Source organism: Chiloscyllium punctatum, chromosome 4 (genome assembly GCF_047496795.1).
Source record: "Chiloscyllium punctatum isolate Juve2018m chromosome 4, sChiPun1.3, whole genome shotgun sequence".
In the NCBI taxonomy this organism is placed as follows: Eukaryota; Metazoa; Chordata; class Chondrichthyes; order Orectolobiformes; family Hemiscylliidae; genus Chiloscyllium; species Chiloscyllium punctatum.
Genome location: NC_092742.1, coordinates 81,277,951 through 81,525,767, shown reverse-complemented (window position 1 = coordinate 81,525,767; position 247,817 = coordinate 81,277,951). Strand labels below are relative to the sequence as shown.

General features: G+C 41.4%; 3 protein-coding genes and 1 long non-coding RNA gene across 6 annotated transcripts; 1 reads left to right on the top strand and 3 right to left on the bottom strand.

Annotated features, from left to right (window-relative positions):
* Positions 1 to 9,340: 9,340 nt before the first annotated feature.
* churc1 (churchill domain containing 1) lies at positions 9,341 to 24,567 on the bottom strand. Its single transcript, XM_072569153.1, has 4 exons — positions 24,425 to 24,567; positions 13,943 to 14,078; positions 13,022 to 13,092; positions 9,341 to 11,329 (listed from the first exon to the last, which is right to left on the bottom strand). Exons 1-4 carry the CDS (start codon positions 24,461 to 24,463, stop codon positions 11,237 to 11,239), a joined length of 339 nt encoding a protein of 112 aa, XP_072425254.1. The 5' UTR covers positions 24,464 to 24,567; the 3' UTR covers positions 9,341 to 11,236.
* Positions 24,568 to 31,641: 7,074 nt separating this feature from the next.
* Positions 31,642 to 100,830, top strand: LOC140476472 (uncharacterized). Of its 2 annotated transcripts, none has more exons than XR_011960489.1 (4): positions 31,642 to 31,724; positions 88,256 to 88,420; positions 90,810 to 90,949; positions 99,565 to 100,830. It is a non-coding gene; the product is annotated as an uncharacterized lncRNA (long non-coding RNA). The 2 variants fall into 2 exon arrangements; XR_011960490.1 differs by having other exon boundaries at positions 88,256 to 88,669.
* On the bottom strand, positions 42,263 to 46,924 carry gpx2 (glutathione peroxidase 2). Its single transcript, XM_072569152.1, has 2 exons — positions 46,577 to 46,924; positions 42,263 to 43,466 (listed from the first exon to the last, which is right to left on the bottom strand). Exons 1-2 carry the CDS (start codon positions 46,841 to 46,843, stop codon positions 43,116 to 43,118), a joined length of 618 nt encoding a protein of 205 aa, XP_072425253.1. The 5' UTR covers positions 46,844 to 46,924; the 3' UTR covers positions 42,263 to 43,115.
* Positions 49,250 to 207,248, bottom strand: rab15 (RAB15, member RAS oncogene family). 2 transcript variants are annotated; one of them, XM_072569150.1, is made up of 7 exons: positions 206,815 to 207,248; positions 83,452 to 83,512; positions 55,306 to 55,366; positions 53,619 to 53,696; positions 53,400 to 53,489; positions 52,145 to 52,210; positions 49,250 to 51,203 (listed from the first exon to the last, which is right to left on the bottom strand). In XM_072569150.1, exons 1-7 carry the CDS (start codon positions 206,936 to 206,938, stop codon positions 51,045 to 51,047), a joined length of 639 nt encoding a protein of 212 aa, XP_072425251.1. In that variant the 5' UTR covers positions 206,939 to 207,248; the 3' UTR covers positions 49,250 to 51,044. The 2 variants fall into 2 exon arrangements, with proteins under 2 accessions (XP_072425251.1, XP_072425252.1); XM_072569151.1 differs by lacking the exon at positions 206,815 to 207,248 and adding an exon at positions 206,185 to 206,328.
* Between the last annotated feature and the right edge of the window lie 40,569 nt (positions 207,249 to 247,817).

The following is a 247,817-nucleotide window of genomic DNA, read 5'->3' as shown; positions in this document are numbered from 1 at the left end:
AGTTAAACAGATTGTTGGATGACAAGGGAGTCAAGGAGTTGTGGCATGGCAGATAGGAAAGTGGAGTTGAGGCCACAATCTGATCAGCCATGACTTTGTTCAATGCAAACAGGCTTGAGAGACAGAACAACCTACTCCTACACTTTTACTTGTGTCTCAAAAGTTCATATTGGAAATCATAAAATTACCAGACTCACAAAACTTCCATAAGTCGCAACAGAACAAGTCAGTGTTATCAATAAGTAAGAAGAAACAAAATTAAATGAATTCTGAAAAGTAAAGAAAATGCATAACATTCCACCTTCACATTGCTATCTACATTCACTATATGGGTTGAGATCTCAAAAGTAATTGAGGGGAAGAAAACACAGTTTATAAAGAGAGGTTGAATATTGTGGATGTTTTTCATTTCATACCCATCAGGGCAAACATAAGAATGGCAATCAATCAATCACAACATTTTACAGGAGAAAAGGGTGCTGATTGGTTGGCAAGTGACCTCTCATTGCCATGGAGGAAGCAAAGGGGAACTATAGGCTCCCCAAGTTCCTAGATGATAAGCAAAAAAATGCTTGAACATGTTTCCATTGTTTGCAGGAAGCAGGACCCCTGCATCTGAATGTTTGTCTCTTCTAGTTAGTACAGATGAGGTACATTTTGAACTCTACTGATTATCTTAACATTGGTTGGTGGTGTAGCTATCATCACATTCAACATATGCTGCCCAATTATGGAATCACACCTAATCTTAGACATTGCATTTTGCGGTTTGTAAGCATGTGCTGTTTGAGTAGTGTCTGTGGTCTGATTATTATAAACAAAAGAACATGTTGTTCAAAATGAGGTTACGCAGAATTAGAATTACTAAGAGCCAGAATAATAGTCCTGACAACATATTTTATTCATTTCATGTTTCAACCTTTGTACTTGTGGGAGGACCATTTGTATTTTTAATTATTGAGGAATTATTATGCATGACATTGAATCAACATTAATTTCCACCGGTAACAATACAGGTCAAGTACATAGTTGTGGAATAAGATCTTCATTTTGTGGAAAGCAGAGAAGTAAAATGGACTCCTTTTCATTCCCTCCTGATCATCCCACTTGCTTTTCACAGTTGCATGCTTACCAGTATCAACCCTCTTTTATCCACCTAGTCCCAGAACCTTTCAAAAAAAGTGTCAACACCACTTGCAAGAAAATCTACTCTTGACACCTTCATCTTTTTCAGCTGAGGTTGTAACCAAAATGAAACATTTTGCCTGCATCTTTTCAATGAACTGTTTCTGTCATGTAGGCCGTAATGCCTTCTCTACTTATGCTGTCAAACTTTGTTCATCATTTATTTTAACCAGCTAACTCCTTAAACTCACCTCATCATTGATCACTCTTCATTTGATTTTCTAATAGGAAAATTTTTAGAAATACCATATTTCCTCAAGTTAATATCAAACATCTTCGGTACATTACAGCCAGATTTAGATTAAAGCAAGCCTCAATCCTTGACTCTTGCTTCATAACATGCCTGAGTTCTAATGCCAATTGTTTTTAACTCTTCAAAGTTATTACTGTCACCTTGTCAACAGTGGAGTGAGAGTCATCACTGACCAAAACTTTAATTGGAAGAGTCACATATTCCAGCTGGTCAGAAAGTCGGTCTTCTGTAACAAGGGGCTTATCTCATGATTTTAGAAAGCCCCTCCAGGAAGTCACAACTCGGGAATGTTATGGAATACTTTTCATTGCCTTGACGCAGCTGCATTTGACGGAGTGTATCACCAAGAATCCCGAAGTTAAAATCATCACTGGACATCTCCAGGATGAAAGGAAGATCCTTGATAAAACAGCTGAAAACAGTTGCCCAGATAGTACTGTGGGAAACGCCAGGAGCTCCAGCCTAGTACCGAAACAATTAGCCTCCAAGAATCACAGCCATCTTCCAGTGTTCTGGGTCTGACATTAGCCATGAAAGAAATTCCATCAGCCCAAACTGGTATCACTTCACCTCTGGAATTCAGGTAGAAGGCAGATAAGACACTAGAAAACCGTAAATCTGAAATTGGCATTAGAACTGAGGCACGTTATGAAGCAAGAGGCAAGGATTAAGGGTTGCTTTAATTTAAGTCTGGCTGTACTGTAGCTAAGATGTTTAATATTAGCGTGAAGAAATGTAGCATTGACATTTCTCTTCAAAAGATATTGCTCCCTATGCTTTTTAATTTACTTCATTAGATATAAACAGTCACTATCTTAATTACTTATCTCCAATTACACAATAAACATTTATGAAACTGTATTTATATAGTTGATGAATGCAGGTTTAAGATTGCTGTTTTTTCACTCAAACAAAATCGTAAAATGCATTTTTTAGCAGCATGTAAATAGAAAATTGAACTTATTCTTAAAAATCTACTTTCAGAGAATATATTGATAGAGTTTTTTGTTAATGCTTAGAACTTGAACTCTATTGCCTTTTTTACAATTGAACATGGATTGAAAAGGAAGAGAAAAAGCCAACTGCAGCATGTCTGAAAAACCAAGTTTAATTTTGTCATATATTGTCATTAGGTGGTGCTGTGGTATAGCAAGGCAGGCTTTCCCTCTGAAAGTTCAGATTACTTTAGTAGTGCAGAATGACAGTACAAAAGCCTTCTAGAATGCTGATGCTGAATAGCAATTAAGTACTACAGACAGACAAGACACACACACACAGTTTCCCTAACTGTTGGTACCATGTGTGCACCATTGCCTATCTCCAAACTCTGTTTCCTCTCCTGACTCCTCTTCACCTCTCCTTCTACTTCTCTCTCAGGACTTAGCCACCACTTTGCTTGGAACTCCTCACCACCTCACAACGCTTTATTTGCTGCCTCACTTGTAATGCAGTTTGAGAGGCAAGGCAGCCAGAATTAGTTTCTGATAGTACAGACTAAAGGCAATCTTTGATACTGGTGGCTAACTGGGAACATAAACATTGAAGGTACCAAGAATGTGCCCTCTGCAGTGTCTGTATTCATAAGAGCAAGCATTTCCTAACGATTGGTTTGAAAAGTCCAATGTAAATAAAGATTGGATAGATTTAACTCAGGTCCATATGATACAAATGCCCTCCGTGGAGCACTAGCTTGTCAATCTCACACAAGTGTTGCTGTAAGGAATATCACACCCTTTCAGTTGATAGAGCTGTTTTCAGGATGGGAGGAACACAGTAAAGATAAATTGAAGCATTGTGATTTCTGTCTTACACCAATGTTGAACTAGCAGTGTAAATGCAGAATCAAGTGTAAACTGATTCAGAGCAGAGCAAAAGAAAATTATTATTGTTACTGAAAATCAATCTCCTCAGACCCAGGACATCACTGTATGGATTGTCTCTTAGGTCAACTACCTTCAGCTACTTGCTCAAAACATTGGGCATGGTTTTAAAATTATGGGTCACTTTTCAGAAAGTGTTTTTTTTCCTCCAAGAGCTGGGAGACATTGGATATTGCATTGGGCAGTGATCATTCAATTTTATTTTAAAGTGGAGATAGATTTTTTTATCAGGCAAGGGAACCAAAGGTTATCGGTGGTAGATGGAAATGTGGAAATCAAAAACAGATCAGCCGTGGTCTTATTAAGTGAAAAGGACAGGCTTAAAGGTTCAAATAGTCTACTTCTGTTCCTAATTTGTACGGTTGCATGTGTCCTCTCTCCAGCATAAGGTATATCATATCACAGTAAATCTGGGAAAGATTAGCATGTCCTCGATGAAAAGGATAAATTGATTAAGATAGAGTTAAAAATAAATTAATTACAGATGCCAAGTCATAAAATCAATTTACTAATAGTTAAGCAAGTAAACAAATAATCAGAGTATTTTGAAGAGAGACATGTTGCCAAACGTCTGGCGCTCAAGTCAATCAAGAATATCAAATTGGCACATCTATACTACAGGACAAATGGGTCAGCAAGTTGACTGCCATTGTCTGAGGCATTGTACTGTAGAAAGCAAGGAACTATAGGCTCTCCAAGCGACCAGGTAAAAGGCTTAAGCATAATCCTTTTGTTTGCAGAGAACAGGTCCCTGTGTATGAACATATATTTTCCTACAGAGGGTCAGTATGAGACATGGTAATAAACTAAGCAGCAGATTAATAAAGGAGAATTAATGCAGACTTGCCAAAAACAAATTCTATTTGAACAACCTCAATGCATTCTTTGACAAAGGTAGGATAGTGTATTTGCTATGTACATGGATTTTGAAAAGATGCTTCCCAAAGTGCTACATGCATTTAAGGAGAAGCTAGATTAGCATGAGGGTGGAAAGACTGTGCTGAAAGAAGTAGGTAGAGATTAAAGGTGGCTTATATGGAAATAAACCACCAGCATTTTACCAGCTGAGCAGAACAACTTGTTTAGGCACCACAACTATTAATGTAACTCAGGCAGGGAAGTAAAATTACCAGAATCAAACGGATAGCAGTTAGTGGATATAAAATTTACTGAGGGACAGAAAGCAGACAGTTCCAGTGACTGTTGTTTTTCAAGCTTGAATGGAAATATGCGTTCCCCAGGGATCAGTATGATGTGCTTGATGAACTGGATTGGGCAGATAGAGCACAATTTCAAAACTTTCAAAACAAAATTTACATGAACTCAAAATATTGCTTTGCTCTGGATCAGTTTACACTTGATTCTGCGTTTACACTGCTAATTTAATGTTGGTGTAAGACAGAAATTGCAATGTATCAATATATCTTTACTGTGCTCCTCCCACCCTGAAAACAGCTCAATTGACTGCATAGGTGTAACAATTCCCACAGCAATTCTTGAGAGAGATTTGACTGAGATTGATCAACTAGTAATGTGTTTGGTAAAACAAACAAGGGCAGGAATTATTCAGCTAATGGTAGGACCCTGGATAGGGTCATTGAACAGAGAGACCTAGGGGTTCAGGTACATAGTTCTTTGAAATTTGTGTCACAGGTAGACAGGTTGGTTGTGAAAGCATTTAGCACTCTTGCCTCCATTGCTCAGACCTTAGAATATAGGAGTTGGCATGTCATATTGCGGTTGTACATTGATGTGGTCTCTTCTGGAGTATTGTGGGCAGTTCAGGTTGCCCTATTATAGGAAAGATATTATTAAATCGAAGAGAGTTCAGAAAAGATTTACCAGGATGTTGTCAGGATGGAGGGGCTGAGCAATTAAAATAGACTGGGACATTTTTCACTGGAGTGTAGGAGGTTGAGGCATGACCTTATAGAGTTTTTATAAAATCATGAGGGGCACAGATTAAGGTGAATAGCAAGGGTCTTTTCCCTGTGGTGGGGGGGTTCAAAACTAGGGGACATATTGTACAGGTGAGAGGTGAAAGTTTTAAGGAGGGCATAAGGGACAACTTGTTTTCTTAAACAGAGTGTGGTACGTGTGTGGAATGAACTGCCAAGAGGAACTGGTAGGTCCCGGTACAGTTACATTTAAAAAACATTTTGATAAGTAAATGAATAGGAAGGATTTGAAGGGATATGGGCCAAATGCAGGTTGGTTAGTTTAGGAACATGGTCGGCGTGAACCAGTTGGAAAAAACAGTCAGTTTTGTGCTGTATGACTCCAGTGCTTCTATATGAACCTGAGTTAATACTATCCCATTTCTATTTATATTGGACTCTTCAAACTAGCAGTTATGAAGGCAGGAAGGGAGGACAGAAACAAACTTTGACAAAACATGGATTGGTAATTGTGAAGACCTGCTTCAGATTAATTTAATGCAGAGAAGTGCAAGATGGCACATTTTGGTGGGAAATATGACAAAAGGCAATAAATAACACAATTATGGTGCAGGAACCTGGGGTATACAAATCATTGAACAATGTAAAAATTCAAAAGACTATGAAGAAAACAAAAAGGGGTCCTTGACTTTACCAAGAAAAATAAAGACTGCTAAAAGAAGGGAATTAGGATAAATTGCAGGCTGAAGCTGCAATATCGTGAAAACACATTTTAGTCAAGGTCTTAGAAGAAGCGTTGAAGATATTTATTAGAATGTTACCATGGACAAGGGGCTTAGTAATGTGTACAGATTAAAAATCAGGGATTATTTTGCCAAACAACCAAAAATAAAGCTATCATTTGAAACTCAGGTCAAAGATACAAAAATAGCTTTAATGGAAGCACCTCTTCTTGTTAATGATCATGTATTTTAAAAAAGCACACTCTGAAAGTATCCAAGTTTCACAGCTATGTGCTAAAAGATTAGTTAGCAGGACCACACACCATTTTATTCAGCAAGACTCAAATATTTTCAGTATCTTTCTCTTGCTAGGCAAACTTTCCAAAACTTATGTAGAAATACATAAACTCCCAATACTTAAGAAAACAGCTATATATCTGCAACCAAGACACAAAATCATTAACGTAGGTTAAACATAAAGATGATGTAAGTTTGAAGTTAGAACTGACAGTTCACAAAACCAACGTATTTGTTTTGCAGTTTTGTCTAACTTACTTGATTTTGAGTGCGCAGATTAAGAACAGCACACATCAAAACAAAAATTCAAACCAATACTCTTTAGAAATATTTGTAGGGGAAAAAAAATCGACCAAACATATTGCTTAGATCAGCTGCATTTGTATGCAGAGTGCAAAGTTCTTATTGATCTTATAATAACTCTCATTTTTATTGCTGTACTGGCATTTGTTGGCTTCAGTCCTAAATGATCAAACATTTTGCCAATTTTGTCACCCTTTATGTGTGTGCTTTACTAGTATTCCCAAGTTAGATTTATGGCAGATCTATTCCACCCTGACCCTTGAAAACCACTAAGCAACATAAGTAGCTGCTTACCATTTCCTATCTCTCGCAACCACACCAATGCATGAAAGGTATTTCAAAACTTTTTTCCTCACAAAAGTTATTCTTAAATGTTGCAGTTGTAAAAGCAGTGAGTTTCCATTAGTAAAATCTCTTCTGCAATCCTGGAGACATTTTAGTAAAGATCAGTAGCTCAGTTTGCAGTTGAAGTTGTTGATCAGTTCACATTTCAAAGGACAGACAGAATATGATATTCTGATATCCATCAGAATATATGAGCATGAGCTTGCAGAATGTACAATGTAAAATACCATGCAGCAATTGCAAGAAACATTACATAGGACAAAATGGCAGGAAACTTGCTACCAGAATACGTGAGTGTCAATTTGAATAATGTGATATACAAAATACCATGCAGCAAATGCAAGAAACATTACATAGGACAAACAGGCAGGAAACTCGCCACCAAAATACATGAGCATCAGCTTGCGCCAAAGTGACACGACCAGGCCTCCCTCCTATCAATACCACCGACATAAAGGACACCAATTCAACTGGGACAATGCTACAATACTGGGACAGGCTAAACAAAACCAGCGTGGGAATTGCTGGAGGCCTGGTATTCATCCTCTGGTTCCATAAACAAATCGTTGAAATAGACCCCATTTACAGACCACTACTATACAAAACCAGAAGTAGAACCACCCGCTACAATGGACAGAACCATATAAATTTGGTGCAGATCACAATGACAGCCTTTCATCCAGAGGCTACACAGCACAGATGATGTCACCCAGGAGGGAGACAAAACATTTGCAAGAAAATCAACCAGCTAAGCAACCAATAACTTCAAATTTAAAGCGTTTTGAATTCCAGTCTCAAGCAATACATAAGATCAATTCTAGTGAGTTTTGAGAAAAATTGTAACTCTAGTTGAGGTTCTGGATTTAGGTTCGCTCACTGAGCTGGAAGATTTGGTTTCAGATGTTTCATCACCATACTAGGTAACATCATCACTGAGCCTTCGGATGAAGCACTGGTGGTATGGCCAGCTTTTCATTGATGTGTTTAGATTTCCTTGGGTTGATGATATCATTTTCTGTTCTTTTTCTTAGAGGGTGTAAATGGGATCCAAGGCAATGTGTTTGTTGATAGAGTTCCAGTTGGAATGCCATGCTCCTAGGAATTCTCACGTGTCTGTTTTTGGCTTGTCCTAGGATGTATGTATTGTCCCAGTCAAAGTGGTGGCCTTTGTCATCTGTATATAAAGATATTAGTGAGTGTGGGTCATGTCTTTTTGTGGCTAGTTGATGTTCATGTATCCTAGTGTCTAGTTTTCTACCTGTTTGTCCAATGTAGTGTTTGTTACAGTTCTTACATGGTATTTTGTAAGTTACATTTGCTTTGCTTGATGTCTGTATAGAGTCCTTCAAGTTCATTTAGGAGAAAGTGAGGACTGCAGATGCTGGAGACCAGAGTTGAAAAGTGTGGTGCTGGAAAAGCGCAGCAGGCCAGGCAGCATCCGAGGAGCAGGAGAATCCACATTTCAGGCGTAAGCCCTTCTTCAGCACCACAATTTTCAACTCCTTCAAGTTCATTAGTTACTGTTTTAGGTGTTGGTGAATTTGTGGAAAATCAATTCTGTCCAGTAGGTGGTATTGCACTAGCTTTTAATCAGGAACTTAATCTCGCAACTACTGGCAAGTTTTATGGTATATATCAATGTATAGTATTTAAGGATAAAAACTGGAAGGCAATGTGTCCACCTGGTAACAGTCAACAAATCAGCACAATTTGTGGGTCACCTCCCTAGTGTGAGGGTCAAGGACATCTCTGATTGGTTGCATGAAATTCTTAAGGGGGAGGTTGAGCAGCCAGAGGTCTTTGGACAGATTGGTACCAAAGACAAAGAGGAAAAGGGATAAGGTCCTAAAGAGTGACTTTAAGGAGTTAGGCAGAAGATTAAAATACAGGACCTCAACAGTAGTATTTACTTACTGTGCCATGAGTTAGAAAGATTAGGAAGAGGAGGATCTGGCAGATGAATGCATGGCTTGGGAGCTGGTGCAGGGGGCAGGATTCAGATTCTTGGATCATTGGGATCTCTTTGGGGCAGAGGTGATCCGTACAAGAGGAATGGGTTGCAGCTGAACTGAAGGGGATCAATATTCTGATGGAGAAATTTGCTAGAGCTATTTGGGAGTTTATGAACTTGTCTACCATGGTGGTGGTGGTGGTGGTGGTGGTGGTGGTGGGGGGGGGGGGGGGGGGGGGGGGGTGTGTGTGTGGCAGTAGGGAGATTAAAAAGAGAAGGTTGAGGAAAGTCCAGAGGTTAATGAGAGCAAGTTCAATAGTAACAGCAGTGTTGGTAATGCCAGTACTGCACAGGGTGGTCAGGAGCACAGTAGGAAGCAAGGGAAGTCTGGGTAGAACCACTTGGATCTGTACATATAGAGTTAGAAAGACTGGCATTCAGCCTAGTTTTGTAGATCTGTTCAAGTGCATTTGTTAATACAAGTGAAAAATATTTTGTGATCCACATTAGATGGTTGGAAACATGGCTTTATTTCAATGAATATTACAGTCACCAGAAAACATATAAACTTCAAAATAGGAGATACTTAATGGTTCAGATTGTAAAGTTACCTTTCAACAGAAGATAAAACTTTGATTCAATGAACAGAAGAACAAACAGATAAAATGACAGTGATGCACTTCAGTGAGACCCCCTTTCTGCATATCATTATCTAATTAAATGGAAAGGAAGTGAAAACAAGATAATAAATTCTAAACACTTGAAAATCGAAATTAAGCATTTGGGAGCATTCTTCAATGCAAATTTTTAGTGTCTTTGAATGACAGAATACTTAGTGAAGCCAAAAAGGTTTCAGAAAACATTCAAACAGCCCCAAGGTGACTTTCTCCACAAGCTACACATATTTAGAGGACTATCTTCTGAAAAAAAGGAAATAACATTCCAGTTCACTTCAGTAGATTTTTGTCACTTCTAGCATACTGAAAATTTCTAGGAGCATAAATAATCTGAACCCTGTTAGAAAATGAAAGTTAATTGGTATTTATTCTTGTCAACACAACCTTTACCTGGAGTAAGGTACCATTTCAAATTGTCTTGTGACTTACTTTAAATCTAGCTTTCGTGAATTTTCAAGTTGAAATAAATTCATGCTGTCTGAGGATGGAGAGACGAAATATCTTTTTACTTTAAACCAACTGGGAGTTCAGAACGCCTACAGCAAAGGTTAACATTGCAACAACATAGCTGAATTTTAAGGTGCTCTAAATTGATTTGGTCAATCACTAATGCGGGCTTTTAGGTTGCAATGACGAAATAAGAAATTTACAAATGTATATGGATAGGTTAGGTGAACAGGCCATAATCTGGCAGATGAAATTTAATGTGAATAAATGGGAGATTATCTATTTTGGTCAGAAGAATAGAAAGGCAACTTGATGGAGTGAAACTTCACAGTGCTTTAGTGCAGAGGGATCCAAGTGTCCTTGTGCATGAATCACAGAAAACTAACAATCAGGTACAGTAGGTAATATAGGAAGGAAAATGAATTTTAGCATTTATTGCTAAAGGAATTGAGTATAAGAGTAGAGATGTAGAGAATGCAATTCAGAGAAGTTATTTCCCTCAAAGGGTTGTGAATCTGTGAAATTCATCACACCAGAGTACAGTGGATGCCGGGAAATTAAGTAAATTTAAGGAGGTGGGAGTTTTTAAATGAATAATGGTTGAAGAGTCATGGAGAGTGGCAGAAAAGTGGAGTTGAGAACAAGATAAGATGAGCCATAATCACATTAAATGGTGGAACAGGCTTGAAATGATGAATTTCCTATTCCTGGTCCTACCTCTTATGTTCTTATATCATAATTAGCTACAACAGAGGTCTAACATTTTTAGTGGCCTTGTAAATTGCTGCATGAACAATTGTGAGAGGCAAAGAAAACTTTTGTCCTACAGATCTGCTGGAGACCGAGTCAAAAACAAGATGTCCAGTCTTCACAAGAAACAAAAAATATTAATAAGAGTAGAGATTTGTTTTGCATCACTCTTTGTAAATAAAATTTAAAGCAAAGCATAATTTCTCTCAGACAACACTCATTTGCTTCAACTTGAAAGATCACTAACATTATACATTTGAAATCTACAAAAGTCATTCTGAAATAGTAGAGCTACAGGTCAGTGCTGGTTATGGCAGCATTCATAAGAATAAAAGCAAATCAATATTCATTCTGGAAAGAGTAGTACATTAATGGACCTCCTTTAGTGATGAATAAAAAATAACCACTGTTTTTTTATTTAAAATCTGATCCCAGTTTAGCATGGTAACTAGAAATCCTATCTCCAGCTAGAATTGCCATTCTGCACTCCCTAAAGTGCCTGTTGTGCATTGTGCAGAAACAGAGCTTTCAGAAAAGAGGGGCCATCTGCCGAGGATCATCCGGCAATATACTGATCGTGTCTTCTGCTTTTCCACACAACATACACAACATGGTGTATTCCTGGAGAAAGAGGGGAGAAATAGTCAGCATCAGTACCATTGGAAGGATATGACTGTTGACTACGTGTTAAACATTATTACTGTGAAATGCAGTTTGGACCGGAAATTTTAAACAGGTCTTCCAAAACTCTCCTAATGAAACCAAAACAAGAAACTAAAGCACATAGATCAATACCTGAAGAAAACACTTGCCACTTAGAGAATGGCCAAATAGTACAGTACCATTAAGCTATAAGAACAGGTAATTCCACACATAATTTGTTTCCGTGCACTTCACAAATGATGCGTGTCTGTTAAATCTACAAATAAAAATAGTATTTGAAAACCTCCTCCAAAAGGAAAAAAAGACACTATTTCAGTCCATTGAAGGTGCAGTAACGAGAATAAGAATTCTGATGCATTGTTCAAAAGTTGCATAAGTGCCCTGATTAACTTGGCCCTCTTCCTTATACATGAATTAGGAAGAACAAGCCCCTCAGATCTTTGATCTTACACCGATATTCAATAAGATCACGGCTGATCTGACTACTCCATCTTTCCACTTGTCCTCTAATAAACGTTCACCTCCAGCTTCTCAAGAATCTATCTGTCTATCCCCACCTCAAAAATATTCAAATACTCTCTTTGCACCCTTTTGATGAATAGACTTCCAAAGATGCTCAACCCCGAGACAAAAAACCCTCCTCACATCTCTTAAATGGATGACACTTTATTCTTAAACACTAACTCTTCAGCTCAAGATTCTCTCAGAAAAAGAAACAACCTTTCCACATGTATGGTCATGCTCCCTCAGGATTTCATAAGTTTTAACCAAGTCATACCTTATTCTTCTAAATTCCAGACAAATCAAAGCTGCCCTCCCTTTTTTTCCATCAGACATGTTGTTCATTTCAGATTATAGTCCAGTAAACCTTTTCCGAACTGCTCCAACTATAACTTACAAGAGCATGGCGCTGGAAAAGCACAGCCGGTCAGGCAGCGTCCAAAGAGGAGGAAAATCGACATTTCAGGCAAAAGCCTGATGAAGGGCTTTTGCCTGAAACGTTGCTTTTCCTGCTCCTCGGATGCTGCCTGACCGACTGTGCTTTTCCAGTACCATACGCTCACTCTAATCTGCTGTCCTCACTTTTGCCAACGATATTTATGCCCTCCCTTAAATAAGGAGACAAATACTGTACATGTGAGACCATATCTGGAATATTTTTTACCTTATATGACTGAAGCACAAGATTCGTACTTTTGTATCCAACACCTCTCACAATAAATAACACTAAGTTAGAGTAATTTGACCTGTCAAATTCTAAAATGAAAGAAACTCAAGTTCATACCCTCAAAAAACCCACGTCACTCTCTGAAATTTACATTATGCTCCTACTGAAGAAATGTTCACAGATACAAAGCAGGCCTAACATATCAGTTCATTTTGTTCAATTATATAAAAAGATCACAACATGACAATGAATGTGAAAAGACATCAGTAGCTATCTAAATTTAACAGAAGCTCAGTTGAGAAGGAAAAAAAAATCATAGGGAAACAAGGCCTTGTGAGCTTTTCAAAAAGCTTGTCTGATATAGTGATGTAACTGAAACAAAACCACAACCTCTAAGAAACTAATCAACAGCACTGCAGGTGGTGGAAAGGAAAATTATTTTGAGAATTACAGTAAAAAACAAATCACTGAATAAACCTTACCTGGTAATCATCAACAACGGTGAATGTGTACTCATGTTGTGCTATAATATGGTGGCAATTTTGACAGACATCTGCAAGAAATAATGCAACACAGATTATAATTAAAATGCAGCAAATGGATCTAGTTCAGAAATGGTGTTATACTGAAGCACAATATATCAGTAATAGTCAATCTCTGAGGGGTCTCGATGATGTAAAGCTTCAAAGTAAACCATAAGTGGCTAATAAGCGTCACTTGAAACTCCAGTAGAAAACAAGAGCCATGAAATCACTTTGTATATTGTACACTACTTGCTGGGAAATTTATGGGCATGAGTTTATTTTCAGAATTTTTCCAAAGGCAGCTGATGACACACTGAAAGGTTAACGACGGTTAGAAAATCACTGCATGTTTACTGAGTGCCAATCAAAACTGATTATACATAAATAATGCACTTGGCATTTGAGTATTTCACTATTACATTGGTATAGTCAGTGAATCTAATCTCTCTTCTCTCTGCATCTAAATAGCAAAGCAATAAAATTGGAAAAATCTGCACAAGAACAAATTCAAAGCAGATCAGTTATTTAAGGTTTCAAATTACATGACTAGAAACAAACTAAAGTTTCTGAAGTTGCTCTATCTGCTATTTCAGGGATTTGAAATACTTTTGTTAAAGGAACAAGTCAGGCAATCTGTCACAAATACAATCAACATGCCACATTAATATTCCAGCTCTGCTAAGACAATATGCTGTTATGACAGTTACAGTGCATTAATCCAGATGGATAAGTTTACTGACTCTTTTTATTAATATATCAATTAATAGATAAAACAACTGGACACTATATTCCAAACTCACGGCATCTCAGAGAAAACAAACATCTGAATGTTTCCATCTTATTGCATAAATTACAAGGATTCCATAGCTAAAAACTTACGGTCATATGTAACAATTTCTTCTCCATCATCATCATCTTGGGTTCGATTAGTAATGAGCACAAAGTCTCTTTTACTGCACTCGGCACAACCCACATAATTTAACAGAAAAGATCCATTCTCCAAACAAGTGTTACCCTGTATAGGAATGAAAGAAAAGTGGATTCACACACAAAATTCCTTGCACCACTTAGCTTTATAAATAGCTTTGTAACATGTATATTTCCTAATCAGTGATGGTCCATTTCCAGCCCATTGGCAGTCCAACTCCAAAACCAGCTATAAAGAATTTAAACCAAGAGTAGAGAACGTAATTTGTTGCACAGTTTTACCAAAGAAGGATTTAAAAGTATTTAAGCAGCACAACAGACAGTAAGTATAATTCAGGAATAGAAAGAGCTGAGAAAGAGAACCTGTTGTCAGGCCATTTGCTCAAAGGCTAACACCAACATGAAAAAAAATCTATTGAAGTGTTGGAATTTTAAAGGAACAATAATACTTTGGAGGTTTCCATGTGCAAATCATTTTAGCGTGGCAGTAAAGATGGATAAATTTGTTAAAAATACTATTGGAATCCTGAGTTTTATAAGCAGAATACAGTATAAAAGAAGGAGGGGCATTTTAAAACATCTGAAATCATAGGTTAACTTCAGCTAGTATATTGTTCCTTATGGTCTGGGCATTGGTACTCAAGATTTTTAAAAATTCATTCACGTAACAGGAGCAGTGCTGGCAAGGTGGGAGAGGTAGAGCAATGAACAGGTTGAATAAGTGACTCAGAGTAGAGGTCCTATGTAGGTGAAGGCATGCCCAGCAATTGAGGGTCAAGGAAAATCTAAGAGTGTGCATTTGAGGAGTTACGAGATCTTGGTGCAGTTTACAGGTGGAGGAGGCTGTAGACATAGGTGGAGATAGGTGCAGAAAGAAAATAAGAATAGCAATTTTTTACATGAAGGAATCAACAAATCAGGAAGCAATGTAGGTCAATGAGCAGAGCAGTGACAACAGGACATGGACTGAGCTTGGACATCCTTTTATCCTGCGTATCAATAAAAAAAATCAACATGGCAGTGCAGTGGTTAGCATTGCTGCCTAACAGTACCAGGAGACCCAGTTCGATTTTAACCTCGGATGACTACGTGGAGTTTTCATGTTCTCCCAGTGTCTGCATAGGTTTCCACTCCATTTCAATTTCCAATTTCCTCCTAAAGTACAAGGATGTGCAGGTTAGGTGGATTAGCCATGTGGGGCTACAGGGACAAAAAATATTTTTCAGTGCAGACTTGATGAACCGAATGTCCTCCACCTCACTGTAGGGATTTTGTGATATGGAAGGTTTTGGATGAACTGAAAAGTATACACAGGTAGAGTTCTAGGTTATATGAAAATACATGGATAATGGATTATAATGTACACTCTTTCCATCTGAAGCTATCCACGTAAAGTCGTAAAGTCATATAGCATGGAAACAGATCCTTCAGTACAACTCACCGTGTGGATCATACATCCCAATCTGACCTTGTCCCATTTGCCAGCATTTGGTCCATATCAATATGGTCTAAACCAATCCTATTGATACACCTATCCAAGTGCTTTTTAAATGTTGTAATTCTTACCTGCCACCACCACTTCCTCTGGCAACTCATTATCCTCCCCATCTTACCTTAAACCTATGCCTTCTGGTTTTGGACACCCCTATCCTGGGAAAAATACCTTGGCTATTCACTCTAACCGTGCCCCTCATGATTTTATAAACTTCTATAAGGTCACGCCACAACCTCCAATACATGTGAGGAGAAAAAAGCCCCAGTCTGTTTATTAAAAGGATTTACCTTGAGAGTTAGTAGCCTCCATTTTCAGGAGCAGTGAGAAGCTGAGTGGGAACTGTCAAACTGCGCTCTGGGAAAGTGAGTGAACTGATATATTTAAGCTGAGGCTGAACCAGAGACAGTCTAAATATACCAAGTGTAGTGTCTCCCACCCACCCTCATCCTCTAACCAAAAAAAACTCTGTGGTGTGTTGATAAGGTAAGGCTTTTCTATTTCTTTTTGTAATCATGTGCTTGGTTAATTTTTTTTTTCCTTTTCTTAATTTATCTATTATTTGGCTATTTGAAAAAGAACATAGCAGAGAAATATTAGAAAATATTTAACTCAAATTTATATAAAGTAATAAAGTAATTAACTAAGTAGAAATGGCTGGGCAGATGATGTGCTGTAGCTGTATGGTGTGGGAGCTGGTTGATCTCATTGTGAACGGCAGTGACCACATCTGCAGCAAGTGTTGGTTGCTGGAGGAACTCCGGCTCAGAATTGATTATCTGGAATCTGAGCTTCAAACACTGTGGCACATCCAGGAGGGGAGAGTTACTTGAATAGGGTGTAGGTTTGCTCGCTGAACTGTAGGTTTGATATCCAGGCGTTTCATTACCTGGCTAGGTAATCTCCAAGTGAAGCGAAGCTGTTGTCTCCTGCTTTCTAGAAAGAAAGCAAGAGACAACAGCTTTGCTTCACTTGGAGGTCACCACTGATGATGTTACCTAGCCAGGTAATGAAACGTCTGGATATCAAACCTACAGCTCAGTGAGCAAACCTACACCTTAAACCTCAACCTGAGCTACAAACCTTCACAAACCTTGCAGTTACTTGGATGCTGTGTTTTGGGAGGCAGTCACACCTAGTAGATTAAGTAATTCAAATTCAGTTAGTGATCAGGGACAACAGAGTGTGATTGCAAGTGAGGCAGGTAGGAGGATCCTGAGTTCAGGATTGGAGGAGCCTCAGCTCTTGACCTTATCCAACAGGTATGAGATGCTTGCTCCCTGTGTGGATGAGGAAAAGGGCTGCAGGGAAGATGAGCCAGCTGACCACGGCACCATGCTGCAGATGACCATTCAAGAATGGGGAGCAACAAGACAAGTGGTCGTTATAGTGGATTCTACAATTAGGGGGACAGATAGTATCCTTTGCAAGCCAGATCAGGAGTCCCGCACAGTGTCATGCCTGCTCAGTGTGAGGGTGCAGGACATCTCTGACCAGCTTGAAAGGATATTCAAGCAGGAGGGAGAGGATCCAGTTGTGGTCCATGTTGGGACAAACAACATAGGAAAGGCTAGGATGGAGGACCAGTTTGGGGATTATCAAGCACAAGGAACGAAGGGTCATAAGCTCCGGATTACTGCCCGAGCCACGTGGAAATTGGCTTAGGGATAAGAAAATTAGGGAAGTAAACATGTGGCTAAGGGAGTGATATGTGAAAGATTTCATGGGGCATCAGTTTTGGAACTGGAAGGATATGTACCAATGGGACGGTCTCCACCTGAACCGATCTGGAACCAATGTTCTAGGGAAAATAACAAATAGGGTGGTCACTATGACTTTAAACTAGTGAGTCGGGGGGATGGGAAGGGATAACGACAGGATGTATGATGGTAAATAAAAAGGTAAGCAGCAGGTTAGCACATGCGCAGAAGGGTTTAAGTACAGGTCAGAGTATGAAAAAAGTAAAAAGGAAGGATAACTCAGGACATATTATTAGAGATGCTAGAAATCATGATGGTAAGAAAGCTAGCATAAGGGCACTTTACCTGGATGCTCGTAACATTCGCAACAAGGTCAATTAGTTAACGGCACAAATCATCATGAATGAATATGATTTAGTAGCCATTACAGAGACATGGTTACAGGATGGTCACGACTGGGAGTTAACTACCCAGGGGTGTCAGACTATTTGGAAGGACAGACAGGAAGGTAAGGGAGGTGGAGTTGCTGTGATATTCAAGGATGACATCAGGGCAGTGCTGAGAAATGATATAGGTTCTATGGAGCCTAAGGCTGAATCCATTTGGGTGGAAACTAGAAATTCTAAGAAGAAAAGGTCATTGATAGGTGTACTCTATGGGCCACCAAATAATAACATCACATTGGGGCAGGTAATAAACAAAGAAATAACTAATGCCTGTAAAATTGGTACAGCAATTATCATGGGGAAGTTTAATCTACATGTCGATTGGTCAAACCAGCTCGTTCAGGGTAGCCTCGAGGTAGTGTTCGTTTGTGTATCCATGATAGTTTTCTTGAACAGCATGTAATGGAACCGACGAGGAAGCAAACTATCCTAGATCTGGTCCTGTGTAATGAGACAGAATAATTAATGACCACATAGTTAGGGATCCTCTTGGAAGGAGTGATCACAGTATGGTTGATTTAGAATACAGGTGGAGAGCGTGAAGATAAAATCCATTTCCAGGATCCTGTGCTGAAACAAGGGAGACTACAATAGAATGAGGGAGGACTTGGCTAAAGTAGATTGGAAACAAAGATTTTATGGTGGGACAGTTGACAAGCGGTGGAGGACTTTCAAAGCAATTTTTCAAAGTGCTCAGCAAAAGTATATTCCAGTGAAAAAGAAGGATTGTAAAAAAAAAAAAAGAGGTAATCTGCCATGGGTGTCTAAGGAAATAAAGGAGGCTGTCAAATTGAAAGAGAAGGTATACAAAATGGCGAAGAACAGCATGAAGTTAGATGGTGGGGAAAACTTTAAAAGTCAACAGAAAGCCACAAAAAGAGCTACATAAAGAAAAGAGCCACATAAAGAAAAGTAAAATAAAAAATGAGAAAAGAAACTCACACAGAATATAAAGACAGATAGCAAAAGTTTCTATAAATACATAAAATGAGAATCAGTGGCTCAAATAAATGTAGGTCCTTTAGAGGATGAGAAGGGGCATTTAGTTATGGGATATCATGAAATGGCCAAGGCATCGTATAGGTATTTTGTATCAGTTTTCACAATGTAGGACACCAAAACATGCCAGTAATTGACAAAAGGATGAAGGTAGGTGAGGACCTGGAAACAATTACTATTACAGAACAAAGTTAAAAAATCACACAACACCAAGTTATAGTCCAACAGGTTTAATTGGAAGTGTGATTTTTAACTTTGTACACCCCAGTCCAACACCGGCATCTCCAAATTATTACAGAACAGGTAGTGCTGGGCAAGCTAATAGAGCTAAGGATAGACAAGTCTCCTGGCCCTAATAAGGGAGGTGGTGCAGCTCTAGTATTCAAGGATGACATCAGGGTACCAAAAGAGATAGTGGGAGAAATAGCAAGTGCACTGGGGGTAATTTTCCAAAATTCGCTGGACTCTTCGGCAGTCCTAGCAGAATGGAAAACAGCAAATATGACACCACTGTTTAAAAAGGGAGGTAGGTAAAAGATGGGGAATTATAGACCAGGTAGCTTAACCTCTGTAGTGGGGAAGATACTTGAGTCTATTATCAAGGAAGAAATAAATCAAGCACGGCATCTCGTTGGGTAGGTCATGCTTAACAAATCTTTTGGAATTCTATGAAGACATTATGAGCAAGGTGGACAACAGGAACCCAGTGGATGTGGTGTACCTAGACTTCCAAAAGGGCTTCGACAAAGTCCACACAAGAGGTTGCTGCATAAGATAAAGATGCATAACTTTATGGGTAAAGTATTAGCATGGATAGAGGATTGGTTGACTAACAGGAAGCAAAGAGTGGGGATAAATGAGTGCTATTCTGGTTGGCAATCAGTGACTAGTGGTGTGCCTCAGGCATTATTCACAATTTATATATATCATTTGGAGTTAGGGACCATGTGTAGTGTGTCAAAGTTTGCTGATGTCACTAAGCTAAGTGGCAAAGCAATGTGTGCAGAGGACTGTGAAACTTTGCAGAGGAACATAGATACTTTCAAGTGAGTGGGCAAAGGTTTGGCAGATGGAGTACAATGTTAATAAATGTGAAGTTATCCATTTTGATATAAATAACAATAAAAAGGATTATTACTTGAATGGTACAAAGTTGCAGCATGCTGCTAAGCAGAGGGTCATGGGTGTCCTTGTCCATGAATCACAGAGGGTTGGTTTGCAGGTACAATAAGTAATTTGGAAGGTAAATGAAATTTTGTCCTTCACAGAGTCGTAGAGATCTACAGCACAGAAACAGACCCTTCGGTCCAACTCATCCATGCCGACCAGATATCCTAACCCAATCTAGTCCTACCTGCCAGCTCCTGGCCCATATCCCTCCAAACCCTTCCTATTCATATACTCATCCAGATGCCTTTTAAATGTTGCAATTATACTAGCCTCCACTACTTCCTCTGGCAGCTCAAACCATACACGCACCACCCTCCCAGTGAAAAAGTTGCCCCTTAGGTCTCTTTTATATCTTTCCCCTCTCACCCTAAACCTATGCCCTCTAGTTCTGGACTCACCTACCCCAGGGAAAAGACTTTGTCTACTTATCCTATCCATGCCCCTCTATACTAAAGTGATTGAGTTTAAAAGTTGGGAGGTTATGTTGTAGCTCTGGGGAGGCCACACCTGGAGGACTGCATGCAGTTTTGGTCTCCTTACCTGAGAAAGGATGGCTCTGGAGGGGGTGCGAAGGAGGTTCACTAGGTTGATTCTGGAGTTGAGGGGGTTAGCTAGGAGGACAGACTGAGTAGACTGGGATTATATTCATTGGAATTCAGAAGAATGAACCGGGGTATCTTATAGAAACATAAAATTATGAAAGGAATAGATAAGATGGAAGTAAAGAGGGTGTTTTCACTGGCAGGTGAGACTAGGACAAGAGGGCATAGCCTCAAGATTAGAAGGAGCAGATTTTGAGAAGCAACTTCTTCACCCAGAGGGTTGTAAATCTATGGAATTCCTTGCCCAGTGAAATAGTTGATACTACTTCATTAAACGTTTTTAAAGCTAAGATTTTCTTTTGAACAATAAAGGAACTAAGGGATATGGCGAGAGTGCTGATCTGCCGATTCCTCAGTAACAAGCCCAAACAAGCAGACACAACACATCCAGAAACCCTAGTCACTTTACCCTACATCAAAGATATCTCTGAAATGACTTTCAGACTTCTCAGACCCCTTTGCATCATGGTAGCCCAAAAACCTACCAACACACTAAAACAGCAACTAATAAAAAGACCCTATACTAACAACAAGCAAAACAAATGTCATTTACGAAATACCTTGCAAGGACTGTAACAAACACTACGTTGCTCAAAGGCAGAAAACTAGCCACCAAGATACACGAACATCAACTAGCTACAGAAAGACATGACCCATTATCACTAGAATCCTCACATACAGACAAAAAAGAACACCACTTTAACTGGGATAACACATCCAAGTTAGGACGAGCCAAACAGACACGCATGAGAATTTCTTGAAACATGGCATTCTAACTGGAACTCTAAATAAACACATCAATTTGGACCCCATGTACCATCCTCTGAGAAAAAGGACTGGAAATGACATCCCCCACCCAAAGAAACCTAAGCACATTAATAGAAAGTGAGACATACCACCAGCACTTCTCCAGAGGCTCACTGATGATGTTAATTAATATGGTGACGAAACGTCTGAAAACAAAACCTTTCAGCTCAGCAAGCAAATGTACATCCAGAACCTCAACCTAAGCTACAAATCTTTTTTTAATAAAATCACTTTCCATGATATCACTCGAGAGAAATGCCACAAGTTTGCATTTACACAGTGGTCTTTCAGTTGAAATTGTTACTCACCCTGAAGCAAGGCTTCACTGACAGTAGCATCCTACCAACTTACACAGGAAAAAATCAGATGCTGCTGCAGACTGAAGACCATTTATTATACAGATCATCTCAACCATACTTCCTTCTGCCCTCAACCAACATCCAAAAATGAAGTCAGGTCTAAGGCAGCAACTAATATACTATTCTGAGCACCCTACAAGTAGAAACTTTGTAATGCACTATTACATTTAAAATGTACCACAAACTAATAACCAATCATTATTTGAAGCTATATCAAATCTTATTTTACTTAGAACAGAGGAGCAAATGCATGGTAGCCAAATTCACAATCACCACCAAGGTAGGTACAAAAGTAATAGCTAGTTGCAGGTGGATATGGATAGTACAAGTGAGTGGATAAAGATGGACGACAGCATAAAATGCCAGATGAAATGTAATATCAAAATGGTCACCTTCACAGGAAATAATATTACTTAATGGGAGAATGACTGTAGAATGTGAATGTAGATTTGCTTGCTGAGCTGGCAAGTTCATTTTCGGATGTTTCGTCACCGTAATAGATAACATCTTCAGTGAACTTCCGAATGAAGCTGTAGAATTCCAATGTGTAAAGGGATTTAGGTGCTCTGGCATATGAAATGTTAGTTATGCATACACAGCAAGTAAGGAAGAGACTAATGAGATATTAACCTAATTAAAAGGTTATGCTTCAGTTATACAGGATATTGGCAAAACCATATCACAGAAGTTTTAGAGTGCAGAAGATGATCAGTTAATCCATTATGCTACACCACATATCCCTTTTCCTACTTTCCAATCTTGTAAAGTGAGTTTACTAATTCCTGTTGAGGCCCATCTCTGCTCAGGAGTGCCTCACTTACCACCCTCAGAAGAGACTTTCATCGCATTGGATTCCAACATCCTTTGGATGAAAAAGTGATTTACAGATTCCCCAGCATGTTTTTCAGTCCTTATGCATTCAAAGTGAAGAGGCAGTATTTTCTAAATGTATAACCCTTAAAAATACTTAATTCAAAATAACCTGGAGTTTTTTTTTATTCATTCATGGAAATATGGGCATTGCTAGCTGGTCAGCTTTTATTGCACAGCTCTATCTGCCCTTAAGGTGGTGATGGCAAGCTGCCTTCTTGAACTGCTGCAGTCCATCTGCTGTAGGTTGAGCCACAATGTCATTAGGGAAGGAATTCCAGAATTTCGACCCAGTGACAGTGAAGGAATGGCGATATATTTCCGAGTCAGGATGGTGAAAGGCTGGAAGGGGAATGTGATGTGGTCCCAAGTATCTACTACAATTGTCAGAGAGTCACAGAGTCATACAGTACAAAAAAAAAAGACCCTTTGGACAAACTAGTCCATGCTGACCTAGTTTCCTAAACTGAACTAGTCCCATTTGCCTGCATTTAGCCCATATCTCTCTCCTTTGACATGGATACGACTGTGGGCTTGGAAGGTTACGTATGAAGATCTTTGGTGAATTTCTGTAGTGCATGTTGCAGATAGTATACATAGTGGCTGCTGCTGAGCATCGATAGTGAACGAAGTGCATGTTTGTTGATGTGGTGCCAATCAAGTGAGTTCTTTTGGGTTGGGTCAACCAAAATTAAGAGCAAAACAACCAAATACAGTCTTAATACCAACATTACTTCTTTGTTCAGTTTCGTAACACTAACTAAGCAACAGACATGCTAAATCAGCATTGAATAAAAGGTAGGGATTTTAGCCCAAGTTTCCATACTACAATGTAGCAATGACCATCAGGTAATAAATGGCATACATTGCTGAAAACCCACACATTAATAGAGAACTGAAAACCATAAAATCAAGTTGCTACAAGGATTCAATAATTTCAACATAGGAAGAAACAAATTGGGAGAAAACTACTTTAAGCATGAGTTCAGACAACGAACCAAGTGTCCATCAAGTTAATCCCCATCACAAAGCAGGAAATATTGGAATTCTGTTCAAGAAAGAACTGCTGACCAACTATGCCAGATTGTATATACATTACGCCATTTCACCCATGTGAGAAACCATGCCTTTCAATTTACATATTCCTCCAACAGATACTAACTTCAAAAGAAAAGATTGGAATAATATCCAAGAGTAATTGACAGAGCTCACACACACATTTAAACATACCCAGCTCTACCGTCTTTTAATAGAAATACAGAAAACAAACACCAAGCAAATCAAAGAAAGTGGTCTTATAAACATAGACAAGGATGACACATGACAGGGAGATGTATTGGATGCTGCAGTAAAGGTTAGTTTAACAAGCCTAACTTAAACTGTGTCAAGGTATTGTGTTCCAAGTTCATTTCTGTGAAGTTTATCTGCTTGTTTAATCAACAGAATCAAGGCAGTGCCGTAGAATACTCCCTCTCAAACAGTCACTTGGGACAGAGGGTGACTCCCTCCCACTGAGTGCCCAATCAGTGCTGAACCCATAGGTAATATTTGTTGAAATAAGTAAGTGGGATGCTTGGCTTTCCACACACCCTTCCCCTAATACAGTATTTGCGCTTGGTCCCCGCCTGGGCTGATCAGAGATTGACTTCGACAGGGATGCCTCCCCTTGAACTGAGGCAGTTTCGGGCTCCCAAAAGTCGCTGGGGATATCGGCCATTTTCAAGTCATCCCCCTCATTGGGCTGGGACTCAGTGGCTGAACAAGGAGGGGCAGGGCAGAGATCCTGATCATATCTGAAATAACTGGGGGGTGGGGGAACGTGAGGGAAGAGCTGGACAGAGAGAGAGAGAGAGAGAGGGGGGGTGGGCGAAGCTTAACCACAGCCAGGAAGGAGACGAGGGACCGAACTGTTGAGCTGCGTTTTTAACATCTTTTTCCCCTCACTCGCCCGCCCCACCCTCCCCGCTGTAACCGGAGCTATGCTCTCACCCGCTCGGGATACTCCTTCTGAACGCAGCCCGCGCACATCCCGCAGCCGTTAAAAGCCGGTACAATTCAAATTCAAATCCTCCACTCCCCCTCCCCCCAAGGTGGGCTCGGGACGGTCACCGTCGCTGCCCAATGAGCTCACAGCCCCATCAACTCTCGCGAGATGACCCCCCCCCCCGCCCTCCGAGTCAAACGGCATCGCGCGATGATGCAGCGTTCAGAGAGCGGCGGAGGGCGAGTGAGAGGCGGTAGGAATTGTAGAGTCTGAAATCCGAGATAGACAGGCAGCATCAGGAGTCGGAGAAATCGACGTTTCGGGTGTAACCCTTCATCAGGAGTGGGGGTGGTTTGGGGGGGGTGAAGTGGGGATAGGCGAGGAGGTTGAGCAATTCATCAACTTCACCAACACATTCCACCCTGACCTTAAATTTACCTGGACCATCTCTGACACCTCCCTCCCCTACCTGGACCTCTCCATCTCCATCAGTGACGACCAACTTGACACTGACATTTTTTTACAAACCCACCGACTCCCACAGCTACCTGGATTACACCTCTTCCCACCCTATCTCTTGCAAAAATGCCATCTGGTATTCCCAATTCCCCCCCCCCGCCCCGGCCGTATCATATCTGCTCCCAGGAGGACCAGTTCCACCACAGAACACACCAGATGACCTCCTTCTTTAGAGACCGCAATTTCCCTTCCCACGTGGTTAAAGATGCCCTCCAACGCATCTCGTCCACATCCCGCACCTCTGCCCTCAAACCCCACCCCTCCAACCTTAACAAGGACAGAACGTCCCTGGTGCTCACCTTCCACCCTACAAACCTTCGCATCAACCAAATCATCCACCGACATTTCCGCCACCTCCAAAAATACCCCACCATCAGGGATATATTTCCCTCCCCACCCCTTTTCGCCTTCCGCAAAGACCGTTCCCTCCGTGACTACCTGGTCAGGTCCACACCCCCCTACGACCCACCCTCCAATCCTGGCACCTTCCCCTCCCACCGCAGGAACTGTAAAACCTGCGCCCACACCACCTCCCTCACCTCTATCCAAGGCCCTAAAGGAGCTTTCCACATCCATCAAAGTTTCACCTGCACATCCACTAATATCATTTATTGTATCCATTGCTCCCGATGTGGTCTCCTCTACATTGGGGAGACTGGGCGCCTCCTAGCAGAGCGCTTTAGGGAACATCTCCGAGACACCCGCACCAATCAGCCAAACCGCCCCGTGGCCCAACATTTCAACTCCCCCTCCCACTCTGCCGAGGACATGGAGGTCCTGGGCCTCCTTCACCGCCGCTCCCTCACCACCAGACGCCTGGAGGAAGAACGCCTCATCTTCCGCCTCGGAACACTTCAATCCCAGGGCATCAATGTGGACTTCAACAGCTTCCTCATTTCCCCTTCCCCCCACCTCATCCTAGTTTCAAACTTCCAGCTCAGTTACTGTCTCCTTGACTTGTCCGACCTGCCTATCTTCTTTTCCACCTATCCAGTCCACCCTCTCCTCCTTGACCTATCACCTTCATCTCCTCCCCCACTCACCCATTGTACTCTATGCTACTCTCTCCCCACCCCCACCCTCCTCTAGCTTATCTCTCCACGCTTCAGGCTCACTGCCTTTATTCCTGATGAAGGGCTTTTGTCCGAAACGTCGATTTCGCTGCTCGTTGGATGCTGCCTGAACTGCTGTGCTCTTCCAGCACCACTAATCCAGTAATAGGTGAAGATAGGTAGAGGATATGACCTGGTTGGTCAATGGGAGCAATGAATCTGGTTGGTGGTAGTGGAATGGAGGGTGAAGACCGTCCTATTTGTACAAGCCCCACCTTCTCCAGAATGAGCCCCAATTGTCCAAGAACCTGAAACCTTCCCTCCTGCACCATCCTTGCAGCCACGTGGAAGATGAGGTGTTGTTCCTCAAATTTGCGGTGTGGTTTGTTTTGGCAATGGAGGAGCCGAGGATGGCCATGTTGGAAAGCGAGTGGTTGGGGGAATTGAAATGGGCGGTGACTGGGAGGTCCATTCGGCACCTGCGGGCCTGGCTGCAATGCTTGGTGAACTGTTCCCTATGTTTACGTTCTGTCTGTCAAGTGTGGAGAATCCCACATTGGGAGCACCTGATGCAGTAAACTAGGTTGGAAGTGAGGTAGGTGAACCTCTGTCTCACCTGGAAGGACTGTTTGGGGTCCTGGACGGAGGTGGAGGGAGGGGTGGTGAACTAGTATGTTTTACATCTTTTTCAGTTGCAGGGGAACGTACTTGGGGGGGGGGGGGGGGCGGTGGAATCTATGGGGAGAGTGGTACAAACCAAGGACTGTTGAAGGGAACAGGCCTTGTGGAAGGCAGAGGGGGCTGGGGAAGGGAAGATGTTCTTGGTTGTGGGGGTCTAGTTGCAGTTGGCAGAAGTGTTTAAGAATGATTGATTGGATGTGGAAAGTGGTGGGGTAGTCAGTGAGGACCAGGCGGACTGTCTTTATTGTGTTGGGGGTGTGGTGTTTAGAACAGCAGCGCAAGGAATGGAGGTGGTGTGGCAAAGAGCTGTCTGGATGATGGGGGGGAGGAAAAGCAAGTTGTTCAAAGTAGGTGGACATCTGGGATGCTTGCGAGTGGAATGTCTCCTTGTCTGAGTAGATGCGGTGGAGGCGGAGGAATTAGGAGAAGGGATGGAGCTCTTGCAGGATACTGGATAGAGAAGGTGTAGGTTTGTAGTAAAAGTCCATCTGGAAGTTGTGGGCCAAGTCTGTGAACTGCTTCCTTTCAGCCTGGGTGCAGGATGTTGCACCAATGCAGCCTTTGATATAACATCAGAAGAGTTGGAGCACAGTGCCTGTGCAGATACTGAGGGGGAGTGAGGATGGGGTTGTAATGTTCTTCATGGAGAGATGTATTCAATCAGGCAAATCCTCACCTCTGAGTTACAAGCAGTTGCTTCCTACATAATTACAAAGAGGAAACCTTTTTCCGATGTCACTGCAAGGCCTCACAATGTTTTGTTTCAGGAGCATTTCCTGATGCCTGCCCTAAGAGTTTTAGGGGCAAAGCTCAGCAGATCTGGCAGCACCTAGACAAATAGAAGTGCAGTTAACTTTTCAAGGCCAGTGACTCTGAAGCATTAACTCTGTTTCTTACTTATCATAGAATTTCTGGAGTGTGTGGAAGGAGGCCATTTGGCCCATCGAGTTCTGCACTGACCCTCCGAAGGGTACTCCACTCAAACCCTCAACCCGCCTACAATGGCTAATCCACCAAACCTGCACATCTTTGAACTGTGGGAGGAAACCCACACAGACAAAGGGAGAATGTGCAAACTCCACACAGGCAGTCATCCAAGAATGGAATGCTGTGAGGCTGCAATTCTAACCACTGAGCCACTGGGCTGCACCACTTCTCAGATGCTGCTAGGCTTGCTGAGTTTGGCCAGCAATTTCTGTTTTTGTTCCTGCATCTGTAGATTTTTTTTTGATCCATAAGTTTTAAGACTAATTTTCTCCCCAACCCAATTTTATAAAAGTTTCTGTCTAGTATTAGATGTGTCACCTGGTTATTCTCCAAGAGGTTAAATCCCACTGAAAAACTGGAGTCTCTTTCCAACCCCCCCCCCCCCCCCAATCACCACCATAATTTGAGTACATAAGCCAGATCCATATGGAGGAAGGCTTCACTGCCTTTTGCACACTGCAGGAGCTCTGCAGATAGATCATGGTGTCACTGTGTGCAGCTTAGATTTGAAACCAGTGCTGCCATTTTGAAGCTCAGCATTCCAATTAATGTCCTGTGTTATGTGGTACAGCTACACGTATGTTGAGGAGCGGGAAGAATACCTTACCAGTGGGATCATCTACTGCTAACAGGTTAATTTGTGCTCTATTTGGCAATTGTTTTTGATTCCACAAGTGTACAGTGAATTTTATGGCTGTTTAAACTGACAGGAGGTTTCGGGGTGTGGTTGATGGCAAAGAAATGTTTGCTGACTCCAAGTCTTCTGTGCAAACCAGTTTTTTCCAGACATGAATGCACTAATTGCAACAAATAAAGGGTGGCTGTTGAGTTCAAAGAACCCTCTGTAGATCATATAATTGCTAACTTTGGAGTACAACGCATATAAGTTTTGAGTTTCACTCTCAAAATGCAGTCACATCAAACGTGATAGAGCAGAATATTGAAATAATATTGGGAATACTGCAGTAAGTAACTCACCACCTGACTCTCGAAGGCCTGTCCACCAACTACAAGACACAAGTCAGGGTGCAGTTCCAACAACACTCAAAAAGCTCAACACCATCCAGCACAAATGCTGGATGATTGGTGCCATATCCACAAGCATCCATGTCCTCCACACTCACAGAATAGTATATACTACTTACAAGATGCACAGCAAGAATTCACTTAGCATCTTGCAACCCCGTGACCGCTTCAATAAGGGCAGCAGACCCTCTTGCTGCAGTCATCACCAATGGGGTACAATCAAGCAATTTTAGCATTTTTAGGGGCAGCCGACAGTGCTGTCCCCTTTTGCCATTGCTTTTTACCTTGCTGATTGAACCGCTGATGGAGGCTATTCGTAAGGATGCCAGTATATTGGCTCCAGAAGTGGGGTCAAAATTAAATACAATTTCGTTGTACATGGATGGTGTCTTCATTTTTTGTCAAACCCAGCAGATTCACTACCTTGCCTGATACAATGCATCAGCTCGTTTGGCATCTTTTTGGGGTGCAAGATTAATTTTACAAAATCACAGTCTTACGAAGGTGCTTGGTCTTGAGGGTGAATCTCAATTCGCATTTAAGTGGTCACGGGGGCTTTTATGTATTTGAGCATATTAATCACTCCAGTTCTTGATCGGTTGTTTAAAGCTAAGGATGATTGAGAGAGAGCTTAGCGTTGAGGTCTTCTCCGAGGCATTGGAAGTTACTTGGGAAACTGCAAGAAAGATATCAATTTCAATAGGACCCATGCTTTACAGTTGAAGATTCTCCACAAGGTTCACTTGGCTCCAGGTCGTTTGTTAAAATTTAATCTAGGGGTATCTTCAACATGCTGAAAATGTGTTGCTGGAAAAGCGCAGCAGGTCAGGCAGCATCCAAGGAACAGGAGAATCGACGTTTCGGGCATCCGCCTCCAAACGGACCCCACCACCAGGGACATATTTCCCTCCCCTCCCCTATCAACGTTCCGAAAAGACCACTCCCTCGGTGACTCACTCGTCAGATCCACACCCCCCACCAACCCAACCTCCACTCCCTGCACCTTCCCCTGCAACCGCAAGAAATGCAAAACTTGTGCCCACACCTCCCCCCTAACCTCCCTCCAAGGCCCCAAGGGATACTTCCATATCTGCCACAAATTCACCTGCACCTCCACACACCACATCTATTGCATCCGCTGCACCCGATGTGGCCTCCTCTATATTGGGGAGACAGGCTGCCTACTTGCGGAACGTTTCAGAGAACACCTCTGGGACACCCGGACCAATCAACCCAACCACCCCGTAGCCCAACACTTCAACTCCCCCTCCCACTCCACCAAGGACATGCAGGTCCTTGGACTCCTCCATCGCCAGACCATGGCAACACGACGGTTGGAGGAAGAGCGCCTCATCTTCCGCCTGGGAACCCTCCAACCACAAGGGATGAACTCAGATTTCTCCAGTTTCCTCATTTCCCTTCCCCCCCCACCTTGTCTCAGTCAAATTCCTCGAACTCAGCACCGCCTTCCTAACCTGCAATCTTCCTCCTGACTTCTCCGCCCTATCACCCTCACCTTGACCTCCCTCCACCTATCGCATTCCCAATGCCCCTTCCCCAAGTCCCTCCTCCCTACCTTTTATCTTAGCCTGCTGGACACACTTTCCTCATTCCTGAAGAAGGGCTTATGCCCGAAACATCGATTCTGTTCCTTGGATGCTGCCTGACCTGCTGCGCTTTTCCAGCAACACATTTTCAGCTCTGATCTCCAGCATCTGCAGTCCTCACTTTCTCCTCGTATCTTCAATCTGCCCCGAGTGTAAAGTTGGTGCGGGCACTCTTACCCATTGTCTCTGGTCCTGTGGTAGGCTTCAAACATACTGGAGCGCTGTAACAGGTATAATGGAGAGAGGTTTGGGTGTAAGGGTGGAGAAGGACCTGATCTCTTTTTCTTGACCAGCCCAGTGTATTCCCTACAGATGCGCATAAGAAAAACCTTTTTTAACATCTTCACTTTCTTCAACAAGAAAGAATATCTTGTTAACTTGGGTGTCCAAAAATCCCTCGGGCTTATTGGTTTGGCGTAAGATTGTTATAGAGCATATCCCCTAGAATTTTCTTACAAGTATGGGACACCACAAAACTGAGAATTTCTGTAAGACATGGCTGTCCCTTTTGGACTACCTGGACACAGATTCGTCTGCCACACTAATAAGGGCTTTTATATCACCGTAACGATTGTGCTTTATGAGTCCAATATCCAGAGAGGGGGAACTGCGAACATATGAATAGGTAAAAATTAATGCTCTCAATATTTGGGAGTTAGTGTTTTGCTGAGATGTATTATTATTATTTATTTGTTTTTTGTTAGTTATTTATTTAGTTAAGTAGTTACTTTTTTTTTGTTTTTTTAAATACATATTTATACATTTGTACATGAGGGCAGTTTTGGGTTTTTACATTTTTTGGTGTTTGTTCTTTGTATTGTTTTGAATTGTATTGTCTTGTAGTTGTAACAGTTAAAAAATCCATTTTTCAATAAAAATATATTTCAAAAATAAGGGCAGCAGATACATGGGAATATCATCATCTCCAAGCCACTCACCATCCTGACTTGGAAATATATCACTGATCCTTCACTGCCATTGGGTCAAAGTCCTGAAACTACACCGCCTCTACCCTCCCCCCCCCCCCTCCCCCCTCCATCTCCCCCCCCCCACCACCCCTACCCCTCAATGGCAACCTACAGCAGGTGGACTGCAGCTGTTCAAGAAGGCAGCTCACTACCATCTTCAAGGGCAGCTTGAGATGGGCAAAAATGCTGGCCAGCCAGCAATACCCATGTCCCGCAAATAAATAAATAATACATTTATGTGTTGTGCAAGCAGCAGGATGCTAGATTAAGAATGTGTGTATAAGTTGCTGTCTAGCTGCAAGTTATCAGCTCATTAACCAAACCTGTTTAATACTTCCAAGGAAATTTAACCTGCACTATTTATCAATGCAATTTGACAGCAGCATTTCTATGAAGGAGAGCAACACAACTAGAACAGCCATCAGTTTTATGCTGGAGAGGATGGACTCCAAGGCCCTGTTCCAAGTTAGTGCCAAATTCTTTTGTGTTCTCCCATCTCTATAAACTCAAACTTTACACAGTGGGTTCTTCCTCCATGCATCAATTATGCCATATCTCTCCAGTTATCTAACTCTGATTTCATGTGTGCCTTCCATCTAGACCCCTGAATTGGTCATCTCCAATGACCTATATTGATTTGCTAAACCATCAGCCTCTCCACATCCTGTTTCTTAGAACCATACAATCTCTACAGTGTAGAAGTAAGCCATTTGGCCATCAAGTGCACACCAACTGTCTTACCCTATCCCTGTAAACTTGCATTTGTCATGGCTAATCCATTAGCCTTCACATCCCTGGACACTGGGCAACTTAGCTTGGCCAATCCATCTAACTTGCACATCTTTGGACTGAAGATCTTCCTTTAGTCTCACGTCTTTGATCATGGCTGAAGGTCCTCCTTTAGTCTCACATCTTTGATCATTCTAACTAACATATCCTTTAGCTTAACATCCATAATCTTGTTGGAATGCACTGTAAAGCACTTTGTGACATTTTTACATTGAAGGTATCAATGCAAATTGTTCCTGTTTGCAATGTATCTTCAGTTGCCAATAATGCTTAACCAGTATATGTCATTTCACCATTGATAACTGTTGGCACAAGGAGTAAAGAGCTGCTTAGAGTTGTTTCAGTTGCATAGTTTTTATGTATCTTTTTGCATGTCTGTCAAAGTGACAATAATAATTAGGCTATTTCATTCTTGCCACGAGTTGTCCCATATAATTTGAGGCTGAGGGGAGGGTGGAGAGGTTACAATATAAAAGTGGAAATTTAAGAGTAGTTATTGTAATATCATCACAGTAACATTATATGGCTTCAAAACAAAGACAGACATACAAAAGGAATGAATTATTAATTTCAAGGAAATTATTGGATCCATATTTTTATCTAGTAATTTCAACCATCAATAAAATATAGTTGTATGAGACAGCTCTTGAGTTAGATGTGGAAGTCTCTATGTTAGACTTATATTTTAAACCGGAATTTACAGTAACCATTTACATTAAGCCAGTGTCATGAATGCAGCAAGGTGTTTCATGGACGCACTCTCAGTGGGAAAAGAGTTGGTGAGGTGATTAAAGCCACTGCCATAAAGGTATTTCTGAAGAGATTTTGAGATTGAGAAAGGTGTGTGAAGAGAAATGCTGAAAGGCTTTGCTATTGAAATAGATGCAACGTATAGTCATTAAGATCTGGACAAATGAGGGATGGAACTGTGGAGTAGGTTGTTAAGATAGGGTGTGATCATAAAGGAGTTAGAAGATAAATGATTTTGAAATCTAAGCTTTAGGCATGAGATGAAAATACAACTCTTTAAGATGATAGGTGAACAAACTTTTGTGTAAAATAAGCTGTAAAGTTTATTTCACAACCCGTATTGTAAGCACTTTAAGATGTATTTTGTGATTTTCTGAGGGATCTGGCAGAGGGTCTGGAAAGCAGTAGCAGATGAGGGATTCAAAATATTCTCAGAGTCTTCATTCTCCTCAGCCACATCCACAGTCCTAGTTTGCCTTTGTGTAGAATAGATGGGACCAGCTGTTGGGGTGCTGCAGTATTTCCTTCAAAGCACCAATATGCCAGCAGCACAAAGGTTCTATTATGGGTATGCAGCTTCTCGTGTACTCCTTGGAGAGCAGCAGTCAAAGCTGTTCCAGGCTACTGAGTAGAACAATAACAGAGCCTAGCTCTGCATCTCCTCTGCTTCCAGGGTCAGCTGGCCCGACTCTGTTCTGTGACTTCACTAGTCGCCTCGGAGCAAACATTATGCCTGCAGGAGCCTTTCTACAGAGGCAGATGATTCGAGCTACTGAGCTAAGTAGTGGAGATCAGAGCAAAGCTGTTACTTGCAACATCTGTTTCATGGTTTCTTATTTATAACCTACTGCTGATTTCAATGTAACCCATAATTTTCCCTTGGTTAAGCAACTGCCTTTTTTTGACAGATAATGCTGGTAATGTTCCTTTAAATTTCTGCATCTCAGGCTTCTAGTCATAGTGTGGTTTAGCCATCAGTCAAGTTCTTCTTGTCATTAGGGGTGTTTAAAATACATTTTTTCCTCTATTTACCACTTAAAAGGCATTTTGAAGGAACAGATTCAAGTAGTTATTGAGGTACAGCAATATCACAAGAAGCTAAATTGTTTCCTTCTCTGCTCAAATTTCATTAATCTATGAAGGGAACTGAACCATCTCTATTTGGATGGACTGAGAGATATAAAAATTACCAAATGATAATGGCCATAATTGTTGTTTATCACTTAAGGTGGGAACCATGCATAATTTTGTACATTATTCCAGCCAAGTCCTGATCAATGAGTAAATTTCTCTTTTCACTCCTGAAGTAGGTTATAACAGACTTTTTAAAAAATAATTCAATTTGTACTTGAGCATCTGTAAAGAAATAAAACAAGATCTCTTGAGTTAACCAAATTTTTAAAAAGTCTAATGTAAACTTGCTCCTTAATAACCAAAAGAGAAAATGTTGGAAAATCTCAGCAGGTCTGGCAGTATCTGTAAGGAGAGAAAAGAGCTGACATTTTGAGTCTAACTGACCCTTTGTCAAAGTTTTTTTAAAAAGGGAGAAATAGGGAGGTATTTATACTAAGAAAACACAGCAGGACGGGCAGCATCCGAGGAGCAGGAGAATCGACATTTTGGGCATAAGCCCTTCTTCAGGAATGAGGCTGGTGTGCCAAGCAGGCTGAGATAAAAGGTAGGGGGGAGGGAATTTGGGGGAGGGGCGCTGGGAATATGATAGGTGGAAGGAGGTGAGGGTGGGGTAATAGGCCGGAGAGGGGGTGGGGGCGGAGAGGTCAGGAAGAAGATTGCAGGTCAAGAGGGCGGTGCTGAATCGGGGGGTTGGGACTAAGATAAGGTGGGGGGAGGGGAAATGAGGAAGCTGAAGAAACCTACATTCATCCCGTGTGGTTGGAGGGTTCCTAAGCGGAAGATGAGGTGCTCTTCCTCCAGGTGTCGTGTGGTCAGGGTCTGGCGATGGAGGAGGCCAAGGACCTGCATGTCCTTGGCGGAGTGGGAGGGGGAGTTAAAATGTTCAGCCATTGGGCAGTTGGGTTGGTTGGTGCGGGTGTCCCAGAGGTGTTCTCTGAAACGTTCTGCAAGTAGGCGGCCTGTCTTCCCAATGTAGAAGAGACCACATCGGGTGCAGCGGATACAGTAAATGATGTGTGTGGAGATGCAGGTGAATTTGCGATGGATATGGAAGGATCCATTGGGGCCTTGGAGGGAGATGAGGGAGGAGGTGTGTGAACTTCTTGCAGTTGCAGGGGAAGGTGCCGGGAGTGGAGGTTGGGTTGGTGGGGGGTGTGGACCTGACGAGGGAGTCGCGAAGGGAGTGGTCTCTCCGGAACGCTGAGAGGAGAGGAGAGTGGGGTCTGTTTGTACGTGGCGGAAATGACGGAGGATGATAAGATGTATCTGGAGGTTGGTGGGGTGGCCACTACCGAACAACACAAATGGCCTCCTTCTTCAAAGACCGCAATTTCCCCACCGACGTGGTCGATGATGCTCTCCACCACATCTCCTCCACTTCCCGCACCTCCGCCCTTGAACCCCGCCCCTCCAATCACCACCAGGACAGAACGCCACTGGTCCTCACCTTCCACCCCACCAACCTCCAACTCCCTCGTCAGGTCCACACCCCCCCACCAACCCAACCTCCACTCCCAGCGCCCCTCCCCCAAATTCCCTCACCTTCCTGATGAAGGGCTTTTGCCTGAAACGTTGATTTCGCTGCTCCTCTGATGCTGCCTGAACTGCTGTGCTCTTCCAACACCACTAATCCAAAATCTGGTTTCCAGCATCTGCAGTCATTGTTTTTACCTGTTTTCACCTTCTCTTAGCCTAGTATAAATACCTCCCTAGTTCTCCCTTTTTTTTAGCTTTGAAAAAGGGTCAGTTAGACTCGAAACGTCAGCTCTTTTCTCTCCTTACAGATGCTGCCAGACCTGCTGAGATTTTCCAGCATTTTCTCTTTTGGTTTCAGATTCTAACATCCGCAGTAATTTGCTTTCTCTCCTTAATAATGCTTATTAAAAAGGTAAAACCTATACTAATCCTTCAACATAAACACGAACACAAAAAACAGAACATGTTATAGGATGGAGGAGATATCGTTAGATAAACATTAAAGTCCATAAGTAAAAAGAATTACACATTCCAAGCTTCCTTTGGTGACCTTGAAACTCACATAGGTTTGTGGTCAATGTAACCTGGTTGTTCTTCTAAAGGTGGTTTCTTTTAAACTGCAATCTGTCCTTTTCCTGGGTAGGTGATATGGCTCTTCTAGTTCCCTACATTTTAAAATTCTCTATCTTTTGACATATTCTGACATGTACTGCGATAGGGTCTCAGATTGAGAAGAGACTGTTGAGAGAGAGAGCTGCTGTTAGTATTCCATTCTGCAGGCTGTCTTGATGTTCCTCTCATCTGTAAAAACAGACGGGCTTATAAGCATTGGGGTGTTTCAGTCATGTGCTATCTTGCTATTAGTACACAATGGGAACCATCCATTTTAACGAAGGAGTTATCAATATCTACGGGCAAGGCTGTCAAGGTGCCATTGAAATATATGAGAGTCTTCAGCAATCTTTTGCACAATAAGGTTTTCTACTTTCCTCTTGCCTCTGGCGAATTTTGTTGTGAGGTGGCTGTGCTTATTATCATTGGGCTTTTTCCAAACAGGTCAAATAATGGCAAGGTATGAAATTCTGCAGGGAAACTGCTCAAACGTGTCCACTGTAAATCCACATCAGAGGTTTTTAGTAACCTGATTTCTGTCGTAGGTTAGATAACCTCTGCAAACATTTCCAGAAAGGTATCCATATCCATGCAAAAGTGTTTTCTTGAAAGAAAGTCAATGGAATTAATGATAATCATTCAATGTATTCCAATATAGTAGCAATATAATTTATGCATCTTTCTCATTAAAATCTGAAGTCTTAAAGTTCTGTGAATGCCTTGCCTGGGCTATTCTGTCACCTGTGTTCTCATTGAATGCTGAGTGGTCTGCTGCTGTTCCTATGTTCCTCCTAATGGATATCCTAACGGATAACTTTCTCACTGTAAGAAATGATTCATTGTGCATCATGCCCTTTCCACCAAGCCCATTCTGCTTTTTCTCTTTTTATCATCGTTGACCACCTCAAAGAAAAATGTTTGTTGAGAAAGTTGGTTGCTAGACAATGTTAGATTAATTGTGCATGGTGTGGGGTTAGTCAGATAACTAGTTGGCAGACAGAAAAGAAAGACCAGGAATAAATGGGTTATTTCCGGAGTGGCAGTCTGTGGTTCATAGAATGCTGCAGGAAATGGTGCGAAAACCCCAGCTATTGTATATTAATCTTTTATATGAAGGAGCTACATGTAATGTCTTCTTGTTTGCAGATGATCCAAAGCTGGTTGGGAGGGTAAACTATGAGGAGGATACAGAGATGCTTTAGTGTGATTTGGACAAAATAACTAAGTGGGCAGATGCATTGCAGAGGAATGCGAAGTTATCCACTTTAGTAGCAAAAACTGGAAGGCAAATTATTATCTGAATAGTGATAGATTAGGAAAGGGGGAGGTGCCATAAAACCTAGATGTTCTATATACCAGTATCTGAAAGTAAACATGCAGGTTCTGTAGATGGCCTTCCTAACCAGAGAATTTGAGTAGAAAGCAGGGATGGCTTGCTACAGTTGTACAGGGCATTGGTGAGTATTATGGAGTATTGTGTGCTGGTTTGGACTCCTTACCTGAGGAAAGGTGTTCTGGCTATGGAGGTAGGCAACAAAGGTTTACCAGACTGATTCCTGGGATGGCAGGACTGACAGATGAAGAGAGACTGGATTGGTTAGGATTATATTCACTAGAGTTTAAAATAATGAAGGGGATCTCATAGAAACCTATAAAATTCTGACAGGACTAGATAGGGTAAACACAGGAATGCTTTTCCTGGTGACCGTAGAGTCCAGAACCAAAGTCACAATCTAAAGATATGGAATAGGCCGTTAGGACTGAGATAAGGAGAGCTTTGTTCACGTGAGCCTGTGGAATTCTCTGCCACAGGAAGTGGTTGAGGCCAAAACATTGAATGTTTGCAACAAAGAGTTAGATATAGTTCTTAGGACTAAAGGAATCGAAGGGTATGGGGAGAAAGTGAGAATAGGGTGCAGAGTTGATGATCAGCCAATATCATATGAGTGGAATTGCTTCATTTGCCTCCATGATCAATGGCCACATTCTTCCTGAACCCTTCATTCACTCAACCTGGCATCCACAAAGCACCAGCCTCACAATATAAAAGTATGTGCTTGAGGATTAACTCAGGCATGACTTGAAGATTTGAAGCATGTGCTTTGGAGCTGAGGAACAGCCAGGACTTGTCTGCTTGTACCAGATCATTTTACATTGAGGGGCAGCCAGGCATGTTATACATCTCCTCACCATTTTAAGTGTTGACTCGGAGCAAGGTATTTTCTGTGACTTGGCCTGGTTTTGCGTGCAGAAGGTTTTTTAGCACAGATTTTTTTTAATTTCAAAAATATACTTTATTCATAAAATGATTTGATGGTCTGTACATTTGGTCATGCCATACATATGTCCACATTTACAAACACAGATTCAAATTTATCATTGTCATATACAGGTCTGTGCATTTTTCAATCTTGTACATACATTTGGCTGAGGCATCAGCAGAGCCCAAAAAAACGTCCGCATGGGCCCCCTGTTCTTCTTTAGGCAGGCCGATCTTACACGGTGGTCTTTCCCCACCGCGCCTTGGCGGCAGCTGCCCCAAGCTTCAGCGCGTCCCTCAGCACGTAGTCTTGGACCTTGGAATGTGCCAGTCTGCAACACTCGGTCGGGGCCAACTCCTTCAGCTGGAAGATCAACAGGTTTCGGACCGCCCAGAGAGCGTCCTTCACCGAGTTGATGATCCTCCAGGCGCAGTTAATGTTCGTCTCGGTGTGAGTCCCGGGGAACAGGCCGTAGAGCACGGAGTCCCGCGTCACGGCGCTGCTCGGGACAAACCTCGACAAGCACCACTGCATTCCTCTCCAGACTTCCTTTGCATAGGCACATTCCAGAAGGAGGTGTGTGACAGTCTCGTCCCCCCCGCAGCCACTTTGAGGGCAGCGTGCGGTGCGGCAGAGAGTCCGGGCGTGCATAAAGGATCTCACAGGCAGAGCCCTTCTCACCACCAGCCAAGCCACGTCTTGGTGCTTGTTGGAAAGTTCTGGCGATGAGGCATTCTGCCAAATGGCTTTGACAGTCTGCTCAGGGAACCGCTCGACAGGATCCGCCCTCTCCTTTTCCCGAAGGGTCTCAAGGACGCTACGTGCTGACCACTTCCTGATGGACTTGTGGTCAAAGGTGTTTTTCCTCATAAATTTCTCCACGAAGGACAGGTGATACGGAACGGTCCAACTACTCGAAGCGTTCCGCAGCAGCGAGGCCAGGCCCATCCTTCGCAACACCGGGGACAGGTAGAACCTCAGTACGTAGTGACACTTGGTGTTTGCGTACCGGGGATCCACGCACAGCTTGATGCAGCCACACACAAAGGTGGCCATCAGGGTGAGGGTGGCATTGGGCGTGTTTTTTCCCCCCATTGCACCGGTCTTTGTACATAGAGTCTCTTTGGACCCGGTCCATCTTTGATCTCCAAATGAATTGGAAGATGGCCTGGTGTGCAGAAGGTTTTTTAGCACAGATAGAGGCAGGCAACCCATGTGGTTTTGCCTGCTTGTTAGTACAGCAGGAAAATAGCTACTGGTGGAAGAGTGCTGAAGAGTACATGTTTAAGTCAGAGCGGCAGTGGATATGTCACTGTATAGCACTGTTGCATCAACATCAGAACTGCAGCATGTGCCAGCAGTTTAAGTGGTAAACATATTACATACTTTTGAAGGAAGTAATGATGTGTGAAAGTCAAAGGGGATGACTGTTTCATGAAGAAGGAGGTATACTCCAATCAATCAGGGAGCATCACCACAATCAGTCAAGGAGCTGGTCTCAGTTCAGTCAGTCAGATGGTTGGTTCTGTGATCTGTGCCCTTGCAGACTGAGGATTTGATCACTATCAGTCCCTCCATTCCAGTGGAAGTAATGTGAGGATTATAGGTAGATCAGTCGAGTCCTGTTGTGAGATCAGATGGTTGCAGGAGTTCAAGAGCTTTTGTCAGAAGGATGTCCTGATCATCATCTCAGACCTACGCCAAATCCTGAAGAGAGGGATTTATGCTCATAGGAGCTGGGAGCAAATCCATTCTTAGTGCCATCAAGGTACCTGTTGCTGTATTTTATTGCTAGCTGGTTGTTTCAGGGAGAAACCTGGACCACTGTGGCATCTGTCAATTTTCACTTTTATGTGCATTTGAGATATTGCTGATCTCACTTTTAAGAGGGATCCTTCTTCATCTCCTTCTGTTTGATGATGCCAGTCAAAAAGCAAGGCATTAGGATTCTCTTACATCATTGCTTTACCCCAGGAAAGCGCTTTGAGAGCACTTCATCATCAACTGGTAAAGGCAATGAACAGGAAAGGATTGAAGATCCTTAATGTTCAGCGAATTTGTGACTATTGAAGGAACATTTTGTGGGATTGTGCCAGATATTCAAGCTTAGGTGGGGAGGGGGAAGAATGTCCCAGATTCAGAAGAAATGGAGGAGATACCCCAATCATCTGAAAATGAAGATCAGGCTGAGCTTCAAGAAAATGTCCAGGATGAAGATATTTCCGAGGGACTGTGAGGCCAGGCACAACCTAATTGCTACTTAATTCTCGGATGACTGAGATTTTGTTGGAATTATTGTGCATTAAATTTGTTAATCTGACAGACAAGCCCCTGCATTGTGCAAATGAACTGTTTAATTGGTTTGCTGCTTTTCACTTTTTGTATTTTGTATCCTTTTTTAATAGTTTAAAATCTTCAGTCACACTAATGTTTTCTGTAGTGCATAACTTGCCCTGCCTCAACATTGGCGAGAAAGCAGCAGCAAAATGTTGCAAATCTTATTTTTGGCTATAAATCCTATCCACGAGGCTATGATGTATGAGTCATCAGCTGTCCATTCTCTCATGAGAATTAGCAGGTTGACATGAATCCTGATTAAGTTCTTTTTGACCTTTCCTTCATCCACATCTCTTCAAACATTGCTTTGAAGTGCACAGAGATTGCGACATTGCCTTGTTATGTGTGATCACAGTGGGAGCATTTAGGTCTGCAAAAGACAGTATTCTATGCACTCTTTCAATCCAGACCATTACACAGCTGCTGAGTGAACATGTCACAACCTTGAATGTCACTGCTCCCTTAAATACACCCTTCCCCATTGAGATGCATGGGATTATCAGTGATTCCACTTTCTCACCGTAAGATGGGTGTAAGTGTCAAACAACATGTGCAGGCCAGACTTTTTGTGTTGTTGAGCTGCACTCACCTCGACAAGTGAGAGTATTTCATTGTTCACCAATCTTGTGCTGGTGTACGGGTTTTGGGGAGTCAGGAGATGAATCACTTGCTATAGGGCTCCTAACCTCTGACCGGCACTTGTAGTATTTCTAGACATTCTCAATCAACTTGTTGCAGAGTTATGACATACCTCTGGAGTAGTTGGAACTTGAACCTAAGCTTCCTTTCCCCAAGGTAGGAGCACTATCACTTGTGCCACAAGAGCCCCTGTGACAGTCTTTATGACTGGTTCGGTTTCTGGTTGTTTGCATTGTACTTTTTAATATTGACTGATCTATTGCACATCTATTTCTTTGATATTAGTGATAAGCCTGATAATTCAAAACTGTGCCAAAGATTTATTCTAAGTACTTTTCAAAGTACCCATTACTTATCAGACATGACAAAAATCAGAGGACTTGTTGGTTTCCTTGTCCATAGTTTAAGTAATTAAGATTAATAATTTTCATTTTAAGTCCTTCAGCCTTTCTCCAAAATAAAGGCAATCAGCTTCAACACTGATGTATATCTGTGGTTATTTAATTGTCCACCTTGATTGGACAGTGTTTTACTTGTCTACATCAGAAAGTTTCACTTTTTCTCCATAATATAGCTCACACCTGTTACTGGCTGTCTGGAATACAAGATTAGTTTTGATGTGAAAACAAATTAAGACTGGGAAATACATATCATCTTTTATAGAAGCAGCAAGGTTAGAGATACATGTGCCAATTCAGCAAATAGTATGGCCATGTTTTTTTTGTGGCTTTGGAATTCCCTTCATTCCTGCTAATCTAATTCCAGGTGAAATATGACAACTAATTACATATATGAAGAATTTATTGTGCTGCAGATGAAGGTCTTAAGAACACAGTATAGTTTCAGGGAACAAGTGTTCAAATAATAATTAAGAGCATGAGGCCTGTTCATCCAGAATGACCAAAGTGACTGATTAATTTCAGTCAGGTGATCAACAAATTGTTTTTATTTTGAGAAAGAGTCCATTCTTAATTGCTGGAACTGAACCAAAAAGAAACAAACATGTTTTATTTTCAAAACATTCTTTATTATTCATTTCTCATACACAATGTCCACACCAAAAAAATTTCAAACAGTAACATCCTGAAAATTCAGTAACTTTCCTTGGTTTTTCTGGCAGCTTCCTTATTGGATTTAGGAGGATGCCTTCATTTAAGAAAGTTCTGAAGAACAGAAGAACTGTTTAAAAACTTCTAAAGGAAGTAGACCTATTTCTAAGATCCATAAACTGGGACAAAAGCAAATTCTCAGCACTTCTGGCGACTTACACTTCAAAATTGTATGCAATGGTTGACTTATTGGAAGCACATTTACCCTCTTACATTGGGAAAACTGCTTTATTTTCCTTTATAGGTGAGGTTTTCAGTAACCAGTACATTCAGGAGGTCCAATCAACTAAAATCTCAGATTATCTTCACTATGGCAGGTACTGATCAGATTAATTTTCTAGTTGATTAGATAGTGAGATCAACAGGATATTTATCCTTTCTTTCAACATTTGAAAAAGCTGTACTAGCTAATGTGATGAGAGAACACAAAGGCTTTTGTTGCAACAAACAGCATTTAAAGATGTTTTTTGAAAAGAATGAAGCAGCTCAAGTAGTGAGCCAATATGAAAATTAGTAGAAGACAAAGTAAATCAGTCATGCACTGATCTTGAAGACAGGAAGCTATGCAAGGAGCTCAAATGATTGGATGAAATATCTCAACCTCCAATTTTTGTGCATGGCAAACAAGTTCTGTACTTAATTTAGAGTCCGAATTGATAAAAGTCAACTAAAAAGGTTATTGCAGTTTTCCCATTAGTGTAAAGAAATATAACTCTGCCTCCTTGCTTATTCCACTAAACTTGGATTCTTTATTTGATAACTTTCAAAAGCCTTTTGATGTCAGGTTCAATCTGGATGGTTTGGAATGTTTTGCTGTAGCGTTTGAAAGGCTCCCCTTCAGGGCCAATAAGAAACTTTTCAAAATTCCAAGCGATATCTGATCGGCTGACTGGACTCCAGATGATGAATTTGGGATCATTTATAAAGGATGTAGCATCATCTGAAGGAACGGGCAACTTCTCCTTCAGAAATGCAAAGACAGGGTGTGCGCCAGCACCATTGACATCGACCTTCTGGAACATGGTGAAATTGGGCTCAAAACCACCACCAGGACGGACATACTTCAGACAATTGAGTATCTCTTCATTATGACAGTTTTCCTAAAAAAAAGTTATAAAAAGTCAAACAAAAATGCATAACACATGAATTTCAAATTTAATTCGTTCATTAGCATTATACACAATGACACTTACACCTTCAGCCACTGAGTAGATGTTTCTCAAGGTAGGATACAAAGCCCAATCATAGTCATAGGGGTGTATAACACAAACTTTGTTTGTTGCAGACCCAATGGGCCAATGAAGAACAACAAATCTAATCCCATTTTCTAACACTGTCCATAACCTTGCATGCTTTGACATTGCAAGTGCACATAAAAATATTTCTTAAGATGTTAAGGGTTTCTGCCTCTAACACCCTAAAAGGCAGCGAGTTCCAAATTCCACCACCCTCTGGACTAGCTACACAAATACTTTGGCTACAAGAGCAGGTCAGAATCTGGGAATTGTGTGGATATAAACCTCTTGACTACAAGTCAGGAGATTGATGGCATATTCTTTACCTGCTTGGAAGGGTAAAGCTCTAACAGCACTTAAGAGGCTTAACAATCCAGGACAAAGCAGACTGATTGAAAGTGGTGGATGTTTTGCTAATCAATACTCATTCCCTCCTGATAGCTCAAATCAGTGCACAGTAGCAGCAAGGTCTTCCATCCACAAGTAATTAAATAACTTCAAAAGCACCTTCCATAACTGCAAGCTCTATTGCCTGGTAAAACAAAGAAAATAGGACCACAGGAATGTTATCATTTACAAGTTCCCCTCCAGGCTGCCCACCATTCTCATTCAAAATACATTGTCATTCTCCATTAGTCATTGGATCACATTCAGGAACTCCCTCCTTTTTCACTGCAGGTGTACTTATGTCATATGGTCTGCTGTGGTTCAAGACGACAGAACTTGAAGGCATAAGAGAACATTATCTAGATTTTTGGATAATGAGGATGAGAAGGGATATGTGGAAGAGGATTGCACTACATAATAGAGCCAGACTAGATATAGCACTGGTGTAGGCACAATGGGTTGAAATAGCCTCCTTGTGCACCATTGTAATATTTCTGATTCTATGATTAGAGTTTGATCAAAGTGATAATTAGTATCTTAAAGTGAGATTGCAGAATGTAGACTAGTTTGGAACCAAGGCAACTCAAGATAGTCACTAATGGAGGAGTAATTAAAACTGGGGACACAAGAGGTCAGACATAGGAAAGTGCAGATACCTCCTAGGATGGTGAAAAGGGAATGGTACTTACTACAAGCCAAGACATGGCAAACTAGTTTACTGTATTTAGATTAGTATTTGGGAGACCAGTTAAGAATGGTGCTGAAACTATCAAATGTAAAGGCGAATAACAGAAGCAGAAGCACAGGAGGGTTTCAAGCAAGGTTCAGAAAAGTTTTACAAAAGATGTTGCTAGGATTGGAGGGTTTGAGCTAGAGGGAGAGGCTGAATAGACTGGGGCTTTTTTCCCTGGAGCATCAGAGACTGAGGGGTGACCTGAGGGGTTTACTAAATCATGAAGGGCATGGATCATGAAAAGAGCCAAGGTCTTTTTGAGGGGGGGGGGGAAACTAAAAGCTGTAGGCTTAAGGAGAGAGGGGATAGATTGAAAAGAAACCTGAGGTGCATGCATGGAAAGAACTGCCAGAGGTGGTAGAGGCAAGTACAATTACATAATTTTAAAGGCCCCTGGATAGGTACTTGATTAGGAAGGGTTTAGAGCGATATGAACCAAATACTGGCAAATTAAACTATCAATTCAGAATAACCTAAACTTGACATGTTGGACCAAAGAGTTGTTTCCATGCTGCATAGCTATTACTTGATAAGCAGAGATAAGAGTGAAGTTGGAATGATGATACAGAGGTTTAAAAAAAAATCGATGGGTCTTTGTGATGGCATGAATAAAAGTTTGAAATTTCATTAGGGCCAAACACGACATGAGGGATGTGAAGAGGTAAAAACAATGACTGCAGATGCTGAAAACCAAATACTGGATTAGTGGTGCTGGAAGAGCACAGCAGTTCAGGCAGCATCCAACGAGCAGCGAAATCGACGTTTCGGGCAAAAGCCCTTCAACAGGAATAAAAGCCTGATGAAGGGCTTTTGTCCGAAACGTCGATTTCGCTGCTCGTTGGATGCTGCCTGAACTGCTGTGCTCTTCCAGCACCACTAATCCAGTATGAGGGATGTGAACACTATCTAAACCACATTGTTGCTCAGCAGAGCTCAGTGGTTAGCACTGTTGCCTCAGCACCAGGGTTCCAGGTTCGATTCCAGCCTCGGGCGACTGTGTGGAGTTTGCACATTCTCCCCGTGTCTGCGTGGGTGCACCCCTCGGGGGTGCTCCGGTTAAAATTTCCAACTTTGCTGACCTCAGTTTGTGAAGTAATTTATTCCCAGTCTAAAAGTTCCAATGTCAAGAAACATTGTATACATTAAAAGGATATTCAACTCTCTCCCTCCAAGATGAATGTTAAAAGTTCATGGGAAGAAACATTTCCATTCCAGTAAAACAAAACCACAAACATTCTATCACGGACTTGGGCAACAGCCATTAGCGATTACGCTGTACAAAAGGAAAAACGTTTGGAGTGTAACGATTTAATATTTAACAGATTCTTTTAAATGCACTCTTTAAACATGGAAGGCGATAGGTTGGTCTGGGTGTTGCAGGCTATGCCCAGATCGAGGAGATAGTGCAGAACCAAAAAAAACCCAGGCTCCAAACCCCCCACTCCCCTGAACAGGGTTATCTGGCCCAGACACCGATCCCCAAAAAGGGTGACGCCAGGCTAATGAGACCACGTTCAGAACCGCTCCAGTAATTTTCCATGGTGATAGTTGAAGTGAAACCCCAGTCCCAATGCCTTTTGTAAAAAAAAGGAGCACTAAATAAAACACGAGGGTGCGCTCAGAATTTCCGCTCGAACGTGCACAATTAACCAACCCCCAGAACAGCCACTGAATGAAGTCAGAGAAAGTGACCATGGGTTTAAAAATAGCATTGACTTGAACATAAGTAGGTTTGCACTAAAATGTCTCGGTTAAATCGAGCGAGTTCACTTTACGTTAAAAGGAGGGGAGGGGAGGGGAGGGGAGGAATTGGTAGCATATGTTACCATAACTCGGCTGGTTTATGGACTCTCACCTGGTGCCCGAATTGGTTACAAGGGAAACCCAGCACAACGAAGCGGTTCGGGTGTCGACTCTGGAGCTCATTGAGCTGGGTGAAATCCCTTGTGGTCGTGCCTCAGAGAGAGGCCACGTTCTCGATCAGGACCACCCTGCCCCTGAAGACGTTGAAGTCCAGCTTTTCCCCGGCCAGGGTGACGGCGCTGAGGTCGTAGAATGACTTGATGCTCTGAGCCATGGTACAAAACAACTGAGTGCAGACTCGCTGAGGGAGAGCACTCATCCAACAGCCACCTGACCACAACTACAAAGAGTTCTGTCCCTGAGCAATGACTGTGCGAAAATTTAGCCCCTCCCTTTCCAGAGGTTGGAGCACTTAATTATCTAGAATAGCAGGAAACAGGCTGACCTCAGATACTGGTGAGGATTTTTAGACTACTCCCCACGAGAATCAAAATCTGACACTCCTCTGTTAGGCGGGACTAAGAATGTATCATAACTAGCCATGTTTTAAACAAACCAAATTTGGAAGAGGCAGATTATTTGTCTGCACAACCGTCATGTGAAAAGTGCGGTAAATTAACACTTCCGCAAAAGCGAATATAGGTACGAGAACCAAGACTACCCGAAACCAAAAAATACATTGAAATTCCAAATTTAATTAACACATGGCCTCAGCAGTTTTGTGGGCTTGATTTAGACATAAGTGGGAATTTCAAGTCATTCTTTCTAAAGAATAGTTTTAACAAGGCAGTTCCGCCAATATTTGTTCAGTCATCAGAAATGGATTAAATCAAAGGCGCTTAATGCATCACTTTCCATTTACCACATCTGATGTGGACAGGTTCCCCAGTGTCATCGAAACAACCTTTTTACACATAACCTATACGGTCAACAGGGACTACAAGTGGTTACTCTAGATGACTGTTAACATGTGTTCCAGTTTAGGGCACTGATTAAAATTGTTTGCAGTAATTAAAGGGTCTTTTGTCGATCTGAACCAACTAGTTATTTTTGAGCTCGGTGAAAATACTAAAGCAATCGACAATACTCATCTCCCATTGGTTTCTGTCTTTATACTTACTGGGCGTTAACCGGCAAGGGCGGGGAATTAGGTTACACGCTTCAGGTATCACTGCAATTCTCTGATTCAGACTAATGGCACCAAAGGGATCAATATTTAATAAGAGAACAAAACAATCAGACTAAAGCTGCATTGTACACTTGATTTGAAGCCTAGGCTTTTAATCAACTTCGTTGATTAAATTTGGTCTGGAACGAAACAAGATATTTTGCTGGAAAACAAATAAGTTAATGTTCAATTTTGTTCACGTTTACAACTAAGCTCCGCTGAACACGAGTCTTTCTGAATGCATTCACATTATAGGTAAACTCTGTTTTGGGGAAAGAGGGCAACAGTTGCACAAGTGTTTATGATAAAATCCATGGATTTCAGCGACAAATGTCATCTTCTCATTCAGTGGAGTAATTTTTCACTTCGGCCCCGTCACTTTCTGCTGCATGTTATTTCCTTCGTTTATTCATTCTGTCAGATACTATTACTGAAGTCACACCTATTACCTTATGACAAATCCGAACTGGTTACATATTGTTTCGAAAGGTTTTCCTCCTGTCCCCTCAGGTTCTCTGGTGCATCATCTTAGGCGTGTCTCCTGGCTGCTAATCCTTCGACGTTCAGAAACTGTTTCTTTTTAATTCTGTCTGAAACCATACATTATTTTAAACATCGCAATCATTTTTTTTCATAACCTGCTCTGTTCTATCCCAACTTTTCCAGTCTATTCATCTAAAAGTATTCCTTTATCCCCTGGAGCTATTCTAGTAAATTGGTTTTTGTGTATCCTTTCCAAAGTTTTTACATCTTTCCCATGGAAGAACTAAATACAAGATTCAATTGAGCTGAACGAATGCTTTATACTGGTTCAGCAAAATGTCTGCATTTTCTATTCCATGCCTCAAAAATTAGATGTTACATCTCTTCCATTCATTCAGCCCTGGAATTCTTAATGAAATTGTTATGCGTGGAATTACTGATACACCCTATTTACAACTCTAAGTACAATTTTTAGGGGTCACGCTGTCTTGTACAATGAAACAGTTCAGCTTTCTGCACAAGAATGTATACACATTATGTAGCATGCATAATGTCATTTTAACCAAATGTTCAAACAGAGATAGATCATTAGGAAACTACGAGAGCGAGTCATTTAAGGTTTCAACACATGCAGCACGAGCCAATACTTAAATCTTTTATGGAACTAAAGGATTGTGTAGATGAAGTGGTGGTATAATTCAGTGTACAGATGTCAATAGATGCACAAATATTTCTGAGCACTGCACTTTTCAGTAAGACTCTAGCAATGAGTTAAACAGATTGAGCATTTCAATAAGGTAAAAACAATGACTGCAGATGCTGGAAACCAGAGTCTAGATTAGAGTGGTGCTGGAAAAGCACAGCAGGTCAGGCAGCATCCGAGGAGCAGGAAAATCGATGTTTTGGGCAAAAGCCCTTCATCATGGTGCTTTTCCAGCACCACTCTAATCTGGACTGAGCATTTCAATAGACAATTCATATACAAGAACAGATGGCAAGATGCTTTCATAGACAGACCAAGATTGAAAACTGTTGTGATATTAAGTCAAATACTCTGGTATATTGACATAGTAACACAATTAAACCCTTGATGAAATTTATTTGTAGACATCTGTGAATAAAATCATGGTTTTTCAATAGCAGGTAATTATAATTAATTTCAGTCAAATTCTATGTTTTCCTTCACAAATACAGTAATTAAGAAAATTAAAATGCTTTAATCAGCATATCACATTCATTTGACTCTTCCAGGCAGAGTGAAGTACATTGGGCAATCGTTATGTTCATACAATCTTTGATTACAAGAGGGAAAAAGCTAAAAGCACAAATATTCAAAACATCAGGTTCAAATCTCTGTAAATCACATAATTACTTCAACCTTTATCATGGATGTTGCATTCTACCACTGAGAGGAAAGTAATTGACACAGGCTGTGAACTGAACAAAAGTATTCGCAGTTATGAAGAAATGTTAACATCACCACACTGCAATACTATATCACTGAAGTAGCCAAATCCTAATTTATTTGAAACAGGATATGCCTCATTTGGGTTCTTAGCCAAATGATGCTGCACTAACCATTCAAACATGCAATGTCTGAGAATACAATTTTATTTACGAGTACTTAACAGGAATTCTTGCTGTTTTCTTTGCAACACCAGTCTGTTTCCACTGAAAACATATCTAACCTCTGTCACTTTACTGCAAAAGGGATATTGTTCTTTGAAGTTTGTGATGCTGATATTAAAAAGGAATTCACAAACAATCATAACTATAGAATTCAATGCATAGAATATTCACCCTTGAAAATTCTAATTACTCATTTTTATAGTAATTCTTCATTCAAAATGTTAAAGTGCAAAAGAAAAATCATTAATTTCACAAGAACTGTAAAGTAAAACTTGCAATGAAATGGAATTTGGATGGAATACTGGTCTAGTTACATAGTTTGTCACTTAGAAAATAGTTTAATTCTCTGTTTCTGGCACAGTCAATTGTGATGAATGAGACAAAGGTGTATCAGTCATTACTTACCCCAAGCAACAATCATCTATCAATTTAGTCAGTATTGGATAGTTTTGAATCAAATGACAAAATAGAAGTAAAACTGAACACAGCTTTGTAACTATTATGTCAAATCAATCAAAAGCATCACTCAGATCATGAACCTCACAGGGCAGTGCAAGTCTTAGAATACACAAGAGAGATAATGCTTATTTCACAACAATGTTTCAAGATACAGAAAAATTGAAATTGATAAAATCACCTTTTGACAGTGTCCATAATAATATTGTTCTGTTCCAGGAGTCAAAACCTCAAGCTTAAGTTGAATTTCTAAATAGAGCAAGATGTAAATAATCATGCTGGGTTCAAAAATTCTTAATTGAGCAGCAAGGTGACAAACAGAGCACTTTAATTGAGCTTGGCTAAAAATATTTTAAAAGCATACTGAAGAAACTAAGTATTAATTACACAAAAAGGGGAAGTCCGGGCAATTGTAATGATAAGTATCTAATTGCGAAAACAATGGTGTCACAAAGTCTGGAAGGGCTGCCCACATAGAAAACAAATACTGAAACAGCAGTCTTGTAGAAACCAGGCTACTGAACCATCAGTTGAGCACCTGAACACAAATTACAGCACAGTAACTGTACAAAATGCACAGCACACAAGCCTGGTCCAAGGCGTGGTTGAACCACAGAGCTGGGACAAAAATACAACACCTATTTGAATCAGCTGGAAGAATCAGTCCAACTCCAGAGAGAAGCAGGATTCGTGTGAATATTTAAGGTGGCACAAAGTAACAGCAGGCAACCAGGTCTTGAGGCATGATTCAGACCGCTGAACTGGATTTTGTTTGGCTCTGTTTCTAGCACCAGCAAGCTTTCTGTGAGTTACTCGTCCCTTCGATTTTGCTGTCATCCTCCTCTAAATCAGCAATACTAAGTTCATCAGGGGTTGATAGTCGAAGCCCATCTAACTCCTTCTTGTGGGCCTGTAACACTAGTTCTGTCAGTCTAGTAAATGACTGTGGAATAAGAACATGCCAAAATACCACAAGATTACAAATGCAACAATTCAACTTGTGCTTTTTACCTGAAAAAAACTTACATATGTACATATATGTTTCATCATGCACATTAAACAAAATCACACTGCAATATTCAAGGGACGAGAGAGGGGAAACAATTCTCTGCTAAAGCAATATTTATTCTTGAAAAAAGCTTTCATTTATGGGTGCTAAGTCACTTGAGTGACTTTGTTGAAAGATAACATCAATGTAAAAGAATGAATTGTCATGTGAGTTTATCTAGGTTATAATTGGGGATTAAATAATTGGCATCTTACTTGCTGTACACGAAGCCTAGTTCATAACCTGGTCAATGGCTTACAAAGACTGGCATAAACAAACGTGCCAAACTATCTCCTATGTTATACACATGTTTGGTTCTATTATAAGTGGTGTTGTTATATATTTTCCTTTAGAAAGTCTTACAGACAATATAATTAATGGATAATTTAATTAATACATTCAATTACAAAATATTAATATTTTACATTCAATATTCACAATTAAGTTTAGATTTTCAGTGTTCATTGTCAACAATAATATCAGGGATGGGGAACTGTAATTACAAGGTGCATAAATACCAGGAGCAAAGTTAGAAATTCAGCCCATTTGAGCCTGCTCCTTCATTTGACATAACCAAGGTGGACTCATCTTGGCCTCAGAAGCAGAAAAAAAGGTTGGCAATGATTAGTAAATTTAAAACAGCTACTCAGACAATAAGAAGCTTAGGAGAAATTTCTTTCCGATGGGTTGTGGTTGGGAGACTTGGGAAGCAAGTAACATAGTGAGATTAATTTTAGATTACACTGGGAGGGCATGGGAAAAGATACAACATGCCAAATTGCCTCTCTCTGTGCTGCAAATATTTACATTTCTGTGATTGTAATGCTTGCACTGACCTCTTTAATATTATAATTGGTGCAGGCACTTGTTTCAAAGAAGTCCATTCCATATTCTTTTGCTAGCTGTGGAAGCAAGTGTTAATAGAACTTTTAAAACCAGATAGTGCTTCCTAAGTTATACAGCACATTCTTAATTTATGGTGTTACATATCAGAACAGGTGTAAGCTATTCTGTCCTTTGTACCATTCAATCAGAACAGTTTGTTACTGTACTCCAATACCATAGCTTTATAATCCTGGATACCCCAACCTAACACAGATGATATTGTGTTTTACACACACTGATAAAGAAACCAGGATAGGAAACTCAATCTTTGTTGGAATTTATTGTGTGGTGTCTTCAAATAGTGAGTCCAGCAGCATTCAATCTGTCTTCAGAGTATTTCTGCTTTTATGTTAGACATGTTCCTCCCTTAAAAACGGCAATATCACCAAGTACAAAGAATGTAAATTTATCAGTTATAATACTAACCTCTATTTTACAGATGATAGGCGCCAGTTAATACTGCTGACTAGATTGCTAGTTCAGAGTAAAGTGAAAGGATTCCAGTTCCAGCTGAAATAGTTTGGGACCTACATTCTGACCTTGTCCCAGAGCGTGCAAGGCAAATTACTGCTGACTATAAACTGCCAAGAAAAATGAAACAAAAAGCAGAAACTGTTGGAAAAGCTCAAGCAGGTCTAGCAGCATCTGTAGAGAGAAAGTGGGGCTAACATTTTGGGTTAAGTCAGCTAGGAAGAGGTGGGTACTGCAGATGCTTGAGATTACAGTCAAGAATAGAGTAGTGCTGGAAAAGCACAGCAGGTCAGGCAGCATCCGAGGAGCAGGAAAATCGATGTTTCGGGCCTTTCTTGATGAAGAGCTTTTGCCTGAAATGTCGATTTTCCTGCTCCTCGGATGCTGCCTGACCAGCTGTACTTTTCCAGCGCCACTCTGATTTTGTGTCAAGTAATCATTCTTCAGAACAGTTCCGAGCTGCTGAGTTTAACCAGCAGTTTCTTCTGCAGCTCAGAACTGTTCTGAAGAAGGGTTACGTAACCCAAAATATTAACTCCACTTTCTCTCTACAGATGCTGCTAGACCTGCTTGAGTTTTTCCAGCAATCTTTGTTTCTAATTTCCAGCATCCTCGGTTCTTTAGTTTCTTTGTCAAAAAAATGGTTTGGGATGAAATATCAGCTAAAGATAAATGATGTTACAAGTAGAACACACATTGAATGGAATAGGAACATAAATAATGGTGAATACTTACTTTTCGACCTTGTTCAGCACTCACTTGTCTTTTCTGTTCCTCATCAGCTTTGTTGGCTATGAGAATTTTCTGAACACCTTCAGGAGCATACTTGGGGTAGGGAGGGTGATGAAGAAATACAATGTGAGTACTGTAACTAATTAAACATAGATAATGCTTTTCCTACAGTCTTAACGTTTATTCAAAGATAAAATTATGCACAGTCACTTTGTCTCTTACCTCATCAACATCACTGGCCCATTTCATAATATGCTGAAAGGAGCGTTCACTGGTAATATCATACACCAGAAAAATTCCCTGTAAATAAAAATCAATAAATCCTATTTAGTATATGAGTTAGTGGAAAACAGGTTACACCTATCCTAGTAACCAAGCCTTAACCATAATACATATTAGCAAAGTGGATTGCTGTCATAATCTAGAGAAAGGATTGCTATAGGCTACAAGGAAGTCTGCACCTTTAAGGCCAATGCTGAAAAATACTACAAAGCAAAGGTAATTAAAGCAACTCATAAACTATAGGCGGTTGCAACTGATGTCTCGAGAGTCTATTTAACTTGTCTAAATCTACAATGTTAGATAATGATTTTATCTGATGATTTTATTAGCATTTTGCTTGAAGTGCAATAGTGAATTATGACAGATGCTGGGATTGGCTTTCTAAATTCAGTTCTGGATTAGTGGTGCTGGAAGAGCACAGCAGTTCAGGCAGCATTTCGCTGCTCCTTGGATGCTGCCTGAACTGCTGTGCTCTTCCAGCGCCACTAATCCAGAATTTGGTTTCCAGCATCTGCAGTTATTGCTTTTACCTTTCTAAATTCAGTAGCAACTTAACTACCTGGAACTTTGTTTATCCTGGAATGTACTTAATGTTTCTACATTCAAATTTACTTCCTCGCAGAGGGGTAGAACTTTCTGAGGTAGCTTGCCCCTTTGGCAGCAGCCCCTAAGTGACCATTCTTCACAAGTACTTTTCACCAGGTGACTGACAGTGGGAGGTGATGGCAACAAAACACCACACAGACATTGGCAGCAGTCACCACAGAATTACTGGACCACTTTTTGCTCCTTCAAGTTATTGAACAGCTCACTCTTGTCTTGGCTGATCACTTACACTGTATGAGGGAACACAGCAGTTTAGTGCCTCATCTGCATGACTCAGAACTACAAGGAAATGAATTCACCCACTGTTCAATGAAAACCTTGTTAGTTAGAATTTTAATGTCCATTCCGTGTTGACGAATGCTGCTGTTGATCTACCCCTTTGATTCTTACCATTAAGAGGCCATTATTTATATCTTTGCCCACCCTGTTTTTAAAGTCAAGTGACCTCCTGCAGTGAGAGCTGTAACTGACTTCAAATTTGGCAAAGTTAAGGTGATACTAATGGCGACAGTTTGCTGTCAGGCTGGTGAGTGAACAGGCCCTGATCTTCACCCCTCCCTGCACTGCTCTTGTTAGGCAGGCTAAAATGGACTCTTAAATCTTTGCATACTACCTGACAGTGGAAAATATTGCATCATCTGACCCCTGCGCTATCACTTTCAAGGTGCAGTCACTGGGTTGAGGCAAAAGGCAGAATCTCCAGTATAATTTTCCTCTTCCTAGCCATGCTCAGAAGGCTACCTCAATCACTCACAACTGCAGCCATGATTAAAAGTCAGTGGGCCCAAGCCTGGGCTCTTATGGTTTGCATGGTCAATGTCACACCATTTATTTTAGGTGATGAAAACATAGCCAGAAATAAAAACCACTTGTAACGATATGACAGATCGATCAAACAGTTCAGCCACTGAACCACTGGAGGAAGCTTGTTTGCTTTCCATTTCAATTAGTTTTGAACTCAATTGTGTCATCTTGCCTTATTTGCTTTCCCAAATATGGCAGAGTGTAATGTGAAGCTCACCTGGGCACGTCTGTAGTACTGCTTTGTGATAGTCTGATATCGTTCCTGGCCTGCAGTATCCCTGAGAAATAATTCAAACAAAAGAGGAAAGTATTAAAATTTCTCATTGCCATACTCAGAAAAGTTTTAACTACAGGATCTGAATATTATTCCAAAATCAATCCCTATTTCCTTCATTAATAGTCACAGTCATGGAGTCATACAGCATAGCAACAGACTCTTCAGTTCAACCAGACCACACCAACCACATTCCCAAACTAAATTAGTCCCACCTGCCTGTGCTTAGCCCATATCTTTCTAAATCTTTCTTATTCATGAACTTATCCAAATGTCTTTTAAATGTTGTAAACGTACCTGCATCCACCACTTTCTCCGGGAGTTCATTCTACACACGCACCAACCTCTAAAAAAAAGTTGCCCCCATATCCTTTTTAAATCTTCCTCCTTCCAACTTAAAAATATGCCCCCTCAGTTTTGAACTCCCCCCATCATAGAGAAAAGATCCTTGTCATTCACCTTATTATGCCCCTTATGATTTTATAAACCTCAATAAGGTCACCCCTCAACCTATGCTGCACTGAAAAAACTTCCCAGCCTTTCAATTTTTATATCTCAAACCCTCCATTCCAGGCAACATCCTGGTAAACCTTTTCTAAATCTCACCAGTTTAATAAAACATCCTTCCTATAACAGGGAGACCAAAAGAGTCCTGTACAATCTCGACGTGACTTCCCAACTTCTGTACTTAATGGTCTGGGCAATGAAGGCAAGTGTGCTAAATGCCTTCTTAATCACCCTATCTACCTGTGACGCAAATTTCAAAGAATTATGTACCCGAATCCCTAGGACTCTCTGTTCTACAACACTGCTCAGGGGCTTACTATTAATTGTACAAGTCCTGTTTGTTTTACCGAAATGCAATACCTAGCATTTTTTCAAATTAAACTCCATCTGTCACTCCTCAGCCCCATTGACCCAATTAATCTTAGATAACCTTCTTCACTGTCCAATATACCACCAATCCTGGTGTCATCTGCAAACTTGCCAACCATACCTCCTACATTTGCATCCAAATCACTTCTATAAATGACAAACAAAAGTGGATCCAGTGCTGACCCCTACAGAACACCCTACCCTCATGAGAAATGGGTATATTTAATTGTTCAAAAGTTGTGCTATGCAGCAAACAGTTTTTTTTCCCCTTTATTTATTTGTCCGATGAGGGCATTGCTGGCTAGGCAGCATTTATTGCCCATCGCTAGCCAAGGGCAGTTAAGAGACAACCATTGTTGTTGGTCTGGAGTCACATGTGGGCCAGACCAGTTTCCTTCCCTAAAGGCCATTAGCAAGCCAGAAATGTTTCTCCAACAATCAACAATTAGATTCTTATTTCAATATTTTTCTTTATAGAACTCAATTTCCACCATCTGCTGTGGTGGGTCACCAGAACATTACCTGGGTCTGTAGATTAACAGTTCAATGATAATACCATTAGGCCATTGGCTCCCCCTATTATGGTTATGTATTATGGTTATTTTTAACAACTCAACTATAAGTTTCTTCTTTAAAAGATCTTTTTATTCACAAGACCATTAAACCATTTTTGGATTTTGTTTTTGAACAAAGAGAGCCAGAAAAGCTGTGCTGGGCAAATATAAATCAGGGCTTTCTATGACATATTGACAAAACAAACAATAAAAGTTTGCCCATGGAGACATTTCTGACATCCATTATGAACAGCCAATAACTGTCAAATTGTCTATGGGTTGTAATGTCACAATATCCCTTAAAGGACTTGCTTTTGAAGTGGAGTAAGTTACAACGGGGGAATTCCATAATAAAATTGGAGGCACATGTTCTGCTCACTTCCAATTCCGTGAGTCAGTGACGTAGATTCCTGGATCAGGTGGCCTTATTGTCCCGCCATTCTCCTGCAACAAATTCACTGGGGGCAAAACTGGGGGCAAGGCTCCATTGTAACATAGAGCAGCAGCCGAGGGTAGGCTTGCCTCAGTGACAACAACAAACACCTCCATCTCAGGAGCCTCTTACCATTATTCAGGCTCCAACTGTGACAAATGCACTGAAAAGCTCCACTGAGAGTGTTCAGGATTGGATGGGAGGGTTGGAAAATTGCAGGGCAGAATATTTACCTTGTCTGTAAAGATATTTCACCTCTCTTCAGCTGGTTTGGGACGTGAGTTAAGTTAGAGTTTACGAGCTTCAGTAAAATATTTAATCGGCCAAGCTATTTCCAGCCCTTTCCTCGTTCTGCCTGGATTCAACATGTTTGGTGATTTGGAGGTAGATGGTGTTTGTCTGTCTATTTGTTATTGTTTTAACATCTCATAGTAACTTACCCAAACTATGTATTTTTGGGTGTTAAGATATAGTCCCTTGCTTCTGTGCCAGCCTGGTGTGCGAGGATGCTATATACAGATCATAAGCAAATGCTTAATGTATTGTAAAATGAATGCATCAAGTCAGTTTAAAAGGCTTCACAATTTGAGCAGTGATGAGCATTCAATGAGTTTTATGGATGCCAAGGTCATTCTGTGTTATAAAAGAATCCTGCCATTCTTTTTGAAAAATGGTCTATCTCCTATTACGCTTTGTAGATGGTTGCTCTAGAAACCAAGCAACTAGATATTGTTCTTTGTAGTGACACTCTGCCAGTTCATCAACACCGCTGATCTCCCAATGGGCCCTTTGAAAAGGTCACAGTCAAAACAAATTGAAGGCGTCACTAGCAGCCTCTATCTGCCCTGGAAATAGGCTATACACCCTCCAGCAGTACGCCATACAGTTCTGCAAATGCTTCTTTGATAAACTGCAGCTTCCAAAAGGCAATGGACTTGAGATTAATAGCACACTGTGGTTACTATCTACATTTGGCAAGGGCACAGCAAACAAGATGTCCTCCTCTGACAAGGAGACCTCACTTCACAAACATTCAAATATTTTTCTTTCTCCTCTCTCTCCTTTTACTCTTCCACCAAAAGCTAAGTTTTCAATGGAATTCTGAATGAACATTAATTTTGACATTCTCCTTTCACCTTGGGTGGGGGATTTCAAGACTAGAGGGCATATTTTTAAGGTGAGAGGAGAAATATTTTTTAAAAAGACATGAGGAGCAATATTTTTACACACAGAGTGGTTCATGTGTGGAATGAACTTCCAGAGGAAGTGGTGGATGTGGGTACAGTCACAATGTTTAAAAGACATTTGGATAAGTACATGAATAAGAAATGTTTGGAGGGATATGGGCCAAACACAAGCAGGTGGGACTAGTTTAGTTTGGGATTATGGTTGGGTCAAAGGGTCTGTTTCTGGGCTGTATGACTCTATATTCATAGCATAATATTCTGACATCTACCTTAAAGGTTCTTGATCACAGGGCTTTACAGAATTCAATAACTTTAAAATTGTTCTTAGCATGCACCGGCAATTAGTATTGAAAGGCTGCTATGCACTTTGCATGCACATCAGGCATCTGGCTAAAGGATTGGACCAGGCTGCATCTCAGAACTGCTTGCTTGGTCTCTTAGCGTTTGCTCACTCAGCGCCAACCTGCACGCTCACAGCATCCATGCCTTGCCATGCTGCGTCAATCCTGTTGGTGCGTTGGCAATTCAGTCAGGTCTAAAGGCTGTCAGTAATGTCACATTGACATGATCTTTTGTTGCAGATACTCAGAGAAGCTGCTTGTCATTATCGATCTGTCCAGTGTTAGAGGAAGAGGATGGTGTCCTTCATGTCCAGCACAACCAGAAGTTAATCTAACAACTTCCCGCATGGCAAACACACCGCACACATTATTCAACCAAGTTGGTGGGGGCTGGTCCTCAGTTGAATAGTGAACTTGTGCTCTGTGAATATAGATTGCTGTAAGGATTCTTCTAACATCAGCAGAAAGATCGGAGCAATTACAGGCAAATGACCACACAGAAACAGACCATTTGGCCATAGCATTCCATGTTGGTACTTATTTCTGTTTGAGCTGGAACGGTAATTTCTAGGTCCACATGGTTATCGTAAGCATTTCTTCTCTCCTTCGATCGTCTCTGATTAAAGAGATGAGCAATCTGACCACCTAGCAGCTTTTAGAAAGGGACATTCTATCCACTTGCAAGAATCTTAATGCATGAACCTCATACTACGTGTGTTTGCTTGTGAGTTTCTAGTCAGTGGGTACAGCCTCTTCCTCCCAGTGAAGTCTTGGGCTTTTTCTCACAACCCATTATAACCCATTGTTAACCCATTGTCACAACCCATTGTTCTAGCTGGGATTTGCAGTGTAACATGAAATGATTGACGGGCAGAAATCCAACCTGGACCAGACTAGAAATGCTAGATTTGGCTTAGAATATTGTATGTCCCCACCAAAGAGAGTGATCAAAGTTACACAGAAGTATGTAGCTAAATGTTATTCAGCAGGAATCTTTTCATGGAGCAGGTAAAAGGCTCTCTTAGCAATAATCGTATTAACACTGGTTTTCTTTCTATAGATGCTGCCTAAATGACTGAATGTTTCCTATATTTCCCTTCCCTGTCACTGGGTCAGGAACCTGGAGTTTCCTTGCTCGCAGTACCTGCACCAGAAAAAAAAAACTTGCTGCAGTTCAACAAGGCAGCTCAGCACTACCTTCTCAGTAAGGGTTGGGCCTTAAATGTGAGCAACGCCCGCATCCCAAGAAAAATCAATGAACATGAAAAGGAAAACAAACAATCATTCCATTATTGATGCAGCAACGTGTTGTGAAATGAACAATGACCTCTGGCCATACCTCCACACATTCTGTATTCTAAATCTTAGGGAGATGATCTGTCAAAATTGTCATGAAATGGGAGTGGAACATTTATGTATACAGTCACTACAAAAATGAAAACACATTTCTATTTGTTTACATGGCATAAGGAGACGTTTGTAGGTCACTGACTGAAGATAAAGTTCATAACTTATTTTGAATTCTTTCATGAGATATGGGTGAGAACCGGCTAGGTGAGGGTTTATGAATCCCCTCACAAAATTCCATTTACTGCATGAATGCCTCATAAGAGAAGTTTATAATTGATTAAAACTCCAGCAGAGTACATGCTTCCTTGTAGCAGAGCCAAGGCTTGGCAATTTCTTGGCAACTGTGTATTATTTCATTAGGCTGCTCCAGCCAATTGTTAAGACTGTACAAGTGAAATCTGAACTTGCCTGGAACTTGCATATGTTCGTTCAATTCCAAATCGATTAGTGAGACGTGAAACTAGAGACTAATATTTTTCTTGTTAATAGGTTTATTCACTGAAAGTGGCATTACTGATTGGAGGGAGGGGAGAAATGAGCAATTTAGATTTCTTGTAACAATACGTATGTTAAATGATATGATTGGATAAAATAATCGTGTGTTAGTTTCAATAAATTGTATAATATAGTCATGCGTACTACCTTGAAATATGAGTTGTGAAACCAGGTTTGGACAAAGAAATGGGAAAGTGTGCAAACCATTGATTGGAAATGAATACCTGTAGTAGTAGTCAGTTGGAAGCTTGTTGACTGTAAAACTGCTATAAAACCTTTGTTTTCCTAATAAGACCATAACAAATAGAAGTAGGCCATTCAGCCCCTTGAGCCTGCTCTGCTATTCAGTAGGATTGTGGTTGATCCGACATTCCTCATATCCGCTTTCCTGCATTTTCCCCACAACCCTTGATTCTCTGACTTACCAAGAATTTATCTATCTCAGCCTTAAATATACCACAAGGGCCACCTCTGTGGCTCTCTATATCATGGATAAGATCAGAGTTGCATGCCATTTTCTTGATGAGTACATCTCCCCTGTACGCATGAATAAACATTTAAACAAAGATACCCAAGTCTTGTCTGGTCCAAGAGGAAATAAAGGGTTAATACCCACCCTCACAATTACACACCTCTGTTTCCTAATGACAACTCATAAACTAATGAAAAAGAACTAACATGTGACAGCCCCAGTTCATGGCACTGTACCAAAATCAAATCATGAAAGGACACACAGCAAATTTAAAATAGAATCTGTTTTGGAGGGGGTATATAACATACTCTAGTCCCTGCACTGTCCACCGTCGCAGCCCCTCAAGTGGATACTGCATACTCCATCTTCCAGGGCTACCTAGGTGTGAATTTAGTTACAGAAGAGATGCAGGTAGTCAGGTATAATGACTGTCTTCACAGCCCATTGCCTGGACCTGTTAATGGACATCCTGGCCAGACACAGCCGCAGATTAATGCAGAGGTCCTCCAGCTTTCCCATCCTCCTACAACCAGGAGCCCAAAAATCAGGACCATGAGGAATTTCTCTTTGTAAGTGTTCCACGTACTTACTAAATCAGTGACCTTCAGCTGTGCATCTTGACCACATAATTAACAGACCATTAACAGCAAGTTGCCTTTTGATACCTGCTTGCTGGGGCTACATAGGAATCTGAATGCATAACGTCCCAAGTGATAGAAAGAGAGAATGAAGAAACCACTTTTCGCACCCTCAGGACAATGGATCGCTTTTGATGTGTTGTTAGTGTGTGACAGATGTCATCACCAATTGGCACAATGCAATGCCTGACAAGCAGTAAGTGAAATAAATGCTCAGACAGTGCACAATTTGAATGAATAATTAATTAATTTGAAAATGAGAGGATTTTGGGAATGTGTTAAGTAGCAAGGACTAAAAGTAAAGGGAAGAAAGTGCCTCAAATTGTGTTGGTTAAAAAACAAAAAGATTTTAGATGGCTGCCAACAGATTATTTACACACTAGAGAGATGACGCTCACACGGTTAAACTGTTCTTCTTGTGGGAGTTATCCTGTGGGACTATCTTGATGTCAGTAACATGGCAGGCCTGTTTAATATAGATAAAAAGCTACACTACATCATATTCAAAGTATCTTCTTCCCCAGCTGCAGCTGACATCACTTGAAAACCAGAACAACTGTGACTGATAGTCCATACTGTTGTCTGTGTTATTTTTAATTAAAGTAACAGTACTGCTTTTAGTTGAATGCATATTTCTTTGCATAAATTGAAAGTTACTTTTAAAAATTAACAGACTCCACTTTTGAACTTTCAGTTCTTTATCACTGTAGCTGTTAGTCCAAAAGTCCCCCTGTTAAATGAATTAGAGTAGTTCAAAGAGCTACAATATCACAATAAAGTTTTCCCGTATAATACCAACGTGAGTTTTCATAACACTTAATTGGTTTACCATTGGTCTCAAGCAGAATAACAACAGAACAATAATCTCAGCAAGGAGTTCAGACAAACAACAGGAATGAAACCTGAATGATTGGGGTGACTAGAATCAATGTCAATTATCATTCAGTTGTCTCAGGGCAATGCGAGTAAGATTAAATTTGCGATGTAATCCAAGCAATCTTATCAGAGTTTAATTTGCTGTGGACCACAAGGAAATAAAATTGCTTAAAATATTGATGTGCAAATGTCGTCATCTTTAACTTAATGCCAAATTTTTGCCTGCATAAGTTCTTTTGAAGCACTCCAGGTCATCTCTTTACATTAAAAGTGTAATATCAACACAAAGAGGAAATAACAGAAGTTAATATTTTGGCAACAGTGGCAAACATCATGGAAAATAAAAAAAACAGGAGCAGAAATGGGAATCAGGGGAAAAAAACACTGGCTTTTGGTGTTAGACCGGGCAAAAAGAAAGATGGTTGTGGTTGTTAGAGGTCAGTCACCTCAGCTCCAGGATATCTCGGCAGGAGTTCCTCAGGGAAGTGTCCTAGGCCCAACCATTTTCAGCTACTTCATCAATGACCTTCCCTCCATCAGGTCAGAAGTGGGAATATTTGCTGTTGATTGCACACTGTTAAGCACTATTTGTGACTTCTCAGATGCCGAAGCAATCCATGTTCAAATGCAACAGAGCCTGAATATTATCTGACTCTGGTTGCAAGTGGTAAGTAATATTTAAGCCACACAAATACTAGGCAATGACCATCTTAACAAGAGTGAAGTTAACCTTTGCCCCTTGACATTCAATGGCATCACCATCATTGAATCCACCATTATCAACACCCTGGAGTTTGAACAAGACTGTACAGGAGTAGCCATACAAGTGTTGTGGTTATAAGGTCAAAAGCTCTGAATCATGCAACAAGCAATCACCTCCTCATGTTCTAAAACCCATTCACCATCTCTACAAGGCACAAATCAGGAGTGTGACAGACTACTTCCTCTTGTCTGGATTAGTGGAGCTCCAAATAATATGCAAAAAGTTTGACACCATCCAAGATAAAGCACAAAGATTGTCACCACATCCACGATTATGCATTCCCTTGACCACTGACACTCAGGAGCAGCAGTGTGCACCATCTACAAGATGCACTGCAGAAATGCTCAAAGGCTCCTTTGACAGCACTTTTCAAACCCATGAGCAATACCATCTAGAGTAACAGGACCTGCAGAAAAATGTGAATACAACCACCCAAAATGTTCCCTTCCAGGTCATCCACCATCCTGACTTGTTAATATATCGCTGTATCTTCAGTGTCCCTGGGTCAAAGTCTTGGGACACCCTCCTTGTCAGCATTGTGGGCCTACCTGCGCCAAACAGCTTGCAACTCACCATCACCTTCTCATAGGCAACTAGAGATGGGCAATAAATGCTGGCACCTACATCTCACGAATGAATTAAAAAGATGTCATTCAGCGTTTTGAGCCCATTCTACCACTCAGTGAGACCATGGATGATCTTTTAGTTTCTGTACTATCCCTTGATGTTTATAAATATGCAAAAAGTGATTAATCTCGGTCTTGAACATACACAGTGGCTGGCCCTCTACAGCTGCTGGATGAGAGAGTTCCAAAGATTCACCACCCGCTAAGCAGTGTTTCATCTGAACTCTCTTTCTGGTTGGGTGGGCCACTGGACTCAGACTGTGCCAATGCAACATTGGAAAGGTTGTACAATCCCTCCTCACCTCAGTGCTAAATGGCCTGCCCTTTATTCTGGAACTACCTCCCACTGGTTCTAGACCCCCTGAGCCAGAGGAAGCATCGTTCCTGCATCAACTCTGGCAACCCCCTATCAGAACTTTGTGAATTCGAAAGAGATCACATTGCAAGGGTGAAAGAGCTTGCCATTATATCATTTCACTGTAAATTCTCCAGTCTGGAAACCTGTTGTTTGGATACACCAGTTGTCCAGAAATGTTTTGAGCTGACTCAAACAGCTAATAGCATTAATTGAGTGCAATACTTTGGAAATGGAAAAGTGGAAAATAGTGTTAGGATAAGTAAAACTATTTTTGTTATCGCTTTATAATCTTTTCTGTTTTGTGACAATGTTTATATCTGTAGTGTTTTCCAATTCACATATTGGTGGTTAGGCATTCTATCATCATTTTATAATCCAGAAAATATTAAAATTGAAAAATGACTTGATCCACTTTGTATTTTTAAATATCCATATTTATAGTTGCTGTTCTTTGTCCAGGGACAAGTGAATCGGATTGTGCAGTTTGGATTAATCCTAACACATTTTTTTTCTTTATTGAGATCATCCCCAGGATATGGGTGTCTTTGGCAAAGTCAGTACTTATCACCTGGGCACTGCAGTGATTTTTGATGTCACTAACGTGAGGGGAAAACTAAAATTATCACTGAATATTGTGAATAAAATAAAAGACAGAGAGGAAAGGCTGTTCACCTGGTTAGTGCTATTTACAAAAGGCTGTTGATATTAGTTGGCATGAGAAACGTTTTTTAACGGTGACACAGAAAAAGGGTGCGCTGTGCAAATGCATCAGTAACCAATATTATTCTTAACGCCGCTTCTAATATAACAATTAGTGATTCCTGCCAGCAGTTAAATAACACTCATGCCACCTACCTGATTCACTTTTTATCCTGGTGTGATGATGCTTGGTACTGCTTGTTGTTTTGAAATGCTTCCTTTTCCAAAGCAATTAATTTTGAATAGTAGAAAGATGCGTAGGTGTATGTTTGAGGCAGCCATACAGATCATATTTGAACCAAAGCAATTATACCAAAGACAGACATGTGTAATTTAAATTAAATGCATTGTCAATGGGGGTGTCCTGACAAGGCTGACGTTTGTTGTCCATCCCTAGTTGCTCTAAGAAGGAAAACGTAATTCAATGCAATAGGGTAACTTCTCTTATTATTAGCACCATATACCATTAAAGGTAAATACTGGACTGTATTCTCACTAGAGAGAGTTACTGGACCCTGAGGGTCACCACGTCTCAGGTGAGGGGAGAGGTTGTGGAGGAGTCATACATCAGTATCATCTCCCAAGACAGTGTGGACCAGGTCTGCCAATCTCTGCTCATCTTCCATATGAATCTATCGCCCCCTAGCTATAGTTGAGATATCTTGCTACTATCCATTTTCTTAAACTGGGCAGTTTGTGGGACTGGCAGGAAAGTTGGCTGGTGTGCATTTAAAGACTGTTGGCATTTTCCCCAAATCTTAGTGGGTGAAACTGGTCAATACTCTAAAACGAAAGTTGGCCAAGAGCAATTGCTAGCCCGGTTTACATTTTATTTGATTTATTTTTGTCATACAATCCCTACAGTGTGGAAACAGGTCATTTGGTCCAAAAGGCCACACCAACCCTCCGAAAAGTAACCCACCCAGACTCATTCCCCTACTATATTACTCTACATTTTGCACCTAACCTACACATCACTGAACACTATGGGCAATTGAGCATGGCCAATTCACCTAACCTGCACATCTTTAGATTGTGGGAGGAAACTGGAGCACCCGGAGGAAGCCCATGCAGACATGGGGAGAATACATCCACACATACAGTTGTCCGAGGCTGGAATCAAATTCAGGTCCCTGGTGCTGTGAGGCAGCAGTGCTGACCACTGAGACACCATGCCACACCACCACCTCACACCAACCTCTTCCAGTAGTCTGTGGAAAAGAAAATCAGACCAGTGTTGACAAATTTCACACCAAGTAGAGGGCTGCAGCAAAGAAACAGGTTGTTTGACTCATTAAGTCTGTTCTGATATTTTTCCCTAAATGCACCACTTGATTTAATCACACAACTTGCTTGTTCATAGTGCCCTTTAGTACTGCACTTTCCAAACAGTTCTCACATTCCCTTTTAAACCTAAATGCGGGCTTGGCAACAGTGACAGAAAACTCCACATTCTGACCTTTTGCAATGTCAAGAAAGTAAGGCAGAATTTGTGGCAAGGCATTGGTTGAAGGAATCATGAGAAGGGCAAGATGGATAGATACAGTGTCCACCTACTTAGATCAATATCATATTCCAAGGATGTTTCTGTTCACATTCGACAGCAAGGAGTGGTCTTCTGAGATTGCCCTGTAATTGAGTGTGGGGTTAGTCTTTATTCTACTCATGGTACGTTATTACAAAAAAATGGTGTCAAAGGTAGAATGGGTCACAATATGAGGTATTCATTATTTGGTTTTATATAAGTCTTAATGACCTATCAGTCAAACAAGTAGGTTGCTACACAACGTCAAGCCATTTCCAACCAATTTAAATGCCATTGAAACCAAACCAGTATCTCCAAATCTCTTTATACACTTCTATGTTAACATGGTCCACCACCAGACAGGGAAGAGTCTTCTTGTTTTAGCATGTGCAGCCTACCATCATGACAAAAATAATAATGGTAATACTGATTGCAACTAAACTTTTCAAGCACTATTTTCCAGTGATGAAAATCCAGCCATAATACTAAGTCTGAAATGATTAGAAAGTCTGAGTGAGTAGGAGGTGGCATTTATCAAAAGTCTATGGAGATGTGCCAATGACAAATTGCAGCGCAGTGTTAAATTCCTTTGGGATGTACAGCCACCCACATTATCTGACCTCCATCAAATTGTTTGAAAAAAAACAGCATTTATACAGGATGGGAAATAAATATCTGAAGCAATTACTTTAACGAAGGTATTGCATTCATTAGCTCTTCCACTTATGACTAAGATAAGGAGAATATTTTTCTCGCAGGGGGTTATCAGTCTGTGGAATTCTTCCTGCACAAAGCAGCAAAGGCAGGTTCAGTGAATATGGTGAATGCAGATTGTTGCTGTGTGAGTGATAGATGTGTAATGCATTGAGCAGCATGAGAGGTTGGCATTGTGCTCGGCTGAGGATGCTATGTGTTATTAAAAGGTGTGATCTAAACACTATATTTGAAAACAATATTCGGACCATATAAATATGTCTTGAACTTTTACACAAAAGACACTTTGCTAAGGAAAAGACACTGGCTACAGCAGCAGCAATGTTGCACCTACAAGGAGCATGGGCTCCAGTAGAATCACACAGTCGAAGAACTTTCAGAGAGATGTCATATGGCTGAATTCGTAGATCGGATACGACAATAGTATTTTTGAACTCAGCAAGACAGATTTTGACTCCCCATGATTAACAACAGTGCATTGCTCCCTCCATGAGTAGGCCATAACACACTGGAATGATAAATGGATATAGTGACTTAGACAGCTTCCTACTCTAGGACTTAATCCTTTCCCCAACTATACCTTAAGTCATGTCCTTGCTCATGTTAAAATTCCCATTTATGCTCCTCCTATCACTGGATGCATAAGACATTGAAATCCTCTTTCAGTACACAAGATGGTTCAATGATTAACATCCTGGGAACTTCCATCACAATGCTAGAATCAGAGCAAATGGAATTAACTTTTTAAACAAAAGACAGTCAGGTAACTTCAGCAGCTGACCAATACCAATGGACTGGGTAGGGAGATCCACATTTTGCACACTTGGCTTTTTACAGAATGGGATGGGTTTCTACATGTGCTGCCTGTAGTGATTGTAATGGGGTCAGCAAGCTAGACATCACAGGATATTAGTTCCCAGATTAACAGCCCCAATCAGGGAGCCCTGGCTGACAGATATCAACAGGAGTGTCAGACATTCTTTCACTCCGAGAGCCGACTCTGAGAAAGCCGGACCAGTGTCAAAGACTCTCCATGTGCAACTAAAGGGTGACTTGGTGATGGGATACCATCCCCTGTGGAATTATTTCACTGCCAAGGGTTCACTAGGTAAAATTGGCCTTAAAATAGTGTCAATTCCATTTTAAAAGTGATCCATCACTGGTAACCAAAGTGCCTGACTCGATCATGGGTTTGAGCTTGTCTTGATATGTAAACCAGTGTCCTTGAACTCTGACTGTCACTTCAGTTTGATTGGCGTATGCACCACTCAATCCCAACTATTCCCATGGACTGAATGGAGCTGCTAGTGCCTAAACAATATGTTTGATATTTTGGGGGGATGGTGGCTGTTGTTCTTGAGAATTAGGAATGTTCCTTGGGTCCCACATAAATTACCTGGGTTACTGACTCTCCTGCAGTCGCTGACAAATTTTTATCTCAATTACCACCATTTTCCTTAATGGCAAATCAATATTCCCCAGGGTGTTAATATTCTGCAGCTCACAGGCTTTGTATAAATGTATTTGAGGCCTTAAGGTCTTGGTAGTCTGTTCACCATTGGTTCAAGCAACCGGTCACATGGCCCTGCTACTGATTGTCCAAAAGTCTAAATGCTCCCTAATATCTTGCCTTCCTCAAAGAACTCGTCCTTCCAAAAATTCAGATCATCATTCCTTAAATAGCTAAATAAAATAAACCAATGAGGTCCAGTGAATTCTCAGTGGAAGTTATTTTTAAAATTATTTTGACCGCCCAGTAAGTCAAGGGCATGATGCAAGGAAGAGTCTTAATTTTCTAAACCTTTCTTGATCTACTAATTGACCTAAAGATGAAATCAGCTTTTATCTCTTCATTGGAAGTATTTCCATTGCCTCCGTGTTTCCGCTTTGGACTGGATTTTTAAAAAGCATTTGTTCATTCGCAGCATATGGACATGGCCGGCTAGGCTGGCAGCTTTTGTACCCAGTTGTCCGTCAGAAGGTGGTAGTGAGCTGCCTTCCTGAACCTCTGCAGTTCATGTGATGTTGGTGCACCCACAGTGCTGTTAGGAAATTCCTCACAGGTCTAATGGTGCCTTCAATTAATTAATCCACTTGCTAAACTTTGGAAGTTGTGGGAATGCATGAAAAACGTACCGTATAAAAATGTAGGCGTTACAAGGAATGTGTTGCATTTAACAAGACACCCATTTGTGATTTGTTTCACAGGCCCAATATAAAAGGGACTGTTGTGACATGTAATTGTGAATGAAATGAGTTGAAATATATGTACCATGTGTTCTCCAGCCAAACATTTTTCAGGTACATGAGGACAAGGCCAACTTGCTTTAGGTTTTTGCATGCAAGTTGATTTCTGGGAAAACTAGAGCAATATCCAGTAAATACACGTGGAGATTCAAATTCAAAGCATTAACGCAAATGCTGAAACTGCAGTAAAGGGTATACTACGGGCACGATTGAATGATTTGTTTTGCAGAATCCCTACGCACACCATTTCAGCCGAGTCATTCATACTCGACTCATTTATATTAAAAGAACATCTCCAGTGTTCATCTGGAACTTTATAAGCTGTAAGTCAAATATCCCTGGAGGTAGATATTTCTAATCATTAACCAAAGCCAAGCTGACATATGGACATTGTTTACTGTGGAAACGTAAATCTTAGTTCCTCTCTGTGGCTTCGGCCAGTTCTATTTGACTTTTCTCTTTCTAGCTGCACATCAGCATTGACCGGATCTGTCAGGTAATTGATAATCACAGTGCCCGGGCCCACGGCACTCTTGCGAGAAGGGTGGCAATGGAACAAATGATGAAGCAAAAAGCGAATCCAGGGAAAACCTAACTTACCAGATAATGTACAATCATTATTGAAAATTTCTGGCTGCAAAGTAAACAGTGACTACAATCAGAAATTGTGGAATGTTGAGCCCTGAAAGATCCTTCGATGAGTTGCTGTGATCCTTGAGCTCCAGTGAGCTTCATTAGAAATGAAATAACTAACATCCTGATGTCAAGACCCGCAATATGGAGCACAAATGAGTTTGTTTCTGAGACTTAATAAGATTATGTCAATTCTCTTTCTCCATGGCCAGAAGAAACAGAGAAAGCACCAAGGGGAAACTGAATTAGCATGGGTTTCCTCATGTTTCGACTGGTGATCCTTTCAGGCAAAAGGTTATAGTTTTAGACTAAGGATTTAAAAGGAAAAATAAAATTGAGTAGCACCTCTGTTATGGATAGCAGAGGAGGACAGTAAAATTTATTCAATTCATTCCTCCCTTTGTCTGAGAGGTGTAATTGGTCACATATTTCAATATTGTACCCAGTTACTAATATGTTGGAATCAGTAGAGATATGGAAATTTAGAGGGACAGTGCACTCCTCTGAACTGAGTTGGAACAGAGGCCAGGTGCAAGAAAGAGATTGAAACGTGATAAAACATATCCACTTATTGACTAAACAACAAATCTGCAAAACAGAAATAAAAGTGAAAGATTTTTTTTTCGAACAGTGTTTTGTATGTGTGTTTGAGTTTTTCTGAATAAGACTAGCATTCTATGCCACAATCACCTAAACTCCAGTTCATCATCACAAGAGTTCCTCAGGGCACTCCACAAAGTCCAACTATTTCAGATATTTCATCAATGATCTCCCAGTCAAAAGTGGGGATATTCATGGATTAGTGCACAATGTTCAGCGCCATTTTCTAGCCCTCAGATACTGAAGCATTTGTGTCCTCATGCAGCAATATTTGGGCCACATTCAGGTTTGTGCCCACAAGTACCAAACAATGACCATCTCCACAAGATAAAATCCAACAATTTCCCCTTGACATTCAACATCATAGGATCAGAGAATCCCTACAGTGTGGAAACAGGCCATTTAGCCCAACAAGTCCACACTGACTCTCCGAAGAGTAAGCAACCCAGACCCATCCCTTTACCCTATTACTCTATGTTTACCCCTGACTAATGCACCTAATTTACACATCCCTGAACACCATGGACAATTTAGCCAATTCACCTAACCTCCACACGTTTGGATTGTGGAAGGAAACTGGAGCACCCGGAGGAAACCCACTTAGAGATGGGGAGAATGTGCAAACTCCACTCAAACAGTCGCCCGAGGCTGGAATCAAACCCGGGTCCCTGGCGCTGTTAGGCAGCAGTGCTAACCTCTGAGCCACCGTGCCACCCTTACCAGTGTTCAGTCCTGTACCATCAACACTCTGGGAGGTTACCAATGACCAGAAGCTTAACCAGACCAGCCATATAAATACTGTAGTCTTATAACCAGAAGGACAGGACAAAAGCTTGGAATTCTGAGTGAAGAATGTACATCCTGAAGCCACAAAGCTTGTGTGCCACCTACAAGACACTAGTCAGAAACATGATAGAATACTCTACACTGCCCTGAATAGGTCCAGTTCTGTTAATTTTCAAGGAGCTTGGCAACCATCCAGGACAAAACAGGTCACTTGAGGAGAACCCCATCCACCACCTTAAACATTTACTTCCTCCACCATGTGCTAACCAAAAGATGCACTATAGCAAATGACTAAGGCTTCGTTGGCAACTCCCTAACCACAAGCTTTATTACTAAGATTGAAAAGGGCATCAGATGCATGGGAATACCACCGCCTCCTGGTTTCCACGTGAGTAAAACACTGTTCCACGTTGAAACTATATCACTGTTCCAGGGTCAAAATCCTGGAACATCCTTTCTAATAACACTGTGGGTGGACCAATGTTGCATGGACTGCTGCAGTTCAAAAGGGTGGCTCATCATCACTTTTACAAGGGCTGTTGGGATGGGCATCATTACTGGCCCAACTGGTATCATACACATCCCACGAATGATCTTTCAAAAAGTTGACTCATAAAACCATTGGCAATATTTTATGTTTTATTGAATTGCTGGACAATTTGGTCACATTTGGGATGACTATGTAGATTGTATTAAAAAGGCAAAGATACAAAATGAAGGGTTTCGAGAAATTACTGGTCACCTGAGAGAAAAATATAAATCCCTTAAGCAAAGAACTCACATAAAGCGAAAAGATAATACACTGATCAGATACACATTAAGTTCTTACAGGAAACATTGTGCCCAGAATTTAATGCAGTGGTTTTAATATCCTACCTACAGTGCCCAAAATTGAGCACAATACTCCAGCAGAGGCTTAATCAGCACTTGAGAAAGAAAATATCTAATTTCCTTGATGTTGTAATGGTTCTCTTTGTAATAAAGCCAGGGATTTCACATGTTTCTTTATTAATTTGACACTGCCACCTTCTAAGAGTTATGTGAACACATCCCCAGTTCCCTTGGTTTCTACATCCCATTCCCTACTTAAATATTGTGTTATTTCTTTGATGTTGTATCTCATTTTTCTTACAAAAACACACGCTTCTCTTCATTAAATTTCATCTGACATGTAACTGCCTATTTCATCCGTGCTCTGAGATCTGTTATTACCCGTCAAATTGTTTACTACATTTCAAATCTCTGGAAACTAAGCACTTACAACCTGTGCACTCTGACGTTGATCATTTGTGATATTTATGTATATGTTTATGCATATATCGTATTAAATACAGGATATTTTTAATGCAGGCTGATAAGTGAACAAAAAGTGTCACAATCATAACATAAGAGATTATGCCCTTGATTCTCTATTGAATGAATTCTTGCTATCGTTTCTAAAGCCATGGGGAGCACTGCTTTTGGAAGGCTCTTTCTCCCATGTATGAAGAGAACCTTAAACCAGAAAAGAGTTTTCAACCTAGCAATCCGATAGCCTTCCATCAGATGGTCCTGACAAATAATTGAAAACAGAAAAGCCAACCATTGTAGCATGTCCAGTTGTGCATATCATTTTAATAACTTTAAACATGACTGTGTATCAATGGAGCTTCGGAAATTTAATTTTATATTTTAAAATGGATGCTGAACTATTAAAATGGCTCCCAAGAGGGTTAGGTTACCTTGTTAACTTTAACAGGGACAATCCATCTTCCAGAAAGTTCTGAAGTGAAACACATTGTAAGGAGGAGCACTCCATCCCCACCCAAAGACCTGCCTAGATAGCAACCCTTTGTTGAAAAGACAAACCCAATTGTTCAAAGCTACCCAAAAAAAACCAAAATCAATTGATTTTAAGCAACTGAGTTTACATTTATCTTGGACTGTATCTTGAAATGTAGGCTGAACAAAATTAATCAAGTGACGTAATCTGGTATCTGTCTGACTGCTAAACCTGGCTGTTTTAATCTTAGGATCAACAGAGGGTTTAACTGAGATAGAAGTGCTGGAAGTTAACATCTGGGGAGAATGATAACGGTTTCTGAATCCACAATGAGAGAAGTGACTCCTTTGTTGCCTTAAAACCAGAAAGGTGTTTTGAAGTAAGTTGCGAACAATTGTGCTGGAGCCTGTGCTATTGTTTCCAAGATGAAAGGCAGTAGTCATTTGAGAGAGCTGACTAACATTTCAATTTAATCACAAGGCTAGTGTGTTTCCTGTCACCATGGAGATAAGGATAGAGAAAGCCATTCTGAGATGAGATTATCAGCTTCCCAGTAAACCTAGAGATATCACAGAGAGAAAGGTAGGTGCAGTTTCTGGTGTGACAATGTGTGCCTTGAAGAGGAATTTGTGTACTGTAGTTTCTCTTGAAGGGACATGCAGTAAACCTGATGTAAAGGTGCCTGCTCCATGGAAAGTGAAGTAAAGAGTTTGGATTTTTTTAAAGTTAGACAAAAGAAGCATGAGTGGTGGAGTCAGGCTCACACAGACTCAGGGTTTAATTTTTCCTTCAGCTGTTGAAATTGGGGTTTAGGAGTTGAAGCTGCAAGATACAGCTCTCTCTGCTGCTGCTGCAAAAGCTTGAGCTCTCTCTCTGCTGCTAGATTCCTTCTCTCAATGTTCCTCTCCTGGGCTGGAGGGGATAGCAAGACAGAGAAAGCTGTTTTGCTGAATTTGCCTTTGCCAAGGGTGTGTTTATGGGATGCAAGTATATTAGAACATTTAATGAGTAGTGGTTAAATAATATTTTATTTTGTTAAGTGGTTTGATAGCGTAAGAGGGAATGGCAATTTTTTTTGTTTGTATTTTAATTGTCGTGCAAGAACAAAGTGTGTTTTGCTTAAAGCCTTGTTGTTTGACTAATCAAATCATATCTGGAATGCAGCACTTTACACTTACCTTTAAATAAGATAAAACTAGAAGCTAGGCTATCTCCTTGACATGTTTTGAGCAGGTATATTACACTGTTCATGTCCAGTCTAGGTTAACTGTTCCTTGTGAGATCAGAAAGATAGAAGTAAGCAACAGCATGCACCATGTGGAATGTGACTAGGAGTTCATGCTTAATTTCAAATCGTGTTTATGACGTGTTAGGCTGGAGAGTTTGCCTTGCTGAAGCTAGACAATAGACAATAGACAATAGGTGCAGGAGTAGGCCATTCTGCCCTTCGAGCCTGCACTACCATTCAATATGATCATGGCTGATCATTCTCAATCAGAATCCTGTTCCTGCCTTATCCCCATAACCCTTGATTCCACTAAGCTTGAGAGCTCTATCCAACTCTTTCTTCAATGAATCCAGAGACTGGGCCTCCGCTGCCCTCTGGGACATTGTATTCCACACACCCACCACTCTCTGGGTGAAGAAATTTCTCCTCATCTCTGTCCTAAATGGCCTACCCCTTATTTTTAAGCTGTGTCCTCTGGTTCGGGACTCACCCATCAGTGGAAACATGTTTCCTGCCTCCTGAGTGTCCAATCCTTTAATAATCTTATACATTTCAATCAGACCCCCTCTCAGTCTTCTAAACTCAAGGGCATACAAGCCTAGTCACTCCAGTCTTTCAACATAAGATAGTCCCGCCATTCCAGGAATTGATCTCGTGAACCTACGCTGCACTCCCTCAATAGCCAGAATGTCTTTCCTCAAATTTGGAGACTAGAACTGCACACAATATTCCAGGTGCGGTCTCACCAGGGCCCTGTACAGCTGCAGAAGAACCTCTTTGCTTCTATCCTCAATTCCTCTTGTTATGAAGGCCAGCATGCTATTAGCTTTCTTCACTACCTGCTTTACCTGCATGCTTGCCTTCATTGACTGGTGTACAAGAACACCCAGATCTCTTTGTACTGCCCCTTTACCTAACTTGACTCCATTTAGGTAGTAATCTGCCTTCCTGTTCTTGCCACCAAAGTGGATAACCATACATTTATCCACATTAAACTGCATCTGCCATGCATCTATCCACTCACCTAACCTGTCCAGGTCACCCTGTAATCTCCTAACATCCTCCTCACATTTCACCCTGCCACCCAGCTTTGTATCATCAGCAAATTTGTTAATGTTACTATTAATACCATCTTCTATATCACTAATATATATTGTAAAAAGCTGCGGTCCCAGCACTGATCCCTGCGGTACCCCACTGGTCACCGCCTGCCATTTCGAAATGGAGCCGTTTATCACTACTCTTTGTTTCCTATCAGCCAACCAACTTTCAATCAAAGTTAGTACTTTGCCCCCAATACCATGCGCCCTAATTTTGCTCACTACAGCAAGAATCCCTAGGAAAGCTCTCAATGGAAGGTAGTAATAGGAAATAGAAAAGAAAGAACTAAACAATTGTGGAACTATGAATTCTCTTGGGCTTGGTTTCAGGACATTGATGTCTGCTTCAGAGTCCATGTAACATTTTTAAAAAAGGGGTTCTCAGTTGTCAATGAAAAGTAGAAAAGGATAAACTCTGTTCGGTGGGTGAAAGTATAAATTACTTTTACAAAAAGAATAATAGTGTTTCATGAATAGTGTTTTATGTTTGGTCATTGATAAACATTTTTTTAAACCTGAAATTTTGATGCATCATCATGTCGGACAATAAGTGGAAATTTGACTGGATGGAAAGGCTAATAAATTGGGCAACTTGCTCATTGGAGAGAGATTCACTCTCTTCTTGCCACCTTAGCAATTTAGTCACAAAGTCATAGTCACAGAGATGTGCAGCATGGAAACAGACCATTTGGTCCAACTAGTCCATGCCACCTAGATATCCTAAAAGTTATTTAAACATTATTGGTCTTTTCCAGAGTTTGTAGTTTATATTCAAATAGTTTCAGTAAAAGTTTGCTCCGGTATAGTGTAAGAAATCTACAATTACACATCACAAGTACTTCACTGACTGTAAGGGTGTTGGCACAGCTTCAGGTGGTGAATGACACTTTGCAAATGGAAGTCTTTCAATCAAATAGGAGTTATCATAGAGGTATACCTGTCCAAAGAGCATCAATTCCCAGTACAAGTGTTAGTCCGTTTCTGTGCTGTATGACTCTATGACTCCAAGGACAAGGTAGAAATTGCAGATTGTTTTGGTAACTGGATACATTACTTAACGTCACAGTCTGAGGAACAATTTTCGAATACAGGCAGAACTGATTGTGGTTAGCCAGTAGGTGGGGTTATCTACCAATGCACAGGATTCCTTTGTAAATATGTGGATTCAGTTTAAAGTTTCAGTTAATATTCAGTCATGTTAAACAATTCACCAAGCTTGCCATTGTTTCAACAGTCACAGATTACTATACCTCCCCAAAGTGTGCTTAATGAAAGTAGTGAAGGGATGTGACCAGTGGAAGAAGTACATTGCTTTGAACAATCATAGAAGTGCAGATTTGGAACGGCATTTTGTCATAAAATTTCCCAGTGCAATTAATTGTTGATGATTAGTCCCATACAGAAGTGATACTTCACCCTGTGTGGTTTATTCCCCACTTATTCTATCACAGTGCTAACACCAGTCCTCATTTTCAATGGCCTTGCTATGCAAAGCAGGAAGAATTACATAAAGAACTGCGTTATGCTGATGATAGGGGAGTTGGTGCTGCCCTGATCCATATTTGGAGGAAGTTTCCCTCTCCATGGAGGTGGAGAGAAAGGCTAATAAACTGGGCAAGTTGCTCATTCGAGAGAGACTCATCCTTTTCTTGCCTCCTTAGCAATTCAGTGCTGAGCATTGAGGTCCACTAAAACTTTCTTCTCATATTTGGATGAGTTATCACACAAATGAAAGGCCTTTTCCCCACAGCAAATCATCTGTTGTAACCACTGGGGGCTGTTGTAACTTGCCAGCAATTAAGGTCCTTGATTGGTCAATTAATAGCCACTTAAGAGCCTATCTGTATTCAACTCACAACCTATCTGTATTCCCAGCAGGTGAGAACAGTAGCTGGTTTTTTGACTTTTTGGTTAGTTGGGGTGCAGCTCATACCTTCTACGTTTCAATGTCTCAAAAATGGCTTGCACATGGGCATTGTGGGCAAGGTTTGAATTGGACAAAGTTCAATCTTCCCACTCAAGGTCACTGCCCAAGCTCACATGAAAAGTGACCAGCTGTGTGAATTTTGAAGAGGATGAGCAGTTAGCCATAGGATTGTACTTTGTAATGGGGAACACGGGAGAAAATTGGGTGGAACAGTATGTTAAGTCGAGCTTCTCAAAGCCTGTCCACCAAAGACAATGCACAAGTCAGGGGTGTGATGGAATACTCCCCACTCGCCTGGATGGGTGTGATTCCAACAATGCTCAAGAAGCTTGTCAACATCCAGGACAAAGCATTCCCACTTAACTGGCACTACATTCACCATCTTCAAAATTCACTCCTTCTTCCACTAACTCAAATCTGTCATGTTTAATACAATATTTATGCACTTATATAGATGAGAATATGAGATGCATGGTTAGTAAGTTTGCAGATGACAACAAAATTGGAGGTAGAGTGGTCAATCTAAGATTATAAAGAGTTCTTCATCAATTGGTTGAGGAGTGGCAGATATAGTTTAATTTGGATAAATGTAAGGTATTGCATTTTGCTAAAACAAACAAGGGGAGGACTTATAATTTTAATGGTAGGGCCTTGGGTAGTGTTGTAGAAGACAGAGACCTAGGGGTTCAGGTATATAACTCTTTAAAGTTTGCATCGTAGATAGATAGGGTTACTAAGAAGATGTTGCCTTCAATGCTGACATCTTTGAGTACAGGAGTTGGGATAACATGTTGAGGTTGTACAGGACATTGGTGAGGTCTCTTTTGGAGTACTGTGTGCAGTTCTGGTCACCCTGCTGTAGGAAGGATATTATTAAATTGAAAGAGGGTTCAGAAAAAGGTTACGAGGATGTTGCCGGGAGCGGAGGGTTTGAGTCATAAAAATAGTCTGGACAGGCTAGGACGTTTTTCACTGAAGCATAGGAGGTTGTGGGCTGCCCTCTAGAGTTTATAAAATCATGAGGGACACAGATAAGGTGACTAGCAAAGCTCTTTTCCCAAGGGTGAGTCTGTTCAAAACTAGGGGGCTTATTTTTAAGGTGAGAGAAGAACATTTTAAAAAGGACATGAAGGGTAACTGTTTTACAGAGTGTGTGAAATGAACTGCCAGAGGATGTCATGGAACAACATACAGGTACAGGAACAACATTTAAAAGACATTTTGGTACATACATGGGCCACACACAGGCAGGTGGGACTAGTTTAGTTTGGGAACATGGTTGGCATGGACTGGTTGAACCGAAGGGTCTGGTTTCATGCTGTATCACTCTGTGACTCTATGACAGTCAAAAAGACAAGGGAACAAAATAACAATTGTTCATTGTTTTTCAAACACTGGTTATGTAACTGTGCAGAACAAATTTCCTTGCAGTTTGTGTGTGGGGAGTGAAACTTTGAAAAGGTCTCACTAAACAGTTTGTAGGTAATTACTTCAGAAGAACAAAATGGTCAGAAAGAATGGTTCTGCACAGTGGAAAATGCACCACAAACACAGGTAGACAATTTTCCTTTGACTGTGTTGCACTTATATCCTGATTGCTCAAACATAAGAGCTCATTGGAAAGCTGGCGCTGATTTATTTTTTCTTGCTGTAAGTCTGGTCTAAGTGGGTAAGAGCTGGTGAGTAACTTACAAAAATGGGAATGCGCTCACAGCACTTAATTTTCAAGTGACAGAGTTTTTGTAATATTATTCAGACCCCTGTAATGCTACGCCTACTGAAGGACCAGTGCCCTTGTGAGTAATTTCAGCAACACACTGCAGATGTGATAAAGCTTATATCAAAATAAAAAATGCTCAGATAAATTAGGTGTGTGGAGACAGGATGGTGATCAGTCTGAAATGTTAACTAATATCTCTCTCTCATAGGATAGAGTGTTTCCAGCATTTTCTGCCTTAATGTTTTCCAAATCCTTTGGCTTGAACTGTTTGAATGACCCTGCTGCCCTCTGCAAGAAGAATTAGGGGGCAGAGCTTAAAAATATTTATGACAAAGTTTAGGAGGAATTATTTCTCTGAGAGAAGTTTGGAACACAGACAACCATGGAGGCTGGGTCATCGAGTGAGTATCGTTAAGTCTGAGTTCGGCAAGTGTTTGATTCAAAAGGGTGTCAAGGAAAAGGGACTTAAGGCCACAATCACATCAGCTGTTATCTAACTGAATGGCAGAGCAGGGTCAATGGACTGAATGGTGTACTCTTACCTTTTAAAATCTGGTGATCTGCATTGACCTGCCTTTTTCTTTTGGAGTCATTTTTTAAGTGGCGTGGGATGGGGTTATCAACTTAACAGAAACATATATTCTTATTGCCACCCTCAGGGACTTCAGAAAGGTGTTTTTGCATTGGGTGTAGTGCATGTATTACATGGTAAGTGGAGCTGTAAATTAATGGATTATTCAACTGCTGGAACTAAAATCTGGTACCAATGGGCAAAAAGCAAAGTATTAAATTTGATGACTATATCCTTGAACGGTCAGGGGAAGTTGTCTGACAGTTAATGTAGAATGAATGAGACATGCGAGATTAGTTATCCATTAAGGAGACTCTCATTAGAGAGATGAAGATGTCTTGAGTTATAGTAGTAGCAGTTGTGGCAGGGAAGATTTCTTCATCAGCCTAAGCTACTCATTGGGTTGGTAATGAGGGTTTCCCTGGGTGCTGCTTGAAATCTGAACATCTGGAAAGGTCCTGGCTGTGAGCCTAATCCAAGGGAATTGACAGCTGATTTACTGGAACATTGATGCTGATCAATATCACATTTGCAAAGATTTGAAAAGTGATTATCTTTGCTGACGGGGATCAGACACAAAGTAACATCAAACATATGCAAAACTAAGATCTGAACAAATACATTTTTGTTGCACAGCACTTTTCAACAGAATGTAGAAATGTATAGAGCCCAATGAATTAGCTTCGGAGGCTGAAGTTTAAGCAGCTTTGAAAACCTTTAGTCTTTTTATTGAGTTACTCACATCGTAGTGACAAACATCTCTTGTCGAGAGTGTGGTGCTGGCAAAACACAGCAGGTCAGGCAGCGTCCGAGGAGCAGGAGAATCGACTTTTCCGGCGTAAGCCCTTCATTCCAAAACGTCGATTGTCCTGCTCCTCGGATGCTGCCTGACCTGCTGTGCTTTGCCAGCACCACACCCTCAACTCTGATCTCCAGCATCCGCAGGCCTCACTTTCTCCAAACATCTCTTGTCTCTAGCTACAGTCTGAGGCAGGGAAAACAATGGCAAATGTGGGATCTATACAAGGTGTTTAATGCATAACAGATACAGTATTATTTGGCATTGTGGACAATGGTTAAAACGTTTGGTGACTCATAGACATTTGCTGCAGAGAAAGAGGCTACTTAGGCCATTGTGTCTGGCAAAGAAAAATCTGATTATACTAACCCCATTTTGCAGCTGTGGGCCCATTACACTGGAGGCTACAGCAATACAAGTGAATATCTAAATACTGTTGAAATACTTTGAGAGTTTCTGACTCAGCCGTTATTTTAGGCAATGGGTTTCAGATTCCCAGCACTCTCTGGGTGAAAAACATTTCTCTCCATCTCTCCAGTTGGCCTTCTACCTCTTACCCTAAATCTACGTCCCAGGTTATTGATCCATCTACTAATGGAAAAAGTGCTTTCCAATCCATCTTACCAATGCCCCTCATAATCTGATACACCACTGTAATGGTTCACCGTTGTTCTCTAAGATATAGACTTGCAGAGGAGATGGCTATCTCTGGGAATCATGGTTTTTATTGCAACCTTTAAGGTGTTGGTGGCAATGATCCCTGGGAGTATGCAGAACCAGACCAAATCCTTTCTGGGTTTTGTGAGGAACCTGTCCAAATGCTCTCTGATATTCTGAAGTTCATATTAGCAATAAAATGTGCAGCCCAGCCTGAAAACAATCCCCACCTTCAACAACAACATTCTGAAATCCACAGTGGGGACTTTTGTCTTATACAATCAACCCCTCTCAATTCAAATCCTTTTGCTCAGGAAGGGCTTTGACCACTCTCCATGGATTCCTTTCCATGACAGTGCATGATAGAGTCACCAATCATTCCAGTGGGAAGCAATGTGAGCATAAACTGGAGTGGTAGCATTCACTACTAGTGTGACCTGTCCAGTTCCCAAGTGTAAGAGAAAGATGAATAACATTGCGAGATCACACATTTGACTTCAATCCCAAATTATCTCCCGCTCATTGGTCATTTTCAGCCAGTTTCTTCCTACAGAAGCGCTAACAGTTTTCCTGATTTTCTTTTTCCTTTGGTGACCCCCTTCCTTTGTAATTCCCCATTTAAACAGGAATTTTAAAAAGCTGACTGCTATTACGTTTCACTAGCTGTCAAATACAGAAGTGCTGTCCCAAGTACTATGGATGATCCAGTTGGATTCTCAAACAAATAAATTATGCTCAGTGGTTTTAACTAATTCTGCAGCCAATTTTCTTTCTCCTTTCCTCAGTAAAGGTGGACATTTTGTGCATACATATTTTTATTTTGCTAGTCACAAACAGGCCTTCAACGATGATGCAACCTTTTGAGATCTGAAGAAACCATGAATTGTACAGTACCATTCCGTAGTCACTACACAGTACGTATGAAGATATTCCAGTCATCTTGGTTTGAACGTTTGGAAGGATAAACGGAAAGAGAAATGTAGAAACTCATAGTGCAGAAGAAGGCCATTTAGCCTCTTGCGCTTGTGTCAGCTCTTTGAAAAATCAGTCAAGTCATACTTAATCCAATTGTGCCCCACATCCATTAAATCATAGAAACTTACAGGAATGTACTGTTCCTCTTGTCCATTTTATCCTTCCACCACCACACCCACCCCACCCCGAATTGGTGGGTGCTGGGTGCAAACTAGTGCTGAATGCCAACCTGCCATTATTCAGATGACCCTCAAAGGTAAGTACTAATCAGCTATTTGATCATGTAGGGTATCACAGCCAAACCTAATCCTGCAGACTATATATATAACTGCAAGATCTAGATCACAAGTTCATTTATGTCTAGGGATCTTCTAGCCTCTGACTCACCCTTACTGTAATTTTTCAACCACATTTTTTAAGTCTGAAGAATTTAGCTGATGACAGATTTAGCAAAATAATCTGCATTTGACAGGAAGCAGGATAAAACATCACTTTGAAGGATCACACTGCATACTGATTTTTAAAAATATGTTCTGATGAGATAAGACATCAGAATTAAGATCTGACAAATCCTGTCCTCATGCAATGTCTTCATAGCTGTTGTTGCAACCAGCGTTACTTTACAGAGATAAAAAGAGAATCTGAATTTCTCCTCCTTAATCCAAAGGTGCTGAGGTCACCAGTATTGCCATTGCTGCCACACAAGTCTAGAATCAGCCAAGTCAGCACATTCTTCTGGTCTGGCTGCCTCAGCTTCTTACAGTACAAACTCACTGACGTATCCAAGTATTCTTACATTTATCTTGCATAAAATTATGCTTGCATAAAATGCATTTTCATGAAAATACAAAAGAAAAACGTTTTATGGAAAGTTTTCATGTACCTAAATTCCTTTTAAGTCCTTAAAACTCCATTACATCAACTAACTGTAAACATAATAGCTCTTCTATAATGCAATGGTTACGTTCTTGTGCAACCCTGCGTTATAGAAAAATCATGCTTTAGAAACAGCGCTAAAAGTGTTGGCACTGTTATAGCCAACACACATTTTCAAAGCTAGCGCTTGAGAATCAATGTCCCTAATTCATCAATCGCATTACAGCGAATTTGTGTTAATGAAATGTATGTTATAGCAGAATGATCTGTACTCAGTTCTGGTTAATCCTTGTGAACTTACCAAATCTGTATTCGCACCTTGATTCCATCAACATCTATTGTCTTCATTTTGAAGTCGACTCCTGTGAATGAGACAAGAACTGAATGATTTTGAAGTGGTGCCAGGAACAAACAGAAGATAACATCAACGAACCAATGTCAATATTTTCATTGAATGCAAGATCTTGATATTGCCATAGTCTTGTTGTGCTTATACATTCTCTGGACTGTTTGCTTTTCTTAAAGCCTCATCTCTAGAATATAGCTCTCTGATTCTCTATCAGCCTTTCCTGATGGGAGTTATCTCTCTTCCAACCCTTCCCTGCACAGCCTGATCACCACAGCATTTTATTTTTAAAATTTAGAGTTTAAAAATGTTTTAAAAGTTTAATATGCAGATGAAAGATTGCAATATTTTTACCTTGTACTTTATACATTCTCTGGACCATTTACTTTTCTTAAAGCCTGCATCTCATCTCTGGAACACAGCTATAACCTGTCTTTTTCTCAAGCCCCACCGAAACATCGGAGAGATTTATTTTCAGTTCCTGTATCTTAATGGTCTTTAAGGTTATCGAAAGCCAAGTCATTTGCCATTTTGTATTATGGGCTGATATTCACGAGAAACAGGAGGAGAATGATGCCACATTGTATTCATTACGACACTTCAATTTTTTTTCTTTATTAGATCCGAAGGAAATTAAAATCTGTTATTTGACAATACGCTTTTGAAATAACTCCATGAAGGCCAGTATCCCGTCACCAGGTCACCTTCACTTACATGTGTGTAGTACATGATACTGATCCAGCTAGCACAGACCCCACTGTCCCGGGAAGCAGAACCCCTGACTCTCCTGTTTGTATCTGTCAACCAGGGCTCTCTGACTGGACAGGATTAACAGCTCCAGTCAGGGAACCCATATTCTATATTGTCCATCTGGCTGACCTTGTTACAATCACTACAGCTTTCTTTACAAAGAAATACAAATCAACTGATGTTTCTAGAAGGCCACCACAGAGTAAGTTCAACTGCTATCAAATTGACAATTCCACTTGAAGATGACTGAGGCAGGGAAGTGGAGGAAGTCTAGAAGGTTCAGAGAGTGTGCCGTGCTAAGATTATGGAAAAGCAGAGGAAACAAGTACCAAAACAGATGGATGGGATTTTGTTCCCTTTGCACTGGCATCTCTCAATGACATTGCTTCTATTTGAGAAACATATTTTTACAAAAACTTACATTTAAATTCTACAGGTTAGCTACTTGCGATCTCGTTAACAAAAAAAAACAGAATATCGGAACAGTTTATAAAGGCAAACATTCTATGCACGGCAAGTGCTCACGTAATTATAACCGTCAAAGCAATTATTAGAGAATGGTCGGCTCCATTGAGATGGCAAACAAACTATTGCAAGTAAGACGTTTCCTAAAGAGATGAAGTGAACATTTCCTGAAGGCAGCACTGCACTGAGGCTCACATCCCAGTAGCTCTGCATCTGTTCAGAAAACATGAATATTTTATTACCTGATACACTGACTAGATAAGCACCAAAGCTCAGTGTCCATCAATTCTGCTGTCAGCCATAGTTTTCCCTGATATAAATTTGCATAAAAGCTATAACTCAAATGGACCCTTATCAGTGCAAGATTTTAGAACTGGAGATGTGCTTATCAAAAGTCATAACTTGATTCTTGTTGAACACAAGCTGCCTGATTTAATATTAAAGCAAGGACAGGACTGCAAGCTCAGTCTAATTCAGTTCAGTCGCAGGTTTTATCCCTCTGGTACCAGGGAAAGTGATCGAAGTGACAATGCATCAAGCAGGTTCAGACTAATTACGTTGATAAAATTATTTAGTTTCAAATCCAGTGGATGGGTTGTTTCCAAAGCTTGACTCTCATGTGATCCCTTTTCCCATTCATACTATTGTTTCTGAAAACTATACTTCTGAAAACATTACTGCAAGATCTAAATCACATGTTCACTTGTGTCTTGGGATTGAAACATCTTCTAACCTCTGACTCATCCTTACCATAATTTTCCAACAAACATTATTTCATTCTGAAGAACTTGACGGATGACAGATTTGGCAAAACAAACTGCTTTTGACAGGATGTAGGACATAGCTTTAGTACGGATTTTTAAAAAAATATTCTGATTTCACGGAAGTCTTTTGAGATGACAGATCTGAGTTAAAATCTGACAAAAGTTTTGACTTGGTGGAGCCACTTGACAACGACTATCAAACCTAAAACCTCGACCATCTTGAACCATCAGATTTTTACTTAATTCGAGGTACGTTAGACACATTTACTAAACAATATGAAGCGATCTGTCTTCACCAACTCTGTTCAGCAAACTATTTGGTGAAGGTTTTGCAGCGCACACTTCAGCTTTGTAGACACGACACAGCAGAGATTGCCAACCTGAAGCTATTAATTCACTTGCCGGTGACTCAATTCATTGCTACAGCATGCAGGATCATGAACTTCTCTATGCACAATTACATACAAAATGGTGAACAACCAGAGTTTAATTAAATGCAATTAAGAAGAAGATTCAGATGTACTTAGCTGAAACTGACTGGATGGAAATGTCACACATTTCAAGGCTGCATTGTTGATTAAATTTGTCCAGTTTGACCACAGTTTTACACATTTTCCAAGGAGTGGCAATTAAATGCAGATTACCTCTCAGCTCCCTCTGTTCATTTTTACATTAAGAAAGATCTCCATGTTTCTAACAGGAGATTTCAGTCAGGGGTCCTTCAAAAATATGGAGTTGTACTTTCAATGTGACAGGTCCCTGGTAATGCAGGATAAGAGCACACACCCTTTTCACAGCAATCTGCTGCTCTATTCTGTGGTTTAAAGATCTAGCAGACAGACAGCCACTTGACCACTCCTTTGTGTGAGGTTAGAGCACCTGGAGGATATGGGTAAATACGCCAGGTGGATAGGGATAAGGAACCAAGTATATTGGGTGACAGTTGAGGAAGTTGCCAGCTAGTTAGGGAGTTTAGGGCCAGGTGGGTAGCGAGAAGGAAAGCAGATAAGCAAGGGGCCAGAGTCAGGGTGGCAAAGAGGCCAGGTAAATAATGGATTGTTTAGGATAGGTTGGAATGGGCAAGTAATATTGGGTCTATTGTGAGCATGGCATGTGTCAGATCCAGGATGGGAAACAGAACATCCGGGATGGCAACAGCAGAGGAATGTTGGGTCTGTGGCTGGAATGGGAAAAGCAGAATGAGGATGTTGGGTCCAGTTTCTGGAGGGTAGAGGGGCATGTTAGTCCCGGAGGGTGTCGGGTCAAGATGTGGGGTGTGTACGGTGTTTCATGATCAGTGGTTTGCACTGCTGCCTCACAGCTGTGAGGGACCTGGGTTCAATTTCAGCCTTGGGTGACTGTCTGTGTGGAGTTTGCACTTTCTCTCCGTATCTGTGTGGGTTTCCTCTCACAGTCTGAAAATGTGCAGATTAGGTGGATTGGCCTCAGGAAATTTCCCATAGTATCCAGGGATGTGCAGACTAGGTGGGTTAGACATGGGAAATGTAGGGTAACACTGATGGGGTGGGTCCAGAAGGGATGCTCTGTGAAGGGTCGGTGTGGACTCGTTGGGCTGAGTGGCCTGTTTCCACACTGTAGGGGTTCTAAACGTTGGTGGGGGTTTGGGGTTAGTTAAATAATTCCTCAGTCAGACTAGGTTTTTAATAGTCTCACATTTTCTGAGTCATTATTTACTTAACTGCAGCAGAACACCCACTTTCTGCAATTTAAATGGATACTTTTGGAGGATTCCAAGCTCAGACGTGCTGTTCAGCCTTACCTGCGCAATTCCTTTAAAGTTTATGCCATAGGGCACCCCCCCCCCCACCCTGCCCAACTCCCAACTACACTCCTGAAACAAAAACCTGGCCATCAGAAAATCCAAGCCAATATTTGCAAAGTGCTTCAGTTATTCTAGCAGATCCATGTTTAGCAAATTTGCTCTTGTTTAATGGGAGGGAAATTACAAAGCATTCTCAATAATTCCAAACTTTAAACTGGACGACATGGATCACCTTCAGCACTCTTTTAACCAATGGAGCTTGCTGTTTCTCTCCCTCACTATTGTCAAGCTCAATAGTTGAAAGCTGCCCTCCTGAGTCTCGTCCATTTGCCTATTTAGATGCGGAAGCATTGCAAGTTGGCTATCACGCTGTAGAGCTCATAGCCGCTGATCTCCAACCTATCCTTACCTCCAAATGCAGAAGATTAGCACTGGTTGGCAGGGTTGAGGTGGGGGAGGTGGGAGGGCGATGATGAAATCCTGAATGTGCACCACTGATGTAACCCAAGAAGTTTAGGCCAGTGGTTGGTTAACTGGAACATTTTTACCAAAATCATAGAAACAAAAATTACAGTACATCAACCACACAAAGTATTTTATCAATGCCTATAAAAGCTAAGACAAATTCTACTCAGCTATTGTCCTACTGGCCTAACCCAAGCATCAGTGAACTGTGTCATTGACAATGGCACTTCCTCATTTCCTACATTACTAAAGCTGTATGGGGAGTTGCCACAATTGTTGAAAGCGCTATATTAATGCAAGTATCTCTTTCTCTCAAAAACTGAAATGATTACCATGTAGATGAAAGATGAAAAAAAACAAGCTGATTTGAATTATAATTATACACATATTTAATAACATGCCTTATCAGGACCTCCTTCTCTCGTACCAAGTGAGATGGCTCAATGTTTGCAAACGTCGCTATCATTGTGTTTCAAAATGAATTCATTGTGCAAAACATTTTAAGTAATTCTATTCATTTCCTTCCTATTAGGTGTCAGACCTTGGTTCAGTGGCAACATCATCACTGCCGAGTGAGAAAGATTGGAGCTTAATGCATCATCCACGCAACCTACTGCAGTGCAGAAGCAGCACGAACTGAGCGCAATTTCTCTCCATTTAGTCCTTAATCAAAACACCTTAAAACAAATGGTGAAAGGTCACTCGATTTGAAACTTAACTCTGTTTGTCCATTCAACAGATGTTTCTTGGTCTGCTGGGTCTTTCTAGTACCTTCTGTTTTGATTTCAGATTTCCAGCCTAGGCAGCATTCTGTTTTTCAGTTGTGTCAGGGGTCAATCAACGGGATCTGAGCATTTATTCATGCTGTCACTGATTTCAAAGTAGCAACTGTGTTTTTCACGTTGCAAGAGCCAATTACAACACCTTGAAGCATGGAAAGCAAAAGGTAAACTTGGAGGCCAGTTCTGTGGAGGATCATAAGATGTCGGAGCAGTCGTAAGCCATTTAGCCCACTGAGTCTGTTCTGCCATTCAATGAGATCATGGTTGACCTGATAATCCTTAACTCTACTTTCCTGCCTTTTACCCATTCCCTAGAATCCCTTACTGGATCCCTTAAAAATCTATCTCAGCCTGGAATATACTTCATGACCCAGCTTCTACAGTCCTCTGCAGTAAAGGATTCCACAGATTCAATACCCTCTGAAAGAAAGGCATTCACAAGGGGAAGCAACCCAAAGGGTCTTGTATGTTTCAATTAGGTCACTTCTCAGTCTTCTAAACTCCAATGAGTACGGGCCTAATCTCCTCAACCTTGCCTCGTAAGACAGTCTCAGCCTTGTCTGGACTGCCTCTAATACCATTTTATCCTCCCTTGGACAATGGGCCCAAAACTGTATACAGTATTCCTGCTGTGATCTGACTCGTGCTTTGTACAGTTTTAGCAAGATCTCCATACTTTCATATTCCATTCCCTTTGAAATAAAGGCCAACTTCTATTTACCTATCCTGTAACCTGCTGAAGCTTTACACTTGCTTTTTTTGATGTAGGCATGATGACTCCTACATCCCTCTGTCCTGTAAGTATCTGCTGTCTTTTTCCATTTCAAAAATGTTTAGCTTCCTAGCAATAGTTTGCCTTGAACTTTGCTCTCCAGTGATATTTATTGTGTTTATTTCTGCTCCTCCTTTTGCCTCTTGATTCCTTAATATTTTGGAACACTATTAGTGTCTTCTGTGAAGACTGATCAAAAGTATTTATTTGACTCCTCTGCCATTTTCTGGCTCCCCATTATTATTTCCCCAGCCTCCTTCTCTTAGGAGTCTCTGTTCACTTTGGCCTTTCCCTACCTTTTCTTTTAATACATTTAATTAAGTTCTTGTTGTCTGACTTAATATTACTTGCAATTTTGCCCTCAAAGTTTATTTTCTCCCTTTTCATAATTTTTTCTGTAGTCTTTTAAAATGTTCCCAATTCTCTGGTACACCAATAATCTTTGCCATATTGTATGTCTTTTTTAATTACAATGCGGTGCCATTCTTAACTTCCTTGGTTAAACATGGTTGGCTTTTCCCCTTCCCAGAATCCTTCTTTCTCACTGGGCTACGAGCAATGAACTATTTTCTTAAATGTCTGCCATTGTTCCTCAACCGTCTTTGCAGCTAAACTCCTTTTCCAGTTCATTTCAGCTAACACTGTCCTGATTCCTTTATAATGACTCTTAGGTAAGCTTAGCACAGTTGTTTCCGTCTTGTGTTCCTCACTCCCAAACTGAATGCTAAAATCTACCATGTTATGGTCACTGTTTCCTAGGTGATCCTTTACTCTAACAGAAAGAGGCAAGTTTGATAAATTACACATACATAAAATCCGAGGTGGATTCACAACGTATTATTCGTTGAAGCTGTCCTCAATATATTCTATGAACTCTTCCTCCTGGTTACCTCTGTCATTTCACACAGAGGGTGGTATGTGTATGGAGTGAGCTGCCAGAGGAAGTGATGGAGGCTGGTACAATTGCTACATTTAAAAGGCATCTGGAGGGGTATATGAATAGGAAGGGTTTGGAGGGATATGGGCCGGGTGCTGGCACATGGGACTAGATTGGGTTGGGATATCTGGTCAGTATGGACAAGTTGGACCGAAGGGTCTGTTTCCATGCTATACATCTCTATGGCTCTATGACTAATCTGATTATCACCAATGCTTAATATTTTAATTGTAAGCCCTCATTAACCCCATTTATTTTGAGGAACAAACCTCTATTTACATTGGGATAGATTCCAGAGTGGCAATAAAGAAATAACTGCTCATAGTCAAGTATCCTGAGCAGCAGATTTCAGTTTAGGCGTTTTCAATGAAAACTCTGAAGATTTGTGATCAGTTACATTGGAATGCCACTGCTGAAACTATAGCAAGTCACAAGTGCCCCTGCTTTTGTCGCTAATAGCACAGCTCTTCCTGTGATTGTAGCAGTTCACAATGAAAACAAAATAAGTAAACAAAGGGATACACTACACATTCTGGTACCTCAGCTAATAGGGAAGAAAATATTATTAATGTATTGTCAATATCTTTCTTTTCAGATGGAGTTCAAAGCATATTTTCACTGCCTTCCCATCGTTCTGGTTCCCAACCAGTAATATTGGAAACAGTGCAGAGCGGGTGAAACACGATCCACATCTTAGCCTCACAGTCTCATCATATGTCCCCTGGGAAGATGGAGGTAATACCTTGAGATGACACAGCTGTTGATTTTCAATGACAAAATTATTTACTTGAAAAGAATCAGTATTTGGCATCTGTGACATGTGACGAATTTAACAGCTGCCTGCTTTGGATTTTCTGGGCATAATTATGGGAAAGGATGAACGATGCCGTGTGTATCTGTTAGCAATTAGCAGATAATATATAAATTATTTACAGCACTTTAGCTTACAGCATTTTGTTACAATCATTACTTTGGAGCCCAATGTTCATGCTCTGTTAGACTTCTATATCACCTAGAAATAAGTCTTCCATCTGGTAGCACTTTCAATTGACATACTGATCTTCTCATTTACTCACAAAACCCTCAACCAACCCCATCTCTTAAGAGAGTAATAAATAGTATTATTAATTCTGATAGGTACAGAGTCAGAGGCTAAAAGAATTCCTGGAACTATGTTGCCTCCATACTGGCTTTATCAAAACTATTTTCTATTTGTATTATTTTATTAGTGTTTTTATGTCAGGGGAGGATACATTGAACAAAATCCCTCCCATGACTAATGTTCAGTGCAAATAGAGTAAAGGAGGAATTCTAGAGTGTTTCGGCAAATGTTAACTGGTTCTCATTGCTGCATTATTGTTTCCTGTAGCTGCTCCTGTTGAATCCCACAGATTCAACCAAGGCTCAAAAGGCACAGGAGTAGAGGGCACCCAAAAGTAGTCAAATTTACAGGGAGGAGGGGCAGCAAAGAGGGGCAAGGATCGGAAAAGTGGGGAAGGATTGCAAAGCAAGGAGAGACTGCAAAGCAGGGCACAGCAAAAATGGGAGAAAGACGGCACAGAGAGGAGAAACTGTAAGGGCAACAGGGACACCGCAAAGTGGGCTGGGGGAATTGCAAAGCAGGGCATAGTAAGTGTTAGGGAGGCAGACCAGGGGAATGAAAGGAGTCACTAAGGAGGAGAAAGCACTTTCAAACCTGTCAATGAAGGAACAGTATGAACATTATTAATTGTAATGAGCACTGTTAATCAGATAATTGAATACTGAACCAAATTATTTTATAAAGATTAGCATTTGTGTGTTATTCATCTCAAGATATCCCACATATGAGACCTGTTTGTCTGTGACCTCATCGGTCCATGGAAAACATGCTTATGGTAATGGCTTTGTGAGTGTACAACTGTGTCAAGGTGTTTTGGAAAAACAGTTGTTGCCAACGTATGTCTTCCATAACGTACCAACATTCATGTCTTGAAATTAATGCTTACATTGTGTCTTGTAGCTTTAGATTGGAGTGGTGATGATTATTGAGGAAATTGTTAATTAGATTTTCCCATTCTGCTTCTGTGCATTAAAATATCCCATATATGAACCCAAACTCAGAAATTAATTTGACTACACAACAGCATCATCCAACAACGTAGTTTATTCGAATGAGGAAGGAGGCCTGGAGTTGGTTGGAATGAGGGCTAGGTGGATATCATTGACTATGAGATCCCTGATTGGGCTGCTAACCTGTGCCAATCCGGGAGCCCTAGCTGACAGGAGATTCAGAGGCTCCTCATTTTAGGGACTGGCTCTGAGCTGGCTGGTCAGAGCCCATATACTGTGCACATGTAAATAAAGGGTGACTTGGTGATGGGATGTAGGCCTCTGTCCAGTTATTTCAGAGCCCTTGAAAATCAAAAATAAGGAATGTCTGAAAATCAGAAAAATAGAGCCTTCATTAGCAAAAAATTCCTCTAGCTTCAACATGTTTAAAACATCTTTCTCTCTTTATTTCAGAATTATTCTGGGTTCTATTGCATAGCCAATTTGTATATCATAAGATAAGTTCCATGCATCAGGATATAAAGGCTTTATCCTATCTCTGAGCCAGGAGGCCAAGGCTCAAGGCGTACCTGCCCCAGAGGTGTGTGATAACATCTCTGAACAGGTTGCTTAGAAAATATCTGTAAAGACTGATCCTGGAAGGAGCTAACCAGTATTTTGCAGAGTGTCTCCAAGTTTTCGTTTCTTGTGCTAAATCAAGGTAGCCAACAGTAATGCTGATTGACTCTTAAGCAGCGTCTGAAGTTTCACAAGAGACTATCATGTCATGTAAGGAGCTATTAAATAATATGTAATAAACCTACTACTGTTCATCAGGACTGAGCCTATCTTCTGCTGAAGACTTTGTGAAGGCATCCTTTTTCGCTTGGTTTTTGCTAATATCAATAAGAATTGGTGGAAGTGCATCTGTCCAAGGTTTCTCAGTCACAATATGCAGTTAGTTCCAATATAACGTGATTGTTCCTTTCTTATTCGATCTCAAGTTATAAGAAATTGTGCAATAGCAACACCATGTAAAATAATGGAGCCAGAATCATGTTATAGCCTATACATGTCAGGACAGTTCTTGTTCTTTCAATAATGGTCCACATTCTTCTATCACGTTAAAGCCAAAGTTTGGGAGAAGATTTGTAGCTCGGGTGCTCGTTGTTGTGGTTCTATTCGCTGAGCTGGGAATTTGTCTTGCAAACGTTTCATCCCCTGTCTAGGTGACATCCTCAGTGCTTGGGAGCCTCCTATGAAGCGCTTCTGTGCTGTTTCTTCCGGCATTTATAGTGGCCTGTCTCTGCCGCGTCCGGTTGTCAGTTCGAGCTGTCCGCTGCAGTGACCGGTATATTGGGTCCAGGTCGATGTGTTTGTTGTTAGAGTCTGTGGATGAGTGCCATGCCTCTAGGAATTCCCTGACTGTTCTCTGTTTGGCTTGCCCTATAATGGTAGTGTTGTCCCAGTTGAATTCATGTTGCTTGTCGTCTGTGTGTGTGGCTACTAAGGATAGCTGGTCGTGTCGTTTCGTGGCTAGTTGGTGTTCGTGTATACGGATCGTTAACTGTCTTCCTGTTTGTCCGATGTAGTGTTTTGTGCAGTCCTTGCATGGGATTTTGTACACTACATTAGTTTTGCTCATGTTGGGTATCGGGTCCTTCGTTCTGGTGAGTTGTTGTCTGAGAGTGGCTGTTGGTTTGTGTGCTGTTATGAGTCGTAGTGGTCACAGTAGTCTGGCTGTCAGTTCGGAAATGCTCCTGATGTATGGTAGTGTGGCTAGTCCTTTGGGTTGCGGCATGTCCTCGTTCCGTTGTCTCTCCCTTAGGCATCTGTTGATGAAATTGCGAGGGTATCCGTTTTTGGCGAATACTTTGTATAGGTGTTCCTCTTCCTCTTTTTGTAGTTCTGGTGTGCTGCAGTGTGTTGTGGCCCTTTTGAATAGTGTCCTGATGCAACTTCATTTGTGTGTGTTGGGGTGGTTGCTTTCATAGATTAGGACTTGGTCTGTGTGTGTAGCTTTCCTGTAAACCTTTGTGCTGAATTCTCCGTTCGGTGTTCTCTGTACCATCACGTCTAGGGATGGGAGTTGGTTGTCCTTTTCTTCCTCTCTAGTGAATCGGATTCCTGTGAGTGTGGCGTTGATGATCTGGTGTGTGTTCTCTATTTCTGTGTTTTTAATTATTACAAAGGTGTCATCCACGTATCTGACCCAGAGTTTGGGTTGAATTTGTGGTAAGACTGTTTGTTCTAACCTTTGCATTACTGCTTCTGCTATGAGTCCAGAGATCAGACTCATAGCCAATTTGCATCGAAGAAACACATTATAGCAGAATTGAATTGTACTGTGATAGCTGCTTGGAGCCATGGCATGTCAATTATTTTCTCGGAATAAATCTCAAGTCCATGGTGGGGCAGAATCTTCTGCTTTCTTTGGTGGTGTACTTGGCTGAGTGGAACGTAACTGATTCAGTGGGACGGTGTACCTGAAACTTGCCCCTTTCCTAACTCCACCTTCACCTAGGGTTGACCATCTTGTCCCACTGCCAACTAAGGTTCTTACGTGGCCAATCAATGTTTGTTTAAGAGCCTCATCCCATCATGAACTCATTTGCAACTGAGAACAGGATTCTTGAGGTTGAGTGGGAACACTCCTACCTCTGAGGTAGGAGCCCGGATTCAAGTTTCACCTTCTCCAAAGGGGTGTCATAACATTTCTGGGAACAGGTTGGTTTAAAAAATATCTAGTTGCAGCTGAATCTGTCAGTCTGTCTAATAGCGAAAAATGTGAGGGCCACTTGTCATCTCAATGCACACCTAAGAGTCATTTGACCACTTTATTGAAGGACTGGACATTAGAAAGGTCAGCACTACAAATTATTCCATTCATTGTGTGAAATAACAACACCAACATTATGCACCTATAGCCTGGGTCACTCACTATAAATCTGGGACTCTGGAGAGTATTCTTTTGGGATGCGTCATGGCCTAAGCAATGGTGTTGTTAAGCAAAATAGCTGATGGCGAATCAGGTGACAGTTCCATTCCTAAGGTCTTGATTCCAGGGAAGACTTCACCATTGCCCGATTGACTCGTGATTTGGCAGGCTTTCCCCAAAAAGAAACAGTGCAAGTCTCCTGTTGGCTGTCCAAGTGAGACCTCTAACTCCTTAACAACTCCTTATAAATGAATATGTTTAACAATGTAAATAATGACCATTAAGTCATACAGTACAGAAATAGACCTGTTTTTGTGATGTTGATGAAGGATAGATATTAGCCAAGACCCCAGAGTTAATTCTTCTTTGTAGTGCCATGGGGATCTTCTATATTCATCTAAACAGGAAGATGTAACACCTTATCTGAACGGTAACATCACTGACAATGTAACACTCCCTCAGTACTGCACTGGATCTATTCAAGCTCTGGATTGGAACCTGAACTCAGAACCTGTGGTTCAAGGGCACAGGTACACTAACTGAGCCACAGCTGACAACTTGTAAAAGTTCCTATTCTCCCTTATATAGCAGAAATAATTAGCATCATGAAATTTAAAAAGAGCAACTGAGAAGGTTTAATAAGTAAACGCAGAGCACTAGAGGATTGAGAAACAAAACAGAACTTCGAAAAAGACCCAGCAAACTTGACGGGACAGAAACATTTCTGTAGCAGAACCAACATAGCCTACATTGAACCTTTCTCTTTCAAAACACAAATCACAAATTAGGATGATATATTTCTGGTGTTGTTAATTTTACATCTGATCATAACATTCACGTCATTTCTGACTGTTATTGAAAGATGTGCATGTTTTGTGGATTCATTGGGTTAAATAGAGGGAAATATGACACTCATGGTGCAAGTGACAGGTTTCACTTCCACAGCTTGCCTCATGCTGTTTTGCTTTTGAACTCAGTTACGACTCTTCCTGTGATAACAAATAGTCATTTCACTTCAATTTAGGTACTTAATTCCTTCAACAAAACCTGAAGAAAATGCGAACATAAACTAATGTGGCGAGTGTACAACACACACAAGCCTTTTATTACATCGTCCTCCTCGGGGAATGGCTTCTGTAGAAACAGGTTTGCTGGGCTGGAAGCTAAATCTTCAATCCTTATCCTTCTGGGAACTGACTCAGACAAGTGATGCAATTCCACGCAAAGTAAGTTGCTAGGAAGTGTACAGGTGAATGCAAGGTCAGCTTCTTACAGTAGGTGAGAGAATTATTATCTGATTTGCTAATGCCACAATATATCAAGGAAACAATGTTCGACATATTTCTGTTCTTACAGCTGAGACATTTTCCAGAAGGTAAACTCTGCCAGTTTGAAAATACAGTGTTAAAAAAACTTACAACATCACAGAAAACCTTTTCAAGATACGAAGATTCAAAATATGGCACTGGTGATGGGTTAGGGTTAGAGTTAGGGTTAAGATAGTGCTACAAATGGATTTTGTATTTCTGGGCTACAGTGGGAAATCAGAAATGCCTCACATTTCTGGTCGCCATTCACCAGTGTCTACTGGAAGCATAGTTGCATAGCCATTGGATAAAGAATGGATTGGGTATACACCTTTGCATAGGCTGCTAATCTTCCAAGATAACAGTCTCAGCACCTCACATCAAGAAACCTGTTTAGAAACATAGAAATATAAAAAAAAAGGTGAAGATGTAGGCCATTTGGCCCTTCAAGCCTACACCATCATTCAATATGATCATGCAATCTCAGTATCCCAATTCCACTTCTCTCCATACCCCTTGATCCCTTTAACTGCAAGGGCCATGACCAGCTCCTTCTCAAATATAACTAATGAACTGGTCCCAACATCTTCCTGTGGGAGAAAATTCCAAAAGTTCACAACTCTGAGTGCAGAAATTCTTCTTCATTTCAGTCCTGAATGGCTTAGCCCTTATTCTTAGATTATCACCCCTAGTTCTAGACTTTCTCAACATCGGGAACTTTCTTCCCACATCTAGTCTGCCCAGTCCCATCAGGATTTTAATATTTCTATGAGATTCACCCCCCTCACTCTTCTAAATTCCAGTGGGTACAAACCCAGTTGATCCATCTTTCCTCATATGTCAGTCCTGCCATCCCAGGAATCAGTCTGGTGAACCTTTGCTGGATCCCTCAATAGCAAGAATGTCCTTCCTCAGACTAGGAGACCAAAACTGCATACAATACTGAAGGTGTTGCCTCACCAAGGCCCTGTATAACTGCAGCAAGAAATCCTTACTCCGATACTCAAATTCTCTCGCTATGGAGACCAATGTGCCATTAGGTTTCCTCATCACCTCCTCCACCTGCATACCAACCTTCAGCAGCTGTTCCACCATGACACCCAGGTCGTGTCGCACCTTGCCTTTTCCAAAATTGCCACCAATCAAATCATAACCAGCTTTCCTGTTTTTGCCACCAAAGTGGATAACCTCACATTTATCCACATTATATTGTATTTGCCCACTCAGCTAGGCTGTCCAAGTCACCCTGCAGCCTCTTAGCAACCTCTTCACAGCACACATTGCCACCCAGCTTAGTGTTATCTGCACAGACATACTAAACTGCAGCAAGTATGGCTGATTACAAAGGCGGTAAATAAAAAAGTCAGGAAACAATGGATACAAGTGTCACCTGGATTAGTTTGCAACTTATTTTCTAACATTCTGCAATTGAAATATGTTTAGAAGGCAACAAAGAGCAAATTATTTCAATGCTGTATTCACCACTTTAACTAAGAATACTCTAATCTTCCAAGTACATTGGCTACCACAGTTTTGGGGGAGGGTGGAACAGGGGCATAAGATAAAGAAAAGCATATCCCATATTCAAGAAAATATTTAATAAATATGAACTTCAATCATGGAAGTGTAGCCTATAATTTCAATCTTGCAACCAGAGTCAGATTTGTTTAAGAATAATATGCTCCTTCACAATTTTTATTCCATGGATTTCAGCATCTTTCAGTTCCAGCTTTCTTACGTAGTGGTCAGTAGTGCACATCTGGATGGGAGCGCAGCAGATAGTTCATTGTTTTGCAGCACAAGGTTTATTTGAGCCACCCACGACCTCCAGAGTCATATATGTCCATTGGCCTTCTTTTGCCATTGCTAGGGAATTGAACTCCTTCCCCCAGTCCTGAACAGGCATCAGGACAACTTTGAGGGAGGTATTGCGAAAGTGTGGCTCAGATAACACAAAACCCGCAAGTTTGCCATGGTTTAAAAACAAAGAACCACGGTTGCTGGAAATCTGAAAGAGACTATTGGAGAAACTCAGCAGGTCTGGCAGCATCTGTGCAGAGAAAGTAGAGTTAACGTTTTGGATTCAGTGACCCTTCTTCAGAATGGAGGGTATCTAGGAAAAGGTAGCATTAATGCTGAAGACAGCGGATCGGGGATGGGGAGGATGGTGGAATTGGGTGCGGGACGGGAGTGAGAGGATAGGGGGAGATGGAGCCCAGAGAGAGAGAGAGAGCGATCAAGAGCAGGAGAAAGAACCGTAATTAGGAAGTCAAAGAGATGGATGATAGTATAGTTATGAGAAAAGAAATCCAAATAATATGCCACATTTTCCTAGCTACTACTCCATTCACCAGGGCCTTCAGGCCCCTCCCTGCAAAGTGGGAAATCGGTTTTCACAGCCCTGTGAAGTCTGGGGCAAATGTCTGCAACCATGCAGAGCAGTTTCAGACTAACAGTGCTTGTCCATGCACACAACAACCTTTTAAAGATGGCGCCAGCACCAGGGATGCCAGCAGTGCTGAAACTTCTATACAAACAGCGAATGGTAAGAGAGGACAAGAATCAGTCGAGCTCGGTGTATAGGAATGGAATAAGGAGTTAACATGACAACATTGGTAATATATATACTCTTACTGCGCCTTGCAATGAAAAGTCTTCTAAAAAACCCTAGTATAACTGACACTTAGTTAAATAAAAGTAAGATCCATCCCTAAATGTATTTCTTTATGTTGATCCTCAGATTTGGGCCAGTTATGATCTTTTTAGGGTTTTTATTTCTTTTCTGGCTGCCTTTTCATGTCTGCTGTATAGGAGGAACTCCCCTCTAACAAAGCAGGAAGGTTTTGAATTAAATCCCAGATTTCTGAGCATGACTTAATAGCCCAAGCTTCAAGACACAGTTTTGATATCCTGTTAGGCACTAGAGTGTTAACTCACTCCTCTAAGTGACCTAGGTATCTTACATTTTAAGGGAGTACCCCATATTGTCCAGTATTTAATAATACAATCATTTTCGGTGTAACATATGGACTACATTGTGATCTGAAGTAGATGTTTCTGTTTCTTGAACATAGGTGCTCTTGGATCATTTCACGGACTGAAATGGAGCCCGATACAAACCAGGAAATGGTTTTAATTCAATCAGCACAACCTGATTTCATATTCTGAATAACCAACACCTTTCAACTTCCCTACATCAGTGAATGATCTTACAGATGTTTTGTAGACGTGTTGAACCAAGGTTCTGTCTGCAATTCTATGTTCATGTAAGAAATATCCCTCAGCATCATTCGAGAAAAAGCACCACGTTCTCTCCATGTCCCGGCAAATATTTAATCCCCAAACCTCATCACAACAGATACTGTTTTCAAACTGGATTTTAGGTTTCCCCATATTGTATTACTGAGTACAGCTGTGTTTCAGTGACTATGAAATACTCTAGGATGTCCTGTGCTGCATGGACGCAGATTCTCTGCCCATTTGGAGATCAACTGTGTAACCTTTCTTGGTTGGGCTGAATATTCTGTCTCCCTCTGTTCATAGGCAGTCTGGTGTGACCTGAAACATGCTAACAAAATGTTTGTTTTTTTTAGACCACCATCAATCGCTAATCCTAGTTCCACACAATTATGCTTGAAGGTGATGTTCTCTGAAGGGTCAAGCCAAATGAATTGGGATGGTTAAATTTGGCCGTACCAGTGTCAACAACATACTAGGTACAAATGCTTTTAAAACGATTCCATCATTTCATAAGCAAATGCATCATGTAATGGTTATCTCCTCAATGTGCTCATTTGTTCTTGGTATGCATGGTGTAAACCTTTTGGCAATATTTGATCTACAAAAGTCAAGTCTGTTTTCCATTGTCGTTTTGTAGCGAAGCTTGCTGGGTGTGATGCTTTTAGCGTTTTTACCTACCTGTTTGCATTGACAGTGGGTTGCTATGGCTGTTGTCAGGGAAACACTACAAAGTATAGAATAAAGGCAGTTCTAGTATCAGACCTTGGTGAGAAAAAGTATGATCGGCTGGTAGTCTTCGCATCAAACTGTAGATCCACACTTGTGTTTGACATTAAATATTAGAATTTGACAATTAGCCTTTTTTATATTTTTCTGATGAACATGAAGGAATCTTGCAAATTCAGTCTTTCTTTCTGAGACTGTATGTACATCTGGATTGTTGTAACGTTGAAGTCAATTTCTGAGAATTGTAAAAAACATGTGAAAACAGACTTATGTTTAGTTTCAGTTTGCTCATGATATGTAATTATATTATTAAGATACAAAGTGAAGAGTATTGCTTGATGAAGTACCTCGAACACTTTTTAAAGGGAGACTGCTGGGACACTGAGTTTGTAAGTGTGAAGCAGATAAATGTAATCTGCTTGCTGTAAATAAACATAATTTTAAGAATTGTGTTTCTGTCTCATTTGGAATCCAATTAACATAACAAACATAAACATGATGCATACAAACATATGAATTAAGAACAAGGTAGGCCATTTTCCTTTTCAAACCTGATGCCTAATCTGTGTCTTCAATTCTACTTTCCTGCCTTTCTTTCGTATGCTTTGGCTCGTTTACCCATTAAGAATCTGCCATGAAATTATACAATGACACCGCTTTCTGGGCAAGAGAGTTCCGCTGGTTCACAATCCTCCAAAAGAAAATAACTTCTCCTTGTGTCCATCTTAAATGCGTGGTGACAAAACAGCTGAAAACAAACATACCAGCTCTGTGAGCAAAACTTATGACCTGAGCCTCAACCTGAGCTGCAAATCTTCTCAAAAATCACAAGATATCTCATTTTTAAATTGTGTCCCCTGTGATCTTGTTCTTGCCACAAAAGGGAACATCCTTTCAGCATCCACCCTGTCAAGTCACCTCAGCGTCCCATGTTTCAATAAGGTCACCTCTCATTCTTCTAAGCTCCAATGTCCCTCATATGATAACACCCCCATCCCAGGAATCAACTGTCTCTGAACTGCTCCTAAAGCAATAACACCCTTTATAAATACAAAGGCAAAACTATAGACAATTTTCCAGATGTGACCTTGTCAAAGATCAGTACAACTGATATTTCATTCTCCTTGCAATAAATGCCAGCAATCTATTTGTATTCTGAATCACTTGTTGTACCTGCATAATAATATTTTGTAATTCACAGTGAGTGTGAGCTGCAAATGGAAAAGCAAATGAATTTGGCCAGCAAATCACTGGGATCCTAAGACTGGATATTGTTTCCTTAACACCCAATATTAGCAATTTTCTATCAATTCATATAATAATTGACTGCATTATTTAAATTAAGAAGACAGCCAAAGATCATAAGGGATAATATAGATGAAGCTGTTTTTGTATCGTATTTCACTTCTTAACAGTGAACATGCAAGAAAAGAATGTTGAGATTTCTCAGTTCAAGCCCTTTACAAAGTACAAATAAAGTTTAGCTAGAGATAAACAATAATGATACATTATTGCAGGGGCCACATTTCATAAAACAGCTGGATTGTGTTCAATTATTTATCTTACAGATTAAAATTGATATTTCCAGATTTCCACTGTATCATCTTCATAGGGAACAGTGATTTCAGACAGTAATTCTGCAGAACCTATCAAGTTCCAAGTCAGCATGGTGTGTGGTTTAGAGGGAAACTTGTAGGTCATGATGTTCTCTTTAATCTGCTGCGCTTCTTCTTTTAGATGGTTGAGGGTATGAGTTTTGAAGGTGCTGTTGGACGGGCCTTGATGAGTTACTGCTGTCCATATTGTAGATAATCCATACAGCTGTCATTGTGCATCAAAAGGAGTGAATGCACAAGATGCTGGATGTGGTGATAATCAAGTGGGTTGCTTTGTTCTGAACAGTGCCTAGCTTCATGAGCGTTAGAATAGAATCCCTACAGTGGGGAAAACAGGCTATTTGACCCACCAAGTCACATCAACCCTCTGAAGAGTATTCCACCCAACCCCACACCCCCATCATCGCTGTAATCCTGCATTTCCCATGGCTAATCCGCATAATCGACACATCCCCTGGACACTATGTGCGATTTAACATGGCCAATCCACCTAACCTGCGCATCTTTGGACTGTGGGAGGAAATCGGAGCACCCAGTGGAAATCCACACAGACACGGGAAGAATATGCAAACTCAACACAGACAGGCGCCCAAGGGTGGAATTCAATCTATGTCCCTGGCATTGTGAGGCAGCAATGCTGACCAATGAGCCACCGTGCTGCCCACGTTGTTGGAGCTGCAACCATCCAGTTAAGTGGGAAGTATTCTGTTGCACTCCTGACTTGTGCTTTGTAGATGGTAGACAGGCTTTGGGGAGTTGGGAGGTGAGTTACTTGCTACTTGTTACCAGCCTCTGATCTGCTTTTGTAGCTGTAATATTTTTATGGCTAGATCGGTTCAACTCCTGGTCAACAGTAACTCCCAGCATGTTAGTAGTGGGAGCCTCAGTGACAGTAATACCATCAAGAGCAGTGGTTAGATTCTCTCTAGTTGGAGATGATCATTGTCTGGCTCTTGAAGTATGAATGTTCCTTATCATTCCAAGGCTGGGTGTTGTCCAGGTCTTGAAGCATATGGATATGGACTTCTCTGTATCTGAGAATCTTAGAATGATGATGAACATATGCAATCATCAGCAAAGATTCCCACTTCTTCAGGTGGATGGGAGGTCATTAAAGCAGTTGAAAATGATTGATTCTGAAGAACTGTGGCCCTTGTGGTGCAGTGGTACTATCCCCATTCTGAGTCTAGAAGCCTAGGTTCAAGCTTTCCCTACAACCCTTCTCTAGAGGTGTGTACTAACATCGCTGAACAGGTTGATTAGAAAATATCTACCCTGAGGAACTCCTGCAGAGGTAGCCTGGGGCTGAGATGATTGACCTCCAATGACCACAACTTGTATAGGTTGGAGCTTTTCCATTGATTCTCTTCTCTGTGACTCCAGTTTTATAAGGGCTCCTTGTTAACATGCTCGGTTGAGTATGGCCTTGAGGTCAATGGCAGTCACTCTCACCTTCCCTCTGGAATTCAGCTCTTTTGTCCAAATTTTGACAACAGTTGTAATGATGTTAAGGGCCCAATAGCCCTACAAGAAACCAAACTGAGCATCAGTGAGCAGGTTATTTCTTCCCAAGTACTACTCAATAACACTGTTGACAATCCTTTCCCATCACTTTGATGATTATTAAGAGTAGATTCATGTGGCAGCAATTGGCTGGATTGGATTTGTCTTACTTTTCATGGATAAGACACAGCTGGACAAGTTTCCCTATTGTCCGTAGGTGCCAGTGTTGTAGCTGAATTGGAACAGCTTGGCTAGTGCACAGCTGGTTTTGGAGCAAAAATCTTCAATGCTGTTGCCAGAATCTTGTGAGGGCCCAAAGCTTTTTCAGTATCCAGTGCTTCCAATCTTTTCTTGTTATCATGTAGAGTGAACCAAATTGATTGAAGAGTGGCACCTGTGAAGTTGGGGATCCCAGAAGCAGGTCTAGATGGATCACCTACTTACGACTTCTGACTGTTGTAAATTCTTCAGCCTTGTCTTTTGCACTAATGTCATCATTGAGGATGGGGATATTTGTGGAGCTTCCTCCTCTGAGTTGTTTAATTGTCCACAATCATTCGCAACCAGATGAGGCAGGACTGCAGAACTTAAAGATCTGATTCTGCGGTTGTGGAATTATTCATTGCTGTCCACTGCGTGCAGCATATGCTATTGGGCTCACCAGTAGTCCTGTATTGTAGCTCACCAGGCTGACACCTCATTGTTACAAATGCCTGGCTCTGCTCTTGGCATGGTCTCCTGCACTCCTCATTGGCCTAGGATAGATATCTTCACTTGATAGTAACAGGGGAAGTGGGGGTTACGCCATTTGGTCAAATACAGTTTTGTTGCTGATGGCCCAGAGTGTCTTGTGGATGCCCGGGCTTTGAGTTGCCAGATCCGCCTGAAGTCTGTCCAATTTAACATGGAGGGTTTGTACCACACAATCCGAAAGAGGGTATTTTTAATGTCAACATGAGATTTTGTCACCGAAAGAACTGCACAATCCTGAACAGATGTAACTGTGACAGTTCAACAGGTGAGGACAGAGTCGTGCAAATGTGTTCCTCTTGTTATTTCCTTCACCACCCGTCGCAGACCCAATCTAACTTCTATGTCCTATAGAACACGATTACAAGTCACACAACACCGGGTTATAGTCCAACAGGTTTACTTGGAAGTACAAGCTTTCGAAGTGCTGCTCCTTCATCAGGTAGCTGCTTTAGAACTCTGCCAGTTCACTCAGTAGTGTTACTACCAAGCTACTCTTCAGGACGGGTATTAAAGCATATTCTGTGCCCTTGCCACCCTCTGTTTTTTACAAGTGGTGTTCAACTGATTCATCAACCAAGGGGGAAGGTAGATGATAATCAGCAGGCTTCCTTGACCAAGTCTGAACTGATGCCATGAAATTTCATGTGGTTCTGAGTTGATGTTGAATAATCCACAGAGAAACTCCCTCCTGACTCTACACCACTGTGCCTCCACCTCTGGTGGGTCTGTCCAGTCAGTACAGGACAGGACACCCTCAGGGATAGTGATGGTGGTGTCTGTGCCTTTACCCACAGAGAAAGATTCTGTGAATGTAACTATGCCAGGCTAACGTTCGGCTACTCTGTGGAGCAGCTTTCTCAAATTTGGAAGATCCGAGATGTGTGGAAGGATGACTTTGCAGAGTTGACAGTGCCATGTTTACCATTGTCAATTCCAAAGCCAGCCAGTCGATCCAGTTTCGTTGTCATGTGGCGTTTGATTCATTTCAACAGACAGTTCAGAGGGAACCCGATGGATGTATTCACAAATCGGTCACATCAGGTAAGGATAGCAGATTTCCTTATCCAAAGGGAATTCATGAACTTGATGCTTCTTTTTAACTCACAATAATCAACAGCAGTTACCTGGGTGTTGTTGAAGCTAGTTTTACATTCCAGAGTTTATTGAATGCAAGTTTGACCATCTGCCATGGCAGGATTTGAAGCCAAGTCCCTCAAACATCAGAGCCTGGGATTCTGCATTACTAGTGAGATTACCACTATGCCCATCTTATGTTCACTCTTCATCAATAACGGTTGGAGTGAGTTTTGAGAAGACTTGCAGCTCAAGTTGAGATTCTGAATGTAGGTTTGGCTCTCTGAGCTGGGAGGCTAATTTCCAGATATTTCGTCACCCTACTAGGTAACATCTTCAGTCGGCCTCAGGCGAAGCAGTGTACATGATTCCTGCTTTATATATATATCTATTTATTTATTGGGTCAATGATGTCATTTCCGGTTCTTTTTCTCATTGGTGGTAGATGGGGTTTAACTCGATGTTTAGATTAGATTAGATTACTTACAGTGTGGAAACAGGTCCTTTGGCCCAACAAGTCCACACTGACCTGCCGAAGCGCAACCCACCCAAACCCATTCCCCTACATTTTACCCCTTCACCTAACACTATGGGTAATTTAGCATGGCCAACCCACCTAAACTGCACATTTTTGGACTGTAGGAGGAAACCAGAGCACCCGGAGGAAACCTACGCCGACACGGGGAGAATGTGCAAACTCCATACAGTCAGTTACCTGAGACGGGAATTGAACCCGAGTCTCTGGCGCTGTGAGGCAACAGTGCTGACCACTGTGCCACCGTGCCACCTATGTGTTTGTTGATAAGAGTTCCAGTTGGAATGCCATGCTTCTAGGAGATCTCGTGCATGTCTCTGTTTGGCTTGCCCTAAGATGGATGTGTTGTCCCAGTCAAAGTGGTGTCCTTCCCTATCTGTATGTAAGGAGACTAGTGAGAGAGGTAATGGTTGTTTTCAGCTGGAATATTATGGCCAATACCGGTCCCCACACTTTACAAAGCATGTTAGTGCTTTGGAGAGATTACAGTGAGCTATTTGAAGAAATTAGAGACCTAGAGTTGTCCACTTTCAAGTAGTTTGTCTTAAGGGAAAACTTAATAAAGGTGTTAAAAGTTACGAGGAGTTTTGATACAGTGCATAGTAAGAATTGCTTCCACTAGGAGGGTCAATATGCAAAAAAACACTGAAAATAATTGTGACGAAAGAACCAGAGGGGAGATGAGGAGATGCTACTCTATTACACAGCGGGATGCTATGAACTGGAATGCACCACCTCAGGTTGATGGAAGCTGATTCAACAGTAACTTTTAAAAGGGAATTTAAAGAAATGCTTCTTGAATGGAAATTAATTGCAAGCATGTGGGAAAGAGCAGAGGAGTTGGTCTAATTGAATAGCTCTAATAAGAAGCCAGCACCAACATAATAAGTCAAATAGCTTCCTTCGGTGCTGCATGATTCTATGAAATTCCATTGTATTAGAGGCAAATTATGACCCACTCAGTGTTTATATATATCTGTGTGTAGAGACTGTCTTAGGCATGGTGCATCTAGAGATCAGGACCCATGATTGAGGATAATGATATCTTCATGGATCGCACATCTACTTCACTCAATGAGCTTTCCACATGCCGTCAAATCAAGCAAAGCTTTTACTGATAGGGCACATGACATTCACCCTACATGGTAGTACTTACAAACAGTGAACAATGCAAAGAATATATTAGTGCCATGTCCGAGTGGGAACTCGTGCCTCTGACATTACACGGTATCTTTCAAAGGAAATTATAAAATGTACATTTTTGCCAGGAGAGTGGGGTGTTGGGAATAAAGTGCTATTTTTCATAATATATTATCATGAGAAAATAAAAACAAATTCTCTGAAAAATATAGGGTGTAAACAGAAGGGTATGATGACTCAACTCATTCATAAAATGCATATACTGTATCAAACCAGAAAGCAACCACAATCATGGTTACACCTTTGTAAAAAATTTACTGGGAGATTTTAATTTAAAATAATTTAGTTGTCATTGGCACTTTAATGGAAAGTTATCAATTTATTGTGAAATTAATTATCCATTTACTGTGAAATTTAAAGAGAATGCTTTTCTTCATATCAATGCTGTGCTGAGCTTTGTAAACGATGCTTTGATGAAGGTCTGCAGTTAGCTTATCTCTGCTTGAATTCTGTAAACACTCAACTCGACCTTGCGATAGTTAAATTCAACGAAAGCTGAAGAACTGTTATGTCTAGGACCAGGGGATGAGAGGATAACAACTTGAGTTTCCCCAGTCTCTGACCTTGAGTGTGTGATAAGGAACGCTATAAGGCAGGCGTCTGTGTAAATGTTTTGGTACTCATTGCATTAAGGCATCTGGCTTGGTGTAATGAGTCAATCTTGCAAGATTCTTAATAAAGACCCTTGCTTTGCTCTTGTTAATTATTGAGTCAAGTCAATTTAATTTCCACAACAGGCACCAAAAGAAATACCTTTACTTGAACTTTCCAAGATCATGCAGTGCAATGATTTTCATTCCATAATTTTGTAAATCATTTGTGCAGATCCCAAATACCCTTTATAAACTGAAGTAAAAGTAGATAAACTTAAAAAAGGTAACTATTGTAAAGAAAGTACTATATATTAAAATGTAATAAATCCATGTATGAAATTTTTCTCCATTCTAAGATGCTATTTTTGATTATTTTTGTTATAAATGTTAAAAAAAAAGCTGGAGTTTGGAACAACTTATTAACTTTCATTTATGAGTCAATAAGGTTAATCATTGTTGAGTGCAAAAACATTTTCTCCACAAGCGAAAGCAACTTGATTAATAAGTTTAATGGAACAAGCTGGTGCACACTATATCGTTACGAAGCAATGCCATACTTGGTTAGATGTTTGACTTTTGATAGGGGCAGCACTTGAACGTTTTCTCTCGAAACTCAATTTTGCCCATTGGTTCTGGTTTGCAAAACAGATAATCAATATCACTGGTCTATCCCTGTATTTAAAAGGTGAGACAGTGGGACAACACTATAGCCATTTTTAATGGTGAAACAATTTGGGAGAGATAGTAGTACACCGGTTACTATTACGCATGTCAGCAGCTAACCCAAGTGCTGTTTGACTGCCTCAATCTGGAGATGTGTCACAAATGTGCTCAGCTCATTCTCGACTTGAATTTCAGAGATATTTCTGCATGAACAATATATGGAGAAGTAGTTCACTCTTTATAAAACTTAAGAATATTTTATGAATGCTTTATTTTCCAAGCTTTAGTTTGTTCTGAGGTCAGAAAGCAAAGAGCAACTTCTTCTCATTTCTCTATGCACAAGCTTATCAGCAAGTCTGTGAAAATGATGAGGCAAAATATAGTATGTTCACCACAGACATCTCAAGTCATGCTCACATGAATAGAATTTTCCTCATCATACTTGGTGTCAATATTTGTTAGCTGGCCAAGGTAAGGTAAGAAATAAGGGGGACTATGATATAATGAGGGAGGACCTGGCTAAAGTAGACTGGAAACAGCGACTTTTTGGTGCAACAGTTGGCAAGCAGTGGAGGACCTTCAAAGTAATTTTTCAAAGTGCTCAGCAAAAGTATATTCTGGTGAGAAGGAAGGACTGTAAGAGGTGGGGTAATCTGTCATGGGTGTGTAAGGATATAAGACAGGCTATCAAAGTGAAAGAAAAGACATACAAAATGGCCAAAAACAGCAGGAATCTAGAAGATAGGGAAAACTTTAAAGGTCAACAGAAAGCCACAAAAAGGGCTATGAAGAAAAGTATGATAGAGTATGAGAAAAGACTAACACAGAATATAAAGACAGAGAGCAAAGGGTGTAGGTTTGCTCGCTGAGCCGAAGGTTTGATATCCAGACGTTTCATTACCTGGCTAGGTAACATCATCAGTGGCGACCTCCAAGTGAAGCAAAGCTGTTGTCTCCTGCTTTCTATTTATCAATTTCTCCTGGATGGGGTTCCTGGGGTTTGTGGTGATGTCATTTCCTGTTCGTTTTCTGAGGGGTTGATAGATGGTATCTAGATCTATGTGTTTGTTTATGGCGTTGTGGTTGGAGTGCCAGGCCTCTAGGAATTCTCTGGCATGTATTTGCTTAGCCTGTCCCAGGATAGATGTGTTGTCCCAGTCGAAATGGTGTTTTTTTTGCCAGAAACCCTAACCACCTTACTATACATCAAAGAGTTTCAGAAATGACAGCCAGACTACTAAGACCCCTAAGAATCCTAGTAGCACACAAACCCACCAACACTCTCAAACAAAAACTAACAAACTTAAAAGACCCAGTACAACCCATGGACAAAACCAACGTCATCTACAAAATTTCATGCAATGACTGCCACAAACACTACGTAGGACAAACAGGAAGAAAGTTAGCCCCCAGGATACACGAACACCAGCTAGCCACAAAAAGACACGACCCTCTCTCCCTCATAGCCCTAGACACGGAGGAAAAAATCCACTGATGATGTTACCCTAGCCAGGAAACATCTGCAGGTAATGAAACATCTGGATATCAAACCTTTGCTCAGTGAGCAAAGCTACACCCTAAACCTCAACCTGAGCTACACACTCTTTTTTTTAAGATTAGATTACTTACAGTGTGGAAACAGGCCCTTCGGCCCAACAAGTCCACACCGCCCCGCCAAAGCACAACCCATCCATACCTCTACATCTACCCCTTACCTAACACTACGGGCAATTTAGCATGGCCAATTCACCTGACCTGCACATCTTTGGACTGTGGGAGGAAACCGGAGCACCCGGAGGAAACCCACGCAGACACGGGGAGAACGTGCAAACTCCACACAGTCAGTCGCCTGAGGCGGGAATTGAACCCGGGTCTCTGGCGCTGTGAGGCAGCAGTGCTAACCACTGTGCCACCGTGCCGCCCACGAACCTTGCGACAGAGAGCAAAGTTATATAAATATATAAAACAAAGAAGTAAATGTTGGTCCTTTAGAGAATGAGAAGGGGCAGTTAGTTATGGGATATGATGAAATAGCTGAGGCATTGAACAGATACTGTGCATCAGTCTTCATAGTGGAGGACACTAATAACATGCCAGTGAGTGACGAAGAGACAAAGGTAGGTGAGGACCTGGAAGAGTTAGTGCTGCATAAACTAATGGAGCTCAGGATTGATAAGTCTCCTGGCCCTGATGGAATGCATCCCAGAGTACTAAAAGAGATGGCGGGAGAAACAGCAGGTGAACTGGCGGTAATTTTCCAAACTTCGCTGGATTCCGGGGCAGTCCCAGCAGATTGGAAAATAGCAAATGCGACACCACGGTTTAAAAAGGAAAGTAGACAAAAAATGGGGAATTATAGGCCAGTGAGCTTAGCCTCCGTAGTGGGGAAGATGCTTGAATCTATTATCAAGGAAGAAATAGCAGGATATCACAAAGCTAGTCCCTTTTTTCCCTAAAAGCTATTCCTTGACTCAAGGATACTCTGTCCTTGATTTTTTTCAGAGGGGTAATAACCCAGACCAGGCTCCGATCAGTCTGATGAAAGTGATTTTAAGAGGCCTTTGGTTTATATGTAAACAGATAAGACTTCAGGCCAAAGTGGTCATGTTTTAGAAGTGACCTGGAGTATGAAAGGTGAGTGGCTAGCTGTCTAGCTGAGTAGTTTAGTTCAGTCTGGAACTAGTTGGGAGTTCAACAGTGAACTGTGTGGAAACAAACTCACTCTCTCTCTCTCTCTCCCTCCCTCTCTCTCCTTCGGCCCCTTTAACTTCAGCCTGTTCTATTTATATGGTTTGTCAAGAGGGTTTGCTTATTAGGACTGTTGTGTTTATTCGGAACAGCACACTTAAGTCTAGTTTCGATACACTGAGTTCTGTAGGGGCTCTTCATTCTATTCTTTGTGTTCCATTGTGTAATTTTGTGAATTTTTTTTTCAGTTTTAAACCCGGTAGTCAACCTCACGAACTTAATCTGGGTAATTTTCACTGGACACTTACCGAAACAAATTGCAAAGTTATGGTCTGGGTTGCCTGCTTAAGAATGTTTGAGTGGTCTGGCCTAGTCCATAACAGACTGGGAGCTCTTTACAGGATTTTGAACAGCGAGTGGTAGGTGCTAGTGTCTTTATTTTGGGTGTTGGTTTGGTTGTTATACAAAGCTTGGGGTAGTAATGGCTCTTTCAGTCATTAAAAGTTTTCTGGACGTGGATGCGGTGACTTTGGAAGTTTTGCAAATGGTGAATAAAACCAAACTGCAGCAGTTAGCAGAGAAGCTTGGGTTGGATCTGCCTGCTTCTGTGAGGAAAGGAGAGATAATTACAGCAATAACCCAGCATTTCAACTTGCCGGAGAAACCATCAGAATCTAAAGAGATGGCAAGAATTCGATTGCAAATGAAGCAGCTTGAGTTGGAGGTAAGAGTTAAGGAAAGGGCAGCAGGAATGAAACATTTTGAGTTACAATTGAAAGCAGAAGAGACGGAAAAAGAGAGAGCAGCAGAACAGAGAGAAAAAGAGAGAGCAGCAGCAGAGAAAGAAAAAGATAAAGAGAGAACTTTTGAACTTCAAAAACTGACACTTAAAAAGGAAAGTCAGCTTAAAAGGCTGGTGATAAAGGCTGAGGGTAGGCTTAGTGAGGAAGGGAGTGGGGATGAGCAAGCCCCTGGTAGTCAGAAGCTGAGTGCGAAACTGGTTTGGTATGTTCAAACATTGCTTAAATTTGATGAAAAGGATGTGGAAGCCTTTTTCATCTCATTTGAAAAGGTGCTAAACCAATGAAGAGGCCAGTAGCAATGTGGGTTTTGTTGATCCAAACAAAACTTGTGGGTAGGACTAGTGAGGTATTTGCATCACTATCAAAGGAGGTATCTGGGGAGTATGAGGAGGTGAGAAAAGCCATTTTAACTGCATGTGAGCTTGTACCAGAAGCCTATAGACAATGTTTCAGGAATCGAAGGAGGGACCCTGGTCAAACCTATATAGAGTTTGAAAGGATCAAAACAGAATAATTTCAATAGATGGATAACAGCTTTAAAAATCAGGCAAACTTATGCTGCCCTTAGAGGGGTAATTATTTTGAAGGAATTCAGTGTGCAAATTCATGTGGAAGAGCAGAATTAAAACAGCATAATTTAATCCAATCCAGATAGACTAAGTTCTGTAGGGGTTCTTTCTTCTGTTCTTTGTGTTTCATTGTGTAATTTTATGAATAAATTTTTTGGTTGTTTTGAAACTGGTAGTCAACCTCACTAACTTAATCTGGGTAATTTTCACTGTACACCTAACGAAACAAATTGCAAAGTTATGGTCTGGGCTGCCTGCTTAAGAATGTTTTGAGTGGTCTGGCCTAGTCCATAACAAGGGCATCTCAAAAGAAATTGTCCCATTGTACAGATGCAGCCTGGGTTCATGTAGGGCAGGTCATGCTTCTCAAACTTTTGGAATTCTATGAAGGCATTACGAGCAAGGTGGACAACAGGAACCCAGCGAATGTGGTGTACCTGAATTTTCAAAAGGCCTTCGATCAAGTGCCGCATAAGATAAGGATGCATGATGTGAAGGGTAGAGTATTAGCATAGATCGAGGATTGGTTGACTGACAGGAAGCAAAGAGTGGGGATAAATGAGTGCTATTCTGGCTGGCAATCAGTGACTAGTGGTGTGCCTCAGGGGTCAGTGTTGGGACCACAATTATTTACAATTTAGATCAATGATTTGGAGTTGGGGACCACGTGTACGGTGTCACAATTTGCCGATGACACTAAGATGAGTGGCAGAGCAAAGTGTGCAGAGGACTGTGAAACTTTGCAGAGGAACATAGACACATTGAGTGAGTGGGCAAAGGGCTGGCAAGATGGAATACAATGTTAGTAAATGTGAAGCCATACATTTTGGTAGGAGTAACAGTAAAATAGATTATTACTTGAATAGCAAAAAGTTGCAGCATGCTGATTGCAGAGGGACCTGGGTGTCCTTGTGCATGAATTGCACAAGGTTGGTCTGCAGGTACAACAAGCAATTAGGAAGGCAAATGGAATTTTGTCCTTCATTGTGAAAGAAGTTGTGTTTAAAAGCAGCGAGATAATTTTACAGCTGTGCAAGGTGCTGGTGAGGCCACACCTGGAGTACTGTGTGCAGATGTGGGCTCCTTACTTAAGAGAGGATGTACTGGTATGAGAGGGGGTGCAGAAGAGGTTCATCAGATTGATTCCGGAGTGGAGGGGTTTGGCTTATGAGAAGAGGCTGAGTGGATAGGGCTTATATTTATTGGAATTCAGAAGATTGAGGTGGGATCTTACAGAAACATATAAAACGATGAAGGGAATCGATAAAATAGGAATAAGTAGGATATTTCCACTGGTAGGTGAAACTAAGACAGGAGGGCATAGACTCAAAATTAGAGGAAGCAGGTTTAAAACTGAACTGAGAGGGTCATTAATCTATGGAATTCCTTGCCCAGGTTAGTTGACACTACTTCAGTATCGCTTTGCAAGCTAAGGTAGATACTTCTTTGAAAAATAAAGGAATTAAGGGATACAGTGAGAAGGAGGATAAGTAGAGCCGAGTCCATGAAAAGATCAACCATGATCTTATTGAGTGGCAGAGCAGGCTCAAAGAGCCGGACGACCTACTCCTGTTCCCCTCTTTCTTATGTTCTTAAAATTCCTAAGATTATTTGTCATTGTGAAGACCTCTACAAAGTCCACTTCACGGATCCTATTGCCACCAGCTAGACTCCTGTGGCTTTTTAAAACTTGAAGTCATCTAGTATCTTTTTAAAAACACAACATAACTAAGTCCTGAACCATTTTTTTCTGAAACTTGGTCCAGGATTTAATGATATTAAAGCATTGTGTTTTTCAGAAAATTGTCAAAGAAAACTTGAAGTGAGACAGGGGCACAAGCTGAATTAGTTGTTTATAAATGCTTTGGCAAGTCACAATTGCATTATTCTCTGCAAAAAACGATGTCTCACATTTCAAAGTGAACAGTTGCTGCCAACTTGCTAAGGTGTTGACACGACATTAAGTGGTAGATGGTGTGAGTTTGCCTTCAAGGTGTTTTACCTGATGTGATGGTTTGGAGATGCCGGTGTTGGACTGGGGTGTACAACGTTAAAAATCACACAACACCAGGTTATAGTCCAACAGGTTTAACTGGAAGCACACTAGCTTTTGGAGCGTCGCGGCAATTCTTATATTATTCGCTGTAACGCAAACTAACACGTTACAAAAAAGGAACATAATTCCTACAACATGTCATGCTTAAAGTAATCCCTGGGCATATGATACTCAGCTCATATACTATAATACAAGAATAATATCATGAGCATGTTTCAATAAGGCATGTAACAAACTGACCATGAGATATAAGACAAGTTTTCTCAAAGATTTAAACATTTATTTCAAACAGATAAATATGGTTGTACAAAGGCTTGTACTATCAATTTGATGATTAAACTAACAGGTAAAAATGTTCACAAGAATGATATTTCAGAGTTCAATGTAATGTTTTAAGAGTCTGTCAACTCATCCTAACTTGGTGATCATATACATGCCTGAATAGGTACAGATTGCTCATTATGACAATCTGTTCTCCATTTGTCCACTTGATTGCCATTCCCCTGATTACAGTCACTCAAAATCATAACAATCAATGTCGGAGTGTTCTTCCTTAGTCCCTTTGGTGTGTCATCTATAGTCTAAGCTGGCTTCTGTTCCTTTGCCATACAGAACGATGAGCAGCAATTGCTTTGTATGATCTGGACTGCTTGTCCATTTTAAAAACTGTGTTGGTATCAACGTACTTGTATTTCTAACTTGCACTCTTGATTCATGAGTAGGTTTGGCAATTCTCTACCTCCTCACTTGTTGCGTACCTCTTTACATTCTCTTCAGTCTTCAATAAAGAATGCCCCGTGTCTTAAAGTGGTGAGAAAGTGATTCTGAGCAAGATCAGCCACACTTGCCTTCTAAGCATAAGTTGTGCTGGAGATGATAAATCTCCTCCATTGGTATTGCACACAAATGCAGAAATTCAATGTGAAAATTGTGCTTTATTGTTCAATGCTTAATGAACACTGATTTGACAGTAATATACCATTAGTTCTGCTGGCCTGCTTGAATCTAGTGGAAGGATGACTGTGGATATGTTATGGATTGTTCCTTCCTTAGCATATGGATCTTTAAACAGCTTGCCATCGCCATGTGATCTGCTGATAGACACTGTCTGATACGGTATGCTGAATGAACTGAAAGTAATGCTGATTATTATCCCGGGTGTTGTGATCATTGTGCGGTCAAGTTATTGAACAATGAGAAATTTAGAGAAGTGATATAGTCACAGGAGTATAGTTTTCTCTGCGCACTGAGCAGAGGTTTGCAGCTGTTTTAATCTGAGGAATGTATCGAACATTGTGTGGGTGCAGAGTTACCTCCATTGTTGGAATTGATACATTTGTCATCTCTCATATGCATTTATGATTCATGAACTATTCCCTGATTCATTCCTGGTTAGTACAGCCATTTACATGCTAGCTGTCTTGTGCATTCAATATCTTACAGCCCTGGTATAACATGGATATGATATCTTGGCGTAACGCTTAAGGCATTAGGACCTGATTCTGCTCGAAAATGACTGAGACGTTTCAAGTTCATCTCTGACTGATCACAATGAGTAAATCAGGTACTTTAGCACTGTCAGGCCATTCTAGATAATGAACTTCGGCAATGTTTGTTCTTACTCATTTTTTTTAAAAATGTATATTTTTTACTAAAAAAAACATTTTTTTGGATATTACACCAACACAAAACACAACATTTCAGTACAGTACAAAGAAATCCACTAATTACATAAATAACTAACTAAAAAAAGACAATAATAATAATAATAATAATAATTCAGCTCAGTAAGACAAAGTAATAGCCCTCGATCATTGACAACATAAATTTATACATCTTCATGTGTTCATAGGTCCTCCTCTTTCAATACCAGATTCATTAAACAGAATCATTATGGCTATATAAAGGCCCTTATTAATATGGCAGACACACGTGTGCCCAGGTAGTCCAAAAAGGGCCGCCATGTTTTATAGCAGTTTTCCATTTTATGATGCACCACGTTTGTGAGAAAATCCAAAGAGATATGCTCCATGACTAGCTTACATCAACCTGGCAACCCCAGGGGATTCTCTGAAACCCACCCTCACAAAATGCTCTTTCTTGCATAAAATGGTGAGGATACCGAAAAGCTTTTTTGTTTGTGTGTGTCTAAAGGAGGTACATTAGCTGGGCCAAGAAGAAGAGATACAAGGTCCATCTCCACCTCTGTCCCCAAGAGCCTCTCTGTTTTGCCTGCCACAGCGCCCAGTATACCTGGAGCCTGTGGCAAGACCGCAGACAATGGGTGAGCGTACCCGTACTCATTTTGCACTTGGGACACATTGAAGGTACTCCCACTTTAAAGTTTTGAGAGACGATCCGAAGCCAAGTGGACCCTGTGGAGCATCTTCAATTGCAAGATTGATGGGTCCTATTGCAAATTGAGATACTTCTTGCATTTTCCCAGATACCCTCCCATGCCTGAGAGGATATCTCAATGTCCAGTTCCCTATCCCATACCTTACAGAGCCACTCGGTCTCGTCAAAGGAGCCCTCTCCCAATAGGTGATAAAGAGTGCTGACAGAAAGTGTATTTTTAGCACTAAGCACCCTCTTCTTTATGTTGGATCTATTAGAGTCAGTTAAGATTGTAGTCCTTTTTTGAATATAGTACCTCATTTGGAAACAAACGGAAGATATCCCTGCTAGGTAACTCGCATTTCCAAGCTAACTGGTCAAAAGCAAAACACAGCCCTAACTGCCCAAAATTTAGATACCGAGTCCATCACCCCCAGCTGAAAACCTGGCATACCAACTATGGTTGTCAAAAATGGTGTTTTAGCAATACTGCCCTCGCTCGGTCACATTGCCCTCCATGCTTTATCAGTATTAATACCTACTGGCTTATGGCAATATTCCTTGACTGTCCCCATTTTGTCCAAGAACAGTAAAGAAAGGGGACACCTTGCCTGAGGAACTTTAATGTCTAACCATAGTGAGTGAGGGTCCCCCCAAGCCCAGTCACTCATGTGCTATAGCAACGAGCTTCATTGATAACTTTTAATATCTGGGAGGTCCACTCCTTGCAATTTATGGGGTGGCTGTAATTTAGTTAGTTTAATAAGGGGTCACTTGCGACACCAAATGAAAGAACTGAACGAGCCATTCAGTCTCCTGAGCGTTCGTTTAGTAAAGATCAAGGGGAGCATTCACATAGGGTACAGCAGATAGGGGAGAATGTTATTTTAATGAGGGCTATCCGACCTGGAAGCACCTCCCATCTTCAAAGGTCTTGTTTAATTTTGTAGAATAAATGGGCAAAGTTGGTTTTAAATAGCCAATCAAAGAGAGGAGTAACAAATATACCTAACTAAAGAAAACCCTCCTGTGACCATTTAAAGGGGAAATTGAGATGGGTCTATAGGAAGCACAATTCTTTGGAGCCTTCCTTTTTTTTTAAGGATAAGAGAGATGTTTGCCTCCCTTAAAGATGGCAGAAGGAGGCCACGACTGTGAATCGTTAAACATACTAAACATCGGTCCTGACAATACATTTATAAATTCCTAATAAAATTCACTGGGGAGTCCATCAGGACCAGGTACCTTTCCATTATGGAGCTGCCTCACAGCTTCCTGCACTGACAATGGGGAGTTAAGGAGAGACTCTTGTTCTGGGGTCACACCCGGGACATCCAGATTACTACAAAAAAAAGACTCCATCCTAGCCCATCCATCCTCACAACTTTCAGACTGGTACAGTTAGGTTTCCAGCACCTTCCCGGATTGAGGTGATGGCTTGAGGAGCACTCCTTTTCCTGGCAAGATATGCTAAGTACTTGCCCGGCTTGTCTCCATGCTCAAACAACCTTTGTTTTGCAAAAGGAAGCTCCTTCTTAGTTGTCTGTGTGAACATGGAATTCAATGTGGACCGGAGTGCTGTAATCCTCTGTAATTTAGCCAGTGAGGACCTATCAAAGTACACCTTCTCTACTGCCTTCAGCTGTGTTTCGCAGTTTCTCAGAGGATGGATGAATTGCTAGCTGAGCCTGAATTAAATGTCTAGAAAATCCCTGAATTCATTGAAAAAGTACTCGACAAACTTGCTATCCTTAAGAATGAAGGGATCCAGTCACCAGTACTCTGAACCTTGTTGCCAATTGTACGTGACATCACTGAGCCCAAATGCACTGCGAGAGTCAGAAAGAGATCAATCCTAGTATAACATTTGTGCAGATTGGAAAAAAAAAATGAAATCCCTGCCGATACGGTGAAGGTGACTCCAGATATCCCCCAGTGCTAGTTCAACACACAAATCCCTTAAGTTTAAGGATTTAGAAAGTGCATCTACCAGGAACCCAAGGGGGTGGACCAGGGGACAGTAAACATTTAAGATCCCATATTCTTCCCCATTTATCAGGGCTTTAAGAATTACAAATCTTCCATGTGTATCATTAATACACTTTAACAACTTAAATGGAGATTCTTCCTAACAAGTATGGCCACTACCCTACTCCTGGTATTAAAGAGATGAGAAATAAACCCAGTCATACCCATTCTGTGGCAATTTCAAATGTTCTGCATCATCTAAGTGTGTCTCCTGCAATAAGACAACATCTAATCTTTCCTTTTTCCTCTTGACGGGCAGATGGCTCCCCTTAATGTTTCAGGTTCACCATTTAAACACACCCTTAGCCATTACTTCTATTCGATCACAGACTCCAGAGAGGACAAATTCAAATTACAAATCGCTGAGTTTCAGAAAAAGAAAGTCCACAGAACATCAAAATTACACAAACTAAAACAGCTACAACCAACAAACCTATAAAACTTGTAAAAACCATGTGCAACAGAAACCAAAAAAACAAAACCATACACAAAGTGCCAAAGACACTGATTAGAAGAATTTACCCCCCATTCAACAGGGGCACCCACACATCCCAAAGCCCTGCTATCCATCCTAAACCCCCTTTTAAATCCTCTTAGATAGGGTCATGTCACAAACACAGGCAGTTTAGGAATAAAGTAGAAGGGGAAAAAAAGAAAAGATTAGCAATGTGCACGAGTGAAGTTAAAATAAATACATCACCAATCCCCTGCTATAGCTTAACTCAGAAATTAAAGGTAGATACTCTATCCATTCAAAACAGAATTTAACGCAAGTTATTACCAAATACTCCAGTTCAAGTGAGTGTGTCCACAAAGTCCTTCACTTTCACTGGCGAGTCAAATAAATGTATCGATCCATTATAGGTAATCCGAAGCACTGCTGGGTATCTGAGAGAGTATTGGACCCTGAGCTCTCTCAATCTCTTCTGGATGCCATCAAAGGACTTCCTTTTCTGGATCACCACTGCCAAAAAGTCGTGGAAAAACATGACTCTACAGCCCTCACACACCAATGCCCCTGGATCCTTCCCCTGGGTTCTGGAAGCTTCCATGACTCTGTTTGTCCATATAATGTTGTTACTTTACCAGGACAGGGCAAGGGATTTGGTCCATACCTGGCCTCAGTGCCACGACCTGGTGAGCTCTCTCAATCTTTAACCTCCAAGCTAAGGAATTCCGGCAACCACTTTTCAAAAAATTCCACTGGCCATCCACCTTCCTTCCTCTCTGGCAGACCGGCAACATAAAGATTCTTCCTTCTGTCCCAGTTTTCGAGATCATCAAGCAAACCACTGACCTATGTTTCCAGGGCTTCAATCCAACTCTTGGATGAATCAGTTTCAACTTCCACTCATGTGATTCGGCGTTCAAGCTCATCTGTCCTTTTCCCGAGGTCTTCCAGTTGCTGTGCACGAATTTGGAGCATTGTAGAGACCGGAGCCAGCTTTTCCTTCGTTTTTTTCCTTCAAGCTGTTTTCCCAGCACCTCACGAGACCTGGAGAGTTCAGCAATCAAGGCCTGGTGAGTAAGTAGGCCCATCTCTCCAGTGGATCAGGCATCAGGTAAACTTCCTCCTTCCTTCAGCATTCTCCCCTGGCAAAAGTGAAGGCAAGTAAAATTTTAAAATTCTATAGCCCTTTGACTGTTTTTAAAGTCAAAATGACTTGGTTGGGATGGGTTCCATTTCTGTCCTGCGGATGTTGAAGCACAGAGCCCAGTTAACGTGATCCTCCTAGACCGCAGCCATCTTGAATTTCCCCCTTACTCATCTTTAATGGTTGATGAGTGCAACTGTTCATACTGGGTCTGGCCAAACAATCTTTAAAGGCTTTTGGTACTCAAAATCATTGATGTATCGATCAAGAGGAATACCTTGTACTTTGTGTGGATTGCTCAGTGTAACCAGCTTGGTGTCAAATTTATATTGCATTTCAAAGTCTCATCCAGGGCAATTGTTGACTGACCTGATTGTGTCATGTGTGGCCTGTTCTGGCACAGTGGATGAGGTTGCAGTCTCATGAATTGTGACAAAATGGAGTTCTGGGCACACAGTTTGCCACTGCCGAGCTACTGGTATTTGCCAGGTAGAAGATTTTGAGAAGTCAAGGCTATTTTACCTGATATGTCAATGCTTATGTTATCGCCCATATTCAAGGAAACTTTAATGGTTATGGGGGAAAGGCAGGAAAGTGGAGTTGAAGATGATCTCATTGAATTTGATGGACTGAATGGCCTACTTGTGCTCCTATGTCTTATAGTAACCAGCCAGAAACCTTAATTTTGCTGGATATCTGCCACTCTTAAATCTATTATAAATACTTGAGCAAATCGCATTTGGATAGCTCCATTAGTATCAAACAGCTTCTCAGGGAAATATAACCAATCAGACAAGTATTGTGATCTCGTGGCTTCACTTGTTAAAGGGCAATGTCCAGTTATCCGACTGGCCAAGTCAGATCCCAAACAGGGATCTAGCTGGTTTGATCATAATTTTTTTAAAAAATGTTGTTATTGAAGTGATCTTTCAGTAAAACACGAGCACACAATGATACAGTCTGTTAAAAAAAAAGAAAGGTTCACGACCAACAGAAATGAAGCTAAACAAGAAACAAAGGATACTTTATTCCCTCAAAAGACGGTCCCAAAGACTGAGCAGAAAAACAGCTTTGTTTAGGAATGGGAACACCCTGGTACAGTTTACCAACATTGTTGCAGTTCCTTGAGCAAGATCCAGTCCCGTTCTTTCCAAAGGAGAGAGACGTTTTAAAAATATTTTGGTAGGCTTGAAGTATTTAAAATTTCAACTAAAAAATTTGCTGGAGGTGTAGATAGCTATTCCCTAATTGTTAACACCCCTGACTTAACTTCCTTCCAGTAACGTACTGTCCCTGATGCAGCTTCAATTACTTTTCTTCCTCTTTATTTTAAACTTCAAAGCTTCACTTCACTTCTTTTCTGCCGAGGTGACAAAGTCTGTGATGTCTCTCTAGGTCTCAGATCTTCATTAAGGCTGATTCCAGGCACTAGTCCAGGGTCAGTCCACTTCCACAGGATGTTGGTCAAATCACTATTCGCCCTCTTTCTGTGTGGAGTTTCAGAGAGCCCTCTTGTGGCACAGTGGTAGTGCCCTTATCCCTGAAATGAGATGCCTGGGTTCAAGTCCCACCTGCTCCAGAGATTAGATTAGATTAGATTAGATTACTTACAGTGTGGAAACAGGCCCTTCGGCCCAACAAGTCCACACCGCCCCGCCGAAGCGTAACCCACCCATACCCCTACCCCTACATCTACATCTACCCCTTACCTAACACTACAGGCAATTTTAGCAATGGCCAATTCACCTGACCTGCATGTCTTTTGGACTGTGGGAGGAAACCGGAGCACCCGGAGGAAACCCACGCAGACACGGGGAGAACGTGCAAACTCCACACAGTCAGTCACCTGAGGCGGGAATTGAACCCGGGTCTCTGGCGCTGTGAGGCAGCAGTGCTAACCACTGTGCCACCGTGCCGCCCACGATGTGTAGTAACATCGCTGAACAGGGTGAACCAAACAATAATGGTTTCAATAATAGAGTGTAGCCCCGTATAATCCAGGAAAGGTAAATGCAGAGAAGATGAGCACTCAGCTTGACAAGAACTGCAGACTCAGTTCTTCAAAAGTCCTGGTCTGTCTTACATGATTGACAGATTTTGCTCGGTCTGTCAGTCGGCAAGACATTTGAGAAACAGATAAGTACATGGAGCTGAATAATTCAAGAAAGTGGAGACGGGCAAGTGTGAGTTAAGGTGATGGATATTCTTATAGATTGAAAGGGTGCCTGCTGGCAGGCTGTAATCTAAAATACTTGAAGAGACTTTCCCGACATTTTGTTTTTCTGTAAGGCACTTAAAAATATCACAAACACACAACATGCTGAGTTATTCAACTGAACGTTAATTAGCAGTCAGCCTGAAGTTGTGTTATTTCTTGAGGTTTTTTTTGCACAACAAATCTTCACAGAAGTCCCTGTCATCCTCAACTCAATTTTTCGAAAGCATTAATTGCATTTAAAACATGGAATAATAGTGCAGGGAGCGAGGTGAAGGACTGATTCCCACAGAAACTGTCATAACAACACCTCTTGGAAGGTAATACTCTAATTAATATTTAGCTGGAAAAAGCGCTAGTTTATCATTAGTTTGCCGGTGACAACAGCTGCAGTTGTCACTTCTTCCTGGCTGGGACAGATTATGTGCTGTGATAATTTTTTTTGTTCTTTGGTATATTCACATTGCTCATTCCTGATGAAGGGCTTATGCTTGAAACGTCGACTCTCCTGCTCCTCAGATGTTGCCTGACTGGCTGTGCTTTTCCAGCACCACACTCTTCGACTCTGACCTCCAGCATCTGCAGTCCTCACTTTCTCCTATATTCACATCACTCTTAAAGCCAGCATTTGTTGCCCACGCCTCACTGCCCTGGGGAAGTTAGTGATGAGTTGCCTTCTTGAACCTTCAGTGTAGTTAGATTAAGTTCAGAGGTCTGAGAATGTGGTTGTCTATTCTTACCAATTTTACCTTATCCAATGTAGTAAATGAGTTTCTTGCATTGGCTTCTCTCCCCTACTTCAACACTGTTGTTTCTGGAGTCTCTAATGGGCTCCCTCTTATTTCCTGTCTCCATCTGCCTCTTAGCAACATCATCCAAAGGCCCAAAGTCAGGTTTGACAGCTACATCTTATTTCAGTGATAATCTCTAGATCACCTCATCAGATCTCATTCGTGATCCATAGATCACCTCACAACTTGTATCCTGTCAATGACCTCTAGATCACCCAACTCCTCGTTATTATGCTTCATCATTGAGATCTCCCATTAAATTGCTTCATCATTCACTGCTCTAAAGAGAACAATCTTAGTATCCTTAGTCAACAAAAAATACCTTTGATGCTGTCTTTCTAATAGAGTTTCCTAAACCTGCTCTAATACCTTAATATCAAGCTTAATGCCCGGAATTGACCAGGATTCTCCACTGCCTCAGTCACAGACAGTTCTTATGATCCACAATGTCCTCCAATTAAAGACTGGGAGGTCTAAATGTTTTAGCCCTGCCACATTGAATCCACTACCACCTCTGGCCCTGGTTGTATGTTGACCTGGTTGTATGTTGACCAGGTCTGCTCGCAATCATGATGACCTTGTTCACACTGTGATGTGCTGCCAGTCCCATTTCCTCAGCTATCACCAAAGCCACCTTTGTCTCTGCCAGTGCTTCAGTTTTTCTGCACTGTAACCCTCATCAAAATTTACTTGCCTCCGAACATCCTAATATTCTTCTGGCTGACATCCCATTACTCTATTTACTTCACTTCATGCAAAATTCTGCTGCCCATGTCTTAAACCATACTATACCCAAGCCAAAATGTGATGTTGCCTGATCTACATTGGCATTTGGCCAATGACTTTATTTTAAAGTTTTCATCTTATGTTCAAGCCCCGTCTGCGAACACCTCTTTATGTCTCCTGTTTCACCCCTACAACTCTGCAGGAATTCTACTAATGCTGTACGGTGTATATTTCTATTGCCTTCACTGCAGCACTTGAGGACATGCCTGATGTCATCTCAATCTTTGCATTGTCTTGCTCAGAGTAAGTCTCAGAAAATTTATTCATAGAGCAACTAAAATGTATAATAATACTATCATAGGCGTTCGTACAGTTTTGGGCTCAAGCTGGTTGACCAACCGACTTTCCTGATGGGTTACCATTTACAGCAAGGGCTATTCAAATGGGGCAGATTCTTTCAGACAATAACAACACATGGCATGATGTCATCACAACTCTCTTAAAGGTACACGTTTGCTTAGCCATAGAGACAGGTAATATCACAACAGTCATAAGCTTTTGAATTTCAAAACTTCACCGCATCTCTCTCTCTCTCTCTCTCTCTCAAACCCTCCTTAGAATCCACCTCTTTGAGCATATTTTAAGGCCCTGCCCTCCTACTATCTCCTTCCTTGGTGCAATGCCAAAATACCTTGGGACATCATCTGATGTTAGATTAGATTAGATTACTTACAGTGTAGAAACAGGCCCTTCGGCCCAACAAGTCTACACCGACCCTCCGAAGAGTAACCCACCCAGACCCATTTCCCCTACATTTACCCCTTCATCTAACACTACGGGCAATTTAGCATGGCTAATTCACCTCACCAGCACATTTTTGGACTGTGGGAGGAAACCGGAGCACTCGGACGAAACCCACGCAGACACAGGGAGAATGTGCAAACTTCACACGGACAGTTGTCCGAGTTGGGAATTGAACCCGGGTCTCTGGCGCTGTGAAGCAGCAGTGCTGACCACTGAGCCACCGTGCCACTGTAAAAATACAAATTTTTCTTTCTGTTGGCTACACAAAATACAAATGCATTCAGACTCCTTCAAATGTTCTGATAGCACTCATAAGATACTGCTGATGCTGAAAACCTGACATTAAAAACAGAGAACACTGAAAATACTAAACAGGTCAGGCATCATCTGTGAAGTAGGAAGCTCAGTGAACATTCTCGTTCAACAATCCTTTGTCTGAACATAGGAGAGATGATTCAGAACAGGATAGTTTAAGTGACAAATGTTTTCATGGTCCAAAATCCAAGCAAATGGTAATGGGTAAAATAAACAAAAAAATATATTTAGTAAATCATGGATTACAGGATAGCAGCCATTCAAATGAAAACTAAAACAAAAAATATCAGAAATGAGAAACAAATGGAGTTGGAAAATACAATCAACTCCATTTTGAATTTCCACCCCATTCTCTCACCTTCAGCTGGTCTTTTGTGGACTTTTCCCATCCTTTTCTTCAATTTTTTACCTCTATTTCTGTGGAAATCTTCAGATTAATTGACCCCCTCCTACTCCCAAATCCTAATATTTTTCTCTCCTCACTTCTGATGAAGGGTCATTGACCAGAAAATAAATTGAGTAAATTGTCAGCTCAGCTCTAATTTCTACAAGAAATTGTTGAGATCATTGATTTCAATCATTTTCCTTTTTTAACAAAAAAATTCCTCGAATGTTAGCTGTATTGATTGAAGATATTTCCAGAATCCAAAAAACCTTACTGAATGCAGTTTATGCTCGCCATATGGATCAAATTGGACCACACTAGGTTAGATCCAATATGAATTTAAATAGCAAAGAACATAAAGAGGGGTAAGAGTAGATAATACGACCAACCAGATTCAATAAGATCATGGCTGATCTTCTTCCTCAACTACACTTTCCCATCTGCCCACCATATCTCTTGATTTCCTGAGACACCAAAAACCCATCTATCTCATAGCCAATAAAATGCAGGTCAACCAGCATCGCTCACATTCCACAAATTAATAATTTTTTAAAAATGTTAAGTAGCAAAATGTAAGAACATAAAAACAGGGGTAGATCATCCTACTCTTCAAGCTTTGTCTGTGATTCTGGATCATGGCTGATCATCTACCTCAACACTAACTTCCTCCACTAGCCTCATATCCATTAATTTTGCTACCAACTAGAATTCTATCTTGGGTAGAGAATTCCAAAGATGCACTAGTGACTGAGTGAAGATGTTTCTCCTTGTTACAGTCATAAATGGTTTGCCTTTTAATTTAAGGCTGTGTCCCTAGATCTAGGCCCACAGCCAGAATAAACATCCTTTTGGCATCTACTCTGTTTAATCCTTTAAGAATGTTGTAAATTTCTGGGAGCTTGCTGAACTCTGGAGAATACTGGCCAGGGTCTCCTCATTCTCTCCTCAGAGGCAGTCCTCCCGTCCCAGGCAACAGTCTGGTGAACCTCCTCTGCACTCCTCAACAGCAAGAATAATCCTTCCTCAGCAAAAGGGACTAGCACTGCACACAACAATCCAGATGTGGTCTCACCAATGTTCTCTACAATTGGAGCAAGGTTTCTTGGCTCCTGTACTCAAATCCTCTCACATAAAATCCTCTCAAATAAAATCTAGCAAACCATGTGAGTTTGAGTTACGTACTGCATTTTCATGCTCACACTTACGAACATGAACATCTAAACCCCTTGAATATCAAAACTTTCCAATTATTTATCAGTAATCTGTTCCAATCAATGTGGATAACTTTTTACTTGACCACAATATATTCCCACAGCCATTCTCTTGTCGACTGACTCAGTTGTCATGTCCCTTCATAAATTCACACTGACTATGCCCAATCAGACAATTAGTTTTGAAATATCCAGTGATCACATCCTTTATAATAGTTGCAAGTATTTTCCCTAACTCTGACATCAATTTGAGATCTATAGTTCCCCATTTTCTGTCTCCTTCTTTTCTTAAGCAGTAGGGTTACATTTGTAATCTTTCAATCATTGCAGAATTAATACAATTTAGAAGATGATTACCAATGCATCTCTATCTCTATGACCACCTCATTCAACACTCAGCCCCAGGGGATATGTCAACTTTCAGTCCTATTAATTTTTCCATTACATTTTTACAAAAACTAATTTCTTTCAAATCCACATTGGTCACAAGACTCTTGAGACATAATTATTTCATTGCATCACAATCTGTGAAGACAGGCACAAAATGCCTATTTTGCTTCTCTACCATTTCTTTATTTCCCTACTATAATTTCTCATGCCTCTGCCTGTAATGGATCAACAGTTGTCTATCCTAATCTTTTTCTTTTCACATATATATAGAAGTATTTATCATCTGTTTTAGGTTTATTGCTTTTTTTCATATTCTACTTTATTTTTTAAAAATTCATTTTTTTTTTGCTTTTTTCCTGAATTTTAAAATTCTGCCAATCCTTGGACTGAAATTGTTTATTTGCAATTTTCTAAGCTTTCTCCTTTCATGTAATACAATCTTTAAATCCCTTGTTAGCCGTGGCTTTCAATCTTCGTGTTTTCCTTTAAAGATTTGTATTTTTTAAAATCTAAGCAAGACTTCTTTAGATACTGCCACCAGTGGGCGGCACGGTGGCACAGTGGTTAGCACTGCTGCCTCACAGCGCCAGAGATCCGGGTTCAATTCCCGCCTCAGGCAACTCTCTGTGTGGAGTTTGCACATTCTCCCTGTGTCTGTGTGGGTTTCCTCCGGGTGCTCCGGAGAAGTGCATGTCCAGAACAGATCCTCAAGCTTGCTACAAGTTTTGCTTTGGGATTGAGTGGGGTCTTTTGTGCAGGTCAGGTGAATTGGCCATGCTAAATTGCCCGTAGTGTTAGGTAAGGGTAGATGTAGGGGTATGGGTGGGTTGCGCTTCGGCGGGACGGTGTGGACTTGTTGGGCCGAAGGGCCTGTTTCCACATTGTAAAGTAATCTAATCTACCTAACCAACATTCATTCCATTTGCTCCATTCCACCACAGCTAACTTTCTCCTCATACATTAATAAATGCATGTCTCAGTGTCTTCATGTGGCCCCAGCTGGTGGGACTAGACTCCAGATGTTTGAAGAATGAGGGGTGATCTCACTGAACCCGACAAAATACTCAAAGAGTAGATGCAGGTCAGGTTTTGGAGTCCCTGGTTCAGGAGCCAGCCCAGAGCCATGGAACACAATTTCAAAACAAGAATGAACCCACTTAGGAATGAAACGAGGAGAAATTTCTTTATTCAGAGGATCGTGAATTTTTGGAATTCTCTGCCCCAGGGAGCTCAGTGGAAGCTCAGTCTTTGAGTATGTTTGAAGTAGAGTGTGACAGATTTTTGATGATCAATTACGAAAAGGGGTAATGGGGATGTAGGCATTTGTGGATGAGCAGCCCTGGTTATACTGCATGGCAGACTTGACCTGCTGAATGACTACTCCTATATACATACACACACACACACACACACACAATCTCCGTCCAAAACATGGGGCTCAGCACAATCTTCAACCTAACCTTCAATTAATTTCAGTGTGGGAGGTGCCTCGGATCAGAAATGTCCATTCTTGAACATTGTGTTAATGAGTAATCATTTGGGAGGTGATGCTACAAATATAGTAGCAGAATGGGAGCTTGTATCCATAAGGAGCTTGTTCCTGTATCACCAAGGCACTTCTCTGAACCAAAAGCTTCTACATGGCTCGACTGATTTATCAATTATTAATCTGTTATAAATGCAACCAAAATTCTGCTCATTGTTTCTTACAATCTTCAATTCTTCACAACGAAGAACTTAAAAATGAATTAATTACAAAATATTAGAATTATTGAATCCCTAGAGTGTGGAAACTGGCCCTTCGGCCCAACAAGTCCATACTGACCCTCCGAACAGTAACCCACCCAGTCCCATTCCCTATTATCCTACATTTACCCCTGACTAATGCACCTAACCTACACATCGCTGAATACTATGGGCAATTTAGCATGGCCAATTCACCTAAACGTGCACACCTTTGGATTGGGAGAGGAAACCGGAGCACCGGAAAAGAAATTCCATGCAGACACAGGGAGGATGTAAAAACTCCACACAGACAGTTGCCCAAGGTTGGAGTCAAACCCAGGTCCCTGGCGCTGTAAGGCAATAGTGCTAACCACTGAGCCACCATGCTGCCCCAATCTCAAGCCAAAGGTTGTGTACCAAATAAATTATGTATTAATCCATGGAACTGAATTGATTTGAGTTTGCTGCAAATAGACCGAAATTTACATTTTATGATTACAATTATTTGAACTCATTTATTTTAAATAGGGTAACATGGGTAGGAAAATTTTGCCATTCAAAAAATGTGAATTTAATCATCCTTGCCATACAAATGGCTTCATTGTAACTTTATCTATTTAGAATGTGTTCAATTCACTTGTTCTGAAAATGCAAAAGATATTTGAAGACAGATTCTGCATTCTATGAAACTTACTGTAAATGACAATTTTGTCTGAGGATCCCATTCTAATGGTCCTGAATTGTGGGGAAACGGTCTGAAAGTCAGCTCCTTACTGAGTGGAGAGATTTTTGGCTGCTCAGAAATTCCTATTCCATTGATGGAGAAGTGCATGTCCAGAACAGATCCTCAAGCTTGCTACAAGTTTTGCTTTGGGATCGAGTGGGGTCTTTTGTTTCTCTATGAAGGAGTTGAAAATTAAATATTGGAACAAAGGCCATTGGCAATGCTGAACTGCTGCTGTTTAATTACTCCTTTTAATAAGCCTGGATTCTGGATCGCATCCTGTGATCAGGCAATCTCATGGAGACACTAGGGGTAAATGAAAGTGAGATTTTTATGGTACAGCAGAGGTCTGTTCAAACCTTGCTGACATTACATTGCCTCATATTGCACATAAATGTCAATTCCTTGCAAGTGAGGAAATAATCCCTGGTGTTTAGTTCCAGAAAAGTATTTTAAAAAGAGCTTTCCAATTTTTACAAATAGCAGTTAAATAACATCGACTACAACAAATCAGAAAAACCTATAAGATTGAGTCATGAACATAACCATATCCAATAAAAATATTTACGGAAAATCCTATAATTTATTGAGAGTTGCACTGAATTCTTTGTGGACTGCAGATCTAATTTTTTTATGTAACTTGAAGATTAAGAACTGTGGAAAGATGAACAATATAACTGGAATTATTCCAAGTAAATATTGAAATTAACATGATTGCAGTAGATCAGAGTATTCTGCCTTTCGTGCTCAGTTCCAAGAAACTGATCAATGCAAATCAGAAGATTGAAGGTTGGATTTGGTCCGCACCACTTTTGTCAGAGGAATAGCAGAGAAACTACACATAGCCTCAGCAGCCCCAAAATTAGCTGGCAAGGACTGGGGAAAATAATCATCCAAGGTCCTTCCTGGTCACTATCCAGTGGTCACTGCCAGAATGTGCACTTGAGCTCACTGGCCAATCTTTGGCACAACAACCCAACATTGCCCAATTCTGCCACCCTGTCCCCATCAAAACACAAAATGGGGACTGTGTAGAGGGGCCCCATTCAATCAGGAGTAGGGCCTGAAGTTATGTCTTTGATCATAACTCCAACAACAGATGAAGCAACGGTGAGCAGACATTGCACAGACGTTGCCAAATCAAAGATCTCATCAAAGTCAAACACTGAAATCTCCTGAATTGAACAAAAACAAATTCAGTACATCAGCACATAGGGGAAAGTAGGGAAGGGACAATGTGGATTAGATTTAAAAAGGAGCAGCAAAGAGTGTGAAGGCAAGAGAAGAATGACAGGGAAGGGGAATGTGGGGTAGTAAAATGGTGCCAGAATTAGTGTGAAAAATACACCAAAAGTGACCAATGACTGAGGAAAATGGATCTCCTGGAAGAGTCAGTTACCCATAAAACTATGGGGATCTCTGATTCAGGAAATACAGCTAATAGGAATAAGTAGTGGCTCTAGTAAAGAAAAAAATATATGACTAGCATTAATAATGAAAGCCTATGTTTAAAAATAATGAGAAGCTGAAGGAAAGCAGGCTGTTGAAATTAGACCTGCAGGTTACATAGATGATAAAAGCCAGGACAGACTGTGTGAACTGAATGGTACGTTTTCAAAAAAGGACTATGATGGTGATTTTTTATGAATGGAAATCTCTGAGCTGGAAAAATATCTGTAGCTGGGAGATGGTGGGATGAGGATGAGTTGAGGTTAGAATTGTGGTGGTCGGTGAAGAACCGTGGCTGGCCAAAGTCTTTGACGATCAGTGCAGCCTTGGGAAGGTCTGCAAAGGGCCACAGAGGAACAGTGCATATGCAAATTCAGCAGAATCCACAGCATGTTCCAGAGGCTGCATTTCATCAATTCTGGTCGGATTTGTAACTGCATGATAGACACAAGGGTCAGGAGTTCACTTATGTAGAATACAGTAACAGATAGATGGAGGAGTAGGGCCTGAATATTAATGATGACTTTGCAGTCTCTGGATATTTATTCAAAGAGGTAAAAAGTTTTCATTCTTCTGCTTATCACTGTAGTATAAAAAATAAAAACAAAGTCTTTTGCTTTCCAGTTTGATTTTCTGGACATTACACATTCAAAATGTGAATTTCCCCATTCAAAATCAGGCAGAAGTTTTTATTATTCTTTTCATAGGATGCAGGTGTCACTGGCAATGTGTTGCCTATTGCTAATTGTTCTTTGAGGGCCGTGAAGATTCAGGCACATTACCATGGGTCTAGAGTTGGCTGGAGGCCAGAACAGGCAAGCTCAGCAAATTTTTTTCTCTAAACAATATGTGAATCAGAAGGATTTTACGTAAATTAATCTGTTTCATGATCATTCTTGCTGTATACGAGTACAAAAGATAATAAACATGATACGCCCTGATAGAGTGCTGTAAGCACCAGTCATTGTGAAGATATCACAGGAACTTGGTCAGAGTAAAGCAAGAGTTTGTAGGAGACAGACTTGAACTGAGTGTGTTCCTAATAGTCTCTGTAATAATGTAAGACATTTTTCTGTACTTTCTCCCATTCATTCAGAGGCCTGGAACTTTGCTGGCTGGACCACCTATTTATTATCTATCCATAATTGCCCTGGAAGAGATGTCAGTGAGAAACTTGCTTGAACTGATGTTATCCATTTGATGTAGCTACCCGCACAGTGCTGATAAGGATGGGGGTTCCAGGATTTTGACTCAATGGCACTATAGGATACATTTCCAAATCAGAATGGGGAGTGCCTTGGAAAGAAACCTGCAGTTGGTGGTGTCCCTATACACCTGCTGCCCTTGCCCTTCTAGGAGAAAATGGTCATGCATTTGGAAGATGCTGTCTAATAAACTCTGGTGAATTTTTATGCATTTTATAGAAGGTACACACTGTCACTGAGCATTCGTAGTAGAGAATGCTGAAGGTGATGGATATGATGCTCATTTAGGAGGCTGCATCATCCTGGGTGATGCAAGGCTTCTTGAGTATTGCAAGAGCTGCATTCTTCCAGGCAAGTGAGAAGTATTCCACTACACTCCTGCCTTGTAAATGTAACATTGCCATAGTCACAGGGCACTCATTAGAGAGAGAAGACTGATGACGAGTCTAACCTGAGGATCATCACACCTCAGGAGAGGGGTAAGGTTGAGAAGGCAGGACCTTTATGGTAATATCAGCCAATGTGGGAATTGAACCCACGCTGTTGACATCACTCAGCAACACAAACCAGCTATCCAGCTTTGTGCCGTGCAGGTGATGGACAGGTTTTGGAAGTTATTTTCAAATTTTAGCCAATTAAGATTGTTGCAAGGAAACATTATAAATATTCTTGAGAGCCAAATTTGGGGTGCTGTAGCATATAAGGTGTGTATGTTTATGAGCTTTTTTAGTTATAAATTTCCAAATATCTGACATCAATTTCAAAAACAATCTCAATTTGAAATAGAATGAACAATATTTCAAAGCCAAATTCCCCAGGATATTCCTCACATCGCCTGAACATCACACCAATAACACTATAGTATAAGGTTGCTGTGAAGTAGTCTGTATCCATCGGGGACATAAAGGACTGTCACAACACAAGAAGGAACAAAGAACAACTAATTATCTGAATCACTGAAAAGCCTGTTTTATTCCAGGAACCATTACATAAGTCAAAGCTGATCCAGCATTGAGTTGCAAACTGCAGATATGGGCTCCTATCATTCCACATTTTTAAACGTTTTATTCAACAACAGTGAATTAATATCCCAACATGTAAAACATCCCAAGAACATTATCAGACATGGGGAGATATTAGGACAGGTGACCAAAAGCTTTTTCCAAGAGGTACGTTTTAAGGCTTGATTTAAAGCTGGAGGGAGAGGGGGAGGGGCTATGAACATTCAGATAGAGAATTCCAGAACTTGGGACAGAAACAGATGAAAGCACAGACACCAAAGATTTAAAAAAGGATAATCAAGAGTCTAGAACTGATGGAATGCAGGGATCTTAGGAGACTGTAAGGTGGGCTGAGCTTACAGAGAACAGGAAATGAAAGATAATGGAGCAATTTGAACAGAAGTTGGATAAATTTAAATTGGAGTCATTGTCAGACCAAGGGTCAATCTAGGCACAGGGCTGACAAGTCCAGTTCCACCATCTCCTTTTGCTTTTCTATTTTTTCATTTCTTATATTGCAAGTAGAACAGCAGTAACATGGCTCCTTGCATTATTTACAAGCAGACTGGATGTTCACTCAGCATCGTTGCCTGTTTTGTTAACAACCCTGGTTTAGAAGATAAATTGATCTCGTAAGGATCACCAAAGTTTATTGCATTGAGTTGTCTCTTTCCCACCCTAATCAACAGCCATATCTGAGTAGCCTACAGTCAAACATAGTAATTGTCAAGACCAACACCACAACAGACATGATATTTGTGATTGAGATGTTACAGCTGCTAGTCTCATGCTCTTTCAGACCTGAATGAACACATTTTCTGTGTGCTTATTGTCATTATCATAGTTATGACAAGTAACATCTCAATGGGAACAAAGGACAGATTGGCATTTAGTGTTTATTTTTTGATTTACAAAATAAGCAAAGGAAACACAATTAAATAAACATGTTTCAAGCAACTTGGTTTCTAGAGAAACCTTCATTATTATTCACAAGTGAGTTTAGAATGCTTAATTTACAAATCCTTTGCTGTGTTATTTCTTACAATGTTTCTTATCCAATAGATAAGCATTATATTTTAAGCATTCTGTAGACTACTAGTATCATGATTACAACTAGATCAATATGACCAAGGATAATCTATGCACATTGATAATAACACAACCAGGGAACTACATAATTGAAAGACTGAAGCATGGTCTGATGAACAGGCCAAAAGCACCAAGGTGACCCAAGTCATTTATTTTTGCAATTTTGTTAACAAGCGAGTTAAAGTTTAACCAAGATTGGGAATTCTAATGGACTCCTTTACCTCCCCCTTTTCATTTCATTTTGGAACACATGAGAACACTTTGCCAACCCAGTTTTGATAAGTTAACCATCAACACAACTTGTCACCCAGTGTGTCTGTAAAACACTGAAGTATTTCTTCAGTTTATAACTGAGTACCAAAGTTACACCTTTCTGCTGAAATTAATGACATTGTAAACGATACATTACAAAACGTATGTTCACTTAAGTCTTGAGCTCCTGAAATCTCCCAACATCATTTTTTGAAATCTTTCTTAATATTCAAATTATATGTTGTGCCAAAATCAATCATGGATTTCTAAATGCCTGTTAATGCTGATTAAAGTGACTGAAGAAATGCTGAGCAACAGACAATGAAGTGCACTCCAAGCTAAGGTCATACAGCTTGCTACATCATGTCACTAATGATTTTCTTCAAAACAATGTCAATTCATATCTGTATATGTATTTACTGATGGTTTTAAAAGCAAATTAAACAGCCCAACAAACATGGTTGCCATAATCTTGTGACTGCACATAATAATCTTCCAGAAGCTTCTCAGAAGCCTAAAGCAGCCATACAGTCATCATCTCATGTAAACTACTGACGGAACTGGAATACTAACATGCCGCAGAAACATAGGGAACTCCAAGGAAACCTCCAACACAATAGAACTGCAAGTTACAATCCACAGAGGCTGCCAGACGTGCTGACACTTTCCAGGAATTTCTGTTTCGGATTTCCAACATCTCAGATCTTTTGGTTTTTACTTTGCGAGTTACACCTACTTTATACCAAATGTTAATGAGTTTCAAGACAAACTAGGCTGAAATAGGTGAACAAAATGAAGATCAAAGTATAGCAATCCAATGGGCATAATGTCAAGGAATAGTTTGTGAAACTAATGCTGGAACGGGACAAAGCTGAAAGGACCTTTTGGAATTCCTTTTTGAGGTTTGGCAAATCCTCTAATGTGGCAGAAGAATTTAATCAGTAATGGGGTTTGGAGTTGTGTTACCATTCCGATGACACTTCAGAAAGCTATTTCATTGGTTGCAAGAGAGTTTTGGGATGTTCAGAGTACAGTAACATCTAATTGCAAGTTATTTCATTTTCTAAACTTGTTAGTCTCATTGTCTGGATGGTTAGTCGACGTCTGCATTTCTGCATCCAATCAGTGGATACAAGTATTGCATGTGCACAAATGAAACAGAATGTTCAAAACCAGAAAGCAGCATGGAGTTCATTTCCAAATTATAAAGTCTAATCTTGGCCAAACTTGGGTTAGCTGTCAAACAACAGCCTGACATAATTCCCTCCTGAAGGGTATTGTGGGACAACGGCAGTTAAAGGAGGCAGCTCAGCACCACCTTCTCAAGGGCAACTAGGGACAGGCAATAAATGCTGGGCTCAGCCAGCGACACCCACATCCCACTAATGAATAAATTTTAAAAATCCTTAAACCCTTCCTGTTCATGTACCCATCCAGATGCCTTTTAAATGTTGTATTCTGCTCTCTGTAAGTAGTCAACTTTTGTTCAGCAAAAACAGTGACACAGAAGTTCAATTGCAGCAAAACAAAAATCCAAAGACCACCTTCAAGTAATTTTTTTTAAAGAGAAAAAAACTGCCAACAACTTCTCAACTGCAGGCTACCCCAATCAAACGCTCCCACAAAAGAACTGCAGTGTGCTAATTCTAGTTGTTGAATGTTTAGACCCTGTCTTAAAAGCAAGGTCAATGGCCAACTGAATCCACTTGGTTATTCTTCTATTTAAGTTGTTGGCAGTTGAATAATATCTTTATCTTTTTGATTTGATCTCTCCTTCCATGTTTGCAAATGTACCTGTGCTGAGCTGTATTCATTTACATCGAAGACTGTAATCAAAACTCTTCTTCTCATTTAACAGTGTTGTTGCAATGATTCCAAAATTAAGGTCCTCACACAGAGGGAGTAAAGAGGACATGTCCTCACCGACTGTCTGCTTCTGGATTCATGGTGAAGACAAAGGGAGATGTTGGTTGTACAACACACTAACAACCTATCCGTAACAACAGCCTCAGTGTTGCACCTCAACTTAAAAATCAAGGGGTTCGGCCATGACTTATTTTTCTTTATGTACCTGTGCAACATCACTTTGGAATGTACGTAAACCCTGAGTGTCAAATGAATAGCAAAATTGGCTCAGCTTTTGCTCTTCTTTAACCCTGTCTACTCTTTTTAGCCTCGAAGACAGTGACTGTATGATCCGACAGGAAGATTAAAGATAGCACTGACACCGAGTGACTCTGTAAGCTCTCTACAGCATATTTTATTCTCACATTTCTAATAACCGTTTCACACTTTTAAACCTAATTTCTAAGTATCTTGCTCTGTGCACCTCCTGTGCAACCGTAACCTTGTATGTCTCGCTCTTTCTTAGCGCCCTATGATCTGTGTGTCCTTGTTCGCTATGATTTGCCTGTAGTGCTCGCAAAACAAAGCTTTTCACTGTACTTAGGTAAATGTGACTCCAATAAATCAAACAAACGACCAAGTAAAAACGGAAAGAACTGGAGATTCTGGAATTCAGAAACAAAAACAGAAATTGCTGGAAAATCTCAGCAGGTCTGGCAGCATCTGTGGAAAGAAATCAGAGTTAGCATTTCAGGTCCAGTGACCCTGCCTCAGAATTGCCCGTATATGAGCCTAGGTTACTGAAGCTGGCACAGTTTACCCCAGGAGAGGCAAATCCTAACCAATGTGCCCTCAATGTCTCCTCAGTAGTGGTTGCTGCAGAGTGATCAAGAGAAGGAACTCTTGCTCATTTTCTTTCTCTCCTCCCAGAAACATTGGAATAAATTACCAAATTACCACTGCCACCTCAGTCAAGATCAATTCACTCAGATATTTGATCAAATCTGGGCCTATTTATTTGGCTGGTGCAGCTTTAATCTTTGAATTTGATTCACGATTAAAATGACTGAGGCAGCCACACATAAAAGCTCAAAGCCTTTCATCCCTGGATTTAGTCACACTCTGTTCTCCACATAAAAAGCCAGGATGAAGTATTGATCTCCCTTTTCAGATTCAATTTCAACAATGCCAGATTGAATCCACTGCCCCACACATAAAATTCCAGTTCACTGCTCTATACTCACTTTATATGTTGTTACTTATTTGTCAGATCCAACATACATGCTGACTGTGAACAGGATTTCTTGAGATGACATGTTTCTTAAAGTGGTGCTTTGCAGCTTTGAAATGAATAACTTGCAGCACAGTTCAAATCCTACCAATTGCTACCCACCAACCAAGAACTCTGCGCCTCATCTGCCCCTAATTTCTTCTGCCTTTTTAAACAACTTTTTTCTGTTCTGATTCATTCAGGTATAGAAAAGGCAGATGTGATATTGTGAAGGCACAAGTTTAGAAGAGAACTATAAGGCTCACTGGTGGTACTTGTCAAACTGCAACATCATTGGGCTAAGATGTAGGCCCGCAACCCTGGGTTAATTTGCCCCCTGCCAGTATGGATAAGGGCCAATAATTGGATGAATCAGCCCCTGAGAGGTACTCGCCTCCTTCTTACCAATTTGGCAAATAAATTCTGAGCAAGACAGCCCGTGGAATAACTTTTTGATCCACCATCAATTCAGGACTTTTCATTAACAATTAACAACTACTTCAAGGCCTCAAGGTGAGGCCCTAAGCCCGCCACCAGCTTAATATCTACCATCCCAGCAGACAAAAGCAATGATCTACCTGCTGGGTGTAAGGGGGAGGGGGCCCCTCCATTTTGTTCCAGTTTGGCACAATTGGGAACAGGAATGGCAGCCTGACCTTGCAACCCCCCAGCACATGGACACCTATAAAAAGACACCGAGTGGCTCACTAGTGCAATTCCTTATTGGCTGCACAGCCTGGACCTCCACCAATGTTGCAAAGCTTAGTAACACTGCTGGCTTCTGATTGGTTGACCACCTCAGGCAGTGCGGGATTTCAATGGCAACGATCCTGATAGGATGTGAAGCTTGCCGGTCAGCACTTTGGTATCTAATGGCACTGAAGCTAGGTTCGGTAGGCTCTGTCACTGCTGGAGGTAAGGAGCCAATTAGCCCTGATGTCACCTGTACCAACAGTGAGTGTACGGAATACAGGCCTGTATTTCTCTCCAAACTAGACCTTCAAATCATTACTCTATGCTGGTGAGGCAGTACCAAACTGGGAAGAGGTTTGTTGTCAAAGGGAGAAGTCACAGATCAATTTGGACACTCATTCATGTAAAATTCATTGATCAGTTTATGCCACAATTTTATACATTTATGGGAGAGACTATAATGTATTGGTTATGTCACTAGACTAGTAATCTCGAACTGAAAATGTGTTGCTGGAAAAGCTCAGCAGGTCAGGCAGCATCCAAGGAACAGGAGAATTGACATTTCGGGCATAAGCCCTTCTTCAGGAATGAGGAAAGTGTGTCCAGCAGGCGAAGATAAAAGGTAGGGAGGAGGGACTTGGGGGAGAGGCATTGGAAATGTGATAGGTAATCTCGAACCCCAGGCTAACGTTCTGGGGTATAGTCTTCCTCACTTTCTCCAAATTTTCTGGGGTCATGGTTTTGAATCTCAACATGGCTGATAGTCAAATTTGAATTGAATAAAAAGCTAGCTTAATGGTGAGCATAGGATCACTGTCAATTGTTACAAAACCCCATCTCGTTCACTAATGTCCTTAAGTGAACAAAATCTGTCATCCTTGCCTATCTGGCCTATATTTGACTCCATTTTCATAGCAATGTGGTTTCCTCTTAATTGTCCTTAAGAATTGGCAATAAATGCTGACCTAGCCAGTGACACCTATCACACGAGTGAATTTTAAAAAGTTGTGAATCAAAGTGGCAGTATAGACGAGTAAATAACAAATGTACTAATACAATACAAATCTTGCCAAATGTTGGAAATCAAAAGCAGCAAACATGAGAGAGATGTGGGTAAACAGTACAAATCTATTAGTAACTAATTCAAAGTGCTGCAATTTATCAGACAAATCGGTACAACTTGCACTTACATTGCATCTTTTACTGGGACACTGTCTCAGGTACTTGGTCTGAACATTCTCAAACAATTTGACACTGTTCCACTTAAACAGATGTTACAGTAGAGAGCAAAAACAGGTGATCACAAGCATTTCAAAGGAGGAGAGAAGAGAGCTGGTGATGTCATGGATGTGAAGGATGCCCAAGAGGCCAGAATTAGAAGAACATGGAGAACTTGAGGGGCTGTCAGGCTGAAAGACATGGCAGCAGCTATGGAGGGATTTTAAAAAAAGAACTTCTTTGACGGTCTGTGAGGGTTGATAGCCAGGTAAGCATGTTTTGCCGATCCCTAATTCCCTTTGTACTGAGTGTCTTAGAACATAAATCACTACAGTAAAGGATTAGTCCTTCAGCCCACCATGTCTGTGCTGACCATGGTGCCATTTTAAATTAATCCCCTCCGCCTGCACTCGGTCTGTTTCCCTCTATTCACAGGGAATCTTAATGCGTCTTACTTTTTTTTTTATCCTATCTGTTTCTACCACCTCCCCTTGCAGCATTGCACAGCCATTTTTGACAGCCATGATGTGGAGGTGCCAGTATTGGACTGGGGTGGACAAAGTTAGAAATCACACAACACCAGGTTCTTGTCCAACAGGTTTATTTGGAAGTACAAGCTTTCAGAGCGCTGTTCCTTCATCAAGTAGCTATTATCTGATGTTGCGTGATTTTTATTGCTAGGGCTCTGGAGTCACAGGTAAGCCAGGGTGGCTGATTTCATTTCTAAACGGATTTACAGATGGGTTTGGATGACTCTTGTCAAGGTTATTTTATATTCCAAATTTATGAACTGATTTTAATTTCCACCATGGAATTTGAACATGTTCTCAGAACATTAACCTGGGTCTCAGGATTACGAGTCCAGTGACATCACCACTAAAGGGTTGTTTCCCCTACAGAACACTGAGATAAGATTTTAAATTTGAGATGTTCTGGACCTGGACTCAATGTAGGGCAATGAGTTCAAAACGTGGTGAGTGAATGATAAACTTTAAAATCACCATCCAAGAAGTGAGACAATTGGAACTTCGACTCTACATAATAGGAAGCTTTTATTTATAGAAACATACATGATAAATGTGCATCATTAAATTGAATCCACACAGCGACCATCTGTTCCTATTAATAGGGGCACAAGTGAATCCCCAGCTCATGCCCATCAGTTGACGTCTTTGAAATGTTCAATTGATATGCAAATAGCAGAGGGGACTTGGTACCAGTGATGACATCAGCAATTTTTTTTTAGCTGAATTTAGATTTAGACAAAGATAGAAGGTTGGATGCCAGCGAGGAGAGCAATCAGACATTTGCATAAGGAGAGAGCAACGGCAAGGATAATGGTTTCAGCAGCAAATGGAATGAGTTAAAGGCAGGCAATATTCCCAAGGTAAGAACAGATAGTCTTGGTGCTGACCAAAATATGGGGTTGGAAGCTCAGGTCAACGAGGAACCTTAAAGTTTGCAGATTGTCTGGAGGAGCATAAGAAATAGGTTCAGTATCCAGGAAGGGAGATGGGATTGATGGATAGGACGCAAAATTTGTGGCATGGCCTCGAGATGATGGCACCATGCCAGGGATCAGCTCATATTTTGAAATATATAACTGGCCTCTTTGTCATGACTGTCCACATCTCATACATTCAGGGAGTCACCTGCTCCCAAGAAAGGGGCAGGGAAGGTGTTGGAAGAGGAAAAAATGGTTGGGTAGGTTAGGAGTGAGGGACATACCAGCTGTCGTCCCACCACCATAAGAATTAAGTCCTAGATGAGTCCAAGCTTCTGTCTCATTGATGTCTGAGACCCTAAAGTTCTTGATTAGTATCCACTTAAGAACCTCTTCTCACTATTTCTATGATTAACCCAGCAATCCTGCAGATTGATAAAACTGACTATCTTGACTTCCAGGATGTAGAGGGAGGGAGGGAGCTATGGCCCAGTGTGGAATGATCAGGGGCAGAGGGGGCAGCCACTGAAAGTCACACCTTGCCTTTCCTTCCAAATCACCTGACCCTCCTCTGCCTAGAATTACAACTCCATGATTCTCCCCCACCCCACGTCCCACTGAAACCTGGTGGCCTTCCTCACCCACTGCTTTTACCTTTGATGTTAGAGTCAGAGTCATAGAAACGTACAGCACGGAAACAGACCCTTCAGTCCAAACCGTCCATGCCGACCAGATATCCCAACCAATCTAGTCCCACCTGCCAGCACCTGGCCCGGATCCCTCTAAACCCTTCCTATTCATATACCCATCCAGATGTCTTTTAAATGCTATAATTGTACCAGCCAACACCACCTCCTCTGGCAGCTCATTCCATACACATACCACCCTCTGCGTGAAAATGTTGCCTCTTAGGTCTCTTTTATATCTTTCCCCTTGCACCCTAAACCTATATCCTCTATTTCTGAACTCCCTGACCCCAGGGAAAAGACTTTGCATATTTACTATCCATGCTTCTCATGATTTTATAAACCCCTAGAAGGTCACCCCTCAGCCTCCAACGATCCAGGGAAAACAGGCCTAACCTATTCAACCTCTCTTTATAGCTTAAATCCTCCAACCCTAGCAATATCCTTGTCATTCTTTTCTGAACCCTTTCAAATTTCACAAGATCTTTCCAATAGGAAGGAGATGAGAATCACACACAATATCCCAACAGTGGCCTAACCAATGTCCTGTACAGCCACAGCATGACCTCCCAACTCCTGTACTCAATATTCTGACCAATAAAAGAAAGCATAGCAAACACCTTCTTCACTATCCTATCTACCTGCGACTCCACTTTCAAGGAGCTATGAACCTGCACTCCAAGGTCTCTTTGTTCAACAACACTCCCTAGGACCTTACCATTAAGTGTATAAGTCCTGCTAAGATCTGCTTTCCCAAAATGCAGCACCTCACATTTATCTAAATTAAACTCCATTTGCCACTTCTCAGCCCATGAGCCCATCTGTTCAAGATCCCATTGTAATCTGAGGAAACCTTCTTCGCTGCCCACTACACCTCCAATTTTGGTGTCATCTGCAAACTTACTAACTGTACCTCTTATGCTAGCATCCAAATCATTTATGTAAATGACAACAAGTTATGGACTCAGCACCGATCCTTGTGGCACTCCACTGGTCACAGGCCTCCAGTTTGAAAAACAACCCTCCACCACCACCCTCTGTCTTCTACCTTTGAGCCAGTTCTGTATCCAAATGGCTAGTTCTCCCTGTATTCCATGAGATCTAACCTTGCTAACCAGTATCCCATGGGGAACCTTATCGAATGCCTTACTGAAGTCCACATAGATCACATCTACTGCTCTGCCCTCATCAATCCTCTTTCTTACTTCTTCAAAAAACCCTATCAAGTTTGTGGACAAGATTTCTCATGCACAAAACCATGTTGACTATCCCTAATCCGCCTTTCCAAATACATGTACATCCTGTCCCTCAGGATTCCCTCCAACAACTTGCCCACCACCGACGTCAGGCTCACTGGTCTATAGTTCCCTGGCTTGTCCTTACCACCCTTCTTAGGGCGGCACAGTGGCACAGTGGTTAGCACTGCTGCCTCACAGCGCCAGAGACCCAGGTTCAGTTCCCGCCTCAGGCGACTGACTGTGTGGAGTTTGCACATTCTCCCCGTGTCTGCGTGGGTTTCCTCCGGGTGATCTGGTTTCCTCCCACAGTCCAAAGATGTGCAGGTCAGGTGAATTGGCCATTGCTAAATTTCCCGTTGTGTTAGGTAAGGGGTAAATGTAGTGGTATAGGTGGGTTGCGCTTCGGCGGGGCGGTGTGGACTTGTTGGGCCGAAGGGCCTGTTTCCACACTGTAAGTAATCTAAACAGTGGCACCACGTTTGCCAACCTCCAGTCTTCCGGCACCTCACCTGAGACTATCGATGATACAAATATCTCAGCAAGAGGCCCAGCAATCACTTCTCTGGCTTCCCACAGAGTTCTCGGGTACACCTGATCAGGTCCTGGGATTTATCCACCTTTAACCATTTCAACACATCCAGCACTTCCTCCTCTGTAATATGGACATTTTGCAAGATGTCACCATTTATTTCCTTACAGTCTATACCTTCCAATGTCCTCTTCCACAGTAAACGCTGATACAAAATAATCGTTTAGTATCTCCCCCATCTCCGGTGGCTCTACAGAAAGGCAGTCTTGCTGATCGTTAAAAGGCCCTATTCGCTCCCTAGTTACCCTTTTGTCCTTAATGTATTTGTAAAAACCCTTTAGATTCTCCTTAACTCTATTTGCCAAAGCTATCTCATGTCCCCTTTTTGCCTTCCTGATTTCCCTCTTAAATATACTCCTACTTCCTTTATACTCTCAGGATTCATTTGATCTACCTTGTCTATATCTGACATATGCTTCCTTTTTTTTTAAAACCAAACTCTCAATTTCTTTAGTCATCCAGCATTCCCTATGCCTACCAGCTTTTCTTTTCACCCTGACAGGAATATACTTTCTCTGGATTCTCGTTATCTCATTTCTGAAGGTTACCCATTTTCCAGCCGTCCCATTACCTCCAAATATCTGTCCCCAATCAGCTTTCAAAAGTTCTTGCCTAATACCGTCAAAATTAGACTTCCTCCAATTTAGAACTTCAACTTTTAGATCTGGTCTATGCTTTTCCATCACTATTTAAAACAAATAGAATTACGGTCGCTGGCCCCAAAGTGCTCTCCCACTGACTCCTCAGTCACCTGCCCTGCGTTATTTCCCAAAAGTAGGTCAAGTCTTGCACCTTCTCTAGTAGGTACATCCACATATTTAATCAGAAACTTTTCTTGTACACACTTAAATTCCTCTCCACCCAAACCCTTAACACTATGGCAGTCCCAGTCTATGTTTGGAAAGTTAAAATTCCCTACCATAACCACCCTATTATTCTTACAGATAGCTGAGATCTCCTTACAAGTTTGTTTCTCAATTTCCCTCTGACTATTGGGGGAGTCTATAATCAAATCCCAATAAGGTGATCATCCCTTTCTTTTTTCTCAGTTCAACCCAAGTCACTTCTCTGGATATATTTCCAGGAATATCCTCCCTCAGCACAGCTGTAATGTTATCCCTTATCAAAAATGCCAACCCACCCACCCCTTCCTCTCTTGCCTCCCTTTCTATCCTTCCTGTTGTATTTGTATCCTGGAACATTAAGCTGCTAGTCCTGTCCATCCTTAAGTCATGTTTCTATAATTGCTATAATATCCCAGTCCCATGTTCCTAACCATGCCCTGAGTTTACCTGCCTTCCCTGTTAGGCCTCTGGTATTGAAATAAATGCAGTTTAACTTATCAGTCCTACCTTGTTCTCTGCTTTGTCCCTGCCTGCCCTGACTGTTTGACTCACTTCTGTTCTCAACTGTACCAGTCTCAGATCAATCTCTTTCCTCACTATCTCTCAGAGATGGTGCAGAATGTTCTCAAGAGAGAGAGGGACCAGCAGCAGGTCATTGTACACATTGGAACCAATGACATAGGAAGTCAAAAGGATGAGATTCTGAAGGGAGAACATAGAGAGTTAGGCCTCTGGTATCCACCCCCAACCCCACCTTACTAGTTTAAATCCTCCTGAGCATCTCTCGCAAAACTCCCTGCCAGTATATTAGTCCCCTTCCAATTTAAGTGCAATCCATCCTTCTTGTACAGGTCACTTCAACCTCAGAAGAGATTTCAATGGTCCAAAAATGTGAATCCTTCCCCCAGTTCCTCAGCCATGCATTCATCTGCTCTATCCTTCTATTCCTGCCCTCACTCGCTCGCAGCACAGGGAGTAATCCAGATATTATTACTCTTGAGGATCCTCTTTTTAAATTCCTGCCTAACTCTCTACGTTCTCCCTTCAGAATCTCATCCTTTTGCCTTCTTATGTCATTGGTTCCAATGTGTACAATGACCTGCTGCTGGTCCCTCTCTCCCTTGAGAACATTCTGCACCATCTCTGAGAGATCCTTGATCCTGGCACCAGGGAAGCAACACACCATTCTGATTTTTCTCTGCTGGCCACAAAACATCTATCTGTGCCTCGGACTGGAGAGTCCCCTATCACAATCGATCTCTTGGAACCCAACATACCCCTCATTGGATTCGAGCCAGTGCTGAACCAATGCTGCTGTTCACAGCGTCTCATTGGGCTGCAACCTCCATCAAGGTGAAATATCATCATCCCAGGGAAATGATGTTCCAAAGATTCCAGTGGGAGACCACTGAAGAATTCGATAGGTATCAGATCCGATGGATTTTTCCACTCACTGTGGTGAGATCATCCTGTATCATGGCACTCACCGCAACACTTGAAAATGTAGATGGAAAATTCCAGACATTAACTTTGTCAATGAAATACATATCTGACTTAGATCCTCCTCCTATGTTACTCACATCATCCATTGGCAGGTGTACCAGAAAAGCCTTGTACAAACCTCCCCACAACACACCTTGAAAAACATCTGGCCTGGCTTATTCAGTATCACCATCAGTGACAGTGTTGGTTCTCATCTGTCCAGTTTTGCAAAGGAATATTGTGGTGCAGTGATACTGTCCCTACCTCTGAGTAATGGGGTCTGGGTTCAAGTCCCACCTTCTCCAGAGCTAGGTAATGTCATTTCTGAACAGATTGATTAGAAAATATCAAAAATCACTGACTCTCTCTTTGGGGAAAGAAAACCAAAAGAACTACGGATGGTGAAGATCTGAAACAAGAACAGAAATTGCTGGAAAATCTCAGCAGGCCTGGCAGCATCTGTGGAGAGAAATCAGAGGTAATGTTTCAAATCCAGTGGCCCGTCTTCATAATGAGTTGCTACTAAATACTAAAAGAGTTTTTCTTGTAATAAATAACTATCCCTTTAATTATTAATAGCTACTAATCAAACTCTTTTTCAAAGGAAATAAATATTTTGAAACAGGTGCCATATTCCTTTAGGTAGTAAATGGTTGTTGGGTATTTAGAAAATACAATTTTACATTTATTAGCTTGTCACTGCTGCCTTTATCCTTCTCTATTATTCTAATCTTACTTTTCTCTCATTATTTCTCTTTCAATATCTGATTCACCCACATAATTCTTAGTTGATTTTGTCAATCCTGAAGTCTCATTAAAAGGTGGTAGACTTTTGGTCCCATTGCACACTAATATGCCTCCACCAGGAAACTTAGGCCCATCATTTTTTTCTTGATTAGATACTGTGGTGAGTAAAATTGATCAGTTACAGAGTCTCCAGAGTCTAATGTCCATTGCTGATCTTGCCAGCAGACACACATCATTTTTCAGTTGTTTCCCTGCCCACGTCAACTGAGACAATAACAACTATCATCTTTGATCTTCTCACTTTGACGTGAAATGTCTGCCAAGGGATTTCATTGCCCACACAACCAGATTATCAATTTTCTGTTTTCCTAACAGAAGCATCAGCCCTTTGAGGTTCTGGTTTCTCAGAGTAGACTAGAACATGATATAATTCTCTGAAAAAGCACACAATCAATTTGACTCAAACCTCATCCTTATCCCTTCCCACACATACTCTGACATTTCACATGGTGTACGCTGATGATTATCATTCTGGGAATCATAAAATACAATTAAAACTGAGATGAAGCATTGAATTCATCACTGGTTATCACATACTCAATAAACAATAATCAAACTGACCATGTCACAACTGCTTGTACCATAGACAGACCATCGAGTATAGGAGTTGGGAGGTCATGTTGCGGCTATGCAGGATATTAGTTAGGCCACGTTTGGAATATTGTGTGCAATTCTGGAGGAGGATGTTGTGAAACTTGGAAGGGTTAAGAAAAGATTTACAAGGATGTTGCCAGAGTTGGTGGGTTTGAGTTATAGGGAGAGGCTGAATAGGCTGGGGCTGTTTTCCCTGGGGTGTCGGAGGCTGAGGGGTGACCTTACAGAAGCTTATAAAATCATGAGGGAGATGGATAGGGTGAATAGACAAAGTCTTTTCCGTAGGGTGAGGGAATCCAGAACTAGAGGGCATAGGTTTAACCTGAGAGGGAAAAAATTTAAAAGGGGTCGAAGGGGCAACGTTTTCAAGCAGAGGGGTAGTGTGTGTATGGAATGAGCTGCCAGAGGAACTAGTGGAGGCTGGTACAATTACAACACTTAAAAGGCATCTGGATAGATATATGAACTGGAAGAGTTGAGGGGGATACGGGCCAAATACTGGTATATGGGACTAGATTTATTTAAGACATCTGATCAATATGGATGAAGAGTCTGTTTCCGTGCTGTCCATCTCTATGACTCTGAGTAAGTTTAAAATGTAAGATGACAAGATTAAGTTTCTGCTTTAAGGATAGGTATCAGATTTCCTGACTTAGTTTGGCCAATATATGAATCTAGATCTGCAGTAATGTGCTTGATTTTTACATGTCCTCTGAAAGGGCCAAATGAACCACTTGGTTGTATCAAATGGATGGAACAAAGGATAAGGATAATACAGGTTGAACCACTCAGCATTGATCTGGGCACTGGAAATGCAAAAGGCAAAACCCAACTGAGTTAACCTGGCAAAGTTCTCCTCAGTAACATCTGGGGACTTGTGCCAAAATTGTGAGAACTCACTGGCAAATGGGACAAGATTAAATTACGATATCTGGATGAACGTGGAGCAGCTGTGCGGCAGAACAAAATGGGCTGGAGACCTGGATCAGTGCGGGGCAGCTGTGATCCAGCACACAGTGGACTGGAGGCCTAGTGTGGTGTGGTGAGGCTGAGAGGCAGAACAGAGTGGGCTGGAGGCCTGGATTAGTGTGGAGCAGCTGTGAGGAAGAACAGAGTAAGCCAGAGGCTTGGATCAGTGCAGAGCATCTATGAGGCAGAACAGAGTGAGCCAGAGGCCTGGATCAGTGTGGAACAGCTGAGAGCTGAAGAGGAGCCGATGGAGAGCTAACAACAGTCTGAATGGCTGAGAGCTGGATTGGAGCTGGTCAGCCAAGGCTGGTTTAGTCTTGGTCATGGAGACATAACCTCCATCCAAAGTCTCACATTCCTCCATCAACATCCTGGATATTAGTTTAATTTGTTTTTATGTAGCTGATTATTCCTCATGGTTGAGTTAAACTTCCATGAGGTTTGAGATTCAGTGTTCTATCCTGCTCTGCTGAAGGATGACTTCCTTAGAGTGTACTGTCTCTGCTCAGTGTGCTGTGTCAACTTCTCTGTCTTACCTAACAGTGACCAGTGTCAGACTCTCAGAAATTCATGCAAACTCTTAAGTACACAGAATTATGCACAATACTGAGTTCTGCAATACTGCTATCTTGGACACTTCTCAGTCTCAATAACAAGTAACGGCTGATATCAGTATTACATCATGAACATATTAATAGATGCATTTTTCTTAAATTGGGAGTCTGACTTTTGCCAGAAACAAGACATATCCATAAGAGGTGATAGTACCATTGAATTCAGTCAACGAAAAAGGACACTGGGAGCCTTTGACCTAGATTGCAAATTTCTTGATATCAGGTCAAATATAGACAAGGAAAATCTGTTGATTATCACTTAAGTCTTCCCTTGGTTGACAAATCAGCGATTCTCCGTTGTGAATACTAACTAGAAGCACTGAAAGGGATAAGGACAGAGAATACAATTAGAGCGAGGGAGTTTAATGTGGCTCACTAACACCACTATTGACCAAACTGACTGAATTCTAAACAGCAGAGCTGTCAGATTGGTCTGCAGCAAATGGTGAACAAAACTACCCACAGGAAAATCCAATTTGACTTTATTGAAACCAATTTGCCTGCCACAGCTGCATCTCTTCATATTATTAGTGGGAGCGATCACTGCACAGTTTTGATGGAAACAGAATCCTGACTTTATGCTCAGGGCACTGTCCAGTATCTGTCGCTACAACTTATTAAATCGGAGATATTCAAAACAGATCTTGTAGCTCGAAACTGGAGGTGACATGAACAGCAGCTAATATTGTATTCCAGCAGAATCCAGGTTTGTTAAGATCAACCATTGTTGGTAATTGGGTTCAAGCCTTCACGTTCTGATGAACCTTGTATCATGTCTGGGACAGATCTACCCAAACTAACAAAAGTCTTATGCATTAGTGGCCATAATAATGATGATATGTGGCATACATAAAGAAGAAAATATGAATTAATGTTGCCATTTATGGCCTGCTTGATCATGGCTGCTGTTGGGTACCCTATTACAGTGGAGGATTGGGGGAGGAATGTGAGGAAAGGAACCATCTAAGAATTAACTTTATGCCCCAGAGATTAAAGAAAGAAACTTATTTAACTAGATAAAAACTTTTGAGGGCTGTATTGTAATGTAAGATTGTATGGTCAGTTTGGAGGCATCATCGAATCCTGACAGTGTGGAAGCAGGTCATTCAGTCCATTTGTTGAATCTACAGCAAACCCCTGAAGAGCATATATATTCCTGCATATCCCATGGCGAGTCCACCAAACCGATAAATCCCTGGACACTACAGGCAACTTAGCATGGCTAATCCACCTACCTGCACACCTTTGGACTATGGAAGGAAACTGGAGCACCCAAAAGAAACCCACACCGATACAAGGAAAATGTGCAAACTCCACACAGACAGTCAACAAGGCTGGAATTGAACCAGTGCTAACCACTGAGCCACCATGCTACCCAGACAAAGGTTCACAGAGGAAATGAAGTGGAGTCGTGCTTTAGCATGCTCTCTCTTTATTAAAGCCTTTGCAAGAGCTGTTTCCTTCAGTTAAGACTGATGAGATGGACGTTCCTTCTCCATTGTCACTTGTAAGTGCAAAGGTGAGGTTAAAACAGGGTAAAAACAATGACTGCAGATGCTGGAAACCAGATTCTGGATTAGTGGTGCTGGAAGAGCACAGCAGTTCAGGCAGCATCCAAGGAGCTTCAAAATCGACGTTTCGGGCAAAAGCCCTTCATCATCCTGATGAAGGGCTTTTGCCCGAAACGTCGATTTCGAAGCTCCTTGGATGCTGCCTGAACTGCTGTGCTCTTCCAGCACCACTAATCCAAAGATGAGGTTAACTTAGGCAGCATGGAGGCAGACCCTAGTCAGTGTGAGGTTTTTGCATGGAAAAGTACTCCACCTGCAATTTGGCACGAAATCAACAGCAATGCAGAAATGGAAGAACCGCACTGTTCCAGAACAGAGTGTTGTGCAACATTGTTGAGGTGCATTGGACGTGCAGAAGAGCAAAAATCATTTTCTCCTCCTGGCCCATATTAAACCAAATTATGAACAAAAACTTCAATGTATGTAAAAAGTCAGACGGTTCTAGGAGCATGATCTATTTCAAACTGGAGCATGATACCACAAATGTAATACTGAAGCAGGGTCGCATTGTTGCAGTTGTGGTGTCCAAGATAATACATTAAACCAGCCTCATCTGCCCTCTCAGATGTATTTCAAAAGTCCTCTGACACTATTTCACAGAAAGGCAGTGCCTTTACCAATATTTATCTTTCAATCAACATCATGCTAACAAATGATTTGGTCATTATCACTGACACATTGGGAACTGGATGGATGCAGATAGCTCCCACAATTCATTCATTTATAAAGTGCTATCACAATCTAAGTACTTTATTGGCTGTAAAACATTTCTGGAAATTCCAAATTCTTGAAAGTTGGTCTATAAATACAAGTCTTTGCTTTTTTTAAAAAAAAAAATTAGTTGTATCCGAATTTGTGTGGCAATGACAATTTTCTAAGATTTAGGAGACGACTTAAGGTTCCTATTGGAAAATAACCCAACTGCATCTAAGGGAACATTTGACTTTTAGCATGTATATCTTTCCTTTCTGTTTTATATCCACTTTGGACACTCCTCCCCTTATTGAACACACGCATTTCTAAGATCACATATTCAAAGACGACTTTGGAAAATCTCTAACACTCATCTTTCTCAGCTTGTGAATGATACATGCTTGAGGAACACAGCAGAAATTAACCAAGGTGCTTTTGTTGAAGTCAAAGTAAAGATAAATTGGCTGGGGTGTATAATGGGAAGCTAAACCCCATGCAGCAGTTTTCCGGTCAAAGTTGAAACTAGTTCTGAAGAGAGTACAGTGGCTAAAAGTTGGAAGGCTGGGAGAACAAAGAGAGACAGATCTAAATTAAAAGGTCCTCAAGTTCAAATCATTGATATAATAAATGCTTTAATGTGTATGTAAAGTAGTAGGCAGCTTGTTGAGATTGTTGAACAAGAATTCAGCTTCTCAAAACTGCTCCTGCATCCAAACAGAATCGACATAGAACCTGAGACAAAATACAACTTGCAGAAAGTAAATGGGACCAACATGCACCAACTAAAATGGAGTCTTGTGTTTCTCTTCAAGTGATAGTTTTGTACGATATTACTTTCCAGCAAAACAGATGGCATCTATGTCGGCCAATTCACACCTCAGAGTACTGTGTTTAGTGTTGAATTACTTTATAAAGGCAAAAATCACACAATACCAGATTATAGTCCAACAGGTTTATTTGGAAGGACTAGCTTTTAGAGCACTGTTCCTTCAATGGTAGCTAGTGGAGTAGGATCATAACACATAAGGTGACATAAGATCATAAGGTGCCTTATGATCCTGTCCCACTAGCTACCTGATGAAGGATCAGCACTCAGAAAGCTAGTGCTTCCAAATAAACCTGTTGGACTATAACCTGGTGTTGTGATTTTTAACTTTGTCCACCCCAGTCCAACACTGACACCTCCACATCATGTTATAAAGGCAAATGTTGTCGTCACTCTACACATTGCACAATTCTAATAATGACGGTGCAGGAAATCATTAACATTTCAACTGAATTTGGCTATTTTTGTTGCCATTATCAGCAAAGAAGGAAGAGAAATTTGCATGTTTATAGGCAGCTTCGGCGTGCCACAAATCACAAGGCGTGACATTAACTACATTTCTGCATCATCACCAGGTGGAAGACATGGCAGCCCAGCATGTGGAGAGTCACACCCCTCAAAGATCAATGTCACAATGGTTCGATGTCATTTGCGATGACTTTGTTAAGAGATAAATATTGATCAGGAAACTGTGTAGTACAGTCCTACTCTTCTTCAAAATAGTAACGTAGGACCTTGTCCAACTACCAGGTGGTACCTTAACATCTTATACCAATGACAACAACCCTGACAATGTACCACCATCTCACCCTAGATTATCTTCTCAGCCCCCTTAGTTGAGCATCAGGAGATAAAGTAAGGTCAGGTACTCTGATTAGAATCATAAAATCCCGAGAGTTTGGAAGCAGACCATTTAGCTCAACCAAACAGCATCCCACCCAGATCCACCACTACCCTCTCCTTGGAATCCTACATTTCCCAGGGGTAATCCACCTAGCCTACCAATCCCAGGACACTATGGGCAATTTAGCATGGCCAATTCACCTAACCTGCACAGACATGGGAGAATGCCTGTGACAGGTTTGCACAGTCACCCCGAGGCTGGAATCAAACCCAGGTCCCTCGCGTTATGAGGCAGCAGTATGATACCTCCCTCTCCCCCCCCGCCACCCCCCACCCAATCTAAATGGCCGGATGTAACTAATGGTATCCCAGTTGTACTCCCGTGCTCACTGTATTTATCAAAGTCTGAGCTGACAGCTTAGATTACTTTACAGTGTGGAAACAGGCCCTTCGGCCCAACAAGTCCACACCGCCCCACCGAAGCGTAACCCACCCATACCCCTACATCTACATCTACCCCTTACCTAACACTACAGGCAATTTAGCATGGCCAGTTCACCTGCCCTGCACATTTTTGGACTGTGGGAGGAAACCGGAGCACCCGGAGGAAACCCACGCAGACACGGGGAGAACGTGTCACGGGGAGAACGGGGAGAGAGCCACATCTCCAGCCGAAGTGGGTGTGTGATCATCTACTTTTAACCAGAGAATGAGAGGTCAGAGAGATTTCTAAATTAAGAAGATGGAAGCAGTGAAAGTCCAAAGAAATTAAGGATATGTGTAATTAGATTATTAAAAATGTAATTGAAAAAGGGAGTAATCAAAAAGGAGAAATTTAAATTTTTTTTTCTTCTTATTTTGCACCATACTGCTTTCCCACAAAATAAATGATCAGAGTATCATACTTCTCAGAAAGATCTGAATATTTTGATGCAATATTGTATTGTAGTGACTGTAATAAATTGTTAGTATTTTTTCTAAAGGACTACAATAAAAGAATTGTTTTTAATTAACAGTTCAGAGATGTCATAACAGACTCCCCTGGAGCCGGTGGGACTTGAAGACTGGCCTTCGGCCTAGCGTTAGGGATACTACCACTGCGCTACAAGAATGCTAGGACTAGAATACAAATATAGGGAATGTTATTGTCTTGTCAATCACATTGTTAAGGTTTCTGAACATAATTGTTAAGTTAGGAGAAACAGATAATGGATATTAAATGTCCATGAGCACGTAAATAGAGGGTGCTGATGATGCATTGGTAATGTCCATATCTCTGAGGCAGGAGGCCACTGTCCAAGTCCCACTTGCTCCAGAGGTGTGTCATAACTCTGAACAGGTTGATGAAAAACTTCCACGTGTAAACAGGAAACAGTTGTGACACTGGGTATGACACTGGGACAGCTTTGAGATATGAGGACAATATAAACTTTCTCCATAAGGAAAACCTAGCTCTCTTGTTTTTTATCTCACCAGCCAGCTTGAATTCTATTAACATGACTGTCACACTCCAAACAAAGCCATGGGTAATGCACACTTGAATGTCAGGAGAGGTCCTGGGCATTGGACCTTTGAAGAGATAACATGGCCCTTGGAAAGTAGGGTTCCAAATGTTTTATCAGAATGGCATTCTGTCCTTCAATTCTTAAATTAAGAGGCATTATGTAAACTCTAACAAATAAAAGCCTATCGGAAATAATTCCACAGAGGCCAGTATCCCATCAATAAGTCCTCTTTTATTTACACATGGAGAGCCCTTGACACTGATCCAGCTTCCCCAGAGCCAGCTCTCACAATAAATAGAACCTTGAACACTCCTGTTCTTTTTTTCCCACTGACTGTGGGCCAGCTAGTTCAGAATCAGTCCCCTCCTCTTGATACAAACAAGGAGAGTCCTTGACACTAGTCCAGCTCCCTCAAGAGCCAGCTCACAGAGTGAACAGAACCTATTACACTCCTGGTTTTTTTCTTTTCTTCCCTTTTTTCATTACCCCCACACTACCACCTAACACTCCTGTTCTTATCTGTCAGCCAGGGCTCCCTGATTGGACCAGATTAACATCACCAATCAGGGAACTCACATTCTCTGAGGTCTACCTGGCTGATCTCATTACCATCATGAAGTCTCTTTAAAAGGAGCATTATGAAACAAAACATGGCACAAATTCAAGGGGGATAGAAGGACAGCTAACAAAAAAAAACGATCAAAGAGGTAGATTTTACAGACGTTTGACTGGAGGCATGAGAAACAGCTGGAGAGATTACTCTAGAGATCAGCAGTTAGGTGACTAAAGGAAGTACAATTAGGATTAAACCCCCTAAAATTCAAAATGATAAGATGTAATTGGCTGGAAGTTATCAAAACATTAAGGGGAAGTGATAGGGTAGAACTGGTTGGGGAGGGCTCGAATGAGGACAACTCAGAGCCAAGCCTGTTTAGACAGAATTCTACACATCAAGTGTGTTGCAAGTTTAAAATTCTGTTATCTTAATAAATTGTTATCTTAAATCCTGGATTTACTTTTATTTTACAATACACCTAGTCAGCATTACTGGGACCAGGATTAGACTAAATACCAAATCCCTGCAATTACTCATTATTACTTGGTGAAATAAACGATCAAGCAAATGATCCAACCTACATCTGTACTGAGATCATGACTGACTGCATTAGTTCTTCAAGTTAATGGATAAAAGTAGCCAAAGTATAGGTTTCATTTTTAACAACTATTCCCGTGATGTTCCATGAGATGTATGGTGCTGTCGTGCTGAGAATTCTCTCTCTGAGCAGAATCAGATTTCGAGACTGTGCTGGGAAAAGCTACTTCGATTTAGAAGAAATTTATATTATTTTGACATGTTGCCAGGGTTGGAGAGTTTGACTGATAGGGAAAGGCTGAATAGACTGGGACTATTTTGCCTGGAGTGTCGGAATCTGAGGGGTGACCTTATTAGAGATTTATAAATCATGAGGTGCATGGATAGGATATACAGACAAAGTCTTTTCCCTGGGGTGAGGGACTGCAAAATTAGAGGCCATAGGTTTAAAGGTGAAAGGGGAAAGATTTAAAAGTGTCCTGAGAGGTAGCTTTTCACTCAGAGGGTGGTGCATGTATATTGGTGCTGCCAGACAAAGTGGTGGAGGCTGATATGGTTACAACATTTTAAAGGCATCTGGTTGAGTGTATGAATAGGAAGGGTTTAGAGGGAAATGGGCTAAATGCTACCAAATGGGGCTAGATTTATACAGGAGATCTGGTTGGCATGGATAAGTTGGACTGAAGAATCTGTTTCTGTGCTGTATAACACTATGTTTCTGTGACTTTAAGCATTCTGAAGTTTAGTTCTACAGCTGATCTTGCGGCAAGCAAGACCCCAGCTTCATCGATTGTTTGAAATGAACAGCAGAGAACATGTTCAGCCAAATCATTGCACCATGGATAGGTCATCCATGCAATATTATCGAGCAGGTAAAGTTAGAGGTTTACAGCATGGAAACAGACCCTTCGGCCCAACTTGTCCTTGCTGCCCAGTTTTCAAAATGAAACTCGCTTCATTTGCCTGCATTTGGTCCACGCCTACCCCATCCATGTCCAAATATTTCTAAGTGGCAAAATTGTATTCGCCTCCACCACAACGTCTGGCAGCCCGTACGAAACACTCTCCACCCTCTGTGTGAAATTAATTGTCTCTCTGGCCACTTTGTATCTCTTTTCTCTCATCTTAAACCTATGCCCTTTAGTTTTTGACACCCCTCTCATTACAAAAGGCTGAGGGTGGCACAACGGCTCAGTGGTTAGCACTGTTGCCTCACAGCACCAGGGATCCAGATTTGATTCCAGCCTCAGGCGACTGACTGTGTGGAGTTTCCACATTCTCCCCGTGTCTGCGTGGGTTTCCTCCGGTTTCCTCCTACCGTCCAAAGATGTGCAAATCAGGTGAATTGGCCATGCTAAATTGCCTATGGTACTAGGTGCATTAGCCTTGGTAAATATAGGGTAGGGAAATGGACCTGGGTGGTTTACTCTTCAGAGATTCGGTGTGGATTTGTTGGGCTAAAAGGCCTGTTCACATACTGTAAGGAATCTAACTTAATCTCTTCTTGTGAATCTAATCTGTTGGCTATCTATCTAACCTATGCCCCTCATGATTTTATAAACCTCTATAAGGTTGCCCCCTCAGTCTCCTATCGTATAGTTCCAGTGAATGAAGACAAGTCATTAGTAGAGCATGCACCAGTGAAGTTTGATATTTGTATCAAGGTTGACTGCTGCTACTTCACTGTACAGCTTTTTGCTGCTGCACCCATTTTCATTGAATTCATTCACATTACTCCACTAATGATACTTGGATCAGGAGTAAGACTAAACACTACGGCCCTGCATCCATTTATGATAAGAAGGGGTAACTAAAGGGGAGCTTCCACAAAGTGGCTCAGCCAACAAATAACACACAAACAGAAATTGCTGGAGAAACCCAGCTGGTCTGGGGGACAGAACAGAATTTTCGGGTCCAGAGACCCTTTCTTCAAGAGTGGACCTGAAACGTTAACTCTGCTTTCTCTCCACAGATGCTGCCAGATCTGCTGAGTTTTTCTACTTGTGTTTCCAACTTCCAGCATTGGCAGTCTTTTTTTTTGTGAAAAAAGAATTATCTGTGCTATGTTGACAGCAGTACCAGTGAAGGGAGTTATGATATAGTTCCAAATTCAGACGGTATGTTGGGTGGAAGTGGACTGATCTGCTGGTGGTGCTGCTCCCATCTGTTGATGTGTCTTTCCAGCGGGGACAGGTTGTGGTGTGGGAGATGCTGTTGGAGAGGACTTGGTGAGTTGCTTTTATGTTCAAGGACCTTTTCTGGTACAAATCCACCACTTTATTCTTATCTGGTACCTCAACATAGGCTCCAAACTCTTTCCAACTAGTTCACTTCCTTTGCCTTGCCTCTCTTACTAGTTCATCCTTAGACTCATTGGAAGCGATTAAGCCTCCATAAGCAATGTGGACTTCTGTTTCACATTGTGTTCTGTGGTATTCTAAGACCTCCAGCATGGTGGCGCAGTGGTTGGCATTGCTGCCTCACAAGCACCAGGTTCCCAGATTTGATTCCAGTCTCGGGCGACTGTCTGTGTGGAGTTTGTACGTTCCCTCTGTGTCTGCATGGTTTTCTTCTGGGTGCTCCCGGTTTCCACCCACAATCCAAAGAAGTCAGGTTAGGTGAATTGGCCATGCTAAATTGCCCATCCTGTTCAGGGATGTGTAAGTTAGGTGCATTCATTCAGGAGAAATGAAGAGTAATCAGGTAGGGGAATGGGTCTGGGTGAGTTACTCTTTAGAGCATTGGTGTGGACTTGTTGGGCCAAATGGTCTGTTTCCACACCGTAGGGATTCCATGATTCTAAGTTGTTCAACCTTCACCATTTATTTCTACTTCTGTGCCTGTCTGTTGAGGCAATGACTATAAAACCTATCCCACACTATCAAAGGCCTTTTTCTCTGGTATGTGATCATTTTCCTGAGCACCCACTGTGTAGGGAGGATAAGTTCATTGACCTGTGAATGTGAAAGCTCCGCCATGTGTATCAATGATCGCACACATCAGCAAAAAACAGCACTTGATCTATATAATGTGTTCCTGACAACAAAAGAAGAAGCCGATGAGATGGAACATATCTCGTCTACTTGTATCAGCTGCTCAAATCAAAGATTTTGTAATTAATTCCGAGTAATGGTGACGAAGCTTCACAATTTGGTTACCATGCTAATGTGCACTGTCTTATCAACATGGCCTGTTACCAATCCCAGTGACATTCTTTTTTATTGTGTCCTAAATCTCCTGAATTGAAGTTGCTTGTGGACAGTTTTACATCATGCCCTCCAAATTTTCTCTCAGGCCTCTGTCCGATAAAAGGCCATATCCCTGCATGCAAAACATTCAAATAAGCAGTGAAATATTGAACTAATTTTCATACCTTCTGCTGCAGGTGGACTATTGCTTGAAACAGAGGGTAATTTGAGACTTTTCCCATAGACTAACTAATTGGAACCAAATCCTTTGATCATCTGGAGTGAACTCTTTGCATGAACAGCCCACGTCAGGGCAGCTGCTACAGTCTGGTTGATGAGCTGAAATTTTACGTTACAATTCATCAATCACCATATGATTTCCTTTCACAAGGTCCATTACTCAAAAGACTGCCACGTGCATCATTCATGATCACAAGGTTTATCTTTTCACAATTAACTCATTATTTACAAACTGGCCACCATCATCGTTAAGGAACTTTGCTAGTGACCCAAGTTCGATTCCTATCCACTTCTCCACTCTTTTATCGAAAACCCGTTCATCCTTACCAAATAATATTGTAGAGAAACTATACCTGGTCACCAGCTGTACAAAATATGAAAACAATTCAGTGTTTGTGCCATATGCATAAAGCAATGGCAACAACCTTGCTAAATGACATGTTAACGGAAGGTTTACAAATGGCTTCTACATGTCTTGCATTCTCCTCATCAACTGCACCTTTTCAAAGATTTTTAACCTTTGACAAGTAGGATGAGCAAATTATTGATGTAACTCTCAGATAATTTGTTTCACTCTGATTTTTATCATCTGATGCTATTGATACTTGTTTCACACTCCAACGAGAAACATCAATTTGTGTCAAGGCAGCATAATGCCAGATGGACAATCAGAAGTACAAGTTAGAATCCTATAGATGTCCTGACTTGTTGCCTCCATGGGAATTTCCCAGGAACTTTGTTTCCAATGGGCAATTCCCCTTCTATTTGCGACACTCCAGAAAAGACCCTGGGTTAGAGCCAGAGACTTTGGATGCTACAGACACACTAACTTGGATAATTATCCTGGAAAATCCTCATACACTTTCTGGATAATTATAATGAATGAACTCAAGCACTTGCCAATCTCACACTCTGAGCATATCAACAGATTCTCCAACAATCATGTTCATTTCCAAGTTTCTTTTGTGCCATTTTCATACTCAAAAGATCAGTATCTCACCAGAGATTAAGTCAGTATTTACTCAGTGACCACAATGTGTTATCATCAAACCTAATGTGAGTAAACCTTTATGTTCCTCATTCATGTGTTTATTGTCACTATTTAGTGAAACAAAATACAATAGCATCTTAAACATGTCCTGCCCACATAATGGCCCAGATCTTCCACTTATAATTTGAATGGTGTGCATTAAGACCTCTCCAAAGTGCAAAATATTGACTGTACACTGAAATTGCTCATAAAGTTCAATCTTCTGATGGGCAAGGATCTGAAGGCCACTGAAAATATCACCAACTCGAGTTAAAATTAGAGATTTCAGAAGCTTCCAACTTATGAATATTTATCTAGGAAAAGTTAGTAGTATTAAAATCGGTGATGGCTATAAAATGGAGACCTCTCCCCCAACCCTCTCACTGATGCTGAGCATACAAACACCAGGAATGAAGGGCTTGAGTTTTAAGGAGAGGCTGTGACGTCTTTCACTAAAGCATATGAGATTGAGGGATGACCTTATTGAGATTTATAAAATCTTGAGGGGCATAGATAAAGTTGATAGCAAAAGCCTTTTCCCTAAGGTGGGGGAAATTCAAAATCTTGGGACCTATTTGGAAGGTGAGAGCAGAAAGATTTAAAAGGGACTGGAGGAATAATGTTTTCCACACAGAGGATCTCGTATATGTGGAATGAACTGCTAGAGGAAGTAGTAGATATAGGTACAGTTACAACATTTAAAAGATGTTTGGTTAGCTACATGCATAGGAAACATTTAGAGAGATATGGGCCAAATGCAGGCAGGTGGGACTAGTTTAGTTTGGGAAACTTGGTTGGCATGGACAAATTGGACCAAAGGTTCAGTTTGAATGCTATGAGTCAAAGTGTGGCACTGGAGGTCAAGCAGCATCCGAGGAGCAGGAGAGTCGACATTTCAGGCATAAGCCCTTCATCATTCCTAATGTAGCAGTACCACCCTAATGCTCACTTAGTGTACACATGTCAAAGTGGCTCAGGAGCCTGGAGTAGGCCCTGCTGCCACAAAAATGCATGTTTACAATGGCAATCTATTAGGCTGTTGCTTGTGTAGTTTGCTGGGCTGCTTTGGTGTCTCAGAGATTTGGCTGAAAACTTCTGGAAACGTCAGCAATGTTTTGATTAACTTGAGTCAGGAAAAACAGATTCTAAGCCCAATTGAGATATTTAGACCATTTTGAAAATACAAGTACTATCCAGTAAAAGGACGTCATGATTAACACATTTATTACTGGACTAAAGATTCCTGTGACCAGTGTAACTTGTTTGAATTCATCGTTATCTTTATCTATCAGAAGCATCTTTATCTATGTGTTATGTGGGTGGCACGGTGGCACAATGGTTAGCACTGCTGCCTCACAGCGCCAGAGACCCAGGTTCAATTCCTGCCTCAGGTGACTCTCTGTGTGGAGTTTGCACATTCTCCTCGTGTCTGCCTGGAGGGTTTCCTCCCACAATCCAAAAACGTGCAGGTTAGGTGAATTGGCCATGCTAAATTGCCCGTAGTGTTAGGGGAATGGGTCTGGGTGGGTTGCGGGTCGGTGTGGACTTGTTGGGCTGAAGGGCCTGTTTCCATACTGTAAGTAATCTAATCTTATTTTGAGTGTACTGCTCCTTCGACTTGGCATTTCACCACATAACGATCCTTAGAAGACACACTTGAAAATCAATTAACTGTCCCTCCAGAGGAATCCTGGAATTCATTTGCCTGTAATATTTTTGTTCCAATTTTGTTATTTTGTAATGATAACCAAATATGTTAAAGGTGTTTTTATCCTCATTGTCTGCCTTTAATCCTTCCATTAGATTGCCATTGATACCTGGAAGTGGAGGATTTGAAATGTGGTAATCATTGAGTCTTCTATCATTTATATCATCATGGAATGATTCATACGTTCCATGAATACCGTTGGAAATGATAGATGTCCAGTGAATTTTTATTAAGGGATCTGACCCAACAGGATGCCCTTTCCCAGACACCCAGCACAAGTTAGAGACAATCACATCTGTATATTACTCCTTTGCACCACCCAGTAGTCTAAATACTAATTCCAACCCATAGATCCCCCAAGTTGAATTTCATCAGCTTTTCATACAATCTGTATGATTAGTTGTGTCCCATAATTTACCAAAGGCCGACTGCACATCGTCCTTCTTGTAGATTACGTGAAGGAAATCGAACACAAGGTCCAATCCTTCAACACGAATCATTGACTGATGGCCATCTCACAAAATACACTTGATCATTCTTTTTGTAGGATGTGATCACAACAATGCCACACTTTATTTTCTCTTTGGTAGGCTGATATCCCATCTGTATACATCCTCTTAATTCTTCCACTAGCTAGATCATTCAGACTCCAAAAATGACAGAGGGTGACCATACTCTGATAACTTATATTTGTTTGCAGTCATTTTCCTAATGGCTATTAACATGCTAGTTTTCGGTCTTGAAGAGTTTTTCTCTTGGTTTCCAATCTTCATCTTTGAGCAACCATTCAATTTGAGCATGTTATTTTTCAGTAAAGGTGTAGTGAAGGACAGAACGAAAGAAAGTATTTACATGCTTTTCTAGTCTTGCATTTGTTGATATACAATGACACATCTGCACCTTCTATTCCAGCCACTGCAGTTTCAGCCTGTTCCTATTTATTGAAGTACATTTCCCCCTCTCCTCAAAGGCCTCTGTTAAATGTCCAACAAACTTGGAGTTTGTTATCACCAATGCTGAGCTATTCATTACTGCTTCCCAGGATGGGTTCACTTCCAGCAGACTCTCCAACACCCACCTCAATGCATATTCCCTTTGAGAGGTGTAAGTACCCATTCTAATCACAACCTCACCTGACATGACACATTTGCTAATCAACTGTGTGGTCAGATTTGGCTGCACATTGACATCCACAGGCAGCACAAAAAATCAATAAATAAATACAGTTTGCACCTTTTAATCTTGTATGAAGGTTTTGTAGGGATCAATTAATAATTTGGTTTGCCTGTACATGGGATATTCTAACTAAAGTTTGCTGCTGGCATTGACAAATTATAATTGGATAGAATCATCTAATGATCATTCAGTACACAAGTCTGGAATAAAAAAAAAGAGAAAATACTTAGTATGGAGCTAAAAATCACACAACACCAGGTTATAGTCCAACAGGTTTAATTGGAAGCACACTAGCTTTCGGAGCGACGCTCCTTCATCAGGTGATAGAAAGCTAGTGAGCTTCCAATTAAACCTGTTGGACTATAACCTGGTGTTGTGTGATTTTTAACTTTGTACACCCCAGTCTAACACCAGCATCTCCAAATCATTAGTATAGAGCATCAGTCAGCTTGGTTAAAGATACAGCATGATCCCACTTCAGGGGCTATCCAATTCAGTCTCAAACATTCCTGAATCGAGGCAATGATTAATCCCGTCAATGTCAATGGCATTGAGTTTCCTGCAGTTTCTAGCATAACAGACGCTAGCTCTTGCAAACAAATCCAGCCACAGGAACATTGATTAATTATGCTTAATGTTACAGCATTTTTTTAAACCCAATACCCTTGCCCTCCCACAGAAGTATGTTCCTTTTGCTGGTTAGCACTATAGAATTCTCTGCAGCAAAGCTTTCAAAGCCAAATTATTTTCAAAGGGTAAAATGCAGATGGAGAACATAATCGGAAAAGTTCATCTTATATTATGTGCATGACCCATTGATGACAACATTGCAATTTTATCCAACTTACGTTAGAGAAGCATATTAACCATTCCTTTCTCTTGGCAAATATTGATAACCTTGTGTGGCTTTTCCTTGGATATGAACATGAGCAGGAAATAAATTCCCTCGAACTTGTGCCACCATTAAATTAGATCGTAGCTAATTAGTGTCCCCAGCCTATTTACCCACCCTTTGTTACATATCCCTTGTTACCCTAACAAAATCTTTCAAAACAAAAACCTATCAATGGCAGGTGTTCAATGCTTTGTGTGCAAAAGCAGTAATCGCTTATTTTAATATTATTTCTTATTGTTTTAGAATTCCACAATGTAGCCCAGTAAACTCCTTAATCATTTAAATACCTCAATTGGAACATACTCCAAAGCTCCTGGTAAAATCAACCAATTGTTTACACCCTACCCATATAACTTACACTTTTATCCATCATAGCACTATGGTGAATTTGAACTATGCTCTTTTATAAATCACCAAAGACTGAGTATCCAAACTGAAACATAATGTTCCACATGGGAGCTGACCAAGGCTCTATGCTAAGTATTTTCATTTTTAATTCCAGATGTCGTAATGCTTGATCACTAAATGATTTCTTCCAGTATAATCTGTCAATTAGCAATTCAAGCAGCAACATTTGTTCGAATACCCCAAGAACAAGCAAGCCAATATTTTATTTGATTCCTGCAGAATCTTCATACAAGATTAAGAAAAAAGGTGCAAAGAGAATTTGCAGTTTCCCTGGTAACTGCTGTGACGTAATTCAGTGATGGGTACTTCAAGTGAGTTTTGAACAGCAGCTTGCCGTCAGCATTTTGAACAATTTATCAAGAATGCTTGTGGTCAATGTTCTTAATATATACAAATACACACTGGATCAAGACTCGGTGTAACATTTACACACACACGCACATAGATGAACATACATACACACCGTGTTAATGTACTGAAAAGGTCTAAAATTAGAATCAGCCATTATATTACCTTCTCTGTCTTTGCAAAATATACTGCAGTTTCCGCAATTCTAATGTGCTCCTATAAATTTGTCTCGAGTATATCCCACACCATTCGACTGGAGAACATATGGACATATCCAGTGGTGTAGTCTGTCTGCAATGATACTGAGGACGCCTACTGTCACTTCCTGGGATGTAACTGGCCAATTCCAACATGGAGGCATAGTGTTAGAGATGCAGAGTGGGCACAGGTTCATCTTAAGTAGTCCTGGAAGATTTTTAATCAGGGCTACTGTGACGCCATGCAGCCAAAGAGCTGATGCGATGCAAGGTTACCAATCTTGGGCGATGCTTGACATGGGAACCTATTTGCTCATTATTCTTGAAAGGTCCAGTGGGAGGCTGCATGATAGCCCTGCACTAGCCCTACTTAAAGGGCCAACACTCAAATCACAAGCAAAATAATTTTTGACAGCTTTTTCTAATGGTCGGTGTCTGGAGACCTTCTGGAGGTCTTTCATGTGGAGAGTTTGCGGCAGAATATTGCTGCATCCTCACAGGAAGGGCAGAGGTTGGGGCTGACCTGTCCATTGTCACACCTCATTCAGGTAGGTCACTGGAGATTAACCTCCAGTATTGCTGGAGCCATCACAAAAGTTAAAGATTTTAAAATAAATATGCAAAATTACCAAATTTACTTGATTTTCAGACTCAGATTGATAGAAAGGATGGATCAAGTTGTGTACTTAACAAGAATTGCTATTCATTACGAATAATTAGGCTCTGGTTACAGGTAAAGTTATAAATCATTGGTAAAGACGACTACATTTGAAGTTCTAATCCCCTTATAAACACACTCTCTCTCTCTCTCACACACACACACACACACACAGAGAAAAATATAGATTATGGCAGAGGAAAACTAGGACACAGTTCAGTGGTTGCTATTGACAGATTGGTGACAGGATTCTTATAAAGGTCAAAATATTGCTTTTTAGTCATCTTTCTCCAGATGCTGAGAGATACAACCTTGCTGGTTTGCTTATAAAAGGTCTCTGAGTTGTCTGTTAAGTCACTGCTTACAGCAACTGCTGAAGGAAAGATAAAATGGGTTTCTTCAGGTTTAAAATGGATTTCACTGCAGAAAATAAAAAAAGAGACAGTTCCTGACATGGAAGTATTCAAACCATTTCTCCCAAACTTGCTTCCAGCCACAAGCTGTTCAGTTACCAAAGAATCATAGGGTTTTTGGAAGGCAAAAGGGCTTTATCATCAATAACTGGTCAATAGTCCATAGACCAATCAACTTCCTGTTGTCAACCAGAAATACATTTTACACAACCCCTCAGTTTCAGATCATCCAACAAAACATGCTGTGGGTGAGGGATTTCCAATGTCCATTCATCATGTTGGTTAAGTCTTGAAGGACATTGCTGCTCGACTGAGTCTGCAGCAGGTGGTCAGGGAACCAACAAGATGGAAAAAAACTTACTTGACCTCATCCTCTCCAATTTGCCTGCCACAGGTCCATCTGTCCATTGCAGTATCAGTAACCACCACATAGTCCTTGTGGAGACAAAGTCATACCTTCTCATTGAGGATACTCTCCATTGTGCTCAATAGAACAACTTCAAACAGATTTAGCAACTCAAAACTGGGCATCCATGTATCTTTGTGGACATCAGCAACAACACAATCATAATCCAAAACAATCTGCGACCTCACGGCCCAGCATTTCCCCACTCCCCCATTACCCACAAACCAGGGCATCAATCCTGGTTCAATGCAGAGTGCAAGAGGGCATCCAGGAGCAGTGCCAGGCATATGTAAAAGTGGTACAATTCGTCTAAAGATATTAATTTTTGAAGCAATGACATTACATCCACTTGTGTCTCAAATGAGCAGATACCAAAAATATTGTGATGCACCTTGCTATGTAAGAAGAAAATCAGAAAACTGTAACAAAGCAAGATGATCAGGAGATAACTGATATTGACATCAACAAGTTAGCATTAAAAGGAATCATAAACTAATTCTGCATTACTCAATCCAATCAGAGTCCAATAACACCACTGATCATGCGGACTATAGGTTGTTCTGCTATAACGTGTGTATCGTTAACTCAAATTCGCTGTGACATGATTGCTGAATTTGGGACACAGTTTCTAAAGCACAAACTTTTAAAACGTGTATTGGCTGTAACATGATTACATCACCAACACTTTCAGTGCTGTTTCTAAAGCGCGATTGCACAAGAACAGGGTGCAGTGATTGCATTGTGGAAGGACTACCTGAAAATGTTAATAAGCACCAACTTTCAGCAGCGCAGTGTCTCACTTGAGAAAAAAAAACAAGAGGATGATAGACTGGTTAACAGAACACAGCAAGAGACAAAATGCCACAGTTAGCTGGAAGCTGAGATCTGGTATTCCAAAGTGAATGGGCTTGCAAATTCCACTGCCAAGAGCTTGGTGTAACTACCACATCCTTTCAGAGCAAACCATGCACCAAGTTGTTCTGGAAACATCCAATATCAGGGTATCAGAGCCAACTGGATCTGGTCATCACCAGCCGTGACTTTCTGAACAGCATTCTTAACACATGCAGCTATGGCAGTGCAGGCAGTGATACAGATCACTTCCTGAAGTGCCTTAGTGTTACAATTCTTCCCTGCTACCAATCCCACCTCTTTACCTGCTAACTCTCCTAGCTTGAACCAGACAGTTCACAAACATGGTATATGCAACCAGGTCACTGTGTCATCAGCAAGACCACCTCACTCCAAATCAATAGTGTCACTAAACCCACCTCTACTTCAGGTGATGTCTGAGAAAGCCCTTGTTAATTCCAGTGCCTCATAAATAAAGAAAGTTCATCAAAAGCTACGCAGCCCTTATCCTAACTTGCATCAAGTGTCACTTAGCCATCACCCTTGTGCTTGCTGGCATACATTGGCTCTGTGTTGGGCAATGCCTCAAGTTTATCAATCTTATCCCCCCCAATGCCAAATTTTGGTGGACAATGTTCCTGTCAAGTGAGTTGAGATGTTTCACAACATTAAACATTACACTACATGAATGCAAGTTGATGTTGTTGAAAGGTCCTGAACTAAGATTCCAAAAGTTATAAAGAAGAAAAGTTCCAGAAAGGCAAGCCATCTACACTAATCAGCCCTGACTCAGCTGTCATGGCTCACCCATAAAATAATGGATTGATTATTTTACGTCAATTCCACGTCAATATTTTGATCGGATCATTACGAGCTGATGTTAAGTCATGATCCCCCTCCTCCGCAGATTGATGTAATTCACAGTAGCTGTTGACATTCTAAGAAATTACCCCCATGTCCTGGCCAACACATTTCCTTCACACAGCACATTATTTCGCTATAGCTGTTCAGGGGAGCGCTGCACAAAATTAGCTTGCTACACTTGTCTATATAATTGCAGTACAGCACATCTAAAATAATGCTTCGTTGACTGCAAAGTGCTTTGGGACATTCTAAAGACATGAAAAGCCCTTTTATGTCCAAGTTCTTCCTTTTCACAATTTATTTGATCCCTCCAGTGCACATCTTCCATTGAATACGTAGTTAACTCTGACTATACTCATCTCAATAACCTTCAAAATCATTTGTGCCTAAATATTCATCCAGCATTTTTGAAGGGCTTAATTGTCACTGCATAAGTACTTTTGCTGAGAGCCTACACATCGGTATTTGTCTTTGAGTTCAGAACATCCTGTAATGTTCATAGCCTCTGCTTTCCTATTGCTGTTTAATACATTGTCGTCCTGTTATTTCTGATTTTTCCGTTAAAAGCACTTCAGCTCAAACATGATTCCATTGATCTACAAATCAAATAGCCAATCTCTAGCTTCAGCTACACCAACAGAGGCCAATCATAAGATCTAAGAGTTTGTTGGATTAAGTGGCTCAGTCACACAAAACAGTGTATTCTGAACTAACAAAACAATTAATTTGCCGTTGCAAATTTTTAAAAAACAATTTAAAGAATGATGAAAGACAATAAAAACAAAGTCAAAAAGTATTGTCTTAATGAAGGATCACCAGACTCGAAACATTAACTCTAAAAATGCTGCCAGAACTGCTGAGTTTTTCTAGAAATGTCTGTTTTTGTTTCAGATCTCCAGCACCCACAGTTCTTTGTTTTTTATCAAAAGTAACATTAGTATATGATAAAAGTGCCACGGCTTAGTGATATGCAATTCTGATTAACCTGGGGACCGCGATCCTGGTCAGTCACATTGTGCAAACTAATGTGTCCGGGTTCCGGACAGTCAAATTTGAGACAGTACCACAAAATACTGAGATGCCTAGACAGAGTGGACATGGAGAAGAGTTCTGGATGTAGGTTTGCTCGCTCAGCTGGAAGATTCATTTCCAGATGTTTCATCACCCTACCAGGTAACATCTTCAGTGGGCCTCCAGGCAAAGTACTATTGATAATTCCTGCTTTCTGTTTATATGTTCGGGTTTCTTTGGGTTGGTGATGTCAGCATGCAAACCTACATTCAGAACCTCAACCTGAGCTACAAATCTTCTCAAAACTGACTATGGAGAAGAGTTTTCCACTTGTAGGAGAGACAAGACCCCAAGGGCACAGGCAAAGAGTGAAGGGATGACCCTTTAGAACTGAGTTCAGCCAGAGAGTAATGAATCTGTGGAGTTCAATGCTGCAGAAGGCCAAGTAATTGAGTATATTTAAGGCAAAAGTTCTTAATTAGTAAGGGGATCAAGGGTTATGGGAAAAAGGCAGGAGAATGGGGTTGAGAAGCAGATGAATGATTGATTGGTGAGCAGACTGGATGGTCCAAATGGGCTAATTCTGCTCCTATATTTTATGGTCTATAGTAGCTGATCTTCAAATACAAATAACAATGAGGTGTTTAATTTCTATGGACTGTTAACATGGTGCTTCCTGTGACAGTATGTATGTAGTCTATATGTTTTGGTGCACGACGTATATATCTAACCTTATCAGGCATGAATAGCATGCAACTGTTTCTGAGTAATCAATGCCCTTTGAGTAGATCAAAAGTACATCTTCAAGATGACATTGCTTTGAGATAGTTAGGAATCTCTGACAGTGGCTGCTTAGGGGCTATACTATCCTCTGTAAGTGTGCTTTCAGTGGGTTTTTCTGCAAGAAACATGTTCAAAGAAGGGAATTTGTTTAATGGAAGGTCCATCAATAGTCACTCAATGGGCAACTGTTTTATGGAACATCATTTTAACATTCTGAATGGATCCTGACATTTTCTGAACCTCTAATAGGTGGTTGGTTCGGAGTGTTAACATGAACTGGGCTCAGTCATGATTTTTCTCAGAATAAACCAACTTCAAGTCAGTGTATAGAAGTGAATTGTGCTTTCAAAAGTCAAAGTAAAGGAAAGGAAAGAACTCTTTCATAGCTGCATTCCAATGTGAGAAAATTCAAACCTGAATCAGTAAAAATCTTTTTTCCAGTTGGATGGGTTTAAAATGGAAATAATTCTGTGAAAGGAATAAACCGCATCAGGCGTCAATTTAAAATAAATTTGAAATTAAAAATAAGAAAGCTATTTTTGCTGATTTATTGATGACAAAATTGAAGGATGCTACATGGCAATCTTCATCATGTTTAGTCGAAACAGTATCCTAATTAAAATTAATCATTTAATATTGGTGAGAAACATTGGATAGAGCAATGCCATGTAATTGTGTTAATGTCCATCCACTTAATAACAATTTAGTCTTGACAAGTTAATTGTGGAGCTCCAACATGAATAAGTCAAACTAACTCAGTATTTTTGTTTATCTTTCTCGGCTTGGCCTAGCGGTATCTCAGCCTGATGTGGTGATCTGTTGGCGTCCTTGAGATGATTCTGGAACATTCTCCTGGCCTAGACAACCTTGAGGTGAAGCCTGGTACAGACCATGGGTTAGGTACTGGCATGGGATGGGCAGAATGACGGTTATTTTAAAGCTTTTGTTTCTTTATTTTTCTAATTTATTTCTTTGATCTGCAATCCTAGACTTTTTATTTCTTTATTTTTCCAATTCTTTTCCCCCTAAGCATTTGTACTTCAAAATCTGTACCTAGGTACCCAAGATGGTGCCATAATATGTATAGAATTCCCACAGTGTGGAAACAGGCCATTCAGCTCAACAAGACCACATCAACCCTCTGAAGAGCATCCCAACCATTCCTTCTCTGTAACCTTACATTTCCCATGGCTAACACACCTAACCTACACATCCCTGAACACTATGAGTAATTTAGCACATCAAATCCACCTAACTGCACATCTTTGGATTGTGGGAGGAAACTGGAGCACCCAGAGGAAACCCACACAGATACAGGGAGAATGTGTAAACTCCACACAGACAGTCACCTGAAGCTGGAATCGAATCCAGGTCCCTGGCATGTGAGACAGCAGTGCTAGCCACTGAGCCACAGTGCCATTCTGGTAAGTTGTGACATCTAAACTTTTCATGGTACTCAGTTGAGTACATGTGACAACAAAGCTAATTCTGATACCCCTTAACTGTAGAAGTGAGAAAAAAACAAAAGGTGTTCCATCAGTATTGTTTGAAAACCAGAAACTAACCCTTCCTCATTGCTGGAGGACAACATTTGTTAACTAGGAAGAGCCCAAACAGTGCTGTGTCAGTTGGTGGGAAGAAAGGGAATCATCCCAACTGCTCTTGGAATCCAGAGTGGGGAAAACTCAGCGATTACATCAAGGTACACTTTGCTTGGTGGTTTGGGGGGGTGGGGGGGTGGTGCGAGAACATTGGAAGCAGTAACGGAGGTCAGTTCTTAGGAAGTTAGCAAGAACAGAATCCCTACAATGTGGAAACAGGCCATTTGGCCTAAACAAGCCCATACCGACCATCCGGAGAGTAACCCACACTGACTCTTTGCGCTACTACTCTACATTTACCCCAGACTAAATACACCTGCCTACACATCCCTGAACACTACGGCCAATTTAGCATGGCCAATTCACCTCACCTGCACATCTTTGGATTCTGGAAGGAAACCAGAGCACCCAAAGGAAACCCATGCAGACATGGGGAGAATGCACAAACTCCACACAGACAGTTGCCTGAGGTAATCGAGTTGTAATTTGTAATGGGAGCCCAGTTCATGTTCACTGTCAAAACCAGCCTATTAGAGGTTCAGAAGGTCTCCGGTTCCATTCAGAGTGTTAAAATCTTGTTCCATGAAACATTTGCCCATTGAGTGACTATTGATACAGGAATAGCATTGGGGGATGGGTCTGGTGGGATGCTCTGAGGGCTGGTATGGACTTGTTGAGCTGAATGGCCTGTTTCCATACTGTGCCATTCAACAAATTCCGTTCTTTCAATCTCTTTTGTGTGGGGAAAAAAACCACAAAGCATTTTCAGTCTGTAAGAACAATAGGGTAGTTATGGTAGGGGATTTTAACTTGGAGAAAGTGAGGACTGCAGATGCTGGAGATCAGAGCTGAAAAATGTGTTGCTGGAAAAGCGCAGCAGGTCAGGCCTGAAGAAGGGCTTATGCCCGAAATGTCGATTCTCCTGCTCCTTGGATGCTCCCTAACCTGTGGGGATTTTAACTTTCTAAACATAGACTGGGATTACCATAGTGTTAAAGGTTTAGATGGATAGGAATCTGTTAAGTGTGTACAAGAAAGTTTTCTGATTCAGTATGTGGATGTACCTAATAGAGAAGGTGCAACTCTTGGGAAATAAGGCAGGGCAGGTGACTGAGGTGTCAGTGGGGGAGCACTTTGGGGCCAGCAACCATGATTCTATTAATTTTAAAGTAGTGATGTAAAAGAATAGATCAGATCTAAAAGTTGACGTTCTAAATGGGAAAAAGGTAAATTTTGATGGTATTAGGCCAGAACTTTCAAAAGCTGATTGGGTGCAGATGTTCGCAGGTAAAAGGGACGGCTGCAAAATGGGAAACCTTCAGAAATGAGAAATGAGACATAGTATACGATAGAAAGCCTGGAGAGGCCTGGGGTTGCTGTAAGAGGCAAGCCTGCATTTGCCAAGTCTGTCTCACTGCTGTGTTCCCTCAGTCACGGGGAGGACAGTGGAGAGCTGTAAATTGCAGTGTTAAAAAAAAAAGAGATGGGTCTGACTGTATGATGTTCTAATAGAGTAAGAAAGCATCATCACAGGAAGTGACACAATGGCAAACAATCTTGGAGCCATGTGGTAAGATGAAGCCACGATAAGACATCTTGTGCACACAGTAGATATCGTTGAAAAAATACAAAGCTTTTTTGTCTTGCACTCATCAGGACACTTGCCAGAATGCCAGTGTAATTAATCTAGAGGGCGAGGTGGTGATTACAGCTGAAGTAATTAAGGGACATGGACAGTCTCAGGCAACTGGAATAAATAACAGCAGATGGAGTATTAAAAAAAATCAATCATTTTGGATCCAGTAAAGACAAACCTGAATGTTTAATTAATAACAGACTGGTAGCATAGAGATTGAGATATTTATGTATACAAATCACCAAAGGCCAGGGATTAATAGAATGTCACCCTTTATCTCGGGATGGAATACAAAAGGTGAGGAAGTGATGCTGCAGTAATACAGTTAGTTCAAACCCACCTTGAGACCCTGCAACCAGCTTTGATTGCCAACCATCGAGCAACATACACCAAACTTGAATGAGCACAGTGCAGATTTACCAGGGTTTAAAGAGCTAAATTGCAAGTTTTGACATTTTGCACAATCTTGCTTATTTTATTCCATGTGAATGTAGAAAATTGCGGAGAGGTTTTCTGGAGGTCTTGGCATGGTAAAGGGTTGATGCAGATAAACAATTTCCTTTGGGGTATTACATTGGAGTGAAATTAAAAGACGTTTTCACACAAAAGGGCATTGATAAATCCAATCTCTTCCTCCGCTGTGAGTGTAAATGTTAAGCTAATTGAAATTTTGAACACAGATGGTTATTAAATAAAGTATCAAGGAATATGGAACAAAAATAAGCAAATCACACTGAGATACAAATCAGTCATGATCTAATTAAACTGGGAACAAACTCAAGGGTCTTCAATGACCTCCTCCTGTTCCTATCTGTTCTCTTTCATAGCTGTGAATAATAGATTAATTTGAAAAGGATTGATAACTTCAAAAGAAAGTTTTATTGATTTTCATAAATACTCATTAGTCCTTGAATTTTCACACAAATAGGTACAGATCTATATCGTGGATACATTAAATTACATGCAAGATAATTTCCATGTGATTTAGTGCAAAATGCAATATCCATACAGGAGCTCATTAGACCAGCATCCAGATTTCACTCAACACCTGAAAATGAAGTTACAATGTTGAGTGAACAGGAAACACTGTTCTACAGGCACCAGCTACCTACTATACTGATGTTTCAATTAAGTGGCAGTTCTTCATTTTCGAACCCATGTGTTCAATGTTGACAGTCATTCAAACCCTACAGGGTCCTGCACGTCAATCCAATTGTGTCTGCCTGTGTGAAATCAGGTTCTCCGTCCAGCAGGAAACCCGATTTATGTCTCCAGTTCTCTCCATCATGAACCCAGAATTCAAAGCAAATTCTAATATTCCAACTGCTGCACTGATGGAGATTCATTAATTAGCACAAACTGGGTCAAATCCATGGTCTTCTTGCTTATGGGAGAAAGTGAGGACTGCAGATGTTGGAGACCAGAGCTTAAAATGTGTTGCTGGAAAAGCGCAGCAGGTCAGGCAGCATCCAAGGAATAGGAGAACGTCGATTCTCCTGCTCCTTGGATGCTGCCTGACCTGCTGCGCTTTTCCAGCAACACATTTTCAGCTCTTCTTGCTTATGAGCTGTTAGAATATCATACACTACATTGACCCACAAACTACATTCCTGATGAAGGGCTTTTGTCCGAAACGTCAATTCACCTGCTCCTCAGATGCTGCCTGACCTGCTGTGCTCTTCCAGCACCACACCCTCGACCACAAACTAACAATCAATTATTCTGCAATATTTGAAAAACTTCAGTGGCTTCCCACTTCTTGGCACATGAAGCAGACAAACATCAGATGCTTACATCTGTTTCCTGTGGCTTGTTTTAGCCAGAAGGGTTCACTCACCTGAAGGTGGAGGCTAAAGCTCAAGGAGGTTCACTCTACAAGAAGCATGGCTGCTTCCATCTTCTAAAGACATGCTGCAAAGATTTGCCGTCTAGTATCCAACCTGTTCGGCAATGTTATAAATGCATCTTCCTTGGCAGTCGGACTGGAAGGGACTTGAACCCAGGGCTCAGAACTCAAAGATGTGGATGCTACCCATTTTACCACAAGTGCTCCCAATGTTTAAAAGGCTACATTTACAATTAAACATGTTTCTATTTAAAACAGTTTAAAATAGATTCAGTCCAAGTTGAGTCCAAGCAACTTAAGAGGACATAAAACTCATTTTTCAAAGTGAGCAATGCAAACCAAAAATGTCCAGGTTTAATCTTAATAACTATTCTGTGTCTATATGATGATGGAATGCTACAAGTAGCTTCAATGTTCTCAGATAAAGAGGGGGATCAGCACAAGTTCCTGCTCATGAATAATACCCAATCACCTTGCTGAAAAGCCTGTTTGCTTGAACGCAGGTCTACATGTTTTGTATATATCTGTGGGCCTACTACAGAGTTGGGACTGGGCTACTTACAAGGGTCTGCACAACTGTAGAACCTGTTCTAACAGCTCATGCATGCAAAACTCAAAAAAATGCCTCCAAGCCACAAAGAACTATATCTACACTGAAACAAGAGCTCAGAGTAATTTTAACCAAAATTGCTTGGTTAGGAATCCATGTGATCAAACAGACCGGTTATCATCAATCCTGTCCAATATTATTCCCCAATGTGGAAAATGGAGAGTAAAATTAGGCAGACAGTAAAAGCCAGAATTGTACCTGAGACTATATCAGTCTCAGTAAGGCCAGCTTCCAGCCTTCAGGAAAACAAATGGTAAAACAAGCTATTTCTCTGTACCCACTGTCCATATCTCCAGTAGCTCTGCACCAATGTCTGCTCGACAAAGAATTACTTTGGATTTTATGATTCTTGATGCTGTAATATCTACCTTGTGTTAATAGAATCCTACGTCATTCCAACTGCTGTAATGAATCTCAGGAGGAATGTGGATTTCTGAATGAGTTCATTCACCAATAGGGTCGAGTCTCATTATAAAGGATGACAGTTCAGGAGCAGTAAGTGGTGAGTCAGCCCTGGTACTGACTTTCTACCGTCAGTGTCAGTGCAGCATCTCCCTGACAAACTCAGGAAGCCGAACGCTGGGTGACGATTGCAGAAAGAGGAATGCAGTGTAGTCAATTCTTCAGAGTCAAAAAGCATCACCTTTGGAATCCATAGGCAACCTGCACATAAAAGGGCAGGATTGATAAGGATGGCAAGAAGCCTGATGTACATCAATAGAATATGTGACCACCCCAAGTCACCCCAGCTCTAGGAGATTATTAGCAATGAGAAGTCTGCTCAGTGGGACTCCCAGCTTTATTTGTTGCACTTCTCTCAATAGGCCAAAGTTAAAAATCACAACACCAGGTTTAAGTCCAACAGGTTTATTTGGAAGTATTAGTTTTCGGAGTGTTGCTCCTTCATCAGGTAGCTGTGGAGCAGGATCAAAAGACACTGAATTTATAGCAATTGATCACAGTGTCCTGCAACTGACACGATATATTGAACAAACCTAGATTACTGTTAAGTATTTCATCTTTTAGAGTGGGTTGCAGGTTTTGATTCAATAATATGTAAATCTTTCAAATCACATTCTTGGGAATAATTTAAGGTTTTATGAAAAAAGGTGATATCTTATCTCAGGTAATGCAGTAAAAGGTGTGAGGTTAGAGTCTGTCTGTATCCCAATCTTGAGTCAGACTGGTTCTACTTCCAAAGCAGGAATTAATAAAATGTTACTCGGATTGACTGCCTGCGGATTGTGTGCTTTATGAAGGAATCTGCAATTACAATTCTGCAAATGAAAATTCACCCTGGGGAGAGGGGTGTGTGTGTGTGTGTGTGTGTGTGTGTGTGTGTGTGTGTGTGTGTGTGTGTGTGAGAGAGAGAGAGAGAGAGTGAGAGAGAGAGTGTGAGGAAGAGAGTGAGAATGTGTACACGTGAGTGTGAGAGTGTGTGTTTGCATTTGTGAGTGCTTGGTAGAGTGTGTACGTGAGTGTGACGGAGTATAAACCTATGTGAAGGTGTGTATGGGTGAGAGTGTGGGGGGGTGTGTGTTTGTCTGAGAGAGCGTGTGTACGAGAGAGGGTCTGCATGAGTGAGAGAGTATGTAAGTGTGTGCGTGTGCGTGCGTATGTGTGCATGTGTGAGATTGTAAAGTGTAGTGGAGTCACCAGTAGTGTGACATGCAGGGTCATTTGGCCTCAGATCTTTGGGTGACCATCCTCCAAGGTGGACTTCGGGATACGTAACAACAGAGTGGCCAAGCAGAGACTGATAGCCAAGTTCGGTACCCATGGGGACGGTCTCAACCGGGACTTTGGGTTCATGTCACACTACAGGTGACTCCACAACACCATACATTCACACATGCACACACACACACACAGACTCTTACTTAATCATACACTGATGCAGACCCTCTCTCATACACATGCTCTCTCAGACACACACATACACCCCCCACACTCACCCACTTATATTCCATCACAATCATGCACACATGCAAACAGACAGACACTCTCTCATGCACTCTCCCTCACATACACACACACACACACACACACACACAAGTCTACAGGGTGAATTTGCATTTGCAAATTCTTTCTATTTTGTTCAAAAAGCACACAATCCGCAGGCAGTCAATCCATGCGACATTTTATAAATTCCTAATTTGGAAACAGAACCAGTCTGACTCAAGATTGGGATACAGCCAGACTCTAACCTTGCACCTTTAACGGACTGTCTGAAATGAGATGTCACCTTTTGTTGTTCTAGCAGCAGGAAATGCAGGAGAGTCGAGCATCTCTGTGTGTGGATGAGGGAAAGGGCTGTGGGGAGGATGAGCCAGCTGACCATGGCACCATGGTGCAGCAGGCCATTCAAGAGGGGGGAGCAAAAAGACAAGTGGTAATTATGGGGGATTCTATAATTTGGGGGACAGATAGTATCCTTTGCAAACCGGATCGGAAGATTCGCATGGTATGTTGCCTGCCCAGTGCCAGGATATCTCTGACTGGCTCGACAGGATATTGGAGCAGGTGGGGGAGGATCCAGTTGTTGTGGTCCATGTTGGGACTAACATAGGCAAGGTTAGTATGGAGGACCTGTTTGGGGATTATCAAGCACGAGGAATGAAATTAAGGAACAGGTCCTCAATGGTCACAATCTCTGGATTACTGCCCCAGCCACATGCAAATTGGCTTAGGGACAAGAAAGTTGGGGAAGTAAACAAGTGGCTCAGGGAATGGTATGGGAAAGAGGAGTTTCATTGCATGGGGCATTGGCACAGTTATGGAACCAATCTGGAACCAGTGTTTGAGGGAAAAAGATAAATAGGGTGCTCACTTGGACTTTAAAATGGTGAGTCGGGGGGGGGGGGGGGGGGAAGCAACAGGAACTATGCTGATAAGTGAAAAGGTAGGCAGCCAGTTAGCAGGTATGCAGGAGGGTTTAAGTTAAAGGCAGACAATGAAAGAAGCAAAAAGGAAGGGGAGATACTAGAGATGTTGTAAATCACGAGGGTAAGAAAGCTAGCACAAAGGCACTTTACCTGAATGCTCGTAGCATTCATAACAAGGTCGATGAGTTAATGGCACAAATCATCGCAAACAAATCTGATTTGGTAGCCATCACAGAGACATGGTTACAGAATGGTCACGACGGGGAGTTAAATATCCAGGGGTAACCAGACTGTTCAGAGGGACAGACAGGACTGCAAGGGAGGTTGTGAGGCTCTGATATTCAAGGACGACATCAAGGCCGTGCTGAGAGATAATATAGGTTCTGTGGAGCAATGAGGTCGAATCCATTTGGATGGAAATTAGGAAATCGAAGAAGAAAAAGTCATTGATAGTCTATAGGCCGCCAAATAATAACATCACATTGGGGTGGGTAATAAGCAAGGAAATAACCAAAATGGTACAAGAGTTATCATGGGGCATTTTAATCTGCATTTAGATTGGTTGAAGCAGCTCAGTCAGGGAAGCCTTGAGGAGGAGATCGTTGTGTGTATCCACGGTCAGCACTGTAATGGAACCAACGAGGGAGCATACTATTCTAGATCTGGTCCTGTGTAATGAGACAGGAATAATTAATGACCTCACAGTTAGGGATCCTCTTGGAAGGAGTGATCACAGTATGGTTGAATTTAGAATACAGGTGGAGAGCGTGGAGATAAAATTCAACCCCAGAGTCCTGTGCTTGAAGAAGGGGGACTACGATAGAATGAGGGAGGACCTGGCTAAAGTAGCTGGAAACAGATACTTCTTGGTGTGACAGTTGGCAAGCAGTGGAGGACCTTCAAAGTAATTTTTCAAAGTGCTCAGCAAAAGTATATTCTGGTGAGAAGGAAGGACTGTAAGAGGAGGGGGAATCTGTCATGGGTGTGTAAGGATATAAGACAGGCTATCAAAGTGAAAGAGAAGACATACAAAATGGCCAAAAACAGCAGGAATCTAGAAGATAGGGAAAACTTTAAAGGTCAACAGAAAGCCACAAAAAGGGCTATAAATAAAAGTGAGATAGAATTTGAGAAAATACTGGCACAGAATATAAAGACAGAGAACAAAGTTTCTATAAATATACAAAACAAAGAAGAGTGGCTTAAGTAGATGTTGATCCTTAAGAGGATGAGAAGGGGCAGTTAGATATGGGATATGATGACATGGCTGAGGCATTGAACAGGTACTTTGCATCAGTCTTCACAGTGGAGGACACCAATAACATGCCAGTGAGTGACAAAGAGACAAAAGTAGGTGAGGACCTGGAAACAATTATTATTATGGAAGAGGTAGTGTTGGGTAAGCTGATAGAGCTAAGGATAGAGAAGTCTCCTGACCCTTATGGAATGTATCCCAGGGTACTAAACGAGATGGTGGGAGAAATAGCAGGTGGACTGGCTGCAATTTTCCAAATTCCCTGGACTCTGGGCCAGTCCCAGCAGTTTGGAAAATAGCAAATATGATGCCACTGTTTAAAAAGGGAAGTGGACAAAAGATGGGGAATTATAGGCGAGTGAGCTTAACCTCTGTAGTGGGGAAGATGCTTAAATCTATTATCAAGGAAGAAATAGCATGGCATCTTGATAGAAATTGTCCTATTGTGCAGATGCAGCATGGGTCCAAGAAGGGCAGGTCATGCTTCACAAATATTTTGGAATTCGAGAAAGACACACCAAGGAAGGTGGACAATGGGGACCCAGTGGATGTGGTGTAACTAGATTTCCAAAAGGCCTTTGACAAGGTGCCACACATGAGGTTGCTGCATAAGATAAGGATGCATCACGTTAGGGGTAGAGGATTAGTGTGGATAGAGGATTGGTTGATTGACAAGAAGCAAAGAGTGGGGATAAATGAGTGCTATTCTGCCTGGCAATCAGTGACTAGAGCTATGCCTCAGGGATCGGTGTTGGGAACACAATTATTCACAATTTAGATCAATGATTTGGAGTTGGGGACCATGTGTACGGTGTCACAATTTGCTGATGACACTAAGATGAGTGGCAGAGCAAAGTGTGCAGAGGACTGTGAAACTTTGCAGAGGAACATAGACACATTGAGTGAGTGGGCAAAGGGCTGGCAAGATGGAATACAATGTTAGTAAATGTGAAGTCATACATTTTGGTAGGAGTAACAGTAAAATAGATTATTACTTGAATAGTGAGAAGTTGCAGCATGCTGATTGCAGAGGGACCTGGGTGTCCTTGTGCATGAATTACAGAAGGTACGTCTGCAGGTGCAACAAGTAATTAGGAAGGCAAATGGAATTTTATCCTTCATTGCTAAAAGGGTTGTATTTAAAAGCAGGGAGGTTATGTTACAGCTGTACAGGGTGCTGGTGAGGCCACACCTGGAGTACTGCGTGCAGATTTGGTCTCCTTACTTGATAAAGAATATACTGGCATTAGAGGGGGTGTAGAGGAGGTTCACCAGGTTGATTCCGGGGTTGAGGGAGCGGTTTATGAGGAGAGGCTGAGTGGATAGGGATTATATTCATTGAAATTCAGAAGAATGGGGTGGGGAGATCTTATAGAAACATATAAATTATGAAGGGAATTGATAAAATTGAAATAGATGGAATGTTTCCAATTGTAGAGAGATGAAGACAAGACAGCATAGCCTCAAGATTACAGGAAGCAGGTTTAGAACTGAACTGAGAAGGAACTTCTTCACTCAGAGGGTTATTAATCTGTGGAATTCCTTGCCTAGGGAAGTAGTTGATGCTACTTAAGTAATCGCTTTTAAAGCTAAGGTTTTGAAAAATAAAGGAATTAAAGGATATGGTGAAAATGCAGGAGAGTGAAGCGGAGTCCACAAGAAGATCAGTGATGATCTTATTGAATGGCAGAGCAGGCTCAAAGGGCCGGGGGCCTACTCCTGCTCCTAGTTCTTCTGTTCTTAATGAAACCTCAACAGGCCAGAAAGCTCAGCTCTCCAAAATGTCTGTCCCAATATATCTTAGTCAACTGACCTCAACCAGGAGGCATACTACCTGTGGTAGATATCTCAGAGTCATACAGCACACAAAGCCCTCATGTTGAACACAGTCCTGTGCTTTACACTTGAGACATGGTGTCAGAGGGGCAAACTACTGCAGATGCTGGAATCTGTACTAGAAACAACAAACGCTGGAGATCACAGCGGGTCAGACAGCATCCATGGAGAGCGCAAACTAATGTTTCAAATCTAGATGACTCTTCTTCAGCTCTGATGGAGAGTCATCTAGACTCGAAACGTTAGTTTGGTCTCTCTCCCTCTCTCCATGGATGCTGCCTGACCTGCTGTGGTCTCCAGCGATCGTGTCAGAAGGGGCGCCAGCTGAGTGTCTGGAACGGAAATAAAAAGCACGAACTGCCACTGCAAAAGAAATGAAGACCACAGATGAAATGGCTGCAGCTTTTCCCCTAAGAGCTGCTGTTCAAATTACTGGGGATATGAGTTAGAACTGGTCATTCATCCACGAACAATGGCTGGATTATGCAATTGCTATGGATGTGTCGAGCAAACCAGAACAAGTACAAGTTGTTACACTATTGTGAAGAGAATGTTTAAAAATATATTCTACCTTAAATCTCCCTCAATAACAGAAAAAAATGCATGGCAAAAAAATTAAATGTTTTGAAGGCACATTTTGATCCCGAACTGATGTTACATATGTGCAATAAGCATTCAATACTAGGTACTAGAGTTCATGCGTAATATGTACCATCATAAATACAGCTTGTAGAAATTGTGAATAAATACAGCTTGTGAATTTATACAATTAAAGGATGAGCAATTAGAGACAGGATTGTATTAGGAATAAGGGATCCAAAAGTGAAAGTGCGTCTACTAAGAGAAGACAAAATTACATTCAGGAGAGCAATTGATCTGTGCAGAAGTACTGAGGTTGCAAATCAACATCTTGAGCAGATTCATGGTTGAACAGACCAGGTCTTGCTTAAGCTGACAGGTACGCTAGGCACAAAGGGAATGGGGATCACAGACACAGGGCAGGATGCAAATACTGTCAAACACATCCTACAAAAAAGAAGGCGGCATGTCCAGAATGTTGAAACCCGTGTTCTCACTGAATCATTCTGCACATAAGTGCATTGCAGAAAAGAATCTGACCTTACCAAGTGAACCTGAAGTCGGACAAGAAAACATAATAATTACGGATGCCTGAATGCCTGAAGTAATGTACATAGGCCATGTATTGACTGTCAAACTATTTCCCCAGATCCCAAAAAGGTGAGAAGTGTAGAATCGATGCAGTGAGCAACACAACTAAAAGGAATGCAGTGATTTATTAACTGTTTGACAAAATTCTTGCCCAGTTGTTCACTGGAGAGTGAACGATTATGGCAATTCTTGGCAACACACATGCAGTGTGTTGGGGCACAGAACAAAAAGCAGCAATAATTAAAATCAAGCAATGAGTGACAGAAACACCACTGTTGGAATACTGCAACATAAATAAGGAGGCATGACTTGGAGCAACCCAAATACAACAAGGTCAACTGTTTGCATTTTCATCCAGGACACTAGCCTAAATAGAAAGATATTATGCCCAGAGCCAGAAAGTGTGCCTTCCAACTGTCTTTACTCATGAATAGTTCAAATGATACTTACTTCAAAGAAACAACGACATCAAGTCGGACCATAAACCACTCCATTGCTATCTGCTCCAAAGTGTCTGCAATGAATGCTACTTTAGTTACTGTGATTTCATCCGGATGGGACATATGAACAAAGGAAGCAGATGCACATTGCAGGCACGCTGATGAAAAAAAGTGTCTTCCTGTTAATGAAAAAGTGGAGGATGATACAACAGCATGTGCAACCTTCCAGATTCTTCTCATCAACCCAGCAACGATGCTGAATGTAACTGACAAGCAACTTGCTCAAATCAAGCAAGCTTCCCACAAATGCAATGCACCCAGTGTGGCAGGAAGCCATGGTGAAAGAATAGCCAGACAGCATTGAGGATACCCCTGTTGCTTTAAGAGTATACTGGGCATGGAGAGGTGAATTGATGGCAAATTGTGTAAAGGAAACAGAGTAATGATCCTGAAACAGTGGAGAGGAGAGAAAATAAAAGTGTATCCATGCAAACCACCAAAACAACTGAATCAACACAGAGGAAGGCAAGAGATGTACTTTACTGGCCAAATATTTTCTTTTATTCATGTATGGAATGTGGGTGGCACTGGGCAGACCAGCATTTATTACCCTCTGTAATTACCCAGAGAGCAGTTAAGAATCAAGCACTTTGTTATGGGTCTAAAATCGTTAGGCCAGACCAGGTAAGGATGGCTGTTTCCTTCTTTAAACAATATTAGTTGGCTTCTTCCAGACAATGGACTCACGGTCATCATAAGGATCTTAATTCAAGATTTTTATTGAATTAAAATTTCACCATCAGCCATGGTGGGATTCAAGCCCAGATCCCCAGAACATCACCTGTGTCTCTGGATTCACAGTCCAGTGTAATAATTGCTGCTGTCCCCTCCCCTAAACTTGAGCAATGAAAGCAAGGGTGGGGGTATCGGCCAGTGCAATGCTTGTCCTGAGTATCAAACTAAACAAGCAAGATAGCCACTGATGACACTGGCATCCAGTGTTCCTTCGAATTTTCTTCTGCACAGTCCATGTACAGTAGTGACTTCTGCAATCGGCAGTCAATGCTGCGATCCACGTTGGCACACCAATCGGGTACATGGAACATTGAGGTAACCGCGTGCATGTGCAGCTGAGGGGGAATGTTGCTGACATCCCGGACAGACCATGGATGGGGCCAGATCTCTTCACACTGACAGGAACTGACTTATCACAGTGCGCTCTACTATCCTGACAAGTGGGAGGTCAGCCAATTGGCTTCAGTAATTAAAATCACTGGAAGTTGTGGAATGCCTAAAAGCACAATTCCGCTATCACTGCATTTCTGACATTGTCATTACTGAAAGAATTGAGTCACTTCATGCAAGTTTGGGAAATCCACAACCACAATTTTCTCCACACTGTTGCCAGTCAAATGTACAGGCTGAAGTCACAGTGAAAAACCACCAAAGGAATCATAAAGAAATCGAGTAAACCCTGCACAGATGTATACATGGCCATCCTCGAGCAGAGAAACATACCTACTGAAAATCTGGAAAGTAGTCCTGTACAAAGTCTCATCTCATACCGCACACAGACTACTCTTGGTTTCAGTAGCTTCTTTGCTATTGGAAGAGTAAAACTAGTTGTGAGTGGAAGAAATTAGGATTAAATGGCAGAAAATCAAATTCCATTTCAATAAAATTGCTAAAATGCTGTTAGAGTTGAGTATTGCAGAGCCAGTGTCTCAGCTAAAAGCAAGCCAAGTAGCAACTTGGGACCTGTAAGGAGCTGTTGTTATCTTGATTGGATGTGATAGAAGTACAAGATCAGGTAACCATAGGCACATACACCTCATTGGAGGAGCTGTTCCTCAACTGCAGGTGCCTGGACAGGAAGATGTGAAAGTGCAACCCATACACATTTCATATTATATCAGTTATTAGATCCAGAGGTGCACAGGATTCCAATGAAAGAAACAGAGCAATAACTACTTTAGCAACAAATGACACAGGAATGACACTCCTTGGTAAAACAACATCACCCAGAAGAGTAGCCAACAACAACATGCCCACATGCTACTTAAAGACCAGCATGATTTAAAAACCACATGCACTATACATACACACAAATGGAAATAATGAAATCACTAAGACACGAGAACAGTCACACTTATACTGGGGAAACTAAAAATACGCAATATAAAACATGCCAATTTTTTTGTTGTTTACAAAGGGAATGTTGGGAATGAAATGTAACTTTATACAAATGACTGACCAAATCTGCCATAGTCATGTGACCTCTATCATGAGCTACACAGCCTGTAGGTTGATATTATGTTTCTCTTCAACAACATTCTTGTGTTGAAAACACCACTGCGTTAAGACACTCAAAACAGGGGGGTGACAGAGGAAATGGTGAAGGCTAGCCTTCTGCCAACCAGCCCAACTTCCTGATGATGGGTCCTTCAATCAGGCACGGAGTATCTTTGAACGAGGGGCATAGTCAGGGAGGCAGTGGGTGCAGAACCTGTACCCACTTGACCTATCAAATCAGCATTCCATCTTTAGGGAAATTATTAAGTTCTGCCTAAAACATCTAAAAATAAATTGGGCTATTAAAATTGAATGCTATTAAATGGAAGGATGTGGAGAATTAAAAGGTGGCTTACATCTGTTCTATTCCTTGAATAAAAGCTTGGACACTGTTTTAGTGTACAGACATCGATGTTATGACAGTGATGAAACTAATCTAACATCAAATGAACAAAAGAAAATATTCCAGTAACAAATTTGAACTTGTAACAAGCAATCCTATCAAACAATGTTTCACATGTAGTTTCCACAAAGTAGAATAACTATAACATTCTCTTTGAAAGTATCTCCTGCTCTCCTGACAGTGCAGCTGAGGCAAAATCCTGAGCAACTAATCTAAATACAGTCTCATCATAAGATATGAGACCACAATATCTATCCGGCTGCATGCTACAGTAAGAAAGAATTTTCCTTGTTGAAAATATTGAGTTCTCAAAGTTCAGCATTCAAATTGTGTCATGTTCTGATGTACCAATCTCACTGCTGAGAGTTATTAATCCACTGGGAGTACTCAAAACTGCAGGTAGGCCATGTAGGATCAAATACAAAAAAAGTCTTATGTACAAACAGCAATTGAAATCTGGAAAACTTACTCCGCAAAAAGCAATTGAAGGTATCCCGAATGTGCATTCAATGGAAGTTAGCCAGATCAGGGTATTAGTACCCATGAAAGAAATGGAGATCAATGAGGTACTATCAGCTGTGATCTAACAGTATGACAGAACATACGCGAGGAAGTGAAAGTATATTCTTATTCCTATGTAGATTCTGGATTAACATGTTGAACTAACATGACTGTTTAAGGAAAAGGACATTAGAATCGTAGAATCCCTGCAGTATGGAAACAAGCCCTTCGGCCCAACAACTCCATACTGACCCTCCGAAGAGTAACCCACCCAGACACATTTCCCTTCCCTATTACCCGACATTTATTCCAGACTAATGCACCTAACCTACACATTCCTGAACACTATGGGCAATTCAGCATGGCCAATTCACCTAACCTGCACGTCTTTGGATTATGGGAGGAAACCAGAACCCCTGGAGGAAACCCATGCAAACACGGGGAGGATGTGCAAACTCCACACAGACAGTTGCCCGAAATGGAAATCGAATCCAGGTCCCTGGCACTGTGAGACAATAGTGCTAACCACTGAGCCACAATGCTGCCCTGTGTCAATACACACTGATGAACAAATCCAGTCACACAAAGGCACTTGGATTCTTTGGTGTTGTAAGGCCTTAGTGTGTTTTACTGTATTTATATGGCATACCTGTCCTTCCAAGACTGTAATTAAGCAGCTGCACATTTATTTTATGGTCAATTAAACATGGCAATTTCATGTGTGCCACTCTGTAATCTCTGCAGACAGATCTAGTGACAGCTTTGCTTCACTTGGAGGTCACCACTGATGTTACCTAGCCAGGTAATGAAACGTCTGGATATCAAACCTACAGCTCAGTGAGCAAACCTACACCCTAAACCTCAACCTGAGCTACAAACCTTGCAAACCAAATGATGCCTGACTGCTCATCAAACAACCTTTATTGCCCATCCCCACTATGTTATAAATAACAAATAATTCTTTCAAGAACATCAGAAAAATCAACAATTTTAATTTTCAAAAACCACAGCTACGATTTTTGTCTTGCACTTCTGCAGCAGTTATAACTCAAATTCCTGGAAACGCCCAAGAGAATCCAGAATGGTTTGCAATATTAGTTCGGATGCACTTAAAAAGCCAAATGTTTCACTGGAGTGCAATGTATTACCAGACAGTCAGCAATTAGAAGGAACACAACCATATTATAATGGCAGTTCTGTGGAAGCATTTCCAGTAAGCTTAAAAAAAATGTTAAAAGATGGAGTCGCAGGTAGATAGGGTAGTGAAAAATGCATTTGGTATGTTTTCCTTTATTGGTCAGAGTATTGAGTACAGGAGCTGGGAGGTCATGTTGCGGCTGTACAGGACATTGGTTTAGGCCACTGTTGGAATATTGCGTGCAATTCTGATGTCCTTCCTATCAGACAGATGTTGTGAAACTTGAAGGGATTCAGAAAAGATTTACAAGGCTGTTGCCAGGGTTGGAGGATCTGAGCTATAGGGAGAGGGTGAACAGGTTGGGACTGTTTTCCCTGGGGCGTTGGAGGCTGTAAACCTTATAGAGGTTTACAAAATCATGAGGGGCATGGATAGGTTAAATAGGCAAATCTTTTCCCTGGGGTTGGGGAGTCCAGAACTAGAGGGCATAGGTTTAGGGTGAGAGGTGAAAGATATAAGAGAGACCTAAGGGGCAACTTTCTCACACAGAGGGTGGTACGGGTATGGAATGAGCTGCCAGAGGATGTGGTGGAGGCTGGTACAATTGCAACATTTAAGAGGCATTTGGATGGGTATATGAATAGGAAGGGTTTGGAGGGATATGGGCTGGGTGCTGGCAGGTGGGACTAGATTGGGTTGGGATATCTGGTCGGCATGGACGGGTTGGACCGAAGGGTCTGTTTCCATGCTGTACATCCCCAGGACTCGATGACTCTATGTAGTTTTGACTAAACATCCACGTTTCTGAAATCCAAATCTTCGGAGTTCAATTGGCGTAACATGCTAGTTACTTAAAGCAAAGTTTTTTGATCATGTAGTCAAGGAATGGAATGTTTCACAGTAAAACCTGATGACAAACATTTTAAAAGACTTATAAAGAGTAGAGAAATTAGGAAACCTGCTGTGTAAAATTTGTGTTCAACCCTAACAGATTTATTGGTCTTTCTATATCTCGTGGTCCTAAATTATGTAGAAGTCGAATTCCAGATAAAAATGTGTCTGAAGCCAGGGCCAGGACAGAAATCATGGGCACCAGGGTTACTCTCGAGTTAGGCCTCAAACTGAGCACAACAGCCCCACTCCGAAACAGGGCACATCGTTTCAGTTGGAGGGTGGGCCCATTCTCTTTCATTGTTCAACTGAAATGTTTCAATTCAGAACAATTTAATAAAGTACGACTGGTATTCCCTCATATTTGTGGCTGCAGATAAAACTCCTTAATGCAGAAAATCATGGAAGGTTAAGTTTGACCGATATGGAGAGATTGGGTCAATTGGACCTGTATTCACTGGAGTTCATAGAGTGAACATCTGGATGGCTGAATGGATAGGAAGGGTTTAGAGGGATATGGGCCATGTGCTGGCAAATGGGACTAGGTTAAGTAGGGATATCTGGTCGGCATGGAGGAGTTGGACTGAAAGGTCTGTTTCCGTGCTGTACAGAAAAATGACGGGGGTGTCATAGAAACATATCAATTTCTGATACTGCTGGGCAGGCTGATTATGGGAATGATGTGCCCCCCCCACGCCCGCCCCCCCCCCCCCCACCCCACCCCCGACTGGCCAGGAGTGCCCAGAAGACTGGGACATGGTCTCAGGAGATGCATTAGACCATCTCAGACTAAGATGAAGAGAACTTTCTCACGGAATATATCCAAGAAAGAAACAGAGATAGAGGTTCAGCCATGTTTAATGGTGGATTGGACTCCGTGAACCTGTTAGCTTGCTTCTGCTCCTGGGTTTTATATTTCTATGTTTCCAGACAGCATGGTGAAGGCAAGGTCTTTGAGTATTTTTAAGACAAAGATAGACAAGTTCTGGAGTAAAAAGACAGACAAAACGTATTAGGAATTCAGCAAGAATCTGGAGTTGAAGTCACAAATCAGATCAGGCATGAACACCTCATCTTCCACCTGGGAAGGAGGGAATGGAGAAGAGTGTTAGTCATTGGGAACTCGATAGTTAGAGGCTCAGATGGAAGGTTTGTTGGAAACTAATGAGACTCGTGGTTTGTGTGTTGCCTCCCAGGTGCCAGGGTCCGTGATGTCTCAGATCATAAGTCTGGGGTCCTGAAGGGAGAGGGTGACCAGTCTCAAGTTGTTGTCCAATGACATAGGTAGAAAGAGGGATAGGGATGTAAGGCAGGATTTCAGGGAGCTAGGGTGGAAGCTGAGAGCTAGAACTAACAGAGTTGTTATCTCTGGTTTGTTACCCGTGCCATGTGATAGCGAGGCAAGGAATAGGGAGAGACAGCAGTTGAATATGTGGCTGCAAGGATGGTGCAGGAGGGAGGGTTTCAGGTTCTCGGATAAATGGGGCTCATTCTGGGGAAGGTGGGACTTGTACAAACTGGACGGTCTTCACTTGAACCAGAGGGGTACTAATATCCTTGGTTGGAAATTTGCTGGTGCTATTCGGGTGGGATTAAACTAGCTCAGCAGGGGGATGGGAACCGGAGTGTAGTTGCAGTGCACAGGAGGATGAGAGTAGGGAGGACAGGGACAGGACTTCAGGGTCACAGGATCGTGCTGGCAGACAGCAAACTGGTTTGAAGTGTGTCTACTTCAACGCCAGAAGTATCTGAAAAAAGGTAAGTGAGCTTGCAGCATGGATAGGTACCTGGGACTTTGATATTATGGCCATTTTGGAGACATGGATAGAGCAGGGTGAGGAATGGATGTTGCAGGTTCCAGGGTTTAGGTCTTTCGTTAAGAACAGGTAAGGCGGTAAAAGATGGGGAGGCGTGGTCTTGTTAGTCAAGGTTAGTATAACAGTGGCTGAGAGAACTTTTGATGAGGACTTGTCTACTGAGGTAGTGTGGCCTGAGGTTAGAAACAGGAGAGGAGAGGTCACACTGCTTGGAGTCTTTTTGCAGGTTTCCACAGAGTTTTAGGGAGGTGGAAGAGAGGATTAGCAACATTATTCTGGATAGGAGTGAAAATAACAAGGTGGTCATTATGGGGGACTTTAACTTCCCCAACATTGACTGGAAATGCTATAACTCTAGTACATCGGATGGATCAGTTTTTGTCCAACGTGTACAGGAGAGTTTCCTGACACAGGAAATCGAAGGGCCGACAAGAGGGGAGGCCACACTGGATCTGGTGCTTGGTAATGAACCAGGCCAGATGTTTGATTTAGTTGTAGGTGAATACTTTGGATAGAGTGACCATAATTCAGTTATGTTTAGTTTAGCGATGGAAGGGGATAGGTACATGCCACAGGTCAAGAGTTATCGATGGGGCAAGGGCAATTATAATGCGATTAGGCAAGAATTAGGATGCATAGAACGGGGTAGCAAAATGCAGGGGATGCAGACAATGGAAATGTGGAGCTGGTTTAAGGAACAGATATTGCATGTCCTTGATAGGTATGTCCCTGTCAGGCAGGGAGGACGTGATAAGGTAAGGGAACCGTGGTTTACTACAGAAATTGCATCTCTTGTTAAGAAGAATAGACAATAGACAATAGACAATAGACAATAGATGCAGGAGTAGGCCATTCTGCCCTTCGAGCCTGCACCGCCATTCAATATGATCATGGCTGATCATTCCTAATCAGTATCCTGTTCCAGCCTTATCTCCATACCCCTTGACTCCACTATCTTTAAGAGCTCTATCCAATTCTTTCTTAAAAGAATCCAGAGACTGGGCCTCCACTGCCCTCTGGGGCAGAGCATTCCACACAGCCACCACTCTCTGGGTGAAGTAGTTTCTCCTCATCTCTGTCCTAAATGGTCTACCCCGTATTTTTAAGTTGTGTCCTCTGATTCGGCACTCCCCCATCAACGGAAATATGTTCCCTCCTGCCAGAGTGTCCAGTCGTTTCATAAGCCTATACGTTTCAATCAGATCCCCTCTCAGTCTTCTAAACTCAAGGGTATACAAGCCCAGTCGCTTCAGTCTTTCCGTGTAAGGCAACCCTGCCATTCCAGGAATTGACCTCGTGAAACTACGCTGCACTCCCTCAATAGCCAGAATGTCTTTCCTCAAATTTGGAGACCAGAACTGTACACAGTACTCCAGGTGTGGTCTCACCAGGGCCCTGTACAGCTGCAGAAGCACCTCTTTGCTTCTATACTCAATCCCTCTTGTTATGAAGGCCAGCATGCTATTAGCCTTCTTCACGACCTGCTGTACCTGCATGCTTGCCTTCATTGACTGGTGGACAAGAACACCCAGATCTCTCTGAACAGCCCCTTTACCTAATTTGATACCATTGAGGTAGTAATCTGCCTTCCTGTTCTTGCCACCAAAGTGGATAACCAGACATTTATCCACATTAAACTGCATCTGCCATGCATCTGCCCACTCACCTAACTTGTCCAGGTCACCCTGTAATCCCCTAACATCCTCATCACATTTCACCCTACCACCTAGCTTTGTGTCATCAGCAAATTTGCTAATGTTATTGCTGATACCATCTTCTATATCATTTACATATATTGTAAAAAGCTGCGGTCCCAGCACGGATCCCTGCGGTACCCCACTGGTCACTGCCTGCCATTTCGAAATGGAGCCGTTAATCACTACCCTTTGTTTCCTATTAGCCAACCAATTCTCTATCCAATCTAGTACTTTGCCCCCAATCCCGTGCGCCCTAATTTTACTCACTAACCTCTTGTGTGGGACTTTATCAAAAGCTTTCTGAAAGTCCAGGTACAGTACATCCACTGGATCTCCCTCGTCCATCTTCCGAGTTACATCCTCAAAAAATTCAAGAAGATTAGTCAAGCATGATTTCCCCTTCATAAATCCATGCTGACTCTGTCCTATCCTGTTACTATTATCCAGATGTGCCGTAATTTCATCCTTTATAATAGACTCCAGCATCTTTCCCACCACTGAGGTCAGACTAACTGGTCTATAATTTCCTGCTTTCTCCCGCCCACCCTTCTTAAAAAGTGGCACAACATTAGCCGCCCTCCAATCCTCAGGAACCGACCCCGATTCTATTGAACTCTGGAAAATAATCACCAGCGCATCCACGATTTCCCGAGCCACCTCCTTCAGTACCCTGGGATGCAGGCCATCAGGTCCCGGAGACTTATCAACCTTCAGACCTAACAGTCTCTCCAACACCAAATCCTGGCAAATAGAAATTCCCTTAAGTTCAGGTCCTTCAGCCACTGTTACCTCAGGGAGATTGCTTGTGTCTTCCCCAGTGAACACAGATCTGAAGTACCCATTTAATTCCTCTGCCATTTCTTCGTTCCCAGTAATATATTCCCCTGCTTCTGTCTTCAAGGGCCCAATTTTTGTCCTAACCATTTTTTTGCCTTGGACATACCTAAAAAAGCTTTTACTATCCTCCTTTATATTCTTGGCCAGTTTACCTTCGTACCTCATTTTTTCTCTGCGTATTTCCTTCTTACTAATCCTCTGTTGTTCTTTAAAAGCTTCCCAGTCCTCCGTTTTCCCGCTTATCTTCGCTAAGTTATACTTTTTCTCTTTTAACCTTATATGTTTCTTTACTTCCCTTGTCAGCCACGGCCGCCCATGTCTCCTCCTGGGATCTTTCTTCCTTTTAGGAATGAACTGATCCTGCATCTTCTGCATTATACACAGAAATATCCGCCATTGTTCCTCCACGGTCTTCCCTGTTAAGGTATTAAACCATTGAACTTTGGCCAGTTGCTCCCTCATAGCTCCATATTTCCCTTTATTCAACTGAAATATTGTCACTTCAGAAGAAGGAGGAAGCTTATGTGTTGATGAGGCAAGATGGTTCAGATGAGGCGATAGAGAGTTACAGATCAGCTAGGAAGGATTTAGAGAGAGAGTTAAGAAGAGCAAAGAGAGGACACAAGCAGCCTTTAGCAAGTAGAATAAAGGGGAACCCTAAAGCTTTCTAAAGGAATATGAGGAATAAAGGGATGATTAGGGTAGGAATAGGGCCAGTCAAAGACAGAAGTGGGAAGTTGAGTATGGACTCTGTGGAGAACGGAGAGGTGCTAAATGAACATTTCTCATTGGTTTTCACTCAGGAAAAGGAGAATATTATGGAGGAGAAGAATGAGGTACAAGATATTAGACGAGAAAGGATCAAGGTTAGTTATGAACAGGAGTTATCAATTCTAGAAGGAGTGAAAGTGGACAAGTCCCCTGGGCCGGATGGGATTATCAGAGGATTCTCTGGGAAGTTAGGGAGGAGATGGCGGAGCCTTTGGCTTTGATATTTGAGCCGTCATTGTCGACAGGTTTAGTACCAGAGGACTGGAGGATTGAAAATGTTGTGCCCTTGTTCAAGAAGGGCAGTAGAGATGACCCAGGTAATTATAGACCAGTGAGCCTTACTTCTGTTGTAGGAAAGGTTTTGGAAAGGATTATAAGAGATGAGATTTATAATCATCTAGCAAGCACAATTTGATTTCAGATAGTCAACATGGTTTCATCAAGGGCAGGTCATGTCTGACAAACCTCATTGAGTTTGTTGAGAAGGTGACCAAGCATGTGGATGAGGGTAGGGTAGTTGACATAGTGAACATGGACTTCAGTAAAGCCTTTGATAAGGTTCCACATGGTAGGCTGTTGGAGAAAATGCAGAGGCATGGAATTGAGGGTGATTTAGCAGTTTGGATTAGAAACTGGCTTTCTGAAAGAAGGCAGCAAGTGGTGGTTGATGGAAAATATTCAGCCTAGACTCCGGTTACTAGTGGTGTGCCACAAGGATCTGTTTTGGGACCACCTCAGTTTCTCATTTTTATATATGACTTCGATGCAGGCATAGGTGGATGGATTAGCAGATTTGCAGATGACACTAAAGTCGGTGGAGTAGTGGACAGTGTGGAAAAATGTTACAGGTTGCAGGGGGACTTGGATAAACTGCAGAATTGGGCTGAGAGGTGGCAAATGGAGTTCAATGCAGCTATATGTGAGGTGATGCACTTTGAGAAGAATAACAGGAAGGCAGAATACTGGGTCAATGGAAAGATTCTTGGTAGTGTGGATGTGCAGAGGGATCTTGGAGTCCATGTACATAGATCCCTGAAAGTTACCAGCCACGTGGATAGTGCTGTTAAGAAGGCATACGGTGTGTTAGGTTTCATTCGTAGAGGGATTGAGTTCCGGAGCCGTAATATCATGCTGCAACTATACAAAACGCTGATGCGGCCACACTTGGAATATTGTGTACAGTTCTGGTCCCCATGTTTCGGGAAGGATGTGGAAGCATTGGAAAAAGTGCAGAGGAGATTTACCAGGATGTTGCCTGGTCTGGAGGAAAGGCTGAGACACTTGGATCTGTTCTCATTGGAAAGGCGGCGGCTAAGGGGGGGATTTGATAGAGACATACAAGATGATCAGAGGATTAGATAGGGTAGACAGTGAAAGTCTTTTTCCTAGGATGATGACATCAGCTTGTATGAGGGGGCATAACTACAAATTGAGGGGTGATAGATTTAAGACAGATGTCAGAGGCAGGTTCTTTACGCAGAGAGTGGTAAGGGTGTGGAATGCCCGACCTGCTAATGTAGTCAACTCAGTCACATTAGGGAGATTGAAACAATCCTTAGATAAGCACATGGATGATTTTGGGATAGTGTAGGGGAACGAGCTGAGAATAGTTCACAAGTTGGCACAACATCGAGGGCCGAAGGGCCTGTTCTGCGCTGTATTGTTCTATGTTTGCAGAATGTTGCTATGCAAAAATTGGCTTCCATAGGCAGCCAATATAAAATTGTAATTGCATGTTAGCAATAATTTATTAGAAATGTTTTATGCATTTCTGAATGATGTGTTAAGGACACCGTGTAAATACAATTAAAAGCAAACCACTGTTGATGCTGTAAATAAGCAGCAGTAAAAGCTGGAGAAGCTCTGTTAGACTGGCAGCATCTGTGGAGACAAACAAAGCTGACAGAGCCCAATATGCTCTCCTTCAAAACACTGTTCAAAATGTTCATGTAAATTCAAATTATTTTCTTCCTCACTGATAACTGTGGGTTCAGTACTGGGTTTGCCTGGAAGAGAGAATGCTGGCTGATGATGGTGCCTAAAATTCAAATTCTTACAGTCATAGAGATGTACAACAAGGAAACAGAGCCTTGGTCCAATTCGTCCATGCCGAACAGCTATCCTAAATTAATCTACTCCCATTTGCCAGCACCTGGCTCATATCCCTCTAAACCCTTCCTATTCATATACCCATCCAGATGCCTTTTAAAATGCTTGCAATTGTACCAACATCCACCATTTCCTCTGGCAGCTCATTCCATACATGCACCACCCTCTGCATGAAAAAATTGTCCCTTAGGTCCCTTTTAAATCTTACCTCTCTCACCTTAAACCAATGCCCTCTCGTTTTGGACTTCCCTATCCTGGATAAAGGTTCACCGCTATTTACCCTACCCATGCCGCTCATAATTTTTAAACTTCTATAATGTCACCCCTCAGCCTCTCCCTACAGTTCAAATCCTCCAACCTCAGCAACATCCTTATAAATCTTTTTTGCAACCTTTCAAGTTTAACACTTCTCCTATAGCAGGGAGACCAGAATTGAATATAGTATTTGAAAAGTGGCCTCACCAATGTCCTATACAGCCACAACATGACTGCCCAACTCCTATACTCAATGCACTGACCAATAAAGGCGAGCATACCAAACGCCGCCTTCACTACCGTGTCTACCTGCGGCTCCATCTTCAAGGAACTAGGACCCTGCACTCAAGGCCACTTGGTTTGGCAATAATCCCCAGAACCTTACCATTAAGGACCTACCATGAGTTGCCTTACCAAAATGCAACACTTCACATTTATCTTCTCCCAGAAATTGTGACAATAATTACAAGTTGTTCAACGGCTGGGGACAAGTATCGAAGACCAGCCTTTGGTGAGGATCAAAGGACAGACAGCAATGAGATCACATACACTGACGTTTTTGCATGCATTAAATGGAGTTCTCAACACATCCAACAATTGTGAGAATGTAAAGCTAACTGAGATGTAAATTGCAACAGCCAGGATTTAGGGGCAAAGAGAGTGAGAGGGTTTTAGAGTGCTACAAAACTCGCTAAACCCATAACTTTTTAAGAGACGGATACTCCAATGGAAATAAACCAATGGACAAAATTGAATTTTCTATGACATTAACTGTAACAAAATTAAATCAATGGATTGCAGCAGTTTAAGAAGGCACCATCTTCTCATGAGCAACTGGGGACGGACAATAAATGCTGGCCAGCCAGCAACGTCCACATCCCACAATGAATAAAAGGAAAAAAATTTGAATGAAACACAAATTAAACAGTCAAGTAATACAGCAATCGAAAACACAATGAAGCTCTCGTGCTGCAACTACCTAACGCAACCAAAATAAGTATGAATTTCTTATACTCTGCGCCATACTTCTGGCATATATAACACATGAAAGGAATACTCCTACAACTATCCACCAGTTCTTCCACAGTCATCCATTTCTCCTCATCACCATAGAGTCATAGAGATGTACAGCATGGAAACAGACCCTTCAGTCCAACCTGTCCATGCCGACCAGATATCCCAACCCAATTTAGTCCCACCCGGCCCATATCCCTCCAAACCCTTCCTATTCATATACCCATCCAACTGCCTCTTAAATGTTGCAATTGTACTACCCTCCACCACATCCTGTGGCAGCACATTCCATACACGTACCACCCTCTGTGTGAAAAAGTTGCCCCTTAGGTCTCTTTTATATCTTGCCCCTCTCACCCTAAACCTATGCCCTCTAGTTCTGGACTCCCCGACCCCAGGGAAAAGACTTTGCCTATTTATCCTATCCATGCCCCTCAATTTTGTAAACCTCTATAAGGTTACCCCTCAGCCTCCGACGCTCCAGGGAAAACAGCCTCAGCCTGTACAGCCTTCCCTGTAGCTCAGATCCTCCATCCCTGGCAACATCCTTGTAAATCTTCTCTGAATCCATTCAAGTTTCACAACACCTTTCCGATAGGGAGAACAGAATTGCATGCAATATTCCAACAGTGGCCTAACCAATGTCCTGTACAGCCGCAACATGACCTCCCAACTCCTGCACTCAATACTCTGACCAATAAAGGAAAGCATAACAAAGACCTTCTCCTCTATACTATCTACCTGCGACTCCACTTTCAAGGAGCTGTGAACCTGCACTCCAAGGTCTCTTTGTTCAGCAACACTCCCAAGGACCTTACCATTAAGTGTATAATCCTACTAAGATTTGCTTTCCCAAAATGCAGCACCTCGCATTTATCTGAATTAAACTCCATCTGCCACTTCTCAGCCCATTGGCCCATCTGGTCCAGATCCTGTTGTAATCTGAGGTAACCCTGTTTGCTGTCCACTCCACCTCCAATTTTGGTGTCATCTGCAAACTTACTAACTGTACCTCTTATGCTCACATCCAAATCATTTATGTAAATGACAAAAAGTAGAGGGCTCAGCACCAATCCTTATGGCACTCCACTGGTCACAGGCCTCCAGTCTGAAAAACAACCCTCCACTATCACCCTCTGTCTTCTACCTTTGAGCCAGTTCTGTATCCAAATGGCTAGTTCTCCCTGTATTCCATGAGATCTAACCTTGCTAATCAGTCTCCCGTGGGGAACCTTGTCGAACACCTTACTGAAGTCCACATAGATCACAGCTACTGCTCTGCCCTCATCAATCTTCTTTGTTACTTCATCAAAAAACACAATCAAGTTTGTGAGACATGATTTCCCACGCATAAAGCCATGTTGACTATCCCTAATCAGTCCTTGCCTTTCCAAATACATGTACATCCTGTCCCTCAGGATTCCCTCCAACAACTTGCCCACCACCGAGGTCAGGCTCACTGGTCTATAGTTCCCTGGCTTGTCCTTACCACCCTTCTTAAACAGTGGCACCACGTTTGCCAACCTCCAGTCTTCCGGCACCTCACCTGTGACTATCGATGATACAAATATCTCAGCAAGAGGCCCAGCAATCACTTCTCTAGCTTCCCACAGAGTTCTTGGGTACACCTGATAAGGTCCTGGGGATTTATCCACCTTTAACCATTTCAAGACATCCAGCACTTCCTCCTCTGTAATCTGGACATTTTGCAAGATGTCACCATCTATTTCCCTACAGTCTATATCTTCCATATCCTTTTCCACAGTAAATACTGCTGCAAAATATTCATTTAGTATCTCCCCCATTTTCTGTGGCTCCACACAAAGGCTGCCTTGCTGATCTTTGAGGGGCCCTATTCTCTCCCTAGTTACCCTTTTGTCCAATCAGCTTTTGAAAGATCTTGCTTATTACCATCAAAATTGGCCTTTCTCCAATTTAGAATTTCAACTTTTAGATCTGGTCTATCCTTTTCCCATCACTATTTTAAAACGAATAGAAGTATGGTCGCTGGCTCCAAAGTGCTCCCCCACTGACAGCTCAGTCACCTGCCCTGTCTTATTTCCCAAGAGTAGGTCAAGTTTTGCACCTTCTCTAGTAGGTACATAATTGTTCCGCTCCACCCAAGTTTTTTTGGGTACAATTATCACCTGTAGATGCACCTCAAGGATGCCCATTCCTTAAATCTTCAAGTGTGAATTTGTATTCTTCCCTTTCTTTCAAACAGAAATGGAACTGTCAGAGCATCCTGCTTGGTGGTTAACACAAAAGCAATCTTCCTGCTTTTCCTCAGCAGTAGCTGGCTTGTTTCTGCATCTTCAGCAGCAGCTGTCCATTTTCTGTGAAATACTGCAAAAGGTGTTAAAACTGCCATCCCTCCTCAAAGGGTTTCTACTTGAACTTCTCTCTCCATGGAAACAAGGTCATGTGGGCATTTCCTCCAATTAAACTGTTTACCACAAATTCACCCTTTCCCCATGTTCAGAATATTCTGTCATAGCTTAAACTAAACCGAGCATTTTAAAAGATAATCGTCTTGCAAAGTTCCACATTTTTGACACAGTGGTGCAGTTTGCTAGCTTGGAGCAATAAAAAAAAAGACAGAAAAAAAGCTGGAAACCTTAAACAAAATACAGAAACTGCTGAAGCATCCATACTGTCAGCGCACATCCCCAGAGAGAACAGACAAGCCAATGTTTTAAGTATAGCTCCCTCATGAGGACTGGAAGAAATACAGATGAACAGCTTTAATAAAGGAAAAAAAGGATGAAAAACACACCTGTCCACATATACACAAGCAAGAGATGAATCTTGTTGGATAAATACCTTTGGCAGATTGTAAGGGTCAGGAACCAAAAAGTTAACCAATAGTTTTTTATCAGCTGAACTGAAGGTAAACAAAGTTCGCTACTGTAATATTATAAAAGATTTACTACTATTTAATAAGGTGTCTAAACATATTGCAGTTTTGGCAGAGCTAAAATAGTATAAAAATGCCTCAGCATCAAGCATCACTGAGGTTACAGGTTTATGGAAGTCTGAAAATTTGAGATCGTTTGCTTAATCCCAAGCCAGACTGTGTCCAAGAGACAGGAGGGAATGTGCTGGTGCTAAGGTCGCTAGCATTTACTGGGGATCAATGCAAGGACAAATAAAAAGAGCATAATAAATGATTACATAATAAATATAATAAAGTTCATTTAAGGCTATGGAAACCAAGTAAATTGGATCTAAGAAATGGTGGCTGTGCCAAGTATAATAAATCTTATAAAAGGGAAATGGTGTACACTAGGAATAGGTGTTGTGATGAATAGACCACAGAAGACCGCTTGAATAATTAGTTCCCACAACACAGCTAGTCATCTTATCCTCAGATTATAATGCCCTCTTAATGCTTTGATCATTTTTTTTTCTTGCATACATCAGTGGATGTGGTCAGCACTGGATTCTGACTCCATATCCTCACAAGTACAAAGGCTGCCAACTTTAACCTCCACAGTATTGTCGGTCTCCTCTTTCTTCAACTCATTTTCTACAGAAATCTGCACTCATGCTTCATGTAACTCCAGACCCCACTGTTCCAAAGATCGCTGTCAGCCAGTTGTCCGTCCTCCATAAACATCAGCCCAAGAAATGTCCAGCTGTCCAAGATCTGACCTGTACCAAATCTCCCACATCCGGTGCTAATGTCCTTGCCTATTTATATTTGATTCCCATCCTTGATGACTGTGATTTGAAATTCCTCGTGTTCAAATTCCTACATGGCTTCACCTCTTACTAATTCACCATAGCTTACAAACCTCTGAATTCCTCATTATTCTAACTTTGGTTATGTATGAGTCTCCCTCCTACTTAATAGGAGCATCTTCTACTTGTAGGCTTTTTTGCTTTCTCCAGAAGCCCATCTGACTCTCCACAGATCTTACGGCCCTGTTTGAAATCTACCTCTTTGCTCAAGCTTTTGATAGGCTCTTTAAAAATCCCCTCCTTTAGGTCAACACCGATGTACAGTACTTCTGGTTATGCCATTGAAAATCTTTGTCTTAAAGAACTGATATAATACACGTTCTTGTGCCTGAGTGGCTGTTGACGATGCCCATGAGCAGGAAGGCCTGGGGTTAAAGACCCACTCCTATACTCGTCAGCCACAGAAGAACTCAGTCAGTAACACAGGCAAACCAATATATATCAGTGCCTGTCACAAAACCTAGATAAAGAGGAGGGTTAGCAACAAGCTAAATCTAAACTCCCGCATATCAAAACCAAAAACAAAATTGGTAGTGGATACAAAATTTAAAGAACCAACATTGGCTGGCCCAATGTGATAAGGAAAATCCAAAGGCGGAGGCATAAACGCAAATTGTTGACAGGCTGGATTCTCACAAAGTGTCATTCTACACTTTTTCACATTCCATTGCTTTAAATCAGTCCTACTAGATTTCAATGGGAAATGCACAGAGCCACTGATTCCCACCAGCTTGGTTCCAAGTGTAGGGTCTGATGGGAAAATAATTTTAAAAAATACATTCACAGAATTAGGCTTTACTGACTGGGCCAGTATTCAATTTCCATCCCTAATTGCCCAGAGGGCAGTTAAAGGTCAACCACTTGCTTGAGCATCGTGTCACTTGGAGGCCAGACCAAATAAGGATGGCAGTTTTCTTTCCTAAAGGACATGAGTGAACCAGAGGGTTTTTCTGACAATTAACAATGATTTCATTCCAGATTCCACCATCTGCCATGGCAGAATTCAAACCCAGGATCCAGACGATCACGTGGATCTCTGGATTAGTGATTTAGAAATGATACCAATAAACTATCACATTGGATCCAGCCAGGGACTAGGCTGTTTTGAACCTGGTAATGTGTCATGAGGTAGGTTGAATAATTGAGCTTAGGATGAAAGATCCTCAAGGGAACAGTGACCATGGCATGGCAGTATTTAGTATTTAGTTTTGAGAGAGAAATGACCGCATTAAACTTAAGTAAGTGTAATTACAAGAGAATGAGACCAATGATATATCCCAGTAAAAGGACAAAGAGTCTCAGAAGGAGGTAAACTGACCATGGTTAATCAAAGTTATGAATGTTATCAATTTGAAAGAAAAAAATAAATGCGTCAAACATTAGTGGTAACTCAGAGGATTGGAAAAGTTTTTAAAATGACCTGAAAACAAAAATTGGGAAGAAAATTAAGCTTGAGGGCAAACTAGGACGTGACACAAAAAACAGACAGTAAGAGCTTAGATTAGATTCCCTACTGTATGGAAACAGGCCCTTTGGCCCAACTAGCTTAAAATATATACAAAAGGGAGGGGCCACATAAGCTTCTTAGAGAAGGAGGGTGGAGAAATAATAATTGAGCCAGGAAATGGCAGAGGAGTTGAACAAATGATCTGTATTAGTTTTTATTGTTTAGAACACTGACAGCATTCCAGAACTCCTAAATAATCAAGGGGCTGAAGGTTTGGGAAAAAAAGCATAACTATTATGAGGAAAATCTTTAAGCTGTCCCAGAGTTGTGAGTGGATTCTGTTCTGGAACCCATTCGCAAGTCGATTTTTACATAAGTCAGAAAACAATGCAGAACGTTGGGCAGCACCTTAAGTGCACAAAATGTTCATATGTCAGGTCTTCAAAATTACACTGTATGGGATAATGTTCCTAAGTATGAGCATTCGTATGTAAACTGGGGACCCCGTGTACTAATGGGAACAAGTGCCAATAAGTTTCTGGACCCACTGAATTGTATCCTAAGACTTTAAAAGAAGTCATTACAGAGATGGTGGATGCACTGGTAGTAATCTTACAAGAATTCTTAGATTCCAGAGAAGTTTCAGAGGATAGGAAAACTGTCAATCTAACACTCTTATTCAAAAGGGGAGTGAGACAAAATAAACAGATAACTATCGGAAAGTTAGCCTACCATTGTCATTGAGATAATGTTAATATCTATTATGAAGGATATAACAGCAAAGTATGTATAAATATATAACACAATCAGCAGAGTTAGCATGGCTTCACGATGGGGACATCATTCTTGACAAATTAATTACAGAAGGGTAGATAAACATGGACCAATAGGTGTAATATATTTGGATTTCCAACAGGCATTTGATACAATTCTGCGTATAAGGCTACTTAAGAAAATAAGAGCCCACAGAGTTAGAAATGATATATTAGCATAGACAGCAGATTGGCTAACTAATATAAGACGGAGTTCAGATAACTGGGCCATTTGCAGAATTGAAAGATTGCAACTAGTAGAGTGCTAAAAGGGATCAGTGTTGGATCAACAATTATTTCCAATATATATTCAGGACTTGAAACAACAAGGTACATGTGCTATCACCAAGTTTGGAGATGACATGAAAATACTTGGGAAGACAAATAACGAGGATGACATAAGGAGGCTCCAAATGGAACATAGCTAGGTTCAGTACAAAACTACAAACAAGGACTAAGGGGAGGCTACTTGGCCCTTTGAGACTCTTTGCCATTCATTAAGATTGAAGCTTATCTGATTTTAATCTCAACTCTATATTTCTCAATGTGCCCGTTAATCTTTTATCCAGTTGTAATCAAAAAACTGTCTACTTGTGCTTAAAAATATTTAAAAATTCAGTATCCATTGCCTTTTGAGGAAGGGAATTCCAAAGAACCTCAATTCCGAGAGAACAAAACCAAACCTTCACCTTGGTCTTATAGATTTCTCATTTTCAAACTGCAAGGCCTAATTCTGAATTCTCCCACAAGAGGAACTAACCTTTTCCACTTACACCCAGTCAAGTCGTCTCAGAATGTTATAGACTTCAGTTAAGTCACTTCCAATTTTTACTAAACTCTAGAGAATGCAGGGCTGATCAGTTTAGCCTTTCCTCATAAGGCAATTGATTCATTCCAGATATTAGTCTGGTAAATCTTCTCTGCACTGCTTCCAAAGCATTAACATCCTTCTTTCAGTACACAGTGACCAGCATCTGTACACTTAACTCTAGGTACGGTCTCACAAATGCTCTGTATAACTGAAGTATAATTTCCCTGGTCTTTCATTCTACTCCCCTTGCAATAAAACATAATATTCTATTAGTTTTCCTGACTTCCTGCTCCACCTGAATACTAACCTTCTGCAGTCCGTGCACTAGGACACCCAGATCTCGCTGCATCTCCAAACTCTGCAACCTCTCGCCATTTAGATGATGTTTTTTTTCTGTCGAAATTGTCAATTTCACACTTCCCACATGATACTCCATTTGCCAGACCTTCGCCCGTTCACTTAACCTAACTACCCCTTTCTATCTCTTTGTAGGCTCCACATCTTGTCTTCACAACTCACATTCCTACCTTTTTTGTGTCATCTACAAATCTAGCTCCCACAACTTTTATCGCTTCACACAAATCATTTATAGGAATTGTAAAGTATTGACGCTCTGGCACTGACCCCTATAGCACACCACTCATTACATCCTGCCAGCCTGAAAAAGACCCATTTATTCCTACTTTGGTTCCTGTTAGCCAGCCAGTCTTCTATCCATGTTAATACGTTATCCAATGCCATGAATTTTTATTTTCTGCAATAACCATTGTTGCAGCACCTTATCAAATGCCTTCTGGAAATCCAAATGCATAACATCCACTGGCTCCTCATTATCTGCAGCATAAGTTACTTCTTCAAAAGAACTCCAATTAAGTAAGCCATTTAGAATTTATCAAGAAGCCCTATTATAACATCTTTAATAACAGTTTCCCTATGACAGATGTTAAGCTAACTAGCCTGTAGACTTCTGCTTTCTGCCACTCTCCTTTTTAAAAAAAGATTCACATTAATTCCTTTTCAATCTAAAAAGATCCTTCCTTGAACCTAATGAGTTTCAAGAAATGAAATCCCTCAGGATCTGGGGACTTGTGAACTCTCAGTTTCAACAATTTACTTAGTACTACTTCCCTGGTCATTTTAAATTTCTTGAGTTCCTCTCTCCCTTCCAGGAGGTCCTGATTGACAGCTATTTCTGGGATGTTATGAACTGGGCCCAAATTTGGCTGGATAGAATAAAGTTTGGAAAATAATGTGGAAAAATGTCAGGCGTTGCTCTTTAAAGAAGAATAGACGAGATGACTATTATTTCAATGGGGAAAGACTAAAGAAAGCTACAACACAGGGGGATTTGGGTGCCCTAATGTATGAATTATTTAAAAATTCAGTGAATTATAGGGAAGGCAAATCACATTCCCTTTGAAATAAAGGCCATGTAAAAATAGGGAGGTCTTATGAAAACTATGTAGACTAGTCAGACCACACCTGGAACTCTCAGCTGTTTTTGGTGACCTTGGCTTCATTGTGCTGATCTCAAGTATGGAGGGACTTTCTTATGAGGAAAGGTTAAGATTGGGCTTATACTCATTGGAGCTTGAAAAAAAGGGGTGGCCTTATTAAAATGTATAAGATTCCTTGGAGGGCTTTTGTAGTGCCTCTACCTCTGAGCCAGAAGGTCCAGGTTCAATTCCCACTGGTGCTGAAAGTGTTTCATAACTTAGCTGAACAAGTTGAATAAAAATATCTATCTAGAAATTCTTTAAGGTGCTTGACAGGGCAGATGCAGAGATTTTGTTTCCTTTGTGGAGATCTAGGACCACAGGGCATAATCTCAGAATAAAGAATCACACATTTTTAAAAATTCATTCATGGGATGAGGACATCGCTGACTAGGTGAATATTTACTGCCCAACCCTAATTGCCCAGAGGGCAGTTGAGAATCAACCACCTTGCTATAAGTCTGGAGTCACATGTGGGCCAACCAGATAAGGATGGTAGTTTCCTTCCCTACAGAACATTAGTGAAAAAGAGGGGTTTTTCCTACATCGTCATCATTAGAGTCCTAACTGTGGATATTTATAGAACTCAAATTCCACGGTCTGCCATAGTGGGCATTGAACATTGTCTGGGTCTCTTGATTAACAAATCAGTGATAATATCACTAGGCCATCACCTCCCCTAAATTGTATGATATAAGGAGGAATTTATTCCCCAAAAGGTTAATGATTTGGTGGAATTCTTTACTGCAGAGGGCTCTCAAGGCGAGATGATTAAGTATATTCAGGGCTGATATAATCAGTAATGGGGAAAAGGCAGGAAAGTGGAGTTGAAAATTATCAGATGAGCCATAATCTTATTGGATGGGTCAAGTGGCCTACTTTTGCTCTACATATTATGATCCTTGAGCCAGGCTATTCAATGTTTTCTTACAGAGCTGTAGACACTTCACCTTCAAGTGAATCTGCCACAGAAATTGGGTTATCGTGTCATAGAGTCATTAGCACGGAAGCAGACCTTTCAGTCCAACTCTCCATGACCACCAAGTTTCCCAAACTAATCTAATCCCATTTGCCTGCGTTTGGCCAATATCTCTCTAAGTCTTTCCTGTTCACGTACCTGTACAGCACAGAAACAGACCCTTCGGTCCAAATCGTCCATGCTCACCAGATATCCTGAATGAATCTCGTCCCATTTGCCAGCCTTTGGCCCAATGCCTTGCCTCCAGTCACAACCTCGGTAGCCACTTCAATCCAACAAAGTAGTCCCAATTCCCTGATTCCCTCACACGTGAGTTCTTGAAGGACTGTTGACAAAATCTCTCTGACAATATACTCTGCCCACCAGCAGCATCAGTTCTGAATAGTAACTTTACCTAAATTAATCCGAGTTTACAGCAATGCAAATTGCTTATATATTCCCAGAGTGGGTCTCCGTGCAGTGGGAATCCAGCGGACTGGGCTGCTTGCTCTTCGTCCTTCGAGCCGGCTGCACACAAATTGGCGTGCAATCGATGTAAAACTATTACTGCCACTAAGTCAACAAACCTCCCCGCTCGACTTTGAAATGCAGCAACAGGGAAACTTCCAAAAAAAAACACAAACAATTCCCACCTCCACAAAGCATCACGACCAGAAGCCGGAGTCCTGTCAATGCAGGAAACAAAGGGTTTCAGGCTGTGCGGTGCCTAACAGCATTACAACAGAAAGTAACACACCTTGCCTCAATCTCTCTCTCTCTCTATCTTACCTATAGTGGAGATGTGGGAAGAGTGGAATTGGTTGTCGGTGAAACGGCACAGGAGGCAAGTCTTCCCCACTCCGGAGTCTCCGATCAGCAGCAGCCTGAACAACACATCATATTGCTTAGCCATGGTGTGTCCTCATGGACCTGCCCGGGCGAACTCGACTACTTTACCCAGACAGCGAAAGCCCGAGAACGGCTCCCTGATTCCGCTCCAGTCCCATATCTGCCCCGGGCAGGCAGGCAGGCAGGCTGTGCTGCTGGTGGTGGGGGCAGACGCCTTGTTTGCTGCTGTTGCTGTCCACCTCACTGATTGGAAATGGTATTTTCACCTTCCTTCCTCCCCCCGCCTGCTGCCGGCTTTAACCTGCGCTGCTGTGGCTGTCAAGGAAGGAAAAGCGTTGTGTCGCTGCCACTGAGAGGGAATGGGGATGTGGGGAGGGGACTCTCAGTGTCTGCAATGAATGACGCGATATGTGAAACCCCACCTCAAATTAGCCAGTCTCTCCAAGCAATCCACTGTCACAGCCTTCCCTTTACCCTCAATCCCTTCCCTGCCTTTAGCCTTTTGTCTATATCCTTCGCTGACCCCAATTCCTGTTTTTTTTACCCTTCAACTCTCCCTTTAGTATTTTCCATTTAAAATTAAAACGTACTTTTTTAAAAAAAATAAGCGTATTCTTTGCTCTTAGCCTTTGTCCATTTCGAATCCCCCCTCGGGGATTATTTATTGATCTTTTTAAGTTAGAAATGGAGTTCATTTTCTGTCTCCAGTCTGCCGCTTTAAAAAAAATATAAAAATCGCCCTGTTCAAATCAAGAGCGGTGCGTCAGTAACCTGTTTTCTTAACAGAAGGGGAAGCACACACGCGACTGGCCAAACGGCCTCCTGTACTGAAACCACTGAGAATTTTTGCCTTCCCTACCACAGCCAAACTGACACGATGTTGATATCAGAAGTTATCCGGTTGCGAGGAGAGCTAATGGCCTTGGAGAGGGGGGAAAAGCACATCTTGTTCAATTAGCTATTTAGAAAGGCCATTAAACAGCACCAATCTGACCTGGTTACGGATTGTTACATCAGAAGCAGGAAGAGCGCTATTCTTCATTATAATGGGAGAAAATGTTTTTGCAATTTACATCCTGTTAAGCTGTTTGTAGTTAGTTGTTTGTTGCTATCATTCTCGCTTTCATTGTCCTGGCATGATCTAATGTTCACTTCACACGCAGTGGTACTGATAAGGCTGTGATGCTGTGAAAAGCCTCCTTCATGTAACTAGCAGCTTGGGACCCTTGCTTTTGTTTCTGTTAGATTGGCTGTGCAAATGTGATGAAGTGAAGCAAATGTTCACTACCCTGTCACCAGGTTTTTAAACAGGGTTATCTCGTTCAAAGTGTTACAGTGGCAGTGCCCAGTGCAGTTTACAAAACGGTCCACATTTCACGTTCACAAACAAAACAGCAATTGCTGGAAAAGCTTGGCAGGTCTGGCAGCATCTGTGGAGGGAAACCAGAGTTAACGCTTTGGTTTGAGTGACCCTTCCCTGAAACATTTCATGTTTCTTGGGTGAACAAGCGTGAGGGGCCATTCTGAAGGATCAGATCCTGGCAGAGGACATTTAGTTGCCTTTAGTGAGGGGAACGGAGGAACTCTATTTCAGAGGAGATGCAAACTGAAGATCTTTAGACCTAGCCCTTCAAACAACACCTTATGGTTTCGGCTAGAAAGACAGCTCTGGTCATCTACCCTATTTGTAGTAAATGGATAAATTAATGACATTTTTGAAACATTATTAGTAATTTTGGAAGGAAGGTACGAATATTGCGTCAGAAAATGAAGCCCTCCATCTGTCAAATCAAACTGTCAATTTTCTGGTGTTGGCATTTATAAAATCTTATCCTCCGTCCCCGTTGCCAAGTAATGTAATATCATCCTACATATATGGTGGATGGAAGTTTTCAAAGATCAAATAGAGTGCACTACCTCACTTCCAGAAAATTAATTGAAAAATGTAGCTGGAGAGCCAAAGGCTACAGTCCAGGCCAACACACGAATTGAAACAGGAAAGCCAGATAAACTGCGTTGGTTAGATGGTAGCAAGTTAGATGATAGGAGGAAAGACATGCTGTGAATTTGATCTCTTGTAGTAAATATGCTTCCCAGAAGTCTAATGACTGTCTAATTTTTCTATTCATTCATGCTGCCTGGCTTTGCTGGCTAAGCTTGCATTACTAATTACCCTTGAGAAACTGGTGGTGAGCTGCCTTCTTGAACCTCTGCAATCCAATTCGGTGTAGGTACACCCACAATGCTGGAAGGGACTTCCAGAACTTTAACCCAGCAACAGTGACAGAACAGCGATATAGCTGCAAGTCAGGATGCTGTGTGGCTTGGAGGGGAATTTGTACCAGTGTTTCCATGTACACCTTCTACCTGGATGGTAGAAGTTGCGGGTCTGAACAGTGCTGCCTAATGAGCCTTGGTGAGAAATTGCAGTGCATCTTTTAGATGACACACATTACTACCAGATAGCCTGCTTCAGTATCTGAGGAATCACAAATGGTGATGAGCATCAGCAGCAATCACCTCTTCTGACCTTAAAATGAAATGAAAGTCATTGATAACAACTAAATGTGGCTGAGTCTACCCTGGGGAACTCCCCTGAAATGGTGTCCTGTGGCTCACATGATTGACCTCCAAAAAGCACAATCATCTTCTTTTCTGCTGGGTACGGCTCCAACTTGGAGAGAGTTTTCCCCTTAATTCCCATTCACTCCAGTTTTGCTAGGGCTCATTGATGTCACACAGAGTTAAATTCTGCCTTGATGTCAAGGAAAGTCACCCTCACTTCATTCTTGATGCCACTTCTTTGTCCATGTTTGGCCAAAGTTTGTAATAAGGACAGAAACTGAGTGGAATTGAACCGAAACTGAGCATCACTGAGCAGATATTGATGAGTAACTGCTGCTAATAGCACTGTCAACAGCACTTTCTATCACTTTATTGATGGTTGAGAGTAGACTGATGGCTAGGTGGGTATATCCTGCTTTTGTGGGCATGACATACCTCGGCAATTTTTCACATTGCTGGGAAGTTGCTAGTGATGTAGCTGTACTGGAACAGCTTGGCTAGGGGCCCAGCAAGTTCTGGAAGCTATTTTCAGTATGATTGCAGGGCTATTGTTAGGGCCCTTGGCCGTTGCAATTCCCAGTGCCTTCAGTTGTTTTTTGATATCAGTTGGAGTGAATCAAATTGACTGAAGACTCAAATCTGTGATGCTGGTACCGTAGAAGGAGACTGAGATGAGTCATCCACTTAGCATTTCTGGCTGAAGATAGATGCAATTGCTTCAGCCTTTTGTTTTGATCTGCTGGGCTGTTCCTTCAGTGACGATGGGGATACACCTCCTCCAGCGAGTTGTTTAACTGGTCGCCATCATTCATAGCTGAATGTGCGAGAATAGCAATGCCTAGGTCTGATGCATTGGTTGTGGGATCACTTAGCTTGGTACATCACTTTCTGCTTACACCACTTTGATCTCACATAGAGCCGTTAGGTAGCTTCACCAGGTTGATACTTCATTTTTAGGTATGCCTATTGCTGCTCCTGGCATGCCCAACTGCACTCTCCATTGAAACAGGGTTGAACTCTTAGCTTGGTAAAATTGAGGATGTGACTGGCCACAAGATTAGAAATTGTAGCTGAATACAATTCTGCTACTGTTAATGGCTCACAGTGCCTCCATGTCAATCTTGAGTTGCTAGGTCTGTTTCAAATTCATTTCACATGGTGGTGGTGTGACACAGAGCACAATAGATAGTATTCTCAATGTGAATGCAGGACTTTGCCTCAACAGCAACTGTGTGGAGGTCACTCTTGCTGAAACGTTCATGGACAGAAGCATCTGCTAGGAGTTGATTAGTGATGCTGAACTCAAGTATGGTTTGCCTGTTGCTTCTGCCTCACCACTTGATGCAGGACCAGGCTAACAGTTATGTCCTTTAGGACTCAAGCATCTTGGTCACTAGTGTTGCTATGAGACCCTCTTGGTGATAGTTATTGAAGGCCTTGTCCAAAGGACATTTTGATTCCTTTTCAGCCTCATTGCTTCCTCTAAATGTTGTTTATGGAGAATTACTGATTCATCATTGGGAGGTGACATGTGGTAATCACCAGGAAATTTCTTCACCCATGTTTGATCTGATGCCACAAGACTTCATGGATCCTGGAGTCAACATTGAGGACTCCCAAAGCAACTTCCTCCTTACTGTATACCACAACACCACTACCTCTGGTGGGGTCAGTCTTGCACATGAGAATGACGATGTCAGCTGACTAATTGACTAGTCTGTGAGACAACGCTCCCAATTCTGGCACAGGCCACAAATGTTAGGAAGGAGGTTTTTCTAGGCCGACATGGACTCTGTGTGTCATCGTGCATCTAATGCTATTGAGTAGTCCATCCAATTCCATTCTTTTGATCAGACTTTGTAGAGTATAAATACAACTCAGTGGTTAGCTAGGCCTTTTCAGAGATTACTTAAGAGGGAACTGCATTGCTGTGAGTCTGCATTCACACGTAAGCCAGTAAATGTGGAAGATTTCCTTCTGAAAGGACTTTAGTGAACACATTGAGTTCATCCCTTCCATGTAAGAACATTAATATTTCCTCAAACTGGGTTTGAGGTGCTTAGTTTAACAGAATATCTTGGAAATATAAGAATTTAGACTGATCCCTGTCAACTTATGACTGAATGCATACACTGCATGTTGAAATTTCATGTTAGATAAAGCAGCTAAATGTACTACAAAATATAATGGCTGTTATCTGTTTGCCTAATATAAAGGAATGCTGTTTGTCTTGATGGTTGTCTGAATGCTGAACATTCTGGGATAGTTACTCTCTTAGGGTGTTGTGCAACATTATTTTGCCCTCCGTGTTCACCTTGCCTTCAATCATAAGGGAAAGGTGTAAGCGTGTGGTGATTCATGACTTTAACCTGAACTCCTAGTCTACCACACCCATTGATGACCTCCATGATGAATAAGTATTGAAGGTGCTGCCTGTCATCAATAGAGTTACATTATTGTCAGCTCACCAATAGCCTGACAGGCTACCTTCCTGTGCAATGTGAAAATATAGTCCAATGGCCACTGTTAACCATTCAGTAAGTTCCTAATCATGAAGAGAGATGATGAGTTGGTATTAAGTATCCCGCTTTTCCCCAAAGGTAGAAGTCCAAGTCACCATTAAGTAGAACTTAGAATCATCGAATCCCTACAGTGTGGAAGCAGGCCCTTCAGCATGTCAAGAATACACTGACCATCTGAAGAGCATCCCACCCCGACTTACCCCATCCCATCTCTGTAACGTTGCATTTCCCATGGCTAATCCACTTGGCCTGAACATCCCCGGATACTATGGGAAATTAGTCATTGCCAATCCGGCCAACTAGCACACCTTTGGACTGTGGGAGGAAACTGGAGCACCCAGAGGAAACCCACGCAGACACGGGGAGAATGTGCAAACTCCACACAGACAGGGGTGCCGAAGGCTGAAATCAAGCCTGTGTCCCTGGCGCTGTAAGGCAGCAGTGCTAACCACTGAACCGCTGTGCCACCCACACTTACCTATCCTGTTGGTTACATAAGGCTATTTGCCCGTGAAGGATTGTTTTAAAAAATAAATTGTCTTTGCAACATAAAATTGTGAATAACAAACAGAATAACAAACAGAAACTGCTTGTAGTTTGTCCTTTTATTCTTTCCTTAAAGGAAACAAAACATAGGAGGTTCTGGATCGAACAAGTCAAAGTTCAACTAATTCACCTGCCAGTCTGTTAGTGGCATGATCTTGGAGTTGCTGATCCATCATAACAATCAATCTTGATAAATTAGTCTGCAACAGAGTCGGACGCAAGTTGAAGAAAACTTCAGTGGTGCCAACGTTCAGAACCATTGATCTAAAGTCACCCATCTCTCCCAAGTATGCCACACCTTCATACGTAGATCTGTCTGGATGTACCACTACCTGGTATGTCAACTGTACCATTCAAGATTGGAGATGGTTACAGAGAGTGGTGAACTCGGTCGGACAATCACAAAGGCCAACCTCCCATCTATAGAATCCATATAGGCCCCCTGTCAAGGACGCCAGCGTTCTCAAAGATCCATCCCACCCTGGCAATGTTTTTCTACAAACTCTACCATTGGGCAGAAGGTACAGAAGTCAGTTGGAATTGAAACAGTTTCTACCCGACTGTTGTTAGAATAATGAATGGACTGACAAACTTTTAGCATTTGCCTGCACCTGTGTTTTGGTTTTTGCCACTGTTTACCTATTATTTACTTATCTATGCTATTTAACTATGTGATCAGCCTGCATTGCTCATTTGACAAAGCTTTTCACTGTACCTCGGTACATGTGACAAAAAATTCAATTCAATTCAATTCAATTGTGGTGAAGTGGTAGTGTCCCATCCCAAGCCCTGCTGGTTCCAATAGATGTTTTGTAACACGTCTGAACAGGTTGATTAGAAAATATCTACCATGCTTTCACAGGTAATGTTACAAATTATTCATTTGTTGTATCCAAAGCAATTCTTTCTGAGAGAAGTTATCAAGTCTGTATTTCAATAAATCAGTAATTTGGTTCTACCTCTGTTACTATTAAATTTATTTTGAACCAGCCCCTCCCCCGCCTGCTTCAAACCCACAACATCTGCTTCTGGAGAAAATGAAGCAACATTTAAGGTCTACAGTGTCCAGTCCCTTTAGAATCCATACATAATTATATCACCTCTCAATTTTCTATTTTTCAATGGTAGCATTCTCAAATTACATAATCGCTAGTTGTAATGCAAACCTTATGTCTTCTCAATCATTGTGGTTGCTCTCTCTTATACCTTTACAGCATCTGTTCTGTACTGTGGAAACCAAATGTGCAAATTGCTGAGTACTGTCATACCAATTATTTATAAAGTGGCAGAATTACCTCACATTTTTTGTCTCAATAAAAGTTAATGTGAAAAATATTGAACAAAGTTCTGCTGAAAATCACACATTTCTTATCTATTTTTGATGACACTTGTTTTGATGATACTTGGCATATATGGAAGCACTGTGTATTTAAACTAAGAAGTACATCTATGTCATTTCATGAAATTGTCTGTTAGTTTTGGTCTACAAAATGGAATAGCCATTGTAAACTTATCTTTTCTGCAAACAAAACATATTTATTAAAGACTAATTCTGCAGGTGCTACAAAAAGTACAAAGCCAAGCCTGGGAATAGCAGAAGTTATCTCAATAAGAGTTTGCAGCTAAACACTAAGAAATATTGTGGGCTTACAGCTAATTAGTTAGGAGACTAAGGGAGTCACCTTTGTGAAAACAGTTGGTTATGGATTCAATTGTAAGACATAAGGAAGGAAAATGTTCAGGATACTGATATCTATATTTTCTCATTAATGGTATAACAAGCAAGGAAGGTTTAGTGTTGCACGTATAGAAAAGATTACCTAATAAACATTATTTGCCACATTATAACTAGACATAGATAGGACATGTTGACAAAATAGCATCATTTTATAGGAAATGATTAAACTTTTACACACACCAGAGTTCTTCGTGGATTTTAACATAGTTTAGTTAATGTTACCAATAGTAAATGGTAACACCACCACCTGCAATTCCCCTATAAGCCACTCTCCATCTTGACTTGGAAATACATCGCCATTCCTTCACTGTGGCTGGGTCAAAATCATGGAATTCCCTCCCTAAGGGCATTGTGGATCAACCTACAACACCTGGACTGCAGGTATTTAATAGACAGCTTAACACCACCTTCTCAAGTGCAACTTGTGTTGGGCAATAAACAGATGCTGGCCAGAAAACAATGTCTACGTCCCATGAGTAAATAAAAGAAAAGGACATAAGGAAATTGCAGCCATGCTGAATATTTCCTTGAGTCAGTACTCACAGAAAAGAAAGAGACCATAATACATGGGAGCAGAAATTAGGCCACTTGGTCCATTGAATCTGTTCAATGATGGCTGGTATCCCAACGAAATTAATACTACATGAGAGTCAGGAAATCGCAAAGTTAACACAAGAGATATAACAAGAGTCATGGAGAAATTAGTATGGCACTCAATAGTGACAGCTTGCCAGAATAAATGCTTTCTGTCCTAGGATTTCCATTAGAAAATTGCAGGTGGCCTAACTATAATCTTCCAAAGTTCTCTCAATTTGGAAATGGATTTTGAAGTTTGGAACATTTGCATACCACCCTACATTTGAAGACGTGTGAGAAGAGGACTCCAGGACATTATAGATCAGTTTGCTAACACATGTTGACGGGAAATTGCTAATTAAAGATAGGGTGACTGAACGCAGTTGAAATTTTCAACTTGTCAACAAAAGTGAGCTTGGATTTATTCTTTATTAACATCATTGAACATTTTATAGAAAAAACTGAAATAGAGGATAGGAAAATTTTCCCATGAAGCTCGTGTTGAAGCAGCAAAACTATGGCAAATGGATTCCAAAGAAAGCAAATGTGAGGTCAGCCCTTTTTGACTTAAAAGTATAGATGTGGGTGCTTTCAAAATGTGGAACGGTAGGACTAGTTGTGGTCCAAAAGAATTTGTGGGTCTTGGTACATCGATTTTATTAAAATATAATCACTTGCTGTAGAAAGTAATTAAAAAATGCTAATGGAATGCTGGCCCTTACAGTGATTCGATTACATTACAGTGTGGAAACAGGCCCTTCGGCCCAACAAGTCCACACCGACCCGCCAAAGCACAACCAACCCATACCCCTACATTTACCCCTTACCTAACACTACGGGCAATTTAGCATGGCCAATTCACCTGACCTGCACATCTTTGGACTGTGGGAGGAAACCGGAGCACCCGGAGGAAACCCACGCAGACACGGGGAGAACGTGCAAACTCCACACAGTCAGTCGCCTGAGGCGGGAATTGAACCCGGGTCTCAGGCGCTGTGAGGCAGCAGTGCTAACCACTGTGCCACCGTGCCACCCACCATGTAGGGTTACATGTAGGGTTATAGAATACATAGGGGTAGAAATGAGCTTTAGCTGTTAAAAGCCATGGTTAGACCACATCTGGATGACTGTGAGCAATTCTGGGTGCCACACTTGAAGGAAGCTATATTGGCCTTGATTGAAGTGCAGCGTTGATTTATCAGAGTGGTACCTGGTCTAGATGCTAATATAAATAAAGATCGTATTCCACAAATATAGAAAATCTACTGAGATCATGAAGACCTCAATAAATGGTCTGTCCTGGCAGTTAATTGCATGGAGGACACAATTGAGATGCAACGCTAATGGATTTTTTTTGTTCTTGGGCTATTAATGGTTAGATCAATCAGTGAAGAATCTTTTTCTGATCTCTGCTTAGTTACTCTCATAGGAAAGTGCATGAATAATCCTGAACTGATATTTCAATGGCAGAGACAACAGCCAAAGCATAATATCTCGGTTCCCTGCTGAGGAGAAACTATCTGTATGGAGCATTGGTGAATGGGCCACAACTGTGAAGCTGTATCCAAATCTCTGAAGTAGGGGTGTCACTACTCCAGACTGCACTGGAATTTCAAGAAATTAATGATTAGTCTCTGCAAACTATTAGTGCAACTCAAAATTAAAATCATTGGGTGCGAGTATCATATTTATTTTCTTTGAGAATGTTACTTATGACAGTACTGGAACCAGGTAAAGGCTGTTTGTGTGATATAGTAGGATACACATGGCTGTTTAATGAAATGTTGAGGGAAAAAATCCAACCAGAGTGAGGTCTTAAACAGAGGGTCTAGCTGAGTTGCTATTGTAGACAGCCAGCACAGAGCTGACAAGACAAATGAACTCTAGCTGTGCTGTAACGACTTTATGGTTTTTATGAAATGACTGAAGCTTTTTGTGTGAAATTTGTAAATCCAGTTTGTCAAGAGAATGACCCAGAATGAAAAAAGGTTAGCCTTTGAAGGAAGGTGATTTGCAGATTCATATTTAGCAATTTTAGTAATCTGGTTCTCTGAAAATAAAGCCCCAACAGGGACAGTCTGTCAAATAATGACAGTCCATTCTCACTACATTGTTTCAAATGCTAGTAGGTCTGACCCATGCTCCTCAATGTTGATTTAAACCCCTGCCATTCAACATACTCCTCCGTTAAACACTATAATTAAAATGTCTAATGGTGTGGTAAATGGATGTACAGTTTCGAAAAATATAATTTTAATGCCCTGAAAAAGACATTTGAAGTAACTTCACTGCTGTTAAGGAATATGGATAAAACCAGATGCCATTTAAACTTATACTGAGTACTGCTTCCCATTAATAAAACTGTTGCATGACAGAGGTTTCTCCTAAATTAAGGAAATTAGGCAATAAAATCTACCAGGAATGATTTTTAGTCAGACACAGGATTCCACATCATGTTAGTGCCTGACTAATTAGAATCTCATAGGCATGAGAGAATCCTCTCGGCAGCTGATGTTTCATTTAAATTTGTTTCACCAGTAAGGATGTCAATTTGACATTTTAGTAAATGACTAGATTGACACAGTTGTCACAAATGAGACTGCAAGCAAAACATCCACCTTCAACTCCATAGTAGATCCTTCTGTTTTCACAGGAAAAGCATGAATTGCAGCAACACAAGATTTCTCTCCCTGCCAAATGTTCTCCCTCACCTCCTTTCCAAAGGTTATTAGTTCATACTGAGATATGGTTCAGAAGAAAATCGAAACAGATTTAATATTGTGGGATGCAGCAGTCAAGTTCAATCTTGTTTTTACCACCTGTGTTTCCGTTGTCTTCCAGCAGAGTTTGCTGGACTGTGATTCAAAGCAGGAGTACCAGCTTAATTTTCTTTCCCAAGCATAAAGGCTTTAAAACTGAATGAACACACTAAGCCATCGGGACAAATCATTTATTTTCAAACAGGGCTCAGTTTACACTGTGTTTTGAATGCCCTCAATCTCAAGCATTATAATCTTGAACACAACATAGATCGTACTTGAGTGCGGCTGAGAAGAAAAGATACATTTTCTCACCACTTTTCATTTTGTGTTCTTCAGGACAGTTGATAAAAACACCAATATAAAATGGGACAACATTTTAGACTCAATGAGAAGAGAGTGCTGGTTGGTTGGCAAGTGGACCCTGATTGGTAGAAGAGTTACCACAGAGAAATGCACCAGCTTAATGATGACTGACAGTTAACTGCCAACAAATATAGAGAATGCTGGAGAAACTCAGCAGGTCTGGCAGCATCTGTGGTCAGAGAAACAGTAGCAGGGAGGACCAATTCTTTTCCTGTTTTAAATTACTTTGCACCTATTTTACGTCTTTTTTTTTTCTTTTTGACAAACAACATCTTTGTCTTGTGCACTAGGCATCTAGTTCCTCCTCTGCCAAAAGTTTAAATATAACCTATCTTTCAACACCTTTCAGTTCTGAAGAAGTGGTATATTAGACTCAAAATGTTAACTCTGTTTCTCTCTCCACCGATGCATCAATCCTACTGAGTTTCTCCAGCATTGTCTGTGCTTGTTTAACATTTTGAAACCTGTTTAATCCTTCTTCGGAATGATTAATGATCAAGATTTGTTTAAATTTAAACCAGGAAGATTGACTCTGATCAATATTGCCTTGAGAAATGAGCTAGAGAGTGGGAGTTGCAAATTTTGTATTTTGAAACAGGTGCAATATTTGTCCTTTCCATTTTTAAAAGAACAGGGCCTTGTGCATTGAAGCATGTAGCTTTCAGTATACACAAGAGAGCCACACTAAAGGTCTGGCTGACAATTTTAAATTGATTATCCACATAATTTGTAGCACATCTGGGGGAGTGTAGTGTTAAGGTTGCTGCACGAGTAATCCTGAACCCCAGGCTAATACTCTGGGGAGAAGAAATTCCTGATGAAGGGCTTTTGCCAGAAACGTCGATTTTCCTGCTCCTCGGATGCTGTCCGACCTGCTGTGCTTTTCCAGCACCACTCTAATCTTGACTCTGATCTCCAGTATCTGCAGTACCCACTTCTGCCTAATACTATAGGGACATGAGTGCAAATCACACCAAGGCAAATAGTAAAATTTGAATTCAGTAAAAAAGTGAAAGTAAAAGCTAGCCTGATGTCAACTATGTAACTAATATTGATTGCCATAAAAACCAATCTAGTTTGCCATAGTTCATAAAAACACAGCATTTCGATCCTCAATGAAACATTTGCATAACTACATAGACACACACAAACATACACACATTTTAAAAAGGGAAGCCTCTCAGTTCAAAACAAAGAAAAATCACTCTTCATCTTTTCATCTATCTTCCTGGGTCAGTCATGTCTCTGGCCTGATCTCCCACCAAATCACTCGTAAGAAAAATGTGTGAATGAACTTCTGTAAATATGTGTAGAGCATGTCCTTTTGAGTGTCCTTTTCAAATGTTGGAAATATAGAGGACAATTTGTAATCAGTGAGGTCTCACAAATTGCAGTGTGATAATGACCAGAAAATATGACGCACCAGTGTTGGTCAGGATGTCAAGAAGAACTCTCCTAATCTTCAAAATATTATGAATAGGCAAATGGTGTATTTGGTTTAATATCAAAGGACAACATTTCACTCCCACCACCTTCCAGCTCAGAAGTGGGAATGCCAACACTGAATCATATGTGATGCAATAAATGCACAAGAGCAAAATAAATGTGAGGTGTGATGGACCATATAATTCTTCTTTCCTCAACAACTGATTGAAACTCTTAAATGCACAACTAATACTCACTTATGGGTCTCATCTGGTCACTGCTCATAGTCAAGCAGTGGCAATGATGAGAACAAACCAAAAAGGCAAACTTATTGGCTTTCACTAGGGATAGGGGAAGTTGGGATGTGGGATGGAGGTCTTTTGTTAAGAGTCAGCCTTCCTGCCCTTATCTACCTCCTGTGCTCTCCCCAACTGAAGACTTACTCCATGAAACCTCCATCCCACCTTCACCCAGTTAGGTGTCTGGTGGGTACATTGCTGGCCATTCCCACTGCCCCTGCCCCTAGTGGCACTGATGGCAATGAAGAGCTGCTGGTCTCTGATTAGCTAACATCAGTCATGGGTTAGGACTTTTAATCCATCCCTTGATCCTGGGGAAGAACCTTTTTGCTGGCCGCTTAAAGGCCTGGCTGTCACTTAATGCAGTGGGTCTTCCTCAAAGGAGCCCTCCATCATCTGGTTTAAACTTCACCCTTTGTTTCCAACTCCAATGAATGGACTTGAATATATAAGTTTCTGACTCAGAGGAGAGATTCAACCTCGAAATAAATCAAGCAACAAATACATTTTTTCCCCCACCTACATGTTACATCTGTTCAATTCCATCTGCCATTTTTTTCTCCCTATTCTCTTTGGCAGCTTCCAAATTAATTCTTCGATACAATTGCCCCTCCGACTTGGTATTATTTGATGTTTTAGCAATTATATCCTGAGATTATTAACACATATTAGAAACCAACGGAGATGGCAAAATCGAACCGTGTGTCATACCACTTAACATTTCTCTCCTCCACATAACACCTTGAACACGAATGTGTCATTTTCCACAGTTAAACAATTTTTCAATTAATGTTTCAAGCTTTATCTTAAATCCCTGCAACTTTTAAGCTTAGTTGGTAGACTTGCATGCAGGCATTAATCAAATCCTTTCTGAGAGCCAAGGTAATGCTACATTCTAGTACAATCCAATTCCAATATTAAGGAATTTTGTTCAGGTAGAATCCATCCAAAAATCCTTGTTGGGAAATGCATGTGCTTGGACATCAAGGATCAAAAGAGTAGGATTCGACTATGATGACTTCCAGAGTTGAATAGCATGCACTGACAATTAGATAAGGCACTGAGGGGTTGGTCTGAAGTAAATATCAACACGAACAAGTGCTTTTCGAAAAGGAAACAAGGTGAAAATTAAAATTCATGAAAATCCTTGTGTGTAATAGAGAAACAACAGAGGAATAATAAAGATCATGAATCTTGGTAATTCATCTCAAATTACTCTGAATGTGACATGGAGAATTATTTTTATTAAGAATTACATTCTGTCTTATTACATTGCCTCTTGGTATTACTTTCACTTAGACCCATGACTCATCATGTTGGTCAAGCCTACTTGCTACAGTATATTAGATTTTGAAAGGGATTAAATTAATGCCAGATCTATTATCAGGCATTTTATTAGCTCAGAACTATATCAGTAATCCAACGAGTTGTTTTTGAATAGCACATATTCTCCATTTTGTTCTGCTACTCTTCTATTTCAGGAATTTGAGAGTTATTTGGTATTTTTATGAAGTGTTTTGGAGAGAATGAAAAATAGATGCCGATTTCAATCAAATATAAAATGATTGTAAACAGCTATGACAGTACTAGCTGCTGCACATAGGCAGCCACATTCAATGCTTTTTTGTTTGTCTTTGATTACTGTCTTTCCCTTATGCAAAATAATACTCCTTTGGTTCCGAAGGTAACCAGCTGACTGTGATGTTAACTCAATAGGTTCTACCCTCTGAACAACATGGGCCATGGCAAGAAAGGCCATCATGTGAGGTGCCTAGTGAAGTGCGTCTCAACATACCGAACAAAACGTCCCAGGTGCATGTATGGAATGAGCTGCCAGATGAAGTGGTGGTGGCTGACACAATTCAACATTTAAAAGACATCTGGATGGGTATATGAACAGGAGGGGTTTGGAGGGATATGGGCCAAGTGCTGGCAAATGGGATTAGATAAAGTTAGAATATCTGGTTGGCATAGATGCATCGGATCGAATGGTCTGTTTCCATGCTGTACATCTCTATGACTCTATTTTCAAGTGTTGAATGAGGTTCTCACTAGTGAGCATTGAGAGGCCTGCTGCATGAATTCAGGGTCAGGCATCTATCTCTTTCCTTGGACCAGAGTGCATCTCAGGGCTGTTTGCTCACTCTCTTAGCACTCACTCATGCTGTGCCACATCCCCAATTTGCCTTGCAGGTTTTTTTTTAATGCTTTGTTCCCTCAGCCAGGGATTAAAGGCTCACAATACGTTGTCTTGTTTTTTAGCGCAGACACAGGCAGTTGGACATCCTCGCCAACTGTGATCGATCAAGGGGTGGACATGTTGCTCTACAGCACCATACTCTGCCCATCTGCACCATGTGCCTTCTGTGAACATCATAAACGCACTGCTTGTGCTCCAAGCAACTGGCCATGCTCAAAGTCTGAGAGACGTGGTTCTCAGCCAAGGGAGCCAATCTTCAGCAGGGGTTCCTGACATAGTAAGCCAAGCGCAGCCTCTAATGATAATCCAGGGGCTTGGAGATAGTCAGTCAACTGTTCAGGGTGGTCATAGCCAGGGGGTCTATTCCTCTACAGTCTAGGGTTGGGCCACTGTCAACTCTGTGCATCCAGTGCAACTAATCTGTGAAGTCATGAGCAGTCAGTCAGGACGCTGTGGTAGATATAAGCCAAGTTCTGGTCACTTGTTGTTTGAGGCTGTCTAAAATTAATGAAGGGGGTAAGTGATGGTCATTCTGGGGGGTCTATCAATGAAAAGTCAAAAGGAGTATGGTTATCAGGGATCACTGCTGTGGGACGTATCTGAGGAACTCAATAGTGTAAATTAGAGGCAGCGCACTGGAAGCAGAGCCATAACAATTGTGGAGGGTGGGGAGAAACTCAATATGTAATGGGTAAGGTAGGAAGATAGGAGCTTGGGAACAGGAGTAGGCCATACAGTCCTTCGCACCTGCTCCATCATTCAATAGGATCAGAGTTGATCTATGAACTAACTCCATTTGCCTGCTTTGGCCCATATCCCCTGTCACCCTTCCTTCATAAAAAATGTCTCTCAGATTAAAATTTAACAATTGAATTAGCATCAACTTCTTTTTGAAGAAGAGAGTTCCAAACATTTTGTGTATAGGAGTGCTTTCTCACTTCTCTCCTGAATGGTCTGGACCTCATTTTTAGACTACAACCCAGTTCTAGAATCTACAGTCAGTGGAAACAGTTTTCTTCATCTATCCTATCTTTCCCCATTACTATGCTCAAGACCTCGACCCCTTAACCTTTTAAATTCTAGAGGATAAAGGCCTACTTTGTTTACTCTCTTCTCATAACTGAAGTCCAAGTGTTATTCTTGGAAAACCTGCACTGAACTCCTTCCAGGGCCAAAGCATCTTTCTTAACCGGCTGAAGTGGGGTCTCACTAGTTGTTTATATAACTGCAGCACAACATCTGCATCCCTCTGCTCTAGTCCTTTAGACATGAAGCAAGAATTGCATTCGCCTTCTTGACTACTTTCTGCACCTGACTGTGGCATTTTAAAGAATTGTGTACCTGACCCCCTAAATCTTATTGGACAGCCACTTTATTTAACTTTGTGCCTTCTAACAATTCTCTGATGTATAATGTCTTGGTCCTAAATGGAGAACCTCACACTTATCAAGTCATAGAGGTCTAAAGCATGGAAACAGGCCCTTTGGCCCAACTTGCCAATGACATCCAGTTTTCACAATTTAATCCGGTCCCATTTGCCTGCATTTAGTCCATATCCCTCCATACCCATCCCATCCACATACCTGTCTAAATGTTTCTGAAATGACAAAATTGTACTTGCTTCTGTCACTACCTCTGGCAACCTGTTCCAGACACTCACAACCCTCTATGTCAAAATATTGCTCCTTGGACCCTTTTGGATCTCTTCCCTCTTACCCCAAACCTATGCCCTCTAGTTTTAGATTCCTCTAACATGGGGACAACATGTTGGCTATCTATTATCTATGCCTCTCAAGATTTTAGAGACCTCCATAAGCTCACCTCTGCTATTCCAAGGAAAAAAATCCTCAAGCTATCCACCCTCTCTTTATAACTCAGACCTTCAGTCCTACGTAGCATCCTAGTAAAACTTTTCTGCACTCTTTCTAGTTTAATAATATCATTTCTATAATAGGGTGACCATTTGGATGCAATACTCCAAATGTGGCCTCACCAATATGTTGTATATCTTCAACAAGATGTCCTAATTCTTATGCTCAATGCTCTGACTGATAAAATCAAGCATGCTGAAAGCCTTCTTCATCACTCTGTGTACTTTTGACTCCAGTTTTATGCAGATATAAACCTGTACCCCTAGATCTCTTTCTTCTATCACACTCCCTAGGGCCCTACAATTGCCTGGCTTGTCTTATCAAAATGCAAAACCTTGCATTTATCTAAATTAAACTTCATCTGCCATTCCTCAGCCCACTGGTTCATTTGATCAAGACCTCGCTGCATTCCCACATAACCTTCTTCATTGTCCGCTTTCCCACTAATCTTGGTGTTATCTGCAAACCTATTAACTATACATCCTAAATTCTCTTCCAAATAATTTACATAAATAACAAGTAAGAGTGGACCCACCACCAATCCCTGTGGCACGCCACTGGTTGCAGTCTTCAAGTCTGAAAAACAACCCAATACCATCACTCTCGGCCTTGTACCATGAAGCTAATGTTGTACCCAATTGACCAACTCTTCCTGGATCCCATTCTTGTAGTAGATCTTGTAGATTTACCTTACAGTGCCTAGTTAAAGGCCTTACTAAAGTTCATGTGGACAAGGTCTACCTCACTGCCCTCATCTATTTGCTTGGTCACCCCTTCAAAAAACTCAATCAAATTCATGAGACATGGTTTTCCATGCACAAAGGTATGTTAACTATCCCAAACGAGTCCTTGTCTGTCCAGATGTCAGTAGATCCCATCTCTCAGAATCTGGTTATATTAAAATCCATCTGCCACATCTTTACCCATTCACCTCATCTATCAATATTCTGTTGTAATTTAATGCCGACATTAACACTGTCTACAATGCTGCCTAATTTTGTGTCATCAACAAATTTGGACATCTGACTTTTTATGCCATTATCGAAGTCATTAATGAACATTGCGAATAATTAAAGTCCTAACCTGGATCGCTGCACCAATTTGAGTACTTGCCTATTATTCCAAATCAATCAATTTTTTATCCATGCCAGTAATTTGCTGTCAATTCCATGGGCTTCCACCTTAGCTAATAGCTGGGACTTTATCAAATTTCTGCTGGAAGGCCATACAAGCAACATCCATTAACTTACCTGCATTATAAACTCCAACAATTTCCCCACCAGAGATGTTCGACTAACTAGCGACATGAGTAAGTTACCAATCTACAGGTGCAGCTCCTGAACCCAGGCAACTCTGAAAGTTTATAGTTAGGGCGTCAGCAATGTGGTCTCCTAGTTACTTAAACAACCATGGATGGAAACTATTGGGGATTTGTCACTTTGGTTCCAATAATTTCACCATTATCAATGATTTATTAAAGCTAATTTTATCTAAGCCTTATTCCAGATACTCTGACAGTCTTTGAGATTTCTGGCAAACTATCCTCCTTTTCAGCTGTGAATACTGAAGGAAAATGATCATTCCACATGTTCCCCATGGTCATGGACAATATCCCCATTCCCAGCCTTCAGTGGACCAAGAGTACTCTTAGCTTATCTCTCCACGCTTCAGGCTCACTGCCTTTATTCCTGATGAAGGGCTTTTGCCCGAAACGTCAATTTCGCTGCTCGTTGGATGCTGCCTGAACTGCTGTGCTCTTCCAGCACCACTAATCAAGAGTACTCTTAACCAGCTGCTTTCCTTTTAAAGAAATATAAAATCTCTTCTTGCTTTTTATGTCTCTTGTAAGTTTCCCTTCATAATCCTTTTTAGCCACTCTTATCAATTGCTTTGTGTCCCTTTGTTGGTCTTTCTACTTATCCCATTGACAGACAGATGATAGAGCATTAAAATTAAGGGATCATGGGGAATGTCGTTGTCAGTCAGCAGTGCCTTGGCTTCTGGGGAGTGGGGGGCAGCGGACTACTATTTCTGGCAGGAAATGGGCACAGCTCCATCCAAAAGTGCAAGGTCTACCATATTGGTAAAGGATAAACAAAGGAAACCTTGATTCATGAAGGTAAAAATGTGATACATTACAGTGTGGAAACAGGCCCTTTGGCCCAACAAGTCCACACCGACCCGCCGAAGCACAACCCACCCATACCCCTAACCTAACACTACGGGCAATTTAGTATGGCCAATTCACCTGACCCAGCACATCTTTGGACTGTGGGAAGAAACCCACGCAGACACGGGGAGAACGTGCAAACTCCACATAGTCAGTCGCCTGAGGCGGGAATTGAACCTGGGTCTCTGGCGCTGTGAGGCAGCAGTGCTAACCACTGTGCCACTGTGCCACCGTGCCGCCCACACCCTTTACATATTCAAATAAGACCCACATAAGATCCATGAGGCTAGCTTCTAGATGTTATATATAAACATAATAATGCTAAATGCAAAACTTGCTGCTTTCACAGACAGGGGAAGTGGCAACTAAGTAAAAATCTAGGATGCATGGGGTTCTAGAAGATATATTATGACCAAAAAGATCCCTGCTCTCGTTCAAGTTAGAATCAACTTTAACAGGCATTCCCCCTGAATGTTTTTTTTATTAATATTGTAATTAATTTGATTTGAAATAATAAACACTGACAATATCAATACTGAGAAACTTGACGTTCTTGGCAACATGACAGCTGAATTTGCCTTAATCAACTTGGAACTAACACTGCAATCTAATCATTATAATTGTTATTTCAGTTACCTAATGCTATTGGGTGGCTAAACTTTCCCACAATGATTTTCAACTGGTACAATTAGAATGTAATACATAGATTGAAAGGGGAAAAAAATGTTCATATTTTAAAAATATTTTAACATTTAAAATTTTAAAGATTTTAAGGAGTTGAAGCATGTGTCAAATGATGTAGCAATTTTACAGCCTTTTTGTGATATGAGTGTACAGTTCTGTGTACAGTTTTTGTTTCTGAAAGGGCTTAATTGCCTTTGAGGAGTGCACAAAAGTTTCCTGGATAGAATTCCCGCCTCAGGCGACTCTGTGTGGAGTTTGCACATTCTCCCCGTGTCTGCGTGGGTTTCCTCCGGGTGCCCCGGTTTCCTCCCACAGTCCAAAGATGTGCAGGTCAGGTGAATTGGCCATGCTAAATTGCCCGTAGTGTTAGGTAAGGGGTAGATGTAGGGGTATGGGTGGGTTGCGCTTCGGCGGGGCGGTGTGGACTTGTTGGGCCGAAGGGCCTGTTTCCACACTGTAAGTAATCTAATTTAATTGACAAGCACTCTCTGATAAACGTGCTGCCCAATGAGGAGAGATTGAGGAGAACTCAGAAACATGAGATGCGATCTCCTTGAAATGTATATGATTCTGAGGCTTGTCATGGTAGATGTTGCAAGTCTATTTCTTCTGGTTGAAAAATCCAGAATTAGTGTACATAGTCACAGCTATAAAGAACTATAATGAGAGGGAATTTCTACAGAGGATTGTGAAACATTGGCATTCTCTATCTAAGAAGGCTGTGGGCTATATTCTGTCAATGGATGCTTGGTCTCTAGAGCAGGGCTACCGAAGTGGGGCTGGGATCCCATGTCGGTCCATGATCTCCACTTCTGGAATCACCAACACTGAGGCAACAAGGGTGAAGCCCCCTCCCCCGAATCTCATATGTCTCCATGTCTACCATGGTATGCCTCCACTGAGGCACCATGACAATGTTTAAGTCTCAAAATGGGATAACAATAGTGAAACATGTTTGGGAAGAATTTTCTAGTGGAAATCAAGGAAAATGGGGTTTGGGCAATAAAGGGATGCTCAGGTCAAGTTGCCACCATGATTTTAATCAATGATAGAGCAGGTTCCGAGTACTATATGACCTATTCACACTCCTGTTTCTTAAGATCTTACCTTCAATTTCCAGATGTCATTGCCAGGCACAAGGATGACATGGGATTCCTTTCCCAAAGCCTCTGATCATATAACTCTATAGATACACGTGAAGGCTTCAAAGGGCGTTCTTTGAGCCATAACATCAGAGAGGTTTTCTATAAATTCGTCCAATTAGCAGCAATTCAAGAACATATTTGCCTCAAAAAGAGAAAATTATTGCTTTTTTGGCTAGATATCTGTCATTAGTTTACACATGATTATTACCTGAGAAAAAAATTTTAAAAATCAATTATATTGTTTTGGCAGCAACAATTGCAGCTCATAAAAACTTACAATACGGCTTCCCTCAAGACTAGAACTCAAATTTCTGATCTTGACAAAATCTTAATACATTTAAATAGATTATGGTGTATCTTTAAATAGAATTGAATATTTAATTAAGAAACAGATTTTTCATGACTAATATGGATCCCCCTCCATCTCACAGGGGAGCTACTGGTTTTGATTTAAATTCTGAATTGTTAAAAATAAGTATGAATGCCTTGTATTTCAACTAAAAGTTGACTTGAATAACATTATAATAGCCCCTTCTATTTCTGCACATATTTAAATGGAAGAGAGTTTTTAAACAGAAGAATAATAAAGGAAACAAGATTGTGCCTGGACTATTTACGAAACATTTAAATGAGGATCTTTTTTAAAAATGCATAAATAAACCTTTATGGATAATAACGAAATTTGTGCCTTCTCATTTCTGTGAAGAAAATTTTAAAAAAATTAATCACTTTTTATTTGACTTTATTTGTTAAAATTAGAAATGATAGGAATTTCAATCCCCACTTCCATTTTTGTTTCCTCCAGCCTTTGATGACAGCACTGTACATATTTGCTTTTCTGTCAACTGTTAACATCAGTAGTTTTTTGATGATTAAAATTACAATTATATAACACAGAGAAAGTCTATTTATTTCCACTTATCAAGACCTTAAAATTCAAGGAGAATTAAGTCTATCTGCCTCTGAGGTTTGTATGTGAATGCTGGATTTGCTGATTTTTAATGAAAATGCTTTTTTTTAAGTTCCTTCTGTAAGTTTGTAGAACTGCATACCTAAAGACACTGTTGGGGCTTCTCTAGATGGCTCATTTGAGCTTAACTTTAGTAACTAATCTGGGAATAGCACCGTCACTCTGTGTTTTATCTTTGGTCTGTGTTAACCTGAAAAAGATAGTGCTCCCTCAGTTAACAAGAGGGGAAATCAGAGAGACTCTCTGTTCTTCATCTATAACGTCCAAAGATATGCAGGTTAGATGAATTGGCTGTGCTAAATTGCTCATAGTGTCCAGAGATATGCAGGCTAGGTGGATTAGTCATGGGAAAAGGTTTACAGGAATAGGGTTGGGGGGGGAGGCGGGGGGAAGAGTTGGGGTGAGGGGTGGGGAGGTGGTAGGTCTCGATGGGATGCATTTCAGAGGGTCAGTGTCGACTCGATAGGGTGAATGGCCAACTTCCACACTGGTAGCTCTCACTGGAAGCAGGTTTTTGGGTGAGAATAGAATTTCTAATCAAGAACTTTGATACCTATAAAGCCTGTTAAACAAATACACATGATCATTGCAATGTATATGAAGTACTGGAGGTGGAAAATGAGACCTTAGCAAAGAAGTTATGGTTTTAGTTGTGAAGCAAGATCCATCACTAAAACCAATTCCAACTGAGTGACGTAGCGGCTTAGCACACATATAAGATCTCCCATAACAATGAGTTGTGTGATTATATCCCACCTATATTGCATTGTCCCAACATGATGAATTCTCAGTTATGTTATATACTGGCTTGGATAGTTTGTTACCAAAACCCCCCTTTATCTATACAGAATCTAGGGCTTGTCAGTTGAGAACAGATTACTGCTGAGTCTAAACAAAAGAGGTATTTGTGTTACATAATATTGCATGATAGCAATGGACCTAGCTGACATTAACTTACGAGGCAATATTAATTAGGAATGTTAAGAACTGTGCAGAACATATCTGCCCCTCTCAAGAACTATTAACTGCTTTCCCTAAAGGTAGTGTGACATCATCAGATTGACTGGAGCTAGAGCGGTATCAATATTAACTCCTTCACAACCATTATCTTGGTTCACATGTGGAATGATCTTCCTGAGGAAATGATGGATGTAGGTACAATTACAACATTTTAAAGTCACTTGGATAAGGTCATGAATAGGAAGGATTTGGAGGGATATAGACCAGGAGCAAGCAGGGTGGGACTAGTATAGTTTGGGGTTAAGTTTGGTATGAATTGTTTGGCCAAGTGGTCTATTTCTGTCCAATGTGTCTCTATCACTCTATAATCTTGAGGCAGTTCCTCACAGAAAAGGGTAAGGTGATACAATTTACTCATATATTCTTGTAACCATCTGAGTCATGGTGTAGGAAAGGACCGCATGACATAAAATTGGGCCTGAGGTTAGGATATCTGGATGGCATGGAGGAGTTGGACCGAACAGTCTGTTTCCGTCCTGTACATCTCTATGACCCTATGACTCTTAAGAGGTGGAATAAAACAAGGAATTGCTAGTTCCAAAAAAAATCTTACTATGTTTACATTTGCTTCAATTTTTAATGCTATTGCTGTAAAGAACTTTTCAGTCTCGAGGGAAGATTGCAGGAATTTTTGTTTTCTTTTAACTGTCAAAAAGCACAAAAAGACAAACTATTGAGTAATATATTATGGGTTTATGAAAAATGAATAATGAATAATGATGGTTTTTAAATTGCTACATGTAGCTCAACACATAGTAGGACTAAGTGTAGTAAATCAGTGAAATAATAGTAATTTATAACAGAAAATGAATGCTATGACTTATAGCAAGATTTCTTTTCTCGAATATAATTTTGTTGTCAATAAATGTGGAGTTTATACTCAACTAAAATAACATCTTAAAGCGAGTAAATCAGCCATTTGGTTATACATAATAAATTTCAATTCAGTTTATCGTTGCACTGATAGTGCTAAGTTAGAGGTGTATATTAGTAATTTACTGTAAGTGATTCATTAGCAATATAATCTAAAGTAGAAATTGGAAGACTTCATGTCAGTTCTACAAGGAAAGGTAGTGGGTTATTTGGGGTTGTCAAACTGAAATTAGCTGTGTCAGGCATGGCTTAGTTGATAGCACTTTTGCCTCTGGCTCAGAAATTTCCACTGCAGAGGCTTGAGCACACAGCGTAGGCTGGCACTTCAGGCAGTAGAGGGACTATTGAATTGTCTCAAATGCTATCTTTAAAAGAAGACATTAAACTGAGGCTCTATCTGTTCTCTCAGATGGACATTAAAGTTGCCAAGATGGGCACCATTTTAAAAAGGACTGAGGGGAGTTATCCGTTGTTGCTCGGCCACTGTTTATCCCTCAGTCAGCATCACAGAAATAGATTACCTGGTCTTTATTTTACTGCTATTTATTGGAGCTGCATTGCAACCACAATAGCAATGGCATGGCAAAAGTCCTTTGGAATGCCACAAGGTTGTGAAAGGCATGACATAAATGCAAGTCTATATTATGTTTTGAAATGATTTTGGGCAGCATTAACTTCATCAAACTTGAGTTAACAGCACAAAACTGAATACAGCATGGTATTTGACAGTCTGACCCAGAGGTGTTCCAAAAGATGGTAAGTTCTTTACGTAATACTCCGTTGGTAGCATGGTTCAATTCCATCATTGACTGGCTCACCAGGAAGGTCCTGCCTTTACAGCTTTACCCCATGCCTGAGGGATGGTGACCCTCAGTTAAAACTGCCACCAGCCATCTCTTTGTGATGAGAAAGCAGCCCTACAGTCCTCTGGGACTATGGTGACAGTTTTACCTCATTGATGATATTGCAATAACTGTCTATCGCATAGATAGTCAGTACTTTTTAAAGGGATGACCTGGAACATTAAAATGTCAGATTTTTAATGGTGGCACGGTGACTCAGTGGTTAGCATTGTTGCCTTACAGCGCCAGCTACCCGGTTTTAATTCCAGCCTTGGATGAGTGTCTGTGTGGAGTTTACACGTTCTCCCCATGTCTGCATGGGTTTCCCCAGAGTGCTCCAGTTTCCTCCAACAATCCAAAGATGTGCAGGTTAGGTGGATTAGCCATGCTAAATTGCCCATAGTGCTCAGGGATGTGCAGATAAGGTGCATTAGTCAGGGGTAAATGTAGGATAGTAGGGCAATGGGTCTGGGTGTGTTACTCTTTAGAGATTTGGTGTGGACTTGTTGGGCAGAAGGGCCTGATCCCACACTGTAGGGATTCTAATTTAAGTACACAACAATGAAAACTATAATTTGTCTGGACTGTCCTCGGTAATCATTAATTTTGATATATTTGATAAAGGCCTGTACTTGGTCAGAAAATGAAATGTTGCTTCCTTCTATTCTTTTTTAGAATTATAGAACCCCTACATTGCAGAAAGAGGATGTTTGGCCCATCGAGTTTGTACTGACCTTTTCATTCCACCCAGACCCAAAAGACCAAACAGCTATTGATGTTGGAAATCAGAAGCAAAAGCATGAAAAACCACTGAATCTGAAACATTAACTCTGCTTTCACTCCACAGATGCCACCTGACCAGCTGATGATTTCCAGCATTTTCTTTTTTTCACTTTGAAGAAAGTTTACTGGGTCTATGACCACTAGATTGATAACAGCAATATGCGTTTCCAAAGGAAAGTAACACCAGTTGCCTGAGCTCAGTCTGTGAGTTTATCTTCAGGATGCAGCCCACTAAGTGCAGCAGACAAAGCACAAGAGAAGATAATCAAACAAAAGCCTGGCTTGCTAAGATAAGTGTTATAGTATAGGCACAGGAAGGAATTTAAGCCAATTTTCTTTGTAAATATATGCAAAATGTCACTATTTGCATAAATTTTGTTGAAGTGTTGTCAAACTGTGAGAATTATCAACTGCGAGACATAGTGAAGTTGTACTCGCAAAGAAAGAAAAATACCCAGCTGTAACATCTGAACAGAGATGGGTGATTTGTCACCTTCACTTACGTCTTGGGAGAGCTGAATTGTGCTCAAGAATGGTTCCATGGTTCATTATTCCCGGTCACTTTACCTAAGGGGTTCCTTTATGTGTGTTCCTAGACAATGAATGTGTGCAGATTATTTAACTATTGTGTGTATCAAAGTTGAGACCCACTCCATCCTCTCTAGCCATCCACATGCTTGCAGTTCTCCCCCCGTGAACTTAGCATGGAGCAAGGTATCCTTCCGCCAGTTGTACATGAGGCTGTGGGCCTGCTATATGGGCCAGTTGACATGAGGCTGTGGGCCTGCTATATGGGCCAGTTGACATGAGGCTGTGGGCCTGCTATATGGGCCAGTTGACATGAAGCTGTGGGCCTGCTATATGGGCCAGTTGACATGAGGCTGTGGGCCTGCTATATGGGCCAGTTGTACATGAGGCTGTGGGCCTGCTATATGGGCCAGTTGACATGAGGCTGTGGGCCTGCTATATGGGCCAGTTGTACATGAGGCTGTGGGCCTGCTATATGGGCCAGTTGACATGAGGCTGTGGGCCTGCTATATGGGCGAGTTGTACATGAAGCTGTGGGCCTGCTATATGGGGGAGTTGTACATGAAGCTGTGGGCCTGCTATATGGGCCAGTTGACATGAGGCTGTGGGCCTGCTATATGGGCCAGTTGTACATGAGGCTGTGGGCCTGCTATATGGGCCAGTTGTACATGAAGCTGTGGGCCTGCTATATGGGGGAGTTGTACATGAGGCTGTGGGCCTGCTATATGGGCCAGTTGTACATGAAGCTGTGGGCCTGCTGTATGGGCCAGTTGTACATGAAGCTGTGGGCCTGCTATATGGGCCAGTTGACATGAGGCTGTGGGCCTGCTATATGGGCCAGTTGTACATGAAGCTGTGGGCCTGCTATATGGGCCAGTTGACATGAGGCTGTGGGCCTGCTATATGGGCGAGTTGTACATGAGGCTGTGGGCCTGCTATATGGGCCAGTTGTACATGAAGCTGTGGGCTTGCTATATGGGCCAGTTGACATGAGGCTGTGGGCCTGCTATATGGGCGAGTTGTACATGAAGCTGTGGGCCTGCTATATGGGCCAGTTGTACATGAAGCTGTGGGCCTGCTATATGGGCCAGTTGACATGAGGCTGTGGGCCTGCTATATGGGCGAGTTGTACATGAAGCTGTGGGCCTGCTATATGGGCGAGTTGTACATGAGGCTGTGGGCCTGCTATATGGGCCAGTTGACATGAGGCTGTGGGCCTGCTATATGGGCGAGTTGTACATGAAGCTGTGGGCCTGCTATATGGGGGAGTTGTACATGAGGCTGTGGGCCTGCTATATGGGCGAGTTGTACATGAAGCTGTGGGCCTGCTATATGGGCCAGTTGTACATGAAGCTGTGGGCCTGCTATATGGGCCAGTTGACATGAGGCTGTGGGCCTGCTATATGGGCCAGTTGTACATGAAGCTGTGGGCCTGCTATATGGGCCAGTTGACATGAGGCTGTGGGCCTGCTATATGGGCCAGTTGACATGAGGCTGTGGGCCTGCTATATGGGCGAGTTGTACATGAGGCTGTGGGCCTGCTATATGGGCCAGTTGACATGAGGCTGTGGGCCTGCTACATGGGCCAGTTGACATGAGGCTGTGGGCCTGCTATATGGGCCAGTTGTACATGAAGCTGTGGGCCTGCTATATGGGCCAGTTGACATGAGGCTGTGGGCCTGCTATATGGGCCAGTTGACATGAGGCTGTGGGCCTGCTATATGGGCGAGTTGTACATGAGGCTGTGGGCCTGCTATATGGGCCAGTTGACATGAGGCTGTGGGCCTGCTATATGGGTGAGTTGTACATGAGGCTGTACTTATTAGAGAAACAACAATGGAAGTAATTTATGTCCAGATTGTATCTCCCTTGTATGCAGTGCTGGAATGTAGTGAGGAAGGAGTGTTCTGGTCACCTACATTATCACAGAAGTGGAGCTCCCTCTTACAACCGGTGGAATTTCCATGATTTTGTGTGGTTTGGTTCATTGCTTCCTATTATTAGCGTTACCTAACCCCCAGATGTTTTTTTAAAAACCTGCTGAATACATCATCTACATATGGGAGATGTAAGTGTAATGATAATGTCACTGGGCTAGTAATTCTGAAGGCCAGAGTGGTGCTCTGGTGAAATTGGAAATTCCAGTATTGGAATTTCAATTCAGTTCATTAATCTGTAACATAAAGCTAAGCTCAGTGATGGTGAATTGTCATCAACTGCTTTAAAAAGTTTTCCATATTTACAAGATCATCCTTACCCAATCTGGTATCCGTGATGTGGAGATACTGAGGTGGACAAAATCAGAAGGCACACATCACCAGGTTATAAGACCCTTTGGGAAAAGGAGAGGACGGATCCTGTCGAGCGGTTCCCTGAGCAGACTGTCAAAGCCATTTGGCAGAATGCCTCATCGCCAGAACTTTCCAACAATCACCAAGACGTGGCTTGGCTGGTGGTGAGAAGGGCTCTGCCTGTGAGATCCTTCATGCACGCCCGGACTCTCTGCCGCACCGCACGCTGCCCTCGAAGCGGCTGCAGGGGGGACGAGACTGTCACACACCTCCTTCTGGAATGTGCCTATGCAGAGGCAGTCTGGAGAGGAATGCAATGGTGCTTGTCGAGGTTCGTCCCGAGCAGCGCCGTGACGCGGGACTCCGTGCTCTACGGCCTGTTCCCCGGGACTCACACCGAGACGAACATTAACTGCGCCTGGAGGATCATCAACTCGGTGAAGGACGCTCTCTGGGCGGTCCGAAACCTGTTGATCTTCCAGCTGAAGGAGTTGACCCCGACTGAGTGTTGCAGACTGGCACATTCCAAGGTCCAAGACTACGTGTTGAGGGACGCGCTGAAGCTTGGGGCAGCTGCCACCAAGGCGCAGTGGGCAAAGACCACTGAGTAAGATCGGCCTGCCTAAAGAAGAACAGGGGGCCCATGCGGACGTTTTTTGGGCTCTGCTGATGCCTCAGCCAAATATATGCATAAGATTGAGAAATGCACAGACCTGTATAAATGATAAATTTGAATCTGTGTTTGTAAATGTTGACATATGTATGGCACGACCAAATGTACAGACCATCAAATCATTTTATGAGTAAAGTATATTTTTGAAATAAAAAAAAAGTTTCTTTGAAATTGGAGGGTTGCTCCTTCATCAAGTGAAGTCACTTCACCTGACAAAGGAGCAGCACTCGAAAAGTTTGTGATTTCAAGTAATCTGGTTGGACTATAGCTTGGTGTCATGTGACTTCTGACACAATCTGGTATTCATGACTATAGGATTAACTGTTGACTGTTCTCTGAAATGGCTTAGCAAGACACTCAGTTCATGGTATTTATGAATGTTGGCCTTTTCAATGATGTCCACTTCCCGTGAAAAAGACATAGCAAAAGTTTGTTCAAGAAGGCGGAAGATTCTCAACATTGTACCCAGACAGCACTATTTATTTTTCACTACTGCTATTCTAGATACTGCTAAACTGTTGCCAACATTGTACAATTACTGACAAGTGTATGTTAAAAATGTCAACTGTAGCAGAGAAGCTTTATAAAACCTTTATGGTTTGCAATAAATTCTGTAAATTTTCATCTGTACCAATGCAGTGTGAATTTTTGTTCAAGTCTACAAAACCATGTTAAGTGATAGTATCTGTCTTGGAAGATGCAACACTTCATAAAATAAACAATGAGGATACTGATCAGTGCAGGAAATCTAAATGCTGTCCTTTCATCTTTGAGATGTCAGTACAAATCTATGCGAGACACTGATTGGATAAAAGCCTTGCTCTCCCCGCTGTGAAAATTGAACAGGAAATTCGTCCCTGTTAATTTTTGTTGGAATAGTGGATATGTACCAACTTAACAAAAATCTCTCTGACTGGTAACTTGCCTGAAAGGTGAGACTTGAATAAACTGAGGGGAAATGAAACATTATGTTGAAGTACTCAGAGATTTGAAACTGATTTTTGGAAAAGTGATATTTTATTCACAAATAATCTTAAATTCCATTCAAAGTCATTTCCCGATTCCACATTTGGGAAAATCCAAGGCTCACACAACTTGCACCTGCAACAGAGTGCACCAGGACTTCCTTTCAACTAAATACTTCAAGTATCTAAGTGCTGTAACTGCTTCATTCCTTTCCTAGAGGGCTGTGGAAGCTATTGTAAACACTAGAAGAAATGTGCATTATGACTGGATCCCCACATTCATCAATCTGGGAAGCAGTCCAGAAACAGTGGGGAAAATTATGGGTCTTAAAATATCAAAGAGCTTAGACCAATGCATGCGACTACTTACAAAGGACAGAGGGCTAAATTAGATAGCCCCCTGAAAAAGAGGACAGAGAAATGCATGGCATAATTATCCTGCCCCTTTGATGTGATGCAGAGGGCATGGTGTCTTCCTGTTGCTCATTCATAGTTCTGAATGCAGCCAACATTAACCATGCTGTTGTTAGCTGCACGTAACAGCAGAAACCCCAAAAATCATAACCTGCTCACGCTGCTTTAATCTAATCTGCCCTTCTTAAATTGGAAGTGGGCTGTGGCTGGAGCAGATGATGAGAGTTCATTGTCAGCTGAGTTTGACCCGGTAAAGACAGACGGTGAGCTTTCGAGAGAGCAGTCTCCAATATTTTCTGAAGTCACAATGGAGGCCTTGGCAAGGGAGATGGACATGAGGTGAGATATTGTGTAAACACGGTGAGGTGAGAAGACAGTGGGAACCAGTAGCTGCGAAAGTGAATAACAGGATTTTAGTCTCAAGGACTAGGGAAATATATATGCAGCGCTACTGAAAATTCAATGACCTTCAAGGTCAAGGTCAACTGGACACATTTCTAAATGTCAATTCCTCTCAAATGTATCACCAGGTCACGACAGCACTCAATTCATCACATCCCCATCATTCACCTTCACCCAACAGTTCTCTATCAATCTATCATTCCTCACACACTTAATACTGCTGCATCTCAGACCCACATATTGTGGCTTTCACACACTGTTAGCTATTAAATCATGACAGTCTCATCATTCAAAACAGATTGCACCACACTGACTAATGCACTTCCTTCTCTTGTCAGGAAAGTGGCACATAGTTATGGGAATGAACTGGAGGCAAACACACCTCTCTACATGTCCTAACACATACTGACATAGTTGTAGAGGCAGCCAATATTGCGTTGTGAACAGCAGCAGGGCTGAAACCACTCAAGTTGACAGTATCTTCATACCTGATGCACCTTCTCATAACCCATTTTGCTTTCATGTTTCAATTCTTTATGATTTACTAGCTACACTTCTTATTTTCCTGCTGTACCCTCATTACGACCTATGCTTTTTGGTCAGATACCCAAGACGTGTAACCTAGCCAGGAAGTGGTGGAACATCAGGAAGTGATATGATGGAGACTCAGCACCAACACACTTGCAAAGTCAGACTCACATAATGCATCGGGGTCAATATCCTGAAACGCCTTTCCGAACAGCACTGTAATGTCCCTACACCCAAAAGCCTTCAGCAGTTCAAGAGGGCAGCTCACCACCACCTTCTAAAGGGCAATTAGGAATTGGCAATGAATGATGGTCCAGCTAACGATATTCACATCCCATGAATGAACTAAAACAAATCAGGGCGGCAGGGGTGAGGGGGCTGGGATCTTCACATGGAATGACTGGGGTATGGAACAACGGGAACTTGAGCCAGAGGGCAAGGTCGTACACTGGACTTGCAGCAGATGAGCACGTTAGTTAGGAGGCACACAGTAAAAAACTGATGGACTGGATGAAATGCTTGGTGTATTGGAAAGCCTGCCAGAAAGTCAGCAATCAGGTATCATTGAGCACAGATGGGTCCAGTTGCTCCCAACCTGACATAGGGTTTTGCACAGAGCATGGAAGTGGGGGCTAATTCCATTCGCACTAACACCATGCCGCAGTTGATGTCACAGCTTCTATTGTACTTCAGGAATGGCCAGCCCAATGTCTAGGGGAAGCAGTGGAAGACCAGACCCTGTCACGAAAGCTCAGGAAGTCACTAAAGGGCCTTGGATATGAGTGCTGAATGGGACTACAGGATGTCACAGTAGTCAAGTAGTTCTGTCCTCTGATTGTACTCAGATTTCTGAGGCACTGCCTTCTCTGTGGACACAAGCTAAGTGCCCTCTTTTGGGAAGGCAACATTACTGATCTCAGACCTGCCTCACAGCCTTGTTTTTGCCTATCAGACAGGGCTGCTGTCCATACTCAGTTGGGGCAGGTTGAAGCTGGGTTATCTTAAGGTGAACCTGTAATATTAATTGCATTCACTGTACTGAAATTCAGCAACCTTCTAATGAAGAAGTTAGAAAGCCACAAAGGAGTCAGTTCCATATTTGACTTCTCTAACAAGGTATACTGAGGACTCAAGGGTTAAACATTCCTCTACCAAAGAGACTCATTGCAATATCAATTGCATGTCTGTCTTCTTACAGTATAGACAGACCATTTCAGTAGGGAGGAGGCTGACTGGATCCGAGAGAAGGAATCCATTGGAGACACACATGTGGATTCCTCTGCAGCCTCAGGCAAAGGTATTTGTCCTCCCCAGACAAGACTGATAGCCTTGGCCACAACCCTTTTAAACCGCCTCCTGCTCCCATTGTCTTGCTACCTGCTGTATTAGCATAGGTATGTGAATCCCCCATTGAGTACAGGCAAAACCCTTCTGTTTAATCTCTTCCCACCAAGATGAAGAATACGATAATCAGTCCCTGTAATCCATTCACTCGATATCACAGGACATAGACATTCACCGGGCTTTGTAAATTTATAATTGTCTATCTTTACTATGTAATGACAATCGACCATGTGACTGATTGACCTTTGGTTTTATTCCTATAAAAAATACTGTATTTGTGTGTCAGGCAGAGATTCGTGAAGAAGTGTCACCACAAGTAGACGAGCGACTACTTTTGGTCACATTGAGAATCTCTCGCTGACTGTCCGATAATAAAGCATCTACCTTTGTGCAGAAACTTGTGTCATCTGGATTTGTGGGAAAAAAGGACATCAACACTGTCAGCCATGTAACCACTGCTATAGACCTTCACAGGAGTACTAAGACATGGGGCCACGAGATTGCACAAGAGTGACTAGTTTAGGTTTGCATGTAAAATGGCAGTTAATTTTACAAGCTTGGCTTAGAATGTGTATTTTGTGCTCAGTCTTCACATGGTCAATGTGTTATATCTGAATGCACGTAGTATAATGAGCTTATGGTGCAGATTGAAATTAGCATCACGGAGTCATGGCTGAAAGGGGATCAGAATTGGGAGCTGAATATTCAAGGGTATACATCCTATCAAAAAGATAGGCAGGTGGGCAAAGGGTGTGGGGTTACCTTGTTAGTAAGAAATGAAATTAAATCAATAGTAAGAAACTAAGTAGGGTCAGATAGTGTAGAATCTGTGTGGGTAGAATTGAGGAACCGGAAAGGTAAAGAAACCATAGTTGAAGTCATGTGTAGGCCTCCAAACAGTAGTCTGGAGTTAGGGCGCAAGATACACCAGGGCACAGAAGAGGTGTGTAGGAAAGGCAAAGTTACAGTGATCATGGGGGATTTCAATATGCAGGTGGACTGGGAAAACAAGGTTGGTAGTAGATCACAAGAAAAGGAATTTGTGGAATGCCTACTAGATTGCTTTTTGGAGCTGCTTGTGGTGGAGCCCACTAGGGAACAGACAATACTGGATTTAGTACAATGAAGCAGACTTTATAAGGGATCTTAAGGTGAAGGAACCCTTACAAGGCAGTGATCGTAATATGATGGAATTTACTCTGCAATTTGAGAGGGTGAAGATAGAATCAGAGGTAATGGTATTACAACTGAATAAAGGTAACTACAGAGTTTTTGATTGTATTTTTCAATAATTTTATATGTTTGTAAAGTTAAAAAAAGTTTGTTAATAAATATATTTACAAAAAAAAGTAACTACAGAGACATGAGGGAGGAGCTGGGTAGAATTGACTGGAAGAGGAGCCTAGCAGGAAAGACAGTGGAACAGCAAGGGCAGGAGTATCTTGGAGTAATGTGGGAGACAAAGCAGAGACTCATCCTGAGGAAAAGACAGTTTGGTATAGGGAGGATAAGGCAAACATGGGTGACTAGGGAAGTTAGGGATAGCAAAAAAGCTAAAGAGAAAGCATAATGTGTGGAAAAGGGCACTGAGAAAGCAAAGGATTGGGAAGCTTTCAAAGACCAACACAGAGTAACAAAAAAAAGGAGGGAGAAGATTAAATATGAGGATATACTAGCCAGTAATATAAAGGAAGACCGTAAGAGTTTCTTCAGAGATATATAGGGCAAAAGAGAAGCAAAACTGAATGTTGGGTCACTGGAATATTGACACTAGAGAGATAGAAGTCAGGAACAAGGAAACGGCTAAGGAACTGAATAATTACTTCGCGTCAGTCTTCAAGGTGGAAGACACGAGTAATTTCCCAAAACTTCAAGGGAGTCATGGGGCAGAGCTGAGCTGAGTATGGTGGCCATCACCAAGGAGAAGGTGCTGGAAAAACTGAATGGCCTGAAGGTGGATAAATCACCTGGACAAGATGGACTACACCCCAGAGTTCTAAGGGAGATAGCTGAAGGATAGTGGAGGCGTTAGTGGTGATCTTTCAGGAATCACTAGAAGGGGGAGGGTCCCAGAGGACTGGAAAATCACTGACATTACATCTCTGTTTCAAAAGGGAGTAAGGCAAAAGACTGAAAATTACAGACTGATTAGCCTAATCTAGGTCATGCGTAAGCTCTAGGAATCCATTGTCAAGAATGAGATTTCTGAATACTTGGAAGTGTACAGTAAAATTAGGCAGAGTCAGCATGATTTCATTAAGGGGAGGTCATGCCTGACAAATCTGCTAGAATTCTTTGAGGAAGTAACAAGCAGGTTAGACCAAGAAGAGCCAATGGATGCTATTGACCTAGACTTCAAGAAGGCCTTTGACAAGGTGCCACACAGGAGGCTATTGAGTAAGATAAGGGCCTATGGTTTTAGAGGCAAGGTGCTAGCATGGATAGAAGCTTGACTGTCTGGCAGAAAGCAGAGAGTGGGGTTAAAAGGGTCATTCTCAGGATAGCAGCCAGTGACAAGTGGTGTTCCGCAAGGCTCATTGTTGGGAGCACATGTTTTCACTTTATGTATGAATGATCTAGATGAAGAAACTGAGGGCATTCTGACTAAGTTTGCAGATAATGCAAAGATAGGTAAAGGAACAGGTAGTATTGAGGAGGCGGGAGCCCACAGAAGGATTTGGACAGTTTAGGAGAATGGGCAAAGAAGTGGAGTACAACGTGAAAAATGTGAGGTCATGAACCTTGATAGGAAAAAGAAGAGGCATGCACTCTTTTCTCAATAGGGAGAAAATTCAGAAGTCTCAAGTGAGAAGAGACTTGAGAGTTCTAGTCTAGGATTCTTTCAGGTAAACTTGCAGATTGAGTCAGTAGTTAGGAAGGCAAATGCAATGATGACATTTATTTTGAGAGGACTTGAATATAAAAGCAGTGATGCACTTCTATTAGGCTTTGTTCAGACGACATTTGGAGTATTGTGCGCAGTCTTGGGCCCCGTATCTCAGGAAGAATGTACTGGCCCTGGAATGTGTTCAGGGGAGGTTCATGAGAATGGTCCCAAGAATGAAAAGCTTAACAAATGAGGAATGTTTGAGGACTCTGCGTGAATATTCAATAGAGTTTAGAAGGATGAGGGGGGATCTAATTGAAACATACAGAATACCGAATGGCCTGGACAGTGTAGATTTTGGGAAGATGTTTTTATTGTTAGGAGAGTCTAGGACCTGAGGGCACAGCCTTAGAATAAAGGGAATACCTTTTAGAACAGAGATAAGGAGAAACTTCTTCAGCCAGAGAGTAGTGAATCTATGGAATTCATTCCCACAGAAAGTTGTGAAAGCCAGATTATTGAGTACAGAGGAACCTCGAACGGCACGGGCAGGGGGTATTTCATTTGGTTAATCGAATTCCAGATAATTGAATGCCAATAACATAGCTTAGCCAAGCATCTGGACCTTGTAATCCTGGATAATCCAATATTCAGATAATTGAATTCCAGATAACGTAATTTCCTCTGTATATTTAAGACTGAGATAGATAGGGTCTTGAGTATCAAGGGTTATGGGGAGAAATTGGGAGAGTGGAATTGAGAAACCTATCAGCCATGACAGAATGGCGGAACAGATTCGATGGGCTGAATAGCCTAATTTCTGCTCCTATGTCTTATGGTCTTTTGGTCTTGTGGACTTGATGGGCTTATTTTGACACTGTAGGGATTTTAATATTAATTGAAAGATTAACATTGAGAATTCCTCTCTGTTGGTAATTTGTAATATTGCCAGAGTGACCTGCAGAAAGCCAGGGCTAAGTTTTTCTAAAATTTGGTTAAGTGTTAATTTCAGGGAGTTTCATGGAGGATTCCTCTACAAGGGGTTTAGCATATTTTCTTCCAGAGTTTAACAGTGCTCACCGTATTGTATATGCCGCCTGCCTCTATGGTCCTGCTCATGTTATCCTGTACTTACCAGTGACAAAGTACCCACCTCTGCCATGACCCTTGGCATTCCTGCCACCGGACCATAATTAGAGCCCAGCTGCACACCAGTTTAAATACTGCCAATCAGGAATAGCCCTTCACAGTAGTGATATGGGAAGAATTGTCTCCCAAGATACCTGATAGAGGGAAATTGGAACACTGCTTTGCTGACAGGGACCTGGAGGTCCTGGTGGGTGGGGCAGTGGACAGCAGGGTCATCCTCTTCACTCAGGACCACCGGAGAGCCAGACCACCAGGTTACTCTCTGTTACTCACAAATGAAACCCAGTCTGGTGCAAACTTGGGAACCTTCTCTTGAGGAGACAATTTGTGTCCCTCAATAGCGTCAGTAGAATAGGATGCTGTATTGTATATACGCTCAGCTTCACGTGAAGTTCTCATCCCTACCTGTGCACAGTCTTTAGTGCCCTGCGCCGGGACTAATCTAGCAGATGACACAGTTCCGTCATAGTGTCCTGGAATATCTTCATTCAGCAACACCACTGAATGAGTTAATATGGGAAATATCAGAAACAGAGCACTCAGTAATGTGATCAGTCAGCAAGTGCAGCACACCCAAATGGCATTTAACCATTGTCCTCATATTTTGGGACGTGGAACCCTCTGACAAGGAGGGAAATGGGATCTATTATATAATAGATCTTGTCTAGCTATTGAAACCTACAACAGAAATTATGTCTTTTTTCTTAATGTTGTCCTTCCTCTCTCATCATATACATTTGAAACAGTCTTGGTATTGCCCATATGCTCAGGAGTGGGATTACATACACTTTAGAGCTGCACAGAAAATGAGTGTTACATTTGGATAATGTAATATGGACAAAATCTAAAGTACAAATTGCTGCATAGTAGGGGAAGGAAAATTTTCACAACATACAAGAGTTTAATTAGGTCTCCTATGTTCATTAATTTCTCTATTAATTTTTTGAGGACTTCCCAACACTATAACGGGCTGTGGATTCACTTGGTGTTTAGCTGCTAGACATGACTAAATAATGGGCATTTCAGTCTATTTTCTGCAAGCATATGGTGATGTGTTACTGAAAAGGAACAAACTATTCAAATATTTCAAAAGTGGAATTGATTCATAGTTTTAAAAATGTATTTTAATCCAGATTTTTCCATGCTTTTCATTGTATTTTTTGACTCATTGATGACCGTTTCACAATGCTTTCATTCCTGGCTGCAATGGCAGCAAAACAATGAGATCCCTGGACTGTGCTGATGTTACTTGCCAGTCATTACTGGGAAAAGCGCAAGAGGTTCCTTGGTGACTAACTTCCTGATTCAGTCTCCCTTGCTCACAGAGATACCACATCAAGTCTCATTGCTTTTCAAAACAGAATAACATAACAGAAAATCCTGCTTAAACTTCAGGACACTATTTATCAGCCTGCAGCTCTGTTATATATCATAAACCAGTCAGCAACGACTCCTCGTCACAGAGTTGTGTGCTTTTATCTCCTGTTCTTTACCACTGAAGTAAAATGTTCAAATGTTCCTTTGACATTTGACCCAAATCCAAGAAGTTTTCGATTAAATAGAACATGATCTTGGATTATTTCAGGGAAGACACTGTGAATATATGGTTCATTGGGAATAATATTCTAGTTTGTATGAATAGAGCCATCTGGCTCTGAATTGCTATATTCCTTTGAAATAGAATTAATATCTCAGCCCTGTGAAATGTGGGATAGGTATTAGTTTAGAGAAATAAAAAATGCTGAAAACGTTCATTGGTCTGGGAGCAACTGTGGAGATGGAAATTGAGGTAATGTATCTAGTCATTGACCTTTGGCCACAATTGTTGAGTTGATGTTGCTTGTTGCGAACTTATCAAAGAATGTAATTCAGCTAAATCAACTCAGTATCAGGGAATGCAAAGAATGCAGAGAATTCCCCCACTCCCAAACACTTCACTATAATGTTTGATTTTGCGATGCATGCTGGGTTAGCAGCTTAGGAATAGACCATTCAACCCTTCCAGCTTGTTCAGTCATTCAAGACAATTGTGACTGATTAATACCTTTGGGCCCAATAATTGGGAGATAGTCTGCAACTAACTTTCATTCTGGTTCATTCTGAGGTCATTATATTCACCTATGTATCTTGCTGGATGAAGGAGATAATCTAAGGCTCCTATCCATTTATAAGCAGGATTGTTTATCTTGTTTTCTGTTTAGATGCATTAGTTGAACTAAGTCCAAACATCAGTTGAATCCTATCTTTCTTTTCTTCTTGCTATTAATATGAGTACATCTCCTGCGTGGATTTGCATGTGCAAATTTTTCTTAAGTAGTTTAGTAGCTTGATGTTCTGAAAATAATGTTACGTTAGAAATTTGCGTAAAATAGTGCGGCAGATAGTTGATTGTTTTTGAGAAAGAGCCAGATTGAGAATGTATGGGCACAACTGACACACATAAAGACTGCACAATGCTTATAGAGACCACAAAAGGAGGAGAAAACACAAGGGAGTGCTCTTATTCATTTAAGCAAAGAAAGAACTTGACAGTTCCTTGGACCCCTGGCACTGGGAATCTTTATTGGGCAGCTTAGTTCTGTTAGATCCAAATGCAAAAAAGCATAAAGGAAATGTTTTTAATAGAAGGCTTTGCAGAGGTGGTAGTGAGGAAGCCATCTGGATGGATTCATAATGATTTCAGTCTACCGATCTTGGGTAGTTCAGGGAGATGTTAAGAAGAAGAAATGGGGAAGAAAGCAACTGTTCATGCAACTATTCTTTCCAAGCAAGGTAGAACTCACCAAGTCATAGACACGTAGAGTTATACAGCATAGAGACAGACACTTCGGTCCAACTCGTCCACGTTGACCAGATATCCTGAATTAATCCGGTCCCATTTCCCAGCATTTGTCCTATATGCCTGTAAACCCTTCCTATTCATTGTGGTTGTGGGTATGTTCACTGAGCTAGGAAGTTGGCTTGCAGACATTTTGTCCCCTGTGTAGGTGACATCTTCAGTGTTTTGCAGCCTCCTGTGTCTTCCAGAATTTATTTGGTTCCAGTTCTGCTGTTTCTAGTTGCTGGTTCTGGTAGCTCGTTGTAGTGGCCGGTATATTAGGCCCAGGTCAATGTGCTTGCTGATAGAGATAGAGTTCATGGATGAGTGCCATGTATCTAGGAATTCTCTGGCTGTCCTCTGTTTAGTTTGACCTATGATTGCTGTACTATCCCAGTCAAATTTGTGGTCCCTTGCATCTGTGTGTGTGGTGACTAGGGACAGCTGGTCATGGCATTTAGTGACTAGTTGGTGTTTGTGGATGTAGATTGTTAGTTAGGTTAAAAGCAATGACTGCAGATGCTGAAAACCAGATTCTAGATTAGAGTGGTGCTGGAAAAGCACAGCAGTTCAGGCAGCATCCGAGGAGCAGGAAAATTGATGTTTCGGGCAAAAGCCCATCATCAGAAATACAGGCAGAGTGCCTGAAGAGTGGAGAGATAAATGAGAGGAGGGTGGGGGTGGGAGAAGGTAGCAAAGAGTACAATGGGTGAATGGGGGTGGGGATGAAGGTGATAGGTCAGAGAGGAGGGTGGAGTGGATAGGTAGAAAGGAAGATAGGCAGGTAAGACAGGTCATGGGGACAGTGCTGAGCTGGAAGTTTGGAACTGGGGTGAGGTGGGAGAAGGGGAAATGAGGAAACTGGTGAAGTCCACATTGATGCCATGGGGTTGAAGTGTTCCAAGGTGGAAGATGAGGTATTCTTCCTCCAGGCGTCTGGTGGTGAGGGAGCGGCGGTGAAAGAGGCCCAGGACCTCCAAGTCCTCGGCAGAGTGGGAGGGCGAGTTGAAATGTTGGGCCACAGGGTGGTGTGGTTGATTGGTGCGGGTGTCCCAGAGATGTTCCTTAAAGCGCTCTGCTAGGAGGCATCCAGTCTCCCCAATGTAGAGGAGACCACATCGGGAGCAACGGATACAATAAATGATATTGGTGGATGTGCAGGTAATACTTTGATGGATGTGGAAGGCTCCTTTGGGGCCTTGGATAGAGGTGAGGGAGGAGGTGTGGGCGCAGGTTTTGCAATTCCTGCGGTGGCAGGGGAAGGTGCCAGGATTGGAGGGAGGGTTGTTGAGGGGCATGGACCTAACCAATTAGTCACAGAGGGAACGGTCTTTGCGGAAGGCAGAAAGGGGTGGGGAGGGAAATATATCCCTGGTAGTGGGGTCTTTTTGGAGTTGGCAGAAATTTCGTCAGATGATTTGGTTTATGCGAAGGTTGGTAGGGTGGAAGGTGAGCACCAGGGGCGTTCTGCCCTTGTTACGATTGGAGGGGTCTGAGGGCGGTGGTGCGGGATGTGGACGAGATGCGTTGGAGGGCATCTTTAACCTCGTGGGAAGGGAAATTACGGGCTCTAAAGAAGGAGGCCATCTGGTGTGTTCTGTGGTGGAACTGGTCCTCCTGGGAGCAGATACGGCGGAGGCAGAGGAATTG

Bases quoted from the DNA above. Each gene is read 5' to 3' on its own strand.
- churc1 (XM_072569153.1), bottom strand. From the start codon at position 24,463: ATGTGCGCGGGCTGCGTTCAGAAGGAGTATCCCGAGCGG. The intron at 14,079-24,424 runs GTGAGAGCATAG...ATTCCTATACAG, and splicing joins AGAAGGAGTATCCCGAGCGG to GGTAACACTTGTTTGGAGAA. The intron at 13,093-13,942 runs GTAAGTTTTTAG...TATTTCTTGCAG, and splicing joins AGAAATTGTTACATATGACC to ATGTCTGTCAAAATTGCCAC.
- rab15 (XM_072569150.1), bottom strand. From the start codon at position 206,938: ATGGCTAAGCAATATGATGTGTTGTTCAGGCTGCTGCTGATCGGAGAC. The intron at 55,367-83,451 runs GTAAGTTCACAA...ATTATTTCTCAG, and splicing joins AAGGTGCGAATACAGATTTG to GGATACTGCAGGCCAGGAAC. The intron at 51,204-52,144 runs GTCAGTGCAAGC...CTTATTCCACAG, and splicing joins CCAATTATAATATTAAAGAG to TCATTTACTAGACTGACAGA.